The 281,761-nt window shown below is 37.2% G+C and overlaps 4 protein-coding genes and 2 long non-coding RNA genes across 10 annotated transcripts; 4 read left to right on the top strand and 2 right to left on the bottom strand.

The window, feature by feature from the left end:
* Window positions 1-58,397: 58,397 nt before the first annotated feature.
* On the top strand, window positions 58,398-197,231 carry LOC135086890 (uncharacterized). The gene is made up of 2 exons (XR_010260629.1): window positions 58,398-59,135; window positions 197,186-197,231. It is a non-coding gene; the product is annotated as an uncharacterized LOC135086890 (long non-coding RNA).
* Window positions 63,797-94,964, top strand: LOC135086852 (RING finger and SPRY domain-containing protein 1-like). Its single transcript, XM_063981672.1, has 10 exons — window positions 63,797-63,962; window positions 65,958-66,121; window positions 74,800-74,980; window positions 76,318-76,488; window positions 78,404-78,611; window positions 79,131-79,390; window positions 82,034-82,251; window positions 83,233-83,377; window positions 88,072-88,187; window positions 92,956-94,964. Exons 2-10 carry the CDS (start codon window positions 65,961-65,963, stop codon window positions 93,041-93,043), a joined length of 1,548 nt encoding a protein of 515 aa, XP_063837742.1. The 5' UTR covers window positions 63,797-63,962; window positions 65,958-65,960; the 3' UTR covers window positions 93,044-94,964.
* Window positions 108,335-158,817, bottom strand: LOC135086875 (uncharacterized). The gene is made up of 6 exons (XM_063981702.1): window positions 158,738-158,817; window positions 153,094-153,166; window positions 141,758-141,809; window positions 141,495-141,586; window positions 140,894-140,973; window positions 108,335-108,715 (listed from the first exon to the last, which is right to left on the bottom strand). The coding sequence occupies exons 1-6, from the start codon at window positions 158,755-158,757 to the stop codon at window positions 108,487-108,489; spliced, it is 546 nt and encodes a 181-aa protein (XP_063837772.1). The 5' UTR covers window positions 158,758-158,817; the 3' UTR covers window positions 108,335-108,486.
* A 1,901-nt stretch (window positions 197,232-199,132) lies between the features above and the next one.
* Window positions 199,133-199,571, top strand: LOC135086891 (uncharacterized). The gene is made up of 2 exons (XR_010260630.1): window positions 199,133-199,349; window positions 199,464-199,571. It is a non-coding gene; the product is annotated as an uncharacterized LOC135086891 (long non-coding RNA).
* A 7,925-nt stretch (window positions 199,572-207,496) lies between these two features.
* LOC135086847 (flotillin-1) lies at window positions 207,497-238,689 on the top strand. Of its 4 annotated transcripts, XM_063981665.1 has the most exons (11): window positions 207,497-207,695; window positions 214,173-214,339; window positions 215,832-216,011; window positions 216,119-216,202; window positions 219,474-219,692; window positions 220,226-220,386; window positions 222,031-222,139; window positions 223,113-223,238; window positions 224,823-224,987; window positions 234,831-234,931; window positions 237,120-238,689. In XM_063981665.1, exons 1-10 carry the CDS (start codon window positions 207,644-207,646, stop codon window positions 234,897-234,899), a joined length of 1,332 nt encoding a protein of 443 aa, XP_063837735.1. In that variant the 5' UTR covers window positions 207,497-207,643; the 3' UTR covers window positions 234,900-234,931; window positions 237,120-238,689. The 4 variants fall into 4 exon arrangements, with proteins under 4 accessions (XP_063837735.1, XP_063837732.1, XP_063837733.1 ...); XM_063981662.1 differs by lacking the exons at window positions 223,113-223,238; window positions 224,823-224,987; window positions 234,831-234,931; window positions 237,120-238,689 and having other exon boundaries at window positions 220,226-221,485; window positions 222,031-222,124; XM_063981663.1 differs by lacking the exons at window positions 207,497-207,695; window positions 214,173-214,339; window positions 215,832-216,011; window positions 216,119-216,202 and having other exon boundaries at window positions 219,578-219,692; window positions 220,226-221,485.
* Window positions 238,690-241,276: 2,587 nt separating this feature from the next.
* On the bottom strand, window positions 241,277-254,082 carry LOC135086619 (sulfhydryl oxidase 1-like). Of its 2 annotated transcripts, XM_063981368.1 has the most exons (3): window positions 252,018-254,082; window positions 245,239-245,285; window positions 241,277-241,628 (listed from the first exon to the last, which is right to left on the bottom strand). In XM_063981368.1, exons 1-2 carry the CDS (start codon window positions 253,706-253,708, stop codon window positions 245,240-245,242), a joined length of 1,737 nt encoding a protein of 578 aa, XP_063837438.1. In that variant the 5' UTR covers window positions 253,709-254,082; the 3' UTR covers window positions 241,277-241,628; window position 245,239. The 2 variants fall into 2 exon arrangements, with proteins under 2 accessions (XP_063837438.1, XP_063837439.1); XM_063981369.1 differs by lacking the exon at window positions 245,239-245,285.
* Between the last annotated feature and the right edge of the window lie 27,679 nt (window positions 254,083-281,761).

Raw genomic sequence — 281,761 nt, 5'->3', positions numbered from 1 at the left:
CCAATTACTCATGAGATAGGCCCCCTTAATTTAATTTATTGTCCGTGGTGCATAATCTTTTCTTAAAGGTTTTAAACCTTTGTTTGTCACCTGTCATCCGCTTTGCAATGGAGGGAAGTCGAACCTTAATTTCGAACTCCTCCTATGTTCTTCTGATTAATTTCGTTGCGGGTCCAATGACAGTTTAGCTTTCCCCCGGGACAAACTTGACCTTCATTGGTTGGGTTTTTGTGGCGGTCAAGCTGTAGATCCTGGCTACACAGGAGTTGCAGTGGTGGGAACGAGAGGTGGGAATAATCCCGTATTGCGTTGGCCATGTTGCTTTACACTACTCTGTAAATTTAAAGACGACTATTCAATTCCAAATTATTAATTGACTGATTAGATTTTTTTTATATCGATGTTGGTCTCATAAAAAAGTTCTCGCGATAGATCACCCGTTTTCCAATCAGACAGGGTGTATTTTTAAGCGATTCAATATTATTGAATCGATATAAATAATCATGAACTTCCCAACGAGTTATCCACCGAGTAATTACTTGTCCCCAAAATTACTCGTGTCGAAATTCACGTTTATTCTGTAATTGGGGAAATTTTCAGAATCACGTTATTGGTTCGTCGATGAAAATAGATATTATATTAGAATTGCTTGTATACTCGTGTCTAAATATTGAGACACGAGCCTAAAGTTATGCTTTATTTTATGCCTTAATACTTTAATTTTGAGGCCACAATATCCAGGGTCATGTTCAGAAATAATTGAATAAGTAAATATTTTTTCTTTCATTCAGAAACCACGCGACGATAAAAACTATACAAAACTCCCATCATGTCTGTAATTGATTTAAGTATTAAATCGAATCCATGATCCAAACTAATTGATCGCAGTCTTGCATCTATGCTCCAGTTTAAATTGAGTTTTGAACATCACTTCAAAGCAATAGCTTAAATGGATTGCAGTGCCATTTCAAGTGCAAGATACTCGGAAGTTAAATTGGCGCAAATGTTTGTTACTCAGTTCGTTTAATCTACATATATATAAACTTCAGATCATTTTAACCATTGCTCATTTCGATGTTTATACTTTTTGCCACATTAACAGCCGGTCCGTATAGACAATTTGACCCCTGCACATTCCAACCGTTGAGCGTTTTTTCACATTGACTACCCACTCCCAGAATGGTCTATTAAAGTCCGGTAGACCTATTCTCATAAATAAAACACTGGCTACTTAACTGCACATTATATTGCTTCATTTACAATACAATTAATCACGTACCCCCTTACTAATAAAAAGTTACACAGTTGTTGAACATTGTTTTAAAATGACATTTCCATATAAACGTCACTTTAAAACACTGTTCAACGAGCGTGTAAGTTTTATTAGTAAGGGGGTTAGCATAAAAGCCCGCGGAGACATTACTTACGTCCATGTCACTCTGACAGCAGCTCATTTACTATAACAGCACCGATATTATAACGTTTTGATTTTTCAATTAACACTAAAGTACGGCCAGCTAGCAGCGATACAAAAGGTCGATTCGACTGTCGAACTGACAATCTATTCTGTCTCTTCCCATCTTGTATATTTGTCGTAATGTCTCGTTCTCCCGCCAAAATATGTCAAAGTCAAACCCCTGCTATTCCAAATGACCATGCCATTGGGTTTGTTTACATTTGGTATCGCTTCTCGTTGGCCGTACTTTAGTATCATGAAAGTATAATAATAATAATAAACATTATTGTTCAGCTAATCTAAATAAAACATAAGATAAATCCGCATCAGTATCAAACAGAATAATCAAATATTGATAGAATAACATCGCTGAATATTCAAAATATTTAGCTACAAACAGATTCCGTTTATTGTAAAATCCATGCGTAAATAAACCTACTATTGAAACTTTTTTTGAAAAGAAAACAGTTTGATATTTGTTACTGAATATAGTTCCAACAAAGGAATCCGTGAAAATGCTAACTTATTTAATAAACCCAGTTTAAAAATATTCGTAATAACACAAATGAGAACTAAATTGAAAAAGTCAGTCAGATGTTGAAATACCTAACGTGAGCATTATGTTAAAAGTCTATTCTCATCGAGTAACAGGAAGTGAAAAGAATATTCATTCTGTATTCCTGCTGGAACTGGAATTAATAGCTAAATTGAAAATATTTACGGCAGATCGCACATTTTAATCAAATGCTGGTTGTTGGTAGACATCACGGAAACATATTGAGTAAGTAAATACCTAAAAATTACAGGCATGTTTTCCGTCTGACAGAATGCAATTTTAATGCTGTAAAGTCAGCGTCAAATAGTTCATGACATCCAAAGTAGCCAAAAAGTTCGCAACACGTCTTTATTACAGTTGGAATAAGGTTGAGTTGTCAACTTTATGACCACTTTGAGTGTCACGAACTATTTGACGCTGATTGTACTTAACGGATGATCTACCCGTTAATCGATCCGCTTATCCCAGATTCGATAACTAAAAGAAAATCAATAAGCAACAATCACTAGGTAATGGTATCGATAAACATTTATCTTAAAAATTGTAACAGATACGAGAACAATTAAAAGCTTTTTTCATTCAATTACGAAAGTGCTTGTCACGGCCGCCCGTCCGCAAAAAGTGATGCAGTGCAATTAATTTTAAATGCAGCTCCCGTGAATATTTAATTTATTAATTTCATCGTGAGTGTTGACACGTGACACAGCCTGTACAATTATGAACGCCAGACCTCACGGTAATTAATGCGATTTAAATAAAATAATTAAGTCCCATAACGTGAGATGAATTTTTGGTTTTTATTTTACAATAATTGACATCAGAAAACTGTTTCCAATAAAGATAAGTGGGTATTTCTTCGGAGGCAAAATTTTCGATGTCTTTGGGTATAGTTCTGTAACCAACTAACAAAATGGCATGCAATATTTTTTTTCGTATAGCTTAGCTATAGCCCTATCTGGCGCAAATTACATTTTTGACATAATTGCTGTCTTTATACAAAATAAAAATATTTGAAGTGTGATTCTCTGATTCATATGGTGTGTCCGTTAGCCATTTTCCGGAACAAAATGGTTGATGTAGCATTTTTATTTTTTATTTTCCTTTTGATATATATCAATATAAATTAAAATTAATTCTAAAGCTAATGAGTTGTCCTTCTACAAAAAAAATGTGTCATAATTTTAATTAAGTTAGTTTGTTCGCAAAAAAATAAATAAGCAGTGTCCGGCATAAAATACTGATTCATATGGCGTGAGCTGTTCTTGACCATAACTGGTCAGGTTTTAATCATGAGAGTCTGGTTTCTGGCGTGGAGGCAAGCCCATCTTGCAACGGATGAGCTAGGAGGCAGACGTGGAGCTGGTTGGCTTAGAACCCGGTGTGACGAAGGCAAATACTTGATTCATCTGTGCTTGGTTCAGGTGGCATGCTGATTACAATGCCTACTTTATAAAATTACATTATTGCATTAAAAATCTAATCTGTCTTTCTTGTGATGCTTTTGGGTTATATAATCATGTAGAAAAATGACAACACTGTAGTCTGTATGTATGACGAGTTTTGCTCGATTTTAGGCAAAAAACTGATTTATCTGTGCGTGATTCATAATATGGTCAGGGCCCTATATGAATCATAAAATAAATTAGTTTTTGGTCTTTCAAGCACCAAAAAAGGGTTTTTTAACTAAGAATGACATCCCAGACTGCATCTCACTTAAGACCAGGTGCGATTGCGGTCTTGTTATGAATAAAAAAAACATTATCAATTTTTTATGTTAATAATAATTTGTGTTTAAACAGTAAATAAGTAGTATATCCGTTAAGCTAGCAACCATAACACAAGCATATTCGTTGCTTATTTTGTAGCTAAATGGCGCTGTATGAAATTGCCCAACGATTTATTTATTTTTATTATTATTTCAGCTACACTTATGGCGTCCATAGCACATAATAATATACTGCTGAGCATAGGCCTCCAATGATTTCGAGATTAACTGATTGCCATTGCCACAACCTCTATAAGCTCATCTCACCTTCTTCACCATGTAGGTGGACGTCTTAACAACAATAGCTTGGATAAGTGATACAGCTCAGTAGAGTCATCTAAAATACCTTAGTGCCATAAGATAAAGGTCTACATCCAGTGTGTGTTTATCAGTGATGACAAATTGTACTGAAAAGCGGCCTCTCACTGTAGGCTTACGAACCACAAAGTTGCATAGTGTACTATGGAGTGGACTATGCTTGTTTTTTTAAGCAATCGAATCTGTAATGAGGAGATCCGTAAACGATCTAAAGTCGCATGGTGGCATAGTCCGATGTTTTAGCAAGCTGAAGTGATAATGGGCAGGACACATAGTATACAGAAATGATGGCTGATGGGATAGCACGTTTCTGGAGTGGAAGCTACGTGCCGGAAAGCTCAGTGTAGAACCTCCTCCCACAGGAAGGCGCAGGATGCAGGCCGCTGCCAACCGGTCATTATGGAAATCATTGGGAGAGGCTTATGTTCAGTTGAAATGATTATGATGATGACAAAATATTATGGATGTATACTAAAGTTTCAAAAAAATGTTTTTTCACGAATTATTGTGGAATCGTTGCATTTTTTCATAACAACAGATCATTGTTTTTGTTATAATAAGATTATTTTCTTAATTTAGAGCCAATTGTACATAAATATCATAAATTTTATTTCTGTTTTTGGTTATTATGTAACAAATTCTGATTCATATGGGCACAAAATATTTGAACGTCGATATCTTGAAAACTACTTTACAAAAACGAGTCCCTTATCCAAATATATGTTATTGGGTGTACCTATTTTCATATGAGTCTATGTTACAAACCTAAAATTGAATTTGAAATTTGTCCATATGAATCAGCCGAAGAATGCGATTTCGAAGAAGTGCCCAAGTGTACTCAAAATACTAGAGCTTTCAGAATTCGGTATCAATCACGAATGGTATTGGTTTAGGGAAGCAAAGATAAACATTTTTAGAAGAGTGGCAGAAATTGCAATAAAACAAAAACTTACTAGAGTAATTGAGGGACGAACATCGAAACTCCGTTTAATTCACCGGTTTTTCGAACGAAGGATAGAAAATGGAATCGAAGCATGGTTCCAGCAAAAAGCAAAACGTGTTCCTACTGCGAAATAAAGTTACAGCTTCAAAAAGAGCGTAGAACGAAAATCCTGCGGAAAATCGAATCGTATCCGCTTCAAAACTCAATCTTTACGTTGCAATTTGCAAAATACGGTTCTCCGAAAACCGCAGTACTATTTGACCAATTGAATCTATCAAACGCCGAACCAATTGCGTTAAAAGCGCTCGCTACCCTTCAATGAAGTGTTTGCTTCGTATTGGAGGTCAATTCACGCTTATTCAACTGATGTAGTGATTTAGATTGGGAAGCTTAATTAAAGCTTAATTATGGGTCAATTAAGTTCACACTTTCATACAAAACTTGTCCACGGATATTTAGTTCATACACACAGGTTGTGTTGATTAGCTAAGTTGTCCAAAATTATTCAGTGTTTTAGAATTTTTTTGACAAATTTGAAAATTAGTATTCTGAATAATATTATGAAAGCTTTTACTTAATATACGAGTACTCATGTAATATGTTCATTATAAATAATGTTTTGTAAATCAGTTAAGGCAGAAATCTTTAACATCGCAATTTATAGAGTTTGTAAAATGTTAGTCGGTAATAGGGGAAGTGTACAAGATATAAAACAAAATTCAACACATTATCTGCTAAACTATTGTACGCAAAGACATTTTAAAAATTAATCTAAAAAATATATATTAATTACAATGAATGATAAACGACAAAATATTTAAAAGGTAACCCGAACCTGAACTACAGAACAATCAATCTCGGGAGGAGATGAATTACCGATACCTTTTAAATAAGAAAAGAATCCTAAGATAGTAAAAGCTACAAAATTAGTCTTCACTCAATTTCAGCTTCGGTTTAAACGCCCACTTAACAACACTGCAACCAAGTAATTTATGACTAAAATAACTAAGCTACAGTCCTTTTTATGTAAGTAAATGTTTTGGCAATTGTTATACATAAACAATTGCCACACGACGAAGTGGTTGTGTTGTGACTTCAAAGTTCAAAAGTTTTATTACTATCTGACTGTTATTGCAAAAGTTCACACAAGTGTTGTTCCTTTCCTCATGCGACAGAAGAATAAAATCGGAGAATACATGAGTTTATTATAGTTTACGGAACTTTTTGACATATTCAAGTACGTATAAGTTTTTACCTGTTTGCACCATTGTTATCCTTATTATTTGCATTGCAGAATCAAAAATTTCAGAAGAAACCTTTAAAATATTTTTATTAAAACCCACTGAAGAGGTTCAACTACCTCACCGTGTCCAACAAACATGGAAAATAGAAAACTTTTTATATCAACTCTAGGAAAGGACAACAGATTGAAATGTTCACGTTCAACACAATGTGGATTTGTTTTTTCTTCTCACTTTTGTTTTTGTTACACTACAGGCAACAGAAAGCCATGTACAGACCACCGCGCGTAAGACAAAACACTGGCATCTTTTGTGGTACCACTAGGTGCGATTTTGCAACAAAAGCATTAACATAGGTAATTCGCTTAAGTTCATATACCGAGGACGGGTTAATACACTCAATTTGATCGATCCAATTACGCGCGTAACTACGCGCGTATCAATGATCTCTAGGAGATACCGTGTACAAGCCATAGGACAATGATCTACATATTGATAATATTGATGCTAAGGATGGGCTAAACGTATTTCAAGCAAACATAAAGAAATCCTAAATGGCAAGATTATGAGATTAGGTTCTTTTTCACTTTAATAGTTTAAATTCCAAAGCTTATGGCCCGGGTTCTGAGTTGAGATTTTTAGCTTAAGCTTGCTCATTTTCCTCTTAAGTAAGTATGAAATTAATATGAAAAGTGCATAATTAAGGAGAAAATTAAAATAGATATTTAAAAGCGGAACGAGTCTCCGTCGTCATCTCTAACAAGTCATCTTTTAACAGATTGTCGATAAAATAAAATACTCAAGATTAAAATACAAAATTTTAGGGCATTCTTTTTTTTACTGATTCGTGTTCAGTGTCAGTAATAGTACCTCTGTAAATATGGCAAGAATGCAAAGTAACACCGTGTATTTAAATCTGTCAGCACTATCTCAACCGCTGGCTTTTAGAAATTGTGAGTGTGACAACTATGAGATTCTACCTAACAAGGTCAGTGTCAAGTTGTCGCCCGCCGCAGCCACTAGATATCGGCGACAAGTGGTAAAACTTGGTGCCTTAGGCTGCTTCCTGACTTGGCGGTGCGGTATCGGTACGATTTCGTTTCGGTATACTGCATCGGTACCGAAAGCTTACCGAGCGCCTATTTTTTTTTGGACTATACCGTGGATTTATTGTACCGAGCGCACGCTTCCTGATTGGTGCGGCATGTGCGGCAGCGGCGCGGCACAGACTCAATCAGGAACGCTCCATTGAAATATAGGCGCTCGGTAAGCTTTCGGTAGGTAGGTACCGCGTATACAGTAGAGCATACATGCATATATACATACATAAGAGACATGCGACAAGTCAGGAAACGGCCTTAGCGACAATTATATTCATCTCACCGAGCCGATCATGCCGAAATATCGGAGAGTCGAAATTAAGGTGCAGTCCTGTTGTCCCCCCTGCTTGGCCCCCCTAGGGGAGCCAACAGGATTTCGAAATCCTGTTGGCTCCCCTAGGGGGGCCAAGTTGGGGGGACAACAGGACTGCACCGAAATATTAAGATACATGGTAGCAATCCCGTCAATAATAATTATTATTCTGTTAGTGACTATGGAAGTTTGAAACAACAGACAATTCTATTGTCATCAAAAATCAGGTATAACATCTTTTAATGTATCTATTTCTCACTTCATCAATGCCATAAAATAATTTAAATCCTTTTTATTTCATTCGAATGAGTATCAGCATTTCCGCGTTTATTTGATAAATTCAACTTAGTTACATAATTACGTAAAGTAGACCGTAAGGAATTGATGCAGAAAATTCTACAATCGATTTTGCGTGAAATTATGGTTGGGACCTTTTTGGCACACTTTTATCTGTTCATTTATGATTATAAATATATTTTTAGGGTTCCATATTTTTTGCTTTTATTACTGAGTCTAATAAATGACTGCAATTTGTAAAACAGATATGAAAACCTTAAAGATCTCAAGGGCCACGAAATTAATCAATTACAGAAATAACCAATGTTGTTGGTCGACAATCACACTATCACACTAGAAATACATGACATGCATGCACTCAACAACTTAAACAACTCCTAACTAATATTATGTAAAATAGTCAACAACTCCGGAACATACTCGCGGCGCTCTATTTAACGACTGTATCCAACTTCCTCATTCGTACGAGCACATCTTAGTTGAAAGAGATGGATAGAGCCAATTAATCCGGATTTTGAGACCATCTTAGATTCGCCCATACAATAAGTATGTCTCCCAGTTTTAGAGGGCATTGTGAAGTGGATTTCGTTAATGTCAATATTATGTTTTGACCATTCACAAGATCTACCAGGGTGGCCGGATTTTTTTTCTAAATTTTGAAAAAAAAATAATAGATATTTCCGGGTACACCTAGATGTCAGGAATCAAAAAAAAATTGTGTCACCTTTTGGGCCACCCTGTATACCTACGTTTGTTTTTTATTCCAATTAAAGAGGATTACAAAACGGGCACTGGTGATAAATGTTACTGGAACTAACGGAAAAAATGCGCATATAAATATCTATCGGTCACTAAAGTTTTTATACAATTTACTCTGTTTCGTAACTAGCACTTATACTGGTTTGAAGGCAATGAGAAATGTCCGCGCGGGCTGCACGTGTCGCTGTATTTCAGCGACGTCATAAAATCTGAAATTGTCACTGAAAGAAGAATAGAGTACACACGCGGTCATGCTTTGTGGATGGTGTGTGCAACAGTGGCATGAAAATAAAACGCTACAATGAAACTGATGCAACACGTTTTGCTATTCGTAGTTAGGGTTGCCAAGTGTCCGGCCAAATATTCTCTCGTCCGGCCTGTCCGGCTTTTGGCTTTTTATGTGGCTGCAGGGCCTTATTAGCAAACTTTTGAATAACGCACGCAGTAGACACTGGCTAACATAATGTAGGATTAACCCATAAGGAAATTCAGCCACGCACCAAAAAAAAACACAAAAGCACATATAAAATATTTTCCGGAATAAACGACTTTGTACGCCTTGAATGTCCGGATAGGGTTGCCAGGTCTAAAAACACTAAATTTTTAGACTTGGCAACCCTATCCGTAGTACGTATTCTCCGTGCGGACGGTCCGTACCGTTCCAATCCAAAGCCGGCCGTAGTAATTTCTCAGTATCATACTGGCTATCTAGTACATAGTAGGATAGGTATAGAAGTTTGCTTCCGACTAGGGCGCGCTTTATCGTCGCTAACGAGGGGTATCAGGATTGCGCAAGTGAATGCACACATTGTTGTGTGAAAAGCGAAATTATTTCTACTGTTATATTATGACAATCATAATCGTTATTATTAAACGTATGACCAGTTCGTAGTTAGAATTTTTGAGCACCTATCGCACGGTTTACCACACTTAATTATTTTAGCAATTCTAGACTTCTAGAGAGAGAGGAATCAATGTATGATATTACATTTTTGAAAACAGTAAGAGCTGTGGACATTTGGGAATAAGCGGGGCCGATGTCGCAGCTACTACCCAAAAACAGAACACATTGCTCGTGAAAGCAATGATGACAGCAGCGACGTCATAATGTAAACAGCTTACATTGCTTGCGTTTTATAAGATTATTCGAACGTTGAGTACTGATACCTCAGTGGATAATGAACACATATTTTGATTTCTTTGTGTGTGTGAATTTCGACACTGAGTTTCGAACTCAGCGCATTAGTTGGCATCTCACTATATCTCTATGAGCAGCATAGATATGCCAGTATCGGTATTATGGTTATGTACGAGTGGTATAAGCAACTGTGTTACCACTACTGCGAAACTGTGAAGCGACGCAATTAGGCGTCCGCGTCGTACAGAAGGTTAATTGTGCGTCGACCTCGGCGCAATTGCCCTGCTTTATGGGTGCCACAGAAGTTTGTATCCGCTGATATTCGACACGCATGCTTCGATGTGTTGCACCAAAATTGGGTGTTTGACACCATTCCCCAATAAATCTAAAGCCCAACTGTTTTAAACAGACCCTTCATTTTCGTCTTAAAAACTTATTTTAGCTGTAAATTATGATTTTAGGTTGCATAATTAATTATTAAAAAAAGGATTTTGAGTCGACAAAATAGTGACGTCAGGCTAGTATTGCCATAAAAAATGGGAGTCTCGATTTGACAGTCTTAAAAAGTACGTCAATTGATTTGTGGTGTCAAATACCCTATATTACTATTCAGGGTGGATTCGACCAAACTATAGTAAATATATCTCAGAATAAACTTGTCATTTTGACATATTTCCCATACTGAAACTGTCAATGTGCCAGTTATACCAGGAGTTATTCTCGGATAAAAGTTTGGTCAAATCTGGCCTCAAGCACGCAAGTTTGTAGGTACACTATTTGACTCGCATGCTTTGATGTGTTGCACCAAAATTGCACTATTCAAGCACGTTTCACTTTCAAAGGCGCTCGACGCTCGCAAAACGTTTGAACATTTCGAGGCGGCTATAAATCAAACGGTCAAATGATACTGAAATACATTCGCATCATTTCCTCTGAATGTGAAAGGAAATATTCGTTACGTTCCTGTATGAATTCACATGAGGAATTACTTAGTTCCATAAACAATTTTCCCCCCTTTTTTTCGAAATACTTAATAAGTTATTTATGCCTTTAGTATAATATCAGGACTATTCTTACTTCCAAACATGTCGACATTTCTGTCTTTTCTTCTAATAACACAATAATTATTTACCCAAATATTATTTTTGTATCGCCAAAATGTAATAAAGTCTTCTTTAAATAAACCATTGCTGAGTTAGACGTCCTCTGCCGATTCAAAAGAGGCGACAAATACTGTTTGAACATTAATAATTAAATATTAACGCAACTTGTGTTCCCACTCATGTCCCATGTTTGTTGTAGGGTTACCAGACGTTAGAACTTGCTCCGACATAAGTATCAGGATTTTTTTTATCCAACATCACGGTTACAGTACGAATGTACTTGGAAAAGAGAAAGTATATGGCGCATCCATACATGCCGCCGGTTTATGCCGCCGGGTTTGCCGCCGGCTTTCAGTCTGCCTTGCCAGTAAAAGATGCACGACCGCCGGGTTGGCCGCCGGCCGTGCCGCCCGGCATGTGTGGATGCGCCATTAAGATTTGATCTAAAGTAAAATAAATCATAAAAATATTTATTTCATAGTTAACTTACGAAACGGACAATATTTTTAATTGCCACACATTTCAAGCACACGTGGAACCGTGGGCGTATAATGATTTGTTATGAAAAGGGCTAATTCAGGACATGGACCTATAAAAAAAGTCGGACGGATTCTCATCAACAAAATACTGTGACATTAGGATACACCAGCTTGCCTGTACGTACAGGCCGGCACGCACACATTCAAACCCTGACGCACCACTTCGAGTGCAAACTTTACACAGTTGACACATTTAGGCGGCGAAAAAACAACACGAATACGACATTTCTTGTGTGATGAAATTGTGTAAAAACCGTTCTGTTCGAACAAACAAAAATTAAGGAATCACATTTCACAGGTAAAATAATAATCCAATCACTTATTTCCCTACATTAAAATATTGAAATTAATTGAAATCAAACGTCATTCACTCGAAAAAATAATACGTCAAAGACTAGTGTTCTCAGTTATTTACGTGGGAAAATTACCCGAAATATGGGAAATAGGGTGGTCCTTATTCCTACGAAAAAAAATTTTTTTCTTATATTTTGCGGGGCACCACGTAATTTGAATATATACCATATGAGTCTTTCATTATTTTTTTTTTTAATTTTTAAAAGACATTTAGGGGTCGCTACCAAGGTTTGAATTTTAAGTAAAAACACAAAATCTGTATTTGTTAGATTCATTTATTTTTAAAGCCAAAGCCAAATAAAAATATTACAAAATTATTGTTGTTGCTATGAACTAAGATATTATATACAATGTACATATTTGAATCAAGTATTTTTAAGATATAAGAGTTTACTTGTTAGTATCTCGACGCGTCGGTACCATGGTCGGTACAAAAGAGGGGTTGAGGGGAGAAGAGGACAAGAAGCGATTGTCTATTCTATCTATGCGATGTTCATTTGCACGTAAAATGTGATATAAACACTTAAATAAAACATTTATGAAACCATGATTTAAGATCTTCAAAGCTTTTGTAAATATTTTGACAGCTGGTAGCGACCTCTAAATCTTAACCAAAAAAAAAACAAAAAAAGCTAATTTCATATTTAGAGGTATATAATCGAATGAGAAAGTGCCCCGGGTATAATTCAAAAGTCGAAAAATAAGGACCACCCTAATGGGAAATTAATAATAATTTTAGGACTTTTTAGTTGTTTATTACGCATACTATAAAAATAAAATAATTTATCATAATAATTGTGTTTTAATGGGATATATTTTCATAGGCAGATTTGATCCTTCCCAAAAATGTGGAACTGCGAAATTCAAATTTTCTTACATTGATTGCAAGTCAGTGTCAGGTTGTATGTTAAAATCTATCAGAGATAATAAATATTGATGATGCATAAGATTATGATTATAATGTACACAAGATTCGTAATTTGTAACTGCGTGAATCATTTTTGATCAACATTATGTACAAACCCTGACACTGACTTGCAAACAATGTTAGAAAATTTGAACATTGAAAATTTCGCGTCTACCTCAACGCATTCACCTTTCATTCTTTTCAAATGGCACGGAATAATTCTGTCTGCATTTCCAAGTAACATCTGCCGATCTATGTTTTTCTTAAAGTAAATGGGTATAATGTTTTGGCTAACATGGCATCCCTAAATTCACTCACACAATAGATAGACGTCAAAATTTTGCGTCACAGTTTTGTTGTAGCGCGAGTTCCGTCCGCCTTTTTTTATAGGTCCATGATTCAGGATAATTCATTTTTTTATATCTGGCAACATTGTACGTGTGAAGTACGCGTTTCAAGAGCCCACGCCGTTTTCCCTGGCTCCGTACGCCCGATCGGCTTAGCTCGGTCGTTTGCCCCGGCACGCGGCAGATCGAAGAAAATTATAACCGGCCACTACTCCGTACAATGCCTGCTCTTCAAGGTCTGAGAGGACTCAAGCTATGAAGTGGGCTCAACTCCACTGTTCTATGCAAAGATTTTAAAACGAGCAGACTTAAACAGGTTCAATAGAGCTTATAGAGGTACTAGCTTTCGCCTACGGCTTTGCCCGCGTGAAAACCTTGTTACAGATCGTTATAAATATATACATATAATTATAGCCTATAATATAATTATTCTGATGTATAAGCAATAATAAATACTTGCTGTAAAGTTTTGCGTGAAAGAATAACAAACATAACATACACATAGACAAACTTTTTCATTTATCAGTAAGATAATTTATTGTGAATAGGTACGGGAAATTGCCGATTTTTTATTTTATTCGTGTAGTTTATATTTCATTTATTCAATAGATATTCTAGTAAAGTGATTTCAAGTATTCAGAATGAGTGGTAAAAATATAACTATTTTTGCAGAAAATATCAAATAGAGACTAGTCATTCCTAGGACTCAACTGAAAAAATCATTTTCACTTTTTCTTGAGTCGTACGTATTATAATTTTATTAAGTCACTCTTACTTAGGACCGCATTATTGATGGACACTTAAGCATGACTCGACACTCAAGAATGAATCGAAGTCTGTTATGTATTGGCTCTGTGCACGATTACAGCGCCAACTAGCGTCCACAACTTTGTGGGCTCTGTCACATTGACATTTAGGTCGTATATTTGTGAAAAAATATTGAAATGAAAAAATAACAAATATTTTCAACTAATAAATTGTTGTGATACCACGATTTGGGTGGAAAAAAGGTTTTGAAATAATTTTGGTCATTCAAATCAAATGAGGTAAGTCCAATAGTGTGTTTAATTTTGATTGTGTCAGGGTTTGTTTACTTTATTTATATTTATTTATTTATTAATGCAAAACACTTGTAAGCTAACAGAGCAGGTCCAAAGCGCTTACAAGCTTAAAAATAAAATAAACATATCATACACTTAGGTCACAAATAAAATACATGCAGTTTATAAATTAAATGGCCCTTAATGTTCTAATTTTAAGTACGTAATGGATGCAATAAAATATTGAGTATGGGACATTAAATAATTTAAAGAAACACTGAACAAGAGAAAAAAAAAATGTCAGTGGTCAAATACATGTCAAAGAGATATAATAAGTCACTTTAAAAAACAGAACAATAAAAATAAATGTCAATGGTCAAAATACATGTCAGAGAAATACTACTGAGTCAATTTTAAATAGAACAATACAAATAAATGTCAATGGTCAAATACATGTTAAGAAATACAATTAAAGTCAATTTTAAACAGAACAATAAAATATACAAATGTCAATGGTTAAATAAGTCAGAAAGTGTCATTTAAGAGAAGACAGAATTGGCGAAACACAATTCCAATCTGGTCAGCAAAAATGTCGATGTCGGTGTGCTGAGCAAGCAAGTCCCCAACGAGGCGCAGAGCGCGGGCGGTGGGCGCGTGCGCGGCGCGCTGCGTGCGCGTTTCGGGGCGCGCTAGCAGGCGCGGCGGGCGGCGCGGCGCAGTTTGCACTCCCGAGGCGTCCCGAGGTATGTTCCTTGGAACCAGTAGACATAGCCTCTCCAAGACAGATGGACTCTCAATAACATTCCTTATAATTAGGAGATAATGCTTTAGGAGGAGTATAAGTCGCCTATATTTGAGAGACTCCATATCGACCATTGCACATACGAACATTGACGGATACAGGTATGGGTAGTACCCGTATCGCTTTTTATATAACCAGCGCGCAAACTTACGCTGTATTTTTTCCACTAAGAGAACATATTTGTTCTCGTAGGGGTCCCATACTACCGCACCATACTCCAGTTTACTGCGGACGTATGCATTAAATAAAACTTTTGCCACTGAGAGGTTGTCAAACTGCGCCGCTGTTCTCATTACGAAACCCAGCATACTACTCGCTTTTTTACAGGTCGCTAATACGTGGGAATGAAAGTCCAATTTTTCGTCAATAATTAAGCCTAGGTCTCGAATGTTATCAACTCTTACCAGTGGCGCGTCAGATAGTCTATACGTTGCGCATATTGGTCTCCGCTTACGCGAACAAGTAATAACTTTACACTTGTCATTATTAAGTGGGAGATGGTTTTCCTGGCTCCATTTGTACACAAAGTCAATATCATTCTGCAGCGATTGGGTATCGTTAGGATCGGCTATACTTAGACTCAACTTGAGATCATCGGCGAACATAAGACACCTGGCTATACGGACTTTTCCCGGCAAGTCATTGACGAATACCAAGAATAGCGTAGGTCCCAGAGTGCTTCCCTGACTAACACCGGATCTTGTATAGTACTCTGTAGACTCGTAACCGTCAATCTTAACATACTGGCAACGGTCACCTAGGTAACTTGCCATCAGCTGGAGTAACTTCGGCGTGAATCCCAGTATTGCCAATTTCTGCAGCAGAATATCGTTGTCCACCAAATCAAACGCCTTGCGGAAATCGAAATAGGCCACGTCCACCTGCCGACCCACATCCATCTCGGAACACACGTAATCCACATGCGCCACAACAGTAACAGTTGAACGAGCTTTCCTAAATCCATGCTGATCATCATGTAACATGTTACCAATCTGATTACTGATATGTTTATTTAGGATTATTTCGTAAACTTTTGCAAAAACAGAGAGCACCGCAATAGGTCTGAAGGACGAAACATCACTACCACCATCACCTTTCGGAACTGGGGTAACTCTGGTCAACTTCCATTTCATGGGATACTTTGCCTGGTGGAGTGAAAGATTAAATATATACAGGAGTGGCTCCGCTAGAACTGAGGCACAATCCTTGGCAAGAAATACCGGAATACCATCAGGCCCGCCAGAAGTTCTAGGTTTGAGTCGTCTTACAGCCTCTTTCAAGTTAGCTTCGTCCACAGATAAAACTGTGACAGAAGCAGCATTAGGATGATCGTGAGCTGCACGCAATGCCTCGAGATGGTTCAACTGAGGTACGCTTGGCAGAAAAACAGAGCTGAAGTATCGAGCAAAGGCGTCCGCGGCCGCCTGACCTAGCACCTCATCACCCTTGTAAGTGTAGGTTTCAACACCACGTCTCTCCTTTTTTTTCTCCTTAACAAAGTTCCAAAATTGGGTGGGATCATGAATAATGTTATTCTGAATACGCATAAGATGCTGCCGATATTCCACGTCAATGAATTTTTTGACGCGTTCACGGTAGTATTTAAAAAGCTCCCTGTTAAGCTCTTTGCCTTCACTTTTGTATCTCTTTAGGTGAAAGTACTTTTTCTTAATACTACTTATTATTTCACCAGTATACCAATTTGGATAATTGTACATTTTACTATTAGTAGAACGCTTCTTGATGGGAACAAAGCTCTTAATACAGTCATATAACTTAGAGTAATAAAGCTCAACGGCGGAGTCCAAGTCCACCACATTTAACAAATCAGACCAGTCCATCGCTGCTAATGCCAAGTATAGACCCCGCAAATTGCCCTTACGCCAATTGAAGTCGGGGCTGCAGCTAGATCTATACACGGGCAGAGATGAAGGGGCTGGTATTATAGTTGTAGTTTTACAGTAAAACAAAAAGAAAAAGCTACTTTAACGGTTTCATTATATAACAGTAAATATATTTAAATGTTCCTGTATCACTAGTAATAAATTAAATATCGTTTTCAGATCGAAATGAGTATTGTTTTGAAGACCGGGTTTGTGAGTTTTACAATATCAAATTCCAACCACAAACCGTATTTAAAGGAAAGTTGTTGGTATTGGCTGGACAAGTCCGAGATGTAGAAGAATAAGAACAAAACAAGGGCAGAGTTCAATAATTCACGCTCTCATCATAAGGCAAACATCTGTGCACAACAACTACTGTGACTCATTTTTGTGCTACCACGTTGTATAGTTATTTCCAAATTGTAAACGGCTATTAAACCAGCCCTATCGAAAAACAGTCCACTCTTTTATTTAAGTTCCCAGTTCATGCGATTAATTAATGATATTAAAATGTATTAAGTAGAATCGCTTTGCCATTGACAGATACATCTGATGACAGAGCTTACATTATTTCTACTTTTGACCACCATGAGCGCTGCGATCGATTATGTTACCCCCACCTAGTACTTCGCACCCAGCGAATAGCTACTACCTTTTTGATTTAAGTTTTGAGCTCACAATAAAAGTAATAAGGATGCAATGAAATAGAAAAAAAAAACATTATTTTTATTTTCTTTTTAGTGGAATTCGACAAAATTGTTTGTATGAACAAGTAAAATACAATTATCATAACTAGCACTTTACCTGTTGAGTTAAAATCGAGAAAAGTACAAGTTAATAAAATAATGACAATAAATATTTGGAGTGTAAGCGCAACCGGGGCGTAATAAGGGCTCGAGCCCTCTTCCAACGAGGGTCTCTTGTGAGCATCTTCCTTTGGAAAATACAGGTACAATTTTACATACATTTTCAAGCCGTATTGCTATTGCTAACATGAACTGCACTTCAATGTGACTTCAAAGGTAACAAAACTTTAAGGCTTTTAAGTATTGGTAAGAGTTTAGCGTCAGTGTTAGTGCCTTTTTACTGTGATGCGGATATCGGCACGCGTTCCATTTCATACACGTTTTTCTTTCTACGCGGGCTACACGCACGCGGGACGCGAATTGGCTACGGGCACACAATACGAGATCTTTGCAGTTGATTTGCGGTGATTTTAGACGCACGCGGACTACAAAAAGGTACTAAAGAAGTATAAAAATGAAATAATAATACGCTAGAACAAGTTTTTCAGTTTAAACTTTTTTGACCGCTGAAATCCTTCATCTTCATAAATAACCCCGATTCTAGAAGCTTTAAATAATACTCAACACCTCCAATCTAGTAATTGCCAGCTTTGCCTTGAATCTAGACAGCTTTAGCCTACTTTGTCTTGTTGGGTCGGGCTATTCTCTAAAGCCCGTGTCTGTAGCTCAAGATATCCTAAGATCCCGTAAAAAGATAATTTTAAACCTGACGGCTTAGCCTTTAAATGGAGAAGCTGGGCTAAGTCCGACTGAACTAAATAATATTGCAAATGTTGTAAAAGAACAACACTTTAGAAAGATTAACACTAGGGGCTTGTTTCCACGGAGATATCCCATTTTTTGCAGGAACTGTTTCTTGCAGAATCCCTTTTAGTTACGTGACTTTCACACGAAGATCTAGTTTGCAGTGTCCGTCAAAAAAACCGATCCGTTCGAATTCGTAATTCGAATTTGAAACACACATACTCGTACGGGATCCAGTAACATCCAGAATCCCTCAAAATTGGATTGCCGTGGGAACGAGCCCTCTGTGTTTTCTGTTATTTTGAAAATTTTATGACTTGCTTTAATTCATGCATAAAAGTTGAAATTTTTATATTTACTAAAAGCTGCTTAATAAGAGTTTATATATTTTTGTAATTTCAATCTTGTGCTTTCAACATAACGGTAGATAAGGTACTTGATACAAATAAGGCTTCATTACCACCCAACTTTTGTTACCGTCCACATAGCTTTGAATATGCTATCCCGCAAGAATATGGTGTGTCGTATGCTCCTAGCCACCGAAATACAGGTAGGGCTCGAAGGATCCGTGCCCAGTCATGGTGCGATCGCTAGAGCAACCTTAAACTTCAGCACGAGTGCGAATAAGGTTCGGCAACCCAACTTAGCCACGGCCCACGGCGAGGTGGTTTATCAACTATTAGACTACAGCACAGTCTAGCGAGTCTCACGTCAAACGGCCTCTCTGTCCTCCTATGGCGGAGCTTTCACCTCGTTCTTCACGCTGCGTTAAGGCCGACGATGTAGCCCTGTAGACTTTCTGGGCCTGTTAAGGTCTTAGAAGATGGGCAGCGTTACCCTTCCCTATGAGGGTGATGCCTTGGATGGGACAGAATCATGCTTTTGAGGGCACCAGTATAGAGCCCCCGGCCTTTCTCCATAGCCTTCCGACATAGAGTTTTTGGACCTCCAAATTAGGGAAGCAGCCACGAAAAAGAAAGCTGTCTTCCATTCGCACGGCTACGGATTGGAAAAAGTGCGAGCTGCCACTGGTTATATACAGTTAAGGTCACGTTTGCGGTCATTACTTGGCGCCACTGGTGATTAACAGGATAACTCTTAGATATTTGATCTGGGCCTTAGTTTTGACAGTGGTGTGGGCGTCAGGTGAAGGTGTCAGGGATGCCTTTAAATATATGTGATCCCTGGCCTAGGGCGACCATAATGCCGTCTGTTTCGTCCAGGCAAGCCGCCTCGCTGTGATAGTTATTTATTTATTTATGAGGATATTCTTGTAATGATGAAACTATCTGCATGACAGAAAATATGAAATATTGAAATATCCATGCCCTTAAAAAGGGTTCAATTTAGTACCCAGTTGTATTCAATGTTCCACACGATCGAACTTAAAAAAGAGCCATGTGGATCTTCGGACTCTATGCCATGCTGTCAAATCTGGCCGGCACTATTGACAAAGAAAATGTACCGGTTCTACAAGTATTCTTCAGTCAAAAGACCCCTTAGATAAGGAAGAATCTTAAGGTATTGAGTTTGCCTCCAAAATGCAACTATCTGGGAAACGAGGCGGGATGCTGTTATGCCTCGTCGAGCAGGACTATGGGCCTAAAGTGAGAGTTACGGTCAGTAGTAGCTGAACTTTGGTCCCGTGTACAATTGCTTATGTGGCAGTTAATAATTTAAACAAATATATTACTCCGACGTAAAAGTTAGTAAGTACCACTTACGTCATTTGTAATTAGAAACTTTCCGTTGTATAAGTGAGTAAATGACAAATAATACACTTACTGTGATTATTTTTTGATAATTCTTCATGTTTTATAAAATATACCTCATATAAAACTATTATACCAAATTTCATCAATGTATGATAAATAGAACGCGAGCTACACATGTTTAAACCTTCAAACCGCTCTCCTGTAAAATTGGCCGTTTTCAGATACGTTTTTATACGTAGGGACCGTCGAAATATTAACGCCAGTCAACAAAAACAAGGTTAATTAACTTCTTCCATCCTTTAATTTTAGCAATATTACAAAAAATTACACAATTTTTAACTAAATCTATTCAAAATAAGCAAATTACGAAACCACTGATTTTGGCTTTAATAAATCACCTACACGGAATAAGGCCTATATGATTCAAATGCCTGTAGACCTTAAAATTGAGGTTGTATTAAACAAAATGCGGTCTTATAACATTAAACACGTCGATTTGTTTGCGTTATCAATATTTTACATACCAAGTAAACAGAAATATACTGTATATCTCTACATAAACTTAAATTCCACTTATTAAGAATAATAGGTACATAAATTATAGATAAAATTAAATATTCATAGTAACAAAGTAATGATTCCTTACTCAAATTATCAAAAAAAATATCAAAAACAAACAATATTATTTTTTTGTATAGGGCTTATTAAAACACCGTGTTCGAATAAGGCGTACTCATAACATCTTTTAAATAAATCAGTTTAGGAACATCATTTAGTCTTGAATTTTTGTAAACAAAATGAGATCTTAATTTTTGTTAGAACCAGGGCATAAAAAGGCTTCTGAATCATCTTTACGAACTCCTACACAATATTTGTGATACCACCAAACGATGGCTCCTACGTATACTGGCGTAAGTGAAAAAAGTAAAGGACAATGTTCGTTCTCCATACATTGTTCGCCGTTAGATCAACAGTGCCGAAATAATACTTTCTAGGTTCTAAATGACACAAATCTTTATGTAAGAACAATTATTCCTGGCGGACCAATTCTATAAACTTATTGATAGCAATATTGTTATCATAACCTCTTACTTACTAGTATTGTATTATATTATTTTATGCACATCGATTTGGGAGATGTTCTGTATTGTAGTTGTCGCAGCCAAATTGTATTATAATATTGGACGGGTTTTGGAAATAGCTCGGCGTTCCACTTTTATGATTTACTTACTTACATTTTGGACGTAAATAAATAACATGAATCCTATGTTTACTTTCCACTCTTGACATTTAACACGTGACTTACCAAACTAACTATCTCCATGGTTACCGTCTTAGTCTATGCATGACTAGGGATTGAACAACTTTTAATTGAATATTATTAACAATTCTCGATAATTATTATCGATTGAAAAATATTCGGTATTTGAATCGAAAGATATATTCAATTTTATCAATATCAAAATATTCAATTTTAATAATAAAATAAATATTATTTACTACCACATATGAAATGTTCTAAAAATTGCCTGGAGCGCTCCCCCAATCCTGGGTTTTCCCTTTCCAAACTGAGAGGATATCATTTTGGTTCTATCGATACATTATAAAGGTAGTTACTTAATATTTGAAATGTATTACCAATTATTGTTATAAGCATTTTGAGCGAATAAAACTTTCAATTCTATTAGAACTTTAGACATTTCTCTCACTTTAAGCGGCATTGGATTTTTCATCGAATTTTGAAACTGTAACAGATATGTAAAGATGATCCCATATTGTTGTCATTGTCTATATCAGTGTTATGATCACAATTCTTTTTATTTTATTCATGACCTTCGACCAGTTGGACACATTAGATAGCTTCTTGTAGTATCGTGCAATATATTTTTAACTTTTAATTAAAATCTAGTCATACTGTAGCAATTTGGACGATTTATTTTATTTACAAGATCGGTATCTTATTGTCTATGATGACCGCAGTCAACATCACTATTACATGGATTCCTAACAATGAAGTACGGCATTGCCTTGTGCCGATTTTACATAGATTTTATCGACACAAATTATGGAACTTCATAGGATATGGAGCAGGCCACGCCCTAAAATGTCCGGATGTCGTCTTAGTATTATGGAATACATATAAAATACTTTTATTATTTCATTTTTTAATCCTCAAGTGTCCGTTACAATCTAATTAATATTTAAGTATTCAAAAAGTAAGAGATTAATTTTGATACTTTACTGCTGTGCCCAGGAATCTAAGGCGGTTTCTGACAATGTCCTTTACAGGAGAGCTATTTTAGTGGCCAGAACCATATTTTTGGGTCATATATTCTGACCTACTAAAACGAATTTAATGAAATTTCACATTTAGCCTTAACATGTAATGCTTTTGCTACTGCTGTTATCAATTTTTATATTTTTCTTACATATTTTGAGATTTTACGCATTGCCCTTTTACGTCGTCACATTTCTATAATTTCATGTATATTGTTCAACGTAAAGAGACTTAAATGACAACATAAATATAATATTTTAAGCGATTACTCTCTTTATTTATGCGTGTAATTATTTTAATTGTTATCATGTGCTATATCAATAATAAATCAGTTAGAAAAAGTTGTTTAATGTATCGTTATTACGTTTTAACGCAAATACGCCCATATACTGTGCTCGAGATTTAGTTAGGTCTTTTAACATAATGTGTCATATTTTTTAAAATTATAAATAACTTGAAAAAATCGAACTGCCTAAGGCGGGAATTGAACCCACGATGCCTTAGGCAGTTCGATTTTTTCAAGTTATTTATAATTTTGATTTTGATGCGACTCTTAACGCTAAAAATTAAATAACTATATAATGTGTCATAATTTATAAATAAAACAATTTGCTAAATATTTTCATGGCTTTATTTAAGATTTGGATTATAAAAAATATATATTTATGTAAGCAACTACTCGTATAGATTGACGAATCGTATGATTGGGCTTTATACGTGGCGTAGTTTTGCACATACGCCTATTTGCCTAAAATTTTATTTTGTATCTAATGGAAAAAAAATTTTTTTTCTTACTGACGTTATAGATTAGAGCAAAATGAAATCATTGCTTAAATAATTGGAAAAAGGCGTAAGCGGCAGTTTCGCCTTTATACGTAGGAGCCATCGCAAAAGCAGTCCTTTATGGTCGCATATCTACGACATTGGCTTCGAGACAGGCATTACAATACCAGCTCTTATTCTCCTTTCCTTTAGCTTGGCTTTTTTTGTTATTTTTTATTAGTTTTGTATTTTGTTTCTTTTTTTTACAGGTTTTGTAATTTTTTTCGACTCTGTTTTCTATTTCTTTTCTGTGCTGTTTGTAACATTCTTATTAAATAAATATTTAGTTACTCTTTGACTCATTTAGTTTAATGAATTTGTCCGTAATCAGGTGTTGACATAAGTATCTAATATGGCCTACCATGCTGAAATAAGGCCTAGGCCTTATTAGATATCTCGCTCTTGTTGTCTTTAAAAAATTACAAATAATGCATCTATAGCCAGTAGTATAAATTAAGGTAATTATTAGCTAGTAAGAAATATTTAGAAACGATTACTAAGAAAAGCTTAATCTAAAACAGCGTCATTTTACCGAAAATTTAAAATGAAATCGTCATATTTTTATAAGAGAGCACGAAATCACCCACCACCTTAGAAGAACGCGTGCCAATTGGTCCTGGGATCGTGGATCGGGACGCTCTTCCACTCTACCGGGTTGTAGGGCATATGAGTACGTGTCCTTGAAGAATTATCCCGGTTGGATTTATTTATCTGTGTTTTCTGATGTATAGGCCTTATTAGAACGTAGGCCTTATTTATATCAAGTACCTTATTTCATCATTTCATCGGAGCTTGAATGAATTTATTAGTTATTTTCATTAATTTTTTTGCGGATTGAGATCTGAAAGATACTTAAATGAGAATCGTTCCAGGAATTACAATTAGAGGGATACGGGTTCCTTTGAAGGTGAACGTTCAAGATGTGTGAAGAGGGTACAATCTCTTCAAATACACCAAATTAAAGGAATATTAGGTACCTCATTTTGTGTCAAAATTAAATCGTGAGGTATTTTCGGGAAAATATTTTGTCTTACTCGGCGCCTGAGACTATATTGGCTCATATTTATTTACTGTCACATCTTATGTTTACTTTGCGGAAAGATAAGTAATAAATATTTCAAGTTAATGCGTAACATCTTTTCTCCTATATTTTTTTTATCTTGTTTTAAATAACCTTTCGCACAATTAAAAGCCCTTATAAATACACAGGATACCACAATGAAAATGACTGAATATTTCCCAGGTTAATTTGGGCTTTTGTCTGCAATCCAGACAATATCAGCCCCGTATGAGCCTACGGAGCGCACGTGACTTGGTTCTACGAAACGCCGTGTTAACCGTGTGACGTGATTTGACATTTAACTGCATTCAATAGTGGCTTTATTGGACTCATCCATCATGCATGTGGAGCCGAGCAGCCGCCACAATATCGTATTAATTGACAATTATTTCAATTTGTCGTTGTTATTCGGCACTGTCGAATAAAAAAACATGAATTTACAGTTTTGAGTCGGAACTTTTGACGCGGGCAGCAGAATTAACATAAACGCCTGCAAAAGATTTTATTTTACATTGCAAAGTTTTCTTAAAATTGTCCCAGGATCTGATGGTGCGAAAATATTTAAGGTTAAAGAAAGTCTCAGGGTGAGATTTTAATCTCAAATATTTTTGTTTTTCTTTTGTGGTTTCAAAATGCTCAAAGCGAAAATTCTTAGCCACTTTTTGTTAAGACCTGGCTTTAAAAAAGAAAAAAAAGTCGTTTTATATTTACGTAAGTCGTTTTTCGTTTGTTCTTTGACACTCCATACAAATAAGAGATCCCTCCGTCTAATAAGATGTTAAGTACCTTATTCCTAAGATATAAAATGAAATAAATACTTAATAGGTATGTGGCTCTACTCAGTTAGCTCAAAACGTCCGTTTAACGAACGCTACACGAGCACAGTTATCAAAGTCAGTGAACCAACCGACCTTGAAATAAAAGGTAAATAAAAACTAGTTGCGACAGTTTTCCTAAAGTTATGAATTTAGCGAACGCTCTCGTACTCGCAACGTAGGGGTTATTTTGGTCGCGCTCTCGGAATAGCCGGGCAGGATGCGAGAGCTGTGTACTGTAGCTAGGTAGGGGTTCCCATTCCACTACGCTTGTTGCGGTTTGTTCGTTCACTTTTACTTTTTCCATGCTGGATCTATTTGATATTCAAATATTTTATTTGTAAATATGAAATGCTGATCATTTTACACATCGTCGATGATTTAGTTATTTATAGAAAGCAATTTAAAGATATTCCCGAAAAGTTTAATCACATAAGTAATTAAGAAGACACTGTAACTTAAGATTTTAGTTACTTTTGAACAGTGAAAATGCGTAGAAATATTGTTATCAATTACTGATTCCTAACAAATAGTTTGTGCTGTCAGCAAAAACCATTTGTAACAGCAAAAAACAAATTAGAGTTACTCAGAACGATCACATCAATGCGTCTGTTACTCCAGGTCCCAGCTCTTGGCTGGGGTCGCTTCTACAATCTGCAGGAGGGCTACTCCGAAACGCTGTTTACGTTGTTTCGGGTCTATCTATCACCGTCGCTCATGCTTGCATCTCGCTTTGCGTGAGAGGGATGACCACATTCGATGCTTTGGATAACGTTTTTCGGGGTAAACCCGCAGGTCACCTTTCGGCGCGACGTTCGCCGACTGCGAGGTTCACCGACTCTAAGTCGACCAGAGTCAACGAACACCGGAGTGTAAGCGTGTAACGCTACCACCCCGTCTAACCTTTGTTCTATCATCTGATTATCACTATTTATTGTTTGAACTACGACATGAGAAACGACTTGTCCGATCTGCAATGGAGTGCTTCTGTTATAATAAAACAACTATTTGTATGCTATCAAAAGAGAAAACTAAAATACACTTCCGCCTTAATTTGCACAAAAAAAGGGTTATTTTAGCGCAATTACCATAATATCTTTCTCTTGGGAAAAGACACGGTTTTATAACAAACTATCACATCTACTCCAATAGGCCATGATACCAATGAAGAATTAGAGTACCTATTAGGTACATACCATATTTTAACATAGACATACTCGTACTGTATCCGTAGATAGGCATTTAGTAAACAAACTTGTATACCAGACCAGACCAACACTACACGGTATCATTACCCTCGCTTTCTCGTCAGAGTGCCCTCGATAACTTTATGTATTAACTATGCCACGTTTTTGTTTTTCTTCAACGTCGTCAGCATCAGTTTGCGTGGCCCAACCAAAATAAATTGAGATAATATTTCTCTAACCTACGATATTGTCGCTTATTATTGAAGTAAACAAATGATTAATGGTACAGTCGGCGTCAAATATTTCGTGACACCCAAAATAGCCAAAAGTTGACAACACAACCTTATTATTTGTGACAAAGACGTGCTGCGAGCTTGTTGGCTACTTTGGGTGTCACGTATCTGATGCTGACTGTACTTCGAAGCCTGTCTTTCTCGTGCACTGAACCCTCGGGGCAAGAGGGAATGGACACGCCACAGACGTATTGTCTATGGAATTTGTGGAATAGACTAGGCGTAGTGGCTGGGCTGGGCTCCCGGACTATAAAATATCACTGTGGTTGCCGATACGAATCTCTCGGGGTGCAAATGATATTGTAATGAAGTTTATCGGTGCGTCTAGTCGCATAATGGCTCCAAACATAACCGTAATTATATATTACTTACATTTACAAAGTTCAAAAGTTTTAAGACCTGCAAGTTATAATAATTAACGTCACCAAAGTGTTAAATTGAGTTTAAGATCCCAAGTTTCACTTTAAAATAGGTTGTCTTTGTCTTTTGACCAGCCTTTTGCAAGTCTTTAGAGTAATATAAAATAAATATAAAGATAATTGTGCGGCCACCCTTAAGTTTCTTTTTACCCGACTGCGCCAGAAGGAGGGTTATTAATGTATTTTTAGCTGTGGGTCACGGTGTAATACTTTAAACATTATACCATTAATTAAATTTCAAAAACCACGAATTAAATTAATTACACCTTCTAAAATAGGGGTTTACCTAAAAATCATAGTCTGTCGACTTCATAATATCATTATTGTACGTTTTTCAGACTTTTGAAGTTTGTCAGATGGTGCAACTCTATCTTGAGACATGAGATGATGCTTTATATGATATTAGTAATAACATCTCAAAATTGAATTCCTCGACTACTGTTTGAAATCGTAATAGAAAATCTAAACAAATGACAATGACAACGCATTTCTGCTATTCAAGAGCGAGGAGACCGGTACACTTACTACAGAACTTTACGTAACAATAACAAAGCAGCAGTCACAGGCAGCTACACTGGCAACTGACAAGGCCTAGGTCAGTTCTAGTAAGGTCAGCAATACATCTTTAAAATGGAGAAAACGAATCGACGAGACATCCGCCTTGAGTTACCCTTACATCCCTTTTATTTAAACCAAGAAACTAAGAGGTCGCGACATACCTAAACCAGAATTATACGAAAACCGCGGATTTTGAAATGCTTCTTACTTAAGATGAATCTCATAAAATCGTCTTACTAGATTTAGTACAAGGCTGGTCAACCCCAGGCCCGCAGACCACAGAGTGGTCCGCGAAATAATCATAAGAATCCCACGCAAGTAGGTATGGTTTGAAATAAATTGCACCAAATTCAGAATTCCCGCCGCGCACTGTACGTACAGTCCGATTCAAACATTATGACCTCTCTGAAGTTAGCTGTCAGAAATGTAAGTGGCCGACTGAATCCACCGTTTGGCCCGACTCTTCAAAAGGTTGAGCTTCATTTAGTACCTGACTTTTGCCTCATATTTTCGAAATAAAACCATTATTAGGACGGATGAGAGTTTACTTTTTAAATCGTCTAACATATAGGTAGTTAATGAATTTGTTTCATACCTATTTCAAAACAAAAACTTTTATACACATGGTTTATTTTTAGAATTTCTTTATCATAATTTCTAGGCTAATACGAGTAGGGACCTATTTCTAGCTTCATGTATGATGCTAACTTCATCTCAGCAATCAAGTTAATTGAATCGGACGGAGCTTGCGCATCCTAATACGATTCACGACTGAATCGCAAATATAAATACCCACTTACAAAATATTTGCTGTATTTAGCATGAAATAACTAGCTTCAAAGACTGTTTACTCCGTTTTAGAGCACTTACAGTATTAAGTTTTGTTAGTAGACTCTTTTATTTTGATGTAAAGCATCTTGCTTCTAGACTAAATGATTGGAAAAATGGTGAAAATATAAAAATGTATTTTAAAGACTTCACTTGGTTACTAAGAACTGGAAGTCCAGACGTGCAAAAAATGTTATAGGATTTTTCTGTAGAAGTTCCATTTAAATGTATAAAATAGAAGTTAGACACTACACACAATAAGAAGCTCAAATTAAAAAGACCTCACGTTTTCACTAAGTTTCATTTACTTACCAATTTTAATACCTAATAATAATATAAGGAACTATACTTATTACGATAATTAAATGTTATACACGCGTTTGTTACTCCGCTTACCAATTAGTGCAACCAAATGTGAATTTCAATTGGTAACAAACTATTTCGTAACCGCAAGTTAACACAATGCCTGACTGTCCATACCGGTTTGTACTCGTTTACGTGACACTCGTGTTTATTTTTAAACATAATTAATAATAATATTAATTGGATTAAGTAAATAATTTTAACTGAAAATTGATTAACAACGATCGACATTATTTAAAAGTAAATAAGTAATTATATCGACGCGGACCGTATTACTCGTAGGTACTTATTAGTCCGAATGAGTTGTTTTAAAATCAGCATCTTGTGCAAATACAAGGAATCGTCTATTTTTGCACAATGCACCTAAGTAATTGGAAAGTGCCTAAACTCTGAAACGTAATTTAATCTATATAAAAGAATTATACTTATTTATTAACTAATATGTTTGAAAATGAATAGTCTCCCTTGGTCTCGACATAATTATCATGAAAACGACTTTACCGATTTATTTTATAACTTTTCTAATAAGTAGGTAGGTAGGTACGTAAGTACGTTGTAGAAGATTCTTACGTCAAGAAAAATAAAAAAAAACCCTAATTAGATAAAATTAGTTAAAAACGGGATTACTTAATAAACTTTGAGGAATAGGTTCGCTTAAGTAAAGATTAAGGTGAGATAAGCTGCAATAAATTTACTTATTATAAAATACCTCGTCTCGATGAATATTATATTATTAATAATAATCTTTGAATCTTCAAACAGAATTTATTTCCAGTAATCTCTCTCTATCACAAACACACTGTGGCATTTGAAATCAAATATCATTTTGAATAATTTGTGAAAGTAGGTCAGGTCAGGAATGTAGGATTGTAGGTAGTTGACGGAATTACAAGCCAAATGTAACCGATCGGCAGAATGCCTTGCACTCCAAATAATTTATCGGAAAATTCCCTTTGTTTTATTAAAAAGAATAACATTTTCAGACAAATAAGTACATATCATATCACGGTTACCGGAAAATATATTTGTGTTCATTTTACAAAAGAGATGCTTATAATATTTTATTCTCAAATGAATTTCAATCACAGGCATATTTTTATCGAGTGCAAATTCGTGCTTGCCTTTCTGTAAAATTAAAGTACCATAACAGTTTTAAAAAAAAATTATTTAAAAAGTACTTAGAAATAAAATGCTGGGACAAACGATCCTGCGAGTTGTGTTCTGAGAAAAAATAATATTTAGAAGTTGTATTTCTTAAATTACTTGAAAGTTGAAACTGCCGTCGGGTGTGTCTCTTAACTTTAATTTTATTTCTTGGAATGTGAAATATCAACCGCGCTTCGTTAAGACCTATTCAGCCTTGCTTCTAAGAAAATTGCAAAACCACTTACCTACAAGGACTAGGGACAATAATCTAAAATTTTCAATTCGTTCAACAATTTAAATTTTTCCAAGAAATGGACGGGCCTAAATAATGATTTCGTGATTTTTATTCTGTCCACGTTTTAAATAAATAATTCATATTTTATTAATGTCAAAATTATCACAATTAGAATTTGACTGACCGTCAATCATACATTTTTACCCGACTGCGCCAGAAGGAGGGTTATGTTATTACTGTAGTGCCTCTGAAATGTACTTATTGTTATTTTTACCATAACGGGCCTGTCCGTATCTCAACTATAGAAAGATGATCAGACAAGGTGGGAGCAAGATTGACCCAAAGTTTCCATTGCTGCAAACAATAGTACTAGACCAAAGTAGCTGTTGCGAAAATGTTAGCCTAGTTATTTGAAAAAGCCATTATTTTTTTCATTAACCTACCTTAAAACATTCCAGTAAAAGACCTTAGTAAGGCTTAATTACCTAAGAGACTAAGTTAGTCACTAGGAGGGCCTTGTCCCTCCATCAACCAGTGATCGATACGCAAGTGCCCTCCTGGGACAGATACCTGTGGCTGGACTCTACATCCTATTGCTAAGCAAACTAGCTTAATTTTGTAAGCATCGCTATCCTTTACTGTTCTGGATTTTGTTAGAAAGATAGACAACACTTTGTACACCATTCAAAACAAGAAAAGAAGAGAAAGAAATTCCTTGCGTGTTCCTCCATCAATCAGCGATCGATACGTGAGTGCCCTTCCGGGACAGACGTTTTTTTTTTACTTTGCACTCTTTTTATTTACAATAAACAGATTTTTTTAAACTAAGGCAAACTTAATTCTAAACAAAATAAAAATATAAACTTATTTTACTCAAAAATAAAAGTGTGACCGTGAGGCAAAGAGGCGAGGATGCTGGCTGCATTTCCTCGCTGAATGGCAATACTAAGCCTTTGTGCAATTAAAGAGCCAGCATTTAGATTCTCCGAAATTTTTATTAATTTGGGGAAATGGTCCGAAACAGTAATTTAGCATTCGGTCCCCAAGGTCCGAAGGTCTCGACACCAAAAGCCGCAAATATGTAATCATTAGAAAGTGACTCATATTTGCGCCGTTTGTCTAAGACCTGTGGCTGGATTCTACATCCCCCTACTTCTGAGCTAATTTTGTAAGTGTCGCTGTAATTAAAATGCCCTTTGCTGTCCTGGATATAGACAAAACAAGAAAAGAAGAGAAATAAATTCCTTGCATGTTCCTCCTTCAATCAGCGATCGATACACAAGTGCCCTCCCGGGACAGAAACCTGTGGCTGACCTCTACATCCCTTTGCTGAGCAAACGCGCTTAATTTTATAAGTGTCGCTATAATTATAATGTCCTTTGCGGTCTTGGATATTTGTACAATGCGAGGCTTTTGATAATACAATGTACCTAGTTTGAACTAAAAATATTAAGAAAGTAGTAGGTACAGGGAAATTGTTATTGTAAATTTTCATACTTCAGCGTTAAACGATTTGTGTTGTTTCGTCTTTAATTGAAACCAAAGTGGCGAATAAACTTATTACTCTTTGAAATGACAAAATATGAGTCTTTATTTCATTTTACGTGGAAATATTTTGTATTTTCACAGGTAGGAACAATGTTGAATTTTTAGTCTGTTTCGTTATGTAATAAAAAATACGACACGACGGCGTCCGTGGTTCAGTCCAAAAACGAATGCGACGCGTAGTCTAAACGACGCCGCGCACCGACCGTGCCGATAAAAACAAATTCATTTTTGTAAACGATTCAAAGGTTCAATACCTTTTTCATTTGAAACAAGATGTATTTTGTAAATCAATCTTTCAATATTCATCTATTTTTAATCACCACTTCTCATCTCTTAAATGCCTGTTGACTATTTTCGCACGCTTTAAGTGTTTCGGTATTTAAGTTAATAGTAGTAGTATAAATCTGTTTAAATCTTTTAATTTCAAAAGATTCCTTTTTAATTTCAATACAGAGATAGGTTTCTATCAATAGAGATGGCAGAATAGTTTTTACTTAAAGATTTGTTTATTTTTACAACTGCTAAGACGTCCAAGGCTCTTTTCGTCTAAGCATAGTTTTTCGGGTCGTCGTCCGAAAGGCTCAGACAATGCTTATTCAATTAGCCAATCACAAAACAGCTAAGATAAAAATAACAAAGGGCTCAAGAACTGAACCGCGTAAAATTCGTTTGTTGAACTTTATGAATTGCGGCTGACCGGACTGAGTTTCGAACGGTTACAATTTATACAGCGCGCTAGGGACTAAAGCATACTGAAGTCTCTTTCACACGGCCACGCTTGTCGAAATGGGACCTGTGATTTTAGCATCTGAATTACATGAAAGTCAAACGTAGCTCACACGCGCGCCTCTCTGATTGCCGCACTAGCGTTCGACAGAGCTGTTTTAAGTCACATAAGCTTACACACGGGAATAGAAGGATGGTTTCGTACACGGTTTAAAAGTGGAATATTTTATTTTATTATTTGTTTTTAACGGAACGAAACGCTTCAGAACTGGACTTAGGCACTGTCCGATTGCGGATGACGAATGAGAAGCGAGTTGAGCTGGAAACTAGCGATGAGTTTTCGATTAAGAAGTGAGTGTGTAGTTCCGATAGCTATCTCACTGAACTTTAAGCGAATTTGCAGAATGACGGCTAGATACTCTCTTGGCGAGTGTTTTGAGCGCCAAACGAGAATCACTTTGCTATTATACCTAATATATGACAGTGAAGAGAGAGAGCTTGCCGGAAAAGAAAACAGTCAGCGATTAAACTATTTTGTTTGAGGTAGGTACCTACTATGGTTCACGAGTGATGAGCGAGAAAATAGAATAAGCTGATTCGACCATACTATGACGCCTCTTTAGCGGTGAGACTCATGCATGCGTGCGCTCTGATTAACGCAGAAGCCTGCCCCTGCGTTCTTCGTCATAACATCGTGCCATCCTGGCGTCATGCGTCACCGTGTGAATACTGCCTGATCCACCGGGATGCACGGTGTGTTTGTACAGCCTACAGACTCGCAGTTTCAGTTTGTTCAGCCGCTGCAGAGCGGAAAATTGAATTAGCGACGTCACCGTGTAGCTGACCCTGACTAGGCCGACGTAATTGCAGGCCGGCTTGCTCGCGACACGTCCCAGTAATTATGTATTCTAACCAATTTGACCTTGTTAATTTATTAACAATTGATGCGGTAATAGAACTGTCGGGTGTTTGACCTCACATATGCATAGCATAAGTAGGTAGCTGAGCAAAGCGTAATTCAAGCTTATGATTTCAGTAATGCTCTAGCTTAAAAGTTGTGGTAGAAATATCTCATCCTTCCAAACTCATATCTCAGAACTGGGCACGACTAGGGAAATATTTATTTCATTTTCCTTGCTGACATAAACAATATTTCACTATTGATGAATGTATTCCTTGAGGACCGCTCAGCATCTTTCCTTCTTTCCTTTCATACGCTTTTAGAAAAGGGAGTCTATTAATATAATATCATCCACGTGTATAATAATTTCTTGTAGTAAAATCCCTACCAATATTATATGCGAAAGTGTCTGTCTGTTACGCTCTCACGCCTAAACAAATCAACCGATTTTGATGTGTAGAGATATTCTGTATCCAGCGAAAGAACACGTCATGATAGTTTTTATCTCGGTTTTTGAAACAGGGACGCGTGCGATACTTAAAGTTTACAAAATTTCACGCTCACCCGCGTGAAATTTTGCCGCAAGCTACTTACAAATACGTTTAGTTTACGACTTAATTTAGTCCCTAATTACGTAGCCGTACCTTTAGAAGATCGCTGAGGTTGCAGCCGCGCGCTCTGTATGAAAATACCTAAGTGTCGATATTGCAATTTGGCGCTGTGACGCAAATCTATTTCCTTTCAATATTGTTTAATTTAATTTGTCATTCCATAATCCGACTTCGATTAGGTTTCATCTCTTAGAAAGTAATTTCATGTAATTTTTTATTTCTTTTAATTAAATATATTTTAAATTAATTGGTTTTTTTTCGATCCTCCGGCTGCAGTAAACGTATTTGGCGCAGTCGGTAGGATACTCGCGGGCCGGTTCGCGAGGGTAAAAGTTAGAATCTCTCTATCGCGTCGCGAGTCGCCCGGGAAGCTATCAAGATTCCATCGACGAGTATCCTGATCTACGGACCTGCTGCAGACCAAGGAGGAGAATCCAGCCTTCGATTCACGAACAGGACCAGTTATGAAATCTTACCTGTAAGTACACTTGAATTGATCTCGTGTTGCTTCCTTTCTATTGTTAGTTATCCTAGTGTTTTATCTTAATCCTTCAAGATTTATCATCCTAGAGCTAATAGTTCGCGGGAGACTGAATCGAAACAGGCTCGCCGATATAGAATAGACAGTAATAGAGATATAGACATGTCGCACGACCCGGACACAATCTTTAAGGCCTTACGCCTCGTCCCGGAATTCGACGGGAACCCTAATATTCTCACACGATTCATTAATATTTGCGATCAACTAGTAACGCAATATATAAGTAATTCACAAGGTAGCGAGTTCTCTAACTTATGTTTATTGAATGGCATACTTAATAAGATAACTGGGACCGCTGCGTGTACCATCAACTCCAACGGGATACCAGAAAATTGGATAGGAATTAGAACTGCTTTAATTAATAATTTCTCAGACCAGCGCGACGAAACGGCCTTGTACAACGACCTCTCATTAGCTACGCAAGGAAATAGGACTCCGCAGGAATTCTATGACCATTGCCAAACGTTGTTTAGCACCATAATGACGTATGTGACTCTACATGAATCGGTACCTACGACCGTACAGGCGAAACGTGATCTATATAAGAAGGTTACTATGCAGGCGTACGTCCGCGGACTGAAGGAACCCCTAGGTTCCCGTATTCGTTGTATGCGTCCTCCCACTATAGAAAAAGCATTAGAATACGTACAAGAGGAGCTGAATATTATATATTTACAGCAGCGAAATGAACCCACTAAGTCCCATGTCAATGTCACTCCCAAACCTACCTCACAGGCACCTATTCCATTCGTGCCGCCACCCAGGATCCCTAATTTGCAATTACCCGTGCCTAACTGGCCTATTCCTGTAGGACAGCGGCCTATGAGACCTCCACCTCAGCCATTCAAGTTCTCAGAACGCATGCCCACTAACACCCAGAGGATGTTCGCCGCACCTCCACCTAACTACAACCCCCGTAGTCACGTATTCCGGATGCCACCCCGGAATAATCCACCACCACCTCAATATCACGCTCCCCAACCGATGAGCGGAGTGCAGCGCTTTACCCCTAAAGCCTTACCTCACACCCAGATGTTGACAGGGCATGACTGGGCCAAATCAGGGAACCCGCCTCCTACTAATTATTTCAAAAGTCGCGAAATGAACGTTAATGAATGCATGCCGTACGATGCCGCCGCCGCCGATGCATACTCGTATTACAATCACTATGACTATTACGAACCGGCGTACAATTACTACGCTGACTATACTACTGATTCACCCGACTTTACTCCTGACTATAATATTTTTTATAACACGACTGATGAAAATCAAGTGACTGAGGAAATTCAACCACAGCCAGGTTCTAGCCACTCCGAGCAGGATTTTCAGGAGGATTCAATATTAAAAAGGCAAAAATAGAATTAAATCTCCAGACCCAAAGACAGTTGCCTTATATTCAGATAGCACACCCCCCATTAAAATTATTAGTAGATACCGGCGCGAATCAGTCTTTTATAAGCCCCGAGGCTGTAGAAAAATATTTTACTAACTATCCTCTTAATTTCGACCCCTTCGAGGTTACAAACATACACGCAACCAGCAGGAACGATTATTCAATAACGTTGCCGTGTTTCCCCGAGTTCAATGACAATGATGGTATGAAGTTATTTGTGTATAGATTTCACGAGTACTTTGACGGGCTTATTGGATTAGATCTTTTAAGTAAATGGGAAGCCCGTATAGACCTGAAGGAAGGGCAATTGCTAACCCGTTCAGCTTCAAATCCGATTAAAATGTTTAACTCGCGTAACGTAAATTTATATGAAGACATCATACCAGCATTCTCTTCGAAACTCATTAGAGTTCCCCTAGATGTGCCTGACGGCGATGCTTTCATTAAAGAGCAGATTATTTGCAACTGCATAGTGCACGAATGCCTCACCACAGTTAGTAATAATCGTGGTTACTTAGAGATAGAGAACCCTACGGCGAATGATGTTATAATTTCACTAGATAGCCCAGCGCACGCCGAATTATTTAATATCCAGTGCACGAGCACTCAACAACCGCAGGCGCGCACCGACAAAGTTATTTCACGCTTACGTACGGAACACTTAAATGAAGAGGAAAAGGCTAATTTAGTCACTCTGTGTTCTCGGTACGCAGATGTCTTCTACATAGAAGGCGAAGCGTTAACATTCACGAATAAAGTGAAACACCGGATTAGGACTACCGATGAAGTGCCCGTACATGGTAAAACTTATCGTTACCCGTTCGTACACCGACAGGAAGTTAGGGACCAAATCGAGAAAATGCTAGACCAGGGTATTATCAGACCATCTGACTCAGCTTGGAGTTCACCTATCTGGGTTGTACCCAAGAAGATAGATGCTTCTGGTAAGCAGAAATGGCGACTTGTGGTTGACTTCCGTAAACTTAATGAAAAGACTCTCGACGATAAGTACCCGATACCCAACATAAGTGACGTACTTGACAAGTTAGGGAAATGTCAATACTTTACGACCCTCGACCTGGCCAGTGGCTTCTACCAGGTAGAGATGGACCCTCAGGACATCACAAAGACCGCCTTCAATGTCGAGCATGGGCACTTTGAATTTCTCAGAATGCCCATGGGACTTAAGAACTCTCCATCCACCTTCCAGCGAGTGATGGACAATGTCCTCAGAGGCCTCCAGAATGACATATGTCTCGTTTATCTTGATGACATAATAGTCTTCAGCACCTCATTACAAGAACACATGGTTAATCTGGAGAAGGTCTTTCAAAGACTCCGAGAGTCAAACTTCAAAATTCAAATGGATAAATCTGAATTCTTGAAGCTGGAGACAGCTTATCTCGGCCATATCATCAGTCGGGATGGTATCAAGCCTAACCCTGATAAAATTTCTGCCATTCAGAAATATCCAATCCCCAAGACCACGAAGGAAATCAAGCAGTTCCTTGGACTTCTCGGTTACTACCGAAAGTTTATTCCAGACTTTGCCCGTACTACCAAACCCATGACTCAGTGTCTTAAAAAGGGCAGAAAAATCACCTTAGATCATGAATACGTTAATTGCTTCGAAAAATGCAAATCTTTACTCACTAACGATACCATCCTCCAGTATCCAGATTTCAGTAGAGACTTTAACTTAACCACCGATGCTTCAAATGTGGCCATTGGAGCCGTTCTATCCCAAGGCCCCATAGGTTCAGATAAGCCAGTATGCTACGCCTCCCGTACCTTGAACGAAAGTGAAATGAATTATAGCACCATTGAAAAGGAGCTATTAGCAATAGTATGGGCCACAAAGTACTTTAGACCATATTTATTCGGACGGAAATTCAAGATACTGACTGACCACAAACCTCTAGAATGGATGATGAATTTGAAGGAACCAAATTCACGTCTGACTAGATGGCGACTCAGACTTAGTGAATATGACTTTACTGTGCAGTATAAAAAGGGCAAAACCAATACTAACGCCGACGCTCTTTCACGCGTTGAAATCCACCTCGGTGACACCAGATCGCTCATGGAAGAAATAGATGAATTAAACTCCATACTAGGCAATCCAACTGATACCCTGCATACAAAGCCAAACTCTTCCACTGAAACAGCGCATACCAGTAATGAGCATCCTATCCTGGAAATACCAATCACAGATGAACCCCTCAATAAATTTAACCGACAGATATGCCTCTCCGTAGTCAACGACGTTAAACGGAAACCTACTGTCACTAAACCCTTCGATACACATACTCGTATAAGCATTCAATTAGCAGAACAGAACCTAGAAGAAGATGTAGTAAATGCAGTCAAGGAATATGTCAATCCAAAGGTCAAAACCGCTCTCCTTATCAATCCACCACTAGCAATGTATTCTATCATCCCGATATTACAAGACAAGTTCAAAAGTTCATCAATGAACCTCATCTTAACTAAGACTGAAATAGAGAACGTTAAAGAGTATCTCCGTCAACAGGAGATTATTCGCCATTATCACGATGGTAAAACCAACCATCGCGGTATTAACGAATGCTACCTGGCTCTATCCCGAAAGTATTATTGGCCTAAAATGAAAGACCAAATAACTAAGTTCATAAATGAATGTACCATCTGTGGCCAAGGTAAATATGATAGGAATCCCATCAGACCTCAGTTTAACATCGTGCCTCCTGCCACGAAGCCTTTCGAGATAGTCCATATGGACCTATTTACCGTTCAAAGTGAGAAGTACGTAACCTTCATAGACGTCTTTACAAAGTATGGTCAAGCCTACCATCTACGTGATGGTACAGCTCTTAGCATACTCCAGTCCCTATTACAATTCTGCACCCACCATGGTGTACCTGTAACCATCATTACTGACAATGGAACGGAGTTCACAAACCAACTATTTCTGGAATTCACAAGATTACATAAAATCAATCATCATAGAATATTACCTCACTCTCCCAATGATAATGGAAATATAGAAAGATTTCACTCAACCCTCCTTGAACACCTCAGACTTCTAAAACTTCAGCATAAAGAAGAACCAGTCGTAAACCTCATGCCCTACGCACTTATTGCTTATAACAGCTCCATCCATAGCTTTACAAGATGTAGACCCTTCGACCTATTGAATGGACATTTTGACCCAAGAGATTGTCTGGATATCGATATATCTCAACACCTTCTACAACAATATACTCAAAACCATAGAGAGCAAATGAAAAAGGTCTATGACTTAATTAATAGTTCTTCCTTAGCTAACCGCACTGCTATTATAGACAATAGGAATCGGAACCGGGAACCAGAAACAGAATACGCACCTGATCAACAGATCTTCATCAAAAATCCTCTGGCTAGTCGTCAAAAAACCGCTGCTCGTTACACACAAGACACAGTTCTAGCAGACCTACCAATACACATATACACTTCTAAAAAACGCGGCCCTGTAGCCAAGTCACGCCTGAAACGAATCCCTAAAGCGGTTAATTTGTTACAGGATACTGTTAATAACGGCCCTCGGGTTCAGCCAACCTCAAGAGATAAAACTTGAGAGCTTGGATGACGGACCAGGACTGCTACCACATAAACTTGGACCTATGAAACTGACGACCCATCATCATACATTCATCCAGTACGTAGACTTAAACGACATCGAGGATAAAATTAACTCACTACAAATCCAACTTAAGAGCTACGAACAACGACTGACTAACGACACTTTCTTACTGTACGAGACTCAGATCGACTATTTAGGCAACAAACTCAACAAGGTACTTAAACAACTAAGGTCATTAGAACCGAATAGAGCTAAAAGAGGCATTGTAGATGGCCTAGGCTCAGTAATAAAAAGCATTACCGGTAACTTAGATCATACGGATGCTGAGAAATATAATAAAGTAATTAATATTCTTAAAAGCAATCAGGATAAGGTTACAACTGAATTCAATAATCATATTAGTCTTTGTAAGGAGTGGATGTCTAAACACAATGATATCCTAACTCAATTATTAGATAATCAGAATAAGATTAATGCTACTATCGAAACAATATTAAATAGTGATGCTTATAAAGAAAACAGTCTTATCAAGTATGCGAAATTTGCTCAGTTATTGGTAATTGTAAGTGAGAATATTGAGGATTTAACTCAAGAATTAATTAGATTAGAAAACTGTCTAGCTTTTATACGTGCATCTAGCACACATCATTCAATGATAGATGTAGATGTTTTAAATTCAATGATAAGTAAACTTAAAGTTATTTATGGAACCGATCGAATAATTAATCTTGAACTAAGACAGTACTATGAAATAATAAAACCTGGTTCATATTATACAGAAAATCAAATAGTATTCATATTTCAATTCCCTATTATCTCCAAGGATGTATATAATCTATATCATTTATCAATAGTTCCCAATAAAAATGCACAGGCCCTTATCCCAACCTATCCCTACATAGCAACCAATGAGATCGCATTCATGTACATAGAGACAGAATGTCCGAAGCTAAACCACTGGTTCCTGTGTGAAAGCACTGCAAATCATCAGCTACGCACCAAGTCTGACTGCATCCAGGAGCTGATTGTTAACCAAATCCTGAAGGAGACCTGTGAATTTTCAACAATTACACTCAAGAGAGAAGCCATGGAGAAATTGGACGACCAGCATTATGTCCTGTCGTTCCCACATCCCACCAAGGTCCAGCTCATCTGTTCAAGACAAGACTACAATACGCTCCAGGGAAGCTATCTCATCACCATCCCCGTTGGCTGCCACCTGAAAACTGCGGAATTCACTATAACAAACGACAATGATGAGGTAAAAGGACAGCCTCTCAAACTGACTGAGATACCATTTGATGTGGAAGGACAAGTCAAGATATCATCTCATATGAACTTAAACTCGATCAACCTGCAAGAACTACATAGTATACAAGACAAAATCATGATGCAGACTCCGATCAAGATCGACGACGCTCAGCTTCACACCCTGTACCACACGACTGTACCGTTTTACATAGTACTATTAGGTGCAGTTGCACTTATCATCGTCATCTCATGCCGGCGCTACAACATTCTGAAATGTAACAAGAAGCCTTCAAGAAATGAACAACAGCCACCAATCCAGAAAGATCCAGAGGGCATCCCGGCAACATTTTCACTGAACGTGCTAAAATAGTCGCCGTTCTCAGAGGGGAGGAATTACGTAGCCGTACCTTTAGAAGATCGCTGAGGTTGCAGCCGCGCGCTCTGTATGAAAATACCTAAGTGTCGATATTGCAATTTGGCGCTGTGACGCAAATCTATTTCCTTTCAATATTGTTTAATTTAATTTGTCATTCCATAATCCGACTTCGATTAGGTTTCATCTCTTAGAAAGTAATTTCATGTAATTTTTTATTTCTTTTAATTAAATATATTTTAAATTAATTGGTTTTTTTTCGATCCTCCGGCTGCAGTAAACGTATTTCCCTTCCTTTGCCTTTATTTACTAGGTTGTCAATCCTCTAAAACTCGCTTTTAAATCTTCACCATAAAGTGTAAAGTTCCTAAATCCCGCAGGAACAATAAAACGCGTTAAAACAACATTTATAAATTCATTTATGGCATCCACTTGCACCGAATCGATATGTCTGGCTGGTTTGCTTGCAGCTTGCAGAGCCTCGACGTACTGACGGCGGCACTAGACTGGAGCTCGATAGTGTAACGCGGTACGGGATCGTCGTTAATTTTGTATTTTTTTTTTAATTATACCAAAGTCTATTTTGTAAGATATTATCATAGATTTTAAACAAAAAAAATAGTTTTGTTAAGGTGTTCCTGGGGAAGATGACTTTTCGACAAAAGTGGGTTTGTGTGAAAAGTTTTGCCTCACTTAAAAGAGGAAGGTATTGAAAGATGTATAAGTAAATGACCATTCTAATAAATTTGCCGAGCCAACTTTGCATGATGAATAAGTAAAAAATTAAAGCGTTAAGTATAAGTAGGCGTAGGGAGTGTGTAAGTATTCTATAAACGGCAGCATAAAGAAAATTGCTAAAGTTAAGCGTCTAAGGCTGAGCATGAAATAAATATACTTAATATAAGGATTTTATGACAACAACATGAAAAAGCAAAGACGTAGGCCTTGAAATCAAGAAAACATTTTGGAACTTTGTTAATTAATCGATTTGTTCGTGTTACACCAAATAGTTTTTTAGGCAAGCAAGTTTTTCAAGTAAAAATAAAACAATAACCCATTTAAGAACCTCCTTCTTTATTAATTGTACTTAGTAGATTAGAAAATTATGTTTTACTTTGAATCTGCTTAACATTTAATGCTCTATGCTCGAAAATGCTCTATCGGCGAAAAAGGATACTAAAAACTCATTTATTTTCAGATGTGCAATTCAATTTTATGTTCCATCCAATTTTGTCTTTCCAAATTTTTTTTTATAGCTGCAGCTAAAGACTAAAAGGTGTTATTAGTAATTGCCGAAAGGCAATTAAATATGACCACCAGAAACGTTAACGTTACATTAATTTATTTGCTACGTATACGTAACGTATCTGCTATGTAGACGGTTTCAGTTGGTGAAACCAACTACGGCGACGCGACGGCGGCACTAAGCTGGAGCCTGCACCCCGGACGGGACGGTGAGGGAAATGGTGGTACGTTGAATTTCCCAAATGAACAACATTCTTGCTTACGTTATTAAATTATCCTCCTAAGTCGAGCTGCCATGATTTATATGTATAAATACGAGTAATTATACAGGTTGGAATTTTGTAATGCCACCTGGAGGGAAAGTACTCTTAATACTGTAGATAGAAAAGTTTACTGAAAGAAAACATTCCTTTATTTTTGAAAAGAAAGAGACCTGCATTCAAAGATGTTCGATTTTTTTTCGAAAATTCATTACCATACCTACTATAAAATTTTCTCTACATAATTAAAATAATTTAAGATTTCATGGTTTTCCTTTCATTTGATTTATCAAGTTTGTTAGAGAGGTTTCATAACCCTAATGATCAATGCAATAAAAATACAGGGTGTAATTTTTAACAAATAGTTGGTGCGATTCCCGGGTGCAGCAAGTAAATTTTTGGAAATCTTTGAATGCAGTTTTATTTCTTTTCAAAAATAAAGGAATGTTTTCTTTGAGCACTTTCCCTTCAGGTGGCATTACAAAATTCCACCCTGTATATTTGGTTCTGACTTATCAACGGTGATTATTCTTGCTTGGACCTAACTAAAGAGCTATATTATTCTCATTCTAGGTTGATTTTGAAAAGTGAACAAAGAATATGAGAAGATCTTTCGATATACAGCTGAGGGATTGAAAGTTTTGATTGCATTCCGTAATTTTTGATACTAGAAGTTTTAAACTTTGTTTTAAACTGGGGCTAACGATTGGAGATAAAGAAATCCGTGTCTTAACTTTTGTTTCTAGACTTTTATTGAGTTATAGAAACAGATTTTAACGTTTTCAAGTTCATTATGTATGTATTTGTATAATTTAATATTAGTTTTCATTGGTACTAGAGGATACTCAATACACAAACGTTTTTTCTTTACCATACTACTATCATCATTAAAAGTAAACCATACTTAACGCAAACAAAACGGCGGGAAAAAGCTTATTAAAAAATAAAAAGCCTCGCTCGTAACTGCTCAAAAGGCTGGCAGTTGTCGCCAATTAAAAAGCGGTGCTAATTATTGGGTAATTAATATTATGTCGCCGTAACTACGAGTATTTACGACATCGATCGCGTGTACGATCAAATCAATTTGTTGTTAACACTGTTGTCGCATGAATATGTGAGAAATGATGCATTCACGACACATCAATTACTGCGGTGGTGTATCTTTTACATGGAATAAGTTGTGAAAGGAAACGATTATTTTTTCAGCATTCCTTCAAAAATGGTACTTATTTTTGTCTTCTTTTACGTAGGTACTTGTTCACATGTAAGCGGAGTGGAATATCTTTAAGGAAACGTATTCTCTACATCGTTAGCTTACCGGACTGGCTTAGAACATTGTGATTAGCCCCATTAAACTTTAAGAAAAGACATAAAATTGAGGTTTCTTTTTTGTCATTTTAAGCCAATTTTTATTTGTCTACGGTAATTCTACATAATAATATAACCAATACAGGACATGTTAGGAAAACAAAAAGGCATCCTCTATTTGTTCGAAAATCAATCGTTTGAGGGTGATTTATGTAGGTATCTATTCGTTTATTTTTCAAGCAAAAGCGATGCAGGTTGCGCTGCACCTGGCAGCTGGAATCAGATTGCGTTGATGTCTTATGTACTAGCCTTATGTACTGGGATGTTTCGCCTATATATTAGACTGTTACTCAACTTCGCGTCATTTGTCGGGGGTATGTAATAATTACTCAGTACTATAGAGACCTTACACCGTTTAGAAGTAATAAGGACATTTTTTAGGGTTCCGTAGTCCTGACAAGGAACCCTTATTTATGTTTACTACAGCTTTTTGGGCTTTGATAAGGTTTTGCGAGCTTCAATTTATATTTGTGGACGTTTTGAAGGTTTATTGATGTTTATTGTCAACTAGAAACAATACGGTTGTTCAGAAGTCTGATATACAACCTCAGGTTCTTTTTGTCACCTATGTTAGGTTGATTTGATGGTGTTATCCGATGTGTATCATTATTATTTGTTGCTAGTAAATAATATATATAAAAATGCTACTTGTGTTGTTTGTATTGCTTTAGTTTCGTGACATTCCGACGGAAAAACGTTCTTATTTTCACTGTTTGTCCAAGTGTTTTGCAATCTGACGTAAACGCGCCTAAACTAACAATCCGCCAATTATTCTCATAGTAACGATTTCGTGGCCGTATACTTTTTCAATATTCGGTAAGTGAGCTGTTTATTCGCGTATTTAATCGAGCGTTAAAGATTGGCCAAGCCACGCCACGAAGCGCTCTCTCTAGATGAGCACAATAGGTTCCCAACTGTTTTGAAACATGACGCCTCTTACGTCATCCGTTCTAATAACGAACTAAAATGGTTTTATTACATTGTTTCAGTCACGCTAAACGTTCCATTGTTAACTAACCAACTCACTGACGTTTTCGCTTCAGCTGATTCTTAATACAGTGCTATCAGAGGTATTATGATAATGAAAAATTTAACATATAAATGGCTTCGCTGAGCATTGTACAAAGTAGACGACAGTCGCGCAAGCATTTGTTCTTATAACATTATTTCTACTTAAGAATAAGAACGTAGGTGTAATGAGAACGAATGGGATTTTTATCGGACGTAAGGGACAACGATGTCGTAAGGTTTCAGTGCCGTGTTTATCGGTCATTGCGGCTGAACGTGGCCGCGTGGATTAGATGAGCGAGCTCGTCGGGCGAGAAACTCGACTCGAGGACGTCCGCGTGGGCGCGCGCCCTTGGCAAGGACGACTGTGACGGTGACTCACCGAGCGGCTGGTGCAGCGCGGCGTGCGCGTCGCAGTCGGCACAGATGGCGGAGCGCAGCATCCGCTCGCGCTGCAGCCGCCGCAGCAGCTGCAGGTGCTGCGGCGTGAACACCGTGCCCGAGCGCTCGCCCACCAGCACCACGTCGCCCGCCTCCCACCAGGCCTGCTCGCGCAGCGTGCCGTCGCGGTTGAACAGCCCCATGTCCTTGTACCCCTCCGGCGGGCTCAGCGCGCCCGGCTCCGGCTCCTGGTAGCGCTCGCACGCGCCGCATCCCGAGCATTCCTCGCTCTCTCCCTCGTCCGAGTATCCGCACTCGTCTCGGACGACAATAATATAATCTGCCTCAAAAAATTCATTTGCGCTCTCATCGAACACCACCCTGTGCTTTTTGGGTTTAGTGCCCTTTTTCAGTGATGACTTTAAGTTTTCGTGATCTTTGTTGTGACGCGTGTCACGGCCGGCGCGGTCGCCGCGCATGGTCGCGAGTGTTCGCGGCGCGGGCGAACGCCGGAGTGTCGTGTCGCGGGCGGCGCGGAGCAGCGGCGGCGTCGAGCAGCGGCTGCCGGACGACGCCAGACTGCAACGCCACACCCTGCTCGCCCTCCGCGGCGCGCGTCTTATTGATCCGCGCCTGCCCGACTCGCCGACTCGGCGGTGCCCGCGAAACGGCTACAGACACAAAACACGCGGTGATATCATCACTCTTGTTGTCGTAAACATTTGAAACTCGCGCTCTTTCAACCGTTAGGTTAACTGTCAAGTTTACTGAAGTTACGATTGTTTCGCATACTTATCGGTTTCAGTATTAAAACGTGTGAGAATATAGTTACAAACTAAGTGAAACTTTTGAAAACTGTGCGTGTTTGGTTCATGTTTGTAGTTTAACTGTAACTTGTGGCTATCAGTTTGTAAGTTGTGTGAACTAAAACTTTTCTATTTAACTCCTTATGCATTGTTAGACAAAAACTACTTAGTGACGGGATTTTTCGTAAGAACTGTCATTCATCTTGTGATCTCCACACTTTTTAAAGTTCTATAAAAGTTTTGTGGTTCATTCTAAGTTCTCGAGCGATGTATATTTAAATTGAGTAGGAAAGAAAGCAATTAATGTCATGTTATTAGTAAATTAATTAGTGTCTCAACTCAACAGTGAAAAGTTTTATTGCGGTTGTGAATACTGAATTGAATTAGGTATAAATTTTAAATTAGGGCTGTGGATTTTGTGTAGATATTTATTGCGAATTTGTGAACGAGTTAAGAAGAATTATTTATTATCGTTATTGGTTTTAGTGAGTTTATAGAGTTGTTTTGATTGACGGCCGAACTAACGTTAAATAGAACTTACGTAGAGGAATATTCAAAAATGAAACTAGATTGAATTTAAATAGGTATATGATATAGGTACTTATAAAAGTAACTAAAGGCTACATTATTGTTTCAAAATCGATTTTAGCAGGGATAACTAATTAAACATAGTCGCTCTCCACATTCTCAGTCCAGTTTTACATCTTATTTCTTATAAACCACGTGAAAATCGATATTTAAAAACTAAGATCGTCCACACTTTTAAAATGTACTCGTAAACAAACATAGTGTACCTAGATACTTAACGAATATTTTCGTTAGATTCGTCTCCTGTGAAAAACGGCGGGAAAACTTTTTTAACTACTTGACAACTGGCCAAGCGAAATAACTTTTGAAACCGCGTGTCTCCCGTAAGAAAAAGATAATTTAGTGTTAAAAATTTGAACTCTCTATCTTTGATAAACTCTTATACTTGTACTTACCAAGGATGTTATGGATATGAAGTTTCCGGTTATGGATACGGTTACGGATTTTAGATTAATATTATACCGGTTTCGGTTACGGTTACGGATACGAAATCATTTAGGATTATCCGAAAGCTTTGGAGAATTTCGGTTACGGATATTTGAATTTTTAAAATGTTAAATTCAGATAGCAAGATGCGACCCACATAGCCACTTTATGTACCATGACGACACCTTAGATAAAGGTAAAACAGGCGGGGATATTAGATGGTGCCAGGGAATGCCAGACAAGTAAGACTCCGCCTCCGCCTTTATCCGAAACTAATCGAAACTTTTGAATCGGTTTCGGTTACGGTTACGGATATTTTTTTATTTCAGATATCCAAAAGTTTCGGTTACGGTTACGGATATATCCATAACATCCCTGGTACTTACTATGAAATGCTTTCAGCTCCTAAGGAACTTCTACTAATTGAAGAACATGAAAACCTTGACCTAGCTGAAACTGAAGCGCCATCTGAATCCAACTCTTTGCCGACTAGCAGAAGAGGTAAACTGTGTTGTATTTTATGTTTTAAAGCTTTAAGTTTTTGCGACGGATTCTAGACCTGGTTCACGTAAGTACCTAATTGACTGTGGGGGCTGAAGGTGGTTTAACTTTTAAAGTAAGTATTATACACTAATTGATTTAGTAGTACTAATTGGTTAGCGGTTGGTAGCGTGGGCAGGCCTCCCACTAGGTGGACCGACGATCTGGTGATTCGATCAAAAAGTGCCACTTGTCTAGGGGGGCAGATATTTCCGACATCGAGACGTGCTACGTGCCTACGACGCGACATTGTTTGACGATGCGATGTCGTATCGAGGTAACCGACGACATCGCAACTTGTCTCCTTTTTGTATATTGGAATTCGACGAAGGAGTGCACTGTAAGTTTTTACGATAGTACGTCGCAGATTTTTGCTTGATATTTTTTTACTCGGGCTGATCGATGCGGTGAATGAAGGTAAATGGTTAGAAAACAGCCGATAAAAGCCGATAAAATTGTCTTGCAGCATATTTAATAAATTTTTTTAGGGTTTATTATTTTAATTGTAGGTGTTTTAATTAGAGCGTAAAGCTTTATTAGGTTGTGACGCGTTGCAACGGACTGTGGTCCGTTTGGTGTGGTCCTATCTGTGGGTAGGATTTCTAGTATTTCTTGTTGTTTATTAATTATTTTTAGAGGTAGGGATCTGTATTCTATATACGCAATGTATCTGCCGCTTTTTTATCGGGGCAAGCTACGAGCAAACTGCATCTATTTTTATTACAAGCTTTTTATTATTATTACAAGCTTTATATTGACTTCACTTGTGTATGTGTGGGACAAATCTTGCAACTGAAATTAAGACCAGTTCTCCTCAACCGATTGAGCTGTGGTATACTTATGTAAGTACGATGACAATACAATATTATGGTACCGTTGAGCTGGTCTGATGATGGAGTCAGGAGGTGGCCATAGGAACTCCTAAACGAAACGGCGGAATGACATCGAATTTGGGTTCGTTGGATTTGTCTTTTTGAGCACTTTAGTGCTAAATGATGACCAGGGCCCAGATTGAGATACAACTAAAAAGTGTAAAATAAAATTATAATAAAAAAAACTTTTTTAAAAACAAGCTTTATTCTGAAACTAGCGGCCGCCCGCGACTTCGTACGCGTGGATCCCGTTTTGCCCCCTTCATGTTTCTTTTCCCCGCTAACTCCCGTTCCCGTGGGAATTTTGCAATATCCTGTTGTAACTAAGCTTTAAATTTACTAAGGTACCTGGACGCCAAATTTCAAGCGTCTAACTTAAGCGGTTTAGATTTTTCATACAAAAGGATTTTCCCGCTTTTTCCCGTTCCCGTGGGAATTCCTAAGTATCCTATAACCTGCCCAGGAGTATGAAGAATAATTGTACCAAGTTTCGTTAAAATCCCTCGAGTAGTTTTAGTTTCTATAAGGAACATACAGACAGACAGACAGACAGACAGACAGACAGACAGACAAAAATTTTACTGATTGCATTTTTGGCATCAGTATCGATCACTAATCACCCCCTGATAGTTATTTTCAATATACAGTGTGTCCGGGCTTGTAGTGATCAAACTTTAAGGGCAAAATCTAGGGACAATTTTATCGATAAAAATACTTCAAATTTGGGGCCTGACCCATTTCTCGAAAAATTACATCGATTTAAGTTTTTAATTTTTAGTTTACACATCTTCTTTAAAAAACAAGTGAAAGCGTGGGTAGCTTAACATTAATATGCAAATATTTTATATCATGCGATAGCCAATAAAATTATCTATTAGTAGAAGAAGAAAACAGACACAAATTTCATACATTTTATGGGAGTAAGAATGGATTTAATTAGAAAAATACATTACTTTTTTCACTTCTTTTTCAGTTATTTTCCAACACAAGAAAAACCAGGTCGTTAAGGTATGTTTTATTTGCATTGTATTATTAGTATTTGAGCTATTCTACAAAACGAATGTAAATTTATTAGTCTACGTCTATTAGTTTCGACGTAATTGTTGAACAAAGATACCCCTTCCCAGCGGTTTCCATAGTAATCGGAATAGGTTGTGTGATTCTTTCAGGCAGTGCATTTTCGCATGCCGCGTGCGCTATGGAAACTGCTGGGAAGGGGTATTTTTGTTCAACAATTACGTCGAAACTAATAGACGTAGACTAATAAATTTACATTCGTTTTGTAGAATAGCTCAAATACTAATAATACAATGCAAATAAAACATACCTTAACAACCTGGTTTTTCTTGTGTTGGAAAATAACTGAAAAAGAAGTGAAAAAAGTAATGTATTTTTCTAATTAAATCCATTCTTACTCCCATAAAATGTATGAAATTTGTGTCTGTTTTCTTCTTCTACTAATAGATAATTTTAATTCTAAAAATATTTGCCTATTAATGTTAAGCTACCCACGCTTTCACTTGTTTTTTAAAAAAGAGGTGTAAACTAAAAATTAAAAACTTAAATCGATGTAATTTTTCGAGAAATGGGTCAATACCCAAATTTGAAGTATTTTCATCGATAAAATTGTTCATAGATTACGCCTTTAAAGTTTGATCACTACATGCCCGGACACACTGTATATTTCATGTACAGAATTGACCTCTCTACAGATTTATTATAAGTATAGATGCAGTTGTACTAAAACGAAAAAAATAATTGTATGCAATGTTCAAATAATTTCGAAAGCTTGTAGCGCAAACAGAAAACAGAAGAATAAATTCCATGCGCGATACAAGCTTTCGAAATGATTTGAACATTGCATACAATTATTTTTTTCGTTTTAGTACAACTGCATTTCATAATAAAGCTTGTTTTTAAAAAAGTTTTTTTTATTATAATTAGTAAGTTTATTGGTTTAAAATTAAATTTAAAATAAAAACTAAAATCTGCAACGTCAGCATGTTTACGTACCTACCCATGATGCATGTTACGCTTTAGTGTTGGTGGTAGTTAATTATTTAATTTATTTTCCTAGACCTGATAAAGACACCTACGAGCCTTTAAAGTCTCTTGACACAGGAGTTTAGGGTAAGTAGGTACACGTTGAAACGTTAATCAGTTTTCTTTTTTATGTAGGTAGGTACTCGTAAGTATAAACATGAAAGCAATAGCCATTTTCTATCTCTTGTAATAATTAGAAAACAAAACTTAGGCTGAGTTGCACCATCTTACTTTAGCTTTGACAAACGTCAAAAGTCTGTCAAACTTCATATCCAGTTTCAGTTTCATTCATCAGAATCATCAGAAAGTTGCAGTTTCGTTGCAGTTGCGTTTCACCGTCTGTTCTGGGCCTTATGGTTAAATTTTGGTGGTGCAACTCAGCCTTGGTCAAATCACCTAGATGAAAATTACAAACCTGTGTGTAAGTTAGCATAAAAACTTATTCAACGTGTCTTTGCCATGTAAGTTAATGAAGGCGTTAAGAGTTTCATTTGTAGAATACCTAATGGTACAAAAAGCAATGAATACTTACACTCGCTCGGTGATTTGAACACTTAATTCCAGACGATAAAAAAGTGGGAAACCGTGATTCAAGACGCTCCTTTATTAAACCCACTACCTACTCTTGTTTCATCTGATGGTTACGAAGATGGAAGCAAACTTTGCCTGGAATTCTCAACCACTGAGGAACTGCCTCCAGCTGCTGAAACACAACAATTAATTAAATAAATAAACATCCTTGGACATTTTACACTTACGCTTCTAGTCCCAAACTAAGCAAAGCTTGTAGGTACCTACTATGGGTATACGGACAACGGATATAAACATACGTAGTATACTTTTTTTTGTAAATACATACATTTTTTTACTGTTGTACATACTGCTTGTGACCACGGCTGTAGCATCGCAGCCGTAACGTCAAACCGTGAGTACATAATGTAACTCAAATAAGACCTGTGTCTATTTTAAATACATACATATTATACATGGTAACACACAGACCCATCACAACAATTAAAATTCATCATTTCAATTTCTGCCCGGCCGGGAATCGAACCCGGGACCTCTCGGCATAGTAGTCCGTTCTGAACCACTACACCAAACGGCCGACTCAATAATGAAAAAATGAACCCGGACCTCTGCGTCTGAGACAGAATCAGATAGTCTAACCAATAAACCACTGAGATATAAATTTTGGCTGGTTACATCCAGTAGAGTCTGCAGTAGGCTGTAATCAAAATCAAAACATTTATTAGTAGTGTAGGCCCCTTCTAGGGCCCTTCACGCCCCAAACCACACCCACCACAAAATCTTAGTGACTGAGTTTCTTGTGCTGCTTCTTCTCAGCACTGGCCCATTTATTGTCCTGAAGCAGTGCTGCAGTGGTAGGGTTAATATTGGGACGTGTAAAAGTGCTTTTTAAAAGCTTAATTGCATAAATGAGTTTTTATGTGTTTTAGAAGATGATGGTTTATTTTATTAGATAGACCGGAAAACAATTTACAACAGCTGTGTGGAATTTTGTCTGTCACAGAAAAACTTTATCGCGCGCGACCCTGTTTCAAAAACCGGAATAAAAACTATCCTATGTCCTTTCCCGAGACTATCTCTATGCCAAATTTCATAAAAAAAAAGTAGTTCAGTTTGGTAAGTTACTTAGGTATCTACCCTACTAACTTATGTACCCAGGTAAGTACTTTTCCATCGTGCTATGACGCACGTCGTAGACTTGTTTATGATTAAATCTTTATTTTTAGCATACGATTTCACATCAACTTACATTTGAATTTCAGAGAATAACATAAATTACCTAAATAAATATAAAACGCACACACAGATTTTACTTGTGCGTCTACGCAGTCACATAGAGCTAGCTGCGAACAACTGGAAGTGTTAGTGAAAATATAAAATATGTTACTGTGCATACTTAATGCCCAGACCAGAACTCTTAGGTTTTTAAATACATATTATAGGATTTACCAACATAAGTTGGTAAATATAAGAAACTAGCGGCCGCCTGCGACTTCGTACGCGTGGATCCCTTTTTACCCCCTTAGAGGTTGAATTTTGTAAAGTCGTAGTCTGCATAGTCGAATGGATTTATGTTCTACTATGCCAAGTACGATTTATCTAGTAACTGCTTGTGTATGACGGCATACAGCATAAAAATATCAAAATATTCTGGCGCTGAAAGGGTTAAATTCCGTATAATTTATTAAATGTAAGATCAGTGTGCCTATAGTTCCAAAATACTGGACTGTCCTGTCGATGACATTGACAGTGGGGCGCCACCGTCAATACCGGATCGCTGGTTCAGATTTTTGCCATGTTGGAAACCATATAGTTGAACGATGGTAGCGCCCCCCTGTCATTGAGTTTGGCGGGACAGTTCAGCGTGGGTCATCTATACCATGAGTTTACGTTAGGTGTGCTCGCTAGCGACTGCGTAAAAAAATGACATTTAAATGTATGACATATTGTGCAGCGCCCCTAGTGGCTACTTTCAAGAAATAAAATCTTCATATGCTGCGTTTACACTGCGCGGTAAATTAGCCAAGTCAAGTCAATGTGAATCTCAAAAATCCATAAATATATTCCATTCCACTCATTTCCCCCCTAAATTTGGGAGAAAACTACTAAGTTGGCAACACTGACCACGGAACACGACCTATCGACGCGAACTCTGTACGTTAACTGACTATTAGCCGCGTAGTGTAAAAACGAAACTTGTGTTCGGAGTTCGGAATACTTGGCCACGCCCACAGTCCTTTGACTTGGGCGCATTTGCCGACAGTGGGTGGGGATGAAAAACTTGTCAAATTTTTACTTGGTAAGCGTTCACACTGACTTGACTTGGCTAATTTACCGCGCAGTGTAAACGCAGCATAAAACCAGCAATAGAATTTTTTGACGTATTCGCTTGCGAGCTCACCTAACGTAAACTCATGGTAGGCACCATAGCTGGGCACCGTTAATCAAATAGTTAACTTCGTTAATCGTTAAACCGTTAATAAAAAAATTAACTTCGTTAAACGTTAAAACGTTACATTTCGCAAGATTTAACGCAAGTTAACGTTAATCGTTAATCCGTTAACACAAGATAATAAAACGAAAAAAATAATTGTATGCAAGGTTCAAATAATTTCGAAAGCTTGTATCGCGCATGGAATTTATTCCTCTTTTATGTTTACGCTACAAGCTTTTGAAATTATTTGAGCCTTGCATAAGTACAATTATTTTTTTCGTTTTAGTACAGCTGCATTTATTTTCAGAAAAAAAGTTTTTTAATTATTATAATTTTATTTTACACTTTTTAGTAGTATCTCAATCTCAGAGCCTTGGTTCAATTACAATACAATACAATTTAGCACCAAAGTGCTCGAAAAGACAAATCCAGCAAACCCAAACTCGATAAGTTTCCACCGTTTCGTTTAGGAATTTCTATGGCCACCTCCGGACTCCATCATCAGGACCCTGGACATCATCTAGTACTAAAGTGCTTGAAAAGACAAATCCAACGAACCCAAATTCGATGCGATGCCGCCGTTTCATTTAAGAGTTCCTATGGCCACCTCATGACTCCATCATCAGACCAGCTCAATGGTACCATAACATTGCATTGTCATCGTACTTACATAAGTATTAGAGATGAAACGGATAGTTGTTTGGCCGGATACCGGATATCCGGCCAGCTGCTAGGCCGGATAGCCGGATATCCGGCGGCCGGATAGTTGGCCCATTGTCTCGTTGCATGTCGTGACGAGTTTAGCGCCGCACAGGTGCTTCGAACGCGATCAGTGGGTCTATTAGTAGACTAGACTAGTCACACTTTTCGAAAATCTAATCCGTCCGAATAGAATGTCAGATTTTGCCACTTGTCTAGGGGGCGGATCAATTCGGGCGGTTTCGGTTGCCATCGTGAGTGTGTGATTGAATAGCAAAAATTAAATTAGTTTACTTGCTGCGTAATCTGACTGAACTGCATAGCTGCATCATGTCATCAGACCATTAGTGAAAAAAAGTTCGCCTATTTTATTTGGCAATATTTCGACATTAACAAATATTTACTATTTATGTCATTGAATATGTCATTAGAGTGAATAAGCTCAGAAAAAGAAATTAGTTTTTTGAAAGGCCGTATTATGACTTTTTTTTATAACTTTTTGGACTTTATCCTCGTAAGCCCGGATGTGCATCAGAAGGAACTAAAACTTTGTAGTCAGTAACGCCGAGACATTTTCGGAGGTGATTTCGAAGTATCGCCGGATGTGCCTTCAGAGGAACTAAAACTTTAGCGATAAATTTAAGTTCAAAAATTCGCGCCTATCGAAAAAAAAGAGTGATAGTCTATGGCTTAAAGTATTCAAAATCAGGTATCCAAACTTATTAATATAAAAAAAACAAAACGTCACTATCAAATTATCATTTTCCTTTGACAAGGTGGTTCGTCCGAGAAGACGTGATGTGCGATTATTTTTTTTTCTTCGCGTTAACGTAGTTTAATTGCAAAACTGATCAGTATAATTTAAGTTAAAATACTGCTAAACAAGCAAAAAAATTATTTTTCCCAATTTGAAGTAGTTTTGTAAGATTTTTTTTCGTTTGAAAATAATAGTTCTTTGCAAGGAACATTCGGTCTTGATGGTGAAAGTTTTATTTTTGTATATTTTTTCTATTGAGATGGAATTGAGTATTGGACTTTTAAAATTATGATATGATTGAGAAAATTTACCATGATAACGTTCTGATTTTTAGTTTAGTAAATATTATAATTAACATGAATTTTCACTTTACTTCTTATACATTCTAACCTATCATTAGTGTATGTTATAAAACCGATAGTACTTTTAAAAGTACTAATTATGAAACATTAAATAAAATAAAAACCGTTGTACCTTTTCAGTTACATTTATTAATATCATTATTGTATCTTTATGTAGTATTAATTTATTAAGAAGGTTACATTTATGTTTTACTTTAAAGTATAAAATACAATTTATTTACTTTTCCTTTTTAAAGTCTGTAATACCGAATGTTCTTTTAAGAGAAAACATTTTTTTATTATTTTTCACCTAAAATAAGCTCTGTGCACTATTATATAGGGCCCCTGAAAATATGAATGCAAAAGAAAATCTCTAACATAGAAATTTTTTTACTCGAAGTGCTCGGCGTTTACTACTTCAAATTATTCGTTCTTCTGAAAGCACATCCGGCGATACTTAGAAGTCGACAAAATTTACTCTTCGGTCTTACGAGGTTAAATAAAAGCCGTCATTATTATAAGCCATTTTATTGATATTTACCTCAAAGATTAATGTATTTCATTTTATTAATAGGAAATTGTTGTAGTTTTTTAATATCCGGTATCCGGCCGGATAGTGAGTTACTATCCGGTATCCGGCCGGATAGTAAATTTAGGCCGGATATCCGGCCTACCGGATAGTTACCGGATATCCGTTTCATCTCTTTCATCTTGGTATACTTACCAAATTTCAGCTCAATCGGTTAAGGAAAACTGGTCTTAAATTTAGTTGCAAGAGTTGTTCCACACATACTAACAAGTCGTTAGTGATCTGGTTACAAAAACTGTTGTTTTGGGTTCTGGAAGTTCTGGAAGCCCGCGTTTTTCAGCGTGCCTGCTGTATCTTTTTGCTAAATAGTATGTACTGGATTAACGATTAACGGACTTAGGATAATTTAACGGAAGTTAACGAGTCCGTTAACATTTTTTAAAGTTAACTTAAAAGTTAATCCGTTAATAGAAATGTTAACTTCGTTAATTAACGATTAACGGATTAACGAGTTAATGCCCAGCTATGGTAGGCACACAGTAAATAAACGACACTGTAAAGTGAAACTTTTGGGAGTTCCTACAATGAGGAAAGAAAGGATAAATAATAAACGTTAAACCTGTTACATTATGTACCTATTTTCAATTTAGTGTGTCAATAAAAAGAAGATGCATAAATCCATACTTATCTAAGTATACGCCTCCACTGTGGTCCACACTCCACTATTCTACAATAAATAATAAGTATCGCCCGAGCGTAAAATGTACGAAAAGACCTAAACGAATCCCAAGAGAAAATTTTAATATTCGCACAAACGACCATCATCAAAAAACGTAGACATCTGAGCATTTGCTTGTACTTACTTAGGTAGGTACATTGTTATTGGCGACAAATTACTAATTACCTGTTACTACTTACAGTAGACTTCCTAGTTCGATCCCCGTTGGCCATATGGACTGGAGAACTTAGTCCAAACAAAAGCATAAATAAACCCTAAGTGATTTACTTACCAAATTGTTTGTTATATCACATTTTATCGTTTCATAAAAATTGCTCTGTGGCGGAATCTTACAATCACTGCAATCACTGTAACTTCTTCACTAAATCAGCCTTTTAGTCGAGCTACAATGAATACTATAACCGGTGCAGCACACTGGTCTGATTTTATAGCCCGCGCAAGAAAGTTACAAAACCATAGAGTTATTAACCCAGGAGTAGCAGCGCGCGTTTATTTCCATACAAAAAATTTCGCCATTTCCTGAGGGGGACGAGGTAATGATATTTGTGTAACAGCTGATGGCGCTGGGACACTATCGATATTTTTGTCGATGAGAATCATTGCTCTATGGTTCATAGTCTATGGTTTTTGTTTTAAATAATATGAATTAATTTATTATCATAAGGAAGATTCAATGTTTCAGATCTCTATTTACAGGAAAATACGCAGAAGTTTGGCATTTCTTCCTTAGCACCAATACGAATTGTGAAGTTTATGAGTTACATGAAAAAAAAAACTAACAAGCCATTTATTTATGCAAGTAGGGCTTTTAAAAAGCAATTTAAAACGTCCTAGTATTAACCCTACCACCATTACCCTACTACCCATGAAATAGGTACCTAATATTATACAGCGTGTAACCTTTTGATATCCCATTACTTTAAGGGTTTATTCTGTACATTACATAAAAATAATTTATAATGTCCAAGAATCATGTGTCCCAAAATGCATATTTTCGAAGATATCATCATTTTTAGTTCTTAAACTGTTACCGCTATGACTGGTTTTTATAATTGCGACGTTTAAATAATTACACTAGTACAGACCACAGTACAGTAAGTGTAACCGTTCCAATGCAATATGCGCTTTTATTTTGTAGGAGATAAAGACGATTTTTAAGTCAACATGGTCGTGAGGTTTATTCTTCTTTTGTATTATTCATAATTTAAAAGAAATGTAACGGTGTTTTACATAATAGTCGTATTTTTGGCGAATGAATTTGCATGAAAAATGAAAAAGAAATAATGAATTGAAAAATATTAAATATGCTATTCGATCCTATTATGTGGTCGTATTAATACCCTAGAGTTATGGGATATCAAAAAGAAATATTTAATTATTTATATGTTTAACTTCTGATTTGGTTTGTGAATTAGCTATTTCGAAGAATTTACTAGGAGATTTAAATCAGGAGATAGCAATACTACAGTCCACACTAAAAAGAGAGGTCGGCCCACAGAGAGCGAGATAGAGATAAGTAGGTATTTGACTCAAGTTTTTGTTCCAAGTCTGGCCTCCATTTTTATCTTTAGCTTCATGGGAGCGGAGTGGCGATGAGCAAATAAGGGAATCTGATTGGTTATTCAAAAACTTTTCTGCTCCGCTCTGCCTTAGTGTAAACCGGACCTTAGAGGATGAACAGGAGGTGGTATTTGGAGTATTAATTCTCTTTCAATATTCAATATTGAATTTTGACGTTGAGAAGGGTAGCTCAACGTCGAAATTCAACTTTAAAAAATGGTATGGAACTCTGTTTCAATTTTCTTTTGTTCGGTTTATACGTAAAATTATTTACAGGAGAAGTGCGACTCTTACATTTTTCTAACAATACAATCACCAAGTCGATGTCGATATCGATATTTCATATTGTGCTGTACCACACTAAAATTTCCGCTGGGTGGCCAGCGTATTGAAATAAAAATGTACACTTTTGGGTTACCAAACACTGACCGTACTATGTAATAATGAAATAGGCAGATTCGACGAACATTATTTTATTGTATTAATACAAACGTTTGGACATAGGATTTATTTACATTAATTAATTAGTATATTGACCAAATAAAAAAAAACTTTCTTTTCCAAATACTTACTTCCTGCCAATAGGTAGGCAGTATCAAATTTTTAACATAGAATTTCGATTATATTCGTAAGTACACTATTCTTAAAAATATTACAAAATTAGGAATTTGTGCTTTCCAGTGGCAACACTTCTTGAAATTTAGTTTTTTGCAAATTTAGTGTATTAATTAATGTAAAATAAATAAAATAATATTTACTGATGGAAGGTAATATTGTCCTTTTCAAGATTTGAAGTTTCAGATCTCTTTTTACAATAAAATACACTGCAATTCACTATTTTTGTCTCAGCACGTTACTCATCAATAGTGACATTTGGAATATGTCATTGGTGGCGCTGCAACTAGTTTTTATAAACTGAGTGAACCACTGGTCTACTTACATTGCTAGAGGGGATTGCCCACAGATATGGATAGATGCAGCATGTGTCAAAAATTGTATGAAGCCGAGCGTGCCACTTTTTAAACGTCGTTAGTGTCATTTTAGCGAATTTTAGTGATTGCCGCAACGTAAAAGTAATCGTATCATCGTACTGCATTCGCAAAGTCATCGAATGATATCGTGTGACTCGATTCGAAAATTAATTAATTCCGATAAAACTGATATTTTGTTAAATTTATAGCTAGTCTGACTGTGGATTAAAATAATTTTGTAGCGGTAGACTTTATTCTACAATTCTACATTATTAATTTGCAAATAATATTTTTGTTGTGCCTAATGTTTATGAAAGTAATGATCGTTATTCCATTATGTTAAATAGTACTACTAGTAATTCATACTTAATTCCATACTTTTAAATATCCTAATAAGTAAATGACCTAGTTTCATAAAATAAATACTATTTACTCAAGCTTTTTATTTTTAATAAATGTAAAAATGCGTAGTTTTGCCAATACGTTTTCTTTCATAAAGCTAAGTCAGGTACCTAGTTTTGAAGATATTTCTAAACGACAAAATCTCGGCCGTCGTATACATAGACTAGTAATAGTGTATACTGCGATCACTGACCTAACTTCTTGATTTGTATATTTCGACGTTATACAGTGCACTCTGTCTTCCGCGATCACTGATCTAACTTGTTTAATAATTCTTCTACTGCTACTTTATTCTAATTAATTACATATTTGTTACTCGTTGCTGTTAATTACAATTCTCAATCTGTAAATAATTTCTTCTCTCTACCGTGTTCGTACTGTTCGAGAGTGTGCCTCTCTTTACATAACTCCTGGGAACTCTTGCCCCAACCCTAGGAGGTTATTCTTCAATCATAACAACACTTCAATACTCCCACTTTATTATTGTTTAAAACATTATCAAAATCTATTAAATATTAAAACATTTTTCAACTGAGTCTATCGAAATACAATAATACGATGTCACATTTTCTTGCTTTTCTTCACCAGTCATATTTTCAAAATTGATTCTATTGCTGTTTTCTTTTAAATAAAAACTGCCAGCAACATTATACCAACAAATCATCTCATGTTAAAATTCTATATCCTAACACGTACTACTGTCCTCGTAAAATCATCGTATCCGATTATTGTAATCGGATTACATGAACATCACTCGACCATGTATGTCCATTTGGACATATCGGAATGGCACGCTTTGACTAGCAACTTGCTGTATCTACTCTAATCCATATCTGTGGGATTGCCTGTCAGTTCCACTCCTGGGTTAATAACTCTATGTACAAAACTGATCAAAACTCCCGCCATGTTGGAGAGTGTTGCATGTTACACGCTACTTTTACTACCATCACACAGTGTTTTTTTTTGACCCGAAAAAGTGACATTCTGTTTTTATCACTAATATCCAAAGTTTAACTTATTATTAATGTTAGACTAAAACACCCAGGTGACAAATAGCTATAGATTATTTTAAAAAAAATATTTTAGAAAATTTATTTTGTACTGGGTCAAACTACAATTTTATTATTATTTAAAGAAACGTACACACTAAGCTTCTCTTTGCATTGCTGGTAGGTAGGTTGGTGTATGGCGAATATTATTGCACCTATAATTATTTAAAAGTAGTTATAGGAACGACAGTATGATTATTTTTTAAATTTAAGAAATTATTATTTTTCTCTTTTTCTAAGCCGAAGTAGAATCTCTGCTTAGGTCAGATACATTTCTTAAAATAAGCTCTATCACCTATAATTTTTCTATATTCTAACTCGGCCGCAATTTCGAGAAAAAGTATTTTTTCCAAAATGTTAGGATTGTCACAAAAAATGACCTTACGTAGTTCCACTTTCTTTAGGGTTCCGTGGCCAAAGGATGCTAACGGGACATAATTAATATTATGCAAATACAGGGTGACTTTTGTATCAGTATCCAAATTTTTTCCTGACATTAGGTATCGTTTATAGATGACATTTTTAATAAAAAATAGGTAGGTCAATTTTTAACATCAACTATTTTTTTCCTAACCAATTAATCACGTAGTGTGGTTACCGCGCTTAGCGCGTAAACATTTTGCGGGTGAGCTGGTCGAGCGGAGAGCTGGCAACTAGGCATGGAAATGATTGCTATTTTTCATTCATTTTCATTCAATGAAATGATGATTTTTTTTCATATGATTTCACATGCGAAATTTCACAGGCAATGATTTTTATTCGCAGTGTTTTAATGTAGCTCTTTCATATAATGTGCTACTTTTAATGAAGTATGAATTATGACGAAGGATTGCTAATTAGCTAAAATATGAAATGTAACAATGTCTGTTTCATTTATGTCGCACAACAAAAAACAGACAGTTTCACAGCACATTAATAACCGCGCGACTAATGAAAATCATTCATTTCATCTGCCTGCTATCTAATGAAATCACACGAATCATGACAAGGAAATCTAAACCTTACACCTTTGAGTTTAAAGTTCATATTTAAAATGCCCAGTTTCGTCCGTCATCACATCTCTTGTTCGTTTCTAACACGCACATGATCAAATCATTCCTTCTTACTCGCTCGGTCGCTTCGCAGAGCTGCGCTCACGGACTTCGCTCGAATGAATTAATGAAATTCATGTGATTCGTGATTTCGTTGACTGTGAAATTATAGCAGTCTATGTGAAGTAATTTAGCAGGTGTGATTAATGAAATTCATTTCATATGATTTTTCACCTGCTATTCATGAAATGTTCCATGCCTACTGGCAACGTGTGGCAACGCTCGACCGGCCGGCCTGGCCGCGCGGCACTTCAATCAGTCGCCCGCGCAACCCATTACGAGACGCGCGTATCGCTGCGCGCGCCGATCGTTCCGTCGTCGTGCGGTCAATGTAACGATGTATTCGCAGCGCGAGTGTTATGAAATGATTCGGTGCTACATTTTAAGTGGAGAGAGTTTGAACCGGGCCCAGAGGAATACCTCGACTTCGTAACCAAGGACTAAACCCAACAGTGCCAAACCGGTGAACGATTTTAGCGGCAAACTGAAGCGAGATCCGCGAGCAAGTAGGTAAGTACCTACACGAGACGCGAAGTGCGAAATGACACTGTAGTTTTAAATAAACTCAAAGACAATGTACAAAAGCGTGCAAGTCTGTCTGGAGAAAAATGATATGCACTTTGGGCAATTATTAAAATAACTGCTCATAATTTGTTAGTTTGTTGTTAGGTTAGGTAGGTTTGGTAAGCAATCTCAATTATTGCACATGAAAATAACGATAAATATCCCCGAATAGGTACACAAGAAAATTAGTGTTACCGCTCTCGGTGATTTTATTTTCTTTTTGATAGCGTAATTATTGTCGTAGGTATTTAATTTTTCTACCATAAATTAGTAAGTCTGTTTAATTAAAACTAATTACCACTTTGAAATCTTTTGCATTTTGACGGTCCTAAGCCCGTGAAAGTATGAAGGGAAAATCGACAACTTATAAATCGTATCGCAATGAATGAAATGCGGCGCGGGCAGGCGCGTACGTGTGTGCGTGCGTAAGCGAGTGAGCCGTGACCACGGTGTAAGTGTTTTTTCAGACTGTTTCTGAGTGCTTTATTTTGACATTTTTGTACTGGACGATACAAAAATAAAAAATACGTGTTTTGTCTTTCGCTTCATAGATTATTATATTAAAATTTGGATACTGATACAAAAGTCACCCTGTATAAATACCACTCCTGATGATCAAGAGTCTTCATATATCTTAAAAGATGATGAAGAAACAGTATTCTTGAGCACTGATAGTAATTTAACTGATAACCTACCTAAGACAAATTAAACACATAATTAAGACCGATTAGCATCCTTTGGCCACGGAACCCTAAAGAAAGTGGAACTACGTAAGGTCATTTTTTGTGACAATCCTAACATTTTGGAAAAAATACTTTTTCTCGAAATTGCGGCCGAGTTAGAATATAGAAAAATTATAGGTGATAGAGCTTATTTTAAGAAATGTATCTGACCTAAGCAGAGATTCTACTTCGGCTTAGAAAAAGAGAAAAATAATAATTTCTTAAATTTAAAAAATAATCATACTGTCGTTCCTATAACTACTTTTAAATAATTATAGGTGCAATAATATTCGCCATACACCAACCTACCTACCAGCAATGCAAAGAGAAGCTTAGTGTGTACGTTTCTTTAAATAATAATAAAATTGTAGTTTGACCCAGTACAAAATAAATTTTCTAAAATATTTTTTTTAAAATAATCTATAGCTATTTGTCACCTGGGTGTTTTAGTCTAACATTAATAATAAGTTAAACTTTGGATATTAGTGATAAAAACAGAATGTCACTTTTTCGGGTCAAAAAAAACACTGTGCATCAGTTTATTATTTGAATAAAATTTACGCATTAACGGGTCCTGTTATCTAACACATAGAAATACGAAATATCTGAATTCTCATTTCGACGATTCACTTATGATTTTATTAGGGATTCTCTTCTCTGAATGTTTGATAAATGGACATGCGCAGATGTGCAGCGATGAAACATAGTAGTGTTATAACATCTTTGTCAGCAGCAATCGATCTTGCTTGCTTGTCTGTGGCAACAGAAAACTGTCAGTTTGACAATTCTGTGTTGCGATCGAGGTGCTGTTTACCTACAAAAATAAATTTTAAAATTGCTTACCTTGCACAATATTTCATGAATAGGGTACCCACGTTAATTCTTGTGTGAGTGCTCTTTCTGCCAACCCACGGGTGGTCCGTTAGTTCTTCAGGCAAGAAATGAGCGATAAGCCACGGTAAGTAAATGTATGTTCATGTTACTTTGAATGAGAGCAAACAAACATCCTGCTTTAAATAAAACATAAAGTAGATTTTACTTAAAATTCTGTAGAAACTGGTAGCTAGATTCAGAAAATAGGGCAAAGCATAATGTTTGGAATGGTCCAGAGTAAGTCATTTGAAATTTAAAATCTAGATGCCACTGCATTGCGTGGGCAGGTATATATACGATACACATGCTGTGATTGCCCATTTCTTTGCAGTAGTGCACCAGCCATTGTGTGACAATCTCGTATATCCTTTGTAATTTAAGTGAGAGTTCTCAAGTAATTTAAAAGGTTTGTTTTGATAACATGTTGCTAGCTTTGCAATTTGCCATTTTCTGCATCATCAGATTTTTTGTAGGTATAGAAGTTTTACAGTATTGTTTTTACTGCAAACCATAATGTTATGTTTTTTATTTGCATCAAAATTAAAGTAATAAAGAAAAATCAATTGTTTAGGTAATTTAATATATTGGTATTTGCAATGATATTGCATTGGCAATGGGTTTGGTCTGCTGTAGGTAGTTTCAACAAAATTTGATTTACTTAGTTTAATCAAAAGTACTTTTTTTTTTTTTTTTTTTTTTTTTATCCACAACGAGGAAGCTCTTGGCCTGTATCTCACCTGATGGTAAGTGACGATCAGGCCGAAGGTGGAAGCGAGCTTCACCCGGAATCCTCAACCACGGAGGAACTGGCTATCTTACCTCTAACTGCCGGAACACAACAATGCTGTTAACATTGTTGTTATGGCGACAGACTTAGGTAAGATGGTGGTAGCTAGCCAGGCGGACTTAGAACAAGCCCTACCACCAACCAAACCGAACAGAAAAATCTGCCCCCACTGGGAATCGAACCCGGGACCTCTGCGTCTGAAGCAGGTGGTCTTACCACTAGACCACAGAGGCGGTTATTACAATTTTAACATTGATAACACATTAATATTATATTAAGTGCGAAAGTTTGTGTGGATGTATGCTTGTTACTCTTTTACACTAAAACCAATTAAATGTGGTGAAACTTTACAGTATTATTGTTTATACATCAGAATAACATATAGGTATAACGATCCGTGACAAGCTAAATTTCATGCGGCCGAAGCCATGGGTTTTTATGGCTAGTTCTTTCATAAATAATATCAACTGACTTTCTTGCTGTTGTATTTAAGACATAAAAATAGTAATTTTTAGCATATTTATTATCTATTTCCTTTCAAAGACCTAGATCCCTTATATTATTTACTTATTCATAACTATCTAGAGCAACATAACTATGATGTACTTATTTTGTGATCCTTTTTTCTTGGGTAGGGGATCGGATCTACTGAATAATTGCATGACGTGCGTGAAACCAATAACTGAGTGAAGTTCCTAGAAAGAACATTAAATAGTAAAATTGTTTTTTGAAATTATATCTTTAAAATTTTGTCATACTGTGATTTGTAGCTCTGTTGAACTATAAATCTGTTATAATATGTAATGTCCGTTAACATTAATGTTTCAACTAGTTAATTGTAACAATAGTAATTTATCAAAATAAATAATTTCATGAAAAGAACCAAATTACTTATCTTTCATACAAAAGTAAAATAGGTACTTGTTAAATATAGATCGCCTTTAGAAATCTTTAGGGAAGGTAGGTCAACCATCTTTAGATTCAACAGCAAATTTCCTGTGTGTGAAGACAGCGGTTTGCAAGCCATGTTCAGTCTTGTCGGCATACAATTGTCAAATCAAATCAAATCATTTATTTACATACAGACACGGTACATTAGATGGTAAAAAATAAAATAAAATAGATCCACATGTCTCGCCATAGTAGGTATGGCATGTAAAATTAATTAGTAGGTAACATATAATATTATTATGACTTATTTATCAATATGTCAAAGGTCATAGCAATCTAAAAGGTCCCTAGGAAAAGTTGTAGTTATATAGCAGACAGATAAGGTTTTTTTATTATTTCCAGATAATGGGTATGTGTTGGAGCTGTTTTAAAGACAAGGCACCGGATGAGGAGAGGCCTTATGAGGCGTCCCCGGAGCAATGCCGGGTGTACAAGCCGTACGACTCGGCCATGGTGGACCGCTTGGTGCTGGAGATGCTAAGTCTGATCGCATCATTTGTTGACAAGTGAGTTTCTGTCTTTTAGGGTTCTGCACCTCAAAAAGAAACAAACGAAACCCTTATAGGATCACTTTGTTGTCTGTCCGTCCATCTTTCACCACCCTTTTCCTCGGGAACGCGTGGAGCAACATAACTATGATAAAATTTATACTAAATACTCAGATCTACTGTCCCTTGGAGCTGTGAAAAAATCAAACTTCTAAACCAACGCAATCAATAGATACAGCCCTTTATGCCGCAAATTTCCGCAAGTATCGACACTCTCAATGGAATCAAAGCCTACAGGGTACTTCCCGTGAATTCAGAATCTTGAAATTTGGTACGAAGCAACGTCTTATAGCACAGATTAAAAAAATATCGAAAACTGTATTTTTTTGTTAAAATATTCTTAATAATTTTAAACTAACTGCCCCTTTCCTCATGAACAGGGATGTTAAATTGAAATTCATATGAAATACTCAGGTCTATAATACCTTTATGCTGCAACAAAATCAAAGTTATATACCTACAGGTTTGTACGGAATCCTCGATGCGCATCGCGCGAGTCCGACTCGCACTTGGCCAGTTTTTTATTAACTTCTTATCTTCAACCCGTCTGGCCTTAGTAGGGACTAGGGAGTGTAGACCAAATTCTTTTTACCTCTGGTAAATTAGATAAGGTTCTGGTTCTGCAGTGGAGGCTAAACAACCTAATGATGAATCCTACTTAACCTTTAACCGACGACGTGCGGTCCCACAGACCGCTCCGGTTTTTGAAATTTCTGGATTGCAATGTTCTACTTACTCCCGTGTCCCGAGAGTCTCAGTACCTTCGAGTTTAGTTACCCATACGCCATTACAGGTAGTGGTTACATCGATGAGGGCAGTTTTAATAAAATAATTGGATTCAAAGTTCAATAGCAGTCTGTGGGACCGCACGTCGCAGACTACGTAACATTTTTGTACCATACTAAAACTTGCGTTTTTGTTTTAGACGACTGATTTTTTGTAAAAATGATGGACCTTGGGCCGTCACAACCTAGAGAAAGACATTTCCTAATGATATATTGATAATAGGACATAATATTATGTAAAATATGGTAGTCTGTAAAAAAATACCACGGAACGGGTGGTAAAGCAAACAGTGACATGATTATTGGCTCTGACATGCCAAATCAGCCTGATGTCATTGCAAAAAAGACGTACATTTTAGTCCACCTAGATTGCAAACGAAATTATCTTACAGGTGTTACTTATGCATACCGAAAATGCTTGGCATGTGGTAAAAAAATATGTCCAGATTGTGCCTAATGTTTACCCTACGTCAAAATTTTTTTGTGCATGTAATGTCATTTATTTTTATTTTATTCATTATGTTCACTGTATTTAGGAAGAAGTGTAGTTTTTCTTGATTTGGTTAAAATTTACAAGATTTAAAGGTATTATTGAGCTCTAGTGTAATTTCAATGAAATTAAGGGTCAAAAAGTTTTAGCCATATTTAAATAAAAAATATACATTATTTCCTCACAAATTATTAGTATGTTTATTTGTAATACTATTATGTTCTCAAAAAGTATAAAACCAATATACTTTTATACAAAAAATGATTATTTTTTATATAAACAGTATAGCGGTCCCACAGACCGCACGTCGCAGACGACGTTACAAAAAAATCACGTCGTCGGTTAAAGGTTAATATTATAAATGCGAAAGTTTGGATGTCTGGATGGATGTTTGTTATTCTTTCACGCAAAAACTACCTTACGGATTTTGATGAAACTTTACAGTATTATTCTTTATAACCCAGAAAAACATACAGGCTATAATTTATGACGATTATTGACGATCTATGACAAACTAAATTTCACGCGGGTGAAGCCGCGGGCAATAGCTAGTATGAAAATAAGAAAAGAAAACCCTAGTTTTTTAATGGGGTAGATAACACCACAAGTCAATTCCCATACTTTTTATGTTACTGTCTAAATGTAGATATTGTATTTGAACTTGCAATGTTACTTGCTGACCAACTCAATTTGTAAACTAAATGCAATTCTCCTATACATAGTTCTGTAATGGAATCTATAATGGGTATCTGTTGCTAGCTAACTCAATTGATTAACTTTTTATTGATATTCGCCGCAATACAGTTTTCAGGGCTATTATGATGTATTATTTAATAAAAGTAGCGTCTTGGAATTATTAAAATTAAATAATGGTGACAACTACCCAACCAATTTAAAAAATCGTTTATTAAAACATTGATTGCTTTATGTAAGGCATGCTGAAACTAATTCAGTCTAAATAAGTACAAAGTTAGTTAAATTTTACAACAATTCTGTGTTTGGTATGTTTTGCTATCATCTCTTGGTTTTACCATTTGCTATAAGTAGGTAATGGTAGCAATGAGCTGTTATTCTGAGTCACCACACTATTAATTTAACCGCCTCTGTGGTCTAGTGGTAAGACCACCTGCTTCAGACGCAGAGGTCCCGGGTTCGATTCCCAGTGGGGGCAGAATTTTCGGTTTGGTTTGGTTGGTGGTAGGGCTTGTTTTAAGTCCGTCTGGCTAGCTACCACCATCTTACCTAAGTCTGTCGCCATAACAACAATGTTAACAGCATTGTTGTGTTCCGGCAGTTAGAGGTAAGATAGCCAGTTCCTCCGTGGTTGAGGATTCCGGGTTAAGCTCAGGCCAAGAGCTTCGTCGTTGTGGATAAAAAAAAAGTATTACAATAATTGACATAATATAATATACAGTGTGAGTCACGTTAAAGTGTACATAAGAAAATAGATGAAACTAGACCTATTTTTATCGACAAAAAAGATGTCAACATTTTTTTGAGATATTTTTTAAATTTTTTATAGATTTTTATTACTGCCAATTACTTATTGTAATAACTTTTAAACTAAGCGGTATATCCTGATAAAATAAAAACAGTAATAATGCTAAATAACAGACGATACTAAAAAAATACATAAAATACACAAAAACTGCCAACAAATAATAAAAAATGATACTTTTTGAAAAAAATCTGCTTTTAAATTCGTGTTTTTTTGGTTATTTGATAAATTTCTCCAAAAACTGCCCCTATAACCGGTGGTTTTTATTACTTTGTGTTATTCTCTATCGTATTACCTTCGTAAAACCAAAATCTATCTTACGCGGTTTAGAATTTTTCATACAAATATTTTTTCCCGCTAACTCCTGTTCCCGTGGGAATTTTGCAATATCCTGTTGTAACTAAGTTTACTAAATTTCAAGCGTCTAACTTAAGCGGTTTAGGTTTTTGCATACAAAAGGATTTTCTTGCTAATTCCCGTTCCCGTGGGAATTTCGGGAATTCCTTTCTTAGTGCACCTCTACGATACCTAAGCTACGTCCCTTCCAAATTTCAAGTGCCTACGTTGAGCCGTTTAGGCTGTGCGTTGATATGTCACTCAGTCAGTCAGTTTCTCTTTTTATACAGAGTGTTCCAGAATGGGTGAATCAAACTGATAAGGGAGGTAGCTCTACTAATGTACTATCCCTAAAAATATGAAAAAAATAAAGCGCATAAGGACACAATTATTTTTTTTTAAAGTGAAAATTAATCAGCTTCGCCTAAGTATTTGGCTATAATTGCTGCGTTTGGAGTTTATTTGTACTTTTTTCTTACTAATATTAATTGTACATGATCGCTTCGTTTATCTGTAAACAAACTTTTGAAAATAATGACTAGATTTCGAGTTTAGAGCACATTATTTAAAAAGAAATTCCGAACTCAATTTTTTTCATATTTTTTAGGGATAGTACATTAGTAGAGCTACCTCCCCTAGCAGTTTGATTCACCCATCCTGGGACACCCTGTATATTTAGATATCGCCCATTTGCGACGACACTGTGACATCTCGACATATACGATTTTTTGTTTTACCGAAATTCTGAACCGCGATCTTGCGTTCTTTTATCTCCAAAAACAGGGTATTTGTTACTCCAAAAACAACAATACTATGAGAGAAAGAGACAAAATATTACGTTATAGCGCTGGCTCGTTCGGCGATCTAGTTGGCTTCGACACTGTGACAGTTCAGTTGCCACCTGCGCTTTGAGATGTGAGGTGCTCATCGTTTTTAAGAAAAACGTGACATCTCGAGGATACCGCGGTATTGATGACAAAGGTAAGTTTTTAAAATATTTTTATTTTATTCAACAATGTGGCACGTCATACTTATCACAGTGTTCTTATAAAACAAAAAGCAAAGTAAAAGAGAAATTATTTATATGTCACGTTATTCTTGTAAGAAAATCGAAGTATCATCGGGACATCTTAACTAGTAACGTTGTAGATGATGAAATTTTTTCCTATATTGAAAATATGTTGTAGGTCATTTGTTGATGTTCTGTTATTGCAGAATACATGTTATTGAAATTGAATGGTATATCTACTTGTCACGTTGTATACGCTAAACAGTAATACTAAACTCCAGATATCATTACAGATGGGGACTAGCAATGCAAAAAAGCAAAGGTTAACATTTGTGGCGATGCACTGCCTGAAGGAATTCCACAACCTAATCCGACAACATGACTAACAGCGCTATGCGAGCGCTAAGAAAGGGTCTCTTTGAGCTACAATAACGTCGGAACTAATATGAGTAGATATAGACTGATAAACATACATTCGTTTTGAAGAATAGTTCAAATATGTACTAGAAATACAGTGCAAATAAAACATACTTATACGACTGTCTGTTTTTACAGACACAACAAGCAACATATTTTATATTAACATACGATAGCCTTAGATTAGCTTAATCTAAGACGATAGCTAACAAAATTATCTATTAGTAGAAGTATGCTAGAATAGCAATGCGTTGGATGACCCCAGATATATATTTATTTATGTAATTATTCAATGTTACTTAGCTGTATTGGCTATGTTTTGCTTTCTGCAAAAAAAGTATTTTAATGTTTTAATATAATTACAGATAATCAGCAATTGATGGAATTTTATCGCTTCTTGCCCGAATATACTTTGGCGGGCGCAACATTGTTTTGTATAATAACATTGCAATAGGTATAACTATTTCAGAAAAACTACGCCAATAAAATGGCTACATTTTTAAAATAGTGGTTGTTATTTTTCACTATTAATACATTATTTAAATATGTTTTATAAATTTAATTTTAAATAGTTAAGTATAAAAAATTAAAACACCCTAAAAGGTACCAAAATGTCGCTTTTTTGTCATTTTATGCGCCGGAGACGGCGATTTTTGCGTTGATAATTTTAGGATTAAATTGTCATAACTAGTCAGTTAAAAAACATCTATTTACTAACCTAGTAGGTGCCTACAATTTTTTCTTCTGCATACATACATACTTAGTACAGTTTCTCTTACTGTGTTTTATTTTGTACCTAGTAGTTTACGAGGTTTTACTTTTGAGAGTTTTTCGTTTATTTTGATAAGCATTAGTTTTTAGAATAAGAAAACTTAATGTGAGCTTAAATATTGTATGTATACAACTGTCTGTCTACTTAGATAATATTTTTATAAGTGCAATTTAACATGGCAAAGCGAAATATTCGCCTGTTCCAAAAATTACCTCATTTTTACTGATTGTAATGTTATTAAAATAAAATAAAAATTTTCAAGATCAACGTGCTATCTAAATAATGACTTATATAAATATATTTTTTTACATCATCTTCAACGTGACAACTGAACTTACCATCTTCAAAATATTATTTTTTACTGGAACAACGTGATAAGTTGTCTCTTTTTTTTTCAATCGCTATAATTTCATCAATTTAGACGCAAAGTTATGTCTTACTATAAATATTTAAATTCATTAATAGTTAATCTTTAAATGTTTCATACACAATTAGGTAATCCTAACCTTCTTTTAAGAGTTATGGTCATTCAAAAGTTAAAAAGTCAATTTCTGTAAAACCACTGTTTTTCATATATCACAGTGTCGTCGCAAATGGACGATATGTACACTCACATACTCATATAGCATCGTACCTACCTACAATTGAAAGTTTTCAGTTGTATTGTAACAGGCAAAAATGAAATGATGATTACCTATGCTTGATCGTCAAGTTCACTCGTCGTTTCAGCCGAAAGACGTCCACTGCTGGACAAAGGCCTCCCCCAAGGATTTCCACAACGACCGGTCCTGCGCCGCTTGCATCCAGGTACTTCCAAGTTCACTCAAATGAAATAAATAATTTCAGAACCTATTCATGTTTAGTTTGTTGTAGTGTTTTTCTTTCGATGAATAGTAATTTTATAATTTTAATGGCTATGTTCTCTCAACACGAGAACCGTACCCTCATTAACTATATTTCGGGTGTGTAAATTATTTATGGTCATGCCATATAAAATGGTACATATGGCGAACTTAATGCCATAAGATATTCTCTACCAGTTAACCTTTGGGCTAATATAATAATGATAATAATTAGGCAGTGCTTTATAAAAAATAAACTTAGGATGAAACATTTTTAAAGTCTAATCGAAGGAAACAGTTTTAAGAAACTTGGCTCATTTTTACAGAAATTCTTATGGGTGATGTTATTGTTACTATTTCTTACCAGGTCGGATATTAAGTAGGCATAGGTCCTGCGCATGACGTGCGAATACAAATTTAAATGTTGTCCATGGCACACATAATGCTATTGCTTATTCTAGTACTCTACGCAATATTATTCTGAATAAATTGCTACAAGCGACTGTCTTATCTAAACATAGTTGTTTTTTATTTAGTTTTAATATAGGATTTTTTTTCTGGGTAAAAAAGCAAGAGTTTGAATTAGTCCGTTAAGTTAACTTATCAAAAAATACTCAACACGTATTTTTCACTTTTACAAACTAATGAAAATTTACAAAGATAAAGCCACCAAAATTCAAAAGAAGAGGCCTGTGACGTCAAGGCGCGATTAAAGTGCAGTATCTACTTTTTGACGTCACGCGGAATTTCAACGCATCATAACTTCGTTATTACTTTGATTGACAAATAAAAATATACGTGTCCAATATTTTTTGATAATGTAATTGACGGACAAAGTTTTTTTTAGGAAACTAGCCTATTGTGGCTATTAATTGACAGTTGTCTGAACATTTGTGAATTTCATTATTAGTGAAAAATATAGTTTTTGTTTTGATGAACTAGGCAGTGCTGGACAAATGATTAGTGATTGATTATTAAATCAAACTTATTACTTGATTGGATTAGACAAGTCCCAATTAATGTTTAAAGAAAACATGTTCTGTATCATACATACATAATTTAGGAAAAATAAAATTAATTAATTAGGATTTATAAATTTTCCACGAGCCGGAAGACGTAGCGTGGGCAGTCCTCCCTCTAGGTGGACCGACGATCTGGTGAAGGTCGCGGGAGGTGCCTGGATGCGAGCGGCGCAGTCCCGGTCTTTGTGGAAATTCTTGGAGGAGGCCTTTGTCCAGCAGTGGACGTCTTTCGGCTGAAACGAACGAACGAACGAAATTTCCTTAGTCCTCGAACAGGCGGGAATCTAAAGTGCAACTGCTTCAATAAGTAACTATTGAGTTACAATGCTCACGTCTTTTATGATTCAGTTAGTCATAATTCAATTTGTAATAATCAACCAATCTGCTGAGAGGAGAGTGGTTTGACCTAACGCTGCTATTTATAAAATCTCTTTGATTGTAGGTACTCTTTTTCCTTAAAAGGTAGGTACCTTATTTAAGATAATACTGTATAATGATTAACTTATAGCGCTTTTACTACAGATTATGTATTTTCACTGTATAAATTGTATATCCATCAATTTGTTACATGCACCTTAAAATGAGCCTGAAATTTTCATTGATTTACTTAATTACCTTCTTATAAACCGCACAGCCTTGTCATAGTCTGTGTTAATTAAATATTTAAATCAACTTATTTGGTTGATGGCAAAAACAGACTTAAGTTGAGCGCATATACGCACAAGCCTCATCAATATTAATTAAGTACTTATAGTGTGAAAGAGTAATACATTTAGGCCCGATTCGACCAAACTTTAATCCGAGAATAACTCCTTGTATAACTGGCACATTGACAGTTTCAGTATCGGAAATATGTCAAAACTGACGATTTATTCTGAGATTAATATTAACTCTTGTTTGGTCCATCCTTATCCATCTACTAAACAGTCCCAGGCTTAATGTTAGTCGAGTTCTGATTCTTAATATTACGACTTTTTTACCCGACTACCGCAAAGCCAATAGAAACAGTTATGATTTTATGATGGAGTTGCGTTAATTAGGTAACAATAACAATAGCTCATTCTTTAACCTGCCGAAAAGGGGGAGAATATAAATTATTTGAGGTGATTTTGGCGTTTTTCGGATTCCTCCCCCTCCCGTCTTAGTGAGATATCATAAGATTTGACTCCCCCCTCCCCCTCCCTCCCTCTAACCTCACGTGAGTTTTTACAAAAAGGGTATTTTTACTGTAAATGCGTTAATTCAACCTAATATTCGAAAAAAGTTTCTTGTGAAAAACATAAATTAGTACGTGATACTTGCCCGGCTTATATGTACATGGAAACCAATATCGGTACACCCATGTGTTTATGCTGAGTGGGCATCTTTATGCCACAGCGTACCTTTTGCTGTATTGTGTTTATTGTTCTTCGTATGTGACCAAATAAAGTTTTTGTTATTCTTAACCGAAATACTTTAATTTCAGCGAGGAGGAGTCTCCTGTGCTGCTGGTGAAGCTCCACATGATAGCTGACAAGGAAGACGGGTGGATCCAAGTGGTCTCGTCCATGGTGAATGTGATACCGCTCGAGGATCCTTTCGGGCCCTCCGCCATAACCATACTCTTTGACGACTGCCCTCTGCCTTCCAAGGAATCAGTTAGGAGGGTAAGTATTTTTAATGCAGTTTCGTAAAGGAAGCTCGTGGCCTGTATCTCACCATCATCACCTGATGGAGTGATGATCAGGCCGAAGTTGGAAGCGAGTTTCACCCGAAATCCGAGGACCTGGATATCTTACCTTCTTCTTTTTCTCTGAAACTGCTGGACTAAAAACTAAGATTGATGTTGATATACACAAATTAATAAAATTATAGCTTGGCTTGATCATCATCAGGTGTCAAAAATGTAGAGATAAATCTATTTATGACAATTATGGTGCATTTAGCCACAGTTGTCTGTCTAGCTCATATTTTATTGAATGATTGATTGATGCAAACTGCTGCTATATTATACTGCACACGTAAAAAAATATTGCATCTCTCCGTAGGGTTGCTAATGGAGATTGTCACTGTATGATTACAGTTGACAGCATATCACACTATAAATGGAAAATAGCACCAATCACAGTCAATAGACAGTGCAAACACTGTGACGCAGACGTCAAGCAGACTTGATAGCCGTCGTCCGTACTAGCACGGAACATAGCTCAATTGACACGATGGACATTATTGCGCTCAGCTCAGATAATAGTGGTCCTGGATCTGTCCACAATGTTCAGGGAATTTGGACGAACAATAATAAGATTTGATCTTAGAATATTAGGTTTATAGATTTGCTAAATTTGAATTTAATACAATGCAATCAAATAATGTTGGAGTGGAAATTTGACAGCTCGGCGTGGGAGCGCCCACGTAACGTCCATAGATCAGCAGCGACATTATGACGTAGATAAATATGTCTAGGGGCTGAGCTTGTAAAGCTGACCTATCCCTCCAGCCGGGCTAGGATGCGCGCCGAGATAAAATCTTATCTATGAATTTAGACGACAAATGTATGGGTTAATCGCGTTAAATTGATAAAATGGCGTGGTAAAATATTATCGTGGCCAGCATCCAGGTCTACTGGCCTAGGAGGGGCATCAGGACTTTAGAAATCCTGTTGTGTCCCACAGGAAGATTTTAGCGTGTGCGTACGTACATGAGAACTGCATCGCAGCAGGATACAGGGGGGGTGCCTCTGGTTGTGGACAACCCAGGGCCTGCTAAAAAAACGCTGTTTACATAGTTTCGAGTCTATTTGTCACCGTTGCTCATGCTGGCATCTCGTCTTGTGTGAGAGGAATGGCAACATTCGAAACTTCGGATAACGTTTTTAGAATATTACCCCGCTGGCATTTAGGTGTGGAACTCCTTAGGGAAGGCCAGAAGACGATATTCGGCTCATAAGGAAGCATAATTCTCTAAAATCAATTTAAAAGAAAACTCAACAACCATTTCCTCCCAGGTGACGGAGATGTTCAATCTGTCAGCGGAGCGCGCGAGCACGGGCGAGCTGAACGTTCGCGTCGAGCGGAACATTTGCGTCGTGCTCGGCTGCATAGCGGAGAAGCTGGCGGGCCCGAACAGCGTTGCGGTGCTGACAGAGAACACGCTGGATTACCTGCTCACGTTCTTGGTAAGTTAATCAAAGTTATAAATACGTTTTTAGGGTTCCGTAGCCAAATGGCAAAAAACGGAACCCTTATAGATTCGTCATGTCTGTCTGTCTGTCCGTCCGTCTGTCCGTCCGTATGTCACAGCCATTTTTTTCCGAAACTATAAGAGCTATACTGTTAAAACTTGGTAAGTAGATGTATTCTGTGAACCGCATTAAGATTTTGATGCAAAAATAAAAAAATAATCTATATAAATAAAAATGAATTGATGTTCGTTAGTCTGATTAAAACTCGAGAACGGCTGGGCCGATTGAGCTGACTTTGGTTTTAAAATGTTTGTCGTAGTCCAGGGAAGGTCTAAACGGTGAGCAAATACGCGCGCAATATTTCCACGCGGGCGAAGCCGCGGGCGGAAGGCTAATAATAAATATTGGGGGCTCCCCATACTTAGAACTGAAACTCAAAATTTTTTTTTCTATCAAACACATACGTGTGGGGTATCTATGGATAGGTCTTCAAAAATGATATCGAGGTTTCTAGAATACTTTTTTTCTAAACCGAATAGTTTGCGTGACAGACGCTTCGAAAGTGGAAAAAAGTTGGTCCCCCCCCCCCCTCTAACTTCTAAAATAAGATAAAGAAAAATCTAAAAAAAACATATGATGTACATTACTATAAAAACTACCAACGAAAATTGTTTAGAACGAGATCTAGTAAGTAGTTTTTTTTAATACCTCGTAAATCGTAAACCGCTTATTACCGCGTAATCTTTTATCATACTAATAACTTAAATAAAAAATAATAATTTTAATTTCATAAATCAATGGTACGGAACCCTTTGTGCGTGAGTCCGACACGCACTTGGCCGGTTTTTTTATAAATAAATAAATAAGTAATTAGTATTTGTAACTGATTACTAATATAACCCCTGTGGGTAAAGTAACCTGTATTCTTGCTATAGACACAGATACATTGCACATACCTTAATTAATTTACCACTATATCATCCACGATAGTTATATTAGTTCACAATTAAAAATGCTGTAGCAGCAGTAAAATGAAACTATGTTGAAATGCGCTGCATAACTGCATTCAATTATGATGAGCACAGGGTGTCCTATTATACTCGTAGTATAACACGTTTTGTTGTGTTTTGTAGCAAGTTTTGTTCATAGTAACGTCTTCCGCTTTTTAATATTTTTATAAACGTGAGGTCAATGTCCCATTATATCTATATTTATTTCAAAATTTATTAATTTATTTGGTAATAATAATAGCACACAGCACAATAACCACCAAGGTTATAATGTAGTAATTAACCAATTATCCAGCCTATTCCACAGGTTATACAATATTCTTAGTACCTACTTATAAATATTAAAACACTGTAAGTACATCTAATCAAATTTTTGCACTAAATTAATTAATGGCTTTATCGCAGCATAAAAGTAGTTTACAACTTAAGTTTTTATTTTATTGGTGTTAATATCAACAATAAAACCATTGTATTATCGCATACATTGTATATCGCAGGTTTTATCAACTTGCTTAAAAGAAATAGGTACGTATGGAAAAACTCACTCGAATAAGCAACTAGTGTAAGTGGCGGCTGTGTTCAAATTTATATCTTTGAAATGTTTCTAAAAGAGCTTATTAGATGGCCAATTATACCTTTGATGTGTCATCAATGACTTATCGACGTACAATATTTTAAAAAATGCACTTTTCATTCTTTGAATCTCATGATTTGCTGCCCCTTACGACATCGATAGGAAGAATGGAAGTAGTCCCATTCTACTCAGCCAGAACCACACAGTAAATTTAAAGTATTTTCTGTCCGCCAAGAGGAGCGAAGCGAAATCCAAAAGCACTTCTTACTCTTCTTGAAGCGTTTTGTTTTTTTGAACCCTACTAATTAGTCCATTACAACCACAGATCACGCGTCGCGAAGCCTGCGTAGTGTTGTTCGCACTCATCGCTCTAGAGAAGTTCGCGCAAACCACAGAGAACAAACTGTCTATAAAACATCGCTTCGAGCGCGAGGCGGTGAATCCGCTTCTGATCCTTGAGGAGATGGCGGAGAGCGAAGACTATATCTGGAGGCAGGTCGGCTTCTGTGCCAAGTGGGCCCTGGATAATCTGTGTAAGTTACCAAAAATTCTTGCACTAGTCTGGTAGTCTATGCTAAGACCTTTTGCTTTTAGCTTTTGAAAAGAGACAGAACAGAAGTGTGAAACTATACATTGTTTGTTATTTTTTATCATGACGTCTACTATCTAGACAATAGCCAAACCGGTATGCTCATTGCCCAAGCGCACTAATGAAGGTATTAAAAAATATGTAACTAAATTGTACGGAAACGTCATACCTCGCTCACGTCGCTCTGCATAAAAACTTACACGCAGATAATGTATAACTAAATTGCTGGTATGCTCATGAATTCATTGAACTTTGCGAATTTTAATTAAATTGCTAGCATAACGCCAATGCGAAATGTGCTACGCCCTTAAGTTTGCGAGCGCGATTTCATATTTATGAAACTGGATATTTTATGTTGCACATGCATTTGAAGTTTATTGAAGTACATATTACCGTTATACCTAATTATACCCACAATGCTCATTCTCTTCTATCTGTCGATCAACCTGACGTTCTTTTACAGTCGTTGTCGAGGGCCGAAAACTGTCTTACGAAATCGTGGACATGAGCAACATCAACGTGATACTAAACTCGCATGACGTCAGCGAGTACCTCAAGATATCGAGCAACGGTCTCGAGGCGCGCTGCGACTCGTATTCATTCGAGAGCGTGCGGTGCACGTACCAGGTGGACGATGGCTGCTGGTACTACGAGTGCACCATTATAACACCAGGGGTCATGCAGATAGGATGGGCTACCAAGAACAGCCACTTCCTCAACTTGGTGAGTCCACAAAACTCCTTCCTTTTTCATCTAGCTACTTCCAGCTTCTCTTGAAGCCTTTAGCCCATCGAGCAAGTGGACATTCCTACGTTACGTTTGCTGATACCTGGTCTCCAATCAAGATTCGGTTGACTCCACCTTTCGAGGATTCTCCGACAGATATGACCGACCCACTGCAACTAGAGCGGCTTTTGTTTTAGTAGCTTTACTCGTGACGTCATCTGCTCAAGACCTGGAGATTTCGAGCGACGGTCTCGAGGCGCGCTGCGACTCGTACTCGTTCGAGAGCGTGCGGTGCACGTACCAGGTGGACGAAGGCTGCTGGTACTACGAGTGCACTATTATAACACCAGGGGTCATGCAGATAGGATGGGCTACCAAGAACAGCCACTTCCTCAATTTGGTGAGTCCACAAACCTCCTTCCTTTTTCATCTAGCTACTTCCAGCTTCTCTTGAAGCCTTTAGCCCATCGAGCAAGTGGGCATTCCTACGTTACGTTTGCTGATACCTGGTCTCCAATCAAGATTCGGTTGACTCCACCTTTCGAGGATTCTCCGACAGATATGATCGACCCACTGCAACTAGAGTGGCTTTTGTTTTGGTAGCTTTTCTTGTGACGTCATCTGCTCAAGACCTGGAGATATCGAGCGACGGTCTTGAGGCGCGCTGCGGCCACCAAGAACGGGCATTTCCTGAACTTGGTGAGTGCACTGCTAGATAAATATTCTTTTTTCATCCAGAAGCTTCCAGATTTTCATAAACTGATGGTCGGCTTAGCTACTGGGGCAGCTACTTCCTCAATTTGTGATTGCTTTCATCATTTCCGCCAGTGACAGTCCACTGCTGGACGCAAGTGCCAGCAGACTGCTAGCTCTCTTATTACAGCCGTAAGTCCATTGAGTAGGTGAGCGTATACACGTTTGCTGAGACGTGGTCTCCATTTAAGAACGAGCAATCTCCGCCTTTCGTGGATTCTCGTAACTTTTCTCGTTCCTCCTCTTAGGACCTCCTTCAACTGTAAAGGCTTCCACAGACCAAACGCGGGTCAGAAGCAGTGCGGGTCAGTTGCAGCGCGGCTGAGGCACACTGAAAGCAGCGCAGTTTCAAAGCAGTTCATCATCATCATCATCATCATTTCAGCCACAGGACGTCCACTGCTGAACATAGGCCTCCCTCAATGACTTCCACATCGCACGGTTGGTAGCGGCCTGCATCCAGCGCCTTCCCGCTACCTTTATCAGGTCATCGGTCCACCTTGTGGGTGGACGTCCTACGCTGCGTTTTCCGGTACGTGGCCTCCATTCCAGAACCTTGCTGCCCCATCGGCCGTCAGTTCTGCGTACTATGTGCCCAGCCCACTGCCACTTCAGCTTGCTGATCCGTCGGGCTATGTCAGCGACTTTAGTTCGTTTGCGGATCTCCTCATTTCTGATTCGATCTCGTAAAGAAACACCGAGCATAGCCCTCTCCATAGCACGCTGTGCAACTTTGAGCTTCTGTATAAGGCCTATAGTGAGGGGCCACGTTTCCGAGCCATAAGTCATCACAGGTAACACACATTGGTTGTAGACTTTCGTCTTCAGGCACTGGGGTATTTTGGACGAAAAGATATTGCGTAGTTTCCCGAACGCTGCCCAGCCGAGTTGGATTCGACGATTGACCTCCTTCTCGAAATTGGACCTACCTAGCTGGATCGTTTGTCCGAGGTAGACATACTTGTCAACAATCTCAAGAATCGAGCTCCCAACCGACACCGGGTAGGGCGCAACATGGACGTTCGACATAAGCTTCGTTTTGTCCATGTTCATCCGAAGGCCTACCTGTTGGGAAACTCGATTAAGGTCTTCGAGCATGGTGCCGAGGTCCTCCAGCGATTCTGCCATGACCACGATATCGTCGGCAAACCGAAGGTGAGTGATGTACTCGCCGTTAACGTTTATGCCGTATCCTTTCCATTCCAGGAGTTTGAAAGCGTCTTCCAATGCCGCGGTGAAGAGTTTCGGAGATATAACATCTCCCTGTCTTACGCCTCGCTGTAGAGGAATCGCCCTCGTGCTTTGCTCCTGTACTCGGACCGACATGGTGGCGTTTTTGTACAAGCACTTTAGTACCTCGATGTACCGATAGTCGATACGGCACCAAAGCAGTTGCAACGCGAAAATTAAATATTCGAAAACCGCTTTCAACGCGCTGCTACCGCCCTGCGTCCGGTGTGTCATGCTAATATGGCCGCCATAGTAATACAAATCGCGGGCCCGCGTTCGCGCCGCTTCTGTCCCGCACCCGCGCCGCCTCGTTTGTCGTTTGGCAGTTGCAGTGCGGCGCGGTTGGAGCGCGGGCCCGCGTTCTTTGGTGTGACATACTTCAAAGAGTTTCTTGTATTACATCTTGCGCGGGCCCGCATTAAAACTGCGCTGCTACTGCCCCACGTTTGGTCTGCCCAAGGCTTTATTTTGTGTAGGTATATCTTTCGAGCATCGCGCAAACAAAAGTTAATATAGTCATTCAAACAAAATAATATGCCCTGGAGGGAGAGCTGACCTCCTGGACGGGCATAAGCTCCAAGATCCCACGAAATTATTGAGGCAATATTTTCATTGCAAGTTGATCTGCTAATATTGACTGTATTGTGTTATCACCAGGAGGGCTACGGCATCGGGGATGACCTATACTCGCTGTCGTACGACGGCTGCCGTCGGCTCATCTGGTTCAAGGCTCGCTCGGCGCCCGTGAGCGAGGTCCGCGCCTGGCGCCCAGGCGACGTGCTCGGCTGCCTCATAGACTTCTCGGCCCGTGAGGTCATCTTCTCGCTGAACGGGGACCGCCTGCCCGCCTGCTGGGAGATCTTTGAGACCACGCGGTGAGGCCACATTTTACAGCGGAAGACTGAACAGTGAGACACTGCTCGGCTGCCTCATAGACTTCTCGGCTTCTCGGTCCGTGAGGTCATATTCTGGCTCAACGGGGACCGCTTGCCTACCTGTTGGGAAATCTTCGAGACCACGCGGTGAGACCACATTTTACAGCGGAAGACTGAACAGTGAGACACTGCTCGGCTGCCTCATAGACTTCTCGGCTTCTCGGTCCGTGAGGTCATATTCTGGCTCAACGGGGATCGCTTGCCCACCTGTTGGGAAATCTTCGAGACCACGCGGTGAGACCACATTTTACAGCGGAAGACTGAACAGTGAGACACTGCTCGGCTGCCTCATAGACTTCTCGGCTTCTCGGTCCGTGAGGTCATATTCTGGCTCAACGGGGACCGCTTGCCCACCTGTTGGGAAATCTTCGAGACCACGCGGTAAGACCACATTTTACAGCGGAAGACTGAACAGTGAGACACTGCTCGGCTGCCTCATAGACTTCTCGGCTTCTCGGTCCGTGAGGTCATATTCTGGCTCAACGGGGACCGCTTGCCCACCTGTTGGGAAATCTTCGAGACTACGCGGTGAGATGACCTTGTCCTACAGGTTACGGTGGTCTTTGTCGTCTATATTGCGCGACACCTGCTGGCCTACCGTCAGAATAGGAGAGATGTAGATCATCTTTTTGCCCTACGGAAACTGACGACCCACCTGTTGGGAGATCTTCGAGACTACGCAGTGAAACCACATCTTACAGGCAGTGCAGTGAGACATTAGCGCCCGAGAATATCATATGCAACAATTTAAAAGCAACTAACCCTGTGTTCTCAGGACTGTTGACATACAGTATACCGAATCATCAGATGTTTCCGCGCGCGAGCGATAAGGATGGGTAGCTTGGGGCCATTGAACGAAATTCTACGTGCTCGGCGACTGGACTTTAGTTTCACTGTTGATTTCTGTTCTTATTGCCTCAGGTTCGGTTTCTTCGCTGCGGCCAGCTTCATGGCCTTCCAGCAGTGCCAGTTCAACTTTGGACACGAGCCGTTCCGCTTCCCGCCAGCTGATCGAACCTTCTCATCGTTCAACCAGTTCGGGGAACTCACTGATGAGGAGAAACAGGTATACACACTCATAATCTGCCTTGTAAACAAATAAAGTTGATTATTATTGATACCGATTATTTATGCCTCTAATTATGCGAAAACGCCGGTCTTTAATAATTACGACAGCAAAACGATTTCAACACAAATCTCTGTATGCACTTTGCTACGTTACTGATTTCTTGCTCCCAGGATCTAAGTTCGCTTCATTCGCGTGGATGAAGCGAACTATTTATTTATTTATTTATCCATGAATAGAACGGTAGTACCAATTACACTATTCAAACAAAACGTAACAAAGTTCAGAATAATAGATCAAACTACAAGATCCACGCGCACTGTGAGACCTCATAGTAATGTTTGTGAATACGGGCGTAAGAGTAGGTAAATAAAGCTTCAACCACGCCAACGCGTGCAGATCGCCATCGCCGGCGCGATCATAGGCCGATGACAGGTCGCGCGGACTGTCATTGGCCTTTAAGGCATAACCAGGCCTGTTCATCTCCGCGAGTTTACATTGGAAACAAAACACGCACGATGGCCCACCTACAGGGTACTATTCGACAAGGCCTCACATATGAGCGAACATTGACTCACGCACGCGTATTCTTGTGTATGATGGAAGAAAATAAAGAAAATGGTGTACTAAATACTGTGCAGTATTTAACTGCCTAAATAATAATAAAAACACAGAATGTACTTTTTTAAGTTGCCTCAAGACACTGAGAGGTAAATAAGTAGTTAATATTATTCATGATAATTCATGCTAAATCATGTATTTCCTCCGCCATTTTCCGCAGTTTGGCACCTCACGTCACATCATTTTACCGAAGTCAGCCCTATAGCTTCGGCGCAGTGCCGATCACAGACGTTTGTCAACAAAATGGTGCTTGACTCTTGAGACAGGCTAAATGGACATGGCGCACAATTTTTGTTGAAGATGCCAATAAAAACTACAAAAAATTAGAATGATTACTGTATTTTTACTTTTTTGATATCTTTAAAAATGACTGAAATATTCAAGCTCAAAGTGCGCTCTTCCGCTTGGAGCGATTTTCCGCGCGGATTTTGAAAATGTGACGTAGTAACATGAAAAGCTGCATGTAAGATATTATCTGTGTACAATGGTTAGAATGGTTAGTAGGGGAGCCGAAGCGGGGATTTCGGGACTTACTAAAGAGTGGCAGACTAACATACAAGGAAATACTTTGTACCTGGTTGAGTACCTTGATGATTTTTTTATATAAAACGGCATTAGTTCTTATGCCTCTCACCCAAAAAATACCTCAATTAAGCCCAAATTTGAGACACGCAGTCAAACCTTGAGTGACGATGGAAACTAGCCTAGATGGAGGACATATGAAATTGAACTTCTGCTTCTTCATTGATGAAAACTTATCATTTACCATACCTTATCATTTTGTATTTCATTTTCAAGTCACTTTTTTTTCGCTTACTGTTTAAACAAAACGTGGATTTTTTTTAAATCTCAGGTCTTTTGAGCGCACTTCTGAACGATGTCTGGTTTTAATTTCACCCTGTTTCTGCTGTAGACTACCTCCAGGGTAAACAGTTATAAAGCATGGGATTCTTTGGGTTCTCGCCTTCACTGCTTTTAACGCTATTACTACTAGGTCTCCCGTGAGAGGGCAACTACTTTTATTTTTGATTTTTTACACTTAAAACTTCATTGTACCTATTGTTCACGCAGAACTAATCAAAGAAATACATTATTTAGTTTAGAGAATTTATTTTACTTTAGACAATTATATTACATTGAAATTGGAGTTAACGTGCCGGCCGGCAAGCCGGTTCGGTGGCTGATATAGATGACCTACGCTGAACTGTCCCACCAATCGCAATGACAGGGGGGCGCTACCATCGTTCAATTAGATGGTTTCCAACATGGCAAAAATCGGAACCAGCGATCCGGTATTGACGATGGCGCCCCACTGTCAATGTCATGGATAGGACACAGTATTTTGGAACTATAGGCGAGAGGGGGATACAGTGAATGGAAGAGAGAACGCGCGCGCGGACCGAATGAGATCAACCGATAGTGATGTGTAGCTGTCTGTCATAGACACCTATCATTTAATGAAAAGATGAACTAAAATTTTTCATCGCGACTAAAATATGCTTTGGCGCGTAGCCGCACCAATGCAGCGTGACAACTGCAGTTCGGACTTCATTATGCGTCCACTACACATACAATAAAATTCGAACTATCGCATATTTTTTCTTTCTAATTCTAATTCAGTAAAAAATGTTTTTGAGACCTTCATTCAAAATTCAAAAGTTATTGTCATATGACAGAACTTATGACCAGACTATGTACATTGAATAAAATATTTTTCTTTTTATCATCAAGTTTAGCAACCTAATGTTACTATGACACCCGAGTTAATCCACATTCAGCACCATAGCCTCCCCTTCTACAAGCCCCTCTACAAATGTCAAAATGTCACTTAACCCTTTTAGCACCAGTTTTCTTTTGTTTTTGAGAAGATGTAGGTAGTACCCAAATTTTTATTTCAGTTAAATTATAGTCCAGTCGTTTGGTACAAATTAACGTGGTTACCTGGAGAGTGTTCTGGGAGTTTTGAAAATTGGTGTTTAAATAGATTTCGCTATGCTCTCTGTTAGCCTGTTAGTTAAGTGTGATTGCCGCGCTCGTTGAGAAATTGGAAAAATGCTGCATTAGAGAAAGTTTTGATAATTTTACATATTTTCCTATTTCATCGTTACAGCCAAATGACGTCCACTGCTGGACAAAGGCGAGAGGCATTTGGGTTTTCCATAGGTTTTTTACAATGAACAGTCCTGAGCTGCCCGCATTCAGGTTCTACCCGCGACCTTTACCAGATCGTCGGTCCACCTAGTAGGAGGCCTACCCACGCTACGTCTTCCAGCCCGTGGTCGCCACTCAAGAAATTTTCTGCCCCAATGGCCATCGTATCTACGAGCTATGTGTCCCGCCCACTGCCACTTGATTTTAGCAATTCTGCGTGCTATGTCGGTCACTTTGGTTCTCCTGCGGATCTCCTCATTTCTGATTTGATCACGCATGGAAACCCCGAGCATAGCCCGCTCCATCGCCCTTTGGGTGACCTTGAGCCTTCTTATGAGGCCCATAGTAAGCGACCACGTTTCAGATCCTTAAACTTTCCTATTTATTTCACGACTAGCTTATGTCTGCGGCCTCACCCGCGTGAAATTCAGTGTCACAGATCGGCATAAATTATAGCCTATATGGTAATCTGGGTTACAAACAATAATATTGTACAGTTTCAACAAAATCCGTTGAGTACTTTTTGCGTGAAAGAGTAACAAACCTAAGACACAGGAATCTTCCTAGTAAGAAAAAGAAGTTTAGTTTATTCTTTTTATTTTTCCTCATTGTTTGTTATTATAAATATCATAATATTATCTGTTATGTTAGTGAGAAATAAACATGACTTTACTTTACTTTACTTTACTTTAAACATCCAGACATCCAAACTTTCGCATCCGCGACTTCGTACGCATGGACCTCGTTTTACTCCATTAGGGGTGGAGTTTCGTATAATCCGCTCTTAGCATCTATAGCGCATACGCATACATAAATGTAAAAATGGCTTAGTAGTGCACAAAATTGGCAATAGGTGGCATAATAATGGTTACTTTTGGGTTTGAAATGTGATTGAACGATGACAACTAACAACAGTTGTCAGTTGGGTAAAATTTTATTTTATTTGGAAAAAGACAAAAAGTGGTAAATGGGTTAACGTGCGGGGGCTGAAAAATCATGTTGTGACGTCACGCGCGAATATTGGAAATTTTTGAAAATTTAAAAAGGTCCGTAAACTTCTCGAGGCTCTATCTTCGGTAATACTGGATGGATTGAGGTGAAATAAAGACTAGTGTAATGTATGTGATCTAAACTTTAAATTAAATCATAATTTAACTTAATATTACAACTTATGCGTGTTGTCCATTACACCATATTGTTAATGACATTGAGCATACATTTTTTTAAATACCTTCGCGAAGTAAAACTTCTGTACGTAGTACTTATTATTGTTCTGTGGTACTACGTACAGAAGTTTTACTTCTGTACGTAGTACCACAGAATGGTGTAATTTAGCCTGTCTCAAGAGTCAAGCACCATTTTGTTGACAAACGTCTGTGATCGGCACTGCGCCCAAGCTATAGGGCTGACTTCGGTAAAATGATGTGACGTGAGGTGCCACACTGCGGAAAATGGCGGAGGAAATACATGATTTAGCATGAATTATCATGAATATTATTAACTACTTATTTACCTCCCAGTGTCTTGAGGCAACTTAAAAAAGCATATTCTGTGTTTTTATTATTATTTAGGCAGTTACATACTGCACAGTATTTAGTACACCATTTTCTTTATTTTCTTCCATCATACACAAGAATACGCGTGCGTGAGTCAATGTTCGCTCGTATGTGAGGCCTTGTCGAATAGTATCCTGTAGGTGGGCCATCGTGCGTGTTTTGTTTTCGATGTAAACTCGCGGAGATGAACAGGCCTGCCACTACGAGCAAGAGGCGGTTAAAAAACAAAGCTTCAACTACGCCAACGCGTGAAGATCGCCATCGCCGGCGCGATCATAGGCCGATGACAGGTCGCGGACTGTCATTGGCCTTTATGGCATAAGACAAAACCCTTAACTAAGAGACTGGGCATGTTATCGTGCGCAGGTGGTCCCGAGGCGGGTGCTGCTGCAACAGCTGCGCTGCTCCAGCGTGAAGGAAGACTCCTGCACGCTCTGCTTCGACGACACGCCGTGCTGCGTGCTAGAGCCGTGCGGACACAGGTGAGTCCACAGTAGGGATTTTATTTATTTATTTATTTAGGTACAGCAACAGAATACAAATTAGTTTTTATTTATTACTAGCTGACCCGGCGAACTTTATTCCGCCTTAATGGCAATAAATAAGCAGACTTTTTTTTTAATTTCGAACGGGATAAAAAGTATCCTATGTCCTTCTCCTGGCTCTAAACTACCTCCCTGACAATTTTCAGCTAAATCGGTTCAGCCGTTCTTGAGTTATAAGTGGTGTAACTAACACGACTTTCTTTTATATACGAGGGTGGTCTGAAAAGTTTCCGACCTAACATAGATACAAGATTTTTTTTCTTAAAATTTATTTTTATTTTTCTACATATTCTCATCTACAGTAATTAGTCGGCGCCAAAACTCGGATTTATTGCGCCTAAATTGCGCCAACAGAGCATTGGAAATGTTCATTCGAACACGTCGTTGGTCTGACGTTAGCAAACGCGGCACCCAACGCGCGGACAGCTTTCTCATGCCTAAATCTTGATTTAATATGTGACAAACACGTTCTTTGGACATTTTCATTGCCTCTGCTATCTCTCTCACTTTAATTCGGCGGTCGTCTAACACCATTTGGTGAACTTTAGCGATGTTATCGTCAGTAGTTACAGTTTTTGGACGTCCCGAACGTTCATCATCTCCCAAGCTCTTACGGCAACGTTTAAATTCGGCTGCCCAAAATTTTACTGTGGTAAATGACGGTGAAGAGTCCCCGTACACAGAATCTAACTCATCTTTGATTTGCTTAGGGGTATTCCCTTTCAAAAACAAATATTTTATGACAGTTTGATACTCGATTTTTTCCATTTTCACAAAAATACTCACATCGACTCACTCAAACGACTTTCAAATAAAAACCGCGCGTCAAAAATGGCTGAAACTTTGAAGTGTTGCTGTCAAAAGATGCACAATTACATTCCCTGACTTTAATTGATGTGTGCTGCCATCTTCACGTTGAGGTCGGAAACTTTTCAGACCACCCTCGTATGTTACAGGAAATGTATGAATTCTAGGAATTGTATACTATTCCTAGGAAATGTATACAATTCCGAAGCTATTTAGGAAATGTATAAAATATTGCTTCAGAGATTTTTTAATACGCACATATCCTAGGAAATGTAAACTTTTCCTAGGAATTTTATAGAATTCCAATATTGTATTAGGAAATGTATAAAACTAAGCGGCACAAGCGCGGTCGCGTGATCGGGTGTCCCTCGGTACGCCTAAAATTTCATTTAGCCAAACCACATTGGCCGATAGGTACTTTTAACTCACAATTATTATTGTTTAGCCTGATAGTTGTTTTCGCACTATTATACCTTTCTTTCGGCATCACGCATATTACGCTGAAGTATTGGAAATCCCTAATTTTAACATCTCTTTTATTAAACTATTATTGACATGAAGGTTTTAGTACTCCTGTAGCTGAATAACAAAGTCTCGGTTAGGTTAGGTTAGACTTGCGACCTTACACATACACAGCTGCCGCGGCGCGGTAGCGCCATTTAAGTTTCGGAGAACAAAAAGTGGCGTATTAAAAATAATTTTGTGTAAAAAAAAAATATCTTAATTACATTTCCGATTGCTGTTTAGGAAATGTGTAATTTTCCTAGGAAATGTGTCTAATATAATTTACATCACACATTTCCGGGTGATTTTAGGACTTATACACAATTCCTAGGAATTGTATACAATGACGGATTTCATACATTTCCTGTAACATATATATAGATTATGTGGTTTCGGTTATGGATACGGTTACGGATATTTTATATTTTTAACCCATTTAGACCGATAATTATTTTTGTAAATAATAATTGATTTCTCAGCAAGAACTTACAAAAGGAAGCATAAAAATCATGAAAAAAATATTTAAAAAAATAATCCATAAAAAGGGGGCCGTGGGGAGCCCGTACCATATAGGGTACAGTAGGTCTATATGCATGCAAAACATACTAGTTGTTCAAAGCAGGTTTTTATTTATTTTTGTATGATATAAAATAAAAATAAAATCACATAATCACCAGTATTACTCTTGGCATAGCTTGTAAGACGTTTTATGTGGCACTAATCACATTTGGTTCTTTTTTCCTACCTTCTCCAAAGTTAGTGAGGATAGCTGAAGAAGACCTGGCTTCTTCTGACTTGTTACGTTTATTGCTATCAATAACCGCATTTAACAATACGATGACGGAAATTTAGCAAATCCATCGAAGAAAACTCTGAGGATAATTATTTACATTGACAATATCTTTATCGCCTGAATCTTCGTCAGTCTGATAAGAAAGCAGTAAAAAAATACCAAAATTGCTTTGTTTGCTGAAATTATAATTTTTTTCTGGAGTTGTGGCAATCAAGTGAAGCATCAATAGCCTAAAACAATGAAAAATAATAAAAATTAAATTACATTTTCTCGCATGATTTTGCTTATGCATAGACCTACTGTACCTTATAGGGTACACCTATTTTAGACTAGAAAAAATGGTATAAAAATAATCTCAATAATATTTTTTTCGTAGTTATGATATCTATTGTACTTTATTTTTGAAATAAAATTGATAAATAATATAATTTACCATGAATAATATGAAATATACCTTCTTGAATACATTGTAAATATTTTTTTTGTTTTCTGTCGAGGAATTTTAAAAATATTTCCGAAACCACCTGTTAAAGCGCATTTTTAAATATTTTTATGTAAAATAATCACTTTAAGCTTACTGTCACAATCATTTTTACAAAATAACAACAGTTTGGTACTTCAAAATATTTTCAATAATATACCGTACCACATAGGGTACGGTAGGTCTAAATGGGTTAATAATTGATACTATAGTCTTTTTCACGTAAGATGATTCGTATGACGTTTCGAGTTTGAAAGTTATAGAGATGTCACATAACTAAACCATAGCGATTTATCTATCGATTTTTTCTAAGAGTTCGCAAAACCTACTTTTAGAGAAATATTTTGTATAGGTGTCATTTAACAAAAAACATATTTTTTTTTAATTATAAATATCTTTGTAACAATTTTTGTTGATAATATTCAAATTCCATGGACTTCATGTTCAAAAAAACGATTCCTAAAAAGTACTGGTTCTATTTCTTTAAATTAAAAACTATTAATTTATTTTCAATGCGTTTATTTAAGCCAAGAATCGAAAAATATAGTTGATTTTTGTGATGTTTTTAAGAACTAAGTATTCACTGCAATCGATTAATGAACCGCGGAAATAATCGATTTTGTTAAACAACAAATACCACAGCACTAAATCTATTCCGTTTCACACATTGCATACATTAAATAAAAAATATTTTTACATCGTATTTAATTAAAATATTAATCAACAGACTCAGGTTTTACTATATATTTCAAGACAAGTAGTTAACTTTTTTTTATTATATTGCTAATAAAATACAAATATTTTTCAAAAATATTCTGCATATGTAGTATGCGTAATATGGATAACCTTGAAGTGTCATACGGATCATCTTAGGTGAAAAGGACTATAGATGGCATTATTATAAAGGTAAATCAGGCTGTTATGCCTTTACATAAAATGCCATACAAAAAGCAATTAAAACTGCTTACATCCGAAACTTGAATCGGTTACGGTTTCGGATATTTTTTTATTTCGGATATCCGAAAATTTCGGTTACGGTTACGGATATCCATAACATCCCTGGTCCACAAGTCACAGAACAGAACAGAATTAAAGGGAGTTGTGTCAAAAATAGAAAACATTGACGTTTATTGACGACACAACGACGTCATAATGTAAACAATTGTAATGTTCATTTCTTGCGTAGTACTAAAGATTGTTCGAACGTTGAGTCAGTGCTCAATCATAATATGCGCTCATTATCCACTGCGGTATACTGATAGCGCATATTTTGATTACTTTGTTTGTGTGAATTTTTAATGCGACACTGAGTTTCGAAATCAGCGCATTAGTTGGCAACTCTCTATATCCCTAAGGGTGAGTCAGACAGATTCGTCATCATCCTTTAGGCGCATTAGGGCTAATTCTCATTATGGCAACCGACTCCCTAATCGACTACTTCTCATTGTGGCTACTTCATCATTTCAGCCATAAGACGTCCACTGCTGAACATAGGCCTCCCCCAATAATTTCTACAATGGCCGGTTGGTGACTGTATGCATCCAACGCCTTCCAGCTATCTATTCTTAAAACACGTATTAAAATGTTGAAGTTAGTTAAACACGCTAATCTCAAGAACTACTGGTTCGAATTACCGTGCCTTACAGGGTCCCTAATCTTCTAATTTTGAGTACATAATGGATGCAATAAAATATTGAGTATTGAATTGAACAAATATTTTAGAACTTTATCGAAGAAGGCCTATATATAGCCTATACAGGTTTCAAGCCGAATGCAGGTGATAGGTGAGGACTACACCTATCGATTTACCCCCGCGTATGTTCTACGATTTTTAAAATTGTATGACTTAGTAGGCTTTAAAATGTTTTTTTTTTTTTTTTGCTTGACTTTGAACACTACGCTACAACTTTTGAATTCAGCAGCAGTAGGTTTATGAGATTATTGATCAGAAGTGTCACATTTGCTTCATAGCGATAAGACCGCCTAGTTTTACCTTGTGTGTTCCTTTTCTTTCTGTTATGTTCTTTGATGTGCAATAAAGTGTATTTATTATTATTATTATTTGCTTAATATGCTGGTTTAAATTGAATAAAACATTTTTTATTTTTTATTGCTCCCAGGGGCTTCTGTTCCCTCTGCACGTCGCAGCTGAAGGAGTGCCCGATGTGCCGCGCGGGCATCCTGAACATCCGTCGCGAGGACACATGACAGAAGGCCTCCGCGTCCAGCGCCAGCGAACCCACCAGCCCCAACATCACCATGGACGAATCCTCCACGCCACGCTCCACCTCCTATGTGTTCCCTCCCCTCAATTAACCAGCTCCGATTTCAGCTTTACCCCATAGTCAAGCCAATATACTAGTCTGTTAATGGTTGACTTCAGTAGCTTCAATTTCTGAATAGGCTAGATGATTTCAATTATTTGTCCGTCACACAGAAAATATTAGACTCGTATTTTTTATTGTCTTTCATAATTAAATAATAACAGTGCTACATCGAGTTAAAATGTCGCGTGACGTCACTTTTGTGTAGATTTTTTACTCAAAAGTGACGTCATGCGACATTTCAACTCAATATAATACTGTAATTATTCGATTATGAAAAACTACATGTCCAATATTTTTTTATTGTCTGTCTGACGAACTAAATAGAATTTCGATTTCAATATACTAGTCGGATAGTGGTTGACTTCAGTAGCTTCAATTTCAGGCCCGTCCCATACGCAAACCAATACGCTGGTCTGGCAATGGTCGATATTTATTCGTAGTCACTCTCACGACTGTCTGAGACTCCTTCGTTTTCTGGACCATAGACACACCATTACGATACGCTAGTGTGATCACAGTAAGTTGACACACCAGTGTGACTGGTTTTTTTGTGAAAAAATATGTAACCTGGCATTTTATTTTTTCATAGTGTACTCTATGCTACTAGTCAAGCTCAAACTTTTTCATTTGATACCCTTATGGAGGTAATTTGTGCAAATTATCCGTATGTAATCCGCCATTTTATAGCGGCGGCCATCTTGACTTTACAATGATACAGAATGTATCAAATTATATTGTTATCTGAACAAAAGATTTTTACCAAATTAATATCAGTTACTAAATTTGACCCAAATAAAAACAGGGCAAGTTAAGTAATACAAAACCGTTTGACAACGCTAATTGGGTGGAAAGTGTGTTGATGTGATTACAGATAAATTAATTCACCACTATCACACTAGTGTGACATTTTTGTGTGACTATCGTTCAATTGTAGTACATTTACAGATTCAATTCTCTCAAACAACTATTCTGATAGATGTTGAAGTTAATTAGTACCTATTCAATGTGATCATAGCGATCATCTACAACTCTCTTTCCTTTAGATCTGTGTTAGCTACATACATACAGTGTTATATGTTATTATATGTAAGGTAGACATGATGTCAGTTTCAATAAGCGAATTGCCAATATCCTTGATCCTGTGTGTTTAACTATTCTGGATGTATACATAGTTCAATGGGCTTTTTAGGTAATAAGTGCGTGTATTTTAAATAATATATTATTATAATCTACATTCCTGTACCGCCAAATGGGCAGCTAAGACCCATAATATCCCAACATCGAGTTGCGTCTTCTTCTTCTTTGCTTGCATTCAAACCTCTTTCAGGGGTTTATTTGTGCTAATATCAAGTGGAAATTGACATAATTCAGAACAATAGAACATAGGTGTAGAAGTTTTGAAAGAAATCCTTAAAAGGCGTGTCTGTCAGCGGCATGAAATAGCAAATTGTTTGGCGAGCTTATTTCCAAATGATAGATGAACCTTGTATAATCCAATTGCGATTTAAATTAATTTTTTTCACTGTCGACATAACATCATAGCTCATAATTTAATAGTCCAGTCATTTAAGCTTAAATTAGGTAAGAATCTCGGAATTAGAGATACCCAGCTGTAAGTCTGTAAATACTTGTATATTGACACCCTAAAAGTTGTCTCAAAACCTACATATGGTAGGGTGTAAGCAACTATTAAATTTTAAGGTCAAAGGTCACAAAAATCGGTTTTTTGCGCTTTTTTTGGAAATATCTCATTTCCTATGGGTTTTTTGCTATTTGTATTTATTATCAATATTGTAGAATACTAAATTCTCTACAAATTTTGTTTAAAAAATTTTTTTATACGGTGAACCGTTTTCGAGATAGAGGGCGGAGAGCGCGCGGTCACTGCATCACTTCAGGTCAACTTAAGCGGTTTAGGTTTTTCATACAAAAGGATTTTCCCGCTAATTCCCGTGGGAATTTCATTAATTACTTGTTGTAAATAAGCTTTAAGTTTACTAAGGTACCTACATGCCAAATTTCAAGCGTCTAACTTCCGTTAAGCGTTTAGATTTTTCATACAAAAGGATTTTCCCGCTAATTCCTGTTCCCGTGGGAATTCCTAAGTAAACTATAACCTGCCCAGGTGTATGAAGAATAATTGTACCAAGTTTCGTTAAAATCCGTCGAGTAGTTTTTGTTTCTATAAGGAACATACAGACGGACAGACAGACAGACAAAAATTTTACTGATTGCATTTTTGGCATCAGTATCGATCACTAATCACCCCCTGATAGTTATTTTGAAAATATATTTCATGTATAGAATTCTGTCCGTCTGTATGTTCCTTATAGAAACAAAAACTACTCGACGGATTTTAACGAAACTTGGTACAATTATTCTTCATACACCTGGGCAGGTTATAGTATACTTAGGAATTCCCACGGGAACAGGAATTAGCGGGAAAATCCTTTTGTATGAAAAATCTAAACGCTTAACGGAAGTTAGACGCTTGAAATTTGGCATGTAGGTACCTTAGTAAACTTAAAGCTTATTTACAACAAGTAATTAATGAAATTCCCACGGGAATTAGCGGGAAAATCCTTTTGTATGAAAAACCTAAACCGCTTAAGTTGACCTGAAGTGATGCAGTGACCGCGCGCTCTCCGCCCTCTATCTCGAAAACGGTTCACCGTATAAAAAAATTTTTTAAACAAAATTTGTAGAGAATTTAGTATTCTACAATATTGATAATAAATACAAATAGCAAAAAACCCACAGGAAATGAGATATTTCTAAAAAAAGCGCAAAAAAACGATTTTTGTGACCGTTGACCTTGAAATTTAATAGTTGCTTACACCCTACCATATGTAGGTTTTGAGACAACTTTTAGGGTGTCAATATACACGTATTTACAGACTTACAGCTGGGTATCTCGAATTCCGAGGTGAACTTACTATAATGACTGGACTATAAACACATTTTACAGCAACAGTTAGACGAAGTCAAAAATTGCAGAAAACCTAAAAATAATTCTTATTTCAACAGCATAAATTATTTAATTACGTGTCCACCTGTGGACCAGTGTAACCAGTTTTTTGATATCTTATCGTGTCCACCCTGTATACTACACTTATGTTAATATCAGCTAGAAATTACATTAGATTCGTTCTAACGTTGGGTTGTTTGCGTTTAAAAAATCGTGATTTGCTCAAAATTTTAATAGGTTAAATATCTGCTGACTTGTGAGGATTTTTGAAGTTTCTTAATTTACTTATACAACGAAGCCTGAATCAGTGGCATTTGCTGATATAAATTCGAGAATAGCAAGAGACTAGACAAGTTCGCTAATTAAAATTATTTTTCTTTAGTGGTAAGTTCAAAAACATCGGAATTCAGAAAATTTAAAAGAAACTTAATCTTAAATAATATAAAGACCAAAATATTATATCATTCTTTTAGGGAGAGGAGGGGCTCCTAGAGGCTCCATAATGAGGTACTATCAGCTAAGCGAGACGAGGCTCAAGCCAGTCCCCGGTGCTATGAATGCCTAAATTGATATTTCATAAAAGTAGGATAGTTGACACCTTTATAATTATGTTGACCATTTAGGGATGGGATCGCAAGAATGTAATTAATATTGGATTCACCACGTTCACTAACACCCGTATTCACAAACATTACTATGAGGTCTCACAGTGCGCATGGAAGCACAGAATCCAAAAAAGCTATTCATAGACAATACTTGAGTTGCAGAGTGACACAAACGAACAAATCACAGAGATCTAGCGTTCGACTTCGCATAGCGTTGCTGCTACACTTAGGCAAACATCGTTTGTGAATACGGGTGTAAAACTTACTTACATCGGTGATTAAAAATTGGGGCGTATCGTATATTTATGTTCTATAAAAGCCATCTTTCTAAAGATCTCGTAAAGCTGTATCAGGCATTGGTCTGACACAACCAAGTTCGAGAGGGAAGACTTTCAGCAGGACTGTTATTGCAGGTGCATATTAAAATTCCATACAACTTCAAGCATACATTCAGGTTCTTGATTGGTTGAAGTTATAGGTATGTGTTACATTCAAAACTCATAATCGGTCAATAACACTTTTGACTGGAAAAATCAATCATCAAAAGTGATATTGACCAAGAGCATCAGTCAAAACTACTTTTGACTGATTTTTGCGGTCTGACTGTAATATACAGTGTGTCCGGGCTTGTAGTGATCAAACTTTAAGGGCAAAATCTAGGGACAATTTTATCGATAAAAATACTTCAAATTTGGGGCCTGACCCATTTCTCGAAAAATTACATCGATTTAAGTTTTTAATTTTTAGTTTACACCTCTTCTTTAAAAAACAAGTGAAAGCGTGGGTAGTTTAACATTAATAGGCAAATATTTTATATCATGCGATAGCCAATAAAATTATCTATTAGTAGAAGAAGAAAATAGACACAAATTTCATACATTTTATGGGAGTAACAATGGATTGAATTAGAAAAACACATTACTTTTTTCACTTCTTTTTCAGTTATTTTCCAACACAAGAAAAACCAGGTCGTTAAGGTATGTTTTATTTGCATTGTATTTTTAGTATTTGAGCTATTCTACAAAACGAATGTAAATTTATTAGTCTACGTCTATTAGTTTCGACGTAATTGTTGAACAAAGATACCCCTTCCCAGCGGTTTCCATAGTAATCGGAATAGGTTGTGTGATTCTTTCAGGCAGTGCATTTTCGCATGTCGCGTGCGCTATGGAAACCGCTGGGAAGGGGTATCTTTTTTCAACAATTACGTCGAAACTAATAGACGTAGACTAATAAATTTACATTCGTTTTGTAGAATAGCTCAAATACTAATAATACAATGCAACTAAAACATACCTTAACGACCTGGTTTTTCTTTTGTTGGAAAATAACTGAAAAAAAAGTGAAAAAAGTATTGTATTTTTCTAATTCAATCCATTCTTACTCCCATAAAATGTATGAAATTTGTGTCTGTTTTCTTCTTCTACTAATAGATAATTTTATTGGCTATCGCATGATATAAAATATTTGCCTATTAATGTTAAGCTACCCACGCTTTCACTTGTTTTTTAAAGAAGAGGTGTAAACTAAAAATTAAAAACTTAAATCGATGTAATTTTTCGAGAAATGGGTCAAACCCCAAATTTGAAGTATTTTCATCGATAAAATTGTTCATAGATTACGCCTTTAAAGTTTGATCACTACATGCCCGGACACACTGTATATTTAGACTACTCAAAGGAATCTTATCTATGACTAAAATTGAATCGAGCTTCGAAGATTGTTTTTTAATATACACCTTAGGTTCATATTAGGTATCAAGCGATATTAAAATATGAATGTACTTACACTCATGAATCTTTTTAGTTTGTTTTAATTTTAATGCACTTTGGAGAAAATTGCGACATGACTTATCTTGAGTGTTAGATTCATATTCGGATATCATTTTTTAATACGGACCATAATGTAACCGACCTGCCGAGTATTGTTATTTTCTCTAAATTAAAGACTTTTAGGCCTAAAGAAATTTACACAAGTGTTGTCTTGTGCTTGTCAGTTATTTTTGTATATTTACGTTTAGATATGTTATGTAAGTACGTAATACAAATAATTGTTTTAACTAAAAAGCTGATATTATTATTTTTTCTTGCGAGTAAGCAGTTTATATTTAAGTATCCCTTCAGTGATTAATATCACTTAATTCTTAAAGCTTGTCATCAAATCAGTGCTTTACAGAAAAATATATGGGTATGAGGTTGTAATATTGCACATAAATAGTTGCTATATTTTGTGACAAATGTAAATAAAATCCATTTATTCTCAGAGATATATTGATAAGTCTGCAAAAAGAGCGAATATGAAATTTTGAGCGTACTTCTATGGTTTTTTGTATCAGTTTTTAATTCATTTTAACCATTCATTGATCTTTGAAGATTACACTTAAAATTTTATTATTCGGGTATATCAGACACACTTAATCAGTAAATATCGATTTACTATGAAGATGTAGTCAAGATAAATAGTTTTCTTTCCATGAATTATCGGTTTCATATTCGCTCTTTATATAATGCAATATACTATAGATATAGTATTCATATACACATTATTATTCACAAAAAACAGAGTATGTATTTACAAAATATCACATCCTGCATCAAAATGTACAAAGAATATAATATTGAAACGTTAAAACCGCGTTCATCTTGCAATCTACGAAACCTCGTAAAGGTTTTTTAGGCTATGATGAGATACTGGAATCACTAAACTACTGGTATTTATTTTCACCATGGCAATGTGTATACGATAGTTTCCTTCGTCATCTCCTTTTTTAATGGCATTAACAGTAATTTTTATTAACACTACACAATTGCTTACTGGTCCTTTAGTTTATACTAGAGAATATGCTTTTGGGCGATATTTTTCTGGATAGAATCAACTCTAGCTAGACTTCATACGGTTTCAGCATTCCCATATTATGAAAGCCCTTAAGTGCACGTCCATACGAAGAACCCTCCAGATTTGAAAACTAAATTGTATGAAATATTTTTGTACCAATAAAAAATAAACCTATTTTAAAACTAACACGTACCTACATGACAAGCTTGTAATAAAGGACTATAGTTAGCATTTAAACATATTGTTATTTTTACCTAAAGTTATGTATGTATGTAGATAGATAATCGTGAATGAAACCTGTGTACTTGGTTTCAGTTATTTAAATAGTCTGCTATTTGATTAAATCAAGTTTAAATTATGGTTTTATGTGTTTATTAAGGTAAAAAAACTGGTACATATGAATGTAACTATGTACTTACGCAAAATCGAAGGTAATTGCTGATATGTCACTTGTATCGAAACTACAACCATCATTGCAATTTGTGTTTATTACGATGAATTGTTACATAAGCAAATTTTATTGACTTGGGTATTACTCACAGTCTCTTATTTTTATCTTACCTTGTAGGAATTACTGCGAAAAGATACAGTAATATCTGTGGTAATATCTTCAAAGGTGCGAATGGTCCTCGCTTCCAGCTTTATTATTACAACATTTAGTGAATAAAAAGTGTCTAATAGCTTTCTCTTCAGCATGTAAAAGTTGAACGTACCGGCCATGTTACAATGTGTTCTTGTTGACTTAAGCCCAGAACACACGGTGAAACGCAACTGCAACGAAATTTCACCGTCTGTTCTGGGCCTTACTAGTGTGACTTCAACCACATGGCCTCATCCCGAAGAGGAAATCATAATGTATCAAAATATATATTAATTAACCATATTTAAATAGGCTTCATTCTATATGTATTTAAAATGTTATGCAGTTTTAAATCCGCTGGTGTATTGATGTAATATATGTTAGAATCAATATAGTTTTATTCTGGGAACGTAAAGGTAATAAATAATACATAATAACTAAAAAAACTATGTGTTAGCATTAAAATCAAGACATGTTATAGCCAAAATGTTCCGAACTATAATTTTATTCTTCAAGGTAGGGAGTATTGCCCCATTGTTACTATGCATGTTATGTACGAATTTATTTTACGGTTCTAGAATATCACTGTTGTTGTTACCTTATCATCCTGTATGATATGTATACAGTGTATTAAATTGTAAAGGTAGATTAAAAATATATTTTCTTACGAATACTAGTAATTGTAAGAAAATATCAAACTTTAGTGACAAATATTGAAAATATTAGTTAGTACCTACATAATGCAAATATCTTCTTGTTGTTTAGTAACAAAAGTAACTATCCTGGGCCTAATTTGAACATTGATTCAGATTAATACTAAATTAAACAATTGTGAAAATTATATTTGACAATCATGTGACCTAATGAAGATGTTTATTCTCCGTAGAAACTAAATAATCACGCAAATAAAAAATAAGCTTACAGCTGGGAAGCATAGAAATGTATATTCATAATATTATGTAACTAATTCATTGTTGTGGCTGTTTAAATCGAATAATGGAAAGATAATATTACCTTCTGAATGTTATATGTCAATACTATTATGTAATACTTGATTATGTTACTTCGTAAATTCGACAATTTTCCAATCGATTTGTGCTTAATAATACCGAATAATAAAAAAGTTCTGTAGTTCTACTTCTATTATGTTATTTAGTTTAGTGCGTTCCAGTTAGACCTTAATTACTTTATTTTGTATGTTAATTTAATTATAGCGAACAATTGCTACAAAAGCTGATTTTGTATTGTTAGCTATAACGCAATTGTTTGCATTATGTATGTGTAAAGTATCGAACTACTTGCTTATGAAGATTATTTTATTTTTTATACATCTACCTAGTTGTTAAGTACTATTATAGACAACAATGTTTCTAACTGGTAAATATACAGGGTGGAAACGATAAGTGATCTCATTCGATTATTTCTAAACTATACAAGATATCGAAAAACTGATTACTGATCCTGAAAGTGCTTCACGAGCTCTTTCAAACGATATCAGTAATAGGTTACAGAATTAACTGGATCTATCCGAAAATTCAATGTTTTCAGCCTCCATACTAAATGTATGCCACTTTGCCCGGCACACAATATAAGAAGTATTATTTTTTTATTTTAAATCATAAACACTTTAAAATTAACTCCTAAATTGCATTCTTATTTAAAATTATTCATGGAAAACATTGGTTTTAGGCTTTACTTGCTATAATATTATCAAGACATGAGCGCCATGACTGTGGCAGTAGTAAATGTATGGAAGCTAGAAACATTGAATTTTCGGATAGATCCAGTTTATTTTATAACTTATTATTGATACCGTTGGATAAAGCTCGTGGAGCACTTTCAGGATCAGTAACCAGTTTTTGGATATCTTGAATAGTTTTTAATATTATGTGGTTTTACTAAATGTATGGAGGCTGGAAACATTGAATTTTCAGATAGATCCAATTTATTTAGTAACCTATTATTGGTACCGTTGGATAGAGCTTGTGAAGCACTTTCAGGATCAGTAACCAGTTTTTGGATATCTTGTAATAGTTTAGAAATAATCGAGTGAGATCACTTATCGTTTCCACCCTGTATGTATTTTCTCATAGAGGCGTTCAGCCTGTATCTATACATGCGTTTCTATTTAGGACGACATGCTTGCTTTTTGTCAAACATCCATATAATGGCAGTTACATGATTGTATTTACTTTATTATATTTAGATAATATATTACATAATATGTATTTCAAAAGATGTTAACGCTGTTAAATGTCACAAAACTATTAATAAACGAAATATATGTAAAAAAAAACCTATTATTTATTTACAAGCTTGCTGTAAATAAGAAGAAATGGTTGGTGGAATGCGTTGCAGACCGTTGTACTTGTGTCTGCTGTTCTGCCTCAAATAATCAAACAACCACATGCAAAAATAATTTGCAAATAGTAAATCCCAACCCATAGTTCCATGGGTGTGGTATGGTATAGTTGATTTTTAGGGTTCCGTGCCTCAAAAGGAAAAAACGGACCACTTTGTTGTCCGCCCGTCTGTCACCACCCTTTTTCTCTGCAACGCGTGGAGCTATCAAGCTAGCCTTGGAGCTGTGAAAACATCAAACTTCTAAGCCGACGCAATCAAAAGATACAGCCGTTTATGCCGCAAATTTTCGCAATTTTCGACACTCACAAGGGAACAAAAACCTACAGGTAGGGTTGCCAGGTCCAAAAACACAAAAGACGGATTCAGTCCTTAATTTGGCCGGACATTTCACCTCAAGACACAAGAGTGATAAGTATCATCTTCGAATCGATAGCCCAACATCCTGATACGCGCATGTGTGCTCGATATTATTCTGTGGCTCGATTTTCAACTGGCATGGCGTGGCGCGACAGCCACATATAAAGCCAAACAAAAACCGGACTAGACAATATTTGGCCGGACAAGTCCGTAAAAAGCCAAACATGTCCGGCTAAATCTGGACACCTGGCAACCCTGCCTACAGTTCCCGTGAACTCAGAATCTTGTTTGGTAGAAAGCAACGTCTTATAGCATATCTCATATCATATCATTTTCTGACATTTGCATGACATTCAATTAAAATGATACTACTTTTTAATATTAAAAAATATAACCTAATATTTTATATTTGCACATCGTATGTACGATAGAATATGTTGGGAACTTCCCTCTCTATAACCATTTGTAACCGTATTCTCTCAAATAAATGATTTTATGTATTTATTTATTTCATAGATGAAGGAAAAATTGTGAAAGCCGTAAATTTTTAGTTACATCATTTAATTAAAATATTTTGAATAATTTTAAACTACCCCTTTCCACACGAACTCGTAGAGGTATTAAATTGAAATTCATATCAAATTCTCAAGTCTATAATACCTTTAAGCTGTAACAAAATCATAGTTATATACCTACCTACAGGTTGTACGTACGGAACCCTCGGTGCGCGAGTCCGACTCGCACTTAACCGGTTTTTTATAATAGGTACATTATGTGTAACCAACGAAAAACTACTAGTAGATGTTAGCAGTTGAGACCACGGGCACAGCATGAGTTAAATTTATAGTATTTACTTGTTTTTAGTAAGTACATAAAGGAATGGCTTGATGCCTTGCCAAGACTTGATTGCATCAGCTCTACGTCCTTACATTTGTTTAGGTCAGTTTTCTTCGATATTCGTCATTTTCGGAATCCTACTTCCTGCTAATATTATAAACTAGCTGACCCGGCCAACTTTGTTCCGCCTTAATGGCAATAAATAAGCAGACTTTTTATTTATTTCGAACGGGATAAAAAGTATCCTATGTCCTTCTCCTGGCTCTAAACTACCTCCCTGACAATTTTCAGCTAAATCGGTTCAGCCGTTCTTGAGTTATAAGTGGAGTAGGTAACCCAAAAACGTATTTTGTTGAAACTTTATTGTTTACTAGCGGCTGCCCGCGACTTCGTACGCGTAAATCCCGTTTTACCCCCTTCATCTATCTTACTCGGTTTAGATTTTTTCATACAAATGTTATTTCCCGCTAACTCCCGTTCCCGTGGGAATTTTGCAATATCCTGTTGTAACTAAGCTTTAAGTTTACTAAGGTACCTGCATGCCAAATTTCAAGCGTCTAACTTAAGCGGTTTAGATTTTTCATACAAAAGGATTTTCCCGCTAATTCCCGTTCTCGTCGGATACTCCTAAGTATACTACCTATAACCTGCCCAGGAGCATGAAGAATAATTTGTACCAAGTTTCGTTAAAATCCGTCGAGTACCTAGTTTTTGTTTCTATAAGGAACATACAGACAGACAGACAGACAAAAATTTTACTGATTGCATTTTTGGCATCAGTATCGATCACTAATCACCCCCTGATAGTTATTTTGAAAATATATTTCATGTACAGAATTGACCTATCTACAGATTTATTATAAGTAGGTATAGGGGTATTTCGCCGAAACAGTAAATTTTCTGTGTCCAGGCAGGCGAACACATGTTTTTTTATATTTATATGTATAAAACTATTTTTATGGGAAAGTTAATCAAAAGTTTTATTTGTTTTTGCTATTACAATAGCAGAAATTACAAATAATACCGTAGAAAAACTTAATCAAAAGTCGTTTTTCTAATTTCCTTGTTATGTCCATTACTGTTGTTTGCCAAAATGAAGGCACATTATAACAAATTGAAGCGTAATTCCATTCTAATGGCACTCTCTTTATATTTGAGAAACGTTTGGCTATCGGAAAATAAAACTTTAAATGTCAAATACTTATAGGAAGGAAATAAAGTGAAGTTAAGTTCTTGTCCAAGTGAAAAGAATGATTTCCCTGGGTCTTCTTTTCGACCATTTTAGTAACGAAACGAAAGAACTTAGAATGTAATGCACTGCACCGTTACACTCGGCCATTTCGTCCCAAGAGGCCATCGAGGCAGGACAGTACTTCGTTGATCAGTTTCGCGACAAATCGCATAAGTAGGTCCCTCCTTGGGTTTTTGTTTACTAAAAAGTCAATTTCTTTGGACGGTTTTTTGCAGCTAAACAATGGATTAATTTTATTGTTTATTTACACAGATGTAGTGTCTGTAGGGGTAAACCCATGATTTAAATAGTAAATGCATAGGGTAAATAGGTTTTTGTCTGTGGTGTCTTTTAGGCATAAATCTAATTTCTTTGGCCCTAATTTCCTTGTTTTCTGTGGCATAAAATTTCCTATGAAATTATAAAAGATCATTTTTAATTCGGCGTAAAGTCTAATTTTGGGTATTTCTTTATTGGAATAAGTTTAAAATTTTTAGAATTTTTAGAAATGGGTATCAGAATAGATATAGAACAACTTGTTTTTAACTCTTAACCCAATCTACTGAATTTATCTTCCTTAGTTGTGTAAAAAGGTCGTAATGATACAATATTCATTGGTATGTTTGCTTGCGAAGGTACACAAAAATGGGTCGAACAAAAAAAAGCAAACCACAGAAGAAAACTTAGAGAAAAAAAATATTTATAATAATTTCCTTGGCTACCAAAAATTCATGACCTTATAACTTTGTTTCTAAAACGAATTATGAGACCCCTTTTAGTTATATTAGCTTAGTTTTGGCTACTTAATACAATGGGAAACTAAAAATAGTTAAAAACAAAAATATATTTCGTACCAAGGAAATTAGGCAAAATTGACCATTTTTAGCGAAATACCCATAGATAACTTAGAATAACATATAGCTACAATTTATGACGATCTGTGCCAAACTGAATTGCATGTGGGTGAAGCCACGGGCAAAAGCTAGTACCTACAGTGTAACCTCTATAACGACACTCAAGATACTGAGCATTTTTCGACGTTATAGAGAGTTAGAGTTGTCGTAATATAGAGTGACATAGTAGAGCGGATAGAGAACAAGGTAAAGTAACAAATTCAAGAGATTTCGACGCTACAGTTTTTCGTATAATCGAGTGATGTTATAGAGTTTACACTGTTTTCTATAAGCTACGCAATTCAGTGTATAAACTTTAAAGGAACGCCTTAACGATCTTTACACCCTTTTTTGTCGATATTGACAGCTGTCTTTAAAATAACTGTTTTCTCCGATGACTATATGCATATAAGATAGCAAGGTACCACAATGATGTGTGCTGCAATAGCCGAGGTTGCAATCCTAATAATTCTTAAACAGCCATAGGCCATCTTTAGTCACTTACCTACTTACTCATTATACTTACCACACCGCCAAATCTGCACGGGGGCTGCATAGTATAGTGGTCCAAACTAAAGCCCGTATTCACAAACGATGCTGTGAAGCAGCAAATCGAACGCACAGCCTTGAATAGAGCTCTGTGATTGGTTCTTCACCCTGTGCGTCCACGCGCACTGTGAGACCTCATAGTAATGTTCGTGAATACGGGCGTTTAACTGATCAGTAGTTTTAGCAGATATTTGTCCAGCTTGATTAAAATTTAAGTAATGGGATAATCCTCAACTCTTACCAAGTACAGTCAGCGTCAAATAGTTCGTGACACCAATACTAGTCAAAAACATGACAACATAACCTACTTTATTCCAACTGTAACAAAAACGTATTGAAAAGGATGATGGGCATATTGGGCGTTAAACCAACAGAAACAAAAAGTAAAGCTTAATACTAGTACTTCAATTCATAGTATGACAACAATCCTGAAATACGCGGGGATACGGAGATAGAGGTCGTTGAATATGCAAAGTTTCCATAGTATTTCACATCATATTAAGGTAATAAAAATAGTATTAGCTCAATTAGATTGCTTTTATCGATCATATTGAGCGTATTGTATCATACTTACTATCCATTCTATCGATTTAGTAAGTATGTATACCTACCGAATAAATCATAATCGATTATTCGATTGCAATAAATCGATTATATTGCTGAAAATAAGGAATCGAATTAACAATCAAATGATAGTGATGATGTTCAATAAAATCGATTAATCGAATTGTTAATCGATAAATCATTATTTGACAGTATCGATTAATAATCGATCCGTGATCGATTATGCGACAACACTACAACTTAAATGGTAGAAATCATATTGAAATATGACTGTGTTCGTTCATGTCATTTCTCTAAATGGTACCTAGGTATGATCCTACGCTCATAATGTAGAACATGGTTTATTATATACCATTTTGTTGGCCCCACTCCTGAACTGTGTTAGCGCAATAAAGCACCTATTACTATTATATATTATGTCAATTTCCAAGCAAACCCGGGAGTTTTTGGTAGTTATTTATATGAAAATATATTTCTGATACTAAGTCCTAACAAATAATAGTAGTTACATTTCTGTTGGTTTTACGCCCAGATTCCATAGAAAAGTGCCCATCATCCTTTATTGGTTACTATGGGTGTCACGAAAGCCAACAAAACCCAACCAGTGAAGGTTGAGTCAACTTCGGAAGAAAATTATATTCTTGATCAAGTACCTAAGTGGTTTTTCCTTATTTATTTCTTGAATTCACAATAAAACAAATAATAATATTTTAAAATCATATTGTACTCTGTATAGTTTTAATCAATTATAGGATGTGTGTGTATGTGAGTAGTATGTATATCTATGTCTCTCTTTTTAAAATCATATATTATGGTTGCCATACACGTTAGGGTTTGTATGATGGTTTTGACCGTACATGCTTAACCGACATGCAAACCCTAGCGTGTATGTTATAAAACTGTACAGTTATTGGTGCGTGTACATGCAACCTAACGAATATCAAAAAATATATTTTTGCCGCTCGGTTATGTTTGCGTGTGTGCGCCCGCTCATGCTTGCATGCACAGTTTTCTCTCAGTCTCCTATAGTCTGTGGCAGTGAATGGTGGTGAATATTGAAGACACTCTCATGTGTTCTCTCTGTTTCAAGAAATCTTAATGTTACTGCTAGGTTTGGGCTGTGCGTTGATAGATCACTATGTCAGTCAGTCAGTCACCTTTGAGTTAAATAAATTTAGATTGTACAATGTACATGTAAACCCTAACGTGTATGTGCTATAGATAACTCGGTTATACCTGTCGATTAAGCATGTACGGTCGTAACCATCATGCAAACCCTAACGTGTATGGCCACCATTATGTAGTTAAATTGATAAGGTTATGCATAAAGAAAAGGTTGTAATATGTCGATTAGGTAAGTATGAGACGATTTGAAGTTAAATGAAAAACTTTTTAATTGTATTTTATTTTATTAAGAAAACCAACTGCGTAGTGCAATTTTTTACAAATCTAGTATATAACTATGAGTAATATCTTTATTTGAACGTTACAAACAGAATACTTAAAGCTATTTAAATAGTAGTTTACAAATCGTAAAATACTTAAAGAAAAAAACTCATAAAAATTTGATCTCTTTTTGGGGCCTTTACATGTCTTATAATCTTTTTACCCCAACGCTTCGCACCACTGTCTACCGGTTGAAATAAATAAATAAATAGAAATATCAGTTGTAGGTAAGTTGTTGATTCAGGCAGTCCACGCATTCTTGTATGGTGTATCTTAATGCGTAGATTGTCGTCACTCCCTGAAGCGTTGTCGCTGACCACCGACCTGTAACCCAGAAACAAAAGGTTCTATTAGTTTGATACGTTGAAAAACTATTTAAGTTTATGAATATTAAATAATACAAGTAATTATTACACAAAAAGACCAAAAAGTACACAAAAATACAAGTAGATACAAACAGATTAGGCAAAAAGATGCAAAATAGTAATAGCACATAATAATTATACCTAATTTTAACACGACAAAAGAACAGGTATCAATACATAAAAAACATTAACAAGTTATCATAAAAATAGAGCACAACAAATTATAACAACAAAACAGTATCCAGTAGCAGTATAAAAAAGTGAAACGGTAAGTGACAGAAATAATCGAAATTGTTTTTGAAAATCGAAATAACATACACAAAAAATCAAAAAGTATGTGCTTGTGCACATTAAAAATTACATTAATATGCCAACTTTCAGCTCAATTGGAAAAAGTAAATAATTGAAACATGGTTTGCAAAAGGACATCTAAACATACATACGAACATTGTTAAATAAAAGCTTGTAAGATCAACGACGTTCCAGATGAATGTGGGAGGTAAGGAGTCAACAAAGCTGGCTGTGATATGTCGGTACTAACAGCACACCACCGCCACTTTGTCGGCGCCCGCCCTCCCTGCGAAGGGACCTCCAGGCAGACCGGCTTCTTCCAGAAGGTTAGGTGGGCTGTGTCGCTCATCAAAGCTGGCTGTGATACGGCACTAACCACGTACCACAACCACTTTGTGAGCAACACAATCCACACAGTTCTCGCTTGCTTGATCTTCACATTTCGCTATTCATTGCAACTTGTTCTACTGCGATGATCCCACGCTGTAATGTCGCACAGCCCAACTCGTCAAAAATGGCTGTGATATGCTTATCCAACAACATTGCACCGCCATTTTTACGAATGGGCCATGGGCCTGCTTCTTTTCTTCACTTGCTGCTGACACGTTGAAATCATCTCCGCAAACCGACCACATCAAAGTGGCTGTGATATGAAGACGGGTGACATTTCACCGCCGCTTTGACAGGCTAGGCCCGAGAAATATTTTGATTTGTTTTGTTCATGATGTCTTGTGTTCGGCGGCAATGTGATGGTGCTGTACGAATGTGGCCATGCTCATCAAAGCTGGCTGTGATAGCTGCACTATGATCTATAACACACCAACTTTGATGGCAGGGCCACATTGAATTACGTACGCCTGAAACGTGTACAGCGAAAATACAAAGCTTGCATGTTGAAATACAAATATACAAACAATAACAGTGAATAATCGTGAAATGCGTATAACTACTAAACAATAGACAGGTAGAGAACATACACAAGTACAAAAAACGTGTCAAAACAATTGCAGTGTTTTACAAATTAAACCAATTCAAGTGTAAAATCGTTTATCGTGAAAAAGGATTAAAAAGTGAACTGAATTAAAATTAAAAGTTGCCAAATTTTACACCTGATTTACAAAACCACAAAATAAGGGTAAAAAAGTCAACAAGTTTTTTTTAATGCATAGCACAAGGCAGTTATCGAGATTTCAAAAACCATAAATCTTTAAAGAAGCAGCACAATGTTTATTATAGCATACCAGTATATTATTCAAGACGACCACCGCGGACAGGCAAATGTATCGAAATTAAAACGAGTAATCAGAATGAGGTGTACTCAGGTACAGGCCTGTGTGTTAACTGAGCAATTCCTATTTCTTCGACCTGTACGAAAAGACATTTAATCTCAACACGCTAGTTGTTTCTATGTCAACAAGAAAATATGAGCTCGGGGTGAAACAATATATTAATTAGTAGCTATGGTTACTAATGAGAAAAACAATACCGTTTCTTTTCCGATGGTGTCATGTTTCATAGAACAAAATAATGATCTATAGAATACACGGGAAATAGAAAGGTCGTCCACTGAGGCGGACAATAGTTGTTGTGCCCGGTAACATAATAAGCTCAGCGTTAGGCACGAGCCATACCTATTAATTTTCTTGGAACCGATAAGGCGATATATGTATTAGATATTATCTCTCAATCTCAGCACCTACGGTACATTATTAAGTTTCTGCAAAATAATCCACAATAATATCGTCTTAAAGTAAAACGTACCTACCGTTATTTATTGTTGATAATTTAGTGTTAAAGACAATTTTTTCATAGGTTTTCTAATTGGCTGTCATCAAGTTTAGCTAATTGACTGGTCGAAAAGACCAGTAAAAGAGACTGACTAATTGAAACGTTTATTTTCATGACCTTAAAATAAAGACAAGCCCTTCAAAAGCCCTGTGAAGTAACCAATTGTCGACGTTTAACGCAAAGGCAATTACTTAGGTATCTCACATTTCATGCTACAGGCTACTGCTGTAGACGCAATAAACTCTAGGAGCTTCACGTTTTAACGTTTGAAATAAACTATTTCAACCAAGGTATTGGTTTGCAATTAGAGCAATTAAGCAAGTGGAACGATAGATAAATACAATCGTTTGACAATTATTGTGTTTATTTTATAAGTGAATGATAGCAGAACAACAACAAAGACAGGGATCATATTGTCACCGCATCGACGGACTGCGACTAAAGAAGCGCAAACTCTGGAAGAATGGCATCGCCGACCCCGCACCTTTGCACATGTTTATTTTTCCACGTTAGGTGCGAACTGTAGCGACATCGTTAAAAGTGCGCTGTACCGTGTATTTTCAACCTGAATGCTTACGACGTATAAGTTGACAAACTAAGATTGTGCTGCAAACAAGTTCTGATAGTAAAGTTGGTCCTTCAATACGGTGCGAGTTTGAAAACGTGCATATACTTAACAAACAAGCTGTGATCAGAAAAATGGTAATATTGAAAAGGTGTTTCCATCTATGATTATTTGTAAAAAAAAGAGTAACGTACTCGTACGTAAGTAAAAGATCCAGCTTATAATATTGTTAGAAGTAAGTTCACCACAACGTCCACAACAGTCGAGAGGTATCACACTAGGGTCCTGTGATCCTGTCAATGCAATTGAGTTATCGTCGCCTATCCCTCAATCAGAAATTCCATTGCAGGTACAGGTGGCTACACTAACCAAAATAAACAAAAGCGGCGTACAGCGTGGGTTGTAAAACGAGCGCAACCCTCCCGTCACCTGTTGGACGGCTGCGGGTAGTGCCTTCCTAGTACCGACCTACACGCCACCTAACACTGCGCAATTACCCTACAAACACCGTAACGCATCAGTCTGACGAATTACTAGGATATACGAAAGTTACTGACTACTAAGTTGTAAATAATAGTGAATATCGCAAAATATGAACGCGAAAGTTAAAAAGGCGACATAAAGTTACCGATACAGAGTTTCAGAGCGCTTCTAAGGTGTAATGAAGCTCGGGACTTTAAATATGATAATTAGGTACTGGGGAACCCTCGTCGCAAGCAAAAAGTGACGATCTCATTATAAAAATTACGTATACTTATTTAATATTTCCTCAAACAGTTTGAAATGAGATACCGTGAGAGTAAATAAAAATACGCAAGTTATTTTGTTCACGTTTAGCTTAAATATCAACGAACACCGTTAACAACTTGTTGGTATGTACGAATTGGTATGTGGTTTATGCGATATTTAAATCGAAACAATGCTGTATGTGGGTAGTCGTACTGTACTGCCGGCATGCGGCGGCGGCGGCCGCAGAGCGCCGGGAATGCGTGCGGTCGCAGACAGAACCGCAAGCAAATTACTGTGCGCTACTGCTATACCTGTGCAACTGACGGCTCTATTAACTATTTTCAATTTACAAAGGACTAAAAGGGCCTTTAAACAAGATACTACTTTGTTTCACCCCTTTGTGGATAGCAGACACAAATGAGATGTCAGCGATGCAAAGGGCATACGATTAATTTTCCTTACACTCTTTCCTGTTTTCCAATATTTAATCGAGTTTAGAAAACTGATATTTATTGGTATAAGTTTACTTTTAACGCAAACATCTGGTTTTAGAGGATTTCCAAAAGATATGTTAAACATTTGCATGACAATCTGTTTTATGAGTATATTAAGGTAACATACTTGGAATCAAATTAATCAGTCACTTGTGTCCTATATGTAGATGAGATCCCTAACCGCAAACGTATATGTATTAAGGCTTTAAATAGCGCAGCGGTTACACGTCTGAGATGTACTTAGGCGTGAAGAAACGGTCGTATATTCATAAAATACAAAGATATATAAACGTAAGCAAAATAACAAAATAACAAATCTGAACATATTCCCGATAATCACTTCCCCAGGTATCACTTCCGCTTGCCTATTGCCAGGGAAGTACGAGTCCAAATTATTTCTCCGATTGCGGATGTGCGCAAAAGGACTAATTGTGTTATCGTCACGATTTTTCTTATTTCCTTGCTCTTCATTTTATTACCCGTCAATTGTACAGATGGATTTTTAACTCTATTACATTCTAATTGAATTATTTGAACGTCTTTCAATATTTGCGCCGTTCACACTTCGGAGTTCATGAGTAGTGCGTGTGATTGAGAAGTTTTCTAACTATTCTAAAGTAACTTTTTAGATATTAAATATCTACATAGGTATGATATATTGGTATAAATATTAGTTAATGTCAAATCATTTAAACCAACAATAGTTGTGCCAGTAATTAACTTTAATTTTAATTTTATTTTCTGAAATATATTATTTACTTTTTTTTATTAATAAAATACACGCTTTGTCTTCACTGATCGATACTGCAGCTCATGCATAACAGAGCGTTTAGCTTGTAATTATGACTTATTACTGCTACTAAGATATGCATGACAAATTCATAGTATTACGTAGCAAGCGGCCTCCAAGGCGGCAACAAAGATATTGTAAAGCAGGTCAATTCATAATTCAATAAAATCAATATATTGCCGCTAATATTAGAATCAAGACCAGGCCTGGCTCACTCCGCGCGGTACATCCGATAATTACCTACAGCGAAGCGCCCCGCCGGCGGGTATTATATCAGTCGAGTGTCACGCGCGCGCCCGTCAGGACGCTGGCGTGCGTTGTAGTATGTACCTAATTCTATGATCGAAGTATTATTTAAAAATGGACATAAAGAGAAAGAAATATTGTGCGGCGTTCGGGTGTTTAAATTCGAAAAGAAATCTACCGGATTTATCTTTTTTTTCGCTTCCCAAAGATGCTGAAAGGTATGTTGGCCATGTAGGTAATCAATAATAAAATTCTTAGGATAGTATAGGATTCTTCTTTTTTCTGTAATAGTATGTTTAATTTATCTGTCTTATGTTAAAATAGGTATGAATGAAGACATTGTAATAAAACAAGTTTTTTTAATCCTAATTAGGTATATTTGAAATGTTATTTTTACAAAGGTAAAATAACAGTAATACTTACTTACCTACATACGTACCTCATTACAAATAAGTAGAATAATTATTTTTTCACTAGACAGCAACCCTAACAGCGTAAGAAGAGTTCAGAGGCACGCGATAGAAAGAGACAAAACTTGTAGGTGAATAAAATTGTAGGTACGTAGTGCTGTGCGAGCTGAATTCCACTGTATCGCGTCGTAGCAAGACTTGCATTTATTTAAATCGTCTTGCGGAGTAATCCTTCTGTACCTGTACTATTACTTATTCTGTGTCAAGACTGGACATTGCATGTGAAAAGACTTGGTTTTTCCCTTCGCGATTGCAACCGGTATTCAACATTACGTTCGATTTTATGACTTATGTCTTTGTGAACTTAATACACTATCGTGTGATCAAAGGGACGATCATATCGGTATGATAGGCTAAGTAATAGAGCAATTCACTTTGTGTGTTAATCGTACCAATTTTCTCTGACAACTCGCAAAGGTAAAAAGTTTTTTAAACTATATTCGACATGATTGTTTTCTAATGCATTAAAAATTATGACTGTAATTTGAACTTCTAAGTCGGTAAATGAACCAACTAAGTGGAATATTACTTTAAAGGCATTGAAATTCTGTGATAACATTTTCACTTTTCCAACTCACATAAAATTCAAACAAAGGACACAAATTGCATCATGAAAAAAGTAATAAAGTAACAGACACGAAACGCAATATCCTGTGCATCCTTTTAAAAACCGATGGAACGTCATATTGCCGGAGATCAAATTGTATCACGGTTTCCAATTTGCAGCACAAAGGTTTAAAATAATGCCTCTGACAAACTACCAGCCGGTCGGGCGCCGTCGCGCTCACCTACGGCGGACCGTAATTAAATTGCCAATGTAACAAGCGCGCATTCGGGACATAATCAAACTTCCTTTCCCGCATCCACACACAATTTGAACTATTAATTATTCAGTGTTCAGTGCAACAGTGTATGTTTTGGGCAACGGCACAAGCTCATTTTGTTACTATGTATTCAATTGTTTTAAAATATAATTAAAGATTTAAGGAAAACTGACTGATTGGTGCATTTGTAGCACTAGATCGAATCTATGGCGGGCCGTAATTTTTCCAATGTAGAAAACGCGGATTCGGAACATAATCAAACTTCCTTTCCCGCAGCCGGGCCACGATTGGAACACAATTTAAACTATTAATTATTCAGCTCTCAGTGTAACAATGTATGTTTCAATTAACGACAAAAGGACCATTTTTTAGTATGTAATGTATTAATTTGTTTTAAATTAGAATATTTAAATATTTGTTAGTACATTCGTAGAACCAGATCAAATCATAACGACGATAATGATCCAAGACTGTTTATTAATAGAAACGTTAATTATTAAAGTACTATTAATTATCATTAAAAGATGATACAAATACTTAGTTTCATGAAAATTATTAATTAAGCAATTCTAAGACTGGCGCCATAAATAGTTTGTAGTACCTGCCCACTTCTCACTAATTAGCTTCGAAAACCTTCAGCTAAGTATTGTGCTCAGGTATTAATACAGTGAAGAGCAAGTTATAATGGTTTTAAAATGAAAGTTAATAAAATTAGTGTTACTAGTTTCCAATATTGTAAAAAGAAATGTTTCTAAAATATGTGAGAAACAATATAAAAAAACAAAGTAATCACACTAAATGATATCAGTAATGATATAAAAATAAATATTTAACTTAAATAAAAGTAAATTAAAAAAGAAAAATTCGAAAAGCCACCTCTACAGACAGACTTTGTTAGATAAATATAGTCATAAAATATTAAAATAATATTTAAGATTACAATAAAATAAAAACAAGTAACTGAAAAATATCTAAGTTCAACCAAAAAAAACAAACAAAAATAAAAAACAGCACAATAAAATAAAAGAAGACCGAAATATAAAAAAAAGTTGATGTGCAAAGTACCTGATCATGGCTGAGGAAGCCGGCCTGTGGAGGAGCAGTGGTGCTTGGCGGCTCGCTCGCGGTCCCCCGGCGTTCTGATGCCGGGCGGCCCGCGAACACTCTAGTAGTGCCGGCAGCGACTTGCGCGCGCAACCAGGCACCAAAGCTCCCACAGGTAGTATAACCGTTTAATGTTTAACGTTTAACGCACTATAGAGGGAACTAGGAAATGATGACTCATTCTTGCACTGCTTCTTCTCAGCACTTACTCGTATTGTCCCCAAGCAGTTACGCGTATTTGACTTTTGGTGAAAGTGTAATCGAAAAAAATACTAACAACATTTGTTTTGTGTAACTTGTAACTCTTTACACTAACTTAAATTGACTCTTTGTTCGCTTTGTAAAACATTGAATAAATCATGATTGCATGTCCTGATGCAATTACTAGCGTTTCAGTTATTTACTGGACTTAGCCCGGTTCCAGGTTGTTTTTGTATGTATTTGTAACATCTTGCTGCTCAAATTGCTTGCTCGAGGCGCAATCAAGCAAAGCTTGTTTACGATGCGACTAGTTCCAAATAATTTACTTATGTATCGCGACCTCATCAGGCCTTATTGACACAAATAAAATCGGAATAGTGCAAGTGGATACAAGATTGCGTATAATATTAAATTTAAAAAAATATGTTTGTATCCTGAATCCTTATACACTTGACATCCAATAAATCGCACCTCCGGCGACAAGCACTTTCAAACGTATGCATCCCCACTTCCCACCAATATTGGCACCATTCGAAAGCCTAATTCTAAACTTCATTTCATTAAAGGAAAGGTTTTTACCCCAAAAATGTGTCTTTAGAAGGATCCAGTCACTTCTTCAAAAAATAGGTACTTACGCTTGAGCCAACTTTTATGGCTATAAAACTGTTAAGTTAGGATTTTTCGCTATCCATCTGTTAAAGAGGACACGTGAGATCATGATTATTTGGTTTTATAACCATAAAAATTGGTCTCATTGATCCCAGAGGTGAGCCCCAAGTGAGGTCTTTTTTCAATTCGCGTCGCGGAAGGTGCGTTTTATTTGATGTTGAGTATATTTGCAGGCTTTTAAGATTGTTTTAAAAAATAGGTCCATACTAGTATTGAGTTCTAGTTACTTCGGCAAATTAATACCTGTAGTCAATACCTTTAATTTGAATTTAATTAATCATTAAATAATAAGTATAAGTACTTATGGGATGTGGACTGGGTAATGAAATCGAAATTGTATTTAGACCGTTAGACAGATAAATAAAAATAAAAAAGTATTGAACACGTATTTTTTAATTTTTTTCATAATCGAATAATTACAGTTCTATATTGAGTTAAAAAAAAGTCACATGACGTCACTTCGCGGTAAAAAAATCTATAAGTTGATGTCACGCGCCATTTCAACTCGACGTAGCACTGTTATTATTTAATTATAAAAAAAAAGAAAAAATACGTGTCAAATATTTTCTTATTATCTGTCTGACGGACAAATAATAGAAAATTTGTCCGCTAGCCTATTATTATCCTAAATTTAATTTCTTTTTCTACCAGTATGTCCCCACTTCTAAATTGCACCATTTAAGAATCTAAACAAATAAAACAGGCACCCCATTATTAAATTAATTAACATCCACACGTCAATCAACAAATTAATTATTGACGTTTGATTACCGCAGTGCAGCTTTACATGCCACGTTGTTGACAAAGCGGTCAGCCACTGCCGTATATTGCAGATGAACCGTATATTGTGTTCCTATTACGTTTCCATTCAGATCCACTCAACTGGTTAAGTACTTGTAGCTTGTGGACGGAAGTGATCGAGACGGATCGCAAGTACCGGCAAGATGCGGGAATAGGACCCTCGGCTGTCATAATATACGTTGTTGCAATTCACGAAGGCGAGTGAGCTTTACATGTGTGGTAGCTCGCTACTGTTCGTTTTTTTTTTTCAATAGTTTTGATAGACATTGCACTATCGTTATGTGCATAGGATAAACGTACACGCACAAGTATTTAAAGCTCACTCGCCCTCGTGAGTTGCAAGAACTATACGTCGTAGAGCTAATAAATGTACAGACAGTATAACAAGCTTAGCACTGGCATCTTACGTAGTTGGAATATGAGCTAAATTGCCACAAAAATATTGATTCTGATATGCATTCGATTCGAATGTACATATACATGCACTGGACCACGTATCGAGCAGTTATTGTATTGAACTTTGATAATGGCTTTCTTTGTAACCTTACTGCGAATGGTAGATAAGGTTTACAAAGACGCAATATCGTAAGAAATAAATAGTTTTGTTAGTTATGATGACTCTACGTGATTTTAAAAGTCAAAATGCAAATGATATTGAGTAACATTGTTCAAAACTTTTTCAGGAGTTTTGTTGCTAGCGTATATGTAATTTTCTTTGTAATTGACTTAAGTTGCTTTCCTTACATTCACAATTTCTTGATTTTTAATTAATTGAAACGAATACAATAAAATTTCATGAAATTATTCAACTGATCAATATGCATATCACATGTTTTTAAATGCAGGAATTCATGTACAGAGCTAATACGGAAACATATTTACATAAAATAATTCGGATTTCATTTTGTGTAACTGCATTACAAACCGCATCAAAACAGGCAAGCAACAGGAGCACTCAAGACGCTCCAACAGCCACTAACATACGAACAAAGGTTTATTACGATACGTGATTCATACATATCCAAACGCTCTACAGAATAAATTCATTTGAATGCACGTGGTGTATAAGATCCTACAATGGATGGCATCACGGCTCTTACGTACAATATACAGATTTAACTTCGGATGCACACAGATAACCTTGCTAAACAATTCCTACGATACAATATAAAGGGTGATGGCTACGAACCGGTATTATCATAATAATATGTACACTGTATTGTCATTCCGCATTACCTAAACTAAGTACAGTAGAACCTTGATAACTTAAACCTCGATAACGTAATAACCTCTATAAATTCATAAAATGTTGTGTTCCCTTCCCCTCGGAGTCCAAAACCTCTTTTACTTAAAATACGAACCCTCTATAACTTAAACGAATAATTTGGGCTTCACACCTCAGTAACTCAAAGTTGTACTGACGACGACCTTTGTAACTTCAATCATCTGTCAATGAGACGAATGTGCAATCAAAGAAGGTTTCCTGTAGACCATTCCCAAGTAACATTTTACTCCATTTAAGAGTTCACATTTAGTTCCAATGTGTACTTAAAGCATTAGTACAGTTCACTCGTGATGTATAAGCTGTATTATTGCAATTAATTACACCTATACCTGTCTAAGGGACTTATAGGAGTGTAGACTAGTGTAGAGTTATACTTTTATACGATTGTTGGTGTTATAATACTCTAACAACTATCCTTAAGTCAGCCATCTGTCTAAGAGCATTATAGGAGGGTAGAGATACGGCAACCGCTGTTTAACGGCCTACTTGTACGATGTTATAGAGCTAGCATTTTAATAGAACACACGTGGTCATTTATAAAGCCAAAGGCTGTTATGTTTACTTGTTTTAGACTGTTATACAGCTAGTAGCTGTAGTAGGACTTGTTTGTGATAATTAAAATAACCTTTTTTTACTATCTGTACAAAAGTGTTTCAATGGTTCGCATGTACACTGTAGGCTGTTAAAAGGACTATATGTGTTGTCCATTAACATCAATAGCAGTTTATTTGTCCACAAGTACTACTCTTATTTGCTTTAAGCTGAACACGAATGTGAATGTGATATTCTATTACACATTTCCCCAAGCCTGTTTTTAGTTGTTCATGGTGGTTCTGTACATGATGCAGAGGAAAATATTATGCCTGAACCTGAAATTTCCCTTCAAAATATACCAGATATCAGAGTGTGATGATTGCAGTTCTTGTGATAGTGAATACCATTTTGATTTGGACAATTATTTAACCTTTCGCAAAAAAAAAATAAGAACATGGGCTATTGAAAATCGTATTCCTCATTCCGCTTTGAATAAATTGTCAAGCATATTAAACGAATTTAAACCGGGAACACTACCGTCTGATGCTTTAGGTATTCATACTTGACTATTAGTACCTGGGCTAGGCGATTTAACGGACATTAATAATTTTTATTGCGGATCTCTAAAATTTCAGTATTTGAAAGAATTAAAGATACACAATTGACCTGAACTAGGTACATCTTAAAGCTGTACATAAGTTCACATTAGAATAAATTTATAGACATTAGCGCTGTAGTGGTACAAATGTGGAACTTCATATAGATAACAGCATTCTAATATAACACATGTGAACCTAATATACGCGCACCGCATTAAATTGGAGTTATAACAGTTCACATAGCCGTATTTCATTTCCACCATTTTGTTCTACATAACCTAAAATATTTACCAAATAAATCTCCAAAATTAATGCAGATTTATCACAAAATTCGCAGATAGAGCGATTGAGTTTTGGTTTCATGTTATAATTAATTACCGTAATATAATTATAATGCCTATCCAATATCAAAAACTGAAAATTGTAGATTTCCTCTCAGCCAGTTTTAAATATTTTAAAATGAATATCGCGTTTTTACAGAGGCGCGTAAATATTTTAGCTGTAAATATGTATACATTTCACGATAAAGTTGCATTCCCAATGGCATTAACATTATTAAGTATTTAAAACCCGTGTTATTATTTGCATAAATGATTATCCGCCCGAGTTGTTTCCCTCTTGGCACTCACGTACAAATACCAAACTAATATTAAAATGTGGAAATAATTTAAGACACACGTGAACTTTAGGTAGCATTGGAGTACTTTTGTCGGACTTTATAACTTTGAAAGCTGTGCATTTAGCCACTTGTTACTCTTTATTGTCCTCACGTACGTTGTATGGTTCACACTGCGTCCCATATAGTGCCGTAAGTCAGCCTTAAGTACGATGTTACTACTTAAACTGCTATTATAATGCTATTATACTGCTAATGTACAGCCATAGTGAACTTAAAGCTGTCTAATTTGTGCCCAAACTGGTTCTATAAAAGCATTATAGCAAGCTATACAGCTCGTATATAGCTGACATACACAGCTTGTGGAGTACATGTGAACGACTATTGAACTCTTAAATGGAGTAAAATGTTACTTGGGTTGTTATTGTCCATTGCTTACACGTGTTTACCAAATGGCTTCAAAATGTAAACAATAGACTAAAGTTTAAGTACAGTAACTTATTTGTTTGTTTGTGTCAGTATCTTTTAGCCTTCGTTTCGGCAGCATCTCTTTGCACACTGTGAGTGAAAATGAATTCAAAACGAAAACTGAAAGCATTAACATATGCTGAGAATTTTATGTAGAATAAATTTCAATAAATATACCTACCTTTAAATGTAAAATAAAGTAATTTAACCTACCTCCTCTATCTTCATTAGTCTTAAACAAAGCCCGTAATCGAACCTCTGTAAGTAAAAATATAAACCGATAAAAACTCTTTGTTTGTGTCAGTATCTTTTAGCCTTCGTTTCGGCAGCATCTCTTTGCACACTGTGAGTGAAAATGAATTCAAAACGAAAACTGAAAGCATTAACATATCTATAACTCAAATTATTTAACGTTTCCCTTGGTCTTTATCTATCGTAGTTTCAATGTGTTATCTTAATAGTTTTGTTCGAAGATGATTTATAACCTGCGTAGTTAACTTTTCTAGAAACTTTAATAATCGTTTTATTTAATGACAATATAGGTACAAGCATAAGGCAACTGATAAGCATTTAAAAGTAATTTCATTAATTGCATTCTGGGACTGGGTAGTCAATGCGAAAAAACGCTCAACGGTTGGAATGTGCAGGTGTCAAAATGTCCATACGGACCGGCTGTTAGTGTGGCAAAAAGTATGAACGTCGAAATGAGCAATGGTTAAAATGATCTGAAGTTAAAATGTCTTCGGGTTTATTTGAACAAGCGTCTTATTGTATAATAGCTAACGTGAACACGTGTTTAAATGCATCAAGGTAAAAATGTCCAAAAAAACTTTATTGACTAGACTACAAGAACATTGAACATTTTGACATTTAATTTTATTAATTTATTCATGAGCACAATATATCAGTTGATCATTTTATCTATCACACCTTTTGTTGTACTTGTATTTTGTGATGTGTACCATTTGTCACTAAACCATTGTAACCATGGTAACAATGTACATTTTGGCACTGGGACTTTTTGACGTTCATACTTTCTGCCACACTAACAACCGGTCCGTATGGACATTTTGACACCTGCACATTCCAACCGTAGAGCGTTTTTTCGCATTGACTACCCAGTCCCTGAATGATTAATTGCCTTTGCTACATTATTTAATTATTTTGTTTATCGTCTTTAATTTTACGGTCCTTTTCAGAGAAAACTAAGGGTTGGGTGACCCCTTATCTTATAAAATAGCACTATCACCAGAAGAGATGTTTCAAGAATTTGAAACACAATAATTCCTATAGGAATCTGCACGAGTATTTTAGCTAGAGCGTGCATACTGGATATACGAATATGTACTGCATTGCGATACGGGCGATTTGGAATTCAAATACATATTTTAAATAAATGTCCCTTGAACGGGACCCTTGTATGACCTTACGTGACTATACAGGGTGTCCCAAAAAGTAGTGTCAAGCCGAAGCCCAGAGGTAGAGCATCACTAGAGTTACCCGAATCACCCATGTACAGTCGCAGAATGAAAAGGTTCGTCACCTTAGTGTCGGTTTTCGCTTGCACTAGGTACTGTAGGAGTCAAACCTGCCAACATAACAGTGCAAGAAACAGAGCTGCTAACATTTAAATAAATATGACGTTTGCTAACGAATAAGGTTTTGCTTGTTTATTTTTCTATCCCATCAGTGCAATGTTACAAAATGTAGTTTTTTTTTATATAGAAATAACAATGGCAGGTTGAACCAACAAGAAGGTTTTATTTAGTTTATCAATCATAATAATCTTCTTGACAAGATAAATCGACTTTGATCTGAATAATTTTGAACTTTACTGACATACAGTTAAAGATTATTTTCTCTAACTCGAGATTATTCTGTAACATAGTTTCAAAAGGTAATATGTGCTCGCGATTCGTTGAAGGAATCAATTTGAAAACTGACGAACCTTTTCATTCCGCGACTGTACATGTTCCGCGATTTTGGATAGCACTCGAGTTAGGATTGTTTTAAATTTCTATTCTTAGGTACTTTTTTGGTTACTGTGACGCGAATAGTTAAGGTACATGCCTGATTTTTTTTATTCTTAGATGAATACTAGGCCTAACTAATTCAGAAGTATTTACATCCATAACACGAATGTAAACTAAAATCTTGTATGTTTTAAAAAAAATATAATTCGAAATATATCAATAGACGCGGTGATTGGGGTAGGCCTAGTGATGCTCTACCTCTGGGCTTTGGCTTGAGACAATTTTTTGGGATCTTGTATATCAGTGGTTCTTAACCGGTGGTCCGCAGACCACTGGTGGTCCCTGGAGGCATTCCAAGTGGTCCGCGAAGACATCGTAATAAACAAGTGACGTGACGTGATGAGTCGAGTCAACACAACGCAAACGGTGCACAGTGGGCGAGAAATCGACCTCCCCTTTCATAGGATTTTGACAAAAAAAAAAGTGGTCCCTGACAAGACAGAAATTTGGTAAAATGGTCCTTCGTGACTTAAGGTTAAGAACCACTGCTGTATATGAATAAAAATGCCTTGGACTAATATTTTTCATTAATCTATTTACCGCTTGTGTCGGCTTCAACCAAATATTTGCATTCCCGTACCGCCCGTGACGGCCCGTGTCGCATTTATCCGACAAAGCACATTATGTCATGCATTCGTAAAATTTTAGTTCTATGAGTTTTATATTTGTATTTTTTCCTTCTGGCGCTAGATGCACAAATATCAAGCGTTGAAAAGTTTACAGAGTTCAACTTGCAAAGTCAAGGTTTCCCACGCGTTTTATATTTGTTGAGTTATTTTTGCGTGGATCAAATTCTCAATGAGAAGGTGTCAACTTCCCATGATATTAGATATCACAACAAACTAATGCGTTTACTACAATTGAAACTAGAACACAATGCCAGCTGATAAACAAACCGATGATTAAGACCAATAAGTGTGTCACAGAATGCGTAATAAATTGTGTTAGTTTAAACATCGACGGGCAATGACATTCGTCGCCATTGACCAAGTGTATCAGTGTCAATGCCGTGTCGCCGTGTCATACAAGACTGAAGTAAAGTCTTCAGTATTTAGTAGTGTTATATTACAAATACAATCCTTTTAACGCATAAGCAAATGAGTGATAGCGGGCTACTGAATGCTGATTGAAGAAAAGTACGGGTATGTTACAGTATATTTTTCATTATTTTTCGAACAACATGTTGTTTAATGATTTGACATTGGTGTCATAACAATAAACTACAAAAATCTTCGATCATACAGCTGGCGAGTGGCGTACCACGGGCCACTATTAAAAATTTAAATAATCGTCAATACATAGCAACGTTGAAAATGCCCTACAACGAAATTGTTCACGTAATTAAAACTCACGCAGCCTGGCTTTGTATAATTGGAAACCAATTAAAACAACTTATTTTGCTTACGTTAAAAGCAATAACAGCATAGAACTTTAGCGTAATAAAGTATAAAAAATACGAGGGTAGTAGAGTTGGAATATTAAAAATGCTCTCGTAGGTAATTGCCGATGCGCTGAACCGCGCTCGTTACACGGCAGGCTCTGGAGTACTTAATTATTTAATATCCTACAATTCAGGGATGGCCAACCAATGGCACGCGTGCGAATGATGGTATTCGACACAATATTTTGATAACGCCACTTATTACAAAATGTACAAAGTTCACTGTGTTCAAAAAAATATTACGTACAAAAGTTTTTTTTGGTTGTCAATAAAGTTGCAATTGATAGAATTCAGAAATATTGGACGGCACGGCTTATTAGGAAATTTTTGAGACAAAATGGCACATTGACACGTAAAAGTTCGCCACTCCTGCCCTACACAGTTTGACCACCCAACTCTGTGTTCCGGTCCGAGAATAATGAACAATATCAGTAATCTCTCATCCACAATTATGCGCCCAATGAACCATAACATTTTAATTATTTGGCGTTGATTAACTAGCTTTATTCGAACATCAAAATTCCAGGTATGGAACGTCCAGGCGTGGAATTTAGAGTACCTATGGAATTAAGTAAAAGTATTTGTGTGGTTATGCACAATTTATGAGTAGAGTACCAGTTGCGTTTCAAATTGTTACGTTTTAATTGGATACAGCGATTGCTGATCATTTCGATATTAATACAGTTCTCCGGATTACTGGCATTTTATATTTATAGAATGATATTTTTGCTCTACAATACCAGTGACATTGGCTAATTATATCGAAATAAGATTGCTAAGATTGCGAGATATTTTTGTACAGCTAATCAATCCACGTAAGCGTAACTGCGAAGGCAAAGGAAAGTTTTTGTACAGAAATACTCTAATTAATGACGAAAATACTAGAATAAAACGATCACTTTTCAAGAAGCAGCCTTGTTGGATAAGAATAGCATGTTATAAGAAATACAACTATATTTTTATGTACAATTTGTTGTATCGTAATACTGTTATGTTTCGTTTGTTTACAGACAAATAATTATTTTTATGTGTCACCCAATCCACTACTTCAAATTCAACGTTTTTTTTTTTGCTACATTTTATGATAACTACGGTATGTAATTCATCAGAGCTAGAACACAATCATTTCATAAAAGGCAAAACGTTTCATATGAAGTGCTTAAACTTTTAAATGTATCACTTTATTGACAAAGAATAAAAGAGTCACGAATACTCGTAACGCCTGTGAAACTTTTCAAATGCGAGTTTTCAAACAAATCTATTGAATCACAAGGCTGGAGTAATTGACGAAAAAGATAAAAACACGAAACGCTTTGAGGGATTTGGACGACAGCTTTTTGAATTACGAAATATTCGCAGAAGCGGCACCAAACAAATATGATCCTTTAATAGGATCGCGACGAGTCAACTCAAACGGCTAACTGTCGTTTTAGTTTTAAATAAACGGCCATGTTAGAGTCTGTATTACATACGAATGGTTCCGTGAGTGCCATTTTTGACTGAGGAGCACTGTGCCTTATTTAAGCTTTGAACATTGAGCATACGCCAAAATAAATAAATACGTTCTCATTTGTATTTATATATTTAGTTATTTAGCTTTTGGGTGCGAAACTTTAAAAAGTGCTATGGCCGATGAATTGAATTCTAGCACAGTTTTTTGACGAACTTTAATATATTTTGCGAACCACTAATTGGGTCGGCTCGAAAAATATCGTTTTACTCGAATATTTACAGTTAGTTTTGATACATTTGCGAGGCACTAGTTGGATTGGGCTGAAAAATGTTACCATTCTCGAACATTTTAAACGGTTAGCCTAATCTATTTAAGTAATTAAAGAATGAAGAATGTTAGTTTATCAATGTGGTCATAGCTATTCCCGTCCCAATATAGCGTTACTTCTAAAACTTAGCGCTGCACCGCGCTATTGGTCTAGCTCAGTTCATTGCCTCGGATGTGTTAAATCACTTCTTCAAGTTGCTTTAAAGCACAGAGGATTCTAAAAGGTATTAAGTTGTTGGAATTTTCCGCAAAATGTAGTGTTTCATATCATTCTGCGGATAAAAACTCCGTGAAAAGTGATCTTTCTATTCTTTACTGGCGACTAATTTTTATACAATGGCTGAGTTGACTTGCTTTTTGAAATAAAGTAGGACCAGAAGAATGATGATAAACTTAGAAATTGTATAAATAAAAGCAGTTTCGAGTTCACTCAATGACCTAATGCAGAAAGCTGAGCTAGAGCATTTTTTTTGACGGGACGCGCGCTGGTAGCTTGAAGAGCTTTTCCAGCTTCACCGGGCAGAGTGGCGAGTACAGAAGGTACCTACTCTAGCCGTTTGGCGATCGTCGGTGCGCGTACCGACGAGGCCGAGTGTGGGCTCATCCGCGTCGGTCGTGCGACCGACGTTCGCGATCGGGCCGTATCGAGCGCATATGGCGCCCGATCAGTGGTGAACCCAACTAGAGGGTTGCCCATCGCGGTGTTGGACCAAAGTCCAGCCTACGGCGGGCTCACTCTAGTGGGCCCGATCGAGGGGACTGAGCTAGAGTTACCGCGTTGCACAATTGTTGAGTTAAGCACACCTACGACTACATACGTGCATCATCCCGGATTCCGCCTATCGTGCATACATTGTAACTTACTTTACATGCTAGTTGTTAGGACTCGCAGTCGATTGATGCAAAAGATTATAGTCGGAAATTATATTAAGCTCGGAGCAATCATACCAAAACGTGTCAATCGCATTACAAGGGGCAAAGACTGTCATTGAGCTTGAGAGAACGTTGTTAGTTGTTACATAGTGCAAGTACATAACAATCGAGTAACAGTTAGAAAAGCAAAAGGACGAATAACTGACACGTGATGAATTGTTTATAGAGTGTAAGATACACTAGAACGAACATGCAGAGCTTAATTTATAATTTAGAAACGCAAGATATTGCAGCGTATTTGATTCTATACTATAAGACCTTAATTACTTATGATAGGTAAATGATATTAACATTATTTGTATAATACGAGTATTGGCAAGTTAATATATTAATAATTAATAATTTAAAAATGAATCGCAAAATGTGTTGGTAAGCGCATTAAAAACTTAAAAACGCCTGGACCAATTTACTAGTTCTTTTTTTTAATGTTCGTTGAATTTCAAGGATAGTTTTTACGGCGAGAAAAATTCGAATAATTTCCGGGAAAACCCCGGGCGAAGCCGCGTAGGCAGGTAATGTAATAAAATAAATTGGCATGTCTAATATCCACCATGAGGTAGTTTCATAAAATTAAATGCGGCCAGAAAGAAACATTTCTTTAATGTTAAATTGCATAAGGGTTATTTTTTGTAATACATAGTTTTAATGGACACTAAATACAGAATGTTCCAAAAAGTAGTGTCATACCGAAGCCCAGAGGTAGAGCATCACTAGGGCTATCCAAATCATCTCCATGTATGTTCCGCGATTTTTGATAGTTTTTGAGTTATGATTGTTTTTAAATTTCTGTGCTTAGGCACTTTTTTGGTCACTGTGGCGCAAATAGTCAAGATACATGCCTGATTTTTTAATTATTATTAGATTAATACTAGACCTAGCTGATTCAGAAGTATTTACACCCGTAACACGAATGTAAACTAAAATCTTATTTGTTGTAAAAAAAATCATAACTCGAAAACTATCAAAAGTTACAGTGATTTGGGTAGCCCTAGTGATGCTCTACCTCTGGGCTTCGGCTTGACACTACTTTTTGGGACACCCTGTATAATTAAATTCTTTATGATTGTTATATTGTGAAAGGCCAACTACTAGTTAATACTAGTAAGTAATTTACGGGAAATAATGTCATCCTGTTATGCACGTTAAGAGCTGACATCACATCGCATTAAAGGCATCTCAGAAGCAGCCCAGGCGGAAGGATCGGTTCCGAGTTACCCTACCGCCGCGTACGTCCCAACGTCGCCAACGAGACACTTGATTTGCATTTGTTCAAGCATAATGATAACAGATACCTACAACTATGTCACGCCATTAACGCCGCATTGCTAATATAATATAATCAATCCCAATCCAAATCGGTCCGTCAACTGTCAAATTTCAATCTGTTTTTGATCAAATAACAATAATTTTCGATGCGTTTACACTTTTATAAAATTTTTCAAATCTTATAAACAATATGATAATGTAAAACATCGAAAACCGTAGATATTTTGACCAAGACATAGGACTGTCTGTTAACGGGTAGATTTAGATTGGGATAGAAAAAATAGCAATCCGGAGTAAGACAATTCCTTACACATTATAAAGACGGGCTACGAAAGCTGATACCAGCGTGGCGTTAAAGTAGCACAAATCGATACAACTACATCGAAGACACTACATTTTTATGTAAGTAGTCAGGGCCTTTGCTGTGGTACATAATTATGTCGTCAAAGGCTGTTCTAAAAAATAGCACAAATCGATACCAGCCCCATAGCGAAGTATGAATTTTAAAGCAGACGAGGCCTTTGTGTAGAATTATTATTTTGACTTCAAAGACGGACAGTTCAATCTTCAATTTGTCTTTGTCATTTAGCTGTTCGAAATCGGCCATATAAAATGCAAACAGCCGTTAAGGTAACAAGGCATAATGCACGATACTATACTAAGAACAATTTTAAGCTATAAGAATTCTTATTCCTTTACTCAAGGACGTAGTGTTGCATGTGATATTTCCCAAACACATAGACCAGCCCATGCATGTCCCAGCCGGATGGTTAATTAGTCAGACAGTCGGTTCATTAATAGTAGGAAGCCAATTAACGTGAAATGTTTAGTTTTAATTCAATAAAATCTACAGGATATACGAGTAATATACTTCTAGCAAGCATAAAACACTATACATTTATCAGTTATCTCGTACTGCGATCAAAGCTGACAAATCGTACTACAATATAAACTTAAGAAGAAGACATGCTTGGAGTCTCTTTAACGACTTTTACCAGGCCTGTTCATCTCCGCGAGTTTACATCGAAAACAAAACACGCACGATGGCCCACCTACAGGATACTATTCGACAAGGCCTCACATACGAGCGAACATTGACTCACGCACGCGTATTCTTGTGTATGATGGAAGAAAATAAAGAAAATGGTGTACTAAATACTGTGCAGTATTTAACTGCCTAAATAATAATAAAAACACAGAATGTACTTTTTTAAGTTGCCTCAAGACACTGAGAGGTAAATAAGTAGTTAATATTATTCATGATAATTCATGCTAAATCATGTATTTCCTCCGCCATTTTCCGCAGTTTGGCACCTCACGTCACATCATTTTACCGAAGTAAGCCCTATAGCTTCGGCGCAGTGCCGATCACTGACGTTTGTCAACAAAATGGTGCTTGACTCTTGAGACAAGCTAAATTACACCATATTTTAATGACATTGAGCATACATTTTTTTAAATACCTTCGCGAAGTAAAACTTCTGTACGTAGTACTTATTATTATTCTGTGCTTTTACAGTAATTACTTCATGTTAATATGACTTATTATTGTACAAGTAACATAAGGCCTCCGAAGTTATGAAATCATTATAAAGCTAATCGATTATAAACGTTTAATCTAATCTATACTAATATTATAAATGCGAAAGTAACTCAGACAGTCTGTCTGTCTCGCTTTCACGCCTAAACCACTTAACCGATTTTGATGAAATTTGGCATAGACATACTTAGTTTGTGTCCCGTGAAAGGACATAGGATAGTTTTTATCCCGGTTTTTGAAACAGGGACGTACGCGATAATGTTTTTCTGTGGCAGACAAAATTCCACGCGGGCAAAGCCGCGGGTAGAAAGCTAGTCTTCGATAAAAAGACCTCTTACGAGTTACGGATCAATAAATCGTACGGGGAAATACTACATTTTAAACTAGAGACGTGTGCAAAAAATCGATTCAATGATGTATGCAATAATAATGTCATGTCAAGGCACATTTCAGGGTGGCAAAAGGCAGTAAAGCAGCTTGTAGCATCCGTTACGTAGGAAAAATGAAAGCTTCTAGTCGTCCCTTTGTAGAAATCTAATACTTCAGAGAAAATAATCCATATTACGAAATAGACAATTTGACACCATTCCCCAATAATTCGAAATCACAATTTTTCTAAAAAGACACTTCTTTCTGGTCTTAAAAACTTAATTTTAAATTAACTGTAAATTACGATTTTTGGTCGCATTGTAATTGAAAAAAGTAGTTTGAGTTGACAAAATAGTGACGTCACTTGCTTGTAGTGCCATTCAAAATCTATGGGAGAGTTTCGTTTTGACAGTTTTAAAAAGTACGTCAACTGATTGGTGGTGTCAACATGTCTATTGTTGTCACCGTGTGTTTCAGTTTCAGTGCCGTATCATATGCAACACTGCAGTATATTCACTTAACTTTAATCCTAAGAAAATCTTATTGTGTTACTTTGTTTATTCAGTCAAGCTTTCGAAAATATGGTTAGAATATCAATATTTTATTCAACTACTCTATTTGTTCATAAATCATAAACAATGATCTTACCTAGTACAATGCTAATGTACCCTTGTAATGAAGAATACGGAATAATGTTAACTTTTTTGTTGTATTCGTATAGCTAAATAATAAGATTGACATTTTAAATTAAAATTTGCAAGAAAGAATCGTCATTACTCAAGTAAAAGCTAAAAAACCATGTATCATTTTGCAAAAAAATTATGTTTTAGGTCATTAAACGAAGAATTTCCAAGAAAAAATGTATGAAATGTTGCTTACAATTTGACAAGTTTACGAACCTAGCCAATGATTGAAGGCGATTCTGTTGGAACTATGAGCGCATTCAGAGGGCAGCTCAAGATATTCAGCAAAGTTTGACAACAAGAGTCACAAAAACAGAAGTGAGAAACAGACTACGAGCTTGTATTAGAGGGCTCACAGTTTGAGCAGGACTTAAAATAATGTACCTAGATAAAATTAGGTGATACAATTATTACTAAAATACTAAGTTTTTCATTTATTGAGACCCAAGAATGGTTGTGTGACTTTATTACTTATTAATTTTTTTATGAAAGTATCTTACTAGACGTTTAAATTCAAATAAAAAAATAATTATGTCGTGTTTGTTAAACACCTGTACCTTTTTGAATAGCTAATGAATCAAGGAACTAAATCCTGTAATTTGTACACAACATTCCATACATTTTTTCTTGGAAATTCTTCGTTTAATGACCTAAAACATAATTTTTTTGCAAAATGATACATGGTTTTTTAGCTTTTACTTGAGTAATGACGATTCTTTCTTGCAAATTTTAATTTAAAATGTCAATCTTATTATTTAGCTATACGAATACAACAAAAAAGTTAACATTATTCCGTATTCTTCATTACAAGGGTACATTTTAACATAAAAACTAGAGTTTTTTTTTAAATACTTAAATAACTTGGAAATGAACAAGTTTCGGACATGGTGTCATATGACTTAAATGACTGCAAATAAGCTCTACTTAAACCCCTATCAAGGAATGTATCGCTTTACCTGTCACCCTGTATAATAATATTGAAAGCATATCTGAAGAATGCTGCCTGATGAATGGACCCATGTTCCTGAAGATAGATATGCTAAAATAAGGTACACCCAAATAAGTATGAATAGCACAAGTTTCATGAACACCGGAACTTCTTGAAAAAATATGGTTAGGTTCCTGAAGACATTCTGAAACCCGGTTAGGTTCGTTTCAGAACCTAACTTAACGAAACCTAACAAAAACCGGTTATACAGAAGGAATATACCCAAATGATGAGAGGATGATAAATAAGATCTATGCCACGGAAGGGATGCAATAAATTTTAAAAATATGATGTTGGTTTTAATAAGTTGTTTACGACTATTCTTAAGTCGCACAAGTAAGTACATATTGATGTCACATTTAATTGTTATTGTAACTATCACGTCTCACTCGTAAAAATTAATCAATTAATGCATTTTTAACGGCACCCGTTATCACACAAATTGACCCTATATACTTTGTAACACTAAGGACATGACTGCGCCGCACATGTATATTATCTACCTACAGGCATTATGCAGAGAGTAAACAGGTAAAAGCCGATTCTAATAGCGAGTTAATTGCCCGGCTTCATATTAAGTGTTGACAAACATTCCATTGCTTGATTGGTTTATTATTGGCCGACGCGGTTCGTTTGCTTGCTACTGTTATACGTCTTAGATTAAATTCTTACTTTTACTTTAGTAACATACGAAAATATTTAGAATGTTTGATAGTATTGTGGTATGAGTATTATCGCTAATTGAGGAATATTTGAAATTTAAAACAGATTCAGGTGACACACCCTATTTCCTTTCTGAGTATTAAAAGATACAAGATTACGTAGTTAAATCACTATTAGCACTGTAAGTTGTATAACTTTTCATAAGAAAACATTTGTTGTTTATTTATTTATTATTTAACGGATTATAGATTTGCACGCTCTACTTACTTTGTATTACAATTAATAGTAGCTTGCGAGTTATAACATCATTCTATAGCGGTCTTTCAGTTTAAGAGAGATAGAATCATGTTATAACCCATTATTAAAACAAAATTAATTGCAATTAGTTTTCTAAAAACACCGATCTCTGATTGTTATATTTTATGTTGTGGCACATTGGTAGTTGTGAATATAGAGTACTATACTGATTGAGATATTTATAAACACTAATAATAACAGTCTATGTTATCAGACAATAAGACGTCGCGTCGCGCCATAAATGTCTGTATAAACAGAAACATGGAAAACATTGTTAAATTACCGAATTCTACTTCTGTTATAGACTAATGTAAATAATAAATGAATAACAACAGATGGCGTTTGGCCAACAAGTCAAATCCTACGCTGGGCGTGTCCGACACGCACTTGGCCGGTATTGAATATGTAAGACAAAAGCTTTCTTATTCAGTAAAAAGATTGAGGCGTTTGTTACGTAGGCAAGAGGAAGGGTTTGAACGTTCCTTTGCTGTCAATGGAAACCGATACTGCAGCGAAATGATCCGTATTATGGAACGCTTTGTAGCATCTTTCAGCACACTATTACGTGCAATAATGCAGTATGTTTTCTAAACATTATTTCTAAGAGACTCCTATTAGAAACTGCCTTTGCTGAGACAGACTTTCAACTAAAAGGAACTCTTTCTTCTTAACATACGATGACATGATTGCGTTTCATTATAACCCTCACAAAATAACTCCTAAAATTAGAATCAAACAACACATCACGTCCGTATTTATGTCACATAAAGTGAGTCCGTGAGTCAAATTTAGACTCAGATGGCCATCCACTACTCTTTACCATAGTAACAAATAGTGCACCAAAATGGGCAGCAAGATGGAGATCAGCGCTTCTTTAAAGTACTTATAGCGTTATCTACTAATAGTTATAAATTAAAGATGTATGTTTGTGTTGGAAACTCACTGACGTCATTAATAGCTAGACTCATCAATATTATAAAATGATTTTACACATGATTACAAAGAACACAATAACTTCAAAAATTTAAATACTTAGGAAAGGTAACAAGCTGAGCAAAATGTTGTACCAAGTCTTCAGGTAGGTCTTCTCAGGCTAGGAAGGTCTTCGCATGAAGTATATTTGCTCGATCCGCATGAAAGACAAGGTAGTGAGAATTTGTGATGTACAGGACATCTCACTACCCATGTCTTTCACGGGGCAAAGAGCAAGCGCTGGATGCAGGCGGCTGGTGCTAAATACTACGAAACACAGCTGGAGCGTGACTCTGCATTGGTTTGACTATTGAACATGATAAGAAAACAGTGACGTCGACTTCCCATTTCTATTTCTTATTTTTGCTTTAACCATTTATTTAAAAATCATTAATTTAGCTTTCAAATAAAATTGTTCAAGAAAGTTTATAATTTTCCATTGTAATGCTGAGGAAATAAACTCAGATGAAACGGAATCTTTCCAGCAACTTTTCCTTCAGCTGAATCCGTAAACAACTTAAACAAACTTGTTTAAACGCTTTAAAATGGCAATAGCTGTTGGCGACTTCAAAAGTTAGTGCCCGAGAGCGATTGAGCTCACCGTTGGTTGTGGGATTAATACCACAATAGACTGCAAGAACTTCTGACGGGTTTCACTAAACACTTTATAAATGTATTTCTTTCTATAAACTTGTTTCAGAAAGTATGATGTAACTGAATTAGAGATACTTTTAAAACTTTACAAAGTCAATTGTTTAGCGAACCAGGTCTTCTTCAATCTACTTACCCTACTATATCCCAAACGAATACCTACATATTCTACGATATGCATTGTTTATATTTGAGAAGAAAAAGCTATCTAGAAATGAGTCTGTTATCTTTATTCTGGAACATTAAATTAATCTGACCCTATAGTCATAACAGACAATAAAATTCGTTATCTTTGGGATTATGAAAAGTAATGATCAAATTATTTAATAAAGAAACACCTTACCACTTCATAATAATATTAGTTCATAACTGTTAGAAAAGACGACGCCACTGAAAACATGTCATGGTGATGATGAAAAATGTATTTCGCAAATTATGGTCCAAATCGCTTCAATGCAACAGTCACTTCAAAATACAAATAACAATAAAATATACAATATAAGTGCATACATCATAAAAAAATATGTCAATAAAATTCATTATACCTAATACAGCTAGGTATCTAAACATATTACAATATCAAATAAAAGTTACACAACTTACACATATATTTTTCTGTCATCAACTAGGTATTTAAATTAGTATCAATTATTTAGAAATATATGAAAATCTGACTCAAATGCTAATATTACATAGGTAATGTGAACCAATGGACACCAGACCACATAAAAGTATACATTTTTAATTAATTACTTCTGAGATGTGGTGAATGAATGAAAGATGATAATTGGGAATAAAACCAAACACTACTGAATACATCGTATCACATCGTCTTTTTCTTCCTAATATTTAAATAAACCAAAGATTGTTTTGTACTTGTATATTTGTAGTTTAAAGTTTATAAAGGCATTTTTTATTTGAATAAAGGTACTTATCCCTATAATATTATTACGCTCGTAACAATAATCTCTTCTCAAAAATGATAAAATATTTTGACACAGATTACCTGGAATAAATTGATTAAAAATGTGATTGGATTGTCACGTGCGTCCGAAAATGTGCTGCAGATCAAATGAGATTTTGGTTAGCGAAATTTCCACGAATTTCTAATATTGGACGTTTCTTTGGACATATTATGCAGTCTCCAAGGCATTGTCTGGAGAAACAAATTATCTTGGGACAAATGGAAGGCAGACATGCTCGGGGCAGGGCACCGACGAGATGGTCAGACGCGGTGAGGAAGACGGTGGGCGGAAGCTTGCATCGTGTGATCCACACCACACAGCTTATGACCGCAGTCTGTGTAGGAACACTATATGTGGTCGCGATCCTCATCAGTAAGGGACCGAGGAAGAAGAAGAGAATATTGGACCAAAGGGGTAGGGAAGTGCTTAATATGTAATTATGTCATCCTACATCGAGGAAGTTATTAATATTCTGAATAATCGACCGGTTTATTTGGAGTGCTAACACGTAATTGTTTGTCTTGACGTTTCTTTTTTCATATAAAGTTACTCGGAATGTAATAACTGGTCTTCCTTGAAAATCTTCTATTGGTACTGAACAAATTATTTAAATGTACAGCTAGAGCTGTTAATAAATCGCATACAATGGGAAAAGGTCTGAGGGGTGCTGATTCAATCATGAGAAAGTAGTGTAGTATGTAGTACTTTTGGCATTATCTTGGCAAAGTAACATGACCATCTTGCGCAGGTAAGATGTTGATTTAAGAATTCATTATTATGTACTATCGGCTACAGTTCCAGCTATCCATTTCCGGTCATGTCGTCTCTTTCTGTCGCAAAGAATCATTATTTTATGAGAGCGAGAGAAAGAACGGAAATGGAAGCTGGAAGTGTTGCCGATTGTACCTAATTTTAAATGTACGATATCAGTCGATTGAAATAATCTTCTCTTTCTCAGTAACTGGTGTGGTCAGTTCATTGGTAGGGATTTTAAGGCTGATTTGGATAACCGCCGCAACTAGAATAATAACTTTTCTTTAAAAATAACCACGTCACTGAATATCCAACAATTGAGATGTGGACTGAAATTATGATGCAGTATTTTAAGGCGATTAGAGTCCTCAATGACCTTGGGCGTTTGACCTTCACGCCGCGAGCAACACCCGCGTACCCCGCACCAAAAACTCCGATTTGACACCGATCTAATATACCCGGGCATAGGTAGATACAGAATAGAAGCTCTTTCTTCATACATTACTGCCTATTATATTTTTAAACTTAAATTGATGAACCTTGATGTCGGTGTCATTTAACTCAGGCGTAAAGGTATTTAATAAAAATAACTAAATCCATGAACATTTTGTACGGGATAAAATTTTATTTTATTTTTCGTAAATTTTCTAATGCTTTTGTCGGTTCAGTCGTTCTCGAAATTTGAACAAACCCGACTTTATTACAAGCTTTTATTTAGCTTGCAATTTATGATGTATGTAGGTAATTACATAAATGTTTGTTCGGGTGGAATCTTGCAAGCTAGACCAACTTCCTGACGACAACTAGGCTAGATGACAAAATTTCAATTATTTGTCCGTTAGACAGATAATTAGAAAATATTAGACTCATATTTTTTATTTTCTTTCATAATTAAATAATAACAGTGCTACATCGAGTTGAAATGGCGCGATACGTTACGCTTGAGTAGAATTTTTACTCAAATGTGACGTCACGCAACATTTCAACTCAATATAATACTGTTATTATTCGATTATGGAAAAAATTAAAAAATATGAGTCTAATGTTTTCTAATTATCTGTCTGATGGACTAAATAGAATTTCGATTTCATTACCCAGTCATCATCCCTATTGGAACGCATTAGTACCTAGTATTGTCTATGGCCTAAAAAAGCAAATAAATGTTTCTGCTTTTGTCTATTGTCATTCTCTCTGTGTCACTTATGAAGAATAAACTGAAAATGTATTTGTCTTTTTATTAGAAATCCTTCATCAATTGATTAAGTTAAAATTTCGGATATACATGTGATTCGGGTGACAATGCAATATTGTTATGACATGGAGCTGATCTGATGGTAGAGTTGGAATGCCAGTGGCCCCATAGCAACTCCGGGATTAAACGATTCCATCGAGTTTAGGCTCGTTTGATTTGTATTTATTTATTATTATACCTAAATAATTTCATTACAATTTTCTAAAAATGCACAAAAACTTAAAAATCTTGAAATCGGTTATATTTTTAATGGGGTCAAAATTGGACGTTAGGGAGGCCATGGCGAGGCCTATCGATGGTTGAAGGGTTATCATTGTTTTTGGGACACTCTGTATAAGCAAGTACCTAAAATGTTATGTAAGTACGCTACTTTGAAAATCACGAATCTTCAATTCTCTAAGGTAAACTGCAGGGTCTGATGATGGAGCTGGAATGTAGCCATAGGAATAGGCTAGTTTCTTAAAAAAAGACTTTTGGTCCGTCAATTTTACATTATCAAAAAATATTGGACACAGGATATTTTTATTTGTTAATTAAACAAGAGGAGGCCTTTGTCCAGCAGTGGACGTCATTTGGCTGAAACGAACGAACGAACGAAACAAGTAATTACGAAGATATGATGCGATGAAATTCCGCGTGACGGCACAAATCGCCACATTTTTAAACATGCCTTGATGTCATGTGCCTCATCTTCTGAACTTTGGTGCGCTTCATCTTTTTAAATTTTCATAAGTTTAAAAAAGTGAAAAATACATTTAGAGTTTTTTTTTTGGTAAGTTCACCGACGGACTAATTCAAACTCTTGCTACTTTCTTGCTTTATCCACGAAACATCCCTATTCTTCGAAATTATTACGATCTACATACGGAAAATCTCTGCTACTACGCCGCAGTAAATTCCCCATCATAAATAAAAAAATAAATAAAAAGATTTTTTTTAAAACAAGCTCTTGTATGCTAATAATTTTGGTTTCATGACATGCTCCTAAAATTCATCACCTTATAAGAGGATTTCAGTTTTTATCTGCGAAACTTTTTAATAATATAGGTACGTTTCATGGTTTGGTAATTTAGGGAAGTTTATTTGCATTTAACATGAAAAATATGGTATCAATGTACTGTGTACCTATGCACCTTCAGTGACAACAACAAGGTCTACTGAGTACCTATAGTCTACTAAAGAAACATATTGAAAATCTAATTCTAATAAGTATGAAAAATATAAATTGTTTTCTTCACGTAAATCGATTAAGTTACAGATTCTGACTAGCTCCTAATTTGGATACTGATTGCAAAGGCCTAGTAAATAAATAACGTAATAATTTTTCTACTTGTATTTATCTTGTGCAGTTGTTTTGGAGTCAATTATAGTTTTTTTACACTAATAGATTCTATTCAGGTAGAAAATAGCGTCTGAGCGCGTCATAATTCAATTGTATCATCTGACTGCACGTACTCTATGAACAATTCTGACATAAAATCTATTGTCGAACAAAAGCTGGGTTGCACCATCTTACTTCAACTTTGACAAGCGTCAAAAGTCTGTCTAACTCCATACAAAAAACACCGGTTATCGCCAAAGCTACGGTCAAAGTTAGGTCACGTCAGGTGGTGCAACTCAGCCAAAGAAAAAATTCATTTTGATCGCTAATGTCAGTTTGCAGCGAGTGACACAACCTCCCCGTCTGAAGGCCAGCGGCCGACTGCCGCCCGCACCCCGCGAAGGCCCCCTCAACAGCAAAACGTTCGGAATTTATCAAAAGTAAAATTTATGAATGAAAGTAATGTTCGATTGAAAAACGCAACGTGTCATTTAAAGATTAAAGAATTCCTAATCTATTCGTGCAAAAATCTTTTAAAATAACATAGCCGATTTGGAGGAGTAGGGAATTTAAGTAAAAAATCGATGTCCCGTATTTATTTTTTTAATCCAAAACAAAGAGACGTAGCGAAAATTCAAACGTCACAAATGTAGTCCTTGAACTGTTGTATAACATATATTTTTTTCAACTATTTCTGTCCAGCAGTAAAAGAGGAGTAGGCTTTACAAAATGCCCATTTGGCGCGGATTGAGGACTCTAATCGCCTTAACTGAATGAAATCGAAATTGTATTTAGTCCTTCAAACAGATAATAAAAAAATATCGGACACGTATTTTTTCATAAGTTGCCTTGGTACTTTGTTATTGAATACGTATTATATTTTTTAATTAATTAAATAATTTCTTATTGTTCATCTATGGGTGGCTGGGTCTGGATAAATATGTGATTATTGACTACTATACCCATAAAGTACCTACCTATCGTTTACGGATTTATAGAAAAGTTAGTGTTTGGTAACAAATCCTAGTATGGTAATATAATATCACGAAGAGCACTTCTTAGTATGTAACTTGTTCGAAAGTTCTAATATCTTATTATTAAACTATTCCTTCAATATATGTAATGCCAGATATACCTATTTGTGTTCTATTTCGACTAGCCGTTTGTGTGTATCAAGGTTAAAAACGTCATATCAATTATATTATACAACGTTTCCTGCTAATATTATTCTTTCCAGAATTTATATTCTTCTCGTCGCTCGGACATAAAGCTAAAAGAGGATGTGATGACGAATGTGTGTAACATTAGGCTGATAATTTAACACAACTCTATTTTACAGATAGATAATGTCGGACTATGTAATATGTGGTTTGAAATAACTATTTCAATTCTAATTGTGACTTGGAACGATAACAAAATGGTAATTTAGTTGTAAAAAGCATAGTTCATGCATGGTGAACATTTGAAGAGGTTTGATGTTTAGATGGTTTGCGTGCGATGATGGTGGTCACACCGATACAGTTGATGACATAAAAATGTAAGTCGCTTGGGCGCATACGCAAAACGAGAAAACGGCAACAGAAGCATGAAAAGTGATACGAAATAAAAATAAAAGGAACAAAAAAGATGCGATATACTGTGATTATGATGCGAGAGAAAATATGACAAGAGTGCTGCATGCAACAGACTGAAAATGGGAATGTGTTGAGTTCGCTCGGGTAAAATAGTTTCTCTCACAGCATGTCTTTTGACCTACCTGTCAATTGTCGCCAATGATCGCGGGTGTGGGAAGGCTGCGTTACTGCCAGGAGTTAGCACAGCGCTCCACCAAGCCAGCTGTCAAAACGCATCATAAGATACATTCAAATAACTTCCATCATCTTTTTCATCGCCAGCAATGTATACCAAGTCTGATAAGTTCCATGGTAATGCCTCATGGTGAATATTATCATGAATCCCGGTACAACACGCAGCAAAGATCAAGTGGGTTATCACATTTAAATGCACATTGAGTTATCGGAAAAACCTTTTTTATGTTCGTATGTAAATAGTCTTATCTTAACATTCTCGAAGTGCATTTAAGTTGATTCCTAAAGGTGTTTTCACATAGCCGTAAAACATTTTATACATAGTTACGTCTCAAAAAGTATGTTTTTAGATAAATCATTATTATTTTTTACCTCTCTGTGAATACACCAATCAGAATATAATTGGGGGATAGTTCTAAGACTAAAAGTCGCACAAGCCTGCAACATTCGCTTATTTGACTAAAGCTTTGCATATTATATTATAACTTAAATTAATTAACTTAAAATACACACACATATAGTAATAAGAAAGTAGAAAAAGATAATTACCTGTTTATGTTGTTTTCCAGTATTTATTTCTTTTATTAAGCTTGTGGATATCTTCCGCGTTTCAAGGCAGCTCCGTTTTGTTTTATATTTATCTGTAACAATAGAGAATACTTTGTTTGATCTAAGTCGCCCATTGACTACATCTAACATTTAGGCCTTAAAATACGCATAGCATTAGCACAGCATAACATAACACATGTATAATTCGCTGTAGCAAACAGAATTATGGCGTAAGGTCATATAAAGGTTTAATTAAAACTTACCAGCCACATTGAACCCAATACGTGTCCATGTGATCATCTTTTGGTTTTGTACCTGTGAAAGACAAGACGTATAATTTAACAATGAAAATAAGTATTGAGACTTATTGGTTTATTAGGCTAAGAACACACGGCGCGATTTTCACCCGCGCCCACGGCGGTTGTGGAATTGCGGTTTTATTTCAAAACTCACGGGAACGGTTATTTGCGCGGTTATTCTAAGAACTCACGACGCGATTTTAAATCGCGCCGCTTGCTAAGTCACTGGTACAAAATGGTCGCCCGCCGATCGGACGATTTTCGCGCAGTTTTCGAGCGGGACCCGATTACAACCGCGCCCGTTGCGGGCGAAAACCGCGTCGTGAGTTGTGCATTAGTTTTTACATAAAGTATCTGCATTCTACAGAAGCTGCGGGCCCGCAACCACCGCGGCCGCGGGTGAAAATCGCGCCATGAGTTCTTAGCCTTAGAGCGGTAGAGTCCAGAATATTCTTACAATGATTTTACTATATCCATATATTTTAAGGGTTCTCTTCAGGCCGAAAGGAATTCAGAACACGTAGGCATTCTATCGAATATACAGAATACTATTTGTTTCACGTTTTACATACACATAATTAAATACCAAACGTTCAGCCAGCCATGTGTTTACATAGCAAAAGTCGGGTTTACATAGGCTCTGTTATACAGAATGTATATTTAATTCTATGACTTAGGATTGCCGCGGCTATATTTTACCTACTGTTTATATAAATGTTTTTATTGATAGGAAGATAAAAGTATGTTGATATAAAAATATGAAGCGGTCAAGATTTTTAAGGTCTTGCGCTTTGTCTTTTTATGAACAAAAATAACTACAGCGGTTTGTTATTTTAAATATTTTATTTATACCTAAAGCAGCTGGGCAACAAATTGATTAGGCATTCATTATATGACTAAATTATTTATTGTCCGTAAATAACTATACAGTATACACGTTATGAAAATTAATTACGTGCTATAACAGTTGCATGTAAGTATGAAAATTTAATTATGCATCTTTAAAAACATAAAACATATTGATTCATTACATTATTTCTTACAACCCAAAAAAACTAATACACTCACGTTTCCTTCACGCGTATGATTTATTATTATTTATTTACATGTCATTGTCAACATATTGTTTTTTTACATTTGTATACAACTTTCGGTTTACATTTTTGTCATTCCATTTATATTTAAATCGGAAAATCTATTCAAATTATTTATCAATATTTAAGGTCCGTTTTCAAGTCATAATATAGTTTGCCCTACCACCACTTCGGGACAACATATCGGCTGGTACTGAGAAGAAGTGGCGGAAGAAACTTTGTCACCTTAGTCAGCCAATATTTTATAACATAAATCTATATAATAATCATTCAAGCTAAATACTATAATAGTGGGTTTCACACTTAGATACGGTTATTACTCAATATTTTCGATTGTTTATTACAAATACATAAGTGATGGAGGTAAGCCGCACTTTTGCACGGTTAATAGCCCTAACGAGTGGCGGAGTTTTAATGACAATAATGAGCAATGGCGTCGATCGGCGATTGTCTCTTCAATGCAACTAGTAATTAATGTTTCAGACAAATCCAACTGGTCTTGGATTAAACAAAGACACCATTATTGTTCTAGCCATAATAAATATTGTAACTCTATAATCTATAAACTTATTTCCAGTCAGTCCAGTACAAAAAACCGGCCAAGTGCGAATCGGACTCGCGCACCGAGGGTTCCGTGCAAACCTGTACGTATTTATCTTTGATTTTGTTACAGCTTAAAGATATTATAGACCTGAGTTTTGATATGAATTTCAATTTAATACGTCTACGCGTCCCTGAGGTAGTAAATTATTTTAAATATTTTATAAAAATTTATGATTTTCGCAATTTTTCCATTATCTGTGCTATAAGACGTTGCTTCGTACCAAATTTCAAGATTCTGAGTTCACGGGAAGTACCCTGTAGGTTTTGATAAACGGCTGTCTTTTGATTGCGTCGGCTTAGAAGTTTGATTTTTTTCATAGCTCCAAGGGACAGTAGACCTGAGTATTTTGTATAAATTTTAGCTTGATACCTCCACGTGTTACTGAGAAAAAGGGTCATGACAGACGGACGGACGGACGGACGGACGGACGGACGGACGGACAACAAAGTGATCCTATAAAGGTTCCGTTTTTTTTTTGAGGTACGGAACCCTAAAAAATTTAATATTCAGTATTTTCAATCGTGTAAAAGAATAATGAATTCCGAGAAGTATCCTTGATTAATATACGAAGTAGACAACCTGCGAAATAAATAGCAATTATTGGAAAAACATTGACGAGACATAAGCTTTGGTAAACAAAATAATAATAAGAATATAATAATACATAATAATACGATCTCTATCGCAAATATTGGAAAAGTTTGTCTCATTTAGAAATCGATTGCGGTGCGCATGCGTGGTACTGGTAACAAAGTTGACTGTTCAGGCGTACTCTGACTTTCCCCCCTATTAGATTACTTGAATGTGCGCTCTAAATCGTGCAGTATAAATGCCACTTTAGACTGAGCTCGTCACCAGGGTGTTTCAGGTTTCTAAATCTACAAATATTTATGACTTCCTTAAAATTAAATTATCAGTAAAATCAGTAATTTACTATGCTGTAATATTATAGCTTGTGCTGGTCATCTTTAGAGCGTTTAAGGCTTGGTATTTCTGCTAAAGTAGGTATTTCGCGCTGTCAAAATCTGCGCGCGCAATACTTCGCCGAAGACAGCGCGCCAAAGAGCTCTCGCGGCTACACAGTATAGAAATACGCAGTTTGGAAATACGCAGTTGGTTAGGTTAGGTTGACTTCCTTCCGTTCAAGCGTCACACTCACAGCACTTTCTAATACAAATCATATCCAAGTGATACAAATTAAAAGAACTTTCAAAATTTTTGGGAATATATTTTAGAATCGAATAAACATAGAATATAACTGCCAAAGTAAACACGGTTCAAAGAGGCGTGGCGTCACCCGACCCTCCGGAAGTTTCGCGCCGGCTAAAAGAATTTCAAGATTACGTCACCCGACCTATCGGTATATCCTCGGGAGCTTGAGCGATTGGAAAAACATTTTATGATCAGTTACTCGTAGTAGCGATTAATTATTTAGAGCTTGGATAATAAATTATAGTTGTTGCAATTCACAAAGCTTTGCATGTGGTTAATTACATTAATCAGTACACGCATCAATTTTGTTGAGTCTTTAACTTATTTATTAGAGAATAAATTTTATAATAATACGTTAACTTAAAATGACTTAAAAACTAAAATTTATGTTTATTAATAAATAAAAATATCATACTAAAATTGCATACATATTTGTTTGTATTGGTCTGGGTGTTTTCTTTCCATAATTTATGTATAACGTATGTACGGGGCTCTGTATCGAAAATCACTATGAGCAATAAGCATCACACACGGTTACCTGGAGTGCATTACCGCAGCAAAAAGCTTGCCATCTTAAATGAACGGTATAATATCGAGGTTTCGTCAGTACAGTTGCGAACAAAGGTGTTTGTGTAGTGTAGTTGAGTTGAGAGGTCAGATTATTGAAATAATAAAACGAACATTTTATTTTTTAAATACATTTTAAAAATAATTTACATTACAGATAACAATGAGAGGATGACATTGCAAGGTGATGCCAGTCCAGTCTTAAATCCGTTGATGTAATATGCTGCATCTGCCATGTTTTTGGCTAAAAGATTCTTCTATCTTGCAGTTTAGACTTTTATTACAGACCTCAGACAGTATTTTTGGAAAACTTTTACGCATGGTGGAGGAATGGACGCTCTAGAGACTCAAGTCTAGAAGGAGTCACATGAACTCCAAGTTTTAAATCCGTTGACATCTACTGCATCTGCCATCTTTTTGGCTAGAAGATTCTTCTATCTTGCAGCTTAGACCTTTAGCTACAGACCTTAGACAGTATTTTTGAAACATTCTTACGCATGGTGGAGGAAGGGACGCTCTAGAGCAGTGGTTCTTAACCGGTGGTCCCTGGAGGCATTCCAAGTGGTCCACGATGTGCACTTGCACACCTTGGTCAAAACCACTTTTAACTGATTTTTGCAGTCAAACTGGTTTTGACCGATTATGAGGTGGTCCCTGACAAGACAGAAATTTTGTAAAATGGTCCCTCATGACGTAAAGGTTAAGAACCACTGCTCTAGACTTTTATTACAGACCTTAGACAGTATTTTTGTGAAAATTCTTACGCATGGTGGAGGAAGGGACGCTCTAGACACTCAAGTCTACAAGGAGTCACATGAACTCCAGTTTTAAATCCGTTGACATCTGCTGCATCTGCCATCTTTTTGGCTAGAAGATTCTTCTATCTTGCAGCTTAGACCTTTAGCTACAGACCTTAGACAGTATTTTTGTGAAAATTCTTACGCATGGTGGAGGAAGGGACGCTCTAGAGACTCAAGTCTACAAGGAGTCATATGAACTCCAGCTTTAAATCCGTTGACATCTGCTGCATCTGCCATCTTTTTGGCTAGAAGATTCTTCTATCTTACAGCTTAGACCTTTAGCTACAGACCTTAGACAGTATTTTTTATTATTTATTTGTGTCAGTGTGCTCTTCTAAAGAGTGTAAGACGATTGTATGTAGGTACTATTAAAATGTAATTTTAACTCAATGGTTTTGTCTCATATTTGAGGAATGTACTATGTATCATGAGTAGAGTCTTCGTTTAAAAGGATGCGAACGATTTAAATTTCAATAGGTAGACAAAATTGAATTGAATTTAAGCTTTCTCCAGTAACACTGATATTATTATACTGTGACTCATCAAAGTCATCATTGTCAAAAATATTGACAAATCGCGAACTGTCACGACCAAAAAACTGACACGCGTCCGTCCTCCGTAAGCGCCACCGCGCGACTGATTGAGATTGTCCAAGCCGTCATGGACGATTTTCTCCACATTTTTTAACATAGTAACTAAATAAGACGCAATATAAAAATTTCATCCGTTAAAAGCCCTCAAGTTATTTCTGAACTTTAGTTTAGTAAAAGATTTAGAATCTAAAATCGCTTATTTTAAAAATAAAACCATAAATAGAAAACGAATAGAGGTAACTTTGGGAATTTATTCTATCGAGTCAACTTCATCAAATCGTGTTTCCATCCGTTAATAGCCCTAGAAAATATCCTCAACTATGCCCAATAAAAATCTTCTACCTCAAAAATGAAAAATGAAAACCTCATTTTCGCCATTTTCTCTGCTACCCGGCCTTAAGCTGTATAAATGCAGCAAAACGTAGTAATTAGCGGCGGCCATTAACGCAAACTGCCAGCTGTTACGTAGCATTTTTCGCGCGTCGTTGACTCGTCCGCCTGACCTCGGGCACGCTGCGGCCGCGGTGCACCGGGTTCAATAGCTCCGTTTTTTCGCCACACACCAAAGCTGCAGATATCGTCATACAATCTGAATCATTAAACTCGAGTTCGACTAACGGTTAGTTTAGCGATTTGTCCGAATACGATGGATGTGGCGATTTTTTATGAGATTGAAATATTGGTCGAATTAAATTGTACTTTAATTAAGTTTATCTGATAAAGGCTTCATAAATTATTCAAACATTTACTAACTATGTACGAGTATTAGGTATAGTTTATTATGTTATACCTAACCACTGCAAGTGAGTAGAATGCATAATGAGGATCAGTACTGTTGTAGAAAATTCAATAAAACTAGTATCTACGTTAATCTTTAAGACATAAGAAAGATATATCTTTTTGAATTATCCAAATCGGACCATTACTTACGAAGATATTAAGTAATAAACATAGGCCGTTTTTGCCGCTAAAAGTCAACGTACGCAGGGCCGCGTGACGTCACTATATCCGAATCGAGCGCAGCCGGCGTACTATTGGGATGGAAAATATTTTTTTCCAGCTAAACTATCAGTTTTAGAAAAAAACTTTTAATAACATTTATTCTTCAAAATAAAGTAACTCATCGACCAGTAATTTAAAAAAATAAAAATTGTGAAAAATAAGTATCGCTATGTCCAAAAACCACATTTTCATAGGATTCGATGCAATGCGGAGACGCGGTTGGGGTGAGTGTAACTTAATGATTGTTTGTATTGAACATAATAATACATAATATTTTATGATGCTAATACCCGGGGCCGGGGGGGGGGGGGGGAAGTCATACCCAGCTTCTGGCCGAGGGGGAGTCATCACGTCACCTAGCTTATGCTTATGGACTGGGGGAAGGGGCTAGCCTTACACAGCTTCTGGCCTGGGGGAGGGGGGGGATCAAGTTATAACCAGTTTCTATGGGCTGGGGGGGAGGGGCTAGCCTCAGAAACTGTCAATGAATAGACCATTGACCCGTTTTTTTTTATTATTTTATAAAATCCGTCTTCAGGTCGCCACAGAACAAGGCCTCGCGAAATCTGTCTTGCCCACATCAAATTTAGGTCTCGCCCCGCCACTGCAGGTAGGTATTGCGTGTACATCGAAATGATCTTCATAGCAATGTCTTGTAGCCTAGGCAGAGTGTATCTGCCTCAGCTATACCTTATATTGTTAGAAGAAGTAAATAAATTTATACTTATACATTTTTATATTTTACTTGGAAGAAGATAATTATGACTCTAACAACACTTATGAACACTTTATTTGAATAAATCGCCAAATATACCACCGCGGAGACCCCAATCGCGTCTCTGCGTTCCATTGAATCGTATGAGCGTATGGATTTTTTGCGTTATTTTTCACAATTTCTATTTTTAAAAATTACCTATCGATAGCTTACTTTATTCTGATGAATAAATGTCATTACAAGTTTTTCTCTAAAACTGATAGTTTGGCTAGAAAAAAATATTTTCTATCCACGCAGTACGCCGGCAGCGTTCGGATCGGATATAGTGACGTCATCGTCCCCGCGCCGGGCGGTCAGTGAACTTTTTTAGTAATTTGGCCATAACTTCGTCAATTTTTGTCGTAGAACAAAAATTTTTGGACTGTGTATTAAGGATTTCTTAGCCCTATAAAACTGCATTCACAGCTAAAAATCGAAATGATCCTCATTATTATCGCGCAAATTAAAGCAATCACTGCCTAGGTAATTTCATTACAACGTTTAAACGAACCAATAATACCTTATTACATTGTTATTGTTAATGTGTTATTTGTTAACTTCGTGTCTATTGATTAATTATGGTGAAAAATCGCCGTCAGCGCGATTTAGCTATAAAAATGTAGAGTCTGTACTCTGTAGAGCAGTCGACTTGGCTGTAGTAAAATAAAAGCGTAAGCATTGAGTCTTGAGCGCGAGGTCGCAGCCGGCGCATGCCGCGCGAAGTTCAAGTGCACTACAGAAAGCACCAGGGATTCGGAGGAACGGCAGGGAGGCACTCAGTCGTACACCTGTTGGAATCTGAATTTCCCTCCCATTGAATGCATTCTGTTGATGCATGAATAACTGATGCGTGCGTGTGACACTGGCCCGGCCACCCTTATCGCCCGGGGCGCAGCTCCATTCAGCGATGTTTGTTATTGACTCTCACTTTTAATCACGACCCGCTTGCTACTGATTAGTACATAATTGCTATTATAACTCGCCACTCGAAACACGTCAATGGGAAGGGTAAATGTACAATGATGTTTACGCTTGTACAGTCGTGCGCAAACGATACAATTATGAAGTATCCGCTAGGTGCATAGAGTTGATTTTCAGCAAGACGAGACAAAACTGATTCCACTTTATTTCAAATTCAAATTCAAATTTCTTTATTCATAACCAGGTGTTTTTACATTTCTATATTGCGATCGAGGAATTCTTTTAAGTAAATAAATACTTGTGGTAGAATATCCCCGCTCTCCATATTAATTTAACATTAATTGACAATATAAATAATAATTATGACTTTAGATTATACATATATTATTTTTCAGCCTATTTTATGAAATTAAATAAAATAATGTAAAAATTAATTAGTTAAATCAATTTAAATATAAAAAAGAAAAAGTAATTTGTTTCAGGTATTGTTACACAATATAAATTAATGTTCAAAATTCCAGGGTGCAAGAGTGAGTTTGTGAGAGCAAACAGTGTGGTGTGTGTGTGTGTGTGTGTGTGTGTGTGTGTGTGTGTGTGTGTGTGTGTGTGTGTGTGTGTGTGTGTGTGTGTGTGTGTGTGTGTGTGTGTGTGTGTGTGTGTGTGTGTGTGTGTGTGTGTGTGTGTGTGCGAGGGTGGGTGATTTAGTTAATTTACTTCTTCTAGAAATGCCTCAGTTTCCACATAGCTACAGGATTTAAGGAATAAAGTGATGGTCTCTTTGCACGTGCATATATTCTTTGGGTAGATATTCAAAATTTTATTTATTTTATTGTATAATATGGCAGACCGTGACATATTTATTGCCTTTTTGCGTAAGCCGTTCTTACAGCAGGAGCAATAGCTACGCTATAATTACGTCTTCGGGCGACTTTATGGGCATCGTAAGGCAAGGATTTATGAAGTTTCAGGATAGCGTTTAAAAAATAGATTTGTCTTACCGAGAGAACATCACTAAGTTTGTAAAGATCTTGCGTAGAGTATCTGTACGGTTTGAAATGAATAACTTTTAACACTAGAGTGCTCGCGCCCCTAAATACTCCTAGAGTGCTCGCGCGGGTGACATACGTCCCCCATTATGATATGGGTTTATTTTTGCTAATCTTATTTAATACAAGTAAAACAATTTATAATATTAAACATCAACTATATTTCTTACTAAATAATTGAAAAAAAGTGAGAAATTATTTCATGAACTCTTATTATAAACCAAAAGAAATACTTCAATATTTTTCAAATATTTTAGAGTCGAAGAGACCAAAGTAGTTTAAATAGTCGTTTGACCCGTTATTTTGGCAAAAATATCACCTAATTAGAAAGTTAATCAATAGATTGATCTTATTCTGTGATATTTTGATCACAACTAGGGCACGATATGATTTGATGATCTGGACAAAAACGCCTATTCCACTTGTTATATTTGCTTACGAGTGCTTCGATTTCTTGCTCTTGTGCAATAAACACATCGTCCTTTGCCACAATACTGGCAAGTTTTGTGCTAGTTGGTGTTGTCGCAAGCCCAGAAGAATCCTGGTTTTTAATTTTACAGTCCTAGGTAAGTTATTACTACATTGCATACAATCTAAAACAACTACTTTCTTGCATCATTTTATGCTTATAAAACAATATAATTATTGTAAATGTTTAAAAAATGGTTAAATATTATAACTTTGAGCTTACATGAAAGTAAACTTGATTTTAAACCGCGACGATAGGGGATCAAACAATTCCTCAAGTGCTCGCGCGGGGGACATGCGTCACCCAAACACTTTAAATGTTTTCTGCACTCACGTTGATGCGTCTCTAGCAAGATGGCGTTACTACTAAAATGTGCGACAATACATGCTCGAAGAATACATGAGAAGGCAGCACTGTAGCTCGATACCTTGAAAAAATATTTACAAATTTTACACCCTGGGTGACATATGTCACCCGCGCGAGCACTCTAGTGTTAAGAGAGCTCTTTGTGCTATTTCTAAATCTTTAAACTTCATCTTACTTGCCCCTCCCCAGACCGGAATACAATAAGCCAAGAGTGACTGAGCAAGTGAAATATACACTGATTTTAGCAGACTTTTATCGGCAACGCAACGAAGTTTTTTGAACACCCATATTAGTTTCCTGGTTCTTGTCATCATCATTTCAAGGTGGGCATGCCAGGAAAGTCGCTGGTCAACAAGCACTCCTAGGTATTTAGTGTAAGTCACTTTGGAAATTACTTTACAATCACATGCCAAACTACTCTGGTTCTGACATTCATGAATTTGTATTTTAAAGTTTGTTTTAGGTTGTGATGAGTTGTAATTTGTGAACGCAATGTAATTTGTCTTGTCCGTATTTAACGTCAACAGATTCAACCTTAACCAGATGGCTATGCTTGCAAGCCCTGCCTCTGCAGCCCGACGCGACTTTATTTGTGAATCATACTTAAGATACGCTTAGCTACTTTCGAGATTAGTTAAGATTTGTAAAGTTGGAGTAATTTACTAATTTATCTTAAAATTTTTGGTACAACAATACATATTTTCGTTGAAACTATATTTTTCACCCATAGATTATCTAAAAATAACTACACATAAACCGGTGATTGATTACCCCAATCTTGGCCGCATTGCAGTTGTTTACTTTTAAAAAGATATCCACGAAAATGAAAACCAATAACGTTTTACATTATGTTTGCAACTATTCCAAAATCCTATTGTTTACACAACCTCGACGCAAAGTCATCGTTATCGTGGAGCTAACTATAAGAATAATATTTCCATAAACAATACTGGTTGATACAGATACGGCTGTGTACAAAACAATTGTACCTACGAACAAACGCTAGCGTCACCGCGCGATAACCGCCGCGAGTGTGAGTGGCGCTGAGTCGATAGCGATGCGCGCGCGCACTGGACGTCACCGTTATCAACGACCACAGACAAGATGCTGTTCAAAATACGCTTTTAGTACGTGCAAAATTTGTCATCGCCCTCCATTGAACTCAAATTTAAATCTAAATTTGTCATCAACGATCAACGCGGATAGAGCAGAAACCGTTTCAATTTTTTATACACGTGTGGCCTAATCCAAGAGCATTAATTACGTCTCTGACTGGGCCAAAAAACTTAATTTTACAACTGCAATCTTAATTAAGGTCTGTTTAATTAAACTAAGCCACGGAGCCAGACTAGATCTGTAGAAGTTTTGGCCCCCATTACGATGATGAATTTTTAGTATCTAATTTTTAAAAGCTCTGTTTAGCGCCAATTTTTCAACATTTCCCTGAGGATACCGATAACAATCATCAAACCTGATTTGTTTTTCAATTTCAGCTCGCACAGAAATTTTCCTGGTTGTTTTTCACTCATCAAACGGTGTTAACTGACGAATCGGTCCTGTTGGAACGTGGAATTATAGACTTCTCATGTATCCCGACCACGATAGAGCAACCAACAACCTGTGGGGTCAGCTTTTTGGGTAGTTTTATGTCTTTTTGCTGGGCTTTAATAGAGGCTTTCAGCGGTCACTGCCACATTACAAAAGGGGGGCACCTAAACATGTCTGTTTGGAAAGGTTTACGTACCTACTAAACGAAATGTTTAACACCTTTACTACATTTATTATTATTTTACAAATATCGTCTTTCAATAAAACTTTTTATAGTTCACGGAGCCGTTTAATATAGATGTCATTGTATAAAAATATTCTCACCTGCACTTGATTTAATAGCATTTTCTTCAGAGAGGGGGTCGCAACGCTCAATCGACTTGATTTGGTTTTGTACCTGCAACAAAAAATACGACTTAAAATTTAGAGTCTCATAAGAAACGGCAAATTCAATATTTTAAAGCAATAACTGAAAAGTTTTAGAATAAGACGCGTCCTTTGAAAGAATGGGATGGAGGTAGGTCGTCGACATCGAAACTGTACCACATGCTCAACAAATGGTACCTAATATGCATTGCAGAAATAGAACGGAACACTGAACTGCAGTTTAGTTTACGGCCTTTAGACGGTCGTAAAATCAGCTCAGAAAGTAAATAATAATAACGGCACAATGAAACAGTGCCACACCGCACGAAGCGAAAGCGAACTCTATTCTCTGCTGCGCGCGCGGCGGGCTCCGACACCACCGGGGAACAAAAGAAAAAATAAATTGCATAGTTTCAACTCACTTTTTCTAACCAAGGGTGACTTTTGAATAGCTTTTTCTACCTGCGTTTGGGTCAGGCGTTACGTTCATGATGCAAACGTTTGCCCGAACTTTTACAAAGTTTTAACGTTTATGCCGCTTGTTATAATAGAATTTCTACGAACTAGTTAAATTATTAACATTGTGATGTAGCGCAAAGTTGTGCGAATTTCTACGGTTATGTTTACGTCTCCTATATAATTTATCAGAAAACCGGTTGCGTTTTGTTTTATTTAAAGAGTTTGTACACAAATTATCAAGGCCTTGTAATAGCTTTATTACATTTCACTGGTTACACCAATTATTATAATAAGTTTATGGTTATACGTTTTATTAACAAAAATGCATGAACACAGTATTGTGAACGTAAATACCATGGGAGAACAAACGACAAATTGAGCCAAATAAATATAATTGTTGAATTACCAAATAAAGTGGAAGGTGGCGACCTCGAAATACTTGCATAATTGACAATTAGCCCGTTAGCCGAGCGGTTCAGGGCACTTGTGTAAACAATGTGCCAAAAGGTAATCTGCATGTCTAAAGGTGGTTAGTTAAAACTGGCACACGTAAGAAGCTAGATCCTGTAAGATTGTGTTGTTTACAGATTGAAATAACCGTTCGGACAGTAGACACGAAGAGCGTTCGCGGTCATGTTAGCAATGTTAATGCTAAATGCGTGCTGCGACGCTCTACTTGGTGTAACGGAACGTCGCGTGGTTTAGAACAGAACCGGTTTTTGAAAACTTGCATCAAAAACAGAGCGAAATCTGCTACGTGTCATGTATCGACACATAATTCATATAATCTATGGTCTCCAGTCACGATTCCATGGGAATAATTAAGAGCTATTCACAAATTGACATAGCACGCTTTATGATAACCAAATAACTTTAAATATTTGCGTCACTAACATATTCGTGTTAGCTTCAAATAAGTATTGACAAATCACAGCTCAGAACCGACATGGATCCAATAACCGTTACGACTTTTTAAAGTAAAATGTAACGGACTCGTTACTTTTTAACTAAATAATGATTTAGACGATGTATTTGTTATACATAGTTGATTTGCTTAGGTAAATACATCCATTACATAGACTTCCGTAACTGATAGGGATTAGGGTGTCAACCACGTCATGACAATAACTTGCGTTTTGCACCCAAGTAGTTAATGCAGTTAACGCAAACCTGACACATCCTGCCTGGCAACTTGGGGACAATGAAGCACAAAAGGGATTGGCCTTCTAAATCGATAGCGACCGTAAATTAGAAGCCACAATGATCCGCTGGACAGTCATGGCATGTAATTGTTTATTTTAATTCCATCATTTGACTGTCAGTCACGTAACCATGATCGGTGTTGCCACTGAGCGACAGAATACCCGGTACTCGTTATATGAGTTTGCCAAGACTTCTATAATAAATATATACGTGATTTGGTAATTTAAGATCTTAAGTTTACTTTAAATTGTTGACTTATTTTCTCTCTACTGTAACAGAACTGTTATTTTGAAAATTTTAAGGTCATATACTTTTTTCAATAATCTAATGCCCGTCAATCCCAAATTTGTTGTTACCATAGGGATCTTTAAAAAATAGGGATCGATGGTGAAAACGGGCATGACTCTACTTATTTACTTGAACTTCGCTTCGATATCATGTCGTCTGAAACAAATTGAACTCACTCAAGAAAATATTTTCTCGAAGTTATTTCATCGTAGAAAGAAAGTTTTCATAAAATCTCAAGTTACAAGAATTAAAATTAATAAAGCAAAAGTCTCTAATAAATCTCACTTCGTTACCCTACGCTTGAGAGTTTCATATTTTCAAAGGTTTCAGCTTACCAATTGAACAGTGTAGAGTTCAATAGAATCACTTTTTACTCTGCTCCGCTTTAAAAATGCCTTTTAAATTTTGTCTACATTGTTTTAACACTTTTTACTTCAATCAGCTTTATAAATGCCTTTTAAATTTCTTCTACATTGTTTAAACATTTTTTACTTCAATCCGCTTTAAAAATGCCTTTTAAATTTCTTATATATTGTTTAACCACTTTTTACTTTAATCCGCTTTAAAAATGCCTTTTAAATTTATTCTACATTGTTTAATGGCGTTTAATAGGTAATCAGTTTTGAAAGAAACAATGTTTTTAGCATCGTACTGTCTAAATCAGGTCGTTTGTGTGTTATTAATTTTATGTATGTATTGGATACCGGCATATAAGAGAGATGAGCTTTCTTCGCATACCGGGCATTGCGTGAGCTAGCCGATGCGGCGGCACGTCCGATGGTCGCACTCCACTTCGCACGAGGCCTGCACAAGCGTCTAGCACGCGTAATCAGTCTTGATACAAAAAACATCACGAAATACGACGAAGGAAAAAACTTTTTATTTTATTTCCGGTATTTAAGTCACTCCACACACCGGTGTGGTCCACCTTGACGACTATTGATCAACATTATTGCGTAGATGACGCGGCCCACGAGCGGCGCGAGATCGATGTGTCGATCGGAGCCACGTGACTAACAGCCACGTCGTAGATTCGTGAAATTTACGGAAGCATCTCGACTTCTCGAGCCCCATTGGACGGCTCCCGAGACCCGGCGAGTTAGAAGGCACCTTGTTGAGTTGATTTCCACGCCGAAAGGAACAGACGAGTAAACCCCTTTCATTCTGGCAGAATGCGCGCGCAAATTTTTCCGATACGCGATACCTACGCAACTTGTTGAAGTTAAACACGCGAGGACATAAAATTTATCAGAAATATTAGTGTATAGAGAGCTAATAATGTGTTAGATATTTAATTTAGAATAGTGTAAACGTTACCTATGAAAACATCGCCCAATCCTCTTCGTTCAGATATTTACGCTTTTTTGGTTATTTTTATTTTCCATTTGCTTCTTTTTTACTTATTTGTGTACATTATATTTAATAGGATTCAACTTTATTATGGACATCAGATTTATTTTTTCTTTGTAATCCTATTTGTTTTTGAGCAAAACACGAATCTTCGTTCTCAATTTAATTATGAATCTCAGAATTTCTACTGGTATAATCTTCTTTGCAAGATGTTTAGCTTTTAAAGCTTTTTATACAAAAATAAACTGACTTTCAGGTTCAATTATTTACTTTTTTGGAGATACATCTGATAGAGAGCTACTTTTCATTTCATGATTTTCTTGTTTCAGGGAATTTCGTTTGTTGGTTCGTCTCAGGGACTTTCGCGCGCAAAAAATGAAATATTAAATGGAAAATTGAATTATGTTAGAGCACTATTAGCTTAGCTAAAATTTAATTATCATATTGTTTCAGTGCAAATAAAAGTATTTTAATATTCCTACTGAAAGTCGATATAGAAAATTATATTACTGTTTAATTTATTCTCAGTCAGTACCTTTAAAAATAGAATGCCTATTACCAAAAATAGCAAGTCTGTTACAAAAAATAGTAGTTACCTAGTACCTACCAGTTAATAAACTTGTTTACAAACAAATGCATATTTCATGACTTAGTGAAAATCGATTATTACTGAAACGTAATAAACTTCGGATTCATAACTTTTATGCATTTTAAATTAATTAATCGATTGTACAAATAAAACGGTATCATTAAATAAAAATTTACAACAGAAAAAAATAAACGTATTTTCTTGATAACTTTCCAATGATAAAAAAATAAGAAATAAATTAATTGAACAAGATTTAGCAGTGTAAAGCTGAGTTGCTCCATCCTATTTTGACTTTAACAAACGACAAAAATCTGTCAAACTCCATACAAAAAGCACCGGTTATTGTTAAAGTTACGGTCAAAGTTTTTAGGTGCAACTCAGCCTAAGTGTGTAATATGATTCATTTAATAGAAATCGATGAGTCATGTCAAACGCCAGGGGGATCGGATCTACCAAGGGTTACATTACCTATTGGAATCCATCAAGAATGTTTTAGATACTACTCATTGTTAATGTTTTGCGTATACCTTACTTAGCTCTATTTTGATTATTACGGATAATTCTACAAATATTTATAAAAAATATGTAAAATGAAAGGTGCTTTACAACAGGTAGAGTCATAGCATAGCACATGCTAATAAGGTACAATGTTGATATTTCATTAACAAGAGATTCTATAATGTGTAAGTCACACACAAGCTTTAACAATTGGCACCGGTTCTCGGTGAGGCCACGCGAGGCGGGCTGGGCATTGGCACGCGGCAGCGGGGTCTTCGCCCTTCGCATCTTGGCCAGTAACTGACCTAACACTAGGCAGGCGCACCTTCGCCGAGGGTTGCATTGCACCTGGCGATCGAGCAGACGCTCTTTTTTGTGAAGCTATCTGTCGGTGGCAGTTTATTTTAATCGTGCGCGCGCAGATGGCGCAGGCGCAGGGGTCGCACTCCAGGCGGCCGCGGCGCGAGAGTGCACCCTAGGCCGAGCGCACAGGGTGCACATACGAGTGCGCACTTCCCCTGGCCTTAGTTGTAAACAAACCGGGTGAGGGCAATGGCTGCCAGCCACTCCCCGCGCTCTGCCGCGCCGACGACGCCATTCAACCGGGAAGTTCACGCTTTATTTTTAGCGCTCCACGAAACGCGCATTACTGATAGTAGGTATAACGGCGTTTGCTGAAGGACTCGAACAAAAAATCAAAACAATATTTCATGTGTCCCTGGCTAACCGAAAACAATGCTACTGTCAATACTATTTGTGATACAACAAGAGAATGTTATCTTTATCATAACAGAACAACTCCAGCGAATTGCTCTCCGAGCGTGTTAGCAAGTCGTGTCCGAGATAAGATAACATATACCTAGGTAGATTTATGAAAATACGCGTGGGCGCGTTGAAAATAAGAACAGCATTACGAGCACTGCGTAACTATCCAACAAACTTATGAGAAAAAATCTAAATTTGCCGCAATCGAGGGGCGAACAAAAAAACGGCACCCAGCTCTGTCGACAGGAAATAAAACGGTGGGTCGGCTATTTTTAAAACCAGTTTTGCAAAATAACAGAACAAATCCCGAACTGCGGGTTCGCTTACTGGTTTAGGGTGGTATTGTAACAGAACCCGATATTATAAACGGGGTCGTTGGCCGTTGGGAGTCCGACAAGTAGGTGCGCGGCGTGTGCCTGTAGCGTTCTAGTTGGTGACTCTAGCATGTACCTAATCAGCGGCATTGACATTGGTGTATAGGTGGGCGGCTCGGTTGCCCGGTTGCCCGGCGGCCCGGCGGCAGGAGCAGCGCGGCGGAGGCGGCGGCGGCGTACGGGGCTCGAGCGCGGCAACAGTTCGGGGAATTGTTGTCTTCAGCAGCGTCGTCGCCGGGTGTCGGTGTCGGGCGCGAGTCAATGACCCGAGCGCTCGGAAGGCGCGGGAGGGTGCGCGCGCACGCAGCCGCGCCCCGCCTTTATTTATTACGCTACGCGCGGCGCGCTCGGCGCCGGCAACGCGCGGCGGGGCGGAGGCCGCATTCCGGGCCGCCGGCCGCCGGCGCCGTGCTCCGGCGACCGGCGTACGCTGCGAAAATAACGCACCGCACATCTCACGGACCAGCCGACGTCAGGAAACGAGTCACACTTTAAAATAAACTAACTCAAAACTTACTCAGATTCAGGAACGAACGCGAACACGTGCGCCAACCTCGTGCACCACTAGGTCTCTATGCTCACAGACCACTAAGTCACTGTCCTCGATGGGTCTAGTTCATAAAGGCCGCAGGTAAGCCGGGCGTAGCTTCCCGTCAGCTCGGAATGGTTAGACAAGTCAACACTGAAGTACACATGGCGCGCGCGAAGTGTCGTATCGAGACAACGGCATGCGCGTCAGCTTCGATGGCGGTATGACGCATTAGTGAGCGCGCGGCGCGGCTCTACAAAATGCGCAAGCAGACGGGACGGTGAAACGGTCGCGGGGGGCCCTCGGGAGCGCGCCCCCCTCCACGGCGCTCCGTGCTGCCCTCTGCGTCGGGCTCATCGACCGCGCGCCCTCACCGCGGCACCGCCGCCGCGCGCCTGCTGCTGCTGCCTCGCCACTCTCACTCTACCGCAACACGACGCGTTCCCGCCTGCTCAGACACACTGCTGCCCGCTAATACAATATCTATCCCACCAGAAGAAACTAGGTCCAATTTTGATCACATTTTTCAAAATGACAGGAAAAATTACGCAGCCGGAACTCTACATTTTATTTATAACAAACTAAATTGATTAGAGTAGTATTTTTCATGTATTTTGCCCCAAATTAACGTCATACAACCATTAAACTGGGCCAAATTACAATGAATTTATCACGTCATCATGCAGGGGTCAAAAAAACGCTAACCGCCTCATCCCGGGCCGGGCGGCCGCGCTGGCGAGCCCCGCGCTAACGGGCCGACGTGTCAACAACCACGCACGCGTACGCTCGAATCACGGCGCGGCCGATGTGGCTATACAATATCGCCATCAGCAATCTACTCTCAGCGATAGATGAGGCACCTTTACAGTTTGAGGCTCTTTGTACGAGTATAATACACATGACTCATTTTCTTGAATTGTTATTTATTGCAAATCGACGAGACAAAAAGTTTCATTGAAGAACTTTATCAAACAAACATTGATTCAAATGGTAATTTGCATTAAATGATGCAGATTTGCCTCATCCATAACAAACAGATTTCTAGTTCGGTGTAGGCCCAGCTTTTTCTGCAGCATTCAATGAACTAGTTTTTTTACTCGCCGACGCTCGAGTAAGTACGGCCCCGAATAAGAATTTAAAACGCACGATTGTGGCCTCTCTAACGGGTAGTCATTTGGAGCAGATTACCAGTGCACTAGGATCCGTACGAAATCAAAAGTGCACAGGTGACTGCCTTTTTAATTTCCATTTTGCCGGGGACTGAACCGGGGCGTCTTTACGATGCAATGACATAATTGTCTAGAGAAGGATGCAGAGTAACGGAAGTCATTATTACGATGTGATCACACAGAACATAAACAATAGTAAAATTGTACATTGTTTTCTCGAGACCTCTGTAACGGTTTCTTTTACAATTAAACGGGTTTTGGCTGGACGAATCTATAATTAACAATTTTATATTTATCGATTACATAAAATATTCGGTTTTGTGTAGAGACCTGTTATTTGTGAGTTACATATTATTATTCCGAGAATTAACATTCCATAATAATGTCTCTCTGCAGTCTAAAGCAAGAGATAAGGACGGCGTTGGCCGCCTACGCGAGGCACACAGAAATAGCAGCGCGTGCGCCGCCTCTGACTCAGCACAGACAATGGACCTGGTGTCCCCGACTAAGACAGCTTTCGCCACTATCAACACGTCAGCTTAACTAGGTATTTCGAAAGTGGAAATGACAAATATCAATATACGGTACGAGTAGTAGACTTTGTCTCTACCATTATTATCACATTCATCAAAGCGAGAGCTGATCAACCAACACGTAATAAAATTTATTACGATTTAGCTACTAGTATTCTCATGAGGACTAGTATAGTTAAACTAGCTTTTGCCCGCGGCTTCACCCGCGTGAAATTTATTTTGTCACAGATCGTCATAAATTATAGCCTATATGTTATTCTGGGTGATAAACAATAATACTGTAAAGTTTCATCAAAATCCGTTCAGTAGTTTTTGCGTGAAAGAGTAATAAACATCCAGACAACATGACATCCAGACATCCAAACTTTCGCATTTGTAGGATAATCTGTGACATAATTAAGTACACAAAAGCTCCGTCGGTTTATCAAAAAATATTTTAAAAAAAACAGGTCAATAAAAAAGTTTCCGCGATATTACATTGTAATTAAGGACCACTGAACATGTTTTTTGATAAGTCTGGCTTGGCTTACAAGAGAAAGCAATGAATCTTTCACACTAATGAATCGCCATCGCCCAAAATATTTGCAAGATTTCGCGAGCTGCAAAGCTCTCATGTAGAGTAGCGCGGCTTACTCGAGCGCAGTGCAAACGGTCGTTTCGTTCAGAGTTGATGCCTGATTGTAAATAAAGAATGACACAAGGAAACAATACGCTAAGTAAGTACATTAAGATGTTTTCGTAGCAGTTCGTAGCAAATCTTAGTGTTGATTTTACGATACGTATTTGGTAGTGTGTGTGAAATGCGTCATCAAATCTTCATCATTCTAATGTTAAATTCACGTAGCGCCAATGTTTTCACGCTTTTAAAGCAAATAGCAAATGATTTAGATTCGCTAAAAATAGGCATGTGGTGGGTTTTACATAAGAAACGATCTAGCGGCTCTCTAGTGCTGACAAAGTATGCGATACGAATACGATGACCTTTCCAGTGTAAACGTATCAGTCTACGTGGGTTGTGATGTTCATAATATCTCTACATTTATTCCTTTTTATATACAAATATGACACGCATTTACGATGATTGACTTTACACACGCAAATATTTTTCCAATTTAGACCAATCAATCAAACAATCCTATTATCAAAAAAATAAATCATACTTTACTAATATAATACTAAAACCATTTTTAACAAATATATTCAAATGCTCAACAACTCAACCAAAATATGTAACTAATAACTCATTCAATCGAGTTTGCTAATTCAAATTATGGCTAGATAAAAAACATCGGCCGTAAATTAAGAACTTACGAGAAGGATAAGAAACGAAACGAGCTATTTCAAAAATAACGTCGTTCGGATAAATTCTTCAAAGCCGCTAAGTTCATTCGGAATGAAAATTAAATAAACAAAGACCGGTCCTACTCAGCTCACACAACATTTATATGGTAATACTAAGACAAGTCCACTTGTTTTTTACTCTTTACGTTTATCTAAAGCAACCCGAACCACCATTCCATAAGACTTATTTTTGAAAATATACTAACTAAACATGTTCACTTGCCTTTTATTTCGTAGAAATCGTAGAAGAGAATCGTCAAAGAGTTGATCCGTAAATACGAAATGGAATTAATTCTAGTTACGATTCAACACTATGCAAGTTAAAAGGATTGGATAAGTACCGGCGCATCTTTGTGTAGACAATCATAGTTGCAACTTGCAACGGAACTGCATGTAACGACAGCGCGTTTGTTGATACTGAAAGTAGCTAGTCGGTCAGTTTCAAGATGGCGCACCCAGACGCCATTTCAGCTCGGTAAAGTGCGGTTACTCAAATATTTCTCGAGCAAAGTGCTTGGCAAACATTACCAGTGGCACATACTAATGCGATGCTAATCATTACGCCGGACACATATTAATTTAAGTACGGCACTTTAGCACGGCGAGCGGACGACAAAGGCCTCCAATCAGTAACGGTCTAGGTATTCGAAGAAAGGAACCCAACATAGCGGATCTTCGTGCCCCTCGGCAAGTTTTGCATTATGATGTGATGAGAACTCCTGCCGTAAAAAGTAATCATTTCTTATTTCGAGACGTTTATATGAAATTAATATAAAGGTTAACGATCACGGCCATGAAATTGCTCGCTAACAGGAGGTACATAAGTGAAGGAGTATACGCAATAAGGCAGTTAATAACGAGCAGGCCACAGTGCAAATGCGGCAAGGCCTGTGAATATTTTTGCGCCGAGCATCGGCGAACTGGTCCAGCGGCATTCTCCCGCTACTGCAGCCAGCACTCCATCCAACGCTTTTACCATAATAGGCTAAACTAACCATATCTTTTAGCAAAAACATTACAGCGAACTGCTTGGCTCTTAAACATATATAATTGTCAAGAAAAAATACAGACTCCGGAATATTCGTTTATTAAAGCATATTCATTCAGTGAACCATAGACGTTTAATTTTATGCTACATCAACTGATGCAAACATTAATTGGTTATAAGGATGCTCCTGAAAAGCAATCACGAGGCTTGTGTTCTATGGCAATAAATCAATGTTGATATTTTATCTTTAGCAAGCATTTACGAGTGATGCTCCTAATCCAGATCTCAAACTACAAATGTCTAATATTTCGGAAATCCCTACTTCAAATATTAGACTCATATGGCTTGTAACATTTAATACACATTCAAGTAATTCTACGTTTCAAGTTTAAACGACTGTTTATATAAATTAAAAAAATAACATTCACAATTCGTACGACTACAAAATCGCAAATATAAATGATGGTAACTGTAGTAGGTACTTATCTCTACCAGCTACGACGCAATTAAGCACATCCAGCAAATATTAATTGATGACTTACGTTTATTTTTATGTCGATCGTACATTATCGGACAGGTTGTCTAGGATAGGGAACTGCGTTGCCGATTGCAGTGAGCATAATGCGCGTCTCTACATCGACCAACGACGCGAGAGCGGGCCGGCCCGTGCGAAAGGGACGGCCACAACGAGCGTGGGAACTGCCTTCGACACGAGGAGTATGACTGCATTTGAGCCTGAGCTTGCTGCAGGCGATTCGGGCAACAAGTTGCTGGAAAAAAGTTGTCCGTGTAGTTACTTTGTCATCACGGCTTTCGAAAGGCTCGCGAAAATAACGGTTCGTGGAAGTAGGCTCCGCGGGTATTTTCATATTACATACTTATTTCACCCGAGCCAATCATTAAGTTTAAAGCGCGTTAAGTTTAACAAACTTTCTGATATACTTATCCGATTGTGGAAGACATCATCGAAAATAAACCCTTTCCTTTCGAATCAATGAAAATTAGGGCATCGGATTTAATTTCGTTTGCAAGTCCTAATCCTAACTGCCAATCTACTGTGGTTTTGGTGCGGTTTTGCCGCCAGCGTAGAATGTTTATCAAATATGCATTAATTATTATGATAATAAATTCCCGTAACAGAAACAAATTAATACTTAACTTCGCGGCGATTTATGGTGGCCGCGCGCCGATACGGCGAGGTGTCCATAAAAACAGGATCGCGTATGTTTTATTAAAGACTGCCGAAGCTTGAAAACAACGTGAGAGGCCGTTAGCACCGAGAAGCTGCAGATGCACCATTTCGGAATAAAGAACCAAGCCCTCCTTGAATACAAATATGGTTATAGTTTATTTATAAGGCACTCGATGACAAAGAAATATTTTTAAATTGTTAACCTTGTTTTTCGTGCGTCATTTCTTCACTGACAGCACGATTTTGAATGCAATAAAATATTGAAATATGCAACGAATTAAGCAGCTCCTTTGTATGGGCAAAAATTAACCAACATCGTGATATATGATCTTTTATGAAGACTTTAAATTCAAAAGCAATTACTAGTATGAATTCCTGTAAAATTTAAATATGATAATAATTATGTCATTTTACTATGTTGACAGTTGGGAGTATTATCATGTTGCTTTTTTATCCTCTGATATTTTATGTCGTTTTCATTCCTGAGAAGCCTTGGTTATGTGTCTTGAAATCTGAACTCTCTTAATTCTCTTTAAAGTAGGTATAAAATTAATTACTAATCTCAAGTGGAGAAAACTTAAAGCTACTACGACTTGGAATACTATAGGTATGCATAAAATAATGGTACTTCCACGCATGTATTCGCAAACAAACGTACCTATTAAGTATAAGTATTAAAATAAATTATAACTATTTCGATAACCTTTTGTTTATTTGACATATTCACCGCTGAATCTGAAATGAACGAAAGTTATAAAAATTTCGACGTTTGATTTTATCGTTAACATTTTGATGATAGCTTTTAACATCATCCAGATATTTTCAATGGAATGCATGTTTATAATGGAATTGTAATTAATATAATTAACACTTTATTAATTAAAATGAATCTGTTATTTGTAGAGTGAAGTTTTACCTGGACACATGAAATGTTTCTTCTCAAATTACAATTTTATAAGCTTTCATATAGGTGGGGTTCTGACGCACGTTACCTTGACGCATCTGCAACGTGAGATTATGCATCTCAATATTTGCATAATATATGGAAATAGTATGGGGACTCTAATGCAGTACATTGATTCACACATTTGCTTTCTAGTCTCTTGATAAAGCGTAAATTACTTGATTTATACTATGTATTTCCGATTACCTCTTGTAATAAGACAACATAAATATTGTTATACTTATAACAATATTATATTTCTGCATTGAGTACCTCCTACCCACATAATCAATCTGCAATTTTTTTGGTCTTGCTAAAAGACTTCATTTAAACCGATAGGGTTTAATGGCAAAGACTTATAGAAATACTTAAATCTTTTAAATAACAATTTTGGTGGTCATAAAACCGTACTACTTATATTATTTAAAACTGCTACCTACCTACCTAACAGTTTTTCAGTTATATGATCCATCAATATTGCAAAAAACAAAATATAAGATGCACAAAAAGTCGTAGCCGGCTATTACATACTACAATTACGTTTTCGTAGTACGCTACAAATTCATTCGTAGTCGCGCCAACGACCATCACACTCGCGTCACTCGCATTAAAAAAATGCAGTTAATTCAAAACTCGGACTTAATTTAATGTTATTAAGTGCTCATAATTGTAAATAGGTACTCGATTAACTATCCAATTAGAAAGTTAATTTAAGGTTATTTTTCAATCTTAATTATATTCTACGGACATTTATATACTTAAACACAACAGGTTGGCCTGTTAGCAAGTCAGCTTGTTCTGGCAATGAAAAATCCGCTAATTTCAACCTAGCAAAAGTTTAAACTGTAAAATTGAAACGGAAAAATATTTTTGTGACAAAAGAAATGAGAAAAATCATGGAGGAGAATCCTTTATTTCCCGCGGAATGTTAACAGGTGTCCGCTCGTAGAACACTCTAAAATTGAAGTGCGAGGGGTTTAATAAAACTACCAAGAAGAAAATATCTGCACAAAGATAGATATGTACAAAATGGGGAGTGAGAGGAGGATAAGGGTTTGAGTATTTTCGCTCTAATATAAAAGGACTTGAGGCGTATTACGACAGAACTATCTTAAATAAGTATTTATTGGCTAAAAATACTTGGATATCTATTTTTACGGACGACAATATATCATGCTAAACTCTACGTAGTACCTAGTTTTACATCCAAAATTATCAAATACCAAAATTAATTTGTTCTTTCATTATTCAAAAGGTATTTATTAAACCTTTCTCTAATACCACGATTGGTACCTGCTAGATATGGCTCCAGTTCTTTTTGTCTCTCCTAATATCCCGTGTCACGTTTCGAGGTTAAATGAGTAGGTAATTTCGTGTCCACGTTCCCCCAAAAGTTAATATCGTACTTCCTCAAAGTTGTACACAAAGAGGCTTTATATGTCAAAAATACATTCCACGTGTAAGGAAACGCGGAAATACCTTCATATTAAATATAGAATTGTACCTTTCTTCGCCAGTGGAATTGGCAATAGTAAGAGATTTATTAGCTGTAATAGAATAAGGTTTGTAGCACAAAACAACTCTCTAAACTCGATTCCATCTAAGCCATAGATTCTATCCTGTGGTTGGTTTCAAAATTGAAATTCAATCGATCAAAAAGTCTCAATCTATGCTTTAAAATCCGTTCCGTGTTTTGTGTGAAATTGAAATTGAAGTCCTTTTGTCTCCATTGGAGATTCCTTCTCTTTTTTTAGTTCATGCAAACCGAAGCTTGCACAGGAATCCAGCACACAGGAAAAACGTCTTCTCCATACTTTAAAGCATCTATTGATAGATGACATCTGCTTACGTATGTATTTGTGAGTTGTGGCTCGTTATACAAAGTTTGGTGTATACAAACTGGTGTATAAGTGTTTTAAAACCACTGTATCCAAGTATAATTCCATTAGCAAATGCACGAATCTCTCGTTGCTATTTTATTACACATGAATTTATTATCAAATAGCGTGTAATCATGGGTAGAGCAACGTATTACGTCTTGGCATGGCTTCTGCTGAACAAATTGCTTGCACATTTTTAATTCAATCTTGTTCCTGAATTTTGCAGTACTACGCGGCTACGGCAGAATAATGTAGCTGGCTTCACCGCCTCTTAGGAACTTATTGAAGTTTGCCTTAAAGGCGCTATGGCTTCTGTAACTCGTTTGATAAGACGGTATAGAATGGAGACTTGAAAGCTACTCTAATCACAATGATGCAGAAGCTCTCAAAAGCACAAAAGCGCATTTCTATAGCTTTAATAGGGACGGCATAAAATTGATTATGAAATTAATAAAAGCACGTAAGCTTTTACTGAGGATGTAGACTTTAGTTGGGGAATTATTTTAAAATTTCACTGAGGATTCAATTCTTTTATCAGGGAAAGCAAATACTGCATTTACTCATTAAAAGTCTGCGATGAAATCCCTCTGAATCCCCTTGTATAATGTTAATGATCGGTTCTCGACCTAATTGTTCTTTTTTCTTTCAGTTCATAATCTGCGTACACTCGGGAATTTCCCGGCGCTGGAACATCCGGAAAACTCGATTTGTTTGAAATTGTTCTGAATAACTGCTATTGTGTCAATAGGACAACGAGAGTGTTTTTATCTTGTGTTTCTTTTGTGTTGTATGTGTTTCTTTGTTGTGTCCGTTTCCGACGTTCATACGTTTTTGTTACTTTTAATTATGACTTTGTGCCATATCTGGTGTTGCAGTTAAAATAAAATTCGATTTATAACGTTGTCTATGATGTAGCCTAGACATGCACATTGCACCTACATAATGCACCGCTACTGGGTCATGACAACACGGCTGACTGTGCGCAACGACTCACAGTGGTCCCGATTTAATAAAACATGGACATTGATGCTAGAAGCACGAAAATTTTTTTGATGGTTACTGCTATGATAACTAATAAGGCAAAAAAATATTACAATCCTGCGACGTCTATTTCGTAGTAAAAAAAAATATATACATATTTTTTGTATGGAAGAAATTACGTCTTAAACGAAGTCAAGATGCCGATCACACATGTTATAAAACAAGTGATTCTGAGTATTTCATGCGAAGATACTTGTCACTTATCTCTGCGTAAGAAGAAGAGGCGCTCTCTAACACTTTTAGATCATTCTGAGGAGGAATTAGTTTACGCTTTATGTGCTAAACTGAAAGAGTCTAACAAAACGAAATTAGCGACTACCTATAATCAAAGAACTGTTCCAAAACGAAGAACTTAAAACTGTGTCTACCTGAAGATAAACGTTAGCGCTAGTTACATCGTAATTTGTCAAAATGGCAATATCGCAATTTAAGATTCATTCTCACTTCAGAGAGTATATATGGGCTTCCATCCTATCAAAAGCTTCTGGAAACAAAAAAAACTTGTTATCCTTCAGAGAGAGATGATATTTGTGTGAGTTATCAATGATGGACATATTGCAAATTGGGCAACCTCTCGTATAAGCTACTTTTTGACGGCCAGCGGACCTATACATACAACGTTGTATTAAGTATTTCCCTTAAATTTTTATTTTATTAAAAGCTGATGCATACGAGCGCGCGCGAGTGCGAGTCGTTGTTATGTGTCATCAAAGGTGTCCCTTACACACCATATTGTAATTCTGGCAATTTTTCGTGGAAATATTTAATATAAAAAAATCGATTTTTCAACACTCGATAACTCAAAAGTACGGAGAGATAAGTGACAAGTATCTTCGCATGAAATACTCAGAATCACTTGTTTTATAACATGTGTGAGCGGCATCTTGACATCGTTTAAGAATTTCGAAAAATTGTCAGAAACGTAATTTCTTCCATACAAAAAATATGTATATATTTTTTTTTACTACGAAATAGACGTCGTAGGATTGTAATATTTTTTTTTGCCTTATTATTAGTTATAATAGCAGTAACCATCAAAAAAAATTTCGTGCTTCTAGCATCAATGTCCATGTTTTATTAAATCGGGACCACTGTGCGACTGGATGAATTGATTATAGAAATTACTCTAATTCAATACATTCTGATATAGTACCGCTAATAACATATCATCATGAGCTACTGTCAAGTCAGGGAGGGAACAAAGTCCTATATCAAACATCATCATTAGATGAGGTTGGGTTAACAGTCGTGTAAATTGTAACTTAAGTTGTATGTATTGCAGAAAGAATCACTAATATTACTTAGACATCATGAGATATAAACTATACGCGAATGGTTGACGTACCGTAGAATTTGTGTGCAACTTGGAACAACGTAGCTCTTTGCTGTCGAATACTGACAATCAAGTTCCGTTATTTAGTATGTCCTCACATTAGAACGGACAAAGGATATTGTGTATTTTCCTAATGTCAGTTGCTAAACAATTTATATTATTGATTATGTAGGGTGTGAAAAGGGCTATAATATTACTGAACATTTTAATGACGGATTAGTGACAGCTAGTCCTATTAGATTTTTATTATTTAGTACATAATCGGTGTAGGTTACATTTCGGGAATACTTTAACAATTTCCTTATGCTGCTGATGCAATTTGGTACTGTATTCACGTCAGCCATGGAAACGCCCGAACATATCAACAGGTATGCAGCATTTCAGCAGTCATGCAGTACCTACCCGTGCATTTATTTTTAAATGTGCTAGCACCCTTGACCTACACTGAATGACGTGACTCATTAATAGTAGTATTAAAAATAGAGACAATTTGGTAGCTTTTGCCGGTTATTTTTCGAGATCGTACTTCTACAGGTACAGGTTTAAAAAGTGCTAGCAAACTTATTTATAGATGCCGAGTATACACACGCAAAACGTCAACAACACCGCAATTCAAGAATGCAGGGTTATATTTTTTCGCTTTTTAAAGGGCGGGCATATGTACGCGGCGTAAATAAAAAGCAACAGAGTACTAGGATGCGACGATCGCGAGGCAGTTGACCTTGCTGGTGTTTACATCGGCGCTCGATGCGCGGGCGCGGGCGCGTCAGGGCCGCGCGTTGCACCGCGCTGGACACAAACAACCTACATGTCCATACCTACACCGATGCTAATGCGGCTCCATCTACATAGTGGTTCGAGTATGCAGGACGCCGCCACCGCCGTGTCCGGTTAGGCGCGTCGCGTTCCGATCAGGCAAGCCAATGGCAGTGAACTCATAGCGCCCATTGTGAACCCTAAGGCCTCAGCCTCGAACTTAGCGGGCAGCGGGGCGGCGGCGGCGGCGGCGCGGGAGCGGCAGGATCTTATGCGTAAAATCAAATAGACCGGTTCTCGAAAACAGCGGCGCGGCAGCGGGGCGGCAGCGGGCAACGAGCGGGCAGCGGCGAGGGAGCGGGCAACGAGCGGGCAGCGCACTCCTTCTTTTTCCCACAATAAATCGAGCGTTAGGAATAAATTTGAATCGAAATAAAATTGTCGCCGTTGTTCAGACATTTCGTTTGCGAATAAAAACAAATATCTCGACAACACAACCCCGAACACAACACTTCGCCGCTAAAGCGCCGCGCGAGCTGCCCGCTTGTTTCGAGAACGGGTCTGCGTTGCCCGCCCCGCTCCAGCGCCGCCGCCGCTCCCGCCCCGCTGCCCGCTAAGTTCGAGGCTGAGGCCTAAGGCTTGGGCTTTTGTGTAGTACCCATGGGGCCGCGCGCAAAACTTTAACATAATACCGGAGAGGTTTATTTATTTGATAACTGTACAGAATCTCACAAGCTAAGATAAAGCCAATGAGTTATAGAATAGAAATTGTAGGTTTTACTGGTACTATGAAATACGTAGTTGAAACATTTAGCTAAAGTAAATATTAACTTGCTTTTAGTTTGTACTTTAAATTCATGACTTTACATAATTTTAAATATGTATTAGATTTCAGTTAACTTAAATGTTTCCATGAAATTTTTTAATAATAAACAAACTGACATAAAATTGATATTCCGAAAAAAGTCTTCAAACTTTACAAAATGTGTAAATAAAAAAAACAGTGATATCTCGGGATAACTATTCTTAAATCAGGTCAGAACCATATTAAAGTGCTGATTGCTATCATATGCAAGGTAGTTCGTTAATTTTGTGTAAACTTCAGGTTACCCTGCACTTCACAGACTGCCGAAAACTGCAATTTGTTCGGAAACTCCCACCGAACCAGTCAAATCCAGCTGAGTAACAGTAAAACACAAATTAAAACTTTCGGTAACGTTCCTGGACTTTTGGTAATACGCAATCAGACTTGGTCGAATCTTATATTTTTTTAATGATTAACTACAATATTATTTACAGGATGTCCAAAAATTTGCACGACACTCTGAAACGTACGCAACCGAAAAAAGCACACCGACACGACACCGGAGGCAGAATAGTCTTATGACGCATACGCGCCCAAAAATCATTTTTTCTTTCTTACTTTCAAAAACTTTTTCAATTATAAATAGACAACCATAATATTTTTTCAAGTAGGTATTTAACTTCACTTTATTAACAGCAATAGACAGGTTCATTACAATATAATCAATGACAAGAAAGTCACTGAGCATACTAACTTATTTGGTATAATTTAATTTACGCACAACAAACCACAGTACACACATATTCCCGAGCAACCTCTTATTACCGTTAATTTGTGAATAGCAACATTTTTAAACAAAACAAAGCTTATACGTAAGTAATAAACAAATGTGTGCTCATTTCGTTTTATTTCATCAAGCTGTCTCGACTGACTTTAATTTATTAACCGTAATGGATCATTAACAAATTATGCCTGAACAACCTACGTCATTGACGTTATTAAATATTCATCCACTTATATTCATGCAACAAATTTGATTATTACGTAATTATAATTAATTATATCGGATACAACCATTTATCGTTTTATTATATTTTCGATAATTCATAATTAAAACCAGGGTTTCATACCTTATAATGAATGAATATTTATTATCGTAATTACTACATACCTACTTAATTATTTTAATTTTTATAATTGTGAGCAGGTGCAAATAAATTAAAATAATTCAAAAAACTATTTTAATAGCCTGTCTCTCTGTCTAGTCAATACTTCATTTTTTCCTTTAGTTTTGCACTCGTACCTATAGATTTAATGGCTACGCTGAATAAAAAAGTCAGCCGTTGCTGGAAAACGTAAAAAAATAAAGTAACAACGTTCATTAAGATATCACTATATCATATTCTTTTTATACTGTACTCATACACAATCATAACCGATTGAAGCTTTCAGATATAATATGATGGCAACTGTACTCCAAATACATTATTGGATACGACTTTACATACTTAGATGTAGCCAAAGTATGCAGGTACGATACTCCGATCTAAACTATTATGGTAGTTTACACTACGACAGTTTGTGCTTTTAATAATAAGTGCCTTTTTGTAACAAAAATATATACAGGATGTCCCAGAATGGGTGAATCAAACTGCTAGGGAAGGTAGCTCTACTAATGTACTATCCCAAAAAAATATGTTAAAAAAAATTTGAGTTCTATAAAAGGTGTGAAGTTCTCGGCTGACAAGCTTGAGGTGCAGGGTCCAAATAAGAAGGCCAGGGTGTAGCAAAAAGTGTACTTTTACTTCGCAGTACCAGCGTATTATATGTACAAAAATAGTGCGTGCGTGCTCCGTCCGTCAACCAATTCCAATCAGGACGTTAGAGACAGACGCGGAGTCACGGGGCAAATATTCGTAATGCGCCTTCGGAAGTCCCAATCTGCGATTCCCCTAAAGAACGTCACAGTCGGATGCAACCTCAGGTTATTACTTTACTTCTTACTTACATCTTCCCATATTCAACATAATCGTCGGAAGGTCTTTAAGGGAAAAAAAATCTGGACACCGCGGTGTAGAAATCGGCGAACACCACGAGATGGCGCTAGTAGTATTGATTGATAAATGTGACGTTGTTACAACCTCCCCCTCAGATCACGAAGTCGTCCCGACGAGAAGATCTGGATTACGTTCTTGTGACGTCCACGGCCTCGTCGGTGAACAACTGGTTCATCTTTCGTCTTCTTAGACCATCTTCTGATGTTTCGTTTGTTGTAGTAACGATTATGTGCGCAGCACGATCCTTTTTCTATGCTCAGCGCTTTATGTGAAGCTACGTTACAGGATGTAGGGCCAGGTTGCCTTTTAGTCTTACGAGGGTGATTGCAGCTTGGAGAGAATTTGCCTGTGATTCCTCTCGATTCCTTGACTACGGAATGTATATCTGTTAGCACCAAATCTTCATTTTGGTGTTCCGGACGACAATGACACTGTTTGTCAACTGTTTCCATAACAACGGGGGTTTCCTTCCCCTCCCCCTGCTCATGAACCACCACTTGCTGGTAGTGAAGGCAGGTTGGTATCGTAGGTACGAATGCATGACGCAATGCTATCCCGAACTGCTTCCAGGTTGTCACTTGCATTTTGACTATTTGCCACCAGACGGCTGCCGCCCCTTTCAATAGAAGTGGGACGCCATCAAGAGCTTCCTGGTCTGGGATGTTTTCAATGCACTTGTATAGGTTCACTGCAGCTAAAAATTCTTCGACCACTTCGGTGTTTCTCTCACCGTGAAAGTGGGAATTGCAATGAGTGAAATTTCCTTGCCGACCCGGTGAAATTTCCGCGAGTAGCAGCTGGAACTGTTCATATGCTAAGGTCACCACCATCTTGGACTGCTGCTTATCAGGTCTACCGCTGGTCGCCAGTGTGAAGATACAGGTATGATGACTTGTGCTTCTCAGAGTGACCGTTGAATCGCCAGTGTGCAGATGCAGGTAGGACTAGTGCTTGTCAGGCCCCACGTTGGGCGCCAGTATAAAAGGTGTGAAGTTCTCGGCTGACAAGCTCGAGGTGCAGGGTCCAAATAAGAAGGCCAGGGTGTAGCAAAAAGTGTACTTTTACTTCGCAGTACCAGCGTATTATACAAAAATAGTGCGTGCGTGCTCCGTCCGTCAACCAATTCCAATCAGGACGTTAGAGACAGACGCGGAGTCACGGGGCAAATATTCGTAATGCGCCTTCGGAAGTCCCAATCTGCGATTCCCCTAAAGAACGTCACAGTCGGATGCAACCTCAGGTTATTACTTTACTTCTTACTAACATCTTCCCATATTCAACATAATCGTCGGAAGGTCTTTAAGGGAAAAAAAATCTGGACACCGCGGTGTAGAAATCGGCTCTTAATGTGCTAGTGTCATCTAGCGGCGAGTGGCGCAAACACTTCCTAAACTAGATACATCTTACAATAAGCACGGTGATCCGCGGAGGCTTGGTAATGAAGGCGAACACCACGAGATGGCGCTAGTAGTATTGATTGATAAATGTGACTTTGTTACAGTTCGAAATTTTTTTTAAAATAAAGTGCTCTAAGCTCGAAATCTAGTCATTATTTTCAACAGTTTGTTTACAGATAAACGAAGCGATCATGTACAATTAATATTAGTAAGAAAAAAGTACAAATAAACTCCAAACGCCGCAATTATAGCCAGATACTTAGGCAAAGCTGATTTATTTTCACTTTAAAAAAAATTTTTTTTGTTTGCTTAAGCGCTTTATTTTTTTTCATATTTTTTAGGGATAGTACATTAGTAGAGCTACCTCCCCTATCAGTTTGATTCACCCATTCTAGGACACCCTGTATTTTGATGCAACTATACATACATACGTTGGTGGGTTGTGGGTGTTGATTAGTTCTTTTACTTTATTTGACGTTTCCTCGGTAATCGTTATCTCGATAACTTTACTCCGATGTTGACTCGAAGGACCAACTCTTCGAAAGCTCGCCTCGGCGGAATGCCACAAAAACGAGTTCTTACCTCGATTAATTCATTGGACAAAGTTAATTCGATGGCGATCTGTCGCGTATGTTAGGGGTAGTCAAGTGTATAATTTTTAGTCTAGCTAACTAAGGAGGTATGATAATACTTAACCAGTATGTAAATTGGAATGAGTGGATATTTTTATTTATTACATTACCCCCATAAAAAAGTTGAAAATCATGAACTATTGGTAATCAAAATCATTATTAAAATCATAATTTTCTTTTTGCATCTACATCCTTTGTCGTCATAATCATATTATAAACCATGGCTCTTACACATAGCTAAAGAAACTAATAAATACATTTCATCAAACGGTATTCCAGCTTCGCGAAAAAGGTGCAAGTTTTCAGACGCACATAGAAAATTGTGAAAAAAAATTCTTCTATTGGGATAATATATTTTCAGCTCGTTTAAATTAAACTTTTGTTCAACTGTATTAATGTAAAGTGAATTAAGTCAACTTTAACTTGGAGAGAATACATTTTTTCATCCATGAAAATTTTCTTGAAGAAATAACAATACTAAATAACATTTTAACCAACTTTGCGTACAACAATCTTTTGGTACAGCTTTTTCGTAAGGCTGGAATCATTTTACAGACTCAAAGTAAGGACGTACTTAAAACCGTATTATAAAAAAATCCATCTCTTTTTCATTGTAACAATTCAACGGTAAATCTATGCCTATAATTGAACCTAGTTTTGACCTAAATTTTTGAAAACCCTTAAAAACTAATTTAGAATATTAAAAACAATATAAGTACTGCAAAAATATACTATTTCTGTCGAGTCAATTTTAACGCAAGGTATGTGTGAAATTGAACCAGGAACCCCCTGATTGATATGACTGGATACGGCCCCGCCAAAGCATTCGTGTCCGTGTTCATTCTTTTGTGAGTATGAGCTTTCGCGTTTAAGCCTCCAGAGTTCCAAATCCAAACATACATTATATTTTCTTGAAACAACACAGTGAAAACTTATATTTATTAGCAAAGTCCCCATATAGCTTCGGTTCGATACCTGTTGCTCTTAAAAGGAGTAACTTCGCAGTAAATGAACGAAATACTAACTTTAATAACTTTCAGAAACTTGATATTTAAACTTTCATATAGGCTCTCGTCTCTCACGCCTTTTCAACACATTCGAGTGAAGATAACTTAAGAAAATTAATTACTAATCGGATAAGTAAAAAATAATATAACAAAATAGCCGCCTCGGTCGTAGTATAAAAAATCTATTAGTTTTAAAATCTATAAATTTGGGGGCCCGTATAGAGTCCTATTTGAGAAATACCTAATTATTGTTAAACCATAAGTATTTTTATACAATGTTTCATAAGCGAATTTCACTTCAAACACTTATTCGCTTCTCTCGTCATGATCCGTACCTAATTTGCAATGGATTTGACAACAACAATGTTTCAAAATCACTGAATTATTATCTCCTTCAATGTTTAACACATGAAGGGTAAGTTAAGTTGCAGGTAAGCTTTGCAATTCAAAATATTATCCTGTGATACATTATTAATATTAGCAGATACGGAGCGCGCGAGACGTGTTTGCCTCATAAAATGATTCAAACGCAGCGAACTGAAACTGATACGACTCCTCATTCAGGATTGCAGAAAGTTGGATATTAGTTACACATGAGGATGGAAACTGCACAATAGAATACGACGGTGTTGTGCCAGGGCCGTAGCTAGGGGGACATTATGGGGGCAATTCCCTTCCTGAAAAATATCATTACCTTCGACATCGACTACGATAATACACAAGTAAATTGTTCTTAGTTTGATAGATGATAAAATAAATATAAGCCACGGATACTACTTGAAAAAATAAAATTATACGGGAAAAAATGTCCCGTGCAACTCAGATTCTACGTTTCGCAGCAACGTTTTCTAAGTGCACCGGGTGTTCTTCGTGAACCGGGACATGTTTCGTGTTGTCACTGCAGGCAAGAACATGAGACCCGTGACAGTGCTATGGCGCAACTTTTTCAAAATATCAACAAGCACTAAGCAAAACAATCTCTTCGGGCAACATCCCTGCAACTATGACTAGTGCGCAAACTCCCGCAACGTTTTCCTCGGGAACATCACGTAATTGGTCAAGGACATGTTCCGCATATGTCGCTAATTTCGCTTCGCTGTCGCTATTTGTTCCCTAGTGTATCCGATTTTCTAGATTGCAGAAAAATAAAAGAATTAATATCAGTTCATCATTTCATGGTTATTAGAAAGAAAGATATTAGAAAGAAAGAAATGTTTGTTCACGTCATGAAGTTCTCCTCTTTTTGGTCCTTGCTCTACTGGTACAGCTGGTACTCTAATAACAAGTTATCGCTACCCTACCTGAAGCTTTATTCTGACTACGGCCCTGTCCTGTTCTACGACCGGCGACGCAGGAACTCGAGTCGACAGATATCAGACGAAGCGAACGGTGCAGCTGCACCAATTGAAACAACGTTTATTTGCATGTACACTTCACAAAATTACTGTTTGGCGCCTAGCTGTTCATTAAGTGAAATGATTCTGCGCTAGATACAAACTAGAATTATGAAACATGCACGTGCAAAACTGAAATAACTATAACTTTATTGTATATGTGATTGAAAATTATGAAGATTACCTACATTATATTTTTCAATGAAAATTCTTGTAAGGAAATGGTTTGATTGGAACTAATCCCAATACTTTCACGAGCAATAAATTGCTCCGCTACAATACAATAAATACCTAATCCAATTGCTGAAAATTCAATCAATGATTTTATTCCTGTCTCGTATTTACGTCTAAATGTAATCATTACACATACATTTCTAAATTTTATTGCTCTACATTGCACCAATATAGTACCGTGACGTCATGACTAATAATATAGCTATGAATCGAGCAATTTAAATGGCTGTATAAAGGCACTTAGTTTGGAAAATTAAATTTCCGGAGCCCGGAGTGCATTGCGATGTGGAATCTGCACCAAAGTGAATTCATGTGTCAGTGCCCAGACCTTTCACGTTTAAAACGTTCAATAGTTTTAAAATGGCAATTTCACAAAATGAACAATTTTCCATTACAGCTTTCAAAGAAAATCCACAGCGAAAATATTTTAGTAAATGTAGATGAAAAAGACCACAATATTTTTAAATTCTTATGCTAGAACAAAGAGTTTATTTCACAAGTCTATTTTTAAACATTACCTAAAATAGTCTATGTAATTTGAGTCTAACCGTCCGTGGGTGAACGCGGGCTCTATGTCAAAAGGTCACAAGGTAATTTTCTCGGCGACACCTTCAGGACAGGCTTAAAAGTTCACGGAGGGCAGGCATTACGTCTTCTTTGAATACGCAAGCACTAAAGGGTTCCGTTATACTTAAGGACAATTTTGAAAACTGAAAATTATAAAACACACTAATTAATATAACTTTATAAGAACCCGAAATGTTTCATGTAGAACCCGAAATTTCAAGTTGCCGTATATAGTTTTTGATGTTTGCACATACGAAACGTTTAATCTTACTCCAATAAGACATGCTACGATTAGATTTCTTTACAAACCATCTCTTTGAAGATAAAAATTTGCAAATTAAAAGCCTTTTTGTCAAGATATTGCTCTCGAGTCGAGATTCTCTCCGTCTAGTTTGCGAATTTAAGCTGAATTAAGCATACTCTACCTTAGCCTTAACTTATACCTTAGCCTTAAAAGTTATCTATCTATACACACTCGTATAATATTCACAGCGATAACGTAACTTCGCAAGTAAGTACGAGGTACCAAGTTGAGCGTAGGTCGAAGATATTCAAGAAAGCTCTACCCACATCGATCGACGTGTCTAGTAACAGAGCACCTGCACGTATTAAGTGCTGAAGCGAAGGGTTATTTTTAGTACGAGTATAGTAAGTAATCACTTAACCTTTAGTTTAAATAACAAACGCCTTTAAAACCACTGCATTTTTTCATTATGATTGACCACATTACACGTTACCTTAAAACTGATATACTCATACAATGACGCGTCATCACTACCAACCTAATAACGAAGCAGAAAGCGCTCGTTCAGGCACAACTTTCGCGCCTTGCGCGTTCGACTTTGAACGCCAAACAGCGCACACAACCTGAGTAAGGAATGGAAAAGGTAAGAACTACGGGAGGTGTATGAGTGTGACAGAGACGACAGAACGGTCGCGGAATGCGGCGCACTTAATTTTTGTAACGGACTACGGGTCGAAAAGCGCGCGTCGCAGAGAGGGCCATGTAGTACGGGCCGCGACGAACGCGGGGGGAGGGGGGGCTCGGCTGTAGTACGACGGCCCGCGCTTCTCGTAAAGGAAGCGACCCTGGCGCGGTCATTGCTCGCCGCGGCCGCATTCCTCTCCCCCGCCCCCCGGCCCTCTGAGGCGCCTGCGCATCAATGAACGGCGCGCGCGCAACTGCCGCGACCACTCGTCCTATCTCATTCCCGCAGAACTTTATTTTATTTCTTTTCTGCTCCATCATCATCTTATCATATCAGTGTGTCTACTATATTGCACGTCTGTCATCGTCCATGAAAGCACACATACAATGTCATTGACAAATAACACACTAATGTAGGCAATTCAATTCATTGATCATACATATTGAAGCTACCCCGTCGATTGAAAATTTTAATGAAATCACACCTGATTGAAAATATTAAATTTTTTCATAGATTTTCAGTTATTATGAGTTTAAAAGCTCAAGCTATGAAAACAAATAATCCCCTAAACCTTTTTAAGTCACTGATAACAAACAATTAAAATAGTATTTTAAAAAGCATTGAAAATAAACCGGCTTCGAAATTTTAATATGATAATTCTTTCATAAGATTGGGTATTAACAATATGAAAAGTGTGTCACTTGGATGAAGCTTTTTTCAAATTTGTCGGTGACAAACCGGACCTTGCAGAAAGAGCTTTGAATTTTTGAGCTTTGACAATAGACACAACATAAGACGTGCCTGTGGAGAAAGAATATGGACCGTACAGACCTTTTATTTAACCCCTTCAGGAAAAGAAATTCTCAAATTCACAAAGATTAAACTGGATTACTGGTTATTCAACAAATTCTTACCCTTCTTCCTGAATTCAATACCTTTCATGTTTTGCAGACAGTCAACCCCTATGGGTATTAGTGTTGTTTCGCAAACTATCTCATGCGCATAAGACCCTATACGCACAACGTCGTATTTGGAAATTGATCTATGGTAACATGTCTATGGTAAGAATACAAAACAAAAATGTAAATAATGCAATGAAATCAAAGTTTACAAAATTTAATGATGCGGATGACACTGGAAAAGTATAATTTACTGAATATTAAATTCTGCTAGTACTTTTTCTTTGGTTCTACAATTCTACATTAATAATGTACACAAAACCATAAACAGTGTTGTTAATGAAATAATAAGATATTATTTGAATTTAGCACAAGTAGAGCGAATCGAAACAAAATAATACACTTTACTTTGCGCAAAGACCGCTTCAAGCTTCAAGTCAATGTGCTGACAGCCATCGTTTAAGTAACGTACTTATTAGTGATCATTATTCGCTCTACCTGCGCTCTAGGTCAAAAAATTATTTTCATAGATAATAATGTCATATTTTCATGTGGTAATGTAAAAAAAATCAGTAAACTTTCTTATATTTTGCGTAAATTATATTTTAAAAGTTGGGCATGACTCTCATATGCCTTGCAGAACTAAGAATGTGTCAACTAAAAGGTAAGCAAGTATAGTGCATACCAAAGGCGCACTGTGGTGGGCAAGTCACTTACACCCGTATTCACAAACGATGCTTGCTTAAGTGCAGCAGCAAATCGAACGCACAGCGTTGAATAGAGCTCTGTGATTGGATCGTGTGTCACCCTGTGCGTCCACGCGCACTGTGCTGTGAGACCTCATAGTAATGTTTGTGAATACGGGCGTTAGCATCGCAGCATTTCCATTTTCATCCTAACTTTGACCTAGTATTGATCTCATTACCCTCTTTCGACAGTGTGCAATTCTGACACATATTTTTCGAAGACGGAGAGCGCTCCGGGCCTACGTGCGTTTTTACACGAACGACAATGCACTCGGAACCTGCTTCACGAACTGTTTTGAGGCCTGCGCGCACACGGCCAAGGAGGCCTAAGAGTCCTTTGTAGGAACGGAAGGTAATGGTCAAGTGCTCATGCGCAGAATGTCAAAAAATGCAATATGACACAACCCCCTCGCAAAAGTATCAAAGTACGTAACAATGGTAAAGCTCTTAATAGCAGGTGGATACGAGAGGTTAGTTTATCTCAAAATTTTACCGGCAGAACACAACCGTGACACAACCAAGGAAAGGAACACTCTAAGACTGGCAAAATGCCTGGCTGCAGTGGTAAGCCTCGATGTGTCCCAGTTCTTTACGCTTGCACTACGTCTCTTTGTCAATTCTTGCGAGCGACTCATAAGTGTTTCGTTTCACCGATATAAACGGGTAATGGAGATTCACACTCAGTCACAAACGTCTAGCCTGAAACTCTATTACGAGCCCTGTCGAGAGCACTCAGACGTTGAACAGTCAACGTAGCAAATTGACGTTATGTCGTTATTATATTCAGTATCTATTTGTGCTCCGATCCCAAAGCGGTGCATAAAGGCTTAAAAGCTCTACTTTGTACGCTATATGAACTCTATGACTGACAGTTAAATGGAACATTTACAGGCAACTGAAATAAAGAGACACCGCCCGTAAAATTGATAAAGCCTTCGCTCGGTGCTTGGAGCGGGGACATTTCACCCTCTGCGACTGTGAATAAAAAGTAACTGTGCGCCTACCATGAGTTTACGTTAGGTGTGCTCGCTAGCGAGTACGTCAAAAAAATCTATGAAGATTTAATTTCTTGAAAGTAGCCGCTAGGGGCGCTGCGCAATATGTCATACATTTAAATGTCATTTTTTTACGCAGTCGCTAGCGAACACACCTAACGTAAACTCATGGTAAGCACACTGATGACAGTCGACGAGTCGAGTTGCTTTTAAAGAAATTGAATTAAAGAATCGGATCCGTAGTTTTAAAAAGTACGAAAAAGCTTTTGTGACCACGAAACAACACGGATATTTCGCTATCTACCAGAACTTTTTTTTAACTACTAAACATACTTTTGATTGCCTGCCATTTGATATCAGATTGTACGAATAGATAACTGTATTTATTTGCGCGTTAACTGCTGAATATTTTGGCGTAACAACGCTTATCTAGATAAGCTTTTGAGAATTCTCACAGTCGAAAATGTTATTTTTCAGACTTCATTTATAAAGATTGCTCTGAAACTAATCTTCTTATTTAATATTAAATAAAAGACATCAGAGTTAGAACAGTCACAAACAAGTATTCCACTGAATTATCTACTTAGAAAAAGAAATAAAAAGTAGTCAGTAGATCTGTACTTTTGATGATCGAACAAAAGTTAGTAAAAAATATAAATCAGACCTAATATTGAAAGTTCATGTTTCTAATGAAAATTTAATCAAGCTCTTACTTTGCTCATTGTCGAAGTCACGTTTAACATAGTTGTTGTGTTGGATCCTCTAAAAGTTTTCCGATAAGGAGTCGTTGAAAGTTATCCAGGCAAAAAGTGCTTCGTAACTAAAGATACTTTTAAAAACTTAAATTAAAAGCAATGTATTGATACTTGGAAATATAGATTCAAATGGCTGTTGGTTTTTCAAAATGCGGGACATGAGGCCAATTAGTATAGCCGTCTCGTGTTAAAATGCCCGACAATCTTTGCTCTATTTTATTGAAGCTCTGCGAAATCTGAATTTGGGGCTCGACCCGTGTTCAATAATAATTGATAAAAATAAGTACATTAAGTGTCTCATTCTGTGCGTTAAAATACTTTGGTTTCTGTGACTTCGTGAAGAATTTGAGGCTGGTATCAATTTAAATTTTATCAGATGTAGGACACGTTAAGCCATCATCGATCCAATCGAGCTATGTAAGGCACTTATGGTTGCTGATAATGGCTGACACCTATGTTGTTATTAGTTATAGCTCACGATAAAATAAGACAAAACCTCCCACGTAAACAGCCAAAATGGAGTTTTGATTACTGTCGTATTGCGTACTTCGTAGGTTAACTTGGAATTTACGACTGCTCTTTTCGGTACCGGCACTTCAAGTGAAAAGTTTAAGATAAGCAATTACAAAAATTTTGCTGTACAATTCAGATTTATTATAACATCGGGGATCTATCATGGATATGAATCGTTTTTATGGAATCAGTTACGTGTGTTTCATACTTTCTGGTTGATGGATCAGCAAAAACGCCGACGACTTGCATTGCATTTTAGCCATCAATTAACTTAAAAGTTTCCTTATTTACCGCGTATTCTATTACACATTTATAAATTGTCATGATGTGTAGTTTTCAACTGAATTTCCTCTTCAAATTTTACCGTCCTTAACTTGCATAAAAGCTTTTGTATGTTCAAAATATGCAAAATATGAAAATGAATCAGTTAAAATGTGCATATAATTATCTCGTATAGCTTTGTCTCATAACTTTCCTCGACGGTCTGCCAAAACAACATCGTGGATATTGCTGAGGATACCTTCAGCGGTGACCCCGATCGCCTTCCTGGACGCTCGGCGGCATTTGTGGTGATAAGACCGCATCGGAATTCCATGAACCACTTATGTATGGAATGGACCTCTCCATGAGAGAAAGAGAGAGCAGACTACCCGTATTTAATAATATTTTTACTTAATTTACAATCTGTACTTCACCTGACATTCCAAATTCAGCTTTCATCATTTCCAAACAATATTCTGACCACCTGTTTTCCCGCTTACTTTAAAAATAGAACGTGTCAGTTCTAAATTAAGAAACAAAAATAAAACACGAAAAATTTTTATTCAATCATAAAAGTCACGGAATTACCAAACTGCCCTCCCATTTGTACCGATTTTTATAAAGGCGGACAGCTTTTTATCTTCCCAAACCATAATTGAAAATTCAGATCGCAATAAAGATTCAAAGGACAAGCCGTACAAGACGACGTAAACCGGTACTTAATGATTATATTAAGACAATGAGTAATGAAATGAAACTTTACCAGTCTCCTATAATGTAAAAGGTCGATGAACTTAATGAATGCGTGTACTTGAGCTTATTACCACCTACTCTGGGTCTCAAACGTCCACTTAATAAACTCCCTAGCCGCTACCGTATTTTAAAGTGGTTACCCACTGTGGGAGTGGAGAGCTTTTATGAAGACAAGCCTAGCATTTAAAAACTTAACCGCAATTCTTATAGACTTGCAATACACTATTGTTCATGAATAGAAAATATGTACTTGCTGTATTTAGCACCCCACACATGCGATTCGTTAAATCAGCATGACGTTTTAGCAAATTACCTGTAATTAGTAGAGGTCGACCCAGGTGCGTTTAACATAATACTTCAATTAGATACTTTAAACAATAAACACTCGGGGTTACAAAGAGTTTGCAGTCAGAACATTACCACCGAGGGCAATTTGGGAGCTATTAACAAAACTTTGAACTGGCAAGGAATGTGGTCAATCAGCAATTCAGCAAATACGTTATGGTGTATAAATAAAAATGTATTTTTAGTTTAGTGTTGAGCGTGTGAGATAGGATAGTCGATAGGTACGTCAGGCAGGCACCGCGAGCGTGTATCGTTTATGGTTTACGGGAGCTATCGAAAGCGTCCACTGTAGTTGTCCAACGACTTTGCGCTTGGTGGCGAGGCGCGCGGTCAACGCTCGGCAAACTGCCGGACTTACAGGTTGGACATGGGGCAATGGAATCCGCGGGGGACAAAAAAGAACGCGCCCGCGCCGCCTGCCGCGCGCGCTTCTCGACTACTAAACAACGGCATACGGCCACTCTTCGATAGGGATGTGCTTATGCTACGATTTATCGAGCATCGAGATGATTTTAAGAGCCAGTCTCTCTGGACAACAATTCTGCCATTAATGTTGCCGCGTAATATGGGAACGATATTTAAAGAAAACACACCTAAGGAAGGCTAGAATATAATATCTTCTTTGTCAGTCAGTAGTTACTTAGAAAGGAGTCGGTCCATAAAATGACCGCACTTCCAAATAAATAATAGGGTTTAACGGCTAGGCGTACTAATATTTCAGTTAAATCTTTACCGTTTTGTAAAAACAATTTATAATATCAGGGGACTTAATATTGTACCATTGTAATTCCAATTCACATACGAATAAGGAAACGATGATTTTGTGATATTTCACACGGCATTAATTAGCCAATACATTGCATTATATTCTAAAGCTTCAACAATACGTTTCCAGTCGAACAGTCAAACCACCCTAAGTTAGGTATATTTAAAAGAAAATGCCTAAAGGAGCATCCGTCGAACAAGCTTCGGAAGATGTGTGCAGCGACGAGCGAAACTGCCTTCCGGTCTCGTTACGTGTCGAGAGGTAACCACGTTGGCAGAAGAGTGGCAGAATATTCCACCAGAATTGCCTCAGGAATATGCACAAAACAAGTAACGAAGGCCGCATGAGTACCCCTTTGATTGACAATACGCCGGTATAATAATGGAAGTTCTAACAATAGCGCAAGTGTAAGTTTGGCGAAACAGTTCAAAAGGATACTAAAAGTATGCTGTATGGTTAGCATGTTCACGGCATTGTATCTTTTAACACAATAAACTGACACGAGAGATAAGCCACAGCTTCCAAGTTTCAATTTCATTTATTGTAGCTTTACACAATAAAATACAAGTTTATTACATAATTATTAACGCATCGTCGCAAAATGCTGAACATTAATGAACGGCTGCGGTTTATTGGCAAATCATTTAAACCTTTAACCACAAATTATACTAACCAGCTTTCACGGTTTACCGTTAATTATTTTATAAATAACTTATTTCAGTAATAATATTATCAAAGATATTATATTGTTATTTAATTTATCATAACAGAAGCGTGTTAAGGGATAATAAGTTTTTAATTTGCTTTATGTTTATGACTTCAAATGTGAATCATATCTTAAAATTAAGAGTGGGTACTTAAATATGTTATAGTTATAAATCTAGTAATCTAGATTTTAAATTAAAACCAAACGTTTATTACGTTTGGTTCATAAACTGAGAGTGGATTGTTATGTTATAAATCTAGTAATCTAGATTTTAATTAAAACAGTAAACGTTTTATTCACATACAATAATCAAGACTTGAGATGAAATTATCATTTTACCTACCTACTCGAATAACGCGGTTCTATCACACAAGAATAGAGTCCTAGCAAACCTAAATTGATAGTATATTATTTGTTTAACTATTCATCGAGACCAGTTACTTAGCGGTGTCACATCACTAGTAAAGACCGCCGACCCTGCATCCGTCCGTCCTTAAGTATAGTCAACCTCAAAAGGATACATGTATGTTTATTCCACTTAAAGAGAAAGAGCTTTAATATCTTTTGAACGATCAACTTCAAACGTTTTTTTGAGCAAACTTGAAGTCGATGTGACAATGACTTTTCACTTCTTCCAACAACTAACGGCGCCTCGATCTCTCATAGGTCCATTTCCAAGAGAGGGGCAGCAAACCTACTTGGGATTATTTATTCAAGATCACAAACACTAAATAAGGTTACTATTGTTTTATCAACAGGTTTTATTTTTTGTCCTTTGAGTGCGATAAAATAAATATAAGATCACCATGGTCTTTCCATCAGATGACCTCGTAACTCATCCCACGTTAAAACAATCAGTCAAACCGATAAATAAATGGTTTTTTCATTCATCTTTGTCTTTGTTTTACTTTTTCCCATAAACTGACCAGACAAATATAAGGTACTTCGACTACTCTTATACTGTAAGACCAATTGAAATCTAACTGAATACTAAATTGATCTTCAAAGAGATAATGCTCATTGACACAATGGTTCGTATTCAAGGGACCAGTGTTTAAATAAATTCCATTAGACATTATTCAATAAAACATGAAATATTTGGCACCGATTCTCCGGTCCTTTCCGAGAAGTGTCTTTTCTCGGAAGAATGGTCAGATTTTTTACGCGCCAAATTCATATTACAATGAGATCCGGATGCTACCAAGCATTCTCGGAGCCCGGCCCTTCGGGCGCGCTCGTTACGATCTGGAACGCGTGCATCCTACTCCAGAGGCGTTGAACTCTGTACGAATGCAACATACTTACTTAATTTGCACATAAAATAATTCACTTTTTGTTCCAATTATCTGGAAGTGGGACGTGGATATGTTTGTCATTTGGCATGACGGAGCTGAAATTTCAAAATGAAAATACTGGGAGACATCATCTACATACGAAACATTTCAGTGAAAAAACTGTTTGACAAATCCATGTCAAAATGTAATTTATAACAACACATGAAAGTTTTTGTTTACAGTAAACAAAAAGAAGTGTCACAGGTTAAATGTCAATGCACCAGAATTGTAACAGCAATGACGACAAACGAAACCTTTTGAGACGAATTTTTAATAAGGTCTACCTCTGATGGCCTTTCAAAAGTTAGATTAGAAGTTCGAAAAGAATATATGGAACCCATTATACAACCCTTGGTTATCGTTTAGGACTACATCGAGAGACGGGAGACCGAGAGAGACACGCCACAAGGAACAGGAGACCGCAACACATACGCTCTGTTTGCAATTGTTTGCTTAAATACTGTCTCCGTCACCTCGTTGTCGCTAGTCTATGTCTCCCACTTCAAATGCTTTAATACCAAGAGATGATGATAAGGATAATTAATATAGGTACATAGTATAATTTGGGAGAGAAACTAAATGTTCCCTAAAGCTAACCAGAATAGAGCAGACCCTAATCTGTACATTAGATAATCTACAAAAAAATCCTATATTATAAATATTGCATGTCTGTATCTTCCATGTAGCAGCACTAGTAAACTTTGGCATCTGGAAGTCAATGTCACGCAGATGACCTGCCCTGGGTCAAGTATGGACTAGCGTAGTGGCCGTAGACAGAGACTAGACGAGCTCCTAATAGGATTGGAGAATAATAAGCGCAACGAACTTTTACTGCAATGAGGGTCGGTAGAGTCGGTACTTTGACATTTGCGACAGGTTTGGTCCGGGTTAAAGCGAAAGAAATAAACGGTCAAAAAACCGCCAGCCTACGTTTATCGATAGTTGGCAAAAAAAACTGTCGTAGGGTTAAAAATAGCGACAGTCAAGTAGCCAATGACCGCTTTGCTTGAAGTATAATAAATAACTTCAAAAGTTAAAAAAGCAGGTGTATTATTTTCTGTATGTTACTGCTAGTAAATCAATGGCGATGCCTGCAAAAGACAAAAGCTGACGCAATAACAAATGAAAGTGTAGTTATCAAATAAAAAACCCAACACGTAAGTAATAATCAAAGAACGAAAGTCAACAAGTGAAGTGAGAATCATAAAACATTGACTCGGAACATAACTTGTAAAGAACTTAATCATAAAGTTAATAAGCGCATTTAAGCCGCGTCCCAAATACCTTGTCGAACCACCATTTCGGGAAAAAGTTTTTTGGTGGTGAGAGAGAATAAGTGGTATAAGAAACATTCAGAGTATTCTGTTGGGTATTCAGTAGCAGTTTATGTGTGACCCCACGAAAAAAGATACGAGTTCAACTAGAACTACCTACTGGATCTAAAGATTCCAAAATAAAAATTATGTATTGTATATAATCAAACAAAGCACGTCAAACAAAAACACATTCTTTTTTTCAATTACAATGCAATGTTTTTGTAAAATATCGTAAGCAGATGATGAACATGCATCGATTTACCCGAACCAGGTTAGAGCTGTGCAAAATAGTGTAAAAGATCTCTGGAACGGCAGCAATAAAGACACTGAATACTGAACCACCACTGCAATATCTTCATCAGTTATTTATTAAAGAGCCCAGAACGTTTCCTCGAGCTATTTCCACGTGATAGTAAAGTTCAAACTAAACAAGATACTGATCAAATGCTTTCAAAAATGCAGTACCGAGAAAGTTACACCGTGAATTTCAGAGTTGAATTTCAATATTGCATTCTCTGTCTACGGTAAGAGACGAATGCGATATTAAAAATTGCATCTTTTTACTACGAGCAGTGAAATGCAATTTTAAGAATCGAAAATAGAGTGTGCATTTAACAAATGTGACCATTTCAAACATAGCGGCATCGTTTACACAAAGGATTCTGGGAGTTGGGGGGTGGGGGGCATGTCTACAAACTATACCCATTATTGACGCTTCACATAATAGTTATTAGATATTAGCTGATGCGGCGAATTTCGTGCCGCCTATGTTCATCAGAAATAATGTAGGATTCTAATAGTGAAAGAATTTTTCAAATCGTTCACATATTATGTACTTAGTTGCGGAGCCTTTTTCAATACAAACTAACAAATAAATAAATAATAAATAAATCTTTGGACAATTTCACACAGCGCCAGCTAGCCCCAAAGTAAGCAACTTAATGCTTGTGTTATGGGTGCTAGCTTAACGGATATACTACTTATATACTTTTTTTTTAAATACATAAATATTATACATAGTCACACCCAGACCCGTCACAGAAATTAAAATTCATCATTTCAATTTCTGCCCGGCCGGGAATCGAACCCGGGACCTCTCGGCATAGTAGTCCGTTCTGAACCACTACACCAAACGGCCGACAAAATCTAACAATCAAATCTTTCATCTTAAGAATATTAGTGTAGATTATGGTTTGAGAGGCTGGTTGCAGAAGATGAGTGGCATTGTTAAAGGCTGCACCCCACCTAATCACTGAGCTATGGTTCCGCATCGGTCATTGACCGACCACCGTCGGAAATAGATGCTCCCTCCTACAGTTCCGGCATAGTGTCCTCCGTGCATAAATTTAAACTATATGATAGAACAATAAAATCGTGGACGTTCTTTGACAAATCAAAGTCCACTTTTCTGCACTCTAGATTAACTCTCAATAAAAAAATGAAAATTATTTATGTAATATCTTTAAAGTTTACATTATGTTTCAAGTGGCTGGGGTCTCGTTTAAAGTATAATACCTGCATTAGGAGGCTCTGCTGTCTTAAAGTTACAATGTCACAAGATATAGAAATCCGAAATTGAGATCTTTGTACAACCCCTCACTATCAAATCGTTCAAGTTTTCTGTTTGCTCGTATTCATTGGCGAGAAAAAAAGGCCAATCTCTCCAAAATTAAATACTTTTATCTTTACGTGGGCAACTCTGATAACACCTAGTAGTATTAATAACTCAGGAAACAAGTCAGAGATGAAAACAATCTAATTAGCGGTCGAAGTCACCTATTTTAATTTAACATTTAAGTAAACATCATTTAATTAATAACCAAACACTTTCCGTGCAGTAAGATCATCTACGTTTTTATTCGCGATGCAACGAAGAACGTATCGTTACAGTTATGATACGCCAGTAGCGTCCAATACTCTTTGATTCGAATTAATTAATTGACGTTAACATTGCGGATTAACGCTATTTCATATTCCGCTACGTATTTTCCTCTACAGATAAGAAACTGAGGAATATACTTAACCCGTTATTTGTTTGCACTTGCTGTTATTCTATTCTAGATGCTTTACAATATGTACGCCGGTAATAATGATCATAGTAATGTCTGTGGCGCAACAATTTGCAACGATGTGATTTTATCAGTATTGTTATCAATAATCTGCCTTGCATAATAAATTCCTTTAGGTGTCCGAGATAGTGTCACCTCAGGATTAAGGATTTGAAAAAACGTAACTGACATGTCTGTTCATAGACTAAACTCGTGGTTCAGCTGAAATAATGCAGCAATGACGCCGCTTAGGGGGCGTCCATAAATTACGTGAGACTTTTAGGGGGGGGAGGGGGTCAACGAAAACCTCACTAAATCTCACGTGGGGGAGAGGGGGGGGTCTCAGGAAATATCACGTAATTTTTTCCACAAGAAATAGAGAAATAGAGTTTGCCAGAAAACTGGGTTTAAATCTTAAGTAAAAAAATTGGCCAAGTGCATGTCGTGCCACGCGCAGTGTAGGGTTCCGTAGTTGTCCGTCGTTAACAAAATATTTTTCAGAAGCAAGCAATTACTTCATCTAAAGTCGCTTTTAATATTTTCTTCTAAGGAATTTTTACTAGTATTAAATTTTATAATACATGAGTTAAATGACTATTACTCTTAAACTAACAGACCTACCCTAACCGTTATAGTTTTCTTGAAAGTTCATAAAAAACAGTATTATTATGAATTTTTCCAGATTTTTCAAGCCAATAGTCTAGTTTTCAGAGTGGGGGGACGCCCTGCTCGAACAAAAATTGGCACTTTAAACTTTAATAGTTTGCAAACGGACCCCTAAATCGAAAAATAGTCTTTGAAACCCCCAAGTCATCCAACGATATCCTACACGATGGTGTAGGTAGAAGATGAAAAAAAAATCATCCCCACTTTACATGTAGGTACCCTAAAAAAATGTTTTTTCAAAATTTTATTCTACCGTTTTGTCTAGTGCCAATAGTTTCCAAACAAAACCTCGGACAGACAGACATATCGAAACTATAAGGGTTCCTTGTCCGGACTACGGCGGGACCCTAAAAAATTATATTTTCTATGATGATAATGACATTTTATCCTATACCGTCTAAACAAATAAAACTAACAATGCTTCCGTCTGCATGTGTGAATACTAAAATGCAGAATAAATGACGAAATTAAGAAAATTATAAAACAAGTTTTTTTTTATCAAAATCGATTTTGCTAGATTATGTAGAAAGGAACAATAATTAGACTAGGTACTTCTGTAAAAAAAACAATGAGACCCTAGAACTAACCGCTGTCACTACACGTGTTTTTCTGGATCTATTCGTAATCAGTGGGCTTAGTGCGACTTTATATCGATCGTCATCCGCTAGCGACTGCGTAAAAAATGACATGCATTAAATGTATGATGATTGTACAGCGTCCCTAGCAGATACTTTCAAGAAATAAAATCTCTTTATAGATCTTTTTGATGCACTCATTAGCGACAACGGTAAATGCAAACTCGCACTAAGCACACAAAAAAATCTTTCTCAATTAAATTACTCCAAAACTATTAAATTTCGGATTTTTTTAAAATATCACGTGAGATTAGGGGGTGGGGGAGGGGGTTAGGCAAAATCTCACCAAATCTCACCAAGGGGGGCGGGGGGGGTTGAAAAATAGCCAAAATTGTCTCACGTAATTTATGGACGCCCCCTTACCTGGAAACTATATTTATGATTGAAAATTATAATTAGTCTGCCTACCTCGAAATAAAACAAAGGCCATCCACTGCGGTGCTCACCCTAGTAAATATTAAATTATACTGGCGTGTCCTGGCATGCAGTACTCTTTAGCGAGTTCAAAATTGTTTATTAGATAATATTCAAGCAGACGCAGACGCAATCGGAAATCTTGTTAGCAACGAGTAAGGAGACGCTTCCGCCGTCGCCATGCGACAGGATAGCTACGATAATTCTATCAACTGCTTTATAATATTGGTCATAAGTGAACTAGGTACTTCAGCGGAGAAAGGGCACACCGCAGATAAAGTTTACAGGTGTGGTAAATTGAAACTCATTTATAACTTGGTAATTGCATCTGAGAGCAGGTGTCTCATAAAAAAATCTTTTACTTATCACTCTCCCATGGTTATTTTACTGTCTTGTAATCGCTAAAATCATTTGTCCAATAAGCCAAATTACAATCCTTTTGACAATAAAATTATAATTGGTTGCCGCGAACGCGTCAGGGCGATATGTGGTTAACCGCTGATGCGTTGATAGTGACGTTGCTACGAGTTAAGCGTAAAATTAAACAATTTGTTGGTATATTTGAAATATGAAAAAGGTCGCTAGATTAATACTAGTCCAGAATTAATTGAATTATGGTCCCGCCAAATAAAAAGGAGCAAGAGATACCACGTGTGAATCGTTACGTTTGACCCAATGCCAATATTTTTTGTCATGTTTTGATCATTGATTTCATTTCCTATTCCTACAGATCTTATATTTCGGTCACGCTATAGGCAGAGAGTGTTTTATCGACAACTGATTTGCATCCCCAATCCACAGGTCTCATCCGCCCCGCCATAAGGCATCAGCGCGCGACATAGGACGTCGGCCATGATGCATCACAATCGAATCGTTCGATTCGGAAGACAATGTGCCGCTAGTAGAGGGCTCCCAACTAGTGGCCCATGCCATGGACCACCGGTGCTGGTCCGCAGGAGTTAAAATATGGTCCACGAACGATTACACACGAGTGTTACACTTCGCGAGTCATGAGAGGGCTTAAATAATAATGAATACTCGTATTAGTCCTATGATAACTTGTAAAAATGCAAACTCAAAAGTCTCATAGATATTTATAAAATGAACATCTCTTTTTAAATAATACCTTGTAAATTGAGTTTTTAAGTTTATTTTTGGATATTATTGTTAATTTTTTATGTGACACCGGTCTCTGCGAACAATAAAGAAACCAAAGTGGTCCCTGTTCCAGAAAAGGTTGGGAACCAGTGCGATAGTAGGTGGGTCGGCTGATCTCACCGGCACCGCGGCAGCATTGCAATGCACATCCGGGGCGGTCGATACGGGCGGCGACTTGCGCGGTGCCGGTCCCCCGCTCCCAACCCCCTCACGTCTTCGAACCCCCTCCGACGACTCACATCGATTCGCGCGCTTGATAATAATTATAAGAGTTTGTTGGGAAAATTTATCATCTCGCGAGAAAACGGATCTCGTGTCATGGAGTGGACGCGGCGTCGCCGTACTCTCAAGATTTACAGCGTCTTCGGATTGCACGGTCGGACTTACTGTGACCACGCAATTTTTTACGATTAGAAATCTCATTCAGTCGTGCAGTGCTGGATGACATAAAGAGAGGAGTACTATAAAATAGACCCGAATACTTCTTGAAAAAAAATCCAAAATGGAATAACTTTTAGGCTGATGTTGATATGGTGCAAAATGTTTGGAATCGATTTCTAGACAACTATGTACGTTCTCAGCAATGTAATGACTGCTTCCTACAGGATTAATACACTTAAGTCACCCTGAGCCACCCCTAAAATAACCCACGATCAATGTTACATTGTAGATACAAAAAAGTATCATAAACTATCTTGGCAAGCTCCGTGGTTACTTGTTAGTAAGATACATAAAGCGGCGGGTTTATACAAAAGACTTAAAAGTATTACTTGTAACAGGGCACAGCAATCACCAGCACAACAAAGTTGGTAATCCCAGCGCCAATGGAAACATCACGTTACTACGTACTACTACCACTACTACGCAATATTCGTACTACGTAGTTACAGCGAAGTATCGGCGATAGAGCTCAGAAAACTTATTAGAATCATGGTAGATGCGGAATTGTATTTGATCATATTACTGTGACCTAATTGAAACTTCTGATAATATTGAAAACAGTTTTACTTGTGAAAAGAAGGAGAGCATTGGAGAATGCCTTTATTTTGTGAGAGAAGCATCATTGAGACACGCTACGATGCTACGATTTTTATGGGCGTGGAGAGCATTCAACTAATTCGAGTTGGTATGTCATCGGAAAATAACAAGAACCGCAAATTTATAAATTTCCTAGGAAAAGCAACTTTCGTAACTTCTAAACAAGAGATAAATTGTATTATTATACGCCCACATTTTCTAAAATTGATAAACTTACCTAACTCACGCGTAAAATAATACGCGTCACGCATATAATTATGCCCAATTTCTAAGAGGAATTCGATGTAATTAATTTGGACCATTTTTATATGGAAAAACACCAGTTTTTTTCTTAATTATTTTATAAATAGGTACCTACTGGGCACTTTGTGTGCAATAAAAAAGTAGAGATATGTCATTTAATTACGTCGCATGATAGGTATTAAACGTGACCTTTAAGTTACCTATCTTAAGCACACTTTTAATAAAAGTGATAATAGTAATGATAGCTCATTCGAAAACAATAAACAATAATTTATCTGTCTACTATATGAACGTAGTAAGCGTCCTGGTTGCATTTCAATCGAATCAATAATAAACATACACTTACACAACTTAATGAATATGCAACAAAATATCCCTGAAATTCGTGAATCCGTTTGAGACCGTCATCATCCGTTGTGGTCTCAAGACTAGGGGTCGCAAACCGGGATACCGAATTTCGAAAATACCGGAATACCGGGCCAAATTTAGGTCTAATTAATACCGGTATTCATTTCACAAAAACCGGGATATTCGGTATTTTCGGTTTTAGTAAAATAAATAAAAAACAAATACAAATAGAAAAATTTACGCGCCATTTAATTCAAAATACGCGCGCGCGAGTTAATTAAAGTATTTGAACTAGTTAACCCATGTTATTTTAATAAAGGATTATGATTATACCAAATCCATTCCAGTCCAGAAGCTTGAAGACATCTTCCCGGGCGGTGGTAAACAGTTTTGGAGATATGACGTCTCCCTGTCTTACTTCTCGCTGCAGCTGGATAGGTTTCGAGTCCCGATCCTGGAGGCGGACCCACATTGTGGCGTTTTTGTATAAACTTTTCAACACTTCGATATATCGATAGTCAATTTGGCACCTTTGGAGAGACTATAGCACTGCCCAGGTCTCGACTGAATCGAAGGCTTTCTCATAATCCACAAACGCCAGGCAAAGTGGTTGATTATACTCCTCGGTCTTCTGTATAATCTGCCTTAGCGTATGTATGTGGTCTATGGTACTAAAGCCTTTTCGGAAACCGGCTTGTTTGGGAGGCTGGAAGTCGTCGAGCCTGCGAGCGAGACGATTCGTAATGACTCTTGAAAACAGCTTGTAGACATAGCTCAGAAGTGAGATGGGTCTATAATTCTTCAACAAGGTTTTGTCGCCTTTTTTGAAGAAGAGTATCACCACACTTCTGTGCCATGTCGTAGGCGTTTTTCCTTCGAGGATGACGGAATTGAATAGCTTCTTAAGAGCCCTTAGTACCGGCGTTCCGCCTGCCTTCAAAAGTTCAACCGTAATTCCATCATCACCCGGTGCCTTGTTGTTCTTCAGCTGTTTGAGAGCCATTCTAATCTCGTACAGACTGACGTCCGGGATATCTTCGGTATAGTGTCGGGTCAATCTAGCTCTTGAGTCTTCGGCTAGATTTGTGACAGGTGTGCGTACACTCGTGTATAATTGTCCCTAGAACTTCTCAACCTCTTCCAATACCTCCGGCTCCGACGAAATGGCTCTGCCATCCTCTGTCTTCAGCTTGGTCAGTTGACTTTGGTCAACAGACAGATCTCTTGCGAACACTTTAGAGCCCTTGTTTCACTCAATCGCCTCTTTAATACGGTCTGTATTAAATTGGCGTAGGTCGCGAGTCAAAGACTTGGAGATCTGTCTGTTGAGGCGCCGATACTGAGCAGCATCTTCAGAGGACTGCAGAACCAAGTTCCGTCTCTCTACCATGAGTTGATTGGTGAGGTCAGAGATCTTTTTGGTTCCTTTTGAACGACGGGTTTTAAAGAACTTAGACCCAGTCGTTTGGGCAATTTCCACGAACCTGTCATTGTATTCGTCCACATTTCCGCAGTCTCCTAGGCATTCGAAACGATTTTGTAATTCGAGCTGAAAGCTTTCGGGGTTTTTGACTTGGATAGGATAGGTGCTGGGCGGAGCGTAAACTTCATCAGTCGACATCTTTTGAGCTTGGGTCTGATATTCAATGTGCCTCACCATTCGGTGATCGCTTCCTGTTTTGACCGAGTTGATCATAGAGACATCGTTGAATTAGTAAATTATTGCAAAAAACTACCAACCAACATATCAAACAACAAACCTTGTGTCAATGAGTATTTTGTTTTATTTAGAGCTGATTTTTCAATCGTTGGATAACTCTTTAACTGAAGAATAATTTTGGCATATTGATAGTTTCAGCGGGTCTAGTCAAAACGCACTTTAAAATCGCAAACCCATCGCAAACCAGTCGCAAACAAATAAACAAATCGCAAAAGAGGTCGATAACAAAAAAGGCTTAGTCAAACGGCAAAAAATCGAATCGCAAAGCCCTACCTATCGATAATCGAAAGACTGGTTTGAAATTTCCCATACAAAGGCTTAGCCAACATGCATTTAAGACTCAATCAAAATCGAATCGAATCGCAACACCCGCCATTTTCATTGCGATTACTAAAACCCCGGTGATAAGCTTGGATTCGATCGAAAACCAATAGGGTGAGTTGCACCACCTAACTTTAAACGTAACTATGACGTTAACCGGTGATTTTTGTATGGAGTTTGACAGATTTTAGACGTTTGTCAAAGTTAAACTAAGATGGTGCAACCCACCCTAAGGCTGTTTTGACAAATCCGTATCGCGATGTCGTTTTGACAGCTAGTTTGACAGCGAAGCATAGACGTAAACAGAGAGCAGAAAGAAGGAAGAAACTAATTTAAAAAAAAAAGCTAGAAAAAGTAAAAACAATCGCAAAGTCATAGACATTTTTTAACTTTTATTCGATTTTGAATGAACTTTTATATCGCCGCGTCGTTGGTGGTTCAATGTGCATTTTGGCTGCCATTTTCCGATCGAATCGAATCACTGGTGACGCGGCGACTGACATTAGTGAAAACTTCACATTGGTTTGCGATGGCATTTTGACTAGACCCACAGTATGGGAAATATGTCAAAATGACAAATTTATTCGTCAGTTAAAAGTTATTTGATGATTGAAAAATCAGCCCTTAGAAGATAAATTCATTTAGGTTAGGTACCTACTTACTATTCCTCCGCAAAATAACTTTATTATACTAAATTTGCTAACTTTAGCTTAATCCCGGAAATATCGAAAATACCGGATTATCGGTATTGGTTTAGAGCCAATACCGAAAATACCGGTTTTGCTGAAATGATTCGGTATTGCGACCCCTACTCAAGACTCAAGTCCCATTTGAGCCCGAGTGGCCGACGGACGGCGCAGTGTCAAGTTGAAAGCAATTTGAAAGCTCCCTAGCCACATGCAAAGTGCAAGGCATTTGTAACTGGAGCGACGGGAGTACGGAACGAACAGCAATTAAAACTGCAAACCAGGGATGCTATGGATATGAAGTTTCGGTTATGGATACGGTAACGGATATTAGAATAATATTATACCGGTTTCGGTTAAGGTTACGGATATGAAATCATTTCGGATTATCCGAAAGTTTCGGATAATTTCGGTTACGGATATAACAATTTAAAAAATGTAAAATTCAAATAGCAAGATGCTGCGCGATCCACATAGCCACTTTTTATACTATGACGGTACCTACATATTATAAAGGTAAAACAGGCGGGTATTTATCAAAATGGTGCCACGGGATACCAGACAAGTAATAAATATTTTAAAATACTAAGATTTAGACTACTAAGCCTTTATCCGTAACTATCCGAAACGTTTGGACCGGTTTCGGTTACGGTTACGGATATCCATAACATCCCTGTTGCAAACACAGGAGTAGTTATCAATTAAACCGTGTACATTTTGGTTCAATTGTTTAAAACACGTTTATTATCCAATCCACTATATTATTAACGCTGCTTATTTAACTATTGTGATTACTGTGTCAAGTTTGTGGACAAACAATATTAATTTTATACGGGTTGATATTTCAATTCGAAACACCCGCGACTATATTTTCATTCATGAAATATGAAATACTATACTACGAAATCCAGTTACATTTAAAGTGACTGTAATAATTTAATTAGTTTCACAATAACTTTGCTACGCAAAAGCTCCGTGTAATCGTAATAGCAACTGTTCAATGAATGTATAAATTAGTAGGTACTATAGGTGTACCAGAATCTCATGGCAAACAAAAATATTGGAAAAGTGTGTTTTTCATATGGCCATTGTCTATGGCTTTATGTCACCTGTTAAAGTAAATCAAGAGATCTGTCAGCCGCTGCAGAAATTTTGTAATCTCTTCATGCCTATTTGTTATTTTTGTGAAAAAGTCGAAAAAGCTCAAGCAAGTCATATTGTTTTCAATGAGAATTGTAAAATAAGGCATAATTCAAAGTCAATCTTTGATTTTAAAGCACGTCGTCGAGTTGACAGTAAGTTGGGCTGAAATGTTTTGATACATTTAGTTTATTACCCAACTGCGTCAGAAGGAGCGTTGTGTTTTTTATATTATTATTACTTAATATCTGCTTTATTGGGATTTTCAGGTGTATCTCACAAATTGGTGCAGAGGAATGGTGAAAATGTTATGACCATGTAAAGAAAATTTAAAAAGATTTCATCAAGCAAGTTTGAGTAATTGAAATGCTGAAAGAGCGATTTATATTATACAGGGTGGAATTTTGTAATGCCACCTGGAGGGAAAGTACCTACTCTTAATATTGTAGATAGAATTTTTTTCTCAAAGAAAACATTCCTTTATTTTTGAAAAGAAATAGAACTGCATTCAAAGATTTCCAAATATTTGCTTACAACACCCGGGAACAGAACTAACTTAAATCTGTTAAAAATTACATCCTGTATTTTTATTACATCGATCGTTAGGGTTAAATATAAGGATGAAATCTCTCTAACAAACTTGATATATCAAATGAAAGGAAAACCATGAAATTTAAAATTATTTTGATAATGTTACAGAAAATTGTATGGTATAGTATTGAATTTTCGAACAAAATTCGAAAATCTTTGAATGCAGTTCTCTTTTTTTTTTCAAAAATAAAGGAATGTTTTTTTTCAGTATTTTTTTACCTACAGTATTAAGAGTACTTTCCCTCCAGGTGGCATTACAAAATTCCATCCTGTATAAAAATACCTCTTTAACTTGATCATCTATTGAAGAATAAAAAATGCAAGTGGAGTTCTTAGAATCGTTTTCTAGTTCTGAATGAAGTGATAAGTTATAAGTATGATACATAATACAATTATTTACAGTAATATACTGTTTACTTATTTTTCAAGACATGTTTCTATGTTAAAAACCCGATGTATAACAACATTCTTCATACACATACCTAAAATGTACCTATAGGTAGGCATTCGTACTTCATGTTCATTAATATTAAAGTCATAAATAAAAAATGAAAAAGTATCAAGATCGTTTAATCCAATTTCCCCAGTATTGCACTCAACAAAGTTTATTTTCCCCATTTGCCATGAGATTCTGGTACACCTATAGTAATTTTTTTCGTTATTTCTCTACCCCAGCGATTTTCTTTTTTCTATCAATCTAAACTCTTGATGCCTAGAAGGTATTATGAAAAAATACTAAAATTACCGTTTACTAAGTAGGTACTTGGAAGTTTAGTAAATTTGTGAATTATATTAAATAATTATTTATTTTTAATCGACACTTATGACCCGATCCAAAATACTTTTATAAAAATTTAATCTCAGTGCAAAAATATCATTTCGCGTAACTGATCCAACTACACAACATCTATTTTGATAGCAATTAGAGAATAAAACAGGATAGCTTCTAATAGGCCAGTAGAATTAAACACAAAAATTGATTAAATCGGAAATAATTCCTACTAATGATTTTAGTGCTTTAATGGCTTCATTAGTTGCCCATAAAGACTCACCTAGGTTTTCGACTTCGACGGAGTTGTGCTTAAGTGGTGGGGGCCCCCGAAAGGGGCGCTTTTTCGGTTTTCCAGTTATACCGCGTAAAGGCCTTACCCTATCGAAAAGTGGTCTTCCTGACGGTTGAAGGGCATTTAATCCTGCATTAAATAAGACCAAATTCATATGTTTTGAACAAATCGTTCTCTAGCAAATGTTCGGCAAAGTAGAAAATAAGTGTATAATTAATGACCCTCTCCACGTCCAATGGCTCGTTACCCGCAGACTTCCAAATCTTGAAAAGGAGCGCCTCAACCAGTGTAACCCTATCAAGGCTTACGAGCTGGAAGCGCCTATCCTTGTTAGTCCCAGACGTTCCTTATCTGCGGTTGCTGCACCTCTTCCTGGCACGCACCTGAACGACTCTGTGTTACCTACTGTGGCTGCCCCTCTTCCTTGTATCCTCCTGCACAACTACGTTGCCTAGCCGTATGCCTGGTTTAAGGTTCGACGCCAAAAATCAACAACAACAAGTTCATAATAAAACGTTGAAGAGTTTTTTGTTTGTTTCTTTGAACGCACTAATCTCAAAAATTACTAGTTTTATTGAAATAATTATTTTTGTGTTGAATAGCTCATAAATTGAAGAAGGCTATAGGATATTTACAATCACTCTACGACTAATAGAGGCGAAGCAGTGAAGAAAAATGTTGCAAGCACGGAAAATAGTATTTAAACTATTTCACGCGTACGAAGTTGATTTTGTGGCGTCGAACCTTGGACCAGGCATAGGGCTAAGCAATGCAATCGTACAGGAGGGTACAAGGAAGAGAAGCAGCCACATTAGGTAACACAGAGTCGTTCAGGAGAGTGCCAGGAAGAGGTGCAGCAACCGCAGTTAAGGAACGGCTGGGACGAACAAGGATAAGCGAATCTAACTCGTGAGCCTTGACAAGGATACGCTGGTTAAGGCGACCCTTTACAAGGCTTGGGAGCCTACGGGTGACGAGCTATTGGACGTAGAGAGGGTCATTAATTAAACACATATTTTCTACTTTGCCGAACATTTGCACGAGAACGGTTTGTCCAAAACATATGAATTTGATCTTATTAAATGCAGGATTAAATGCCCTTCAACCGTCAGGAAGACCACTTTTCGATAGGGTAAGTCCTTTACGCGGTATAACCGGAAAACCGAAAAAGCGCCCCTTTCGGGGCCCCCCACCACAAGCACAACTCCGTCGAAGTCGAAAACCTAGGAGAATCTTAATGGGCAACCAATGAACCCATTAAAGCAATAAAATCTTTTGTAGGAATTAATTCCGATTTAAAATCTAATTCTACTGGCCTATAACAGGAACGCCCCCGCACTACCTACAAAGAACGCCGAAACCAAACCAAACTAGATGGCGCTGTTTGACTTTACATCGCGATATCATTTGAATTTATGCCAAAAAGTAAAAGCTTTCATAGGACTCAGTGTTTATCGAAGTTGTAACCCTTGCAAATGCAAATTTTGAAAAGGCCACCTGTTTTTTAGATGCCTTATAACAAAGTTAAAAAAGCTAGATTGTTCGAAACTACAATAAAAAGTATTCGATCGGAACCTTACGAGTGTGTATCAGACTATAAATTACAGCCACTGCGTTTATTGTATATCCGTCATATTTAATGTCTTGTCTCAAATAGGTACCTACTTTGATAGTGTTTATTATTTTATAATAAGTAGTATATTTCTCGCTTTATGTCAGATTAAGGGTAGGCGTAATTCATAAAAATAGGTTGTTTTCAGGTCGGACTACACACGTGAGCAAAAGTATGGAATCGCCCTATTTGTTTTAAGCGACCTTATGAACTAAATAACTAATATAATAATAGATACATAAAAGTGGTACAATTTTAAAGGTAATAGGTATTACTTTAAATTGATACCATAGATAGTACGTCATTCAGTTCTCACACAGAACACAATACAAGGGGGTGATTCCATACTTTTGCTCGTAAGTATACATTATCTAAATATACATAACTCAAACCACTGGACGGATCGGGCTGTTTGGCATGCAGATAGATGTTATAACGTAGGCATCCGCTAAGAAAGGATTTTACGAAGCTCCATCCCTAAAGGGGGAAAACGGGATCCACGCGTACGAAGTTGTGGGCGGCCACTAGTGTAGGATAATATCCTTTGCAATAACAAGATGGGCGGATCAAGGTGTTACGTCTATAAAAGCGAAATATCACTTACTGAAACTAATAACTATAACACCTAAACTTAAAAGGCAGGTAGGTCCTTATAGGGTGTAGACATTCGCTAAGAAAGGATTTTACAAAATTCCACCCCTAAGTGGGTATAACGGGAGCCACACATAAGTCGTGGGCGGCCGCTAGTTAGTGATTTATACATTATTTTAAATTGTTTTTCTGTCATTAAATAGTTTAGCCACAGTGAACTGAATGCAGCAATGTCTTTTTTCTAAAATAAAACAAGGCACTCTAGTTAAAACTCGGAATCCGTGTGCAGTTTCGGGTCTGCCATCGGACGCGTCCCCGGGTCGCGTATAGATAGGGAAAGCCCCCAGTCATGGGGAGTATCAGTTTACCGGCGCGTACAGAAACCCAAGCTGTCGTCATTAATTCAGCGGGCCTGTCGGGCAACTCGTAACCCAGGCCACGGTGCATGGTGCAGGGAACATCTTTAAAAAGTTCCACAGGTGGGGGTTGGTAGAGTGTTTGACCTGACCCATTCATTGGAGGGCCGCTCTCGGTACCTACTCCTCTGATCAGCACAGTTAGCATAGAGCAAAAAAAAAGTTAAAACCTGAGTGACGAATATGAGAAACACATGAATCCAATAATTAACAAAAATAGAATAGAAACTATGATTATTTGATTAAGCAATAGTAAGGTTTGTTGATAATAGTTATTTTTAGTAATTACTAGTCATCCTAATTGGTAGGTAAGTCATTATGAAGAATTGTATAAGATTAGTAATTGAACTAACTCTGTGTAATAAGCCTCAACTTATCTAGTATGCATCTACATAGTAAGTTTTTTTGATAAATCTACTGAAAACTTAAGAAATAAAAAAATTATACATAATAATTACTTCAGGTCATGACTACAGATATATTAAAGTTCTACAGGAAACTTTGGTGATTCTTTCCGAGACAGACTTTGGAGAGAGCTAAAGCTTAAAAAGCTTAAATCTTCAAACTACACCTGGCTAATCGGTCAGAGGGTATCTATTAGAAATTTAGAAGTTAAGTTTTCAGGCACAATAATCTTATAAAAATGAATCGCAAAATATGTTTGTAAGCGCTTAACCTAACAAAGCCAATTTTACCAATTCTTTTTTTTTAATGTTTGTTGAAGTCCAAGGTAAGTTTTTACGGCGAGATTTGCAAAATTCAAGGGGTAAAACGGGGTCCACGCGTACTAAGTCGCGGGCGGGCGCTTGTATCTCAATATAAAAGTTTTAATACATAAAATTTATGTTGATTAAATATATGCAAAAGTTCCTTTCAATGTTAACAGCTTTTATCAGTCTAATAAATTGAAGAATAATTCCTTTTTTCTTACAATATGGTGAAAAGGTAGGTAGGTACCTACTTAAGTCTTCTTGAACTGAAAAACAATAAAAAGAAATATTTGACTTACCATTAACTGCAATTTCTGGATATTCTTAATTTTGTTCACCCGCCTGTAACATACAACAACCGGTGTAAGAAGTTTTCTCTACGTTCTACCCGACATCATATCACATTGATCATACTTCATACCTACTTTACTACATTGATAAACAATAACAATAATTTGCGGTGTAGTTATTAATAAACAAATAGACATGTAATATATTGTTATTTAGCAATAATTATAAATAAATCCCATTAAATTAAGCATAAAATTGGTTCTACTGGACAAAATATCAATCAACGGTAGGTAGAGGCTCTACCCTCCACTAATATTATCGACACAATTTATTTTACATTAATATATAATTAATCATTTAATGTATTACGGTGCAACCAAACTATAATACATTTTTCATTGATTGTAAAGGACCTACCGAAAATTTTGCAGATCGTCGAATATTGGAACATGGTGTACGTCGACGCAACGCAACTCGTAGAAAAAATGCTCGTGGTATCGAGCGAAACGAGAAATTCGTTCTTGACAGTTGACATTTCAAAACTGACAATGACAATGTTGTATAGTTCCAAAATACTGGACTGTCCTGTCGATGACATTGACAGTGGGGCGCCACCGTCAATACCAGATCGCTGGTTCAGATTTTTGCCATGTTGGAAACCATATAGTTGAACGATGGTAGCGCCCCCCTGTCATTGAGTTTGGTGGGACAGTTCAGCGTCGCGCCTATGCGCAACTCCACAGATATGGATAGAATAGATACAGCAAGTTGCTTGTCAAAGCGTGCCATTCCGATATGTCCAAAAGGACATACATGGTCGGCGGTGTAGACATTGTTATTTTTAAATCGGATCTGGGGATACTCAGTATATACATAGTATGCCAGGGTTTTTATGCCAGGGTTCGGACAATATTTTCAGCCAGGGTTTTTATGTTCCTGGTCAGGCTATACATAGTATAGCCTGACCAGGAACATAAAAACCCTGGCATAGAGGCGCTTCAATTGCATTTGATAGTGCAACACTGAGTACAGTCGTACCTGTGTTAAATTAATAGGCTAACTTTATGTATCAGGATTCAGGATTACGGGCTAATTTGATATTTTCATAAATTAACGAGAAAATATTATTATAGGTAACCTGGTTTAAATAAATTAAATGAAACCATCAATCGAGCTAGTAGGATTTATTTTATTATTCATTCATAATCAAATTCAGAACTTGAATATTTAACTGCAATGTCTGCTCATGAACGCTTCAAACTCGGTACTTCTTTTCCAATTCCATAAAATTCAACACTTAGAAAGTGACAAAAAACTTTAAAATAGGTAGTTGAAACAAACCACAGCTAATTTTCATAGTGGACTGTACTATACGATAAACATGTCAGTCAATTTGACAACCTGTGTTGGAAACATTATTCAATGAAAATATTGTCCGAACCCTTGGTATTTCTCTTCGACAAATACTTTAACACATTGCGAACCACTTTTCTTTCACGACTATAAAAAGATTTTAGCAATTTCATTCACAAAATCAATTGCGCACATTTAAAATAAAGTTTGTTTACACTTTGACAGCAATAGACTGACAGGCAAGGTGACATGTCAATGAAGTTTTCAGTTACTGTTGCCATTAAAAGAAATTAGTACCATTAGTTTTCCGCAACATGGCGAGGGTTTTTATGTTCCTGGTCAGGCTATATACTTAGTGAGCTTAAGTATATTTTTATTTTATTTTATTTTTCTTTTATTTTCTGTAAATATTACTTTTGTATATAGTTTTTAAGGAACCCTTATAGTTTCAATATGTCTGTCTGTCCAAGGTTTTGCTTGGAAACTATTGGCACTAGAGAGAGAGCTGTAATTTTGTGGAGGTATGTACTATATTATAGATGACCCACGCTGAACTGTCCCGCCAAACTCAATGACAGGGGGGCGCTACCATCGTTCAACTTTATGGTTTCCAACATAGCAAAAATCGGAACCAGCGATTCGGTATTGACGGTGGCGCCCCGCTGTCAATGTCATCGATAGGACAGTTCAGTATTTTGGAACTATAATCACGCCGACAAAACGATAAAATAAAATTTTGAGCAAAAATTTTTTTTTATGGTGGCTGGCCAGTGGGTCTAGTTAAAACGCACTTTAAAATCGCAAACCAGTCGCAAAATCGCAAAAGAGGTCGATAACAAAAAAGGCTTAGTCAAACGGCAAAAAATCGAATCGCAAAGCCCTACCTATCGATAATCGAAAGACTGGATTGAAATTTCCCATACAAAAGCTTAGCCAACATGCATTTAAGACTCAATCAAAATCGAATCGAATCGCAACACCCGCCATTTTCATTGCGATTACTAAAACCCCGGTGATAAGCTTCGATTATATCGAAAACCAATAGGGTGAGTTGCACCACCTAACTTTGACCGTAACTATGACGTTAACCGGTGTTTTTTGTATGGAGTTTGACAGATTTTAGACGTTTGTCAAAGTTAAACTAAGATGGCGCAACCCACCCTAAGGCTGTTTTGACAAATCCGTATCGCGATGTCGTTTTGACAGCTAGTTTGACAGCGAAGCATAGACGTAAACAGAGAGCAGAAAGAAGGAAGAAACGAATTTAAAAACAAAAAGCTAAAAAAAGTAAAAACAATCGCAAAGTCATAGACATTTTTTAACTTTTATTCGATTTTGAATGAACTTTTATATCGCCGCGTCGTTGGTGGTTCAATGTGCATTATGGCTGCCATTTTCCGATCGAATCGAATTACTGGTGACGCGGCGACTGACATTAGTGAAAACTTCCTATTGGTTTGCGATGGCATTTTGACTAGACCCACTGTTGTGACATTTTTGCCACGTGGAAAACACTGAAATGTCATTTGCATGAGAGGGCGCTGCTATCAATGCTGTGCTGCGCCATTTGACTTTTCGAAATCGTTTCAACTCTAGTGTTACGATATCTTTGGTGAGTGTTTTTTTTTTATAGTTTTTGAGTGATAAAATGTTTGTCTTTGGTTTGACTGTGTCTACTCTACTGTCTATGGCAATAGCGCCCCACCATTTCCATGAAGCCGATTGTGTTTTGACATCACGAAATTCAATATTTTATGGTTTTATTTGTGTTACCATCAGATTTTTTATTTACTTTCCATTTAAATTTTGTTTAGCATCAATATGACTTGGGGATTTGTAACTTGTGGACCCAATGAAGCTCTCGTTGTTTCGGGTGAGTTTCTTCTTCGTGTAGTTGAATCATACTTTGAAGTAGCAAGTAGGTAGCTAACGCTTAGAAATGTTTTGCCCTAAAAATATTTATAGTACTTAACTATTTTAAGAATAAACGTAGGCCTTTGGCTGGTACTAATGATGTATTGCGAATGTAAATTAATGTACAAGAAATGCTATGCGATTTTTATTGTTTACACCAAAGAGTAGGTATCTGACGCGAGTGAATCAGGACTATCTATAAAATAAATGATTAATAATTAAGGAATTTCAGAGATACAAACGACATAGTGTGTAATAAATAATTGTATGACTAAGCAGAAAGATATCAAAAATAACCCCTAGATATGTGTACTATCTACAGCATCAGTGTAATAAATAATTCTTATAAGAAAAACCCTACATATTTTCTAAATATAAGCTTAGATTACGAAAAAAATATATATTATAGGATTATTTAATAGTTACTTCAACACAATCCCTGGTTTTATGGAATCTCCGTTTATAATCTACCATTTATCCTGTTGCTGCACTATTATGGAAATGTGTACTAGCATTCAATGATTGGTAGAATCCTACCAATCTTGAATGATTTTTATATTCCTGATTTTTTTTTACTTTTACGCTATTTTTTATTTAAAGATTATTATTAATTTGTATTGCTCAAATTACTAATAGTCCCATTAGCTCCTCATGGTAAGCTTGTTTTACGAGTGGGCTCACTACAATAGTAGGATTTGAACCCGCATTCCTCGCATCTCGAGTCTGCCAGTCCAACCCCTTCACCGTTTGGCTATTGTGGCTTCAAATTATTATCCAACCAAGCCTTTAAAATGCCAGGTGGATACTCTGAAATCAACAGTTTGAGCTCAGCCTCAAGGTTCGAAATCACGATAATTATCATGATAATAACAGATGGATAATTATCAGTTGATAATAACAAAAAAATGCGATTGTTTAAATGGACTATTCGAAGTTTTCGACCGTGTATTTCCGCACTTGAGTCTAAAGGTGGGCGTTAATAAACATAAATAGTTATAAAACCAATCTATTTAACTCCACAATGATCACTAGTTATCTGGCGTCAAAATATTTATCAATTTTCCAAGCTTTATGCGCCCAGCGATGGATAACTTGACAACAACCAGCAACTAAAAACATAAAACAACATTAGCAATCAAAATTTCTTATGTAACAATATGACAAATGTATCTTAAACTATTGATAAATTATCCGATAATTATCATGTAGCATAATTATCTTGATAATTTCGAACCCTGCTAATAGTCCAGTCATTATAGGAAGTTCACCTCGGAATTCGAGATACCCAGCTGTAAGTCTGTAAATACGTGTATATTGATACCCTAAAAATTGTCTCAAAACCTACATATGGTAGGGTGTAAGCAACTGTTAAATTTCAAGGTCATCGGTCACAAAAATCAGTTTTTTGCTTTTTTTTTAGAAATATCTCATTTCCTATGGGTTTTTTTGCTATTTGTATTTATTATCAATATTGTAGAATACTAAATTCTCTACAAATTTTGTTTAAAAAATGTTTTTATACGGTGAACCGTTTTCGAGATAGCGGGCGGCCGCTAGTACTTATAATAAATCTGTAGAGAGGTCAATTCTGTACATGAAATATATTTTCAAAATAACTATCAGGGGGTGATTAGTGATCGATACTGATGGAAGATGGAAGGAATAGTAGGAGGGTCATTCCATCGTTTCGGGTGTTACGTTCGTACACACATATTCAACAATTTCATGTATTTTGAAATAGTATTTTAATAATGTTAGTGCCTTAATCTGTCCGTTTTTAGTTCTTTTATCTAAATAATAAAGTTTGTACAGCTTAGAATGTAAGATAACGAAAATATGAGTCGAAAAGTGTGCGTTTCGGGCGTTACGAGATTTTGCCTCTATGTTCTGACTGTTGCTGCATTTACTCGAAATTTAGCGAATTTTCTTAAGGAGTCATACCTAAAACTTACAGGACTTCTAAAGTATGACATTTACAAACCATGTAACATACAATCACTGTTAAATAAAACGTTTTACTATTTTTTTATAAATTTTTTCTTTGTTTCGGGTGTTACAATGGTTCTGTTTCGGGTGTTACGAGTACGAAAATTCAACGCGTTTTATCGATAAAATCGGTGTTTTATTAGTCTCTAGGTACTACAAAATAAGGAGTACAACAAATAAACACAAATAGAGCGAATTCTGGTTTGAAATTACGAAGCAGCTTTTTTTTTTAAATATACAAAGTTCAAGTTTAATTTTTCCTCAGAATATAGCTTTTTCTATTGTTTTTGGCTTGAAATAGCATTACTTTAATTTCTAATTACGATATTTATTGGAAATGTCAAACATCGACACTTTTCAGCAATACCTTAATTTTAGTGTTAAGTCGACATTTCAAAAAAGTCTTAAATTGAGAAATATGACTCCTTTTCCGATGCCAGCGCTAGTGGGAGGTCAAAGGACTCTCACAGTAATACTTTTTCACTTCTCCAAGCAATATACACACATTATCGACATATAAATAAAAATGTAATACCCGAAACGTTTCGGGTGTTACAGTTTTTAATCAAGAAAGAAACATACTAAATTAGTATCATGCTCAGATATTAGTTAGTATTTGAAATCATTACTACCATGACCTTACTTTTACCAAATATTGTTACCCTAATCCATGTGTAAGGTACAATAATAAAACAAATACCTGTTTTTCTGTTTCGGGTGTTACATCGCCGAAGTAACAAGAAAACACACTTAAAACTTGATACTTATCCATTTTTTTGGGACTATGACGCTATCTACCAATACTATGATAAATACCCTCGAATCATATAGTGGCAAAACGTTTCACAGATTGATAGTTTTTTTTTAAATCGTATTACCAATAATTAGAGAGAAAATGATCATTCAGACAGTTGACTTAAGTATACACTTTGAAGACTAATAACTTAAAAATTACTTGTTTCTTTCAGATTTTTTTTGTTGCACATTATAATTTGGAATGTTTACTTTCAAAATCCATCAAATTTAATGCGAAAAGAACATATTTAGTTTTTCACCCTCGGTAACATTTGTCATGGAATGACCCAGGAGCAGCTTTGTCCTTTCTTCTTTTGTTATTAATTTTAGGGTCATAGTATATACTTTTATGTATTTTCAATATGGCAGTTAATATATATAGTTTTCTTATAGAAAGGAGATCTCCGTGATTATAAAGTTCTTCAGTAGAATGTCTGAAAGGCAGAGAGTACATTACTTTAAGTAACCGTCTTTGCGTTCTTTCTACCTCCAGAAGTTTCGTTTTGGTTGAGCCCCCCCAAACTGAGATTCCATAGCAAAAAACTGATTGAGCTAGAGCTATATAGATTTTATTTATGAGGTCCTTAGTTGTGACATGCATAAGCTTCTTAAAAATCCATGTAAGTAGTAATAGGAAATGAGATATTTCCAAAAAAAGCGCAAAAAACCGATTTTTGTGACCTTTGACCTTAAAATTTAGTAGTTGCTTACACCCTACCATATGTAGGTTTTGAGACAACTTTTAGGGTGTCAATATACAAGTATTTACAGACTTACAGCTGGGTATCTCGAATTCCGAGATTCTTACCTAATTTAAGCTTAAATGACTGGACTATAAGCCTAGAGAGCTTTGTTAATTTATGTACAGTCATCGTCAAATATTTTGTCACACCCAAATTTGTCAAAAAGTTAGTGACACAACCTTAGTCTGTATCTGAAAAAGATGTGTTGCAAAGTTATTGTCTACTTTAGGTGTTACAGACTATTTGATGCTTACTGTTATGTACATTATGATGATACAAGACACATATGCCCGTTTTCACCATCAATCCCACCAATTTTTATGTGACCCCTATATGATAACACATAATAGGAATTTTGTTTACATAGGTAGGGTTGCCAACTTTTCTTTCAAAATACAGGGTGTCCCGTAATGCAACGTCAAGCCGGAACTGGGTGTTGAGGCAAGTTATGCTGGTTATCAGAAAAATATAAAAAAAAATCTATGTGGCATATTTTCAAAATAATGGGCATTTAAAAAAATCAAAAATTTCTACTCCAGGTGACGGTCTTTTTACTCGTGTTGCCACAAATCTTCACTTTTTCCAAATTTTTTTTTTGTTATGTAACCCTGAATAATGCTTCTCTAAATTGTTATCAAAATTACAAAACCAGCTGCTCCAGCTTGGATAAAAAAAATACATTATTCCCAAAAAAAATTTCAAAATAAAAATTTTGCCTAGTTTAAACTGACTGTACTGAAAAAAAAATGTACTACGCAAGTGTGGCATGTGACGTCATAATTTGGCGCATTTAGTAAGGATTCCAAAATGGTATAACACTTGGTAAATTCTTGCTGTAATTGTCGACAATTTTTGGTTTTTTGGAAATAATCCCGTTTTTAACTTTATCTACCTTGGTTAAAAATTATTATTCTAATGTGCCCAAAATTCAAGTTTCTGTGACTGACTACCGTACAGTCAGTCACAGAAACCTTTGTCACCATGACAGTAATTAGTAGTTGACATACTGTGACAAAAGTCACCCGTGTGTGCGCACCGCTACTACCTGCTCTGCCTGCACTTGTACTTGGTAACAGGGATAATAAGGATATGAAGTTTCGGTTATGGATACGGTTACGGATATTAGAATAATATTATACCGGTTTCGGTTACGGTCACGGATATGAAATCATTTCAGATTATCCGAAAGTTTCGGATAATTTCGGTTACGGAATTATTAGAATTTCAAAAATGTAGGTATAATTCAAATAGCAAGATGCTGCGTGACCCACATAGCTACTTTATGTACCAACTAAGACGACACCTATGTATGATAAAGGTAAAACAGGCTGGCATGTTAGATGGTGCCAGGGAATGCCAGACAAGTTGGTAACAAATATTAAGATTTAAGGTACAATTCCAAGACGGGCCGCAGACCGCAAACTGCAAAACTCTATGAAATCAGCAGCGCGGCATTGCAGCTGCGGCGTGTATACTGCAGATTTCATAGAGTTTTGCAGTTTGGAATAATTGTACCCTTAGACTCCGCCTTTATCCGAAACTATCCGTAACTTTTGAATCAGTTTCGGTTACGGTTATGGATATTTTTTTTATTTCGGATATCCGATAGTTTCGGTTACGGTTACGGATATCCATAACATCCCTGCTTGGTAAGATGGCCCTCTCCGTCCCGCTCATACCTTTTAAAATAGCTTCTCCACCTCATTTAAGCCAGAAACTTGAATTTTGGGCACATTAGAATAATAATTTTTAACCAAGGTAGATAAAGTTAAAAACGGGATTATTTCCAAAAAACCAAAAATTGTCGACAATTACAGCAAGAATTTACCAAGTGTTATACCATTTTGGAATCCTTACTAAATGCGCCAAATTATGACGTCACTTGCCACACTCGCGTAGTACAATTTTTTTTCAGTACAGTCAGTTTAAACTAGGCAAAATTTTTATTTTGAAAATTTTTTTGGGAATAATGTATTTTTTTCTTCCAAGCTGGAGCAGCTGGTTTTGTAATTTTGATAACAATTTAGAGAAGCATTATTCAGGGATACATAACAAAAAAAAAAATTTGGAAAAAGTGAAGATTTGTGGCAACACGAGTAAAAATACCGTCACCGGGAGTAGAATTTTTCGTTTTTTTTTAAATGCCTATTATTTTGACAAAATGCCATATAGATTTTTTTTTATATTTTTCTGAGAACCAGCATAACTTGCCTCAACACCCAGTTCCGGCTTGACGTTACATTACGGGACACCCTGTATAAAGTATATCAGAGGTCGGAGAAGGAAAACAGACAGTATTAAAAAAAAACAAACAGTATAGCTCTACAACGCGTACTTAAATGTGGTGTTGGGCATTTACTTTTAAAAATATCTATGGATACTAGTGATGCTAGCTGAAAACAGTATTTTGTATACTTTATTTTTGTTCAACAGTAAAAAGTATAATTTAGTGAAAAACAGTATAATACTGTTCAAAACAGTATAGTTGGCAACCCTATACATAGGCGTCACTTAAAAATTAGGGATTGATGGTGAAAACTGGTTACATACCCCTGAGTATGTTATCAATCACTTCTATTCCATATTGGTATAGAAAATTATGTAACTTTCTATTTTTTTTTTATATAGTTTAGTTTTTAAGTTTATAAATAGTCACTTTCTATAAAAAGTGCTTTTATAGCACTTAGTCACATTCATATTATGGCTTTAAAGGACAAAATGGTGATCTTTAAAGAAAAAATCTCTTAAGCTACATTTATTCGTAAGCATTTGCCTACAAATAAATGTATAAGACGAAAGTTTTTTAAGATATTTCTATGGAGCTAAATATGTATTTTTTACGAATATTTCTGCTTGCCTTAATATTTTCATCGTACTCTTTGTCATGATATGGTGGTATTGTTATTCCTCAGGATGCTGTTACTCCAAGCCTTTGTTAGTCCCGGGTGGCCGGGCGTTCGTCTGGCCCGCCATCCAAAACGTGCAGAGGATCTCACTCAACACCATGACGTTACAAGTAGAATCGCCCACTGTCTACACCAGCCAGGGTGTTCCAATATCTGTCACTGGCATTGCGCAGGTGAGCATTGATCATTATACAGGGCGAAGACCTATTGGTGGTGTATCAAACTTAAAGAATTGATTTTACTGCTCAAAGATAAAAAGGAAATTCAATCTTCCAAATAAATTAACCTTTTTATGCTCATCAGTAAATAAGTGTGAGATATCTTTATTGGTATTTAATTATTCGTGTACGAAACTTGTTGCATTTGAGCAGTAGAATCAATCATTCAGGTTAAGTACACCACTTACGAGTCACATTGTATAAGTTTACTTTCACACTATGTGTTTGACACACAGTCCCACTCACATACACATGTATATCAGAAAATGTAATAATTTGTTTAGCTTCATGGGGTCCTGACGTCATTAAAAAAAGGCTTCTATTATTTTAATATGTACTCAGTATTCAATAGTTTATTGCATAACCATAAAACGTGCAAACTATAAGTAAGCAAGGTTAATTACATTCATGGATCCTCTCTATTATGTCTGATGTGCCTCATTTGGGTTGTAATGCCTATTGTCACCGCGCTTGGTATCGCAGGATGTAGCTTTTTATGTACTACTATTTACAAGCTGACAGACAAGTTGAAGAATGGCGAATTGACTAGTTATCACTATTAGCCAAAAATTAGAAGAAACAACATAAAAGTATACCCTCGAAAAACCGGTTTATGCCTAACTGGACACGTTTTCACCCAACCTGACACAACAGATAAATACCTATCAAAAATCCCAACTGCCAAGTAGGGAATAAGCCGAAAAACTAATTACTTTTCAATATTTTGTTTTTAGGTATTAGGAAAACATACAGATCAGTACAAATGCTTTAAAATCAATATAAATCAATCAATAATAGTTATGAACTATTGACGACGTCATAGCTCTTGCCTTGCCTTTGCCAAACAAAATATGTATAAGGAAAATTCAATTTAATTTACCTACTCATAAAAATACAGTGGAATGCTAATGCTAATTAGCAGTTCTTATAATACTTATCTACATGCTTACTGTCTTGAGAAGATCATCTTGGTTGTTATAAGTATTATTATAGACAATACATGTTTGATATTCCTGATGGATGCTCCATGGCACCTTGACTGCTGCCATATAGCGGAACAAATTACGCGACTTATATCATTGTCATTTTGTGCAAACGGCGTGTATAGAGTTCTTTTTCAGGGCCCCTGACATGCTATGTCACGGGGAGAGTGGGGGGCGTTTAGTATCATAGCTCATGAGTTAGTACTAATATTTGAATGACGTGCCAGCCCGGCCCCCACGCTATGCACGACTTTGAAAAGGGTCTTTACTTTCAGACTGGAAGAGCTTAATGCCTGTACTTTTATTACTTCACAGTAAAAAAAACTATATTAGTTTTCAATTTGTAAAGCTTCTAAACACTGTTCAAGTACAGACGACAGCACAGTATCATCATGCTGTTGACTGTACATTAATATGGATGGTTCAATGTTAACTTTAAATAAAATTCTTTGAATATATTCCAGGTTAAGATACAAGGTCAAAACGCCGAAATGCTGCTCTCAGCTTGCGAACAGTTTTTGGGCAAATCGGAGCATGAGATTCAACATATAGCTCTGGTAACCCTCGAAGGTCATCAGCGTGCTATTATGGGCTCCATGACAGTCGAAGAAATATACAAAGACAGGAAAATATTCTCCAAGAAGGTAAATGTAAAAATCTTCATGATGGTTATACGATTTTATTAGCGCTTAAAATCCAATGAAATCCTTCACCGAAAATCAATTAACTAAACATATATTTATTTTTCTAGGTTTTCGAAGTAGCTTCAAGCGACCTTATCAACATGGGCATTACTGTCGTGTCTTACACGCTCAAGGACATAAGAGATGAGGAGGTATGTCTTCATGTACTATGATATTTGGAATAAATTACAATAATAAACATTTTGTTACGTTTTAACACTTCTTGCATTGTGAAAACTACGTCTGTACTACATATTTACATACGTACATTATTTTATCTTTTTAAGATATAAATAGTCATCATTAGCACTTCTAGTGACACAAACTGATTTTAGATACTTATTTCCGCATTCAAAGCTTTGTTTGCAGTGTTATACATAAGTATAAATAACTCACACGCGTTCATGCTTCTGTACTATTGAATGTGGGAATACGTGCCGATGAAGTACACAAGTATACACAAGTTAATGTTGACTATTATACAAAATGTTCACCGCACATATAAGTACAATGTTTTCTCTCTAAACTGCCACAGGGAGCGAAGGTACGTTACGTTTGGAATGGCGTTCGTTGCTGTATGTTTTGTTACCGCGTGCCACGCAGTGTATACTATGCGCTTAAACCAATCTTCGAACTGCGACGTATATTTAAATTCGGACAATGTTATGAACAGGAATAAACTACTTGACACTAATATTTGCCGAAGCATGTACAAGCAATGCACTTGCCTGAAAGCACAATTTTAACTAAAAATTAAGAACCTAATTTTGTTAGCTTAGAATTCAATGAGCGGAATGAAATTGCTCTGTGTCGACTAGTTTATTCAATAGAGGCAGGGGCTACAATTCATTTGGTTTTCTTTATTTGTACCGCAGTTATTTTTCAACACACTTGTTAGTTGAGTGAATCTTGATGCACCTTTTTTGAGTTTGAGAGTGTCGCCTATTACACGAAACGACAGTGTGTTTTTCAACTGATTTATTAATTGTTTTGAAAATATGTCTAACATTCACTTTAAGTGATTGTGAATTATAAATTAAAAAAATTCGTACAAGTGTGTTGAAAATGGTTGAATGAATTCGCGTGCGCATTGAATTTATTACACTATGGCGCTATATTGCCTCGCCTACCAATATAGCACTTGTACCAAAATAATAATGACTTAAACTGTTTTGCAATCATTCCTTCACACGACTGCTCTCGCACGAAATTTATTCTTTGAAACCATAACTACTTTATATTGTACAATAGTAGTACCTTTAGTTAAAGTATACATTTTCGTGCGAACGCAGTCTGCCACTATTCATCTAGTTTTATGGTCGTCAACGTTTCGGTGCCCTCTGACCAATTAGAATCAATAAACAGCATCTTAGTCTAAAGTTGCTGGGCACCCACAGCTTACTGTTATAAAAGCCTCAATCCCTGCCTTTAAATGTTGTCTCATACATGCAGCTTAGAAACGGCTGCTACTTTCATTAGCAAATGATGTTATACATACACAATACAATAACCAGTAGTATATGGACTTAATTAATTAGTTTGCTGATACAATCAACACAAGATACCCCCTAGCTTTGTATCGATGTTATCACATAGATATTATCGGCTATCCTATACCTCCCTTATTACTTTCCGTTGATTGCAATAAAATATAAACCTGGATTTACCATTATCACACCAGCTGCACCTGCATCAAATAGTAATAGTATTTGATATAAACCTATGGCTATTTTAATGCTTTGGCATAATCTATATGTGTATAACTCAACGGTGACTGATTAACTGACATAGTGATCTATCAACGCACAGCCCAAACCACTGGACCGGGCTGTAATTTGGTATGCAGGTAGATGTTATGATGTAGGCATCCGCTAGGAAAGTATTTTACGAAACTCCACCCCTAAGGGGGTAAAACGGGATCCACGCGTACGAAGTCGCGGGCGGCCGCTAGTTATCAATAAACATCTAATACAAGTAACGAATAAATAAGTCTTTGTACAGTCACGGAATGAAAAGGTTCGTCAGTTTTCAAATTGATTCCTTCAACGAATCGCGAGCACATATTACCTTTTGAAACTATGTTACAGAATAATCTCGAGTTAGAGAAAATAATCTTTAACTGTTCGTCAGTAAAGTTCAAAATTATTCAGATTAAAGTTGTTTGACGATTTATCTTGTCAAGAAGATTATTATGATTGATAAACTTAAACCTTCTTGTTGGTTCAACCTGCCATTATTATTTCTTTTAAATAAAAAAAAAACTATTGTCAATTGGTCCAGTGGGTCTAGACAAAGTGCCATTATAATCGCAAACCAGTCGAAAAGTGGTCGAAAAGCCCCTTTTTTGTATGGAATTTGACGGATTCGATTTTCGATTCGATCAAAAAGTGCGTTTTGTCTAGGGGGGAAGGTCATCATTGCATTGCACTGATGGGATAGAAAAATAAACAAGCAAAACCTTATTCGTTAGCAAACGTCATATTTATTTAAATGTTAGCAGCACTGTTTCTCGCACTGTTATGTTGGCAGGTTTGACTCTTACAGTACCTAGTGCAAGCGAAAACCGACACTAAGGTGACGAACCTTTTCATTCCGCGACTGTACATATTAAAACCTAGATTCCCTTTAACTAGCTAATGATACGGGAATTAGGTGACGCAATGTGTGTCATGGTCACTTGGTCAGTTATAGCCGTGGGAAACAAAACATATGACAGTAACATGTCTATTACCATTTCCATGAAGGTCAAATACTATGAATGTCCAGTTTATTGTTTCAGAGACAATATTACTAATTGATTGTGTAATGTATTTTCCATAAAAAGGTACACTTTGTGTAGCATGTGTGCACTAGCATTTTAAGAATGATAAAAGACCCTATAAATAAGAAAATGTAAAGTGAAGATAAAAGGCCATACGAGAATCTAAATAAATATGTAGTAGTAGATTAGGTTTGTCACGTTCTCGCTTATTAATCGTTTGATCCTAATTGACCTGAATTCCCCAATAAGTGTGCCTATGACATAACCAGGTTACACCACCACACAAAAATAAATAACTATAGCTAGTAGAAATAGTTGCAATTTGCGCGGATAATAAGTTTAAATCATAAGTATTTACATATTTCTAAAATGTTCAACAGTTCTTTAGATATAATATGTACTTTGAAAATTACACATTAATGTCATGATCATTTTATAATATCCATATCCAAATACACACAATATTTTTAAGAAATCCCAAAGAACGATATGATAATATCTTACAGTAAGTTTGGCTTCTACCGTATACCTGTCAACGTGAAATTATTAACTCCGTCAGCTTATAATGTAACTAGCGGCGTGCCCCAGCTTCGCACGGGTGCTACGTATAGGTACATATTATTATAAACGTGACCCGCTATATCTGTATATTCTACACGCAGGGTTACCTGAAAGCTCTTGGAATGGCTCGCACGGCCGAGGTGAAGAGAGACGCTCGTATCGGAGAGGCGGAGGCCCAAGCCGAGGCCAAGATCAAGGAAGCGATGGCTGAAGAGCAGCGAATGGCTGCTCGCTTCCTAAACGACACCGAGATCGCGAAAGCGCAGCGAGACTTCGAACTGAAGAAAGCCGCTTATGACGTCGAAGTGCAGACGAAGAAGGTATTTATTTTAAAGCATAAGAGTAGGCGCACACCGTTGATTTTTCGTCGGCCGATAGTTTAGTCGGGCAGTTGATCAGTATGGGCATGTATGGGAGTGCGCACACTACGCCGATTCGATTTGACCGATTCTTCATACAATTTAAAATCGGGCACAACTATCGGCCAACTAAAAATCAACGGTGTGCGCGCCTACTTAAAGTTCACCGTGTATAGCTTGCTATGCAATACTGAGCTTGTAAGTGTATAGAGAATGAACAAAAGTCGCTGACATAGCTCGACGTATTAGCAAACTGAAGTGGTAATACACAGGGTACATAGCACGCCAGATAAGGCTGCAAAGTTCTGGAATAGACACATACTGGTAAGCGGTCAATCTGGAAATCTTTGGAAGAAATTATGATGATCATTTAAATTCATGTGCTTAGATTTGTATCGTAATATTTTGTTAAGATTCGATCGTTGTGTTTACCGAGTTTTTTCAAAGAAGTAATGTAATGTTGTTGTTATATTGACGCACTTATAACACCTCAGGCCGAAGCGGAGATGGCTTATGAACTGCAAGCGGCGAAGACGAAGCAGCGCATCAAGGAGGAGCAAATGCAGATCGCGGTGGTGGAGCGCACGCAGGAGATCGCCGTGCAGAAGTGGGAGGTGCAGCGCCGCGAGCGCGAGCTGGAGGCCACTGTGCGCAGGTCAGGCCCCATCCCACACCAGATGCTGTGCAGCAGACACCAGCAGCCCTCAAGGAGAGCAGACGCAGGTCGCGGTGGTGGAGCGAGCTCAGGAGATCGCCGTGCAGAAGTGGGAGGTGCAGCGCCGCGAGCGCGAGCTGGAGGCCACTGTGCGCAGGTCAGGCCCCATCCCACACCAGATGCTGTGCAGCAGACACCAGCAGCCCTCAAGGAGAGCAGACGCAGGTCGCGGTGGTGGAGCGAGCTCAGGAGATCGCCGTGCAGAAGTGGGAGGTGCAGCGCCGCGAGCGCGAGCTGGAGGCCACTGTGCGCAGGTCAGGCCCCATCCCACACCAGATGCTGTGCAGCAGACACCAGCAGCCCTCAAGGAGAGCAGACGCAGGTCGCGGTGGTGGAGCGAGCTCAGGAGATCGCCGTGCAGAAGTGGGAGGTGCAGCGCCGCGAGCGCGAGCTGGAGGCCACTGTGCGCAGGTCAGGCCCCATCCCACACCAGATGCTGTGCAGCAGACACCAGCAGCCCTCAAGGAGAGCAGACGCAGGTCGCGGTGGTGGAGCGAGCTCAGGAGATCGCCGTGCAGAAGTGGGAGGTGCAGCGCCGCGAGCGCGAGCTGGAGGCCACTGTGCGCAGGTCAGGCCCCATCCCACACCAGATGCTGTGCAGCAGACACCAGCAGCCCTCAAGGAGAGCAGACGCAGGTCGCGGTGGTGGAGCGAGCTCAGGAGATCGCCGTGCAGAAGTGGGAGGTGCAGCGCCGCGAGCGCGAGCTGGAGGCCACTGTGCGCAGGTCAGGCCCCATCCCACACCAGATGCTGTGCAGCAGACACCAGCAGCCCTCAAGGAGAGCAGACGCAGGTCGCGGTGGTGGAGCGAGCTCAGGAGATCGCCGTGCAGAAGTGGGAGGTGCAGCGCCGCGAGCGCGAGCTGGAGGCCACTGTGCGCAGGTCAGGCCCCATCCCACACCAGATGCTGTGCAGCAGACACCAGCAGCCCTCAAGGAGAGCAGACGCAGGTCGCGGTGGTGGAGCGAGCTCAGGAGATCGCCGTGCAGAAGTGGGAGGTGCAGCGCCGCGAGCGCGAGCTGGAGGCCACTGTGCGCAGGTCAGGCCCCATCCCACACCAGATGCTGTGCAGCAGACACCAGCAGCCCTCAAGGGCAGGGTACTCACCTGTGCCATGCAGCACGTAACATAGCATGTAACGTAACCAACCTTCAAGTGAGTACGGCTCGTCCACGGTCATCGCGTATCTGGCTGCGAGCTCCTGAATCCTACTGCCAGCCGCCTTTGTACTCGCAGTGATACCGCTACGCGGCGGGTCGCTACGATCTCCCTGCGAACCACGCGCGAGCAGCTCGCAGCGGGTTCGTGCCTATGTACTCACTTGATACAGTATCTGATACATTACACGCTACACGGCTAAATGAGTACCCTGCTAAGGAGAGCAGATGCAGATCGCGGTGGTGGAGCGCACGCAGGAGATCGTCGTGCAGAAGTTGGCAAAGTATCACTTAACGCAACTTCTCAATAATTCGAGCATCGTATTTCGTCTATTCCAATGATATCCAGTTTAAGTAAATCAAATTATAACATGATTTAATAAATTATATTGTACGTTACCTCTACTAAAATACCTTTCATTCACAGACCTGCTGAAGCCGAGAAATTCAAATTGGAGAAGTTGGCCGAAGCGCAGCGACTTAAGACCGTGCTCGAAGCAGAGGCCGAGGCTGAGGCCGTGAAAGTTCGCGGAGAGGTGAGTACCGGACTCACCTTGTTCTTCCACATAAGATGTTTGTGTAGCACTACTAGAACCACAGTGTTTTTGACACAGAGGAAATCCTTTGCGCATTGTCACTCTTGAGGGACAAAAGCCTGTAAAATGCACTGCAGTTTTAAGAAAGACAGAGTATAATAAAATCTCAGCGGCGTTTCGTCATGGACCGACTGACGGTGTCAGGAGGAAGCATCCATATCTTAGACGTCTGAAACACCGTCGGCGACGGCCCATCTACATAATAATATCCCCCTTGCCTGCTTGCCTGAACGGTCTGCAACGCCAAACTGTTTCCTTCAGACGGTCCTCTCACTCGCGCTCCGTTGCCGTCGCAAAAGAAGGTGACCGCCTCCCAGCAAGGCGTTGACCAGGCTCGGAAACAATGTAAAATATTAACAATTTTAAACGTAGAGAGTTACTGTAGCCCTGTCAGTTACATTGTGGTTCTGTAAATTCCGTTTAAAAGTTTACTAGCGTTAAGAGTCGCATCTCAAACTAACGCTGGCTGTAACAGCGAACATATTACGCTAGAAAATTTTGACTGGTTCATCCAGTTTCTAAATAGCTCAGATGGAAGCGCCCGGCAAGCGAATGGTCGTAGGTTGGATTCCCTTCCTTATGCAATTCGATTTTTTCAAGTTATTTATAGTCTATACTAATATTATAAATGCGAAAGTAACTGTCTGTCTGTCTTGCTTTCACGCCTAAACCACTGAACAGATTGTGATGAAATTTGGCATAGTAGTCCCGGGAAAGGACATAGGATAGTTTTTATTCCGGTTTTTGGAACAGGGGCGCGCGTGATAAAGTTTTTCTGTGACAGACAAAATTTCACGCGGGCGAAACTGCGGGCGGAAAGCTAGTTCTGTATAAAATTTAAAAACTGATAGAAATGGAATGGAAAGGAGTACAAATAAAAAAAAAATTAATGATTGAACATTGTGATCCGCAGGCGGAGGCCTACGCCATCAAAGCCAAGGCAGTAGCAGACGCCGAACAGATGTCCAAGAAGGCCGAGGCGTGGAAGGAGTACGGATCCGCTGCCATGGTCGACATGATGCTGGAGACTCTACCCAAGGTTTGTACTCTGATTGTGTTTTCCCAGCCGGGCCAATATATGAACGACACTTTGGTGCAAATGGGCCACCGACCACAGCCACCGGTGGCCAGTGACGGCGACTTAACACACTTTTTAATATATTTTGTATAGACGCGCCGCTTAGTAGTGTCCGCAACTCGCCACTAGTGGTCACTACGTGCCACATAAAACGCCGACACTCGCCACTAGAGATGGGTTGGATTAAAATATTTGGATTAGGTACTGATTTACCTAATCCACCTAATCCAAATATTTTTAAATACCTATTCCGAATATTTAGCATAGAGCGGGTTTAAAATGTGGTGGCTTCCAGACACCGGTGGCTGTCGCTCGCTTCTGACACTCTTAGAAATGTGGCGGTAGCGCGTCGGTGGCCCATTTGCGCCGACACTTAGTATTATTATTGTACTCATACATCTTAGTTAGTTTTGCAGGGCAATCTATTCGCACTTAGCTTCTATATTGGGCCATGGTGCGCAATTTGTGGTTTATCTTCCTACTCCAACCATCCTAGATTTCCCAAAAAGCAAGCTGCCTATCTAGGCCACTACAGGCTTGCAGCGATGCTGGTGATTGGAGAATTTGATCCCTTTGGACGGGGTTCATACTCCGCCGACTATTGTAGTGAACCCATTAGTAACACGAGCACTAACCTTACCACGAGGGTTAAACAAGGAGTATGTTTCTTACACCCTGTATGAACGAATTGAAAATAACTCAAGTCTATTTTATCAATGCCACGCAAATAGTAAATGCTCGTAAAGTTTTGAAACAATGCCAGCGTTGTCTATTAATGAAAGTTATTTATGTGAAATGCTTTGTAACGACTTATTTTTAGTTTTTAATGTTAACAAGACATATTTTTGCTTATACTAACGCGTGTTTTTATATTTTATTACTTGTATGTTTATTTGTAGTGCCTTGATATTATTTTGTAGATAGTTTCGACTGCCTAATTAATGGTTGGTAGTATGAGAAATTGGCCGATACCAAAGCCACACCACACTACACCGGTTACTTAGATTACATATACAGGGTGTTAGGTAAATGGGTATATGAGCCGACACTAGCCCATGTTAACATGGGCATATAAATGGTATGGTGAAGTCAGAAAATTGATATCTTCATTTTAATTATTTAAATTTTCATACAAATCGGATTTTATAAAATTTATTTTGTATGAAAATTTAAAAAAATTAAATGATGATATCAAATTTTTGTTCACCATACCATTTATATGCATATGTTAACATGGACTAGTGTCGGCTCATATACCCATTTACCTAACACCCTGTATACTGATAACAGCCCGATTATATTGGCCGATAAAAAGTTTGTAGTCTGCATTAAATACAATAGGTGTGGAGTGTTTTTGGGTACCAACTAATCTTCCTCTTTAGGTCTCTACTGATTAATTTCGTTGCGAGTCCAATGACAGTTTAACTTTCCCCCGGGACAAACTTGACCTCCACTGGTTGGGTTTTTATTGATAGATCCTGGCTACACAGGAGTTGCAGCAGTTGTCCACAGGAGTTGTCCCGTTAATCTTCTTTCTTCTCTCAGGTGGCAGCAGAGGTGGCAGCGCCTCTGTCCCAAGCGCGCAAGGTGACGATGGTGTCTTGCGGCGGCGGCGAAGTGGGAGCCGCCAAGCTGACCGGAGAAGTGCTCAGCATCGTGCAGTGCATCCCTGACTTGGTGAAGGGAGTCACTGGCGTCGACATCAGCAAGGTAAGCCTAGGAACTATTGAGCGCTTTCACATTTAATAGTACTAATCGCCATCGCGCACTCTAGCTTCACGCGTGCCTGCCTTCACGTTATAAAAATGCCGTTGCCGCGCTGCTGTCGCGCTTCTGACGCCCCAATGTGAAAGCGCTCTTTACACCGATCTTGTCGCGATGAGGAAAAACTTTCGTGCTTTCGGGCGATTTTGTCACGCCTATTACTGGCAAATTAGTAAACGGCTCACATGATAGGTCCCCTTATCCCATTCTAAGGCTGGGAAAGTGTGATGTGATAAATCGCATTAAAAATGATAAAAAAGATAATGTGTCACTACCTACGACATGCGTATACGATTTTAGCAACCGGTTGCTAATTGTACAATAGCAACGCGACTGCGATAAAATAATGTATGGAGACGATACTATTCGGCAATCTATCAGAAAACCAAAATATTGTGAGTAATAATAAGTACTACGTACAGAAGGTTTACTTCGCGAAGGTATTTAAAAAAATGTATGCTCAATGTCATTAACATTAAGGTGTAATTTAGCCTGTCTCAAGAGTCAAGCACCGACAGCATGATTTAGCATGAATTATCATGAATAATATTATTAACTACTTATTTACCTCTCAGTGTCTTGAGGCAACTTAAAAAATTACATTCTGTGTTTTTATTATTATTTAGGCAATTAAATACTGCACAGTATTTAGTACACCATTTTCTTTATTTTCTTTCATCATACACAAGAATACGCGTGCGTGAGTCAATGTTCGCTCGTATGTGAGGCCTTGTCGAATAGTATCCTGTAGGTGGGCCATCGTGCGTGTTTTGTTTTCGATGTAAACTCGCGGAGATGAACAGGCCTGGTGTTACCAATATATTGCCGCAATATACGCCCAAGTAAGTTTTTTTTTGTACAGAAAATAAAATTGTTTGACACTTTCAAAAGGAAAAGTAAGTCAGATATAGTTCCAAAATACTGAACTGTCCTATGCATGACATTGACAGTGGGGCGCCACCGTCAATACCGGTTCGCTGGTTCCGATTTTTGCCATGTTGGAAACCATATAGTTGAACGATCGTAGCGCCCCCCTGTCATTGAGTTTGGTGGGACAGTTCAGCGTGGGTGATCTATACAGTCGAATTTTTTCGAATTCAGTAGAAACTTAAACAAATATGGCTAACTGACATAAAAATATTTTTAATCTGTGCCCTAGTGAGGCGACACAACCTCTCGTTAATCGCGAATTGAAATTATTGTAGTACTTACATATCTATAGAAAGAATCTATAATGCTTTAAAAAGCAGTGCATTAAGTAATTAGTAGTACATTCAATGAAGAAAAAATACATTGTTGATTAGGACCCTTTTTAAATCTATTTAAATGCAATCAGGAATAGAAATGATTGAACAATTTAAATAAAATCGATTAAATTTACCGATTATTGTCTATGACATACAGGTTACAACACTGATGTATCAGAGAAAACCAGAGACAACATGGAGATAACACATGATTTTAAACGTCAAGTCAATTTGACAAGTCTCACAAATTTACATCGTACACGTATTTGCTAAAATAATTTGTTTCAAAGATTGATTTCAAACTTGTATAATCGTGAGAATAAAGTTGGTTTAATGGGCTTGTGTAATAATGTGTATGATATTATGAACACGTAAGTGATTATGGTGTAATTGTGTATGAAAGTGTTTGTTTACATCTCTGCCGGATTCTAAAAAATCAAGGTATAGGTAAATCTAATTTGTGCAACCTTAAGGTCAATCAGTAAGATAACAGGAATGAGGTCTAGATAGCCAAATGTAAGTTGATTAGGTATAATCAGGCCTGTTCATCTCCGCGAGTTTACATCGAAAACAAAACACGCACGATGGCCCACCTACAGGATACTATTCGACAAGGCCTCACATACGTGCGAACATTGACTCACGCACGCGTATTCTTGTGTATGATGGAAGAAAATAAAGAAAATGGTGTACTAAATACTGTGCAGTATTTAACTGCCTAAATAATAATAAAAACACAGAATGTACTTTTTTAAGTTGCCTCAAGACACTGAGAGGTAAATAAGTCGTTAATATTATTCATGATAATTCATGCTAAATCATGTATTTCCTCCGCCATTTTCCGCAGTTTGGCACCTCACGTCACATCATTTTACCGAAGTAAGCCCTATAGCTTCGGCGCAGTGCCGATCACTGACGTTTGTCAACAAAATGGTGCTTGACTCTTGAGACAAGCTAAATTACACCATATTTTAATGACATTGAGCATACATTTTTTTAAATACCTTCGCGAAGTAAAACTTCTGTACGTAGTACTTATTATTATTCTGTGGTATAATGAGAATAAAATTAAATACAAGTCAAGATGTACATTCTAAAGAACTCTTGGCAATTTTTGATAATTGTTCTTATTCACTTGCTCTCAATAACTTAAACAATGAGCTATCCTATCTTTAAACGCGTAATTACTTTTCCACGTAATGTAAATTATAATAACACAGTTCAAGAGCCTTTCGAACAAACGATGCTTATGAGAATTAAATACAATTTGTTTTCTTGTAGTTATACGTATCGGTTATTTGGTAGGTACCCAACTACCCATAGTACAGCTATGCTTGGTACTTAAGCTTCGGCCAAACCAACGCGTCCGCGATAGCGATCACTGCGCGTGCATAGATCGCCGCGACTAATGACAGGACGCGTTGATGTGAACTCATCGCTTCAAATTCGTACATGACGTCTGATCGCCATCGCGCACGCAGGCTTCACGTTAGCCGAACCTTTACTGAGAAGTAGTGGCGAAAGAAAGGCATCTTTTGAATTATAAGTTTCTAATAATATATTACTGGAAATACAATTTAATATAAAATATTAGCTATGCATCAAGAAGTTCCTAGCTAATTATGTTAACTAGATTTGTTGATGTTGATGATTCAATAGGTACTTAATTATTTATTAACAAGTCATATACGTACTCGTAGTGCACACAACACTCGACATATCCTAACAATAGCAAGATAAAATTATAAGATTGCGATAATAATAGTCAGTCTTAACCACACTTGAGTGCAGCATGATGAAATTCTGTAACCTTGTAACTTGGAAGTGTAGAAAACTGGAATTAGTTTTGGAATAAATAATCTTAAATAAATATGGTAGGATATTTCTACTTCGCCATGTAGATTCAGACTAAGTCAAGGTTTTTATATTTATAACCAGACAATGTGTTTTCCGTTGATTTGATAACTAGTGTTATAATTTCTATACTTTCTGAACTGACACTTGAAACAGCAATATGTATGACGGCTCGGGCGATAAATAACTAATAATGCTTGTATACAAAAAGCTTTATTACAGGTTTATGAATCCATATTTCCTGTAATATAATCGTCATATTGTGTTATTTGCTGATGATTTCAAGGTTGCAAAAAATGTTTACACTTGTCATGTAATGTTCACATGTCTTCAGTCTTCGTTAAAAACGAAATATACATACCTATTATGATACAGGGGTGAAGTAATAATGGGAGCTATTTAAAACCCAAAAATTAACGAGTAGTTAAAGTTTAAAATCCTACTTAATGATGAAAAGGACATACAAGTTTTATTTAAGGTATATTTTTTCAACTCAACAGATGATCCCTCACCTGAAGCATTTGCCTGTAATGTAACATTACAGTCTTAAGCATTACGTATTTAGTGAGGGAAAAGAACCGACCATTACAGTGCGTAACTTGATAATACAATGTTAATTTAATTGAAATATTAATTATGATGCTACTTGTAAAGGTGAGTACAGATTATTTGCAACATAAAAATGCCGCTCTATGTTATGTTTTAGTGTATCATCACCCTTTCTCCTGAGCGTGTTGCTCGCAAGAACGTTACATAACATAGAAATGCTCGAGAAAATGCTCTAGTAAATACTGTAATGTATATGTATTATATCCACCTTTATCATTGAATCTGAAATGTTACAATACAGGCAAAAGCTCCTCAAGTCGGGGTAGTATTATAATGAAATGATCAAAATCGAATCGGAAATATTACATTAAAGGCGAATGCATCAGTTTAGGGAATACCTTATTAATCGGTCTCTTGGCTGGTTCTATACCAAAGGAAACAGTTCCTATAAATTTGATCCTGTCTGTCGCGGGGACCCAGTACGGTGATAAGTCAGCAGTCGTCACGTCTCACGCGCGTAACGTAACCTGCGCCTAATGCGATTCGCCTCGCCACTGCGAAGTGCCTAACTTGCCTCGTGCTATGTAATCAAAGTTACTTGAAGTAACAGTGGTTGTATACATACAAATACTAAACATATGTATACCTATACATAATAATTCGCGACACAAACTCGTCATAGCTATCCTTGTTATTCGCAAAGTATTTATTTGCGGTTTTGGGTTATCAGTAAGTGTTTCTCACAGGAAAAACAACAATATAATTTACTACCTAATCAGCTAGTAGGTATTTGTTGCATATTTAATGCTGCGCTGAAGTCATCTCTCAGTTCGTTTTATCATTTCACCTTTGACTTTACGCTTATTATCTTCGCGAACACCCAAACATTACACTGTAAGTAGTCTCAAATTATGTTTGATTATACTTTATAATTCAGTTCATAGCTCTACTCTACGAGCATGTAATTTTTATAGTTTTGTAACAAAGCGTTAAATCAAATATTTGAAATGCACATGTGGGGTCATTATATCACGTGCGAATAATAAACGATTACCAAACGTTATGGGTATATTTCCCCTGACACAATATGAGATTAGTAAAATTTGCCACATAAATAGTCCTCGTCCAGTATAGGGCACAACTGTCAGATATTTTTTGTCAATTTTACAGATTATATGTTATCATGCAATGTCAAATGCAACCGAAATCATGTTCCGATACAAATGCGCCCAAAGCCCTTTAATGCAACTTAAATTACTTCTGTAGCGTAGGAAGCGAAAACCAACCTTTGGTATACTTAGTTGGTATTCAGTATCATTTTGCCAGGCAAAGTAAGAAAACACAGAAGTTATTTCTAAAAATGCGTGCATAACCAGAAAGCATTTGATTTGAAACTCTATTATGATTTCTACCAAACTACATGTCTGAACATTTTAAAAACAATTGTTATTTTATCTTTGCGCTGCTTCAGTTAGTTTTAACTGGCGCAGATTCGCCGGCTCACTGGTCTGGTATCAAGTTAGCACAATACTCGATAGTTTCGCCCACTTACACGGACAATTTCACCCTTATCGAATGTATAACAATCACTCACCCGAAACCATACGCAGCTCGACGTTTACGATTAAAACGTAATGTGTGTAATGCACTGTAACTTCATTTACGGTAACTCGATATACCAAAAAGAAATTTCTTTATCGCTTTTGTTGTTATTTTGTATGTGTTTTATGACTTTTTATGTTCTATGTTACTTTTAATGTTGTGTACCTAACGCATGGTTAACATTAAAACACTAAAATAGTGCATAACATATCGGGGGTCGAATCACGAAAAGGCGTAACTGATTTTTATCAATTTTACAGCAGCGACTTTTAAAGATAATTTAAAGTATGGAAAAATGCATTTCGGGCCCATTTTACCTGTCAATACTGGCTTCCTTAAAAATAATTCAGTTACGATCTTTTGTGAGGTTATAAAATGCATGTTTTTAATAACATGGTGTGTATAACTCAATATCTCCATTTTGTTAGATACGCCTTTTCGTGATTCGACTTAACTGATGTTCTGTAACCCTATCTATGTGACACAGTGTTACGGAACTTCACCTTTAAACTGTATACGGTCCTATATTAGTCTGTAACTTTTTTCTTGTATAATTTAGTACTTACCTAAATGCCAATTCTCAACTAAATCCAATTTCTTAAGAGCCATTTCACAAAAATATTCCGCGCGAATTTAGGTAAAAGCTGTCAACGCAACGTCAAAAGAGTAAAAAGAACGCTGAAATGGACAAAAAAATCTTGAGCCGTGACCGTATTAAGACTTGATTTAAGTTATTAATTTTAAGGTAGAATGAGGTATTCAAACTTGATTAATTAATTTAAATTTTTAATAGAGTTTATTAAGTCTTTTATATTTCGATTCATAATGAAACACGAATAGGTATAATATGTAAAATATATATTAAGTACAAAATAAAGACAGTCACATAGTGAAAAATAAATCTGCCCCCTTACAGCTCCATCATCGGACCCTGGATACGAATAATGAAACACGAATAGGTATAATATGTTAAATATATTAAGTACAAAATAAAGACAGTCACATAGTGAAAAATAAATCTGCCCCCTTACAGCTCCATCATCGGACCCTGGATACGAAATATTCGTCAAGGCGAATCACACAAGCCCAAACTCCATATGGTTCTATTGTTTTGTTACGGAGGTGGCCATTGCATCTCCTCCAGATCCATTATCAGACAGAGCTAAGAAATAAATAAATAAATATTATTATAAGTAAACAAATAACTAAAATAATTCATCTTACTATCTTACTTTTTACTAGTCTTACTAATATTATAAATACGAAAGTTTGTGTGGATGTCTGGATGTTTGTTACACTTTCACGCAAAAACTACTGAACAGATTTTGATGAAACTTTACAGTACAGTACAGCAGTACTAGGCAGTCTATGTTCAACTATCACTCGGGTCGGACGTTCCTATCGCAAGACCTTTGGTTCACTCAGTTCCGATACGACTCTAGTGCAGTGTGTAATTATTTTCGTTAATACACTGAGTTTATTAATTTCTACGAGTGGATTTCATTTTGCCTGAGACCTACGCCATGAACCCTGAACCAGAAGACCCTGTCGCCAGCGACAGCGACGCTCATCCATCCCTGGCGTCGACCAGAATAACAATGTATAGGCTATAATTTATGACGATCTTTAAATTTCAAGCGGGTGAAGCCGCGGGCAATACTACATATTTCATACTAGCTTTTTGCCCGCGACTTCTTCTGCGATGAAGTGGAAAATGGTTCTAATAGAATTAAAATATTCTAAGAAAATTAATTTTGTTAAATGATTATATTTTTTGATATAAAATCTACACATCATTATGTTTAAATATTTGAATACTTACAAAATTATGAGATCTTTCTAAAACAACATTAAAACACTACACCTGCCGCAGATTTCTTTGTAAACAATGTTTTTTTGTTTTTCCTTCAGGTGCTAAAATCACCAGGCTATTGTGTGCGCATACTCTGGAGTATTCCACATACAACTGGTCGTCGGAGAAGCATAGATTTCCATTGAGTCTACTCCCGCTACCATAATTATGGAACTCCGCTAAAACTCGTGAGGGCGCCAACACTTGCTTTTGTATCGAAAATTAGTATGAGCAGCTGCGCACGCGGTTGCCCGTTGCAGGCTCTATGCAACCACACTATTTTAAACCGTGGTCCCTAAGCATGAGATGGGAAACTGCACTCTCTTGAATTCTCTTGAATTTGATGGTGTTAGGGGAATCCTAGGAATGAATACAGACTTTCCAATGGAATCTCCTCATCAATATTGCGAAATTGCGAGTTGCAATGAAATGTTACGTTTTCACTTGTTATTTTATTGTAATCTGACCTTGATTTTTCAAACACGTGTCAAAATAAAAAAAAATAATTTAAATCAAAAGTACTAAGGAATATTTCATTGATATCAACTTAGAAACAAGCACAGATCACAGAAACTAAAGGGAAATGTGACAAGGGACAAATTGGAACATATTGCTTGTGAAAGCAATGATGACAGTAGCGACGTCATTATGTAAACAGTTTATATTGCTTGCATAGTACTAAAGATTATTCGAACGTTGAATACTGATACCGCAATGGATAATGAGCACATAATTTGATTTCTTTGTGTGTGTGAATTTCTAATACGACACTGAGTTTCGAACTCAGTGCATTACTTAGCATCTCTCTATATTTCTATGGAACCAAGTTATCTCCAAAATAACATTCCACACCTTTTTAACCTAGTCAGGTAATAATTTTAATAAAATACGAAGCACGTCATCTATCAATAGGATATATGTATATTTTAGAAGTTAATAAATTATGCATAAAATATAAACACTAGAAGTTTAGTTAAATCGTAGAATTTCTGAAAAACAAGTACTAAAATCGTACTGAAAAAAAAAGTATTAACATGTTATCTAATTTATTTATTAAACGTCGAATTTTATCAAAGATTTTGGACTAAAGTTTTTGAAAATATTTTATAGCCTACATAGAAAAAAATTAGGATTCTAAATCGTGAAAGAAATTTTTTTCGGAGCCTATTGCCTCCAAACAAACAAACAAACAATTAAATCTTTCCTCTTTTATTAGTATAGATTTAACAACAAAACAAAACGCTTCTTTTTCTTCTTCACGAAACAAAACTCAAAGCGGATAAATAAATAAACAAATCTTTGGACAATTTCACAGCGCCATCTAGTCCAAAAGTAGGCAACCAATATGCTTGTGTTAAGGGTGCTATCATAATGGATATACTTTTTTATAATTTATTTATTAAATTAAATACATGGTACCTACATATTATACATAGTTACACCCAGATCCGTCAAAGAAATTAAAATTCATCATTTCAATTTCTGCTCGGCCGGCCGACTCGAAACAGCCTCTCGGCATAGTATCAAATGTATTTGGTCGCCGTACAAATCACCGCTTTACGACACGAACGCACGTAAACGTCACGGCGGGAAAAATAACACAGGTCCTGCCTTGACGGGCGCTCGCGCCATACTAATCGATGTCGGCTTGCGCATTGTAATTTATACTGATATTCACATCAATATTTTGACAAAGTGGTTACTAATATTTAAACAATAACTGTAGAAATTAATTCTACAATGAATATTCTTTATTTTGGGATACTTTTATTGCAGTTTATGCTGTGTTTTTAAACCAAAAACCACGATCAAAATGTGACGTTAATCTTCAAATTTGCCAAATTATTTTTAGATTTTACTCAATAATGGTAATGAAATTCAAGAATCTATTTCATTAATGGACTACAAGAATATATGTCCGATGATTACTATATATTTTTAAGCTTATTATATAAGCATAAATAATAGATACAGGACTTTGAAAATGAGTCTGCGGCAATTTTTTCGTAAAATGGTTGTGGGAGATGAGGCACTGTGAATTAAGCAAAAGAGTTTTAGTAAATCCGTTTCATTAATGGTCAACAACAAGGATTGACCTATCTTTCGCAGTTATTAAATAATCTCTGGGTGTTGCTTAAGATAGTAATTCATGCTTCCAAAATCTTAGAAATTCGCACGAAAATGTAAAATGGCTCTTAAATAGTAAACGAGGACCTTATATCGTTTCATTTATCTCATTTCATTTATTGTTCCACTGTCTGTTTAAACTTTATAACCACTCAATATTTCCTAAAGGTGCTGAATTAATAATACTTACACAGGGTGAATTACATCGTTTCTTTGATCCACTTCAATCTATAATCATTGCTTTAAAAATTTAAAGAGTCACGGGCAATGTCATCGCAAATAATTATGTACTATCGTCAGCACACTACACCGTTACAATTTATTAAAGGTTGACAAAAGGCAATTTACATGCTATCTAACAAATAAAGTTTTTCGGGAATTTATCAGAAGGTAGTGAATATAATAGTTAAAATCTATCGTGGAATTCATCAAATATGATTTGTTTTGCTGACGATAGTGCACACCAATACCATTGTAAAGGCGATGTATTAAGGCCGTATTAATCCAGCACCCCACGCACTCACATACTAACGCTTGGCTTAACCGTGGTGGTGGCAGGCCGTGGCCGAACCGCCGCCGGTGCCCACTCCGACGGCGCGCGGGGACTCCGCCAGGAAGGCACGATAACTCCCCGACGACACCAAAAAATGCTCATTCAGGTAAGCAACTAATACCATCAACCGGCACTGACTTGTGGTCATACCAAACTCGCGGATATTTTGGTCTAATCGTGAAAAAATAACCCATGATTGTGCGGGTTGCAGACCAAGAGCTAAGTTTGTTTTGCTTAAAGGCGACGGGTCGCGCTGCGACATGGCGATCGAGACAAGAAACCACGACCGCTACTTGACTTAGGTCTCTGTCTCGCTCAAGAACTGACGCTTATACCACAAAATAGATCAGAAGGTAAACTCATGTATGTACCTTGCTTTGTATACCTCGCTCGCTCGCACGCTCGGCCGTCGCGCTAGGGTTCTCTTGTCATGTGTTGCGTTTATTTCGTTATGATAGAAAAATGTAACTCTTAATACTATGGAAGAAAGACAATAACAGGGTATCTTTCCGTTTGGCCAAATTACTTTTCGCCAAATTTCACTTCTCAAACAACTTATCGCTAAAGTTTCATTTCCCAAATGCAACTTTTAGCAACTGTACTTTTCGCAACTAATTCATTTGGTCAAATTATCATTTGGCCAAATTTTACTTGGCAAATGTTTATATAGCAAATGTTTTATGTTGCCAAATATTATATCCCAAATAATTTGTTTGGTCAAATTGACACTTCACATACTTACCCACCGTTTTACCCACCTAGTCTGGACTAGGGAGTACCAATTTCAGTAATTTAATGTGTGTCCTGCATTTTTGTACGTTATTCTTATTGCCTAATCTCATCCTTAAATTTTAATGTTCTCCTCTACGATTACTTCTAACAGAAGTTCCCTCGTTAGCCAAAAACAATTTTTATAAAATATGTTTACTAAGTAACAACAAGAACTATGTGTGCGACCATCCAAAACGGTAATGTTTTAATTAACAGTTTTTCTCAGTTCACGCATATAATATTAAAAACTGGGAATTAGTCACGAATTGTAATTATTCTCATTAGTGGTCTCAATCGACGCGAGACTCTGTTGACTCGAAATAATATCCACCTCCGTCTCATTACTGCGATTATGTACACACTTGCGATAAGAAATTCATTTACATTGAAAACAGGAGTACAATTTTTAAAGAAGTTAGGTTTCACCTCACCTAGCTGTGGCTAGGTGACAAAAAGACAATGTGTCTGTGGACTTACAGACATTTTGTCGACCGATAGTTGGGTCGGACTGTTAATCAGTATGGACATGTATGAAAGTGCGCACATTGGTTCTTCATGCAAATTAAAATCGGGCTCAACTATCAGCCGATTATAAGTCTGTACTTAGTCTGCTTCAAATTAAACTATTTATATTTCTTGTATAAAAAAGAGCTATTGTAATATATCAATATCAATCATAATAAATGTGCAATCATTATTTTAATGATTTTGGATTTAAAATCTCCTTTACATTAGTTGCCATTTATCAAATAAATTTAACACTGTTACTATAATATTGGTCATTTTAAATACATACACACAAATTCATGTATTTATCAATACAAAACAAAGGTCACAACTGGCAAATGACATCGCAAAAATAATAATAACAATTGCGCTTCTAAGTGGTTCCAATCGAGGAGTCAGAAATTTATCTTCTAGCTAGACTGGATGAGGATGCCGTGCGGCATTATTTTTGCCTTTCCAATTTCATAAATCCACTTGTCACTGAGCAAACAACATAATTAAGATAGATAAATACATGACAAATTATTATTAATGTAGCCCACAGCGCTATGCTCTGTTTACTAAAACAATTTTTTCCGCACTGTCGCTCAGGCACGGATCGCTCTTGGCTGCGCACACCTTTAACATCCGTAGCTAAATGAGCGCGTGACCTTTACTCATATCCCGCATTTTAGTTCCCGCAGTTTATTTATTGAATTCGATAAGATTAGCTAAACATGTGTTTTTTACTGTTAATATTAAAAATACAATATTTATTTCTACACAAGGTAACAAGTAATAAACATACAGCTCCGTCCGCCTAGTAGTGAAACGACCACATGCCAACGTTCATTCAATAAATCCAATCCTAATATTTTTATTGGCTTAAACATTAACATTAAATCATAAGATGTAGGTAGGATCTGTGCTTCAATTGTTTCGTAGGACGGACCTTCCTATATAAACGATATTTGTTTATCAGAAATAGATATTTTACGTTATATTGCTTACAACAATGTTTTTTTTTTCTTTTACAGAATGCTCGCGCACTGTAAGCTGCAATGAATTTCTTAGCGTTGCCGCCGTTGCTCGTTACCTAAAGAGAAAACTACATTTGATGTTAATTCAGATTTATACATTATAATGTATTAAGGTAAGTAATATTTTATTCGACCTAAGTGCCACTTTTGGAAAACTCAAGGGAAATACCAAAGCTGAATTTACTTTGTTTACTGTAACGATGTTACGATAAAGTCTACGCCGCTACTATTAAAATATATTTTCGTACCTATCTACTAGTGAACAGTAGAAAGCTTACCAGCCAGTCTGTAATAATGTAGTGTTTAGTGATTATCTTCAAACAAAATGACACCGAAATGTGTTATTTTTTATGTAAAATGTTTCCTTATGCTAACCATCAATCTTGTTATTGCAACTGTTTCAATTTATGCAAAAATCTTCCACAAAATCAATTCTTCCATGTATCTTCATAAAATGTACGACGAAACTATTTTGATCTTATAGCTCGTCTTGTAATGTTACGTTATTCTATTACCTCAACAAATCAGAAAATATATATTTTAAAACTAATCAAAGAAATCGTTAATTACTTAGTAGCTACTCGAACTTAGGTCCTAAAACTAATTGGATACAGTTGCATTTTGAAATCACCAAAAAAGTAACTTGACTTTGGGAACTACTCGAAGTTAGTTTAAATTACTTTGGGTGCGTAGAACTAAAATTGCTAATTGCTAGTTTTTATCCATAGCAGCATTACACTATTTACATGATAAACATTATTGTTGTTTATCTAATTCTTGTTTCTACATAAGTGGCATTAACTTATGGACAACAGAACATGTTATAAAGTCATCAATGCTGCTTACGTCAAGACAACAATCCACATCCGTGTAAGTCGTATTGATTGATTTCTTTATCAGCGACGACCTAATGAGGCCTGAGGCTGTGGGAATTCTAGCATCTGTAACGTTAGCGCTAAAAAGGTTTGACACAATGGCACCATTTTTCTGCTAAAACTAAAGAGCGTCAGGCTGGCTGGTGACCTTATCTGAAGTTGTGATTCGGTCACTTTGTGTATGGAGTAGGTGGACACTGGTGTGCTAATATAATTTAGACTACTGTGTGACCTGATGTTAGGTAAACTTAGTTTTGATCTGTCGCTGTACAAATGTGATCCGCATCCACTCGACCCAACCGTGCGACATTGGTCAGTGCGATGAGCGCTGTATCTCTGTAACAATACTAACAATGTACAAGTGTTTGTTCTAGCATACATAAAAACAACTTTTGACCAATCGCCTAAATTTTTTCCCTATGTAGATGATTACAAAATGACTGTTATACAAAAAATAATACCTATATTTTTTTATTTAGCTAACTGTCGTTAGGGTATAATGTGGTAAATATTTGGTGTTCAAAAAGTGCAGTTTAGAAAATTTAATATTGTAACTTAGCGCGTTCATATTAGACATTATTGATGTCATTTTCTAAAGTAATACGAATCGAGTAGATTTTTAAGAATTTGTGTGTAAACTTGTTTTCTACAGAGCGGTTCGGTTACCGTCTACATTGGCTTAGTAACGGCTAGTCAATTTACAAAATTCTCTTTCTATATTTTTACCATTTGTTTTCTTAGATATGTAAATAATCATCAACGTTTCGTTGTAAAAAACTTTTTTATGCTTTTTTTCCTATGTTGAATATGAATTTTTATAATTTGTAATATCTGATTGCTATAATATGATTATAGTACAGATTTTCAATTTTAATTTGTAAAGGTTTACATTAATTTTAGTTCAAGTATTAACGGTAAGGTAAATTTACCGTTTATTTAAATTTTTGGCAGATCAATTATTATTCAGTCTTTCCATTTTATCTATACAGGGCTAGTGAACATTTTTTCAAAGATTTATGAATAATTGTGGGTTTCTGTTCATTTCTGATATAATTAAGGTGATTTAACTACGAAAACTCCATTTAACTATAAGATAGGTATTTTTCTTCAGGGTGCATTCAATAGGCTCTAGCCCTGTACTACTAGAAAGCTAGCTAGGAGTATCCATAATTATGTCGATTCGATCCCTTTTGTACCCTTTGCACCACCGGCCTGCACCACTGGTGGTGCAAGGGGTATTTTTAAATCCCCTTTGCACCACCAACAAATAGTGCTGTGCTACCATCGACTGTAAAACTAGTAGTAGACTGTAAAATACTTAATAATTTAATTGTTATAAATAAATCAAAACCTACCTAAAAGTTTTAATTTGTGTGTGTGTAAGTGCCTATAAACATACTTCAGACCCACGATACCTCGGGCCTACATCATACATACAACGAATAAAGTACCAGGGCAACATAACCATAAAGGAGCTATTTTATGATACATGTTTATTTCTCGGGTCAACCAAGAAGAATTTGATATAGCTCCTTTATGATTATGTTGCCCTGGTACTTTAGGATATTATTCGTTGTATGTAGGTATGAATGGTTGTTATTAATTTTTATGTTATGTTGTCAAATCTGTCCAGTAGTTTCGGAGCCTATTCAGTACAAACAAACAATCAAATCTTCCCTCTTTATAATATTAATATTATATGTTTATAGATAATCGTTTTACAGTTAATGGTCGGGCGGCACTATTGGTGGTGCAAAAGGGATTAAAAAATACCCTTTGCACCACCAGTGGTGCAGGCCGGTGGTGCAAAGGGTACAAAAGGGATTCGATCAACTGCTATACATTTAATAAGATTAATTTAATGCCATCCGGCACGGAACACTATAGTACCTCTGGTGCCATATCAATACACTATGATTTAAGGCTTTTATATTGTTTATTTCTTTAAATACTTTGTATGATTTAATTAGGTTTTAAGATAATGTACAATCGAGAGAAATGAATTAATATAATTTGTTACCAGTTAGTTTTAATTGCATATTGCGTGAAAAGTATTTGCTTAGTTAAAATAACCGCACAATATTATTTCAAAGTAACAATGCATTTATTTTAATTGTTTTAAGTTTTATTTTACGAGTACCGTATTTTACCTCTTTTTTTTCATTATCTAAATGTGCAAATTATAAGCTGACAAATGAGTAAACTGAATTAATATTTGTCGTTTTGAACTTAGTACATTTACTTACCAAGTATGTACCATAATATTATGATGTTACATAACCTATTTAAAATATGTTTTATCAGATATTGTAAAAAATACAAATGCCTAACTTAATACCTGCATTCAATTATAGTAAATTGTCTATGTAGTCATTTTTCATGTAACGATATTTACGAAAAATCATGAATGCACTGAGAGTGGCACATTGAATATACGTTTCGTTGTGTGAATCACAAATTTTCAATAATGGATGTGTATTGACGTGGTTTTTATTCATGTATAATTCAATAAACTTGCAGATTGAACTTGTTGTTTTATTTCATAGTTACTAAAATCAGATCAATATTATGAAAATCATCTTTTTCATAATTCTATTTATACAGGGTGTTAGCTAAATGGGTATATGAGCCGACACTAGCACACTAACATGGGCATATAAATGGTATGGTGAAGTGGGTAATGGAATGGGTATATCCATTTACCTAACACCCTGTATAAGTTTTGAACTTATCAACCAAGACAGGTCTAACTAAGGTCAATTTGAATATATCTAATAGCTATGATACGGTGGGTGGTGATAAAAAATATGCCTTTACTTGATTTGTGAGAAATTTACGAAAAACATTTAAATGTATAGCAAACTCCCCTAGAGCGCCACCTATCGGCATGTTTATTAGACTACTATTTAGATCAGTCTCAACAGAAGTTAAAATAAACTGATTCTTTTCCGCTGAAAAGCTGTTGAGCTTAACTACTTATTTGGTTGAATGGTTTCGAATCAAGTGGATGATCCACTTTATGGTCTACTGAATTGTTGCTGTAAGTCTTGCACCATTGCCGTATGCCTAACAAGAACAGTGATTAGGTAAACTTAATCTAAGAACTCTACTACTAATTTATGTCAATTTTAAGACTTGCGAAACGAAATAAGTAATTGATGTTAAATGTGCTCACACTACTCGCACTAGTTTTTTTAATTCGAACATGCCGTACCTACTTTGCTGCTTTGCGAAACTAATCTAAGGTAAAGTTTAATAAGTAAAATGATAAGAAAACGGTTTACGTAAAAAAATATCAAGTATATTTCAGTAAACAACACAGCATAATGACTTACTCGTAATTATCTACATCAACATGTAAATAAATCTTATTGTGTAGCTAAAAGTGAATTAAAGGATTTATTTAGATCTATAAAATAAATTACTTAACGCATTTACTAGGCGAATACATAATATTAGGACAAATACAATAAGAAGACATTATCGTTATGTATTACAGTAATTAAAATATAGACATTTCACAGATGATACTACAAAATAACAATATTTAGCATATTTCAAAGGTTTTTGGCCTAAGGTAGATGTAGTTTGAACGCCATTCGCTGCTTCAATTCATATCTAACCCATGTACCTGGAATAGAAATTTATATTTTTTATTTTCATGTATGGTGAGTATTATAAACGTTTGAGTGTTGGTTTTGAATCTCGGCGAGGAAAAACATGAGCGTAATTTATTAGAGTATTTCTCAAAAAAAATGTACATTTTGAAAAAAAAAAGTGTGCTTTGAAACAGTTCAAAAGTTTTATATTTATAAATCATCACACAAAAAAAACACACACACAATTTTGAAGGATGACTATTAATCTTTAAGATAACGAAGAATTATAGCTATAATCCTACTTATTACCAAATATTTATATATTTTAAAAATAGTCCTTTTTTACCTTTCATACAAAAACCTGTTTGCCACCCTAGCTTTTTCATGTATTTTTGTTTCATAAAATGCGATACGTAACTAAATTATTGTAAATTTCTTTGTATTATCGTTCTACAGTAATCGCAGTTTCTGTATCAAATTGATTTTCTATGGGGTGTCATAATGAATTGGCAATTTAAAGCAAAAAAACAAAATGAGTCGCTCTCATTTACTATTTCGTTATTTACTCTTTAGTTACGATTTATTTCTACTTTCCCATGGTTTCTGAACAATTCCGTATTTATTTTACACGGACAACAATAGCTGCACTCTGAATGGCTGTTGGCCTGACGTCTCCGCCATAACATCTATCGCGAAAATTAGTGAAAACGTGTGTGTTTTGTGGGATTACTTTTTCGTAACAGGCAGTAAAATCAGCGATTTTATATAGAACGATAAGTCTTCATTTAACCATTTTTTGTAATACGTGTGGTACGAACATTTAGTAAGCTTTTATATTTGCTGTAACAAATTTTATCAAAAAAATACTTGTTTCTGATCTCATTTTGTCTAATATTTCGTTACGTTTTTTACGAATTTCGTTACGTTACGAAAAAGTACAACATAATGCTGAGTGTATACTGTTATTACCTGACTAAGCATAGTAATATTCACTACTTAATTTATTTCAAAAAATATATAGCGTTAATAACAAAAGGATTGGATACTATCTGCTTTACAGAAGTGCCACCAGCAAAAAATTATCAAATCATTTAGATTACGTTTTTATGTGATTACTTCTTTTGTTTTTTTAGGAATGCCGCCAAAAACCAATGCCGAAAGGCAAAAAGCTTACAGAGAACGACTCAAAATGGATAAACATGATGGAACAAAAATAATTTTATTAAAATAGTATGAATGATTACTCCCTTATTTTATTTCTAACCCCTTAATATTACCCCGTATTTGGGTGCATACTTACAAATATTTCGAATTGAATAAATGAAGAGCATTCACAATATTTCGCCAATGTATAACAAGCCTTATGGCCTTACTATTTCGTTACTACCGTTTCGTTACGTACATTTTTTTTGAGAAATACTCATTAGGCGTTTTTCCTGCGGCGACAGATAGAGGCAAAAATTATACGATAGTCATAATAATAACAGATGTATCGTGGAAACACACGGGGCATGGGGCAATCCGATTTGCATTTTACTACGAAATCACATCCGTTTGTACTTAGCAAGGCTTCGTCGAGGCTATGACACGCCTTAAGAAAAACGCCCTATAAATTAATGAAGTTAGTATTTAGATCCAGAGTTCATTTTAGGAAATAAAATTAAATCTGCGCTTGCTCACTAAAATTTGAGCATCAAAATTAGGTAGGTACCGCGTGTTCAGGTACGGTAATTATTTTCTTAAAAGAACTCTGGAAGAAAGACTTGAAATAGGTAGAAAATAATCAGTTCCTATGTTAAGTTCTAAAATTGTATGTACAGTTGATAACATTTTATAACCGTAAGTAAGATAAGAAGCTGGAAGGTAACTATTTTTTACTTTAATCGCATGATTATTAATTGACTTCCCTACCAGATCGTTCAATAACATAATTATTAACTCTTATTAACAATGCTTTACTCGTAGTCAATCATTATTATCTAGTTTAACGAATGGTTCTCTCATGACGTAAGTAGGTAGGTACTATTTCTAATAGATGACAACCTTGTCTAGTTAGTAGTTATTTTTAATGCCTTGTTTGTACCACATGAAGCAATAAAGATATTATGATTATGATTACCTATTGAAACACTCAAAGTGAATGAAGTTCCTATTATTTGCATAACATACAAGTTAAGTCACGATAAATATCACGACATTCAGCCCATACATAAATAAATCAAATATACGATCAACCTATCTATCTACATTTAAATCGTCTTTTTGTAATTAGTCATTCATCGCGAAATCAGGCCAAGTAGATAAACTTAATTTTCTATATCTAGATTTTTTAAAACCACTAACATGTTTCCTGTTCCCGGGACAAACTTGGCCTTCACTGGTTGGGTTTTTTTGGCGGTCAAGATGTAGATCCTGGCTACACAGGAGTTGTGATGGGGAGGAGAGGTGGGAATAGTCCCCGTGGCCCGTGTCACGTTTCCTCATAACTTTAGTTTCCGTAAAGTAAACGACATGTAAAAAGTGTTATAACTGTGCACCGTTTAAGGCTATATTAATTTATCAGCAGTTAGGATGACCATGCCCAACAAACGCAGTCATGTTATCTGTAGAAAAACTTGAGTGATGGGTAGGCACGTAAAGACGTCTTTGCCAACAAATGTGACATCAAAAAGCAATTAAAAAAAATATGGAAATGAGTGATCGTGATATTAGGTTAGGGTAATTTTATCTATATTACCGTAGGCGTAGTAATATAATATGATCTAGCAGCAGTATTGATGCTGCACAATCATACCAATTGCTCATCTAACGAACACCCGGTGCAAGTTATAAAAATCTAATTGGGTTTTAAGCACATCGTCGACATACTACAATATTGAAAATTAAAAAAACAGCAAATGCCACCAGACAACCCAGGACTACAAAAAGGACATAACAGATGCATAAATTCGTGACACCAGCGTCAGGCCAATAATAAAGTTATTATTACCTAAATACTCTTAAACTAGAGGAACGGGCGCGGCACTTCTGTGCTGGTAACTGAACTTAAATGATCACCTACACCAAGCACATCCACATTAAACTGAGAACTACCACCAACGAAACATTTAACACCAGTGTTAATTTACATAATTAGATTTAGTCAGCTAAGTAATGGGGCATTCGAATTTTAGGAATTAACTAAATATGGTGCTTCTAAATCATCCCTGGGGAGAAACATATCATTACAATTTATTGAAATCTGTAAATGTTTTCAATTTTAAGCATTGGAGTTTCCATGGAATCTTAACGAAATCGCGGATAGAGGTATCGCACTAAATTTTTATACATAATTCGGCCAAGATGCATAACATCATGAAAAATAGTAGTACATAATCAGAATATGGATATATTATTATGGAATTACATGACATGTTTCATAAAAATAAGTAAATATCTAAATTAATAATGATTTAAAATCTCCAAATTAAAGCTTATTGCTTCATAGCATAAATTAAATATCTGATTTTGCTGCGATTAGTCTCAGGCATTAATGTTTCCAGCTAGATTTTTCAATCGATATATTATTAATACTAAATAATATCCACACCACCCACCACCACATTCAAATAATAATGACTCTCATACTCTTCCATAACTGACCTTAGCCTAAACTGGTAGCACTTCCCGCCCAGATGCGTAGGAGCAAACTGAATACAAAAATATGGTAGGTAAATCATCATGTAAACTGCTTGTACGAATAATTAGAATTGAAACAACAAAATTAACACAAACACTTTTAATACATCGCATTATTTCCAACATCTGTAATTTTCATTATAATATTGCTTATTAATGTTGTACTGATGGAATGTTTTATATTTGAACAGTTATAATGTAAATAGCCATCACAATATAGCATCCAGATTTTTAGATCTACATACTTATTTATAAAACTTATGTTTGGACTGATATGTTTATATATTTATATAATTAGTTACTTACCTACATATTTATGTTACATAATTACATGTTTACAAAATTATAAATGGTAATATTATAATACATAAAATATGGGTATAGTGACTCATAATTTATTTATAAAAATTACTTAATGAGGAATGTAATCTATAGTACGTATTTATTTACATTACAATATTTTTTGTTAGTCTCGTTTTTCCAGAATACACTGCATACTTTTTTACATATTTAATTGAGTTTTAAATCTGTTGGTAGTATTGGCACGGATAAGGGTAGTATTTTAGCTTTATAGATTTAGCTACGATTTAAAATTGCATGAACTGATATTATATAAAGTATTTTTTTATTTTAAATCTAAGGAAGACATGTAATTGTATTACGTTAGCTGAATAATTGTGTACCTAAAACAACAGTTAATAGGAAGTTAATATTAATACTAATAGACGAGACCGTTAAAACAATCAAAAACCGGTGGATGCAATGTCATTGTTATTAATTTCGATTCAACCGACCACATTGAAAATACAGTTATTTCTTGTATGGTAGGAGGTACTTTAGAGTATTTTGCAATAAGATACCAGTAGTAATAATCCCATCAAAAACAATACTTGTTAAAAAAACCAAGTCTCGCAACTCAGTTGTTCTACGGTAAAAAGTTGTGAGATCCATGTTATACCAAGTCCAGGCCAGGAAATCTTTAACGTTTTACATAAATTATTGACTTGGCCATCGCACTAAATAATTTAATTTACACGTGTTTTCATGCGATGGCCAAGTCAATATATTTATGTAAAACGTTAAAGATTTCCTGGCCTGGACTTGGTATAACATGGATCTCACAACTTTTTACCGTAAAACAACTGAGTTGCGAGACTTGGTTTTTTTAACAAGTATTGTTTTTGATGGGATCTCATTTCTTTTTGTATTTTGTAGACAGCAGTTATGTATTTAGAAAACTGGACCGAAATTGAAAAATTTTACTCGACTTAGCGGTTGCACTACCGTGCCCCCAAATATTTTAGTTTTTCCTTGATTCATACACCAAACACTACTTATATTCCAAATTTGAAGCTTCTAGGTCTGCTAGAAGTGCCTTAGAGTTTTGATGATCGGTGAGTCAGTCAGTGAGTGACAAAATTAAGAAACTTTGACCCGTTATACTTCTTAAACTACTGGTTCAAATTGAATGAAATTTGAAATATACCGTGTCTTTACAATGCCTGCATGGTTACTGAAAATTCAGTCTTCTAGTTTTATCCACAACAAAGTTACAGGGGGTCGAAAATGGCCTGAATTGCTTCGAGAAAAGGATGGTACGGCCGTGCCGCTTTTTTGCTCGACTTGGTGGGGGCACTACCGTGCCCCCAGATACCAGTGGTCATGACGCGCTCTCTGCCGTCACGGCTTATATTGAGCAGATGCCATTTTGGTGCATGTACCTTACTGTTTGGTTTTATTATATCTATTTGTTATTTTATTTTGTACTTGCATCGAATAAATACTTTTCTTTCTTTCTAAGTATTTCGTGTAGGTCCTGTACTAATCGTATTTTAGGCACCTAGGTATTTATCTTTCATACAAATCTCTTTCTAATATTTAATTGTGACATTTGTTTAGGCACTGAATGGCGTAACGCACAGCTTGAGGTAAGAATACTATGTATATTGGTTTAATAAAGATAAGTAACTCATATTTTTTAATTGTATCCATACTGTTAAATTTTAATTATTACAATTTTGGCTTTAAGATAGGAGATATTTATTATTAAAATGTGCATTATTTAACTATAAAAATAAATCCAAAAAAATCACTAACCTTCAAATACGGCACAGTATTTTAGGCAGTGCTTTGAAAAAACACGAGAGGTTTAAAGGCGCCGCCCGCGCCGAAACAAAAAACACTAAATTGTCATGTAAGTTATGTAACTCTAAATGGTTTCATAGGGTAGGTACTAGTTGCTAACCAACACCAATTCTCCATCTAATACAATACGAAAGGTCAGACCTCTGGATAAAGGGGTTGTAACGAGGGCATCCGGTGTGGGACACAGATCACACAGATCAAAGGCAATTCACAGACACTCGAGGAGATATCTAGTTAAACCACTTATGTAACTCGCGCAGCGCATGAGATTGTTCTAAATCGCGATAGCGGTAATGTAAACATCTCTCGCTCTTGCAATCAGATTAGCGAAGAGTAAAATGGATTCGTATGTCATTTCTCAAAAATGCGATGATACAACACCGCGAATTCTCCGAAAAAAGGTAAGTATATTTGAGCGTCACGTAAGTACCTAACAAACAAACAAATATTACATGTGAACAAAAGTTAAATACAAGTTCATATCATGACGATGTTTCGGGGAAAACAATAGTGACTGAAGTAGGAATACGAGAAATATAAGAGGCGTCTGAATCGCACTAAACCATTATTTTTAACCTGAAATTTACTACTTGCGTAGTTTTTATATTTATCAAGTTAATGACTTACATTTACGTACATTATCAGATGGTCGCAAGACAAATAAATTAACAGAGTATTGTCTGCACACTTCAGTTAAGGACTCAATTAAGTGGTACTGAAAAACTGCCCGACTTTGTACAAGTGTATATTATTTCTATACGTTTTAAGAATTCCTAATTCTAAACGTAGGATTAAACCACCAGCATCAACCACTAACCTCAGGAAGAGCGGTCTTGGCTAAAAACAAACATAATAAATTAATTTGTATATTATTCTTTTAAATATTGTCATACTTATTTTTATTATTCTAAAATTATTTTAATAAATTAGTACATACTGCGACAATTTTTACGCGGAAAAATGGATTTTTGATACAGATTATTTAAATTTAAGTAAAGGTACGAGTTTTCTTTTAATTCTTACAGGTGACTGTACCTACCCTACATTTAACCTATAATAGGTTTTATAATAAAACTAATCATCAAAATAAATAATACATAACAAATTGTCTTACCTATAAAATATTTTCTGTAAAAACCGATTTTGTTGGTTAAAACTTCAGCGTATTGTTAAGAAAATGGATAGTTTTATTGAGGTAAGAAGTTTGTGTTGAAAGTGACTTAGGTACCTAAGTACCTATTTTTTTTTTCTGTACTGGAATGATTAAATTATTTTTCCATATAAAAATACGTGTTACACTGCTGAGTGGATTTTGTCATGAATAATTTAAGTGTTCGTTAAAAAATACTACAGATAATGAAAGTCGAAATGTGTTTTGATATCAGCAATTATGATTAAGAACAATGCTCGTATGGTATTAATGCAATATTTTTTGGAATAAACTTCATAATATTTTTTTTTCTACAGTTAGGTTCGCAATTAAAATGGGTTAATTTATTATTTCACCTCGTTTAGAGTTGGCTTTCGTCAGAGCAGGTCAAGGATGTGGTAATTTCGTTTTTATTAACAGTAGGCTTAATGCGATGTCATGAAATAGGTTTAGTGAAAAATACGTTGCCTGTGTTGTGATGCCAACCTGCTCTGATGCTCACAAAGCCAAAATTTAAAGAGCCCACACACACGCACCTACACGACTCGCTGCATGGATTTCAATAAAGGAATAATGCGCCTTACCGATGACATACAATTTTTGAAATACCTACTTTTAATCTTTAAATTCTTATTCTACGCCGTAATTACTGAGATACAAAATGGTTAATAGTTCTGCTGTTGTGTGCCTTAAGCTTAAGCTGTAAGTACCAACTTTTGAAGGCTAGAAAGTCAGCTTTTAGCGCTTACACTTACTTTGGCACGCCCAGAGGATATAGTTAACTCAGGAGTTATGATAGGTACTAATCGCGAAAAAGAAACCTAGATACGCCAATGGTCAGATGATAACGAAAAGTTAATTAAGATTTCAAGAATGCAAGGATGTTTATAATTCACAAACTCAGAATATGTAGGGAAAGATACCGATATGATATGTAGGTATACATACACAGTGTCCCAAAATTCAACGATAAGCCGGCGCACAGTAGTCGGCAAGCGGAAAAAAGTCCAAAATTGGAAGGTTCTAATTCATTAAAATTAGCATAGTAGCCTTATTGTAGAATAGTTATGGGATCATAATCACAAAAAAAAATCAATTTAACGTTATTTTAAAGGAAAATTATGCGTCATAAGTTGATCAAACACGAAATATTTATTTAAGCGTAGTTTCTACGCTCGGATGTCTACGAATGTATTTTGTTAAGACATTGATGATATCAACAATATTTCTTTTTAATTGTCTTTTAGGAAGCATTATGCATTTACATTTAAATTATATTTTGCAAATAACTGCTGTCGTCATGTCCTACTTGACCTATATAAAAGACACTCTTTTATATTCGAAATTATTGCTTTTCTTGGACCATAACTTTTTTGCCTTGTCGATCCTAGTGGAGATGTATGTATCAAAAGATTCCTTAGTCCTTCTAGTAACTAGCCTATTATAAATTAGCTGCTAATATCTGCTACCCTTGACATACGATTCATTTATCTACTGAGGTTAAGTGATTGGATATGACGAGACGGGGATGAGAGAGTAGGTACTCTCGGTGCAAATGAGGATATTATGAACATTCTTCTGGCTTTGTCTGATCCATTGATCAATAAATTTAGAAGTAAAATCAGCAAAAAATGTTTAGTTCTAAACCAAGAAGTTTTAGACCTGATAAAAAAGTGACATTATTTGTTAGTAATTTCTGTTATGTATTAAAACATAGACATTGCACTATATAACATTTTTTTTATTATTTTAAAGCAATATTATGAAAAGAAACATGAAAACACTGAAAAATGTAATTATTTCCGCTCTCCCATACAAAGCCGACCACTGTGCGGCGCCCGTCGACATAGTCACAACTATTTTTAAAAAAATGAAAAAATATCTTAATTTTTTTTTCTTATTTTTCTTAAAGTAGTCATGATGACGATGTCCACCCTACGGCGCCGGCTTATCGTTGAATTTTGGGACAGTATGTATAACATATACCTACTTACACATAACGGCAGATATAAGAAGGTTAACGAACTGACGATGACGATCATTTAACTGCTATTGTTCTTCTTCTAATTTATTTATAACTGAAAGACTACTTCCGAGCGACTACTACCTACTTAAGTCTCGAAGCGCATAAAAAGTAAAATGGGAGTTGATGCTAGTTAGGAGGTACCGACGCGAAATGTGTTTTTATAAGTAATTTAAGGTTAATTTACATTACTAACGTATATAATCTTTATATTTTCGTTAAATCTTTAAAGATATTCCAAAAAAAAGTCACATTTACTTACTTTTTTTTAATTTTTCAGAACCTCATAACTTGTGAACGGGCAACTTTGGGCGCGCGCTGATAGTGTAGGATTATAGTCAACAAGCCATAGAACAAGGCTCAAGTAGTTTCAAAGCAAGATCTGTCAAGGCTTAGTAGAAATCGACCACTTTATGTTTCATTCCATACAACGAAAATGGAAAATATTTTTTTCCAGCCAAACTATTGATTTAGAGAAAAACTTGTGCAGCATTTATTCATCAGAATAACGTAACCTATCGATAGGTAATTTTTTCAAATAGAAATTGTGAAAAAAATCGCTATGTCCATAAATCTCAATTTCGATCGTGCGATGTCCGACTTCTTTCGCGGCGCGTTTTAGATGCTTTCGATTCGAATAAAAGTCGAACTTCGAAAAATTCCAATATTACATATTTACTTATTACGAATGCATTAAAATTGCTGAATAATAATTAGCTGTTCACGGATTATCCACCATTTTCACAGTTTGCCGGAATTACAAAACGCATAACCATGTTATAACGCAGGTGAGTGTGTGAAAGGCCCTTTGCCCCTCCTACAAGTGTACGAAGGTAAGCACAGATAGTGGAAGAAACACTCCATAGTGTTATTTTGCACCTGACTACCAAAATAATTTAATAACATGGTGGATACCTACTTATGTCCATGAAAGTATTAATGTGGTTTCAATTATTTTATTTAATAATAAATTTTAGCTACATGAAATGTAATTAAAATCTATTGGAAGTTAGTTTATGAAATCAGTCTTTAGTGAATTTCAATATAATTATTATTTTCCGTAATGTATTTCATTAATTGCATAAATTATTATGAACACAATATGATTGAACTATGTCTAATATATCAACCAGATTTAAATAAATATCATGCATGTATATGTTACATGCAAAATCAGATCAGCAGCAATAAATTATGATGGTAATAATTGAGTGCCACATCATATTGTTAATCAAATTATAAATAATTATAAAGACAGGCACAAATATATAAAATATGAGTAAAATCACTGGGTCAGATGTTACTTGTGCACAAATGAACACTCATACTTTACCCCGCCCATGCTTGTAATGACGCTTTCGGTAAAGCCGCTGTGTTAAGAAGTATTTAATGACTAGAATGAGAATAATAAAAGATAATATGTACAGGAGGCTTAACATTCCGATATCCAGGTTGGAGAAAGGGCTTGCTGCAGTTGCAGCTGATCTAGCTCTTCTTGTGTCACGAATGTTCCCTGCACCATAAACACTTTGCAGATACTGGTAGACCGCTGGCAAGTTCCAAGCACCTCTCGCTAGCCTACACTCGGGACATCTAGTTACACTTGGAAACTGAATCTTTGGATACTCTGGATCCTCCGTCACATCACCGGCAAGTCTTAAATTCACTTCATTATGTGATATCCATAACCATAGCACAGCTTTGTCATTTTCTTTTACATCAAATAATCTGTTTCGAGCAGCCATAGCCTGAAAGTGTTCTGAACAAGTAGTGCATCCAAAAAAGTGTTTTACGTAACCATGCATCACTCTTAAAACTCTTGGCCCTTCGTTGCCAGGCTTAAGTGCAGCATTAACAGTCAGTGTGTGAAATAGGGTCCATAAGCCACAGGTATAACCTCGATATTTTGACTGACTTCCCTTGCATCCGATATATTCTAATTGTGACATGTAGACTGGTGCATGGACAGTTTCTAATCGCTTCACAATTTCGTAAATATCATTTCCATTCCACTCACTTCTGGTACGAAGTGTATCATGTATATTTTCAATATATTCTTTAAGATTGTTGTTTTTGAATGGGAATAAGGTTTTCAGGACATATAAGTAATCTAAAAGAACAGTCAAAGGTTCTCCTGTTAGGCTTTTATATCTTGTAATTTCAGTATTTAAACTTGTTTTCAGTGTCTTTTCTAGGTCACTGTAGTATACAGCATCGGAGTGAGTTGAAGTTAATTTCTCATCTGAGTGATCATTATGAATCATTTCCAGCTCAGGTGTGTCACGTGTGGGGAAAACATAATTTTTCGACTTCAAAAATGTGTTCACAGCTGCCAATAGATTTTGCTTAGTTGGATTTTTTGGAGTAAGCGAATTAGCATCCAACATGGAACTTACAGCAACAAGGCCTGGAAAATGGCTGACACCTGCTGTGTTTGCCAACTCACTAGTATCAAAAACTCTTTTTACTTTTATGTGGTTATAATCATTTATATCCAATGCAAGTTCTGATCCAACAGTTGAGTTTTCATTTTCAAATACTAAAAATGTATAGATTACATCATTTGGAACATCATCAAGAACCGAAGCATAAGAAGCATATGATGCAATAGACAATTTGGGCGCAAATCTCATCCTGCCCAGAGTCTGTTCCTGCTGCAATTTGGTGATTATTTGAGCCTTCAGTTTTTCTGCAGTGTCAGTCATTTGAATACGATCACCCACATTGTGGTTTGCTTTCACATAATGCTCATGAATGTAACGTAATGAAGGGTAGGCCATGACTTCAAACTCTCTGCATATCTCATTGTTTTCCTCAATGGAACAGTCCATAACTTTAAGCTGAATTAAATTTTTCCATGGACCCACTTCAGCTGCTAGAGCCTTAAATTTTGGGGCAAATCCTCTGCAATGACCGCAGTAGCTGTTATAAAATTGAACGATTGCTGCATGGTTTTGGCTATACACCTTCTTCTCAAAATTTCGCTGCGTTAAGATAATAACATGATCTGACTTACTATATAAACCTTGCTCATCAACATCACCGTCGTTTGCAATCACAGCACAATTTACTATAGAAGGAACTAGTACAATCGCGATTATACTCCAAAGATTCATGGTCGTTGACAATTACATCCAAATAAATAAAACCTTGTCCAAATCTTACACAGCACCACAAAGACGTCCGCCGTACGAGCGACGACTAACAACGACTAGCATTGAAAGGAATTATTGGATTACTAGGTATATCCAATAGCGATAAAACTGCATACGTCATAGATTCAATGAAACATTTTACTTCTTGGACAAATTCTCATAACTTTCGTTGATTACACTACGAGTACCTAGTTACTACTTTTTTATTCCTAGTGCCTGCAGAACGTAACGCAACGTCACTTTTAATGATTTCTATTGGTTCAACAATGGTTTATAAATTTATTTTGACCAATTAAAATTAAAAGAACATTTTGTAACAAAACATTTGAGCGACTTCATAGTTTTAAATGTCACTTCTCCATCACTGTCATTTTGAAAGGTGTTTTTTTTTTCATAAAAGTTTTACGGCTTTGGATTATAGATCATTGGGGTAAGCTGTTCAGAGCCCCGATTACGGTAATTTTTAACGTCAACAATCCAGACACGCTTCTCGATTCTGCGATACGATTGGTCGTTCAACAGCGTACGTCAGCTGTTTTGACCAATCGTATCGCAGAATCAGAAACGCGTCTGGATTGTAGACGTTATAAAAGTTACCGTAATCGGGGCTCAGCTGTGGACATCCTATGACGGCTATGACTGAAATGATGATGATGATAAAATGTTGCTTTATTTAAATTCTTACGCTAAAAAATTATACATTTGTATTTAATGCCACTCATGCAGTCTAGTTTAACTATTACGAGAAAAACTCATTTTTGCAGTTTTCATCAATCAATAGCCATAAGATAAAAATAATACAGAACACATTTATAGGCTCGTGATACCTTTTTTAAGGAAGTTTATAAGGTTTGGAATAAGCTATTATTCTGTGATAATGGACACGATGGGCTTCCTATTTTTTTTTTACACGATGGCTGATCAAAAGTGCAAGACAATGAATTAATTTTTCCTTCTTTTCTGCAACTTCTTTTATTGTTCATACTCTTTTTAAGTAGTTTGTTGAACTTTAATCTTTTCTTTTGATAACCCAACTATAAAACTATATCCCTTGTGACAAGAAAACGAGTGCGTGTCGTGCCACGCGCCATGTAGGGTTCCGTAGTGTCCGTTGTTAACACAATATTATTTCAGAAGCAAGCAATTACCACCAACTACTTCATCTAAAGTCACTTTTAATATCTTTTTCTAAGGAATTTTTATTAGTTAAAAAAATTATAATGCATGAGTTAAAAAGGACTATTACCTACCAGCTATTACTCTTAAACTAGTGATCTATCTTCTTGTCTTAACCATTTCATTTTTCAAGCCAACAGTTTAGTTTTTAGAGGGGGGGGACGACGCCCTAAATAACCAACATGAAACGACAGATCTAATCTTGTTTTGTTCACTAAATACCTACAACAACGAGCCGATTAACTGCCTATAACGATGCACATCATCATCACCACCTTTCCCCTCTTGATGTGTATCTACCAAAATATCTGGATAACTACTATCTTTTAAGCTTTTGTATTTAAATTTATCTAAAAGTTGATTTATATAACTTTCCTGAAAATTTTTTATAAAATTTTCTTCAACAAAACCTATAAACTTTTCAGTTTTATTAAATTTCCGCATTTCAAATTCCGTTTCTAATTGATTTATTATTTTATTTAAACATGTCTCATCCTTACCAATTAAAATACCATCATCTACGTAAATTGCTAAGTATATATTTTTATTTTTATATTATGAAACACACATGGATCTAATTTCATTTGTATCAATCCCAATTTCTTCAAAAATTCCGTCAACCTCTTATTCCACATAAGTGGCGCTTGCTTCAACCCGTACAAACTTTTCTTTAATTTACACACCTTATTTTCTTTGTCCTTTATGTTGTATCCTAAAGGTATCTCCATAAAAATATCTTCATTTAATTCCCCATATAAAAACGCTGTTTTCACGTCGAACTGCTTTATTTTAAACCCTTGTTGAGCTGCAATAGCCAACAACAATCTAACACTCTTGTTGTGTTTACCACTGGACTATATGTTTCTTTATAGTCAATATTATACTTTTGTAAAAAACCTCTTGCCACTAATCTAGCCTTATATCTTCCACCAGGCTTTATTGTAAAAATCCATTTACTTGATATTATTTTTCGATTTCCTGCTTCCTCTCTTCCTACAATTTCCCATGTTTTATTCTTCTCTAAAGATTCTTTTTCTTCATCAATTGCTTTCTTCCATAAATCTTTATCAACACTACTCAAAACTTCCGTAAAAGTTAAAAACGAACTCTCTAAATCATAATCCATTAGCCTAGAAGGTAATCTCCTCTCTCTATTTGGTAAAATCCTTAAACCATCACTGTCTTCAACAGCTGAATCTTCTCTAACCTCCCCTCTCAAATTTATATTTTCTTCAATACAATCTTCAATATTCTCAGTATTTCCACCATCAACTTCAACATCTTCAACTCTATCTTCACAAACATCAGTAACTCTTTCTTCATAAACACCATTATCTTCAACACCATTTCTAATATCTTCATTAACTTCTTCATTACCAACACCACCGCTTATAACTTCATCACAAATATCACCATTAATATCACCATTAATATCACTATTAATATCACCATTAATAACTTCATCACTAATATCAACACTAATTTCTTTAAATAAATTATTTAAATCACTTAGTCTCACTTCCCTATAACACGTTTTTAAAAACTCACTAACATCACTCTTACTATTATTAAACGTTACATCTCTTGAATAATAGATTTTAAAATGTAAAGGATCCCATATTTTATATCCGTTATTAGTATAACCTACTAAAAGCCCTTTACTGCTTCTTGAGTCAAGTTTATTTAACTGAAAATTATTTTTAAAGTATGTTAATGATCCGAAAATATTTAAGTGTTTTAAATTTGGTATTCTATTAAACCACATCTCCGCCGGTGTTTTAATGTTTACTGTGTTTGAACATCTGTTTAATAAATAAGCAGAAGTTAAAACCGCTTCACCCCATAATTCATGTGGTAGCTGCATATCAAAGAGTAAAGCTCTTGTTCGTTCCATTAAAAGGACCTATTTAACCGTTCAGCTTTACCATTCAGTTGAGGAGTATACGGAATTGTATAATCAATATTAATACCTTTGGAAATACAATAAGTTTTAAATTGGTTACTGGTGTATTCTCCACCATTATCACATCTGAATGTTTTAACTGTTGTGTTAAAATGATTTTCCGCCAAATTGATAAAGTTTAAAATTTTAGAAAAAGCTTCGCTCCTGTTTTTAAGAAGAAATAATTTAACAAAATGTGTGTAATCATCTAAAAATGTAATAAAATATTTGTAGCCATCCCATGTTTCCTTTCCAATAGGACCACAAATATCACTGTGAATAATTTCTAAAGGTTTAGTAGCTCTATATCTAACAGTTTTAAAAGGTTTTCTACAAAGCTTAGATTGTATCTGATTGTATGCAGACTTCACAGATGTCTACATCATCTACTAAGTTTCTATCTATACCTAAAACAAGGTCTTTAGTCTTGTTTATAGGTACATGACCTAAGGCACGATGCCAGAAGCCTTTAATAAGGAATGTTTTGTCTGACCTCGAATGCACGACTGACTTTGACATGTCCATTGGCAGTTTCATATAATAGAGGCCATCCTCTCTGCGAACTCCTGTCTGCTTACACTCAGAGTTCTGATCCATGATTTGGCATTTATTTCTGTAAAATTTAACAATATAATTATCATCAGGGTAAATCCGCGAAACAGTAAAAAACTTATGTTCCGATCGATAAAAAAAAATGTTGTAGTTCTGGTAAATTTAACTTCTGAATAACGATTCATACACGTTTCCACCATAAGGCCCCATGATCCATATTGAATAAATACTTCAAGTTATTTCGATAATCAAGAAAACACGCACTAAACATCATTACCATCACAGTAAAAGTACTGACCTTTGCCGTTGTCTTTTAAATTTTTTTATTTTACCTATACACAGACCAGATTTTGATTATAAATTTAAAATGTACATATTTACCGTGACAAAATAACAAAATTATATTGAAATCGTATTAGCCAATAAAATGGAATCATGAATTGAAATATTGTCACGAGAAATCGTCATTGCCATCGCGGCAGCATCAAAGGTTCTTTAATGTGGCCGCGACGCGACTTATCCCCGCTTGTGTCCGCGCGTCCCACTCTTCAATTCGTTGCTCGTAACAGAGGGTAGATCCGCCGATTTTATTCCGCGGGATTTATTTTACGTTTTTTGAAAAACTTAACAGGGATGCGTGCAAACTAGCTTAAACTGAAAGGTTAAGCAATAAGCTTTTTAGATCAGTGTGAGGCCCTTAGATTCAATCGTGATTTTAGAAGTAACAAGCGTCCAAATATTTTTTCACAAAATGGTAATGACGTTTTCCTAATGGTAATGATTTTATTAAAATGGTAATGATCTTATGTTAATGGTGATGACGAAATATATTTTATAGTAATACATTAAATTAAAATTACTTAAAAACTAAAATTTAAATATAATTGTTTAGCTAAACACCAATTTTATCTATGTTATTTTCCTAGCTAAGCACGTACCTATTAAATAATGGGTTGGAAATAAAAATAAATGTATTCAACATTTTAATGAATTTATTGAATTTGGAACAATACGGACATTAGTTAAATTTTTTTTACGTTCCTAATATTATTCAGAATCAGAAAAAATATATATTTACACCAATGAGGATTTTGATTGAAAAATATGCCTAGGTACTCTTACTTAGACTTACACAATAGTCAACATACAAGAAATGAATAAAAAAACGTCTTTTCGTAAACTAATAAAAAACCTTCTCATTTAAAAACAAAGCTTAAAGAACAATGGGACAAAACGTCCCCAGAACTGTAGCACTTTAATACCTACCTTGTATGATAGACCATGCTAATACCCGACCGATCTCTCTAGCTACAATCACGGCAAAGGTCCTTGACAGTGTGCTTGACTCTCTACTAGATAAATATTTAAAATCACATAATGCTCAATTCGGGTTTAAGCCTGGACTGTCGACCGAGAGCGCCATCCTTAGTCTTAAGCACACTGTCAGGTACTACACGGATCAGGGGACTTCCATTTACGCATGCTTCCTCGACCTCTCCAAGGCGTTCGATCTTGTGTCTTATGACATCCTTTGGGATAAGATGAGGAGGCAGGGCGTCCCGTCAGAAGTATCACAAATATTCCATTATTAGTATGCTAACCAGATTAACAGCGTAAGATGGGCTAACGTTTTTTCTGAGGAGTATGGGTTGCAGTGCGGGGTGAGACAGGGTGGGCTGACGTCTCCCAGGCTTTTCAACCTATACGTAAATGACCTCATTGTTGCCCTTAGCAGTATGCGTATCGGATGCTGGGTAGATGGTGTTTGTATCAACAACATAAGCTACGCTGATGATATGGTACTGCTGGCGCCAACAATGGGGGCTCTCAGAAAGATGGTGGGTGTGTGTGAAGCGTATGCTAAATGCCATGGCTTATTTGTATATGTTAGGGATATATTAAGTCCGCTACAGAGCAATAAACACAGTGGTTGGTAGTAACATAATAAATATATTGGTATCAAAGCACACGTAGAATATTTACAATAGAGAGTTCGGCACAGCCATTACACAACTAAAAAACAACATCACATTTAAATATAAATGACAGTTCTATCATAGCGGTTCCAGCTAGCCAGCTCTACGTTATACAGCATGAAGGTGCTCATCAACACACCCCCTCAACTCATGCTTTATACAAGGCACTAGAGTACGCGCAACCCTAACCCTTTACTCAGCAAGTGATGCCTTATACGAGGCAAAGGTTTGGTGAAAATATCTGCCAGCATATTTTCAGTTGCCAAATGTTCTAAAGTTATCGACTTATTGTCACGCAGCACATCCCTTATAAAGAAATGCCTAATGTCGATGTGCTTACTTTTCGCGTGATAAACACCGTGATCTTCAGCTAGACAGATAGCAGCCAAGTTATCAGCATGCATGCTTACCTTAGACCAATGGTGAAGACCAAGTTCCTTCAGTAAGCCATTCAAATACACTGCTTCTTTCATAGCTTCCGCTAAACTTACAAATTCAGCCTCACAAGTCGACGTCGCAACGATGCGTTGCTTTTGTGATGCCCATGAGATACCTGCTCCGCCTAAAATGAAAACATAGCCGGTAAAAGATCGTCTATCTGTTTCACAGTTACCCCAATCTGCATCCGCATAACCTTGAATGCACTTACCCATCGGTTTAAATGTTAAACCCTGAGTAATCGTACCTTTTAGGTACCTAAGGATCCGCTTTGCAGCTCTCCAATGAGTTTCCTGAGGATTCTCTGAAAATTGTGCGAGTTTTGCCGTCGCGTTCGCGATATCTGGTCTAGTCGCTACGCTCAAGAACATAAGTGCCCCTATGAGTTCTCGGAACGGAAAAGACTTTCCTCCTTCATCCTTCTCTTTGCCACTCATAGCTATCTTTCCCATCTCCATTGGAGTTTGTACAGGATTACAGTCCTCCATGTTAAATCTCTTCAAAATGGTCTTTACATATCTCTCCTGTGACATGTGATATTCATTACCATTTTTCTTTATGTCGATCCCTAGACAAAAGGTTGCTTGGCCAAAGTCCTTTAGTTCAAACCTCTTTGCCAGTTCCTGCTTGAATTTATTTATGGTTTCTCTCTTGCGTGAAGCAATTAATATATCATCAACATAGATAACGACAAATAGGTCTGCTCCATTATTGTCACATTTATGATACATACAAGGTTCACTCACTGTTGGTCTCAAACCCATTTCTCTAAGTTTCATGTCCAGCTTCATATTCCACTGTCTTCCAGCTTGCTTGAGACCATATAACGACTTCTTCAAAAGACAGGTGTTGTTAGGAATTGGGATAGAAAGGAGTAAAAATGATACCCGGGCTCAGGGAAAGGGCTATATTAAGGAATAAAGGAACATACAGGAATACAGGGTATCGAAGGCACAGACAGATGACAAGAAGCCAAACCATAGACAAAAATAAAATTATAAAAACATAGACTTAAAAGGAGGCCGTTCGTAACATCTCTCCCTCTCTCTCAACAATGATAGAATACGAGTATCAAAGGAAAGGAGTGAGAGCGGGAGAGATTGATACGACCGGCCTTAAAATGGGATGTACATATGTATATACAACGGCCTTCAGACAGGCAACCGAACAAGTTTTCTTAACGGTCTTCGTAACACCCCTCCCGCTGTGGAGACCTCGGCCACTCTAACAACGTTATCTCCACCCGGAAACAGTTTCTTTACTCGACCTCTGGGCCAAGTTCCCCGCGGCAAATTCCCGTCAACAATAAGGACGAGGTCACCCACACTGAGAGGGGTTCCTTCAACCTCGCTGCCGCTGCGCCGAGGAACGAGGGTTGGAAGGTATTCTTTCAGCCACCTCTGCCAAAAGAGATCCGCCAGTCTCACAGTCTTCCTCCAAGCGGTTCTACCATACAAGTCTTGAGGGACGGCGCCAACATGATGGTTTCCCGTTGAGGAAGTCCCGATCAGAAAATGAAATGGTGTGAGAGCTTCGTTACCTTCTTGTCCAACCGAAACGTGCGTTAGTGGCCTTGAATTCACGATTGCCTCCGCCTCAACGAGAAGGGTGGTGAATATCGGTTCTTTAGGGGCTCTGTCCTTGAGGATCACTTTAAGGGCCGTTTTAACGGAACGCACTAAGCGCTCCCAAGCTCCGCCCATTGAGGGCGCCGAAGGCGGTATGAAACGCCATTCTATTCCGTTGTTCACAGTGAAGTCGTTCAATTTTGGACCGTAGAGCTCGCGAAGGAATTTCGTCGCTCCAACAAAGCTAGTTCCATTATCCGACCAGATCTCCTTAGGCGTGCCTCGACGGGCTACAAACCGACGTAAAGCCATTATCGCGGCGTCAGTTGACAGATCGTGCACAACTTCCAAATGAACTGCCCGGGTCGTCAGGCACGTAAACAAGGCGACATACCGTTTTTCGTGCCGCCTGCCAATCGTCACCTGGACGGGGCCGAAGTAATCTAGTCCAACACACGTGAAAGGACGACAATGGTGGGTTAGACGGGAAGCAGGTAGATTTCCCATAGGAGGAATCACAGCGGTTGCTTTCCTGATACGGCAAAATTGACACCTGTGCCCCACAGATCTGACGGTGCTTCTAAGGTTTAAGATGAAAAACTCCTGGCGTAGCTCGTTCACGACGGTTTCATTATTGCCATGGGCTAGTCGACGGTGCTCGTGCTCAATTAGTAGTCGCACGGCTTGATGAGTTCCATCCAAGATAATAGGAAAATTCATTGCATCTGGCACGCCGGTAATTACTCCCACACGCCCTGAGAGTCTCAGTAGGCCGTCCTCCCCAAGGACCACATGAAGCTTTTGCAGCTTGCTTTGCCGAGGAATTGGCAAACCTTGGCGTATAGCAGCCATTTCTTCTTGAAAGGAGTCCACTTGGGCCTGGAGAAAGATGTGAGACCGGGCGATGTACATATCATCGGCAGACAGCGGCATAAGTTTAGTAGAGCTAACAGAGCCAGGAGCGTGGGAGGTTGAGGCGCACACACTAGCTCTACCTTTCAAGCTCCTGATGTACAAATGCGCGCGCGCTGTAGAGCGGAGCAAACGCAGCCATTGGCTGAAGCGGAACGGATCCGCACACAAAGGTATGACAGATGGAATAATGGATGTGGTTGAAATATGACCTACGTTAATGAGGTTAATTCTAGCGCTTGGTTTTAGCTCGTCAGTGTTAAAGTGCCCACTGGTAAGGACCAAAATGTTAGGAATTGGGATAGAAAGGAGTAAAAATGATACCCGGGCTCAGGGAAAGGGCTATATTAAGGAATAAAGGAACATACAGGAATACAGGGTATCGAAGGCACAGACAGATGACAAGAAGCCAAACCATAGACAAAAATAAAATTATAAAAACATAGACTTAAAAGGAGGCCGTTCGTAACAGGTGTCACCCCCTGCTTTCATATTCTCAAGCATTTTCACAGCTCTTTTGCCTATTTCGCTTTTTCTGCCATCCAAGCTTATCAGCTTTTCTAAACTTTCTTTCAGCAGTTCTGGAATTCTCATATAAATATTCTCATCAAGATCTCCATTTAAATAAGCAGTATTTATATCTATCTGATCTATGTCCATGCCCATTTCAGCTGCTAAAGCAATCAATAGACGAACCGTTGCTATCCTAGCAACTGGGGCGAATGTCTTGAAGTAATCCAGACCATGTTGTTGACTATATCCTTTCGCGACAAGCCTGGCCTTCTTCTTTTCTGTTAAATCAACATTTACCTTCGTTGTTAACACATATCGACATCCAATGACATTTCGATCAGGTGGTTTCTTTACTATTTTCCATGTATCATTCTTCACTAAACTTCTTAACTCTGATAAAATTGCTTCTTCCCATTTGACTTTTTCATCACTTCCCAAAGCTTCCTTCAAAGTTGTCTCAATAGCTCCAACAAAATCATCACAGTCACCATATTCTTCTTCCTGTGACTCACTGTCACTATTCTCTGTTTCTCTAACTTCAACCATATTAAAGATTTTTCGGGGGCGCCCAACGTGTCCTCTCTCAATCCTAGGTCTTCCAGGGCCTCTTTTCAAAGTGATATTCCAGTCAAATGTCTCATTTCTATCAGTAGTACTAGTAACTTCCGTATCTTCTGTGTTTAGTTCGTTTCTGAACGGTACATCTTGAGATCGATCTATTGGAACTTGAATATTCGAAGGTTGATCACTAAAGTGTGAACTACATTGTCTGTTGGACAATTCAAACTCGATAGTCTTCCTTTTATCAACACTATCTTGTTCACATTGCAGCTCAATAGATGGTTCTTTCAAAACTTCACTTTCAGTTTTCTTATCTTCCTGAAACTTGACGTCTCTTGACACCACTATTTTTCTTTTCTCGGATATCCACACCCTATAGCTACCAGATTCAGCCGGGTAGCCCACAAAAATGCCGGGAGAACTTCGTGCTGCGAACTTATCCTTTCCTGGCTCCTTTTCCAAAACATGAACTTTCGCACCGAATGTTCTGAAATAACCAATATTTACAGGTTTATTAAACAATTTTTCATATGGAATTTCTCCATTCAAGCTGCTAGTCGGACATCTGTTACGCAAATAACACGCGGTTGCAATAGCTTCCGCCCAAAAACTTGCTGGTAGACCAGAGGATAATAACATACATCTTGCCTTCTCCAGTAAGGTGCGATTCATCCGTTCTGCAATTCCATTACTCTGCGGTGAATACGGCGTAGTCAACCTCCTTTTTATTCCATTTTCTTGTAAAAATTTCGAAAAATCACTTTTCACAAATTCCTTGCCATTATCGGAATGGAAATATTTTATTTGTTTACCTGTCAAATTTTCGATCTGACATTTAAATATTTTAAACTTTGACAAGACGTCACTTTTATTTTTCAACATAAAAACTTCACACCAACGAGTACAATCATCAATAAATGTAACAAAATATTTGTTTCCCGCATTTGATTGAACTCTCATTGGGCCTACCACATCAGAATAAATTATTTTTAACTTTTCGTCACATGGCTGACTGGACTTCACAAAAGGCAACGCAACCATCTTTCCCTTAGCACACACATCACAATCGCGCAATTCAGTATCAGACTTGGTGGCGTCTATACCCGATTTCTTCAGTACTTTCATAAGATCCCTAGCATTCAAATGTCCCATACGCTCATGCCATCTACACAAATCCACATCCTTATCTGATACTACAGATGCCGAAGCATCCTGCTCTCTCAGGTAATACAAATTACCTCTACGATCAGCAGTCAACTTAACTTCACCATCCTTAGTTGCATATGCTACATCACGTTTAAAAGTGACTATACAACCTCGATCAGTAAGTTTAGAAATTGAAATTAAGTTACTACGTAGATCAGGAACTAACAACGTATCTTCAAATTGGATTTTTCGCGTAATATCATCGTTACATGCTAATATCTTGACAGTACCCTTACCTTGCACGGTTGTCAAAGAATCAGTGGCTAATTTCAATTGTTGGTTACTTGGCAATATTTTATCAAACCTGCTTGCGTTGTTACACATGTGCGAGCTGCAACCGCTATCAAACAACCATTCCTGATGAAGACGCTTGGAATCAATAGCTAAACAGTTATCTGAAACATGATACACAGTTAAAGCTTCATGTTCTACAGTCGAACACGACTCAACGCAACTAGATTCTGAAGGTTTCTGTTCTGAAGCCTGAGAAGACTTCTTTTTCTTGCAATCGGATGCCTTATGTCCAAAGTTATGACATTTGAAACATTTATACTTAAATTTTGTTTCAGGTCCAGTCCCATTCTTCTTCTGATGTTTATTTATATACATAGCTCCTTCTATCCTCTCAACTTGGGTATTGCCTCTCGAACTGTATTCTTCGATAATTTTTACCCTAAGTTGTTCAGGCTTTGGCAGCTCGTCTCTACTTTCAATGGCGCATCTGAAGTTCTCATAGCTTGCTGGTAAACTATACAGCAACATAATCGCTAAAAGATCATCATGGATCACGATGTCCATTTCTTCTAACTTATCGACAGCTTCAAAAAATAAATCAAGATGTTCGCATACGTTCTGATCCTCACTCATCTTGTGTAGCATGAGCCTTTTCATCAGGATCGCTTTTTTTGCAGGTCCACGTGATACGAACAGACTCTCTAATTTCAGCCAAACCTCTCGTGCAGTCTTCAATCTTTTCACATGATGAACAACACTCGGATCCAATGACAAAATCAACTCCGATCTTGCCTTTCTGTCAGCAAAATCCCATGCTGTTGATAATGTCTCATCCGTGGGTTTTGACTTTTCTCCACTTACATATTCCCAAAAATCATTTCTGATCAATAGGGCTTCTACTTGCACTTTCCAACTATCATAGTTGTCTTTTCTCAATAACTCAATACGTACATTCGACATTCTGTTCACGTCACTTTATACGAAATTATTTTCACGACAAACTATTTTAAAATGTTACTTTGCTCTGGGGCTCTGGGCCCATAACCCTTGTTAGGGATATATTAAGTCCGCTACAGAGCAATAAACACAGTGGTTGGTAGTAACATAATAAATATATTGGTATCAAAGCACACGTAGAATATTTACAATAGAGAGTTCGGCACAGCCATTACACAACTAAAAAACAACATCACATTTAAATATAAATGACAGTTCTATCATAGCGGTTCCAGCTAGCCAGCTCTACGTTATACAGCATGAAGGTGCTCATCAACAGTATAATGTGAAGAAGAGCGAATACATGGTATTTAAGGCCGCCAGTAAATGTCCAAACGTGGTACCCGACCTCTTGCTGAATGGGGGAAACTTAAACAGAGTCACTAAATTTAAATATCTCGGACACTACGTTACTGATGACCTTAAAGATCATGTTGATATCGAGAGGGAACGAAGGGCGCTGGCAGTAAGGTGTAATATGTTGGCTCGCAGGTTTGCCCGATGTAATGACCATGTCAAGATCACTCTGTTTAAAGCATACTGTCAGAGTCTATACACGGGAAACCTATGGACCACGTACTCGCAGAAATCGCTTGGCGTCCTTCGGGTCCAATATAACAACGGTTTCAGGGTGCTGTTGGGCTTGCCTCGCTTCTGCAGTGCTTCGGAAATGTTTGCTCAGTCGCATACTGACGGCTTCTTTGCTGTCCTATGCAAGAAGACTGCCTCGTTGCTCAGTAGGATACGGGCGAGCCCCAACAGTATCCTGAAGACCGTGGCGGAGAGGTACGACTCTCCTATTATCCGACATTTCCTTCGGCTACTTCTTACCGAACGGGTTGGATAATTAGTGGTATGTTATAATAAGTAAATTACTAACATAGTTGTATAAGGCACCCATTTACTAACCATGTGGATCATTGTTATCTTTAAATGAATAAATTGAATTGAATACTATAATTTTATTATATGACAGCTCAAGTGTGACATGTCTCAGAAAAGTTATATCAAAAATAAAAATTCATAAGCAACCCTGAAAAAATACATACAAAATCACTTTTGACCAACTTCAAAGGGCACGACAGCTTGACCCCGGGACAATTCGACCCCTGTGACAACTCGACCCCTGCTACAACTCAAACCCTGCGACAACTTGATTTTTTTCAACACTCAACACTTTTAACTTACTTCAAAATAATGGTTTCACGACTGCTGGACAGTGGCGGCGTAGCATGGGTTGGCATCCGGGGCATAGCACAGCACAGCATCCCCCGTCATAAGTCCTTAATGTAAGTAAGTTGGGTATACATATAGTGGGGAGGTAAGACACCCCAAAATGGTCTGGTGCACCCCCTCTTTTGTGTTACCGATTGAATGAATGAAAGGTGTTAGTTCGAATGAGCTATAATTATGATACTAATCGCAACACCCCCCCCCCCCCCAATCATGGCATATCCTCGTTATACTAGCGCCAGTGAGTACTAATCTGCGTGACTTTTGTCACCCCCTGATGAGTGGCACCCGGGGCGGACCGCCCCCCCCTTACGCCGCTAGTGGCTGGACCCTACGACTGCTTAACCCTACGACCACTCGAACCCTCCGACAACTTGTACTTGTGACCCTGTGACAAGTCGAACACTGTGACACGTCAACCCCTGCGACTACTCTGAGCATTTATTGTAGATACAGTTCAGGCATTGATTGATGGAGCTAAATGGTTTACAATAAGTATCATAGTTGAATATTTTGGACTTGTCGTAGGGGTCGAGTTGTCCAGGTCAAGTTTTTGTAGGGTCGAGCTTCGTTTAAAGTAGGTTAAAATTAATTTAATCTTGTTATCGCAGGGGTCGAGTTGTCACAGGGGTCCAGTTGTCGAACTGTCGTAGGGAACCTACGACAGTTCGACCCCGATGACAACTATGATACTTATTGTAAACCATTTAGCTCCATCAATCAATGCCTGAACAGAATCTAGAATAAATGCTCAGAGTAGTCGCAGGGGTTGACGTGTCGCAGTGTTCGACTTGTCACAGGGGTCGAGTTGTAATAGAGATCGACTTGTCGCAAGGATCGAGGTGTCCAGGTCGAGTTTTCTTAACGCTCAAGCAGTCGTGATACCGTTTGAAGTAGGTCATAAGTAATTTAATCGAGTTGTCGCAGGGGTCAAGTTGTCGGAGGGTTCGAGTGGTCGTAGGGTTCAGCTGTCGTATGGTCCAGCAGTCGTGAAACCATTTGAAGTAAGTCAAAAGTGTTGAGTGTTGAAAAAAATCAAGTTGTCGCAGGGTTTGAGTTGTCGGGGTGCGATGGTGAGGGATAGGGTTTCTGCTCGAGCTTTCTCGAACTCGAGAAAACTCGAGAAATTTGGCTTCATTCGAGACGAGAAAAAAATTACCGGAGCTCGAGAATTCTCGAGTTTCGATTTTGAAGCTTTAATATTCTTGAAAGCCTATTTTCTTAGACAAAAGTAAGTTTTTAATTATTTAAAAGGTCAACGTTGCTTTAAGACTGGCCTAGTCTTTCCTTTTTTAACTGATTTGATTTGCAAGTAATGATCTTAATCGAAACTAAGTAATAATAATGTTCACCAACGAGTATGATATTTTTATTATGTATTTTTAACTCTGACTGATGTAAAGACTGAAAAACTTGTTAACTAGACAGTTACCTTACCTAACAGATGTTAGGTTAGGTACTCGTGCCTCCTCGTAAAGTTTATTCAAGTCGTTATCTGTAAGAAATTTAAAAATTTATTAAAAAGTGTTTTTTGTTCATAAAAAAAACTATTTATCGTAATTTTGCTATTTGGACTTGTGTTCTTTAGAAAACAAGTGATTCAATTGTAGCTACAGATTTTTATTGTTATTTATCTTTAAAGTACACGAGACTTTATGACTTTTGTTATGATTATTAGTAAATATTAATAATGAAAGAAGATTTTATTTTTTGTTTCTTTTCTTACCAAATAAGTGGTACTAAATTCTAATATTGATTGTTGTGCATAAAAATAGGTAGTTATATTAGATTTAAAAAACCTGTGTTTTTATTAAATTTCAACCGATTTCAGCAGTTTTCATTAAAAGACTCGAGACTCGAGAAAACTCGAGACTTTGGCCTCGAGAATTCTCGAAACTCGAGAAAAAAAATAAGTCGAGAAATCAGAAACCCTAGTGAGGGACCTCCCCGTGGTGCATCCCGGGCAACGTCCGCGTGTTCTGTCACGCGGGCGGCTGACTCCTCACCGGCGCGGCAGGTTTCGTCAACTCGGCGGGCCTGTCGGGCAACCCGTAACCCCCCAATGGAGGGGGGCCGGGGGCCTCGGCTACGGAAGTCGGGGCCAAGACAAGGAAAAGTCTCTAAAACCCTCAAACGCCAAGGACTGGTGGGGGCCGAGGAGCGATATCGGGTCTGAATAGGCTCGATATGGTCGGTGGAGTAGCACCGGCCGCTAACTCGCCCGGAGAGGAAAGGTGGGGTACCTGCGCCCGTAAGCAGATGCTATTATGGACAGTGCTGTAAATGAATATTGTACCCGGGCGGGTCCCAGCTGTGCTGGGGAATCCCGTGGCCGCCCTTCGGGTGGTCGGTCTCGCGTATACGGGGAGACCAAGCCTGTTCCGCGGGAAACCGCGTTTGTAGATATAACGTTTGGAGATAGAGAGGACGGAGAGGCCGACAATGTAAATAATAATATGTATATAGCGGAGATGACGACTGTAGATAATGAACAGATTGTAAATACAATTGGGTCTGGTTCCTGCGCAGGACCGATGGAAGAGACAGCACGCCGCGAACTACGCGTGTCGCTGGAACGCTTGGATGTTGACAATTGGTCTGACACTACTGACGCTTCGCGTGCAGAGCCGCGCTCGCCGCGCTTCTGGTCACGGAAACGTCAGCTTCCGTATATGGACGACGATGGTAGCACAACGGACAGCTCGGTGCGTTCACCAAAGATCTCTACTGCTGCTATACACAACCGAAGAGGTCGAGGCAGGCCGGTTACTACTACTAGCGCCCGAGCCGAACAGACCACTGCCAAAGAGCAGCGAAAGAAAGGAAAATGGGAAGCTCGTCAGGCAGACGCAGAAGAACAAGCTGTCGTTTATACGAGCAAATTGAAAAAAATGAGAGCACGGGCGCACTTGCTCGCCCGAGATCTTACTGCTAAAGAGCTTACGGAGGCGGCTCAGGCCAGTACCGAAGCCATCATATACTGCGCAAAAAATAGCGGAAATCTGAAAGGTACATTTCAAAATACCTTTAATGAGGCTGCCACTACTATCAGCACGGTGGTAGAGACGCTCAACAAGAGGACACAAAGTGAGGAAATAGAAAAACTCACTAAGGCGAACGAGCAGCTAAAAAGGGAACTAGCAGAGCTTCGCAGCGAAATTGCCAAACTCAAAGAAGACAAAATCAACGCTGCGACTCCTCCGACAGCTGCAGCTGCAGACGATAACGCCACCCCCGACGGGGCATCACCCTCCAATATGGAGGAGTGGGCAGCGAAAATATTAGGTGTAGCAACGGCGCGGATCAATGCTCGAGTCGAAGGACTCGAACCGCGTCTAAACCCTGAGCCTCGGCTTCGCCCGGCCCTGGCTTTCGAGAAGAAGAGAGAAGAGGCCTCCTTACAGCCACCTCCCAAAACTAAGAAATCCAAAGCACAGCCACCTGAACCACGTTCTTTACCGGCTAGAGAAGAAATAACTGCCCCTATTGTCGTAGAGGGAAAGGAGAGCAGTTCCAAAAGAAAGAATCGGAAGGGGAAAACGCCAAAAGTGGCTCCAGCAGCCTCTGCCCCACCCGTCCCCCGACTCCTGCCGCCTGCACCGGCTTCCATGAGCGAAGGCTGGAGCACGGTAGTGAAGAAGGGGAAGATAAATAGCAGCGGGGGGAAAAAACCACCTACCAAGGTGCCAAAGAAAATGGCTCCGTCCGCACCGGCCAGGATGCGTCCGCCCAAATCCGCTGCAGTGGTGGTATCCGTTCAGCCTGGGGCTAACGAGAAGGGATTAACTTATGAAAAGGTTATCGGGGAGGCGAAACGGCGAATTGACATTGCCGAATTGGGCATTGAGGCCGTTCGCTTTCGGAAGGCACTGACAGGAGCCACTATATTAGAAGTCTCCGGTACTGCAAGCGATGATAAAGCGGACTCCTTGGCGGATAAGCTCAGGCAAATATTTAAGGAGGAGGAAGTGCGGGTGTCCAGACCTGTCAAGAGCTCCGATCTCAGGGTGTCGGGGCTGGACGACTCGGTGACAGCTGAGGAGGTTGCAGCGGCGATAGCTAAATTGGGAGACTGCCCGACTGATCAGATCAAAGTCGGTGCCCCACGCCGCGATCACACCGGACTTTTCGCCGCGTGGGTTCGCTGCCCAATCGTTGCAGCCAAAAAGGTGTTAGAGGGGCGCCTTCTCGTAGGATGGGTCGCAGCTAGAGTGCGGCTCCTTCCTGCGAGAGATCTTAGGTGTTTCCGTTGCTTGGAAGCAGGGCATGTCCAAGCCGTGTGTCCGGCTGAAGTTGATCGTAGCCGGCAGTGCTACAAGTGTGGGCAACTCGGCCATATTGCAGTAACATGCACTAACGAGCCTCATTGCTCGATATGTGCAGCGACCGAGAAACCAGCCGGACACCGAGTGGGTGCCAAAGCCTGCAAGGCACCGGCAAAGAAGGTAGGAAGGAGGGCAGCGGCAAGTGCACATAGCCAGCCAGTGCCATCCCACCCCACTGTGGGGCAAGAGTAGGTTGACATGGCTGGAGAGTAAATAATGGCTCGAAAGTTCTTACTGGCGAATGTCAACCACTGTGCCAGAGCTCAAGACCTTTTATATCAGAGCCTGACACAGTGGATGACCCATATCTGCGTGGTGTCCGAACCCTATTTCGTCCACAAACGAGAAAACTGGGCCGGCGATGTGGATGAAAAAGTAGCTGTAATTACCAACACAGCAGCTGATTCCGAACCTTTTAGAAAGGTACGGAGAGGCCGTGGTTGCGTCGCTGTCCTAGTGGGTGACACAGTAATTGTCGGGGGATACTTCTCACCAAACCGACCTATCTCGGAGTTCGAGAGATTTCTGGCAGAGGTAGGAACACTAATATCCGGCTGGGGCCACCCTCATCATACTATCGTGATGGGCGACCTAAATGCAAAGTCAACTGCGTGGGGCTCCCGCATAACAGACGCAAGGGGTGAGGTACTCGAGGAGTGGCTGGTGTCGCACGGTCTTGTCATCCTGAACAGGGGAACGATAGAAACATGCGTGCGGATGCAGGGTGGATCGGTTGTAGATGTAACGTTTGCAACTCCCGCCTTGGCGTGCCGCGTCCAGAACTGGGAGGTGCTGGAGGAGGTTGAGACTTTATCGGACCACAGATATGTGCGTTTCGACATCTCTCCCCTCCAGGCTGCCCCGAGCAGTTCAAGCCGTCCCCCGGACACATTGGGTCCACGATGGGCGCTTAAACGTTTGGACAGAGAAGCGTTAGTGGTGGCGTCTCTCGTCGAGAGCTGGTCACCATTGTCATCTAATGCTGAGCCGAATAACGAGGTCGGGTGGTTCCGCGAGGCCATGTCGCACGTGTGCGACTCGGCGATGCCCAGGGTAAGGGCGCTGCCGGCTCGTACAGCGGTGCACTGGTGGTCTCCGGAACTGGCTCGTCTCAGGGAGGCATGTGTGGTGGCCAGGCGCCAATACTCCCGGCATCGCAGGAGACAGCGTAGGAATGAGGCGCAAGACGTCCCACTGTATGCAGCATACCAGCAGGCGAAAAAGGAGTTAAGGGGTGCGATAGGGGCGGCTAAAAACGCCGCCTGGGAGGAACTCCTCTCCACTCTTAATCAGGATCCATGGGGGAGGCCCTACAAGCTCGTTATGAGCAAATTGAGATCGTGGGCTCCTCCAATTACCACCAGCATGGATCCTGGTCTCCTTCGAACCGTTGTAACAGCCCTTTTCCCACCGAGGCCGGACTTTACACCACCGGTACGGTATAGCTCAACCGGGGCTGATACCAGTGAAGCACAAGATGTCTCTGAAGGAGAGCTAGGTGCGGCTATTCTGCGTCTCCAGGCTAAGAACACCGCGCCTGGCCCAGATGGAGTGCCAGGAAAAGCGTGGGTGCTTGCCCTTAAAAACGGCCTTGAGCCACGATTTCGAGCGCTACTCTCGACGTGTCTAAGAGACGGAACCTTCCCACAGGAGTGGAAGACAGGGAAACTTGTTCTCCTGAAGAAAGAGGGACGGCCGGCCGAGTCACCATCGGCATATAGGCCAATTGTCCTGTTAGACGAGGCGGCGAAGCTCTTCGAGCGCGTTATCGCTACCCGTCTGAACAGGCACCTGGAAGAAACTGGGCCGAACTTGGCCTCAAACCAGTTCGGATTCCGGCGTGGTCGGTCCACCCTGGATGCCATAGCCGACGTCAAGGATTTTACTGAGCGAGAGGTGGCTAGAGGGGGCAGCGTTGTGGCGGTTTCTCTTGACATCGCCAACGCTTTCAATAGCCTTCCCCACACATGTATAGAGGAAGCTCTGAAACACCACAGGGTCCCTTTATACTTGCAGAAGATCATTCAAGCCTACCTCAAAGACCGGGAGGTAGTATTTCCGACGGCCGACGGATGGGGCAGAAGGCCGGTGTCATGCGGTGTGCCACAGGGCTCGGTTCTTGGGCCACTCCTGTGGAACATCGGTTATGACTGGGCCATAAGAGGAAACCGTCTGCCAGGAGTAAAAATCGTCTGCTACGCAGATGATACACTTGTGATGGCCAAAGACAAGACATACCGGGAAGCTGCCGTCCGAGCAACAGCAGGGGTGGCGGAAGTAGTCAGGCGCATCAGACGCCTAGGCCTCACAGTAGCCCTGCATAAGTCAGAGGCCATTTGCTTTCATGGGCCGCGAAGAAGACCTCCGGTGGGCTCCGCAATGGTTGTGGGTGGCGTCTCTATCGGCGTCGAGGCGACCATGAAATACTTAGGTTTGGTCCTCGACAGCCGGTGGAACTTTAAGGCACATTTTAAGGCTTTGTCTCCAAAACTGACAAGGGTGTCCGGCGCTTTATGCCGGGTAATGCCCAATTTGGGAGGCCCACACATGGGGTGCCGCCGCTTGTTTGCAGGGGTCGTGAGATCTATGGCCCTGTACGGCGCCCCAATATGGGTAGACTCCCTTTGCCGGGATAACGTATCAGCGCTCAGAAAGCCGCAGCGGATCGTCGCTAAGAGGGTAGTTCGTGCATACTGCACAGTTTCCAGAGAAGCGGCATGCGCCCTCGCGGGTACTCCCCCCTGGGAGCTTGAGGCCAAGGTGCTGGCGGATGTATACCACCGAACCGCTGCTGCAAAGCGCAGTGGGAACCCCCCAGCACCCCGCGAAATTGAGAAGTGGAGGGAGGAGGCCCGCGAGTCTATTATAGAAGAATGGGCTGAGTGGCTGGAGGAGCCCAGTGCAGGCCACCGCACGGTTGCTGCCCTTCAGCCCTGCCTTAAAGACTGGACTGAAAGACGAAAGGGCTCCCTCACCTACCGGATGGTGCAGGTGTTGACCGGACATGGTTGTTTCGGGAAATTCCTGCACCGCATCGGCCGCGAGAGGACCCCTATGTGTCACCACTGTGGCGCCGCTGTCGACACAGCGGAGCATACTGTGGAAGACTGCCCGGAATGGACACAGCACAGAACTCAGCTCTGTGCAGTTATTGGAAGTGATTTAAGGCTGCCAGCTGTGGTCAAAGCTATGGTCGGTAGTGACACGGGATGGGACTCAGTGAAGGCCTTCTGCGAGGCGGTCATGTCCTCAAAGGAGGAAGCCGAGAGAGCCAGAGAGGAGGATCCCCTCGCGGACCCTGCTCGGCGAAAGAGATTGGGTCGGAGGCGTCGCGATTTTGCACGACGTTTCTGACATCTAGTCGTTTGTCTAGTCAGTTAGGTTAAACTATGTATATATAATTTATTAAGGAGTAGGCGTGGTGGGCGCCAGCCGATGGGCCCTTTACACCCTTCGGCTGGCGTCGTTTGTAAACTATCTTTGTAAATATTTGTAATTAGTTGTACAGTCTTAGAATATTACTGTATATATTGTGTACATAAATTGTAAAGATTGTACAGCTGTACATAAACTGGCGGAAGGCGCATAGGCGCCTGATTAGAGTTGTCCTGTGGTAATAATAAGGTGGGTCCGCACAGCGGATTAACTGAGCATAGGTGGAACTCGGGTTAAGGTTCGCTACACCGGCAACTCCCCTATGCTCAGAAAGAAGGACACTGGTGGATTTTTAGTGGGTAGGCCCCTCCCGTCTGGAGGGGAGAGCCCCACATAACCCGTCGCCTGACCACAGCGGCGGGTATGCAGCTCAATGCATTTTTACCACCTAAAAAAAAAAAAAAAAAAAGGGTTTGAGTTGTCGCAGGGGTCGAGTTGTCACAGGAGTCGAATTGTCCCGGGGTCAAGCTGTCGTGATACCCATTGAAGTCGGTCAAAAGTGATTTTGTATGTATTTTTTCAGGGTTGCTTATGGATTCTTATTTTAGATATAACTTTTTTCTGAGACATGCATGTCACACTTGAGCTGTCATATTATAATAAAATTATAGTATTATCATGTACTATCATATTATAAGGTAGGTATTAAAGTGCTACAGTTCTGGGGACGTTTTGTCCCATTGTTCTTTTAGGAAACCATTCATAGTCATCATTACCATATACAAAGTGTCATCACCATAAGCCTAAATGATATGGTAATGATGTTAATGGTAATGACGAAAACGATTTTAAAATTATATAAAAATAATTGTCACCACTATTGGGACACCTCAATATCGCCATTTTTTTATTGTAATCACATGCTACAAAGTGCTAATTATTAGAAAAATATCGATATATAAAACTTACCAAATCGCACAAAATGGGAATGACGCGAGCCGATGACAAACTGCGAGTGTCTCTCGTTTTCGGAGTTTAAAAAGTCTCGGAGCTGCGTAAATTTTACGTGCATTCTGTTCTGTTACGAGCAACGAATTGAAGAGTGGGACGCGCGGACACAAGCGGGGATAAGTCGCGTCGCGGCCACATTAAAGAACCTTTGATGCTGCCGCGATGGCTATGACGATTTCTCGTGACAATATTTCAATTCATGATTCCATTTTATTGGCTAATACGATTTCAATATAATTTTGTTATTTTGTCACGGTAAATATGTACATTTTAAATTTATAATCAAAATCTGGTCTGTGTATAGGTAAAGTAAAAAAAATTAAAAGACAACGGCAAAGGTCAGTATTTTTACTGTGATGGTAATGACGTTTAGTGCGTGTTTTCTTGATTATCGAAATAACTTGAAGTATTTAATCAATATGGATCATGGCGCCTTATGTGGAAACTTGTATGAATCGTTATTCAGAAGTTTAATTTACCAGAACTCCAACAGTTATTTTTTTATCGATCGGAACATAAGTTTTTTACTGTTTCGCGGATTTACCCCAGAACAGAATGCACGTACAATTTACGCAGCTCCGAGACTTTTTAAACTCCGAAAACGAGAGACACTCGCAGTTTCTCATCGGCTCGCGTCATTCCCATTTTGTGCGATTTGGTAAGTTTTATATATCGATATTTTTCTAATAATTAGCACTTTGTAGCATGTGATTACAATAAAAAAATGGCAATATTGAGGTGTCCCAATAGTGGTGATAATTATTTTTAAATAATTTTAAAATCGTTTTCGTCATTACCATTAACATCATTACCATATCATTTAGGCTTATGGTGATGACACTTTGTATATGGTAATGATGACTATGAATGGTTTCCTGAAAGAACAATGGGACAAAACGTCCCCAGAACTGTAGCACTTTAATACCTACCTTATAATATGATAGTACATGATAATACTATAATTTTATTATATGACAGCTCAAGTGTGACATGCATGTCTCAGAAAAAAGTTATATCTAAAATAAAAAACCATAAGCAACCCTGAAAAAATACATACAAAATCACTTTTGACCAACTTCAATGGGTATCACGACAGCTTGACCCCGGGACAATTCGACTCCTGTGACAACTCGACCCCTGCGACAACTCAAACCCTGCGACAACTTGATTTTTTTCAACACTCAACACTTTTGACTTACTTCAAATGGTTTCACGACTGCTGGACCCTACGACAGCTGAACCCTACGACCACTCGAACCCTCCGACAACTTGACCCCTGCGATAACTCGATTAAATTACTTTTGACCTACTTCAAACGGTATCACGACTGCTTGAGCGTTAAGAAAACTCGACCTGGACACCTCGATCCTTGCGACAAGTCGATCTCTATTACAACTCGACCCCTGTGACAAGTCGAACACTGCGACACGTCAACCCCTGCGACTACTCTGAGCATTTATTGTAGATTCTGTTCAGGCATTGATTGATGGAGCTAAATGGTTTACAATAAGTATCATAGTTGTCATCGGGGTCAAACTGTCGTAGGGTCCCTACGACAGTTCGACAACTGGACCCCTGTGACAACTCGACCCCTGCGATAACTCGATTAAATTAATTTTAACCTACTTTAAACGAAGCTCGACCCTACAAAAACTTGACCCGGACAACTCGACCCCTACGACAAGTCCAAAATATTCAACTATGATACTTATTGTAAACCATTTAGCTCCATCAATCAATGCCTGAACTGTATCTACAATAAATGCTCAGAGTAGTCGCAGGGGTTGACGTGTCGCAGTGTTCGACTTGTCACAGGGTCACAAGTACAAGTTGTCGGAGGGTTCGAGTGGTCGTAGGGTTAAGCAGTCGTAGGGTCCAGCCACTAGCGGCCTAAGGGGGGGGGGGGGGCGCCCCGGGTGCCACTCATCAGGGGGTGACAAAAGTCACGCAGATTAGTACTCACTGGCGCTAGTATAACAAGGATATGCCATGATTCGGGGGGGGGGGGTTTGCGATTGGTATCATATAGCTCATTCGAACTAACACCTTTCATTCATTCAATCGGTAACCCAAAAGAGGGGGTGCACCAGACCATTTTGGGGTGTCTTACCTCCCCGCTATATGTATACCCAACTTACTTACATTAAGGACTTATGACGGGGGGTGCTGTGCTGTGCTATGCCCCGGGTGCCAACCCATGCTACGCCGCCACTGTCCAGCAGTCGTGAAACCATTTGAAGTAAGTTAAAAGTGTTGAGTGTTGAAAAAAATCAAGTTGTCGCAGGGGTCGAGTTGTCACAGGGGTCGAATTGTCCCGGGGTCAAGCTGTCGTGCCCTTTGAAGTTGGTCAAAAGTGATTTTGTATGTATTTTTTCAGGGTTGCTTATGAACTTTTATTTTTGATAGTATAACTTTTCTGAGACATGTCACACTTTCTTGAGCTGTCATATAATAAAATTATAGTATTCAATTCAATTTATTCATTTAAAGATAACAATGATCCACATGGTTAGTAAATGGGTGCCTTATACAACTATGTTAGTAATTTACTTATTATAACATACCACTAATTATCCAACCCGTTCGGCAAGAAGTAGCCGAAGGAAATGTCGGATAATAGGAGAGTCGTACCTCTCCGCCACAGTCTTCAGGATACTGTTGGGGCTCGCCCGTATCCTACTGAGCAACGAGGCAGTCTTCTTGCATAGGACAGCAAAGAAGCCGTCAGTATGCGACTGAGCAAACATTTCCGAAGCACTGCAGAAGCGAGGCAAGCCCAACAGCACCCTGAAACCGTTGTTATAATTGGACCCGAAGGACGCTAAGCGATTTCTGCGAGTACGTGGTCCACAGGTTTCCCGTGTATAGACTCTGACAGTATGCTTTAAACAGAGTGATCTTGACATGGTCATTACATCGGGCAAACCTGCGAGCCAACATATTACACCTTACTGTCAGCGCCCTTCGTTCCCTCTCGATATCAACATGATCTTTAAGGTCATCAGTAACGTAGTGTCCGAGATATTTAAATTTAGTGACTCTGTTTAACTTTACCCCATCCCATTCAGCAAGAGGTCGGGTACCACGTTTGGACATTTACTGGCGGCCTTAAATACCATGTATTCGCTCTTCTTCACATTATACAATAAGCCATGGCATTTAGCATACGCTTCACACACACCCACCATCTTTCTGAGAGCCCCCATTGTTGGCGCCAGCAGTACCATATCATCAGCGTAGCTTATGTTGTTGATACAAACACCATCTACCCAGCATCCGATACGCATACTGCTAAGGGCAACAATGAGGTCATTTACGTATAGGTTGAAAAGCCTGGGAGACGTCAGCCCACCCTGTCTCACCCCGCACTGCAACCCATACTCCTCAGAAAAAACGTTAGCCCATCTTACGCTGTTAATCTGGTTAGCATACCAATAATGGAATATTTGTGATACTTCTGACGGGACGCCCTGCCTCCTCATCTTATCCCAAAGGATGTCATAAGACACAAGATCGAACGCCTTGGAGAGGTCGAGGAAGCATGCGTAAATGGGAGTCCCCTGATCCGTGTAGTACCTGACAGTGTGCTTAAGACTAAGGATGGCGCTCTCGGTCGACAGTCCAGGCTTAAACCCGAATTGAGCATCATGTGATTTTAAATATTTATCTAGTAGAGAGTCAAGCACACTGTCAAGGACCTTTGCCGTGATTTTAGCTAGAGAGATCGGTCAGGTATTAGCATGGTCTATCATATAAGGTAGGTATTAAAGTGCTACAGTTCTGGGGACGTTTTGTCCCATTGTTCTTTAAGCTTTGTTTTTAAATGAGAAGGTTTTTTATTAGTTTACGAAAATACGTTTTTTTATTCATTTCTTGTATGTTGACTATTGTGTAAGTCTAAGTAAGAGTACCTAGACATATTTTTCAATCAAAATCCTCATTGGTGTAAATATATATTTTTTCTGATTCTGAATAATATTAGGAACGTAAAAAAATTTTAACTAATGTCCGTATTGTTCCAGATTCAATAAATTCATTAAAATATTGAATACATTTACTTTTATTTCCAACCCATTCTTTAATAGGTACGTGCTTAGCTAGGAAAATAACATAGATAAAATTGGTGTTTAGCTAAACAATTATATTTAAATTTTAGTTTTTAAGTAATTTTAATTTAATGTATTACTATATAATTATATTTCGTCATCACCATTAACATAAGATCATTACCATTTTAATAAAATCATTACCATTAGGAAAACGTCATTACCATTTTGTGAAAAAATATTTGGACGCTTGTTACTTCTAAAATCACGATTGAATCTAAGGGCCTCACATTGATCTAAAAAGCTTATTGCTTAACCTTTCAGTTTAAGCTAGTTTGCACGCATCCCTGTTAAGTTTTTCAAAAAACGTAAAATAAATCTCGCGGAATCAAATCGGCGGATCCACCCATCAGCTAATTTAGACACAGATAATAAATTCTTTTTAAGTTGGGGTACACATAAAACATTCTTAAAATTAATATTGTCTGTATAAATATTTCCCATGGTGTTAACTGGATGTATGTTTCCATCAGCAGTCATAATTCTATAATTTATGTCTTCTTTGTCATTCAGATAGTTTTCAGACGTAACAATATGACTACTGGTTCCTGAATCCAGGATGAAGTCCACAGTTGTTTTTAAAGGAATAAAATTACTCACATGCTGATGTTGCTGTAGACAGAATTTCGTGTAATGAGAATTATGCTTGCAGTACTACAGTTCGTTTGTTGACTGCACTCCGTATGTTTGTGTCCGAACTTCAGACATCTGAAGCATTGCAGGTTATTATTTTTCCATCCACGATTTCCATTCATATTCTGCCGACAATACTTGGCAATGTGTCCTTTCTTGCCACATTGAAAACAACTCTTGACTAAAAATGCGTTGTCATTTGTTTCTATTGCTGACGTAGACGGCGTCATTTCGGGTTTTTCCAAATTTTGATTTTGATTTTCTTTTCGCATAGTAAGTTCTAGATTAATTCTTGATAGTAGATTTATTAATGTTTTTTCGGAAGTTTGGGTTGACTCCCACGCAGTTCTAAAAAAGGCTAATTTTTCTGGTAAACTTGATAAAATTTTTATCATGATTTGTTTCTCGTCTATGCTGTAACCTAAATTTCTTAATTTTATCGCTTGATTTTCAATTTCTGCTATGTCAATCATCAAATCCGAATTTGAAAATTTGAATTTGTAAAATTGTTCTAAAAGTTGACAAATCTGTGTATCTTCATGTCCTAGAAATAATGTGTCAAATTTTTTTAAAATTTCTTTTGTTGTATTGCAATTCAATGCATATACAACAAATTTATCACATAATGAGCTTATTATGATGTATCTTGCTTTTGCATCCTTTCTATTAAAATCCTTTTTGCTCTCAGCATTATCTTCCAAAACACAATCTATATCTTTCGCTGTCAATAACAATATCAATTTCTTCTTCCAGTTTGTATAGTCTTCTCCTTTTGATAACGTTGATAATTTAAAATTTTCTTCCGACATATTGTAAAGTTACTGTTTTAAAATTTTCAAAAATAAAATCAGGATAGATCTTTAACTTTCATTCTTCTTATTCAAGAGATAATTCTTACAGCCCTCTGGGTACGTACCAGCGTTGCCAGACGTCCCGATTTTGGCGGGACGTCCCGATTTTTAAATAAAATTTATATGTCCCGCGCGGGACAGGCTCGGTCCCGCTTTTTGGAGAGAGACATTCACTTCACCAGACTATTGTTTGAAACGCCATATTACTGTAAAGAATTTTTTTTTCGATTTTGGTTTATTTTTTCTTTTTATATTCTAAAGACGAATTTAACGATAGAGTAAATCTGATTTAAAATATTTTTTTTTTGTTTAAATACATTTTCTATGGCTACTTTTGCTATCTATTGTCACGTAAACGTAATTTTAAGTCAAATAAAAAGATAAATATTTGAAAACCTTTGATTGT

Source organism: Ostrinia nubilalis, chromosome Z (genome assembly GCF_963855985.1).
Source record: "Ostrinia nubilalis chromosome Z, ilOstNubi1.1, whole genome shotgun sequence".
Classification (NCBI taxonomy): Eukaryota; Metazoa; Arthropoda; class Insecta; order Lepidoptera; family Crambidae; genus Ostrinia; species Ostrinia nubilalis.
Note: the sequence above shows the minus strand (reverse complement) of the source record. Positions and strands in the feature narration are given on the sequence as shown.

Bases quoted from the DNA above. Each gene is read 5' to 3' on its own strand.
- LOC135086852 (XM_063981672.1), top strand. From the start codon at position 65,961: ATGGGTATGTGTTGGAGCTGTTTTAAAGACAAGGCACCGGATGAGGAG. The intron at 76,489-78,403 runs GTAAGTTAATCA...TTACAACCACAG, and splicing joins ATTACCTGCTCACGTTCTTG to ATCACGCGTCGCGAAGCCTG. The intron at 79,391-82,033 runs GTGAGTCCACAA...TGTTATCACCAG, and splicing joins ACAGCCACTTCCTCAACTTG to GAGGGCTACGGCATCGGGGA.
- LOC135086875 (XM_063981702.1), bottom strand. From the start codon at position 158,757: ATGTCAATGCCGCTGATTAG. The intron at 141,810-153,093 runs GTGAGAATATTT...TGTCTTTCACAG, and splicing joins TGCTATTAAATCAAGTGCAG to GTACAAAACCAAAAGATGAT. The intron at 141,587-141,757 runs GTAAGTTTTAAT...CTATTGTTACAG, and splicing joins TATTGGGTTCAATGTGGCTG to ATAAATATAAAACAAAACGG.
- LOC135086847 (XM_063981662.1), top strand. From the start codon at position 207,644: ATGACTTGGGGATTTGTAACTTGTGGACCCAATGAAGCTCTCGTTGTT. The intron at 214,340-215,831 runs GTGAGCATTGAT...AATATATTCCAG, and splicing joins CTGTCACTGGCATTGCGCAG to GTTAAGATACAAGGTCAAAA. The intron at 219,693-220,225 runs GTATTTATTTTA...ATAACACCTCAG, and splicing joins TCGAAGTGCAGACGAAGAAG to GCCGAAGCGGAGATGGCTTA.
- LOC135086619 (XM_063981368.1), bottom strand. From the start codon at position 253,708: ATGAATCTTTGGAGTATAATCGCGATTGTACTAGTTCCTTCTATAGTA. The intron at 245,286-252,017 runs GTACATATTATC...TTTTGTATTCAG, and splicing joins ATCGGAATGTTAAGCCTCCT to TTTGCTCCTACGCATCTGGG.